The sequence below is a fragment of the Bacillus rossius genome, assembly GCF_032445375.1.
Source record: "Bacillus rossius redtenbacheri isolate Brsri chromosome 9 unlocalized genomic scaffold, Brsri_v3 Brsri_v3_scf9_2, whole genome shotgun sequence".
NCBI classification, from domain to species: domain Eukaryota; kingdom Metazoa; phylum Arthropoda; class Insecta; order Phasmatodea; family Bacillidae; genus Bacillus; species Bacillus rossius.
Genome location: NW_026962013.1, coordinates 18,164,501 through 18,452,858, shown reverse-complemented (window position 1 = coordinate 18,452,858; position 288,358 = coordinate 18,164,501). Strand labels below are relative to the sequence as shown.

The 288,358-nt window shown below is 39.0% G+C and overlaps 5 protein-coding genes across 7 annotated transcripts; 1 reads left to right on the top strand and 4 right to left on the bottom strand.

Moving 5' to 3' along the window:
* Positions 1–54,614: 54,614 nt before the first annotated feature.
* LOC134543193 (heat shock protein 70 B2-like) lies at positions 54,615–94,141 on the bottom strand. Its single transcript, XM_063388088.1, has 7 exons — positions 93,795–94,141; positions 77,291–77,525; positions 70,785–71,155; positions 67,647–67,922; positions 65,776–66,045; positions 64,147–64,394; positions 54,615–57,188 (listed from the first exon to the last, which is right to left on the bottom strand). The coding sequence occupies exons 1-7, from the start codon at positions 93,966–93,968 to the stop codon at positions 56,861–56,863; spliced, it is 1,902 nt and encodes a 633-aa protein (XP_063244158.1). The 5' UTR covers positions 93,969–94,141; the 3' UTR covers positions 54,615–56,860.
* A 13,978-nt stretch (positions 94,142–108,119) lies between these two features.
* LOC134543312 (serine/threonine-protein kinase Warts) lies at positions 108,120–213,467 on the bottom strand. The gene is made up of 7 exons (XM_063388246.1): positions 213,153–213,467; positions 211,906–212,412; positions 135,321–135,432; positions 129,229–131,212; positions 125,953–126,131; positions 124,261–124,541; positions 108,120–122,495 (listed from the first exon to the last, which is right to left on the bottom strand). The coding sequence occupies exons 2-7, from the start codon at positions 212,218–212,220 to the stop codon at positions 122,064–122,066; spliced, it is 3,303 nt and encodes a 1,100-aa protein (XP_063244316.1). The 5' UTR covers positions 212,221–212,412; positions 213,153–213,467; the 3' UTR covers positions 108,120–122,063.
* On the bottom strand, positions 154,138–159,709 carry LOC134542990 (myb/SANT-like DNA-binding domain-containing protein 3). The gene is made up of 3 exons (XM_063387645.1): positions 155,368–159,709; positions 154,867–155,087; positions 154,138–154,720 (listed from the first exon to the last, which is right to left on the bottom strand). The coding sequence occupies exons 1-3, from the start codon at positions 155,666–155,668 to the stop codon at positions 154,277–154,279; spliced, it is 966 nt and encodes a 321-aa protein (XP_063243715.1). The 5' UTR covers positions 155,669–159,709; the 3' UTR covers positions 154,138–154,276.
* A 1,793-nt stretch (positions 213,468–215,260) lies between the features above and the next one.
* Positions 215,261–258,343, top strand: LOC134543130 (sister chromatid cohesion protein PDS5 homolog A-like). 2 transcript variants are annotated; one of them, XM_063387966.1, is made up of 22 exons: positions 215,261–215,591; positions 219,417–219,492; positions 222,748–222,954; positions 225,521–225,714; positions 229,867–230,071; positions 231,900–232,162; positions 232,469–232,712; positions 233,759–233,907; positions 234,101–234,247; positions 236,623–236,869; positions 236,996–237,103; positions 239,288–239,392; positions 241,008–241,158; positions 250,862–251,016; positions 251,107–251,256; positions 252,657–252,746; positions 253,136–253,222; positions 253,313–253,467; positions 253,636–253,759; positions 254,407–254,620; positions 255,643–255,917; positions 257,760–258,343. In XM_063387966.1, exons 1-22 carry the CDS (start codon positions 215,587–215,589, stop codon positions 257,880–257,882), a joined length of 3,474 nt encoding a protein of 1,157 aa, XP_063244036.1. In that variant the 5' UTR covers positions 215,261–215,586; the 3' UTR covers positions 257,883–258,343. The 2 variants fall into 2 exon arrangements, with proteins under 2 accessions (XP_063244036.1, XP_063244037.1); XM_063387967.1 differs by lacking the exons at positions 255,643–255,917; positions 257,760–258,343 and having other exon boundaries at positions 215,305–215,591; positions 254,391–254,476.
* A 3,454-nt stretch (positions 258,344–261,797) lies between these two features.
* Positions 261,798–285,356, bottom strand: LOC134543131 (transmembrane protein 135-like). Of its 2 annotated transcripts, XM_063387968.1 has the most exons (9): positions 284,646–285,356; positions 282,691–282,821; positions 281,176–281,302; positions 280,838–280,992; positions 277,467–277,707; positions 275,363–275,530; positions 270,452–270,592; positions 269,286–269,452; positions 261,798–263,460 (listed from the first exon to the last, which is right to left on the bottom strand). In XM_063387968.1, exons 1-9 carry the CDS (start codon positions 284,790–284,792, stop codon positions 263,343–263,345), a joined length of 1,395 nt encoding a protein of 464 aa, XP_063244038.1. In that variant the 5' UTR covers positions 284,793–285,356; the 3' UTR covers positions 261,798–263,342. The 2 variants fall into 2 exon arrangements, with proteins under 2 accessions (XP_063244038.1, XP_063244039.1); XM_063387969.1 differs by lacking the exon at positions 281,176–281,302 and having other exon boundaries at positions 284,646–285,132.
* Between the last annotated feature and the right edge of the window lie 3,002 nt (positions 285,357–288,358).

Below are 288,358 nucleotides of genomic sequence, written 5' to 3'. Positions count from 1 at the left end.
AGGATATATATATATATATATATATATATATATATATATATATATATGTGTGTGTGTGTGTGTGTGTGTGTGTGTGTATTTGCAATATTTAATGGCAAACTATATATACATAAGGAAGGGATACAATACAAATAATGTTTTTTACTCCACCATGGGCCGATAGACCGTGGAGGTACTCCTATAAGGAAAGGTGGGTCACCAGCTGAAAACGTTTGGGAACCACTGCTCTAAAGTGCTTCCCAAGGTGGAGCGGAGCAAAATTTTTATTGTAAATAGCAGATAATAATTTAAAATTGGACACTGAACGTCTGGGTTATGTTAAATTTATTGAAGTTCTACAACTACCACAAATTTTGTCGCTGTTGCAAAATTATTTCATTGAAATAATTGAGGATTACACATACTTTTTGTGACATGTAGTGTGACGTGTGCCCTACCTGGGCACACATGCGGCGTGCGGAGCTTCAGAAATAACCACGTGATTTGTGGTGTCTGTTTACGAACAATCATTTAAGAATGCCTTGAGGGCGGATGGGTAGTTCTGTATCTCTGTTTTGTTCCTAAACTTTATTTTTGGAAGAGTGAAAAGTGCTAAAAACGCATGTTTGCAGAATAATTTTTAGTCATGAAACGCTAGGTACAGATTCTTGTAAGCACTTTAAGGGACTTGCATTGCACACTTATCTTCATGTTATGTTACCTTTCAAATCTAATATTTTCCCTATGCTCGACGAGGAGACCGCGCGCCAGTTCGCAGCCTTGCGCTTAGAGGCGATACTGCGCTAGAAGCACCAGTGAGTGTCGCACTTATCGTCCCGTCTCACCAACACACATTACGTCCCTGACTTGTGACCCCGTACGGAGCACAATGTATGCAAGGCGTTGCCTCTAGCGGATGGAAGTGTGGACTCGCATTTTTATTAGGCATTGCATTTCCATGCGAAATCAGATCATCACATTACCAAACTTCTAAGTTCTACTAAAATGTGAAACAATTTCGCTTTGAATCTTTGAATCTACGAAGGGTTACAAATTACTCAGCGATCTTCGTAAATTTACGGACATCTTCGTAAACGCGAAAATAATCTTACGGTTTTACCGCAATAAACAATTTACAGGAGGAAAAGAGAAGAAAAAACTCTTATTCGATCCACTTGAGTGTCTACCCTTTATACAACAGGACTCGAAACAAACAAATTCATTTTCGAATTTATTTTTTATTTTATAATTGTAATTAGCTTCAACTTAGCTGCCAACTGTTTCCTTCATTCGCACCAGAATCTCTACTGTTTCTCTTGCATTAGCAATTTACATTAATATTGTTAACTATTACCACTCTCAAAGTACAATAAAATAACTCTGCACAAAAGATAATTCAAAAGTAGTTAAGCCAGTGGTTTACGGTCTACTTGGTCATCACATTAATTACTTTTAGGTATGACTCACGACTGATATGTTTGGGAAACTGCATTTACACCGCAGATTTTAGATACCAGCGAAATGCATCTCCTTAAATTACTATAATTTTTTGGCGGTACATTCAAAACTTAATAATGGTATTATAGAAATAATGCTATTCTTATTAATTTTTATTGTCGCACATTATAATTTGTTTTGCGTGTTTCTAATCTTATTTGAATTTTTTTCCAAAGAAAAAACTGAACTTAATTTAAATCGAGCCAATTAATGTTATTTCTGGATGTAATACACTAATGAACCATATCTGATATCTGTTGATTTCTTAGGACTTTTTGTTGTGTAAACATTTTAGCTCTCGGTATACGGCATTGGGTGGGGGTGATATCGTGAAAATGGAACGGAAGTCGATGAACGTTAATGTGACACAAAGATGGCGGACCCACGTGTAGACTAGGGTGACCAAATCATAAACTTGAAAAAACGGGACACATCCAAGGAGGGTTTGGGGGCGATACCCTCCAGTCCGAGTGGCCTCCATCGAGACGTAATCATTGAAACATGCTCTTTTTTTTGTGTAATTTGAGACCTATAATTATTTTTCAATTTATCTATGAATATGTAATTTAATTTAAATTGTGAGGCGTATAATAAATAAAAACAATAATTTTGCAGTGAATAATTATTATAAGTATGTCTGACATACTTAAAAACATAATTAAACAAGGTAACTAAAATGGGCGAGTTCAACTGTCGAGGAGAGGGGAAGACGGTCCAAGGAGAGGCGCGACAAAAGTGTATCTTCAACCCAACGTAAATACGGGGCATTTAGGCGTCCCGGGAGACTTTATCGGGACCCCGTGTACGATCGTTAAAAAACGGGACAATCCCGTTTTTACGGGACGTTTGGTCACCCTAGTGTAGACACATAAATCCATATTTATAAATTCACTTTCGTAAAAAAATTGGGTACATACCAAGTGTATTTGTCTGGCAAATTAAACGTTATGATAGTGAAACTACCCTGGAATATATGTGGTAAACTCAAATCGTCATAGTACAAAGTAATCCCAAGTTTTAAAATACGTAAGAAAACTGGCATTCCGCTGCGGATAAAACTAGTCTAATTCTCTAGCTCTAATATTCTCGATAGCGCAGTGGTATACCGCGCGGTTGATAAGTTCAAAGGGTAATTTTTAACGTTGTTCAAACCTCGTCACTGGAAAAAAAATTTTAAATAATAGATCACTGGATTATACAAATTGTGCTTTAAGCAAACATATATGATACTATATTTTATTTGTTTATATAATTGCTTTTATATTATTAAATATATAACTCAGGTCATTGAATTGATTATTTCATACTAGGTGGACCTATATCCTTTATTTTAACTAAAATAAAAAATAATTTATTTAGTCTATTAGGAAATTAATGTACATGAATTAGCATATGTATTAAAAAATAAAACCTAATAATGGTATGATAATCCTTTAATATTTTATGTTTTAATTTATAATCATCTAACATATATTATTATCTGTTTAATGAATTTTAACCAGATGGGCATTATTTAACAAAATTCCTTGTTGAAAATCAGGTCCAAATCCGAGGTTTAGTATTTTTTCCAAGTCTTTTTCGCTTTTATCGGAGCCGTTTTTATTATATAGTTTAAACTTTCGCGCTTCAAATCGAATGATTCGATAGTCGAAGTAGCTGCTCCGACAGCGAGTTCTAGCGGCGGTTGCGGAACTACGTAAGATGTGCGTCCAGAAATTTAGTTGATAACACAATTTGCGTATATGTATTTATCACTCTCAGCATTGTTTTTAAATTTTTTAATTTAAATTTCGTTTCCGAGTTTCGTATTTGAATTTGCTCGAGGTTAGATGTTTACACATTACTGGTGAGTACTGAAAGATTTGCTCTTTTTTATTATTGAATTGTCGCGCGTTATTGTATCATTATTGCATTGGTTTTCGGCAGCCTACCTCAACCACGTAGACTGTAGTAGTTAACGAAAGAACTAGGTAGGTGGATAATCTTTGAGAACTACCTGGCTTCCAGCCAACGAATCATGGGTTCCAAGTCACGATGGACTGTTTTTAGCATTAGTTAGTTGGTAAGCCTCTAGCCACAAAGTGGGAAAAATCTACATTATATGACTCTGCTCACCTACCTTATTTCCGCGAGGTTTACCGCAGTAATACGCGGAAATGCGAATTGGCCTTGAAGAGAAGAAGAAACCTTGAATGCAGGCGTATTTTTAATGATGAGAAAATCACACTGGTAAGCACCGCCAGCTCTTTTCCTCAGAAACTGTCGCCCGCTTAGTGAAAATTATGTTAAATACAGAAGGTTATATACTTAAAAATATTATAGGTTCTAAAATTAAAACCAAATTGAATTATGCTGAACACATAATGTGTGGCCATACGGAATTTTTGATTTCAGGGTTTGGGGGAAACTTATAATTGATATACAAAAAAGGTTTTTTCAACAAAGGCTACATACAAACGGTTTATTCATAATATTAATTCTATACCCACGAATAAATAATATCATTAAATGCTGATTATATTACATTTAATGTTCTAAAAAACTATTCAATAAACCATTATTGAATATATCGAACCCTTTATGAACAATCAAAGATACTTAAATTATAAATGTATTCAAAATCATTAGTAAAAACACGAAGTTTTAAAAGTAAAATAATTTAGGAATACACCCTCTCGTGCTCGTGCAACTCACTGAAGTGTTGATATACGCCATTGCTGGTTCACACTGAATGTCATAGAACATCCTCAAGAATGTACAAAGATGAATACATAAAAACACGAAGAACAAGCCAAATTAAAAATTTTTTTTTCAAAGAACAGACATAAATAGTAATGCAAAATAATTATAATTTATATAACTTTTTTGAAACAGTTTTTTTATATGTTACATCATTGAAATCTCATATTTTTTTAAAAAATAAAAAATGAGCTTTTATTTCCTTTTTTTTTTTTTGCAGCCGACTCGCCCTCCCATTTTGTTTATCCCCACGTTGGTACCACAGCTCGAGCCCATACAGTAAATCTTCTCAGATGAGTGAAACATGCAGCCATTATCATTAATTAGTCCAAACCAAACCAAACCAAATAAGAAAAATTCTAAGCTATAAAAACTGTTTAAAAAGAGATTTTAGACGCACAATAAAAAGTTTCAAAACGAAAAAAAAAAATTGAATGACGACCTATGTACCGTGGGCAGGGCAAGACACGCTGTATTTTTTTTCTCCCCTAAATGGAACTGATATTTGTACACTTACGTGAAAACAACTGTATCACTACAAAATAGTGTTCGCAGTAATAGTGGGTTAGGATTCTTACTATGCTTTGTGTTGTCCCAGTACCACAAATAGTTAGTCATTTGTAAACCGTTCCCTGAATATCTTCCTAGTGCGTATTAACTGCGCACATTATAAGTTTGTAACAAGAAAATAAATTGTTGAACATACAATTATTTTTTCCCGTGTTTTTTTTTTTTTTTTAAATACGTTTGAATGAAACATCAATTAAAGTGTAAAAAAATAGGCGCCAATTTTCGTTGGTAACACTCATCATCATCTCGAAAATCGTATTTCATATATGCAAAAAAAAAACCAAAGCTACAATATCTTCCTTGCAGCATTACAAACTATTTCTTGGCCACTGGTTTCCAAAGTACCTAATCTTTAGCGAAAGTAAAGAAAATGTTTTTCTGTGCAGATCCTTGTCCCTCTACCGGTACGTCGTCTCCCGATGTCCGTTAATACTAATACGGCGCTGCGATGTGTATGCTACACCAGAACTGGCGGGAAACGGACAGGGCACCCGCTGGCCAGACGGACGTGAGACTGCAGAAAAGAAAAAAAAAACTGCTTCGTAAGGCACAGCCTGAGTAAACCACGTGGGCGTGAGGACTACCCGTGCACAGGGTGTGCATGAAAGAACGTCCCAGTTTTATAACAGTTTAATTTGGACTATTTACAGCAAATCGTACATCAGATTGAAGGTAAACTAACCTGGTTTTTTTCTTACAAATGTTCAAATCACATCCAACACATCCAAACTGAAGTCCAATTCTTCCCACACTTTGGTTTAACACGTCCGGAGTAATGGAAGCAATATAGCCTCTTCAGTTCCGTGTCTCCACCCTGGCAAATCATTAGGCAGCGGCGGAAAGTATACACGATCTTTTTTAAAGCCCCAAAGGGAAAAAAAATCGCATGGTGTTATGTGAACGTGGGGGCAAGCGAAAAATAGGTCTGTCTTCTCGACTATTACAACCAATCCAACGGTCAGGTACTTTTCGACGTTCAACCCCTCTCGTACAAAGAGATTCCAAATAAAGTTTACATGTTCACTCTATACTAATTGGGGAAATAGCAATTTTTTTTCGCGTTGCAAGCGAGAAAACAACAAAGCAGAATTCGCGTATGCGCTTACCTAAAACTGTTTGAGTTGCTCTTTAATTGTGACCTTGAACAAACACTCTACAACGCTTACAGTTGATACTATTAAATTGTATGAATGGTATATTCTTTTATGGACATACTGTATAAAACTGGAGTTGGGCTCTGTTCTAAAGTTTATGTCACTCTGGTTAGCAGTTGGCTAGTCTTACAAACCGTAGCTGTGTACACGCTAAGGCTAGATATTTGTTTAATAGCTCGAAATAAACTCACTAGGGATGATCGTAAGAATGCCATCATCAGGTGAGTGTTGTTAAACAAAATACGTTACGGAGGATTAGGCCTCGCCATCTTGCAATCTCAAATATTTTGATGCCGCTTGCAGTAAAGCTTCCGTGCTTATTTCAGTTTCATGTGCCATGGCACATGACTCAGACTTGGCTGCTTGAAGCCAGCGCTTGTGAACTGGTGTGGTTATCATGATAGTTGCAGTCGCCCGCGTGAAATAATGAGTTATTTCCTCGCGGCTCTTACAGACTAGAGCCCGTTAATAAAAATGTGGTTGCAACAAGGTATAGAAGGTCTGGATGATATGATTTATGCCTTGACCTGCCAAAAATTTGGCTAAATAATTTTAAAAAAAATAGCAAGAAGATGGGTAAATCCAAGATGGTGGGGCAGAATTCCACTCAACATTACACCAGCAAGAAATTACTGTTAAACTGCATTATAACAAGACAAAATGTTTTACTATTCAGATGGGAAACACCAAGGTTGCACATGCCAACTCTGTAATTTATTATCTCTATGATATAAAGTGAGAGGAACTAGCTGAAGTGCTTCGGCGGTTGTTTATCGAACCATGTTAGGGGTCGTCCATTAATCACGTGATGTTTTTTTAGCAAATTTTTAACCCCCCTTCCCCCCTAGTGATTTGTAGTGAGGTTTTAGACTTAACCCCCCCCCCCCTCCCCCCCCCCCAAATAAATCACGTGTATTTTTTTGGTTAAAAATATTTTTAAACATTTCAGAATATTATCTTAAAATATAGGTATAATCTAATTTAATTCTGGAAAATTAAGCACAGCATGTATTCTGCGCCAAAATCACAGTCTTACTGGCGACTGGCAAGCCGAGCCGGGTGGTTCATGTTGCGGCCGGCGGGGATATTGTTGCCTGGCTACGGCGAGTCAAGGTCACACATCCCTTTTCGGTTTAGTAGAAATCGGGCGAAAAAATAAATACACGTGATATCTGTCTACACACCTCCTCCCCCCTTGTGATATTTCGTGATTTTTCCCGACCCCCCCCCCCCCCTTTTCGAGCCTCACGTGATTAATGGATGATCCCATACGTATCTTACATAACTCCATCCGTAAAGTAATCTATCACGTGTGTTAGCTTTCCTTACAAGCATTACATGATTGAAAAATTTGTAGTAACCGTTCGCGAGAGTGAAAATAAAAATTATGTTCTTAAAAAAATTGGTTGTCTGTAAAGTCGGTTTACGGACGATACTTTAACGTGACGTCATAACAAAACATTGATGAAATGATTGCATACTTTTATGAATAAAATTGAATCATTTTTATTTTAATAATAAAAGAATAAATACTTGAAATTATACTGGTAATCAGATTTTTAAAATGCAAGAATAATTAACCTTTATTGCCAAAATTGTTGTTGTAATAAGCAATGAAAACCACATTAACTTTTCACTTCACTTTATAAACAGTCATGAAACAGTTCACGTGTACAAGACTTGTGATTAATTTTAAAAACTGGCGTTTAGCTATAAAGTTTAAATATAATCATGAACAAGTTTTCATATAAATAAACTAAATCAAATATATATCATCAATTATATGAATCACCATAATTTTTAGTCAATTGTATCATAACCTATTATTACTGCACTCGCCGACAGCGTAACGGAACAATGTGCGTAACGGGACACTTTTTCGTGCGTGCAGCCGGCGTTTATCGATTTATTAGACGTCACGTCAAAAAAAAATCTAACTGAAGTGAGAGTCGCGCTTGTATATCTCTGTCTCCTTGTTCTATGGCCAAGCCTCGTCTGTGTGACCGTGGAGCGCGCCGCCGGGAAAAGCAGGAAGCGGCTGGACGCGTGGACGGGAAGAAGGCCTGCCCGCCTCGGAGGAGCAGTTCCGCCAACTACAACATTCCTCCGGCAAAGCTCAGGCCTCAGGACCTTTGAATATATATACTGTATAGAAGTCGCCAGCCCAGGTTAAAATTTCTAATACGGTTTCGAGGTAGTTGGTTAATTCACCGCTGCAATCGCCACCATCTCTAGGGCATCGACTTGTGGTGGTCCCTAGCGGACAAGTGTCGAACTCTTCAAACACCCCTTCCCCCTCCTGAGGAACGACGTTGAGCTGCAGTGAATGATGGATGAGGGGTGCGGGGAATGACAGCGGGCGACAGCGCTGCGCTCTAACGTGTAAATAACAACTAAGACGATACAGGGCGTTACGGCAGCGCACTGCAGCGGTGAAGTTCCCAAGCTGCTCATCATACGCTTCTGAAAAGCGTAGAGTAAATCCTATCCACTCGCGACTTCTATACAGTATATATATTCAAAGTCAGGACTGACGAGGTGCTGCGCTCGGCGGCTCCAGGGCTTCGTAATGCCAGCTGCTCAGCATTATTCCACTATCCTATTCATTGCACAACGGCAACCTAATTTATTTGAATTTCAATACCAACGTAAAATATTCTGAAGATAAATTTTGCAAAATCACGAAGTAGCTCTGGCTTCTGGTTCGTAGCCGCGTCCAAGTCGAATGTACCACCGACGGCAGGTAACTCTACCCTGATGATGGCGACCGAAACGTCGGGGGACTATTTCGCCTTTGGACGCGGCTACAACCCAGAAGCCAGGCTTACTTCAGACAATGGCCGCGAAAGCCTGCGATCTTTATCAGCAAAATCATCGTTGAAATTTTGAAATTTAAGTTCCAGGTTAGCTTAAAAATTTTTGTCTTGAAAAGTTTATTTTTCAAAGTTTCAAAGGGAGGACGCCCGATTCACTCCCTACTTTTTTTTTTTTTTTTTTTTTTTTTTTTTTTTTTTTTTACCATTCTGAGGCGTTATCCCATAACCCCTCATCCCAGAACTTTCAGTAAGGCTCATCTACAATATATCAGAGGACCCTTACCGAGAGGTCTAGCGGGCATGGAATAGACCCTCCTCCACCCCAACCCCCAGAGTATCTTTAACAAAAATAAACACTTTTAAGGTGGGGTCTCACACGCCATGTTGATTTTTTGTTTTCTCTTTTATTGTCAGGAATATACCTGTATATTTAACACTATTCCTCTCTTGCATCTGTTCTATTTTCAACAGATATTTACTGATTTCTGTTTGAAAAAATTCGCAATTGATAACAATTACAAAAACGTGTGCACCCTTTTTACACCCATTTTGATATTATTATCAAAATTCAAATAAATGACGTTCATATCATATCATGAATATGGGTCTGCAAGTTTATGGCAAATATTTGACGACAGGTGCCACGGTACTTCCTTGTGTGTACGCGCGTGAGATCCTTTGCCCCGTCGTACACTTCCAGGCACAGATACGTCGCCATTTTCGAAAGCGTCTTGTAGACTAAATTTGACTACACGCTTAAGCGATCTTAAGCCTCGTATGAACTTTTTTCCACTTTATATTTTTATTGGAATTAACAAATTGTATAAAAAAAACAAATTTAACACGTTTAAAAAGAAATTTCATCAAATACAGGCACATAGGCACTGATCGTAATTTACGAAACAAAGATAGAATGTTACAGTAAATTGTCATCAATTCGCGTGCCAGTAATGAAGCGTACAAAATTACTAATTTCAGCGATAAAATTTATTTGTCGAAAAAAAAATTAAAATAAAGCCACTATATCGTTTGGCTGACTAATACGGTAAGGTAGCGACCAGAAATGGCACAGTCCAAATCTTCTCAGTATTGTGAGCGAGCTTTGGCTCGTAGCGTGCACACGGCACTAGCTGAGCGAGTAATCGCAAGCTCAGACGCGTGGGGGTTCGTTTCCCGTCACACGAGCGTTCAGCCTACTGCCTAAACGTAAATTCAAGCTTTGGTCTTTGGCCAGTGGCGTAGCCAGGATTTGTGTATGGGAGGAGTTAAGAATCATGCCACCGCCCCTCCCCTGTATTAAAGCGGGGGGTCCGGGGGTCCTCCCCCGGGAAAATTTGGATTTTAAGGTGTAAAATAGTGCTATTTTAGCTGTTTTCGGTACTTAAATTTCAATATAGTAATGGTAAAATTTTTATTGATTTTAATATGTAATTTGTTTGAGTGATGAATAAGAAATTAATTAAATATTTAGTGTTAAGGGGGGGGGTGTTTGAACCCCTAACCCCCCCCCCCCCCACCTCCCACCCCCTGGCTACGCCCCTGGTCTTGGCGTTTCGAAAATGAGTTGTTTCCCCACCAAGCTGTTTGCTTCTCCGTTCGGGATTTTGTACGAGGACTACGAGGACGGGTGGTTTTTTTTCTCCTCCCTCCCCCCCCACTTCAAACATCACGAAACCAGACTCGGACACAGCGCCGCGCGCCTGAAGGTCGTCGGAACAGGTTGGACAAGCGCTCAGCTCGCGCGAGGGTACTTGCGCGCACGGGAGAAGTTGTCGCGTTGCGCCACGGGTATTTACCGTCGGCCTTGCCCGCCTCCGGAGTAAGGGAAGCCTACGATTCACTCGTCCTTCTGGACAAACCCCAATACTCACGTTGGCAAGCCTTCCTTTCACAGACGAGAGAGCCAAGCCCGAAGTTTCCCGAAGTTCATGCTCGCTTTTTTTTTTTCCCGTACCACAACAGGTGTATTTATTTGGGGGAAACCGTTTACAGTATCTTTAATGTAGCTATCCTAACCAAATCAACCGTCCACAATGTTTTAAATTATTTATAATGTAGCTAACCTAACCTAATTGACCATTAGTTATCATGAGTTGTATATTTATTTACAATGAAAAAAAAAAAAAAAAACCGAATATGCACGATCGGGCGTTTGGCTCTCTCGTCTGTTGAAAGAAGGCTTGCCAACGTGAGTATTCGGGTATGTCCAGAAGGACGAGTGAATCGTAGGCTTCCCCCGGAGTAAGGCCCTGCGTTCCTGCCGCTGCGGCGACGCCAAGATCTCCAACCAATCACGTTCGACACACATCTACGACGTCAGCGCGACACAAAATGGCGGATGCGATGGACTTCCCGATTAGAAATGCTTCATATATATCCATCGCGTCGCGGGCGCGCCGTGACTGAAATGCGCGTCGGAATTCTATTTTCGAAATGTTTGTTAAACTGGTGCGTTGGTAATCCTGATACAACTCTCGTGCTTGTAAGGCTTTGTTAAATTTATTTGTGAAATCTGTGAAATACGTTTACCACAGTGATTTTTTTTTACAGTTGAATGTTAAATTTGAATTAAATAATTTAATTACTGTCTCAAATATATCTATAAAAAAATTAATAGCCGTAGTATGTTTGGTGCATGTGTAACACCAAGAAACGCTTTATATACAATAGTTTTGTTTTTGGTTGTCTCGCGGGTGAAAACCGTTATGTCCATAATACCGCGATATTTTGCTGACTCATCGTCTTCTACAAAACCGCGCCGCCACGTTATTGTGATTCCAGCATAAAATTTTTCGCAGCGGTTTTTTTTTTTTTTTGACAAGCGAACAAGCAAGCAACTGATGTATAAGGAATCACCGAGTAGAAACTGGTAATCGCTCCTGTTCAACCACACAGTGTGATAGCGGCCTATGTGTTTAACTGATTTACAAGCAAACACCAAGCAACTGGAGCAGTTTGAGATGCTGGACCACTTGGAGCGATTGGAGAATTTGGAGCATTTGCAGCTGTTGGAGCACACGGGCAGTTGAAGCAATTGGAGCCGTTGAAGAAATTATAGCATTTTTGAACATTTTGAGCTCTTGGGTAGCTGGAGCAGTTCGAGCACTTCAGCAGTTGGAGAACTTGAAGCAATTGGAGCAGTTGGTGCACTTGAACCAGTTGGAACTTTGTAACCATTCAGGCTTTATACCAGTCGCTGCCAGTACGTATGTGATATCCAGACGACACGACGGTGTCCTCAGTCTTCTCTGACTGCGGTGCGGTGCGGATCGACACTCTTCAGTACGTTACCTGAAATTCAGTTGCTATTCCAATGTCGAGCTTCATGGGCAGTTTACCATCTGCAGCGGAGACCTCGATGGCAGCGACGCAGATCCCGATGGCATCTGTGATACCAACTGCAGAGGATAAATCAGCCGAAGTTTCCCCAGCAACCTTGGAGACTTCAAAGAACGATGGTTTTTCATCGCACCAGTGCAAATACTGTGGTACGCCAAACGCTCTGAAAGACGCGTATGTCGGAATAATGCAAAAAGTGTATTCAGTGTATCAAATTACAGTAAACAAATTTCACGACTAGATAGAATCAAACGAAATGTTGTGAGGTGAATCTCACTAGTAATGTGAGCTGAGCTCACTAGTGTTATGTGGTAAGTCCCACATGTTGTGTGGAGATCAGCACTAGTGTTGCGAGGTGAGCCTCACAAGTGAAGTGAGATGAGCTCACAAGTGATGTGAGGTGTGCTCCACATTTTGTAAGAAGATCCACGCTAGTTTTGTTTGTTGAGCCCTACCAGTGTCGCGAGGGAACCTCATACCTCAGACCAGGCAACCTCAGATCGCGGTTGCAAAAAGCTTTCTTAATGCTCGGTCTCACATGCCTAGATTTTTTTTTCCAATTTTTGTCTCCACTTTTTTAAGGATTATTTCTAAATTTTTATTTTTATACCTCCCGGGCATTTTTTGTTCTGAACAAAAATATTTTCAACGATATTCTCCAATTTTAATGTTTGTTGAAAATATTTTTGTAATTTTAGAAATAGCCCTTAAATAAGAGTAATGACGAAAAGAAAAAAAATGGCGTGTGACATCAAACTTAAATACAATATTAAATTTCCAGTAGTAACAGTTAATGAAAGGTGGATGATGTGAGATGTATCGTGGTTGTGCTATCTGACGCGAACTGGAGGAGTGGAGGGTAAGGTAGTGCGTCACGACACCTCGCGGGAAGCAGTGAAGCGAGGTGACGCAACTCGAAGAACGCTGACCCGGATCGAACGAGGCGCCCCTCGGGGCGAGGGGTGTCGCAACACGAGACCTCGCAGCATCCAGGTCGCCCAGAGATGCGGCGCAGTGGTCCAGGGAGGAATCCGCGACCCGTGGAAGGAGATACCCCGATGTCGTTTGTTCGTGGATGATCGGCTGGATGGCTCGGGACCCGCGTGCAGAGAGCTTCAAAGAAAACAACTCGATTTCAAAACTACCCTAGATATCCGAGTGAGGTCTGCTTACGAAAAGCATTTAAGAGTTCGCTGAGAGCCGGAAAGTACTTTCGATTTCGGATTGTTACGGTCACACTCACTGCGATATTCAAGTAAATACTCTGCCAGTTTAGCGGGTATCCCCCCCCCCCCCCCCCCTGAACGGCGAACATTGGATTCGAGGACCGTTGGCGTGCATGTGTTATTATCGAAAGTTTAAAGGTGAAAGTCAAAGGTCAGGATTTCACCTTTTAACCTCACGTGGTTGTGGGCGACATTTCGAATCTTCTCAAGATTTATGAGGGGTGCGAGTTTACGAATCATTTCAAGCTGTTGTCGAAACGTTAGTTTTCCTCTCACATTTCTCCTTATTTTTTTTTTTTTTTTTAGCTAGTAAAAATTAATTAAAGGAATATTTTCATGATCTTTCTTTGATATGGTATTTCGGCTCGTATTTGAAAAGTAGTGGGTGGACATGCATCACACCTTTATTTTTTTTTCAACTAGGGAATAAACTGGCAGTTAGTGTTTAGGCCCGTCTACAAATGCAATGTCCTAAACTGTGTCCGACGGACAATGATCACTGATTGGCCCACGTGACCCTCTGACGTCACGCGTGGTGTGGGCGATGGTTCAAATCTCCCTCGTCTTTTGGGCTATTAGAACATTTTGTCCCAATCTGTGTTCTTTTGTAGCATAGAGCAACAGACCAATTAATATATTTGAATTTCCAGTTCTCGTTTCAAAATGTAAACAAAATAACGGACATTTATTAGCATTTACTTTTTGCCTTACCTAACAAAATAAAGAAATATTAAACTGCCACAAATTTCTCAAGTTATATATATTCATAACTTAGCTGCGTACACATTTATAAAGCATGAAAATAGTAAATAAAAACAATCGAATAACAATTATTTTGGCTCTGTATATTTAACGAGCTCTGGTGACTACCATAGAAATTAGTAGATTTGGACATCGGACATCGCAAATGTAGACTGGGCTGTTTTCCGTGCGACAAAGTGACGTCATTCACATTAGGATAAGGACACGGACGGTCTACAGGTTCATACCAATGTAGACTATTAAGGGACAGGAACTGAATGACGCCATATTTTTTTCAACAGTTTTTACGCCATAATAATTATTTCATCCTGAATTTTTGAAAATGGCTCTTCTTCGGGTCAGAGATTATACATTAGTATTTTTTCTGAGATCATAAAAAAAGTTCCCTAAACAGCTTTATTTTAGGGAAGCCTAAGATTCAGTAACATCCGATTAGTCCCGAACATATCCGAAGTACACCACTGGCTCGTGCATCTTCGTGATCAGAATTAAAAAAAAAAAAAAAAAAAAAAAAATAATCGGCTATAGCGTTCTTACATTTGCACGATTTTAAAGTACTTAAAATGTCACTGACCTGACCCAACAAATAACATTATTCTCTCATTCGCACTGTGCATTAACGCTCGAAAATATGAGTTTAAATTGTTTATTTACTACGTGATTGGCATTTATTAACATTCGAATATTTTCTTAAAGATAAAGTTATGGACGAAAGGTGACTATTTGGTGATAAAATTATTTTTACTATTCTCCCGTTCAAACTTCATTGCCGAGACCCCTCTAGCAAGTATAGAGATGTGTAAATAACTTATAATTTACCTTTTAAAAATCGGAATAAACATAACCAGATATTTTAAATTTAAAACGATGACGTTTGTTTCGTGCGTCTGAAGCGTCTGGCACGTGACGTCAGCTCAGCAGCGCACCAATAGGAATATTCATTTTGAATCCAAGAACTTTCTAGACTCCATTAAAATATGCTTGGGGCAAGCTGTGAAGTTATTTCTAACTAGTGAAACAGGGCAGCACCTTTGATATTGTGCGTAGAAGTGATTTTGAGTATTAAAGTGCCCTACCGCTAATACACGTACACACACGCGCGCGCACACACAAACACAGTATAGGGATGGCACTTAAATGTAAGGGTGAGGTTCAGAAACGCAACGTAATACTGCATTAAACCAAGAGAAACCATACACCAGACATGATTGCCTATTGAAAATAGTAATTTGTTTTATGAGAAAGAAATATTTTATTTCTAAAAAACTAATATTGAGAACAGAGAGGACGCTAGCAACTTAGTGGTCCTGTTGAGTACGATATTATGCTTACCACTGATCTAACTAACTGGAACTAACTGGAACTATTGAATCTTAAGCATCTATCAACATAATCGTGTTAAGAAGTTATATAACTCTGAATTTGACATCGAATCGCGCGATCCAAAATACTGTTATAAAGATTTGTAATTCTTAATGTGACCAATCTCAGTCCTGGCAATTATAAAGCTAACACATCATACAGTTATAATATCTTGTTTTTTGATGAACAGTTTTTTTAATACTATAACAATTTCATTTAATTGTTTGTCAAAGCGACATCCAGACTGCGAGTTTCATGTTTGTGTCTGCATTTACACAAATGGCGTAAATATTTGTATTTACTTATCACAGACAACACATAAAGTCTTTTTTTTTGTTTAATTATTCTAGTGCATTTTTATTATTGTTTTTTCATACCCCGATGTTTAATTCACGACATTCTTAACTCTTGTCATTTTGAACTGAATGACATGCATCCAGTGCTTAATAATTAAACTGCACACACTTAGTAAAATATTTTCACATAAATTTGTGTTTGTGTGTGAGTGAGTGTGCGCGCGCGCACGTGAAATAACAAAGTACTCGAAAATAACATCTTCCTGGTAATAAACGTTTTGCAACATCACAATGATTTTTTTCATAGAATGGTCAAGGAACGAGTGAAAAAATCTACCATTTACAGAATTTAATGACATTTCATATTTTACGTCAGTGTCGTAAAACTTCTTGCAGCAATTTGCAGTGTCGCGCTACCCAAGGCCGTGTTGACTTACCGAGTTGGAGCGCCATTAGCACCAGAGCTGCGTGTCATTCCTACAGACTTCAGTCTCTCGCCGCGAATAGGACGCCGATTGTCATGGTGTCTATCGCGAGACAGGCGGTGCTGAAATGTTCACCCTGCCCAGATTTGTGAACTAAAAGGACGCACATTTATCAGAAAGGGTGCACATTCGTTAAAAAAAAAAAAAAAAAAAAAAAAAAAAAAAAAGACTTAAAGAGGTATATTCAGCGAAAAGAACGCAAATGGGATACACATACATCACGCGACGTTTCCACCTTTTTGGTGTCTTCGATCAATGATTGTTGCCAAGAAACTTTCTGCGTTGTAATTTAGGGTAAACTTATTTTCCGACGCAAAAAAATTAAACACTCGTAGCAGACCAGTTAGAGATTATGACCTTCACGACTACTTGGAATCTTTTACTGATGGTGTTCACAAAGAAAGGAAGCTAGAAGAAAATCAGCTGTTTTTGGAACATCATACTAAATTATTTTTTTTGTTTCAAAATAAAGCTTCTTTAATTCTCTGCGCACGTAAATGCGCGTTATGTTGGTGAGGCACTCACTGACTTTAGAAGCACGCACAACATAATTATACGTGCACAATTTATATTGTCACAGAAGCATATGTGGCAAACCTATTTGACGGTTCATCAAAGACCCGTAGATTAAAAGTTGAAATGTTCATACAGTTTCAGGCAGCATTTATTTGTAAGGTACGGTGGTTTATTAACCAAAAACTATTTTTTTTTTAGTTAATAACACTAAAACAGTTTATAGTTGACCTGTTAGTATTTAATGTGCGATTAACTGCTGTAGTAGTGAACGCAGAATTTAATTTCGTGAAATGGTCGAGAGAAAAAAAAGGGGGGGGGGGGGGGCGGAGAATAGAAATACTTCTCCCGCTGTTTGCTTTCAAATTATATACCTTTGTTGATGGAAATATTCGAGTTTTTTTTTTAGGATTTATGGGGGGACGGGAATATATCTATGCCATCCACCCACCCCCCTCACACTTGCATTCGCCTTTGTTCGTGATTAGATTAAATTTAATTATTTTAGAATAGTGATTAGGTCTGTGAAAGGGGGTAAGCAATTATTTTTATTTTTTTAAAAAAAGGGGTTGTCTGTAAAGTCGGTTTATGGACGATAATTTTACGTGATAACGTCATAAGAAAACATTGATAAAAAATTGCATACTTTCTAATTTACAAATATTATTTACAGTTTTTGCAAATTTAATTTAAATAATTTGTTTAAATATAATCACGAACAATTAGTTATAGAAATAAACTGAAATCAAATCACTGTCAATAAATTGTTAATTTTAAATGACGAAATTGGACAAATAAATCAAAATTTTTTAAATTGTTGCTTTTAAAAAGCCCGCCTTAACCTGTTTGATATTATAGAAGATTTTCTCGCACGGTGGTTGGCCAGTTCTTGCACGCTCGGCTCAGGCGGAACGTGACAATGAGTCATGCTTTTTCGTGCGTGCAGCCGGCGTTCATCGATTTATAAGACGTTATCACGTCAAAAAATAATTCTGTTTTTACTAACACGTTTTGAACATTAGGTATTGTAGTAGTGCTTCCCAACGACCCGTTATGAATAAACATCGGGTACAGCAGCCTACTATAAGGCAGGCCACACACGCTCCGGTTTTCCTCAGAGGTCTGCCTCAAGGTACAGAACCTTAGGTAGACCGGGGTGTGTGCATGTTATTGTACCTTGAGGTTTCCTGGAAAGAGGCGACCGGAGTGAAAATCTAAAATACCTTCGTTTGCCTCAAGGTACGCCCCTTCCTCACACATTTCAGGAGCGTGTGTACCAGGGATCAGGCAGTCCTTGAGGTGACCTGTCAGTGCTTCCCCCTACATCCGCGAGTGAGGTTAGTCTGAATACTTTCTGTGGTAACCATTTCTTCTTGAACACGCCAAGTTTTGGAGGAATTTATTAAACTGTACAAGGATTATCCTTTCTTATGGGAAGCAAAGCGAAAGAATATCATGATCGCGGAAAGAGAGGGTTGCATACGAACGATTAGTGAAAAAAAAAATGAAAGAAATAGAGCCTACTGCCAACAAAGATGTAGTAAATAAAATAAATAATTAATAATTTTAGAAGCAACATCAGCAAAGAAGTGAAAAAAGTGAAGAATTCGAAGAAAAGTGGAAGTGGTGCCGACGAAGTTTATGAGCCGATATTGTGGTATTTCCATCTGTTTGATTTCCTGTTGGATGCATATTTCCCAATTATTGGTGCCGCAAGCGGCAGGAGTTTCAAGTATGTATCTTCGTCCATCCTTAAGTAATCATGCCAATCTTTTGGCGCGAATCTCAGCTCACTCAACAAATGTATGTGTGAATATTTTTGTCTTTTTTTTTTTTTAAACCAGTCTTTGCACCACACTTTTCGTTTCACTTTCTGTATCTTCATTTTCCCCGTTGCTATAAGCAATCCAACGACAGCGAGAGCACTGTATGTTTGCGCCAGGTATACCTACTGACACATACGCCTCAAGGTAACTCTAGTAGACCCTAACGTGGGGCGGCCCCCCCCCCCCCCCCCAATTAAACCTCTGAGGAAAACCGGAGTGTGTGTGGCCGGCCTGAAATGCTGAACGCATTAAAACTCGCGAAAACCAACTGCTGACTCACCTTCCTGCGCGCGACATCATCTAAATTTCTTCTTCTTCCAAGCGCTGTCTGTCAACCTTGACGGGCACAGGACGGCGTTCTGAGTCTACAAAAGACGCCGGCGGACGTGAATTAGCGGCTGTCAATTACTTTCCGACACTTCCGCTGTACTACAGCGCGACCTTCAGTTTCCTCCCTTCTCTCCCACGTGAACTGTTTCATTTTATTTTTCACGAGTCCATTTTGTTTTTCGTCGGGAAACTGATGTTTTATGACACCTTCCACAGCATTTACATTTAACCGAAGGTCTGGCCAGCCTTACTGCAAGCATTGCCATATTACTCAGTCCCGCAAAAGCACATTTTATTAACGACGCAGTACAAACAAGCTGTCGATAAATAGAGATCGAGATCGAAAGAAATCGAGAGAACTCGAGATCATTCGAGCTTTTGCAAAACGTTCTGCGAAGGCCATGTCCGGATTCAAGTACGCAGTGTATATTTGCGACTTTGCGTACTTCACTTGCCCTTGTGGCATACTTGACTAATCAAGACACGAGTTTATGTTTAGCCTCTTAAAACTTTACTAGCCAGCAGAACGTGTTATTTAAATATTTTTCAACAAATGAATATTATTGGAAAAACAATGTTTAACTTAACCCGTAATCGACACATATGGGTCCTGGGGACCCGTGGAAATTTTAATTTCGCTCTACGTCAGTGAGGGTTTGTAGCACTGGCCCAGCCATCCAGGTAGTTTCCTAACCCTCAGTCGGCCTTGGACTAGTGTGGTGTTCATTCCTTTGCAGGTGCTTGTTGATGCTATAGAGGTATGTTTGGGTCCTCAGGACCCATGTGTGTCAGTTAGGTAACTTTTACAACTACGTGTTCTGTACTAAGTTTTGCAATATGGATGGAGGTTCGGATGAAGATCAAGTTTTGGCAGCTTCAGACCGAACATTAAGTGATACTGATTACATTAGTGGTTCAGATAGTGACTATGAAGTAAGTGAACATGAATCTGGAACAGATGAAAGTGGAGATGAAGAGGACACTAATGGTGAGTCTGAAGGCTCAAATTATTTTTATGGGAAAAACAGAATGAAATGGTCAAAACATTCAGTTATACGAGGTAGAACAGCACAACATCATACCAAGATGTCATTTACCAGGTACAAAAGGAGAAGCTATCCAGATAGGAACACCAAACCCAATAGCATTTTGGGAGCTTTTGTTTACAGCTGAAATGCTACAGGAAATTGTTCTTCGGACTAACGAAAGAATAATTTCTGTAACTGAAGGTATCAACAAACTGTCGTATCACCATGAAAATGATGTGACTGAAATAAAGGCCCTATTAGGTTTGTGTTATCTGTGGGGTGCTTTCAAATCGAACAATGAAGATCTGTTGGCTGTATATGCTAAAGATGGGACTGGAAGGCCAATTTTTCGTGCAGTAATGCCATACAACAGAGTATTTTTTCTACTACGCTGCTTGCGTTTTGATGATTCAAAAACATGGGTTGAAAGACAGCAGTCAGATAAGCTTGCTCATATCTCATGGTTATTTGCGAAATTCATAGAGCAGTGTCAGCGCAATTATTCAGTAGGTCAGTACGTAACTATTGATGAGATGCTTGTTGGTTTTCGAGGAAGATGTTCGTTTCGCATGTACATACCCTCGAAACCCAGAAAGTATGGGATAAAAATATTTATATCCTGACAAATGCCAAATTGCACTATTGTTTGAATGCTGAAGTGTACTGCGGCCTAACTGTAGGACAGCAATCTACATCAAAACCTAGCTTGTTAGTTCCATCAATGGTGGTACTGAGATTAGCAAAACCTATTCAAGGAAGCAAAACAAATATTACGGGTGATAATTGGTTCACGTCAATAGAACTTGTCTGAGCTAAACAAAATGAACCTTACATACATAGGGACCATAAAAAAAAAACGTCAACTACCTGCAGCATTTGTCAACTCTAAAGGAAGAGAAGTATCATCTTCTTTACATGGTTTCTCTGGAAGAATCACATTAGTTTCCTTTGTTCCTAAAAAAGGAAAAGTTGTGAATATGATTTCAACAATGCATCATACCAAAGACATTGACGAGTCAACAGGAAAACCAGTTGTTATAATGGACTACAACCAAACTAAGGGTGGAGTGGATGCACTTGATGAGAAATGTCACAATTATTCCACTGGGCGTCGCACTCGTCAATGGCCAATGGCTATTTTCTATGCATTGCTAGATATTGCAGGTGTGAATTCACATGTTTTATTCAGCGGCAACAGCCAGACCCTTGAAGTGGACAAAAGACGTTTCCTTGTTCAGTTGGGAAAAGAGCTTGCCAGTGAACATATGCATCGAAAACCGCAGGCACCAAAGCTGAGGAAGGACATCAAAGAAAGTATATAAACCATTCTAGGAATCAAACAAGAAACAAGTCAACCTTCTACATCAGGAGAAAACGCTTCTGTCACCAAATCTAAGAGGAAAAGATGTACTTCTTGCCCGCCCAAAAGAGACAGGAAGACCTTTCATGAATGTGTCAAATGTCATGTTTCTTTGTGTGTTCAGTGTGGGAAAATAGTTTGCTCTAAGTGCATTTAGCAAAATTTTTATACCTATGTTTTGTGGTGATGTGTTTAGTAATAATTTATGTGATCACAAGGAAAGCAGTATGGACTTCTGAACAGTTATGAAAGAGCCTTCAAAGAGCTGCAATTATTTTTTGTGTATTATCTTTTCGAAAAATTTGTGATACCTGAAGATAAAGACATATATTGACTATAAGACTACAATGTTTTGATACTGTATCTTAATTAAAAAACCAAGATATAGTTCCACTTAAAAATCACAATTCAACAAAAAATTACAAATGCACTGATTTCCAAATTATTTTTTTGTAATATTTGTTAAATGTATTTTAAAACACAGATTTTTGTAATTAAAGGTAATAAATGTTGGAATTCAAACATTTTTTTCAATTTCTTAAACAAGCAACATACTTAACAGAAACCTAGAAGAAGAAAAATTGGGTCCCTGGGACCCATGCGTGTCATTAATGTAATTTTTTTGTGTGTGTTGATTACGGGTTAAAGTAGTATTTTTTAACACTACAGTAGTAGTGCCACACGAATTTACGGTGATTAACTTTGATTCTACTTTTACTATGTAGTTTCTATCGATATGTATGCTTATATAGTTGTTGAAAAGTCCTTGGAAAATGATAGTATGATTATTTAAATTACTCAAATGTTAACAAACATAACCTATCAAACTTTTTCAATATGGTGACGTTTCTTCAACTCGAAGTACAGATATTCGTTTACTTGCATACTTCACTTCCAGTTCTGACAGCCTTTGTGATGTCACTTCCGGGGACAAGTACGTGTAATTCGGACACTGCCTCAGGCCTCCTATTTCCGGCACTTTCGTGTCTGTGCGTTCTCTTTCCTACACAGCGTCAGTGACTAATACAAGTTAAGGCTGCGGAAAATAGGAATGATAAATTAAGGGGAAACTGTACACCGTGCCGAAAAATATCCGCACTACGCATTTGAAGTTTTCTTGGCAATGTGATATGTTCAGTAGTTAATAATTTACTTATTTAGTGGCTTGCCAGTGAAGTGGTGACGTAAAATACAGTCCTTACCCCAGTAAGAATTTTTTTTTTCAATTCGAAAAGTTGCCAGAAGGGGTCGGGAATGGAATCATGGACCTGACGACACATCCTTCAGGCGCATACGTCAGGAGTACCAACAACTGTACCAGAAACAACCAATAAATCAACTTACCTTCATACAAAAATTTATCTCAAAAGTTCTTATAATTTAAACAAGATCCATCTCGATTACGTTACTAATTAAATTTACCTGCAAGTTCATCATTCAGAACGCGTTACGTTTTTCTTATTGAACGCTGAGACCACTAATTATAAATTGTCAGTTATCGTCTTAAATAACGAAAAAGTGTTTATCAGTCGTTTCGGACAGCTTTGCAGTTATTTTCAATAGAATAAAAGAAAATAAAAACCATCAAATTGTGAATTTTATTTTACTGGTTTGAAGTAATAATTTATTTAAAACCCTTAAAAAATGTCAATATGAGTTTTTAATTGTATTTAATATCAAAATTAATATTATGATAAAAAACTTTTGTTGTGAAAGGTTACATTACATCGTGCTAAAATATGGTGTGATATAGATACTATGTAGGTATTTAATGCAATCCTACACTGCCAACCTAAAAAAAAATATGTTTTAGAGATCGCAATAATTGAATGGTGCGCCAAGATCTGTTATCACCGACACTACACAGCTTCCACAGCTCCAGTGAGTTCAGTGTTCTCAGTGTTCCTTCTAGCCTCGCACAGGGTGCTGCCTTTCTAACCTCGCACGCGGAGACGATCGGTAGCTATCAACACACGTCAGCATTATCGGAACAAAAGCTGACGTTACTGAAACCACTGGCTAGTGAAATCTGTGAATATAGAACCCCACTGTATGACTATAGCTATAGTTTGACGAACGTAAGTTCCAAGTAAAACTGATCGAAAACTAATAAAATAACCAATAAAATAAAATATAACTAAAATAAACTCTACCTTGAATCTCTTTTAAAAAAAAATTGTTTAAATAAAGAGGTAGTACATTGAATTCATTATTGTTTCTTCCTTAAAAACTTTTGAATTATATTTTATGAGAAAATACTTTCCAGTTTACACCACTCAAAACTAACTTAAAAAATGACTGGAATAAAAGTTAAGTTGGCAGGAGGCCAAGGCGGAGTGGTGGTCAGATCTCATCTCCCACGTCACAAACTTGACATGGATCTGTCACAAGTTGGGAATGTAGCGGGCGTCGCCTTGATCGCCAAAACACATTCTCTCGCTGGTCTCTACTTATCTGCCCACCTCGTCTCTCGTCATCTGTGTTCCAACCCACGCGGGAGAACGACCCATGGGAAAGTTGGCCAAAGTGGTAGCTATGGAGAGAATAAATTCCCCACCTGAAACCCACCGAGACGAAATACCCGACAATCTGTCCATGAGTATGTTCAAGTCCAGTGATTGTTAGGAAGCTGCTTAGTGAAGCAGTTCCGCCGCAGCTGGGCTATCATCATCGCCAACAGCAGACCCTTGAGAGCCTAATGTCAGACTTAAGGATCGAGCCCCAGAGTCTGCAAATGAGTGCCGCGCGGAGGAATCCCACCCACAACCTCCAGTTCTTAAGTTAAATCTTTTTAGGTTATGAGGTAATTTTCTATTTGAGAACACGAAGGACGGTATTCCAAGACGTTCGGGTAAGGTAGCGAATAAGCATTGCCTAGTTGGGACACAACCGTAACCTAACTCGCGGGCCGTATTCCAAAACGTTTCCAAACCGAAGCACACAAAGGAAAACAAGTCGGAAAACGTTTTAAATAAACGGTGCCCTGCGTGGAGCTAGAAAATGGTTCGAACGCATTTTAGCGGACGTTTCGCAACCATCGATACAATTGTTACGGCAAAAATAATAGAGATAGCAGCACCATCGCACAAAAAATTGTAACCGCCTCTCTAGTTTTCTCAAGTATATTTAAGTTGCGGTTATTTCTTGTTATGGCCATTAAATTGTACAAAATGTATTCCAGAATAAATTCGCTATCATACAGTTTCATTTGACACACTAATGCGCTTGGTACGTCCTCCGATGATCACAAAAATGACTATATACATATGATTTAATGGCGCCAGACGCGGGTCCACCATTTGGAAGAAACTTGGGCAACAGAACGGCAACGGATAGGACACCAAAATCCGTTGCCTAAAAATAAGGGACTGGCCGTGTGCTATCGTGCACCAGGAATATGGTTAGGGTACATGTGTAGCACATTCAACACCTAAAAACTTACTTTTGTGTCTTCGAATACCAGCCTAGGTAGCTTAGAAGCTTCGGTTTAAATGTTAAGTGTGTTTGGCCACAATTAGAGAAGTTACTGTGTATGTATGTAAATGTTTGAAGCCAAAAATTTAATAATTTTAAATTCATTTTGGGAATTAATATAATTATTATCAGTGCAGGTGGCCTGTGCTGCACAATTATTGAATTGATAATTTGGCTTAAACGTAGTAAAACAGAATTTGGTGGATTTTATTAATGTTATGTTGGGTTTTTGGACTGCGAAAGTAATATATAATAGTTCCTCCGAGATCAGGGTCCAGGGGGTGGATTGAAGATTGTCGGTCAGCCATCTTGGATTCTGACGTCACGCCGGCCATCTTGGATGAGCGTAACGGGACACAGTGTAACGGGACACAGCGTAACGGGACACAGCGCAACGGGACATAACGTAACGGGACAAGTAGATCACGGATGCCATCATTTTGGATGACGTCATTGTGTTCTCGAAAATTCAGGTGATGTGTTTTCCGCCATATTGGATGATGACGTCACCGTTGCAATTTTCGTTACGGCCGCCATCTTAAACTTTTTTATTTATTATCCGATTTTAATGACAATTTTTTTTAAATTCATAAAAAACTAATTTAATAAAATTTTAATAAAATATTAAAAAAAAAACATACTTTACGACACGGAGATCGGAGTCCTCGGTTCGAACCCGACGAGTGCAAAAAAATAAAAATGGCGAACGATCCTTCCCCCGCAGTGGCTGCTGGCATACTGACTCCCACCACTTTTTTTCAAAGCATATATATCATCCGGCAGTATGACGTCATGTCCGCCATCTTGTCTTCGTTGCTGGAAGCCATCATCATTGTATCGTCGGCTAGAGTGTGCTGATGCCATGTTAGTTTAATTATTATCCGCTAGAGTGCAGTAATCAATTATTGCTGTGACACCCGCCATCTTGAAATTTGGACGCCATCTTGAAAATCCGTAATTATTTAGCTAGAAATTCGGGAAAAATACCAAAATTCATTAAATAAATCACTCATTAATTTACATATTGATTCGATCCGCTCCTGTCCTCGGTTCGATACCCGATCGATGCAATAATAATTAATTTTACGTAAAAAATAAGAATTTCAATAAACCATGTTCAACATTCTTAAAGAGACTTTAAATCCTCTACTACCATCATCCTATCAGAAATCAAGACCACCATATTGGAAATTCGTAATTTTAATGCTAGAGATGCGGGAAAAAGTTCAAAATTCATTAAATAAATTTGTAATCTATATACTGATTGATTAGATCGAATAAGGTTCATGGTTATATCCCTGGCCGATACAAAACAACTTTAATTTTAAAAAATACCACAAAAGCGACAGGTTTGAGAAAATAAAAACACCGCAAGTTCTTTTAAAAAAATGTATTACATAAATTCAATACACTACTACATGTACAAAAAAAAACTGACAAATTACTAAAGCCTTTTTGGATTCCTCGATTCAAACAGTCTTCTTATTGTACGGACTAAGCCTTTTACATGACTTTAAATGTCTATCCACTCCGTTCATCACCGCAGCCAGAGACGGACTGAAGTTCATAGCACTTATATAGTCTCATTAGCCGGTACAACACATGAGTCAAATCAATAACCATGTTCATTATACGTCTCGGAGCATTTTTTATAATGACGATGTAAGCTATCGAGACGTGAATTAGTTTATTGCACTTATTGCACTGAAATTGTATTCTTTGAACATTATTAGAACAACCGCTTCTTTCATGTCTGCGAGCATTTGAGGTGATAGTAAATGATGCACCACAGTATTTGCACTGATGCGAAGTACGCTCTTCATTAATTGAAGTATTCAATGCTGCTGAAACTTCTGCTGATGGTGGAACAGCACATATCGAAGTCTCCACCACTGTTGTCAGAGGCGTTGCCAACGGGATCTGCTCCAACATCGTTGGCGCTGACGTCATGGTTCCCGTAGTCGATGGTACATCCTCCATCGAGTTCGACGTTAAAGTCGGTAAAGATGCCATCGAAGTCTCAAGAACAGGCAATTACACGACTTATGCACCAGAAGAAACAAACTAGGTGATCCGTACACCGTCGACGGCAGTAACAAACTAAGCGTACTGCTGTCTAGGACTCGTTTATATACATTAAGTGGTCTGAATAATACGCTAGTCAAATCAAGAACAATTTACTAAAATACTAGAGTCAAAACAACATTAAAAAAATAGAAGCACCATCAACAAAAAAGGAAGCACCTTTGGAAGCACCATCAAAAAAGGAAAAAACAATAGGAAGCACCGACAACGAAAAGATAGCACCGCCATCGAAAAGGCAACACATTCGGAAGCACCGACTACGAAAAGGCAGCACATTTGGAAGCACCGTCAACGAAAAGGCAGCACATTCGAAAGCACCGACTACGAAAAGGCAGCACATTTGGAAGCACCGACAACGAAAAGGCAGCACATTTGTAAGCACCGACAACGAAAAGGCAGCACATTTGGAAGCACCGACTACGAAAAGGCAGCACATTTGGAAGCACCGACAACGAAAAGGCAGCACATTTGGCAGCACCGACAACGAAAAGGCAGCATATTTGGAAGCACCGTCAACGAAAAGGCAGCACATTTGGAAGCACCGGCAACGAAAAGGCAGCACATTTGGAAGCACCGACAACGAACAGGCAGCACATTGGAAGCACCGACAACGAAAAGGCAGCACATTTGGAAGCACCGACAACGAAAAGGCAGCACATTTTGGATGCACCATCATAAAGGCAGCACATTTTGGATGCACCATCATAAAGGCAGCACATTTTGGAAGCACCGTCGAATAAGGAAGCACATTTGGAAGCTCCGTCAACAACAAAAAAAAAAAAAAAAAAAGACAATAAGGAAGCACAAGTTACGAGATCTAAGTCTTAGTTAGAAATCAGAATACAAGAAATAAAAACATTAAATTCTTATAATTTTAATTATTTATTTTATTTCTTTACATTATACAAATGCAAGTAAAACAAACCATTGTTGTATGTAGCCAGCTTTCCTCAGTTCCATGAGTATGAAGGATATTTCTTTGATGCACGAATAGTTTCCTGCACAAAGCGAACCATGTAGAAGTCTTAGCCGGTCAACCAATATGTTTGGATCTTTCCATGATGTGTAATCAATCTCTTCTACCACCATCTTACTTGCTTGTTTATTATAAATACTTTTAATATCACAATCGTCCCAGTGATCATAATAAGCATTATCAGATTTATTTAATATATCACGTCGTTTCCATCGTTTCGGTCTCAGGACACCGCCACATTCTTCGATCTTGTCAGCTTTAGGTGCTTCATCATAGTCTATGTCGTTGTCAACAGCCTCAGAGTCACTGTAACAATCACCGTAGAAGGAATCGTCTTCACCCAATTTACCGTAAGAATTCGATGTTGATGATGTTGAAGTGTCTTCATCGTCTTCATGCTTCCTTTTTAGGAGTCCATCATTTTTACAAAGTAGGAAAGATCTACTTGAATTCGGCTGGAATATATTCTCACTTTTCACGTTAAGGATACTTCCATTGTCTTCATTCTTCCGTAAATCATCAACCTCCTTCAATTTAAGTTCTTTGTCGAGATCGGAAGAGCCAAGAAAATTAATTATTGTCGTAATGCAGATCACTCTTCCTTAGTCTAGTAGATTCATCGTTGTCCTCTAGCTTGTACGCAGGCTTGGCGTTACAATGTTCTGCCATGTCTTTTTAGGCTCTCTCTCCGCGTAAACGACTTGCTACATCGAACACAACTTATCATATTGCGCAGTGGATTTTTAACACAGTCATTCTTCTCGTGCTGTCTTTTATTCTTTCTCAAGATAAACTCTTTGCAGCAAAACTTACACCTATGATCTTTCGATACAGCGTCAGATCCCAAATCGGAATTCATATTAGTTACTGAGACTAATGCCAGATACCAATTGAGTGTTTTAAATTAGATCCATTACTTAAATATAATTTTTTTTCATATTTCATCAGCGAGAATTAATATATCTCATGCAAAAGTACTTTATGCATGTAGTTCTGCTTTTCAACAACAGATGTCGCCACATGTTGCTTGCAGGTAAATAATATTTAGTTCTTTTATGCGGGATGCGGGATGCTCACTAACGATCGCAAAAGAAGGATGGCTTCGCTAGACTCCAAGGAGAAGGAAGTCCGTCCTTCCTGTTAGTGCTTCTTAGATTTCTCAGAGATTATTATTATTTGACTGAGAAATTATATATATTTTTTTAAATTTCCACCTGATAAAAATATTACAAGTGTTGATTAAGTAGCAGAAATTCACTAATTAAATATAACCTTAAATAAATTAACATTACTCATTAAACAAAAAAAATCCTTCATGAAGAGATCAATTGCTCATCTATAACCAGAAGCACTTGCAGAAAACCATCAAAATATTGTCAAGTATAATCAGAAGCACACGGAGAAAACCATCAAAATATTGACAAGAATATTCAGGAGCACACGGAGAAAACCATCAAAATATTATAAAGAATATTCTGGAGCACACGGAGAAAACCACCATAATATTGCCAAGAATAATCAGGAGCACACGGAGAAAACCGCTTCAAGTTTTCTTTGTTATCATAAAATTACAGAAAAAAATTAATAAAAAAATTAATAAAAAAAACACAACAAATTCAAAAACTGATTATGCTAGCTTGTGAACTTCTCATTTTTGAGCAAAGATAAAGTTCTAGTCCATGAGATATATTAATTCTCGCTGATGAAATATGAAAAAAATTATATTTAAGTAATGGATCTAATTTAAAACACTCAATTGGTATCTGGCATTAGTCTCAGTAACTAATATGAATTCCGATTTGGGATCTGACGCTGTATCGAAAGATCATAGGTGTAAGTTTTGCTGCAAAGAGTTTATCTTGAGAAAGAATAAAAGACAGCACGAGAAGAATGACTGTGTTAAAAATCCACTGCGCAATATGATAAGTTGTGTTCGATGTAGCAAGTCGTTTACGCGGAGAGAGAGCCTAAAAAGACATGGCAGAACTTGTAACGCCAAGCCTGCGTACAAGCTAGAGGACAACGATGAATCTACTAGACTAAGGAAGAGTGATCTGCATTACGACAATAATTAATTTTCTTGGCTCTTCCGATCTCGACAAAGAACTTAAATTGAAGGAGGTTGATGATTTACGGAAGAATGAAGACAATGGAAGAATCCTTAACGTGAAAAGTGAGAATATATTCCAGCCGAATTCAAGTAGATCTTTCCTACTTTGTAAAAATGATGGACTCCTAAAAAGGAAGCATGAAGACGATGAAGACACTTCAACATCATCAACATTGAATTCTTACGGTAAATTGGGTGAAGACGATTTCTTCTACGGTGATTGTTACAGTGACTCTGAGGCTGTTGACAAGACATAGACTATGATGAAGCACCTAAAGCTGACAAGATCGAAGAATGTGGCGGTGTCCTGAGACCGAAACGATGGAAACGACGTGATATATTAAATAAATCTGATAATGCTTATTATGATCACTGGGACGATTGTGATATTAAAAGTATTTATAATAAACAAGCAAGTAAGATGGTGGTAGAAGAGATTGATTACACATCGTGGAAAGATCCAAACATATTGGTTGACCGGCTAAGACTTCTACATGGTTCCCTTTGTGCAGGAAACTATTCGTGCATCAAAGAAATATCCTTCATACTCATGGAACTGAGGAAAGCTGGCTACATACAATAATGGTTTGTTTTACTTGCATTTGTATAATGTAAAGAAATAAAATAAATAATTAAAATTATAAGAATTTAATGTTTTTATTTCTTGTATTCTGATTTCTAACTAAGACTTAGATCTCGTAACTTGTGCTTCCTTTTTTTTTTTTTTTTTTTGTTGATGGAGCTTGCAAATGTGCTTCCTTATTCGATGGTGCTTCCGAAATGTGCTGCCTTTATGATGGTGCATCCAAAATGTGCTGCCTTTATGATGGTGCATCCAAAATGTGCTGCCTTTTCGATGTCGGTGCTTCCAAATGTGCTGCCTTTTCGTTGTCGGTGCTTCCAAATGTGCTGCCTTTACAGTTTTTCTTATATTTACAGTTTACTAAGGGGTGTTGTACCGACTCAAAACCTTCCTGCTTCAAAGAGCAATACCAACCAGCATAAAAGCCCAAAGAAAAGACAACTGCACAGCTGTCCCACTGTAGATGAGCCATGCGAACTGAAGGACTTGTCTTTGGAATCAGGTGTGTGTCATCATTAATTATGTATTTTTATGTAAAAATATATCAATAGACGTGGTTTTGAGAAATATAGCGTGCAAACTTAGTCTAAAAAGCATTCAAACTGCGTATAAGACACACAGAGAACGAGAATAATTAGCAAACAAATACTGGTATCTCAAAATCATTAGGTACTATCAGACACCGTTTTAATTTTTATGAGCTAAAATATGCCTTCAGTCTCCTTACAAGTAAAACATACAGGACTTACATGGTTGACCTAACGGGGAATATTCTAGAACACCACATCATAAAAATGTACCTGATAATTATTTTCCATTTCATTTATTACTGATATTACATTTCATTTATAAGCATTATTTTTGTGCAGCTGACCTAAACCAACCAACCTTTCACTTCGTTTTCCATACCGTCTACAAAATACTCTCTAATATTAAAATAATGTTGTTTCATGTAGCTATTTTTTTATATTTTTTTTTATGTAGTTGACCTAACCAACCTTTCACTTGGTTGTCAGTACCTTCCAGATATGATACTAAGTATTTTCGGATAATCAAGTAGGAAACTTATTTTTCCCATCGATAATTTTTGATTTAATTTTTTTATGTAGCTAACCTAACCTAACCAAATTTTCACTTTGTTTTCACTATCTTATCAAATCACCTCGGCTCATCTATTTTACAATTAATATTTCCTACACTTACTTACCTCGCATATAAACGCTTTTCTTTAAATCATATACTTCCCCTACTTCCGGAATTGAATATTAGAGTTCACCCAAAATTTCTCCTAGTGTGTATATGTATATGTTTTAATTTCTTTGCATGTTGCATAATTGTTAAATTTAGAGTTGAAATGCAATTTGCAAAAGGAATATACTTACAAAAAAAAAGACATAGCTTGGATGTAAGGTATTTTGTTAGGCCCTAATAACATTTTTATAATTTATGATAGCTTGCTGTTTTTAAAAATCATTTCTCAGAATGAAACTATAAAAGAAATTACCTACATGTGGTTGAAATAGGTAGAAAGCCTCACTTTAGAGACCATTCTTCTGTCCTTGAAATTAAGCTGATAATGTCATGTTTGTACTTGTGACATGTCAACCCTTACAGGCCAATATGTTGTTGAAGACTGATGTTCCACCATGATGACTGGTTACGAAACACAGATAATGTATTTGAAGTTTGACTTGGTAGAAATTTGAGGTTAGCGTGTTAAACGTTTATCCAAACAGTTAAATTAAAGATGAGAAAGTTGAAATGAAGGTTATTATTTCAGTGCTACTCTGAAAGGGAGCTTTGCTGTCTACTTTGTATGTACATGCACTATGGAAGGATTAACATTGACACACATTATCAAGACATCACTCCCAGCCTAGTTTTCCAAAGTGATAATACCTTAGTATGTAGTTGTTATTTGGCTGATTTTGTTTGATTCATGAGACCAAATTTGGGTTTCTATATATGGTTGTGTTTTATTGCACATTCCTGTGTTATTTCATTTGCATCACAGTCACTTTATAATCTTGACAATAGTAGTTTTTGACCACTTTATTTCAAAAAGGCTAAGTTAATTACCCTGCTGTTATTGTAAAGATGTCAGATACTAGTTTTGTGTGTTATCAGTTAGCAATAAAGTTCATTTTGTTTCAGAAATTCTTCCTGATGCCAGAATCCCAAAGCGTAGGAGGACGAATGTTGACCTCAAAATCAAATCTCTGCAGCAGAAATTACGGCGAGCCCAGAAAACGGTTTTGAAGACAGCGGAGACTAATACGGGCAATTAGGGAAGAAAAATCTGCTTTGGAGGAACAAGTGTCTTCATCTAGTGTTGAAAACTTAAAAAGGTGCTTTGGTGAAAATAGTTTTTTATTGTCATTAAGTGTCATTAAGTGTTTGTATTTTACAACGATTTGTTATTTGAAATAAAATAAAAAGATGTTCTTCCTTTTTCATTTGAGAGTTTTATTGTCCGAAAGACGAAACAACCGCATCCAAAACTACATATTTCGTGAGAAGCCGCCGAACGCGCCCTCCTGGTGCAGCGATACACGGACGACTGGTGAGATCTAGAGGTGGGTCGAAAAGTATCAACCTGATACTTTGGAACTGATACGCGCCTGTTTCAGGAACGGCAAACGAGTACACTTGAAAAGTATCAAGTACTTTAGTATCAGTTCAGAATTCGCCTGGAACAACACCACGGCCAATGTGCGCAGAACCCGATCGCAGATGACGGTCACTTGGGCGGAGCTTGTGAAAGGGGAGGGAGCAGGAACGACGAATAAGGGATAAAGAAGGGAAATAATGTAGGGGAGGAAGCGCAGGGGAAGGCGTTGAAGGAGAGGCGCAAAGCGAAATTGTTACGAGTCGTTTGGTTATTGTCCCACATCAAAGTACGCTCAGTGCGCAGTGCGTGCACAGTCTCGTTCAATAATAAAACTAATGAAATTTTAATATTAAAAAGTACATTAATACAAGATATAATATTTATATTTGTGCACCTAACAGCTATGAAAATGCAAATAAATTCTCAGTTGACACTAATAACAGATGTAATCAACATATGGACTTTTTTTTTCGAAAACAGTTAGTAACTAGTGTTTTCATACATTAAAAGATTACGATTTTATAAAAAATTAAAAATTAAAAAAAAAAAAAATACGTACATTAGTGAGCATACTATATCAATGTTTACGTTTCAAATGTTTCTTCAGATTAGTCGATGATGATTTATAACTCAGTTTTTGTTTACACAAATTACAATTAGCAAACTCATTATTTTCCGTAAAAAAATTCCACACAAATGAAGTCTTTTTCCTGCACTTATCCATTCCTTATTTCACTATAAAGATACTAACTACAAAGCATGACAGCCCGCAACAATGTACATGGTGGTAATTAATACACGGCCAGGACGAACTGCAGTGAATGTTGAACTGATTGATACTGGCTGTATCAGGCGGGCATGAGAGTAACAGAGGTAGAGAATTACCGGGCGTGATAAATAATGTATCAGAGACACCGATACCTCTTTACGCTGGTGATGACGGCACGGAGGATGTGTACTCTGTACGAGAATGCTGATACCTTGTCGCTCCCTGGGACCGCTACTGCTCTGATACAAAAGTATCAGATACTTGTAACTAGGTACATTACTGTATCAGTATCAGGTTGGAACAGATACCGAAAATTGCTGTGACAACCCACCTCTAGTGAGATCATGGCACTGTGTCCTTCACACAGGGAGGGCAGTCACATGACCTCACTGACCAATCACACACCCGCTTCATTCACACTACACATCACAAGCCAATAAGAATACACGGCACACCTTGAAAACAGTTTTCTACACACAGAGCCAGGGACTTTACATCCTCGTTCTCTCTCCCACACCGTGAGACAGTAGTGATCACTCAGTTCCCACGACTAGTGGGGAATCCCAGTTTTGTCTCTGTTACCGGGGAATCACTGTTTCGTTCTCACTCGCACTTACAGGCCTCTTATGCCTCTCTCTAATACATGCCACACCATATCCATTGTTCTAGAACCTTATGTAATACAAATTACTGTACAAAATTAAACTTATTTAGAAAAAATTAAACTTATTTAGAAAAACCTGAAAAAGTAGGCCAAAACATGAAAAATCCAGTACAACGGCTTATTTGTGAATAATTACATAAAAATTAATAATGATTTAAAATGTCTGTAAAAATACATCGTAATCCTTAAAACACACAGCACATGCAAATATCAACCCTAAAATACATGAAAATGGTAAAATATTCTTATTGAGACTTTTTAAGAAATGTTTACATTCATGAAAATAGTTTAAAAGAAAAATATTTAGCTAGGAAGGCAGGGGTCTTGCAATGTTACAATTTTGACAGTTTACTTCTGAGAATTGCTTATGTAAACAGCATTGCACACACACTTTTTCCAGGAAGCCAGGTAATACTGAAGGTCAACATCTTTCTCAGAAGAGAACTGTCAAAATTCGGAAAACTTTCTTTTTGATTGTGAGTCGGTCACCTTTACATGTGATCTGGATTGTACTTGCATATGTATTCAGACAAAGGACACACCTAGAAAAAAGTGTTGGAAGGTAGCTGCTGTCTAACACTATGAAAACAGCCATTTTACTAACATTTTAAGCACCTAAGTAATGGACACAAGAAAACTTTGGCAGTCGTATCTCTATGTGCCATAAATCATTCGCCATGAAATATATTTTGGAAGAAAACAACTTTGATAGCTAATTATTATGAATTTTGTCATCTATTTCTTAATTTAGTATTTTAAGTTTAGCATAATTGTTGTTTTTCAGGGGATAAACAACAGTTCTTATTTCGTAACAATATAGTAATCACATGCCCCACAAATGAGTTAAAATATAATTTCTTTTTACACTTTGGTTATGTATTAACTGGAGTTTCCTTGTATTTGACGTGGTTATGTGGCTCCATAATAATGATTAATTGAAGTAATGTACCTGTTTATACAGACAGAAAAAGGAAATAATCATTAACATTTCATGTGGCCTGGATTACAATTGCAAAATTGCCCTTTTGTAATGAACAAGGTCAATTGAAACCGCGGGCTGGTTCGTAACCGACATGCAGTGTTTCAAAAAAAAATGTACATAAGTTATGCGACATGCTAAACCTCCCACTGTCCCAATGCCAGCTGTATTGTAGCAGGACCCTCAATAATTCCAAAACTTTGGAGGATAGTGGAGAGAAAATGGAGCAGTTAGGATGTACCTTATACCACACTTGGAGCATGTGACCCCTACAACACGCACCAACTCCCACCTTTCCACAATACATTGCCTTGGCGTAGGAGCTTTCCGAATATAAATATTTGGAGGGTGGTGGGGGCAAATGGGGGGAGGGGGGTGACAAAACCCCAACCATACTTGGAGCATGTTACCCCCTATGTAATGCACCAACTCCCACCTCTCCACGATTCATTGCCTTCGCGTAGGAGCCTCCTGGAAAAAAAAAAAAAGGGGGGAGGGGGATGCTGCCACCCCCCCCCCCCCCCGCAACCCGAGACGCCACGCGCGGTCCTCCCTACAATATGAGCCATCCCCCACCTTAGTATGTTGAGTGGTTTGGGCCGAGACCTCCGGAAACGGAAAACTTTCGTTTCTGATTTCTTATCTGCATTTAACAGTTTCAAGCAGTAATGTTTGCACCTGACGTAATTAATTAAAACTCTCATAGTAATGTACGTAATTGAGCATTATATTACCATCGATAATACCTCGAGTTTCAAATCTAAAAGACCAAAACCCTACCTAGACAGTGCATGCTGCCTAATGTAAATTTGAATTTCGCGGGCATTTTTCAGTTCAGGCCGCTAGAGGCGCTGCAGTAGCGTGTCTCGCACGTCATCCATTGAAAACGTTCAGACTTTCCCATATTGTCCTATGCCATATTTGGTGCTGTGTTTCGTCAGTCACTGTATGGACGAGGTACCGATAGGTCGCGTGTTGGGCAGTGGCTCGCAGTATAAGATTATGTAAGTTTCGAGAATATTTTGCGGCTGTGATTCGGGCGCTGCCATTTATAATCAACCTGTTTTTCGTGTTTGAAACCAGAATTTCGACAACACGTCGTCGGTAATAGCCAAAAAATACGGTTCGAATGATCGCGGGTTTGTTCCGAGGACGTAGTCCTGCAGCTTCGTACCGTGAGTTCGTGTGTGACCACTGGACATTAGTGCCAACTGTCCTGTAAAGTAATAATTATCTTTCAGTACCTGCGAACAGCCAACGTATGTGCTATTGTAGAAGTCTGGAAAGAGGCATCAATAAAAATAAGATAAAATCAGTTTGGTGTCTGAGAGACTTTATTCCAATACACTAATATAAGATAATAACATTTTTTGAGAACTTATGTAATTTTCGGCGCTCAAATAATTTTTTTTGCAAGTGTTTTATGTATGTCCACTTCAGATCAAATTTTTAGCTAGCCAAGGTGGTCTGGAGTGTGATAACCTATACCTTATATAGGTAGTTTTCAATAGTAGTATAGGAATGACGGTCCGAGATCAGGCTTCAGGCTGTGGTGTCTGTGGTGTTTTCCGCCATCTTGGATTGTGACGTCACGGCGGCCATCTTGGATGTTTGTGACCTTGACCTTTGACCTTGACCTTGAATTTGACCTTCAAAATGTGTCAAAATTCTCCAAAATTGGGCAAAATTTCCCCAAAATTCCTCAAAATTTCCATTTTTGTGGAAAAAAATTCCGCCAAAAAATCTCAAATAATTCCACAATCCAAAAATTAGGATTTCGAAAATCCTCAAAAGTCGTTTTGCCCTAGAAAGAACCCAAATTCCTAAAACAGGCTTAAGCATCCTTGTCTACAGCCTCCGATAAGCCTCTGACGTCATCTAGGATTATGACCGCCATCTTGGATGAGCGTAACGGGACACAGCGTAACGAGACACACCGTAATGGCACATAACGTAACGGGACAAGTAGATCATGGCGGCCATCTTGGATCCGCCATATTGGATGACGTCATTGTGTTCTCGAACATTCCGGCGATGTGTTTTCCGCCATATTGGATGATGACGTCACCGCTGCAATTTTCGTTACGGCCGCCATCTTTAACTTTTTTATTTATTATCCGATTTTAATGAATTTTTTTTTAACAATTATAAAAAAAATTAAAAATAAAATTTTAATAAATTATTAATAAAAAATATACTTTTACGACATGGAGCTCGGAGTCCTCGGTTCGAACCCGACGAGTGCAAAAAAATAAAAATGGCGACCGATCCTTCCCCCGTGGTGGGTGCTAGCAGACTGACTCCCACCACTTTTTTTAAAGCATATATATCGTCACCTAGTATGACGTCATGTTCGCCATCTTGTCTTCGTTGCTGGAGACCACCATCTTGTTTTCGTCGTCGAGAGTGCGCTGACACCATGTTAGTTTAGTTATTATCCGCTAGAGTTCAGTAATCATTTATTACTGTGACACCCGCCATCTTGAAATTTGGCCGCCATCTTGAAAATCCGTAATTATTTATCTAGAAATTCGGGAAAAATTCCAAAATTCATCAAATAAATCACTCATTAATTTACATATTGATTCGATCCGCTCCTGTCCTCGGTTCGATACCCGATCGATGCAATAATGTTTAATTTTATGTAAAAAATAATAATTTCAATATACCATGTTCAACATTCGTAAAGAGTCTCTAAATCCTCTACGACCATCATCCTATCAGACACCAAGACCACCATATTGGTAATTCATAATTGTAATGCTAGAGATGCGGGAAAAAGTTCAAAATTCATTAAATAAATTGACAATAAATATACTGATTGATTAGATCGACTAAGATCCTTGGTTCGATCCCTGGCCAATACAAAACAACTTTAATAATTTAAAAAAGTACCACTAAAGTGTCAGGTTTGAGAAAATAAAAAACACCGCAAGTTATTTTAAAAAAACTTTTATTACATAAATTATACACTACCTCAAGTACAAAAAACACACAGACAAATTACCAAAGTTTCGTGGATCTCTCGATTCAAACAGTCTTCTTACTATACGGACTATGTCCTTTACATGACTTTAAATGTCTATTCAGTTTATTAGCTCGACATATTGGTACACCACAATTTGCACACAAAGTCGAATTATCGGCTTCATTAAAAGGACAGTGATATATTTCGTGTCGTTGTGCACTTTGAATATTTGCCAATGTTTTGCTACAAAATATACAGCTCGATTCCGATGAATGTACAGCCAGGCTATCACAATTCCTAAGGTGCCGTTTTAATCTTCCATATTGTACACACTTGCTTAAACACCTGTTGCACTGATATTTAATGCGTTCATAGTTATTACTACAATTGTGTATTACATAATCCCGTAAATTCAAGTTTTTGATCTTCTCACAGTACGTGCAGTCGGGTGATGGAACACCGCTGGATGCTCCTTCCTTCATCAATGCCACTGGAACTGTTGACAATCATTGTAACACTGCTGACATGTTAACTTCTGAAGCCGTTGAGGTCTGCTCTGCAGAAGATGTTGCACGCGTCGAAATCTCCTGCTGTGCTGAGAGAGCAGGTGTAGCTGTAGACGTCGTTGTCATCGTGCTCTGCACTGATGATGGTAGACCTTCGATCCAGGTTGGTGTAGATAGTGGTAATGATGCCATCGAGTTATCAAGAATAGCTAGATACAGGTCTATTATGTTATACAAGTCTAACTATCCGATCCGTTCATCACCGCAGCCAGAGACGGACTGAAGTCCATATCACCAGGGTCTCACTTATATAGTCTCATCAGCTGGTACAACACATGAGTCAAAACAATAACCAGGTTCATTATACTCGCACTTTACTTTCTCGGAGCATTTTTTATAATGAAGATGTAAGCTATCAAGACGCGAAATTAGTTTTTTGCACTTATTGCACTGAAATTGTATTCTTTTAACATTATTAGAACAACTGCTTCTTTCATGTATGCGAGCATTTGAGGTGATAGTAAATGATGCGTCACAGTATTTGCACTGACGCAAAATACGCTCTTCATTAGTTGAAGAATCCATTGCTGATGATGAAACTTCAGCTGATGGTGGAACAGCACATATCGAAGTCTCCTCCAGTGTTGTCAGAGGCGTTGCCAACGGGATCTGCTCCAACATCGTCGGAGCTGACGTCATGGTTCCCGTAGTCGATGGTACATCCTCCATCGAGTTCGACGTTAAAGTTGGTAAAGATGCCATCGAGGTCTCAAGAACAGCTAATTGACACGACTCATACACCAGAATAAACAAACTAGGCGATCCTTACACCGTCGACGGCAGTAACAAACTGAGCATCCTGCTGTCTAGGACTCGGTTATATACATTAACCGGTTTGAATAATACGCTAGTCAAATCAAGAACCATCTACAATAATACATGAGTCAAAACAACATTACAAATAGAAGGACCATCAACGAAAAGGCAGCACATTTGGAAGCACCGTCATCGAAAAGGCAGCACATTTGGAAACACAGACAACGAAAAGGCAGCACATTTGGAAGCACCAACAACGAAAAGGCAGCACATTCGGAAGCACCGACAACGAAAAGGCAGCACATTTGGAAGCACCGACAACAAAAAGGCAGCACATTTGGAAGCACCGACAACGAAAAGGCAGCACATTTGGAAGCACCGACAACGAAAAGGCAGCACATTTGGAAGCTCCATCAACAACAAAAAAAGGCAAAAAGGAAGCACAAGTTACGAGATCTAAGTCTTAGTTAGAAATCAGAATACAAGAAATAAAAACATTAAATTCTTATAATTTAAATATTTATTTTATTTCTTTACATTATACAAATGCAAGTAAAACAAACCATTATTGTATGTAGCCAGCTTTCCTCAGTTCCATGGAGCTACGAAGCTTCTAGAACATAAGTTTACGAGACTGCGAGATTACAGGACTACAAATCTACACGAGAACTTGACTACTTCTTAGCTCCAACAGCTCCAAATGCTCCAAATGGCTCCAACAGCTCCAAATGGCTCCAACAGCTCCAAATGGCTTCAAATGCTCCAAACGGCCTCCAAATGGCTCCAACAGCTCCAACAGCCTCCGAATGCTTAACACAGCTCCAAATAGCTCCAAATGCTCCAAAAGGCTCCAAATGCTTGGCAGCTCCAAATGTCTCCAGCAGCTCCAAATGCTCCAAATGGCTCCAACAGCTCCAAATGGCTCCAACAGCTCCAAATGGCTCCAAATGCTCCAAACGGCCTCCAAATGGCTCCAACAGCTCCAACAGCCTCCAAATGCTTAACACAGTTCCAAATGGCTCCAAATGCTCCAAACGGCCTCTAAATGCTTGACAGCTCCAAATGCTCCAAATGGCTCCAACAGCTCCAAAAGGCTCCAAATGCTCCAAACGACCTCCAAATGCTTGACAGCTCCAAATGCTCCAAATGGCTCCAATAGCTCCAAAAGGCTCCAAATGCTTCAAAAGGCTCCAATTATCGCATCCGTCTTCGTCGGCATTTTCTCTTTTGCTCCCACTGCTCCAACAGCATTATGTTATATGATTCCGTGGATACTTTGTTACGTAGCTACAGGTCTACGAGGTTCCAATGCATCATGTTTACGAAGCTTCCAGAACACAAGGTTACGAGACTGCGAGGCTACAGGACTACGAAGCTTCCAGGACACGAGGCTACATGGCTACGAGACTACATGACTCTAACTGATTACAATAGCACCACTCAGTGGTGAGAGGTAGGTTATCTAATGCAAAGGTACTTGATGCATGTAGTTCTGCTTTTCAACAACAGATGTCGCCACATGTTGCTTGCAGGTAAATAATATTTAGCTCTTTTATGCGGGATGCGGGATGCTCACTAACGATCGTAAAAGATGGATGGCTTCGCTAGACACCAAGGAGAAGGAATTTCGTCTTGTACGTTAAAGCTTCACAGAAGTCTCATGATATATTATTTGACCGAGCAAAGATTTTTTTTTGTTTCCACCTGATAAAATTATTCATGCGCAGATCAACTTCTCATCTGTAACCAGAAGCACTCGGAGAACACCATCAAATGTCTAGTCAGGAATAATCAGAAGCACTGGGAGAAAACCACCAGATGTCTAGTCAGGAATAATCAGAAGCACTAAGAGAAAACCATAACAAAATAGTGTCAGGAATAATCAGGAGCACATGGAGAAAACCACCATAATATTGACAAGAATAATCAGGAGCACACGGAGAAAACCATCATAATATTGACAAGTATAATCGGGAGCACACGGAGAAAACCACCACAAGTTTTCTTTGATATCATAAAATTACAGAAAAAAAATATTTAATAAAAAATTTAAAATAAATACCAAAAAAATTGAAAATCAAAATCTACTAGCTTGTGAACTTATCATTGACGTGCAAAGTTAGAGTTCTAGTACAAGCCAGAATTTGATTTTGAATTTTTTTGGTATTTATTTTAAATTTTTTATTAAATATTTTTTTCTGTAATTTTATGATATCAAAGAAAACTTGTGGTGGTTTTCTCCGTGTGCTCCCGATTATTCTTGTCAATATTAAAATGGTTTTCTCCGTGTGCTCCTGATTATTCTTGTCAATATTATGGTGGTTTTCTCCATGTGCTCCTGATTATTCCTGACACTATTTTGTTATGGTTTTCTCTTAGTGCTTCTGATTATTCCTGACTAGACATCTGGTGGTTTTCTCCCAGTGCTTCTGATTATTCCTGACTAGACATTTGATGGTGTTCTCCGAGTGCTTCTGGTTACAGATGAGAAGTTGATCTGCGCATGAATAATTTTATCAGGTGGAAACAAAAAAAAAATCTTTGCTCGGTCAAATAATATATCATGAGACTTCTGTGAAGCTTTAACGTACAAGACGAAATTCCTTCTCCTTGGTGTCTAGCGAAGCCATCCATCTTTTACGATCGTTAGTGAGCATCCCGAATCCCGCATAAAAGAGCTAAATATTGTTACGATCGCGCTTGGCTGCAGTGCTGGCGTCGCCGCGCTCGTTCGGCCTGTCTGCGCCCCCTTCCACCTGCATCCTCTCCCTGGTATCTCGTGTCATACTATCTCGCTACATCCTGACCGTCGCAGCGCGCACCTGCCTCAGATCGGGTTACTTAAAAGAGGCCGCACTGCGGAATAAAATGACTCAGACGCCTTTATCGGCGTTCTTAGAGCAGCCACCGCGTCCTTCGAGGACTCACGATGCGTTTCTGGGCATTTCGACGGCGAAGGTCGCGCGATATCTCGGAGATATGCCCGATTGTTCTGGATGGGAACCCAAGGGCTATTTAAGGAGGTTGGGCCGACCTTCGAGTCAGTCAGAGAGAGAGTCTGAGTGGGGAGTTCTCCCGCGGCGGAGTTTCCGGGCGATAGTGCCGCAGGTGCGGCAGAGTGGCGAAGTCCTTGGACGAAGGTTCCAGGGCAGGGAGTGAGTGAGTTCAGTGGAGTCGGGAGTTACCGGGCGATAGAGTCGCGGGCGCGGCGGAGTCCCGAGTGAAGTGGCGAGCGAGTCGTCGAGTGGGATCTCGGCGAAGGGTGTGACGGCAGCGGCGGAGTGCGGCGACGGAGTCCCGCGGCGGAGACCCACGAGGGGTGCTGCGGCGAGAGTTGCGCCGGAAGTGCGGCCCAGCGAGGTGTGTGAAACGAGTGACTGGGGAATTGACATTTCTTTACGTGTAATTAATTATCTGCCAATTTAGAAGATTATTTGTAAGTGGCAAGTAGTAGTAATAAATAAAACTGTGTGTGTAATAAAAATCTTTAATTGGGCTATCCTTTACGAACCCGCAGGTAAATCGTAACAATATTATTTACCTGCAAGCAACATGTGGCGACATCTGTTGTTGAAAAGCAGAACTACATGCATCAAGTACCTTTGCATTAGATAACCTACCTCTCACCACTGAGTGGTGCTATTGTAATCAGTTAGAGTCATGTAGTCTCGTAGCCATGTAGCCTCGTGTCCTGGAAGCTTCGTAGTCCTGTAGCCTCGCAGTCTCGTAACCTTGTGTTCTGGAAGCTTCGTAAACATGATGCATTGGAACCTCGTAGACCTGTAGCTACGTAACAAAGTATCCATGGAATCATAAACCATAATACTGTTGGAGCAGTGGGAGCAAAAGAGAAAATGCCGACGAAGACGGATGCGATAATTGGAGCCTTTTGAAGCATTTGGAGCCTTTTGGAGCTATTGGAGCCATTTGGAGCATTTGGAGCTGTCAAGCATTTGGAGGTCGTTTGGAGCATTTGGAGCCTTTTGGAGCTGTTGGAGCCATTTGGAGCCTTTTGGAGCTGTTGGAGCCATTTGGAGCATTTGGAGCTGTCAAGCATTTAGAGGCCGTTTGGAGCATTTGGAGCCATTTGGAACTGTGTTAAGCTTTTGGAGGCTGTTGGAGCTGTTGGAGCCATTTGGAGGCCGTTTGGAGCATTTGGAGCCATTTGGAGCTGTTGGAGCCATTTGGAGCTGTTGGAGCCATTTGGAGCATTTGTAGCTGCTGGAGACATTTGGAGCTGCCAAGCATTTGGAGCCTTTTGGAGCATTTGGAGCTATTTGGAGCTGTGTTAAGCATTTGGAGGCTGTTGGAGCTGTTGGAGCCATTTGGAGGCCGTTTGGAGCATTTGAAGCCATTTGGAGCTGTTGGAGCCATTTGGAGCTGTTGGAGCCATTTGGAGCATTTGGAGCTGTTGGAGCTAAGAATTAGTCAAGTACTCGTGTAGACTTGTAGTCCTGTAATCTCGCAGTCTCGTAAACTTATGTTCTAGAAGCTTTGTAGCTCCATGGAACTGAGGAAAGCTGGCTACATACAATAATGGTTTGTTTTACTTGCATTTGTATAATGTAAAGAAATAAAATAAATATTTAAATTATAAGAATTTAATGTTTTTATTTCTTGTATTCTGATTTCTAACTAAGACTTAGATCTCGTAACTTGTGCTTCCTTTTTGCCTTTTTTTGTTGTTGATGGAGCTTCCAAATGTGCTGCCTTTTCGTTGTCGGTGCTTCCAAATGTGCTGCCTTTTCGTTGTCGGAACTTACAAATGTGCTGCCTTTTCGTTGTCGGTGCTTCCAAATGTGCTGCCTTTTCGTTGTCGGTGCTTCCAAATGTGCTGCCTTTTCGTTGTCGGTGCTTCCGAATGTGCTGCCTTTTCGTTGTTGGTGCTTCCAAATGTGCTGCCTTTTCGTTGTCTGTGTTTCCAAATGTGCTGCCTTTTCGATGACGGTGCTTCCAAATGTGCTGCCTTTTCGTTGATGGTCCTTCAGTTTGTAATGTTGTTTTGACTCATGTATTATTGTAGATGGTTCTTGATTTGACTAGCGTATTATTCAAACCGGTTAATGTATATAACCGAGTCCTAGACAGCAGGATGCTCAGTTTGTTACTGCCGTCGACGGTGTAAGGATCGCCTAGTTTGTTTCTTCTGGTGTATGAGTCGTGTCAATTAGCTGTTCTTGAGACCTCGATGGCATCTTTACCAACTTTAACGTCGAACTCGATGGAGGATGTACCATCGACTACGGGAACCATGTCGTCAGCGCCGACGATGTTGGAGCAGATCCCGTTGGCAACGCCTCTGACAACAATGGAGGAGACTTCGATATGTGCTGTTCCACCATCAGCTGAATTTTCATCATCAGCAATGGATTCTTCAACTAATGAAGAGCGTATTTTGCGTCAGTGCAAATACTGTGACGCATCATTTACTATCACCTCAAATGCTCGCATACATGAAAGAAGCAGTTGTTCTAATAATGTTAAAAGAATACAATTTCAGTGCAATAAGTGCAAAAAACTAATTTCGCGTCTTGATAGCTTACATCTTCATTATAAAAAATGCTCCGAGAAAGTAAAGTGCGAGTATAATGAACCTGGTTATTGTTTTGACTCATGTGTTGTACCAGCTGATGAGACTATATAAGTGAGACCCTGGTGATATGGACTTCAGTCCGTCTCTGGCTGCGGTGATGAACGGATCGGATAGTTAGACTTGTATAACATAATAGACCTGTATCTAGCTATTCTTGATAACTCGATGGCATCATTACCACTATCTACACCAACCTGGATCGAAGGTCTACCATCATCAGTGCAGAGCACGATGACAACGACGTCTACAGCTACACCTGCTCTCTCAGCACAGCAGGAGATTTCGACGCGTGCAACATCTTCCGCAGAGCAGACCTCAACGGCTTCAGAAGTTAACATGTCAGCAGTGTTACAATGATTGTCAACAGTTCCAGTGGCATTGATGAAGGAAGGAGCATCCAGCGGTGTTCCATCACCCGACTGCACGTACTGTGAGAAGATCAAAAACTTGAATTTACGGGATTATGTAATACACAATTGTAGTAATAACTATGAACGCATTAAATATCAGTGCAACAGGTGTTTAAGCAAGTGTGTACAATATGGAAGATTAAAACGGCACCTTAGGAATTGTGATAGCCTGGCTGTACATTCATCGGAATCGAGCTGTATATTTTGTAGCAAAACATTGGCAAATATTCAAAGTGCACAACGACACGAAATATATCACTGTCCTTTTAATGAAGCCGATAATTCGACTTTGTGTGCAAATTGTGGTGTACCAATATGTCGAGCTAATAAACTGAATAGACATTTAAAGTCATGTAAAGGACATAGTCCGTATAGTAAGAAGACTGTTTGAATCGAGAGATCCACGAAACTTTGGTAATTTGTCTGTGTGTTTTTTGTACTTGAGGTAGTGTATAATTTATGTAATAAAAGTTTTTTTAAAATAACTTGCGGTGTTTTTTATTTTCTCAAACCTGACACTTTAGTGGTACTTTTTTAAATTATTAAAGTTGTTTTGTATTGGCCAGGGATCGAACCAAGGATCTTACTCGATCTAATCAATCAGTATATTTATTGTCAATTTATTTAATGAATTTTGAACTTTTTTTCCGCATCTCTAGCATTACAATTATGAATTACCAATATGGTGGTCTTGATGTCTGATAGGATGATGGTCGTAGAGGATTTAGAGACTCTTTACGAATGTTGAACATGGTATATTGAAATTATTATTTTTTACATAAAATTAAACATTATTGCATCGATCGGGTATCGAACCGAGGACAGGAGTGGATCGAATCAATATGTAAATTAATGAGTGATTTATTTGATGAATTTTGGAATTTTTCCCGAATTTCTAGATAAATAATTACGGATTTTCAAGATGGCGGCCAAATTTCAAGATGGCGGGTGTCACAGTAATAAATGATTACTGAACTCTAGCGGATAAGAACTAAACTAACATGGTGTGAGCGCACTCTCGACGACGAAAACAAGATGGTGGTCTCCAGCAACGAAGACAAGATGGCGAACATGACGTCATACTAGGTGACGATATATATGCTTTAAAAAAAGTGGTGGGAGTCAGTCTGCTAGCACCCACCACGGGGGAAGGATCGGTCGCCATTTTTATTTTTTTGCACTCGTCGGGTTCGAACCGAGGACTCCGAGCTCCATGTCGTAAAAGTATATTTTTTATTAATAATTTATTAAAATTTTATTATTTAATTTTTTTTATAATTTTTAAAAAAAAATTCATTAAAATCGGATAATAAATAAAAAAGTTAAAGATGGCGGCCATAACGAAAATTGCAGCGGTGACGTCATCATCCAATATGGCGGAAAACACATCGCCGGAATGTTCGATAACACAATGACGTCATCCAATATGGCGGATCCAAGATGGCCGCCGTGATCTACTTGTCCCGTTACATTATGTGCCGTTACGATGTGTCTCGTTACGCTGTGTCCCGTTACGCTCATTCAAGATGGCGGTCATAATCCTAGATGACGTCAGAGGCTTATCGGAGGCTGTAGACAAGGATGCTTAAGCCTGTTTTAGGAATTTGGGTTCTTTCTAGGGCAAAACGACTTTTGAGGATTTTCGAAATCCTAATTTTTGGATTGTGGAATTATTTGAGATTTTTTGGCGGAATTTTTTTCCACAAAAATGGAAATTTTGAGGAATTTTGGGTAAATTTTGCCCAAATTTGGAGAATTTTGACACATTTTGAAGGTCAAATTCAAGGTCAAGGTCAAAGGTCAAGGTCACAAACATCCAAGATGGCCGCCGTGACGTCACAATCCAAGATGGCGGAAAACACCACAGACACCACAGCCTGAAGCCTGATCTCGGACCGTCATTCCTATACTACTTTCAATTATTTTTTTTTTCATAATTTTTATCTAATGTACATACTTATTTCTTCGAACAGTTTTGCTATCAGTTTATTTTAGTAAAATGCAACGCAAATTTTTTGACTCTTAAAGATTTCCATCTCTTGGAATCTTATAAGTTTTTGAGTTAACACTGATACAAAAATCAATATTTGGACTAATTTAACAAAACAGTAGGTTACGATACTTTCAGTATTTACTGGTGTTCCGGAATCACTGATAAAAGCAAATAATGTAGTACTTTTTTATTGTTCCGTTGATTCATTCTCAATATCGGAACTAGTTCGCTGTATAATATGATAAGTACCAAGCTGTTAAGATCATAGAGGAGATATAGGGCCTACATCATTAACACTACACAACAATGACGTCCCTCGCTATCTGGTGCGTGGGCCCATCAGTACTAGATTTGGACTTGATTTTCGACAATGAATTTCTATTAAAATACTTTCAGTTCTGTTAAAATTCATTAAACAGTTAATACTATAAAGTTTTGCTTTGGCTTTGTGAACTTTGGTTCGTCTCGTCCACCACAGATGGCAGCACCGTGGTTACACATTTTAGTTCCATGTGGCTATTGTGACATTCACGAAATTATTGCTACCAAGTGCCATATACCAAGAGTAAGATGTTACACATAAAATAAATCAACATTAACGAAGGCCATGGTAATGTAAACAGGAAGTGCTTATAAACAAAAGCACATAGAGTCACTGAGAAGTATCCCAACATTACCTAGTCATAAAATAAAAAAAAGCACGAGAAAACAAGAAGAGAAAAAAAAATCGTAATAATCTTTCTGCAAGGCAAACCACCGAGCTAAGGAGATACTTAATCTCACCTTCACGCGCTGCAAGAAATTACAACTATGTAGTTTGCAAGAAAATGCATTACAATGATCTCGCGTAATCGCATTCTCATATTAACAATCCTGCCACCTCCATTACCATCAATTATTTTTAAATATTTCCCGTTTTTTTTAAATGAAAAATTGCGGATTTTCAAGATGGCGCACGTGACTTCACTATTCAAAATGGTAGAAATTCTAGAATCAAAGATAGCGGGTGTGACGTAGGCAAGATTTTTATTATAATTTATTTAAATTTTAATTTAGTTTTAATTTTTTTGTTAATAAATTGCAAGTTTACTTTCGCCGGGAATCCAACCGAGGACCGGGATGGACTGAGTAACTGAACATTTGAAGTAAACCATTTATTTATATATTTATTTGGGAATTTTTTGTTAAAAATTAAAGAATTTCAAGTTACGGTCAAGGTCATGGCCTCGGCTGCTTAGGTAGGCTTGTTGATGGGCATTTAAGCCGTTTTTAGGAATTTCGAATATTTTATTTTTTGAGTAATAAAACAGGAATTTTCCCCTCAAAATATGGAATTTTTTCAAAAGAATATTGAAGAATTTTGATTCAGTTTTTAAAAATACTTTTGGCAAATTTTGAACGTCTATAGTTAAGGACAAGGTCATCCAATATGGCCACAGTGACGTCACAATCCAAGATGGCGGACAGTTGCTGCACGCACCGGCGCTAGTACCGGCCAAAACATACTACTACTTACTAATAAATGAAATTTATACTACTTACCCAATATTTTTCTTTTCCATCAAGTTTGCACTTCCAAATATCTCAACCACCGCTATTCCCAACACGACTTCTTCAAATTTATATTTCTGTGCTCCGAGCACTCCAAATCCCACATTATGGGTCTCTCTTCAACTTCACCGATGAGTAAATCAACACCAGTATGACCAGCCTCCTCAGTGGTGGCAGGTTCATCCCCCACTAGACACTAGGCACCTCTACACGCGCCGTTAGATGGGAGAATCTTGAACCGGCGTTGAGCGAGAACGCGCGCTTGCACGTGTTCGCTTCCACCTGGGAATCCTTCTTTTCACAGACGAGAGAGCCAAACGGCCGATCGTGCATCTTCGGTTTTTTTTTTTTTTTGTTCATTGTAAATAAATATGGTGGTGTTGATAAAAGGATACTAATGGTCAATTAGGTCAGGTTAGCTATATTATAAATGCTTTAAAACAATGTGGATGGTTGATTTGGTTTGGATAGCTACATAAAAGATACGGAAAAAAAGCGTGAACTTCGGGGAACCTCGGGTTTTGGCTCTCTCGTCTGTGAAAAGAAGGCTTCCCGCTTCCACCTACACCTGTGTATTCCTCTACCGCGCTTTATAAAGGTGGGTCTACACTGTATAACAAAACAAGTTATAAAATGTTATATTACAAAGTTATACAACATGTTACAAAATGAAAAGAATGAAAATTATATTACAAGTTATACAACAAAGTTATATAACTTGTTATGAAAACATGAAGAAAAATATTATAACACCATGTTTTATAACAAAATAAGTGTTATAAAACAAGTTATATATTTCCCATGCAGTGTCGGTAAAGATCAAAGGAAGTTAAATAACTTGTTTTATAACATGTTGGCCGTTTGTCCACACTGGTATGCATGTTTGAAAACATGTAACATGTTATGAAACAAGTTGTATTACTTGTTATATAACTTATTATTTAACTTGTTATGTAACATGTTATGAAACAAGTTGTGTAACTTGTTATATAACATGTTACAAATATAACATGTTTTTGTTATATAGTGTAGACCCACCTTAACGCTCCACATTGACATGGCCTGAGGTTTGCCAGACGTGGACGCGCTCAGAACTGTTCTTTAACGAAGCCACGATGTCCAATATTAAAATGTAAAAATATATGTTTTGATTTAAGAAACTGTTGAAACCAAAATGTTCCTATCTCCCCTTTCTCCTTTTTTTTTGAGGCGCCGGAACCACCAAGGTTATAGCGGGCCCCGAATCACTGGAGGCTCGTGAATATGAGTTGCTCGTGTGTTAGGTCCGAATGTCTTTGTCACGTGTTTGACGTCCAAGCCACGACACCGTGACTAAGGAAGCGTTTGACAGCGTGTATTTGTGGTTCGTGTTGCTTTTCGTGGGCACGCTCAAAAATTATATATATATATATATAAGTTGTCCCTGCATAACTTATATATATATATATATATATAAAGTTGTCCCTGAATAACTATTCGCATAACCAGTTCTCTGAATCCTCAACCAGTCAAATTCTGTTAGTGGATGTAATAATTGCAGACTCAAAATATTCATCCAAGAACAAAAATTTCATTTGGCTCCACAGGTTTGATTAATTAATAAAAGCTTGGATTCACCTACCATATTGGAATATTTTATGTTAGTTCCAACTAGTGATATAAAGTTATGTGCATTATCCAGATGTTAAAAAAAAAAAAAAAAAAGAACTTGTGTAACGAATCATGCCGCTATTAGTCCGGCAAAAAGGGTGGTGGGGCAAAGTGTCTAGAAATCTAAAATGATCTTTTGGAACAATGCGAGCGCTTCTTCGCCACATCCGGCTAATTAACATCAACCTTTTTTTTTTTTTCACACGAGCATTGTGACGCAAGCGATGACATGCCGAGAATTTCCCACGAGAAAAAAAAAAAGACAATGGGTAAGCGATTTAAGCGGACGTGTAAAACTCGCGACCCGTTAGTGCGAGTACTACACACGGTTGGAAATTTCAGTTAAACTATCCCGACTTTCAAACGAAGAACGCACCTTAAGCCGGACCCTCCTACAAAACTTAATAAGCTGAATACGACGCACGCCGTAAAATGTTGTGCATGCGCGCGGATTCTCGTGAATGTGGACGGGACGACGCACGCAGTAATATATTCCACATGCAACGCACACAGTCCTGACTTGAGTCGGTTTGCTGATGAGCTTCGAAACACTTGCGCCGCGTCGAGTTCTTCTTTTAGTTTTTGCCCGCGCGAATGATTTTCTACCCTCAGTCCTTACCAAGTTACCATTAAGTTAACAAAGTTTGGATTAAAGGAAAAGTGTGCAGCCTTGATTGTTTTGTGCGATTTACTAAAACGAAAAACAAAAAAAGGAAAAAGATAACGCTACTGGAGCAAGGAACTGTTCAGAGACAGAAGATTTGAAGGTGGCGCAAGCCTGTTGAATATTTTGGCTGTAGACGAAAGTAATGGCCATAGCAAAAAAAAATTGAGTATACCTGGATAATTTTTTGAATATTTTATGAGCTTGATTAAACCAGCCATTTCAAAACAGAACACTGCATTCAAAGAATCCACATCTGTAAATGAAATATATAATAGTAGTATAACCTCCACATTGGTGGTTATATAACTTGAGAACCAACACAAGCCGCCAGACGTAAAATTTTATTCCGGAAATAATTTTAAATTTGTGGCAAAAATATTTGTGCCGAACCCGATTAGCTAATTGATTCAAATAACCAAATATTAGTGGAAAAAACACTTTATTCTGACTTACGAATTCTTTGTACCGTTGTTGACAGGCTAAACAGGCAAATTAAAGGACGAAGAGTGTTATTGATGTGAACTTACTGAGTAGAAGTGTTTGTTTGCTATTACTCCAAGATGAAGCTTGTGATTTCATGCTGAAAGTAAGTAAGCATAGTATCCGTAAATTCACTAAGAGATACCTAAATTTACGAAGATCTATGGTAAAACTGCAGTTCATGTTATAAGTGTTTCATAAATAATATGTGTTCTCTTAGCATTTATATTAAACTACCGACCCGCCCCGGCTTCGCACGGGTGCAATGATGATACTAAATATACTACAGAATGTCTTTATATACAACGTTCACAGCTCTCTGAACTCTATGTCTATCCCGATCCAGGCTGCGGCGAGCCTCACGCTCTACTGAGGATTCTCTTTATCTCTCAACTCTATTATCTATCCCGAAGCTGGCTGAGGCGAGCCTCACGTTCCGTTGACGATTCTTCATCTCTTGCTGAACGTGCTCTTCTGGCATTCACTGTACTACGACCTATGTTCGAACGACGACGTCTTCCAGACATGACTTTATAATTTCTGTACAAAATGTACTCAGTTCTTGTTTGAACTCACACCTTAAAACTATACGTATGATTATGAACAAATTGCCATATATAATAAGTATGTGCTGCAGTAAAAAATATTTTACTTACTATTCGTTCGACTAAAAACAAAAGATATTCAACAATTATTAACAACATGATCTATCTCGTAGGGTTCAGCCAGCGTTTGCAATGTCAGCGCAAAAAAATGTGTTTATTTACGACATCACATTAGAAATTTCTCTACTATATTATGCATGTATTATACATATAAACCTTCCTCTTGAATCACTCTATCTATTAAAATATTGGTTGTCTGTCTATAAAGTCGGTTTACGGACGATAGTTTAACGTGACAACGTCATAACAAAACATTGATGAAATGATTGCATACTTTTATGAATAAAATTGAATAATTTTTATTGAATTATCACTATTTTGTATGGATACAAAGAAGGAGTGAAATGAAATCTACAATTTAATTGATAAATTTACTTTTATTTGCACTCATTAATTCAAATATGTTTATTACTTTAACGAACAGATTATTTTAACTATAACTTTTATACATGTTTGCTATTTAACTTCTTCCAATCTGTGTTATTCTGTTAAGGATAGGACGATGATAGGAAAAGTAAGAAACGAATGGGAGTGTTTCAAGTTTAATGTGCCTCGAAAAAGTCAAATCGATGGTTGTTCCAATCGAGTGGAAGAGAGATAGATGCGGCGCAAGCATACAATAAGCGTAACGGGACACAGCGTAACGGGACACAGCGTAATGGGACAATGTGCGTAACGGGACACTTATTCGTGCGTGCAGCCGGCGTTCATCGATTTATTAGACGTTTGTCACGTCAAAAATTAATATTTTAATTTGATGTTCGATTTTAATTTTTATCACAAATTTTTCAATAAATTTATTTCTTTATTTTGTAAATATTAAATAACCAATAATAAATATTTAACATTAATAATATTTAGAATTAATTATATTAAATAATAATATTTTAATTTATATCAATCAATAATACATACGGATAGTTAAACTGAATTGTATTGGAGCACTTGAAAAAGTATAAAGGCACTTTTTTTTTACTAATATTTACTAATAGTAAATAATATTAATCAAAATATTCAATTTAAATCACTACTTCGCACTTGTATGAAACTAAAACACGTGTTGTGAATGTATAAACTAGAAACTGTTGATAAATATTATAAATATGAAATCAGTGATCAGAGGCGACGAGCGTGCCAACATGCGCGACTAATAGAGGTTCTATTTCTATTTTGTTGGTAGCTTTTTTTCGAGACTTAATGAGCGATTTAGCGGGCAGCTTCAACCTGTTAATTTTGTGTTACAGTGATGCGCGCGCATCTTAAAATTTCACTCTCATCATTTTTTCATAACGCGTCTAAAGAAGTACAACTTAAAAAACACTTCGAAGTGCCAACTTTCATAACAATCAATCAAACGGTGTCGCAGTTTATCGACTTCATACTAGAAAAAGCCTTTTATAAACCATTAAATCATGTTAGTGACAAAATAATGCAGGATACCACCGCCTTAAGGCCCTCAAGGATGATAGTAGGCTCCAAACCACTTGATAACCGACTCATGTCAGGGCTTATAGATAAGAGCCCTCGCCACATGAGGGGCGACCTTAGCAGTCACAGCCCCTGAGGCCAGTCTGTATTATATACTCTTTGACTCATTCATTTACGCGAGTTCAATCAAAACCCATATACACAAACACACGGGGGTAATTTTTGTGTGTTAATTTTAAATTACTTGGCAACTATTATTTTGTTACAAGGAATCGTGTTTATAAAGAAATTTGCAATTATTAAGAAATTTTTTGCTTGGAATGCAAGTTGTGACAGTAACAATAATTCGATAAATAGAGAGAAAAACACTTTATTCAAAAATATAAACACATATTAATTATTAAAACCGCTTGCGAAATTGTTGTGTTTAAGCAAAAAATACAGCTCAGTCAACTATATTGTTAAGTAATAATCACTAGCACCAGCAATAAATATTCTGAATGTTTTATGGTCTGCAGGATGACCAGCTTTGGGAAGAGAGGAATTAAGTAGCTCTCACAAACAGGGGATGAAATTCTTTTGCAAGCAAGGGAGAGTCACAGCCAAGCGAATGCACGACCTACAGAACAATGCATAATTTTGAAACTGACAGGAGGATCCGACATTGAAGCAAAAGCGCACTAACTCTGAAGAAAATAACTCCACTGCTGTGACGTGTCTAAACCTTGAAAGCCAAGGTAACTTGAAAGAGAAAGCTTTCGAATGTCCCTGCAGTGTATTAGAAAAACCATCTTCTATTTAGTACATGGATTGGCGTAGCCCCCCCCCCCCCCCCAAAAAAAAAATCTTTTTTTTTCCAATGCCAGTGTTACAATATTTTCTTTTTTTAGAAATGTAAATTATATTATCTTTTTTTTGTGGAAACATATTTTTTTACACTTTTTTTACATTTGCTCAAATGTTTGTATCAATATTTATACTGAATACTACTTTATAAAAACGCATCGGTTCACTGATCAAAAATTTAATCCCGCCACACCATGGAGGCATTAAACTATGGCGTGGGTATCTGCATATAATTGAAGTAACTCTGGTAAGCAATTGATTAGCAAAATAAATTACAGCTGTGTAAAGGCCAATACTAGAAGATTGATTAATATCTTAAAAGGATCTCACTGGGAAGAATAGTAATATTCGCATTATGAAGCGAGTATTGTTAAACGAAGATATCAACGACAAATCAGCCAGAAATTAAGCATTAAAATACATTCTCATTTTGACTTCAATTATTAACATGGCAAATATTATACACCCATGGGCTACACTCCTGGAACAAAAGAGGATGCACTCTTAAGATGACGGTGGGAACTGATGGAAGAATAAACGGTAGGGGGAAGAGGCAAAAAGAGTTAAAGAAAGCAGGGTTTTCAATCAAAAGAAAACCGTCCTGTGTAACGTCAAACCTACGTTAGCAGGAGTGTAAACTGGCGAACGCCCTGCGCTTGCCGATAGACTAAGTTCGACTCGGCACAGAAGACGAAAGTGCGTCAACGTCAAATACGAGGAAAGTGCGTCAAAACATATTTTTTCAATCTCCAAACTCTGTCGAGAGTAACGGTGAATCAAACACGAGGAGTAAGCACAAACTTGTGGATGTCCGGCGCTTGAGGCAAATCAGTCCACCTCTCTTCAAGACTACGATGGCAAGGATGAAGGACGCACAGTTGGGGAATTAGAGTGAAAGCAGGACTTCCGATCCGAACACTGTCGAGGATAAAGGCGAACCCAACTTGAAAAGTAAGCACAAACTTGTGGATGTCCGACGCTTCACGTAAATCAGTCCACCTCCCTTCAAGACTACGATGGCAAGGATGAAGGATGTATAGTTGGGGAAGTATAGTGAAAGCAGGACTTCCGATCCGAACACTGTCGAGGGTATCGGTAAACCAACACGAGGAGTAAGTACAAACTTGTGATTGTCCGGCGCTTGACGTAAATCAGTCCACCTTCGTTCAAAGACTACGATGGCAAGGATGAAGGACGCACAGTTGGGGAAGTAGAGTGAAAGCAGGACTTCCGATCCGAACTCTGTAGAGGGTAACGGCGAACCAACTTGAGGAGTAAGCACAAGATTGTGGATGTCCGGCGCTTGACGTAAATCAGTCCACCTCTCTTCAAGACTACGATGGCAAGGATGAAGGACGCACAGTTGGGGAATTAGAGTGAAAGCAGGACTTCCGATCCGAACACTGTCGAGGATAAAGGCGAACCCAACTTGAAAAGTAAGCACAAACTTGTGGATGTCCGACGCTTCACGTAAATCAGTCCACCTCCCTTCAAGACTACGATGGCAAGGATGAAGGATGCATAGTTGGGGAAGTATAGTGAAAGCAGGACTTCCGATCCGAACTCTGTAGAGGGTAACGGCGAACAAACTTGAGGAGTAAGCACAAACTTGTGGATGTCACGGCGCTTGACGTAAATCAGTCCACCTCCCTTCAAGTCTACGATGGCAAGGATGAAGGACGCACAGTTGGGGAAGTAGAGTGAAAGCAGGGCTTCCAATCCGAGCTTTGTGGAAGTGACGGCGAACCGGGAGCCTAGTCCACCTCTTCGACGGTGGGGCCCTTGGCGGCGCCCTGCGCCCCCTGCTGCCCTTGCCCCTGGTGCAGCTTCAGTATGGCGGGGCCCACGTCCTTCTGCAGCTCCTTCAGCTTGTCCTCGAACTCCTCCTTCTCGGCCAGCTGGTTCGCGTCCAGCCACGCCAGCGCCGCCGCGCACCGCTCCTGCACCGTCTTCTTCTCGTCGTCCGTCAGCTTGCCCGCCGCTCCCGGGTCCTCCGTCGCCTGCTTCGCCGAGAAGGCGTACGCCTCGAGCTGGCCGCGCGCCGCCACGCGCTGCCGCTGCTTCTCGTCCTCGTCGCGGTACCTGCGGAAACCCGCCCCCACCACTCGTCAGCCAACACGCCTCCTCGTTCTCGTCGCGGTACCTGTGGACACCCGCCCCCACCACACGTCAGCCAACACGCCTCCTCGTCCTCAACACGGTACCTGCGGACACCCGCCCCGACCACACGTCAGCCAACCCGTCGTCTCCTCCTCGTCGCGGTACCTGCGGACACCCGCCCCGACCACACGTCAGCCAACCCGTCCTCTCCTCCTCGTCGCGGTACCTGCGGACAACCGCCCCGACCACACGTCAGCCAACACTCCCTCTCGTCCTCGTCGCGGTACCTGCGGACACCCGCCCCGACCCCACGTCAGGCAACACGCCCTCTCGTCCTCGTCGCGGTACCTGCGGACACCCGCCCCGACCACACGTCAGCCAACACTCCCTCTCGTCCTCGTCGCGGTACCTGCGGACACCCCGACCACACGTCAGCCAACACGTCCTCTCGTCCTCGTCGCGGTACCTGCGGACACCCGCCCCCACCACACGTCAGCCAACACGCCCTCTCGTCCTCGTCGCGGTACCTGCGGACACCCGCCCCGACCACACGTCAGCCAACACGTCCTCTCGTCCTCGTCGCGGTACCTGCGGACACCCGCCCCCACCACACGTCAGCCAACACGCCCTCTCCTCCTCGTCACGGTACCTGCGGACACCCGCCCCGACCACACGTCAGCCAACACTCCCTCTCGTCCTCGTCGCGGTACCTGCGGACACCCGGCCCGACCATACGTCAGCCAACACGCCCTCTCGTCCTCGTCGCGGTACCTGCGGACACCCGCCCCGACCACACGTCAGCCAACACTCCCTCTCGTCCTCGTCGCGGTACCTGCGGACACCCGCCCCGACCACACGTCAGCCAACCCGTCCTCTCCTCCTCGTCGCGGTACCTGCGGACACCCGCCCCGACCACACGTCAGCCAACACTCCCTCTCGTCCTCGTCGCGGTACCTGCGGTACCTGCGGACACCCGCCCCGACCACACGTCAGCCAACACGCCCTCTCGTCCTCGTCGCGGTACCTGCGGACACCCGCCCCGACCACACGTCAGCCAACACGCCCTCTCGTCCTCGTCGCGGTACCTGCGGACCCACGCCCCGACCACACGTCAGCCAACATGCCCTCTCGTCCTCAACACGGTACCTGCGGACACCCGCCCCCACCACACGTCAGCCAACACGCCTCCTCGTCCTCAACACGGTACCTGCGGACACCCGCCCCCACCACACGTCAGCCAACACGACTCCTCGTCCTCTACGCGGTACCTGTGGACACCCGCCCCCACCACACGTCAGCCAACACGCCTCCTCGTCCTCAACACGGTACCTGTGGACACCCGCCCCCACCACACGTCAGCCAACACGCCTACTCGTCCTCAACACGGTACCTGCGGACACCCGCCCCGACCACACGTCAGCCAACACGTCCTCTCGTCCTCGTCGCGGTACCTATGGACCCCCGCCCCGACCACACGTCAGCCAACACGTCCTCTCGTCCTCGTCGCGGTACCTGCGGACACCCGCCCCCACCACACGTCAGCCAACACGCCCTCTCCTCCTCGTCACGGTACCTGCGGACACCCGCCCCGACCACACGTCAGCCAACCCGTCCTCTCCTCCTCGTCGCGGTACCTGCGGACACCCGCCCCGACCACACGTCAGCCAACACGCCCTCTCCTCCTCGTCGCGGTACCTGCGGACACCCGCCCCCACCACACGTCAGCCAACACGCCCTCTCGTCCTCGTCGCGGTACCTGCGGGCACCCGCCCCGACCACAAGTCAGCCAACCCGTCCTCTCCTCCTCGTCGCGGTACCTGCGGACACCCGCCTCCACCACACGTCAGCCAACACGCCCTCTCCTCCTCGTCGCGGTACCTGCGGACACCCGCCCCGACCACACGTCAGCCAACACGCCCTCTCCTCGTCGCGGTACCTGCGGACACCCGCCCCGACCACACGTCAGCCAACACGCCCTCTTCTCCTCGTCACGGTACCTGCGGACACCCGCCCCGACCACACGTCAGCCAACACTCCCTCTCGTCCTCGTCGCGGTACCTGCGGACACCCGCCCCGACCACACCTCAGCCAACCCGTCGTCTCCTCCTCGTCGCGGTACCTGCGGACACCCGCCCCGACCACACGTCAGCCAACCCGTCCTCTCCTCCTCGTCGCGGTACCTGCGGACACCCGCCCCGACCACACGTCAGCCAACCCGTCCTCTCCTCCTCGTCGCGGTACCTGCGGACACCCGCCTCCACCACACGTCAGCCAACACACCCTCTCCTCCTCGTCGCGGTACCTGCGGACACCCGCCCCGACCACACGTCAGCCAACACGCCCTCTCCTCCTCGTCGCGGTACCTGCGGACACCCGCCCCGACCACACGTCATCCAACACGCCCTCTTCTCCTCGTCACGGTACCTGCGGACACCCGCCCCGACCACACGTCAGCCAACACTCCCTCTCGTCCTCGTCGCGGTACCTGCGGACACCCGCCCCGACCACACGTCAGCCAACCCGTCGTCTCCTCCTCGTCGCGGTACCTGCGGACACCCGCCCCGACCACACGTCAGCCAACCTGTCCTCTCCTCCTCGTCGCGGTACCTGCGGACACCCGCCCCGACCACACGTCAGCCAACCCGTCCTCTCCTCCTCGTCGCGGTACCTGCGGACACCCGCCCCGACCACACGTCAGGCAACCCGTCCTCTCCTCCTCGTCGCGGTACCTGCGGACACCCGCCCCCACCACACGTCAGCCAACACGCCCTCTCGTCCTCGTCGCGGTACCTGCGGGCACCCGCCCCGACCACACGTCAGCCAACCCGTCCTCTCCTCCTCGTCGCGGTACCTGCGGACACCCGCCCCCACCACACGTCAGCCAACCTGCCTTCTCGTCCTCAACATGGTACCTGCGGACACCCGCCCCGACCACACGTCAGCCAACACGCCCTCTCCTCCTCGTCGCGGTACCTGCGGACACCCGCCCCCACCACACGTCAGCCAACACGCCCTCTCGTCCTCGTCGCGGTACCTGCGGGCACCCGCCCCGACCACACGTCAGCCAACCCGTCCTCTCCTCCTCGTCGCGGTACCTGCGGACACCCGCCTCCACCACACGTCAGCCAACACGCCCTCTCCTCCTCGTCGCGGTACCTGCGGACACCCGCCCCGACCACACGTCAGCCAACACGCCCTCTCCTCCTCGTCGCGGTACCTGCGGACACCCGCCCCGACCACACGTCAGCCAACACGCCCTCTTACCTCGTCACGGTACCTGCGGACACCCGCCCCGACCACACGTCAGCCAACACTCCCTCTCGTCCTCGTCGCGGTACCTGCGGACACCCGCCCCGACTACACGTCAGCCAACCCGTCGTCTCCTCCTCGTCGCGGTACCTGCGGACACCCGCCCCGACCACACGTCAGCCAACCCGTCCACTCCTCCTCGTCGCGGTACCTGCGGACACCCGCCCCGACCACACGTCAGCCAACCCGTCCTCTCCTCCTCGTCGCGGTACCTGCGGACACCCGCCTCCACCACACGTCATCCAACACGCCCTCTCCTCCTCGTCGCGGTACCTGCGGACACCCGCTCCGACCACACGTCAGCCAACACGCCCTCTCCTCCTCGTCGCGGTACCTGCGGACACCCGCCCCGACCACACGTCAGCCAACACGCCCTCTTCTCCTCGTCACGGTACCTGCGGACACCCGCCCCGACCACACGTCAGCCAACACTCCCTCTCGTCCTCGTCGCGGTACCTGCGGACACCCGCCCCGACCACACGTCAGCCAACCCGTCGTCTCCTCCTCGTCGCGGTACCTGCGGACACCCGCCCCGACCACACGTCAGCCAACCCGTCCTCTCCTCCTCGTCGCGGTACCTGCGGACACCCGCCCCGACCACACGTCAGCCAACCCGTCCTCTCCTCCTCGTCGCGGTACCTGCGGACACCCGCCCCGACCACACGTCAGCCAACCCGTCCTCTCCTCCTCGTCGCGGTACCTGCGGACACCCGCCCCCACCACACGTCAGCCAACACGCCCTCTCGTCCTCGTCGCGGTACCTGCGGGCACCCGCCCCGACCACACGTCAGCCAACCCGTCCTCTCCTCCTCGTCGCGGTACCTGCGGACACCCGCCCCCACCACACGTCAGCCAACCCGCCTTCTCGTCCTCAACATGGTACCTGCGGACACCCGCCCCGACCACACGTCAGCCAACACGCCCTCTCCTCCTCGTCGCGGTACCTGCGGACACCCGCCCCCACCACACGTCAGCCAACACGCCCTCTCGTCCTCGTCGCGGTACCTGCGGGCACCCGCCCCGACCACACGTCAGCCAACCCGTCCTCTCCTCCTCGTCGCGGTACCTGCGGACACCCGCCTCCACCACACGTCAGCCAACACGCCCTCTCCTCCTCGTCGCGGTACCTGCGGACACCCGCCCCGACCACACGTCAGCCAACACGCCCTCTCCTCCTCGTCGCGGTACCTGCGGACACCCGCCCCGACCACACGTCAGCCAACACGCCCTCTTCTCCTCGTCACGGTACCTGCGGACACCCGCCCCGACCACACGTCAGCCAACACTCCCTCTCGTCCTCGTCGCGGTACCTGCGGACACCCGCCCCGACCACACGTCAGCCAACCCGTCGTCTCCTCCTCGTCGCGGTACCTGCGGACACCCGCCCCGACCACACGTCAGCCAACCCGTCCTCTCCTCCTCGTCGCGGTACCTGCGGACACCCGCCCCGACCACACGTCAGCCAACCCGTCCTCTCCTCCTCGTCGCGGTACCTGCGGACACCCGCCTCCACCACACGTCAGCCAACACGCCCTCTCCTCCTCGTCGCGGTGCCTGCGGACACCCGCTCCGACCACACGTCAGCCAACACGCCCTCTCCTCCTCGTCGCGGTACCTGCGGACACCCGCCCCGACCACACGTCAGCCAACACGCCCGCTTCTCCTCGTCACGGTACCTGCGGACACCCGCCCCGACCACACGTCAGCCAACACTCCCTCTCGTCCTCGTCGCGGTACCTGCGGACACCCGCCCCGACCACACGTCAGCCAACCCGTCGTCTCCTCCTCGTCGCGGTACCTGCGGACACCCGCCCCGACCACACGTCAGCCAACCCGTCCTCTCCTCCTCGTCGCGGTACCTGCGGACACCCGCCCCGACCACACGTCAGCCAACCCGTCCTCTCCTCCTCGTCGCGGTACCTGCGGACACCCGCCCCCACCACACGTCAGCCAACCCGTCCTCTCCTCCTCGTCGCGGTACCTGCGGACACCCGCCCCCACCACACGTCAGCCAACACGCCCTCTCGTCCTCGTCGCGGTACCTGCGGGCACCCGCCCCGACCACACGTCAGCCAACCCGTCCTCTCCTCCTCGTCGCGGTACCTGCGGACACCCGCCCCCACCACACGTCAGCCAACCCGCCTTCTCGTCCTCAACACGGTACCTGCGGACACCCGCCGCGACCACACGTCAGCCAACACGCCCTCTCGTCCTCGCAGCATCGCTGGTTACACTGTCATACGCAGATATGAGGAAATTCCGCACATTCATTTAGTCGGACAGTGTTCATGTTTGGACGTCAGTTGTTTGGCCACGCCCCTCTATGACCGTGAGCCAACGATGTCCAGCTAGGAGAGCGAATCAGGTAGTTACAACTAACAAGGGTAAAAAATGTTCTCGCTAAGAAATATATTAATGGGAAAGCAAAACATGCAAACCTATGACTGACTTCTACCCTTAGGTCAGACGAATCCGCAAAATTTCATTATGGACAGCTAGTGAGTGATCAAGGGAATACGGTATGTTTGTAAAGTGTGGGTATACTACAGAACATGGAGACAAAGAGGGAGATATAAGTACGTCTCTTACAGTGGATACTAAAACCACGTTTTGGGTGACATGTCACGCTATCTGGTGTGTTGACCAGTATGTACTAGCAAAAAAAAAAATTATGTTAGAGGTGTTAGCTTTATAATGTTAATATAACTATGACTAACTGCTTAGTGTAAGAAATTTAAACTGTGCAAAAAACACTTAATACTGTTTTGTAATTTAAAAAAATATATATAACTGAGTACGAGATGCAGTATTTCTGGTATGTCACATCACGAAATATGTAGCTACCAAAATAAAGTGAAATAATTTTTACTGGCTTGTTGGCCTGATAATAGCTGATGGATTACCTCACAATCAATGTAGGTATGTTACTATATAGCCGGTTGGCTACTTTAAGAACTAGGTCTCAAGGCGGTATTCCAAGACTTCGGGTAAGGTAGCGAATAAGCACTTCCTTGTTGGGATAAAACCGTAACCTAACTCGCGGCCAGTATTCCAGAACGTGTCCAAACCGAATCAGCAACCGTTTTAATAAACGGTGCCCTGCGCAAAGCTAGAAACTGGTTTCAATACTTCTAGCGGACGTTTCACAACCATCGATACAATAGTTACGGGGGAAAAAAATTACTAGACATAGCATCACCAAAGCACAAAGATGCAACCGCCTTTCTAATTTTCTCAAGTACTATTGAAGTTGCGATTATTTCACGTTATGACCATTAAAGTGTACGAAATGTGTGTTCCAGGATAGTTTCGCTATCATAAAGTTTAATTTTGTATACCAACACACTTGGTACGTCCCCCGATGTACAGAAAAATGACTATATACGAGTTAACGGTGCCAGATGCGATTCAGCCTATTCAGCGTAATTTTGGCAACAGAACGGCAACGGCCAAGACACCAAAATCGGTTGCCTAAAAACAGGCGACTGGCCGCGTCCTATCGTGCAATTGAATATGGTTAGGGTACGTACATGTGTAGCATATTCAAAACCTAAACCCTTATTTCTGTGTCTTGGAATACCGGTCTCAAGTCTCGGCTTATTCGGAGTCCTTCCTCCACTGGAACACTGACTTCTCTGCCTCGGCGAGCATGCGCTCGATCTCCTCCTTGGACAGCCGGCCCTTGTCGTTCTGGATCGTGATGCGCTCCGACTTGCCCGTGCTGGAGTCCTTGGCCGACACGTTGAGGATGCCGTTGGCGTCCAGGTCGAAGGTCACCTCGATCTTGGGTACGCCGCGCGGCGCCGGGGGGATGCCGCTCAGGTTGAAGGTGCCCAGCAGGTGGTTGTCCTTGGTCATGGAGCGCTCCCCTTCGAACACCTGCGCAAGCCCAATGGCGTGGCCGTCAGACGGCCTTGGGGACCCCTTTACCCTTTTACGAACTTTAAAGAATCCTATATATTTATATAGGCTAGCTTTTCTATGTGTATTTATTGTTAGATAATATTTTATTTTTGCATTTCAATGTTAGCTTTTGGTAATTGGTTATTTAGCAAGAATGAGCCATGATCCGTATTATAATTATTTTTGCTCAATAAACAAGACACTATGTTTCCATTTCTACTCTATTATTTTTGCTCTGCTGATTTTTCTTTTGCCTTCAGCACGCACCGCTGGTAAAAGAAGGGGGTTGGTTTACTGATAGTACAGGTTTTGATGTTTTTGATGTGAAATTATATTTGGGCCTCTCTGGCGAGCGTGCGAGCCCTGGTCTTGAACGTAGAGGCCAGCCGGTGACAGGAGCTTCGGGTGTCAACGGGCCATTTACAAACCGCTCGAACGAGTGGTTTTTAAGACCCTTTGCACTCGTCTACACTGCTTGCATTTTGCGTTTTGAACAGCGAGAAAGGTTAAACGTGTTTCTTCACGTACGCTTATAGGTAAGAAAAATTCTTAAGGTGGCTAGACCGTCAAAACAGCATGCAGAGTTCCGGGCGTTAACGGGCCAACTGCACTGTTAGAGAAATTACAATAAATTTATGGACTTTTCCACGAAGTATTTAACAAGAGTTCTGCGTAATTTAAAAAAAAAACGATTCTTCGTGGGGACTACCCCGACTGATGCAGAGTTGTGTGTTGCATCCTAAACAAAGTTGAACAAAATACGATATAGATGCTGATAGAGTCTGGAAATTCTGAACTTCCAAAATACGAGTTTTTTTGAAAGTTTTGTTAGTGTACCATGAATATTCTTTTGGATTCACGTTGAAAGTAAGTGAACTCGGTGTCCCTGGATATGTTAAACCGGTGCTCTTCATGAACCAAAGGTGGAAATGACCGTCGCAGACATGGGCGTCGCAAGGATATATTTTTTTTTTTTTGGGGGGGGGGGGGGACTTCAATCGATTTAGTTGTTTGAGGAATATCCATCCCCTGAAAAAAAAAAAAAAAAAAAAACGGGGGGTCCGGGGGTCCCCCCCCCGGGAAAATCTGGGATTTGAAGGTTCAAAAAGGTGGTTCTTAGGCATTTTTCTTTCCTAAATATTCTAATTATAGTTGGTTGCAATATATAATTTATTTTTTATAAAAAAAATATTTTCAGAGAACAAATTTGTAAAAACACAGTAAACATATCTGCTGGTGCTATATCCACACAACAACAGGAGAAACTGCGAAACTACGAAACTAAATATATGATTGGAGGGGACGTGTCCCCCCAGGTTGCGACGCCCACGGTCGCAGAGGGAGGGAGTAGGCCTGCCTGGATGGTGACGGCGGGCTGGTTGTCCGAGTAGGTGGTGAAGGTCTGCTGCTGCTTGCACGGGATGCGCGAGTTGCGCTCCACGATCTTGGTCATGACCCCGCCGGCAGTCTCGATGCCCAGCGACAAGGGCGCCACGTCCACCAGCAGCACGTCCTGGATCTGCGAGCTGGTGTCGCCGCTGAGGATGGCCGCCTGCACCGCCGCGCCGTACGCCACCGCCTCGTCCGGGTTGATGGACAGGTTCAGCGGCTTGCCGCAGAAGAACTCCTGCGCGGGGGGGGGGGGGGGGGCATCCCTACCTTCCAGCTTCCACACCACAGTACACTCAGGGGACGCACCACTACGCCGTGCGAAATTGACCACAACGCCGACAGCTAGAAAACTGCTGTGTACCACAACGCCGAATTTACACTAACGCCGAAAAATTTCATTGCAGGACTGCCACAAAGGTTAGGTTAGGTTAGGTTAGGTTAGATTAGGTTAGGTTAGACTAGGTTAGGTTAGAGTAGGTTAGGTTAGGTTTGATTGTGGTATTTCGGCGTTAAGGTACATTTAAGAAAACACGCACAATTTCATTCAGTTGTTATTTCATCGTTGTGGTACACAGCAGTTTTCTAAATTTTGACATTCGGCGTTATGGTATTTCGGCATTTTGTGGTTACGACCCGTACACTCACTGTACTTATACTTCAACAGAGACAATATGGGGAATATGGGCAAGAAATACGAGAGACAAGTGAAGTCAGCGAACCTGGCGGCATGGAGTTTACATACCTACGTTTCTTGTAACAATATTGTGCGTGAGACTAGTTACAGTAGTGGCATCTAGCGGCGAGGAGTGTAAAACAGCTAGAACACAATGCAGTAAAGTGTCTCGCGCTTCGTCAACAATGCTAATTGGCCATAGTTTCCCCATACTGCACTATTACGATATTTGCTACTACCGGATAGCTCTATGGCAACAGAGCAAGGGTCAGAGTGAAAAATAACCTAGCGGCAAGATGTGAGACTAAATTGTTAAATTACATATTATTTTATCTCGTGTCAAACATGTTTAACTTCTTTTTTTAGAAATTGTATACACTAGACAGCACAGGCGAACACAGTAGGATACACACACGAAAAAAACCGACATGAACGACTCGGGAGCTGAGATTATGTTCTCATCCATCTGTGCTGTAATTTTTTTCCTGTCTAATTCCTTTACTTCGAAGTCTAGATCCCCACGAATTTGCAATGAAGCTTCTCACCTCTTGGTCTCCCTTTAGTAAACACACCTTCAAAAAAAAAAAATAGAGGCGGAAAAAGGGAGGTTGTGGGTGGCCGGTTCTCCTGAAATCGTCACACGTTGGTACCGTGTGTATTAAACAGATGCATTGTTAGTACTGCCTTTGAATATATATATACTGTATAGAAGTCGCGAGTGGATATGATTTACTCTACGTTTTTCAGGAGCGTATGATAAGCAGCTTGGGAACTTCACCGCTGCAGGGCGCTGCCGTAACGCCCTGTATCGTCTTAGGTTGTTATTTACACGTTAGAGCGCAGCACTGTCGCCCGCTGTCATTCCCCGCACCCCCCACATACATCATTCACTGCAGCTCAAGGTCGTTCAACGGGATTGGGAAGGGGTGTTTGAAGAGTTCGACACTTGTCCGCTAGGGACCACCACAAGTCGATGCCCTAGAGATGGCGGCGATTGCGGCGGTGAATTAACCAACTACCTCAAAACCCGTATTAGAAATTTTAACCTGGGCTGGCGACTTCTATACAGTATATATATATATATATATATATATATTCAAAGGTACTGCGCATGCCGTCTGCCATCTATCGGAATGACGTGAGAACTGTGGGTAGGGGCGCACCTGCAGCATCTTCTGTATCTTGGGGATGCGGATGGAGCCGCCGACCAGCACCACGTCGTGGATGGCCGCCTTGTCCAGCTTGGCGTCGGCGAGCGCGCGCTCCACCGGCTGCAGCGTGGAGCGGAACAGGTCCATGCACAGCTCCTCGAAGCGCGCGCGCGAGATCTTGGCGTAGAAGTCGACCCCCTCGTGCAGCGCGTCGATCTCCAGGCTGGCCTCAGTGCTGGACGACAGGGTGCGCTTGGCGCGCTCGCAGGCCGTGCGCAGGCGCCGCACCTGCAACCCCCCAACACACCCTCCCCGTCAGAACGATCGCAGCTTTACAAACAAAACCACGTAGCTTAAGCTGGGTTTACGATTGATTTCCTTAAGAATTATAACTTAACATCGAGCACACGATTAAGTCAAAAACTACATTTTCCAAGTTTATGATTGACATGGAAGTCGTTAATTCCAACCAATCACAGCACAAAAACACATGGTCGGCCACTGTTCGAAATTGAGAAGCAGGTTGGAAATATGTTATTGAAAAATGGGATATAAAATTTTTTCGAAATGGATAATGATTACAAATTACAAATATACGAATTCTAACCAAAAATACTGCCTCGCTCGGTACAATACCAAGACATAAACTTCCGGCTGAAAGGTTCCGGTTTGTTGTGATTGGTCGCTTCCATTAAGTCTTAACGAAAAAATATAAAATATAACCATTTCTGTTAAGTCTTAAGTCATCATATGGTTCGCACACGACCCGTAAAAATTCACACACGACAATCATAAACCATTCCACTAGTTTACATAGAGTCATATGGTAAGTACACGACTAAGTCTTAATTCTTAATTCTAAATTTTTAATCGTAAACCCACCTTTAGAAGCACACAACGCCGAACCACACAACTTACAAATGTCGAGGCTTAGAAAATCATTATTTTTAATCATCACAACGCTGATACTAAACCACATAACGTAGAATCACCATAACTTCGAACAGGCATAAATTAGAAAATTCTGTGTGTTTTTATAAGTAATGGCAGTTTTTTTTTCTTTTTTTTTTTTTCAGTAATGGACAAGCGTCTTTAGTTCCACTCCGCAGCTCGGGCAAACAAATTTGGATGCCTGCAGTGGGCCAATACACGTTACCAACCTAAATACGCCATATTTGGTTTCAACATTTTTCACGTCGTAAAAACTTTTTTTTTATTTTTACTATTGACTACGGGATTTTATTGTAAATTTATTTATTCCGGTAGCTCGCTTGTATTTGTTGATGCTTCGCAACTTTCCTCGCCAGATAGTTACGAATCTTTTTTTTTTTTTTTTTTTTTTTAGTTGTGAGAGGACACGTAAGTGATCACAATGTTGAACGTTTGCGTGACTTCGTACCGTTACTAGATTATACTCAGTAAATTTATGTTAAGGTATTTAAAAAAACATAAAATGAGTAGTTCCATAAGTGTAAGAAGTGTAACTAAAGAATTTAGTAGATTTGTACATACCAAGTAATATTTAGAATGTTACAGAGATGACACTTATTGCTAACTAAAGCTGCAAAATGTTTGACTCAAATTTTGTGTTGGCTCCAAAAAGTATAAAATAAAAGGAGAATAAAAAATAATTATAAAATATTCCCTTATATTATGATTTGACTCATTATAAATAGCAATTTTTCAACGGAGATCTTTATTACTAAGTTTGAACACTATATAATTACTATAAATACAGTATGTAAAATAATATGTGGGTCCAACACGTCATGTTGACATTTTAGTTTTTTTCACCATTAATTGTATTTAAGGGCTATTAATAAAATATCAACTCAATCCATCCCTTGCATCTGTTTTTATGCCACAAATATTTTCAACAGATATTTACTTAGTGTAATATAATGTGTAAAAAAGGCGCGCTATCTTTGTAATGAACTTCACTTGCACGACTTTTTACAATCATGATATTACACCAAGTAAATATAGTTTTGAAAATATTTGTGGCTAAACGACACATGCAAAGAAGGTTTAAGTTAAAATTTTAGAAATAGCCCTTAAAATAAAGAAATAATGAAAAAAAGTCAAAATGGCGTGAGATAACGAGCATACATGTGATGTGATAAACATGAACTTTAAATTTTACATATAATGTACACGTATACAAAACATATTAAGTCTGAGTTTATGAGCCGTGTAAGAACCGTGAAGGGGGGGGGGGGTTGATAATCACAAATTCTACACCGGGCCTGCTCAAATGATAGTATAGTAAGGTTCGGTATCACACGCAATGTTATTTTAAATGCTATTTATAAAATTCCTACATTATACCTCCCTTGCATTTGTTGTTCTGCCACAATTATTTCCAAGATATATCCTCTAACTGTAATGCAATGGAAGTAAAAGATCGCGCAAATGTTCGTAATTATCACCACTTGTGCGGCTTTTTACATCCATGATATGTGCGCACCAAGCAACGAAATTTCCACATGATGAAAAAAAAAGCTACATACAAATACAAATTATATATGTGTTTTTAATTCTTATAATTTAGTGATTGATATTGAGTACTGGTCCATATTGTTAAAAAAAATTATTTATTGGGAATATTATCAATAGATATTGTGTTTATAAATTTTTCAAGTATATTTTTTATAAGTGAGGTTATGTTTAGTATTTTTAATTTAATTTCATAATAAATTATTACATTATTATTTAATAAAAATGTAAAATTAATATATTAGAATTAACATTAAGATTATTTATTTTCATTATTTATCTTGATTATTTTACTAAATTAAGTAATTTTATAAACGTGAGAACTGACTATTTACTTCAGATTTTTAATTTGATTCAATTTATACTCTAGCAACCGTAGGTATTCATAATATCACTACAGTCCTTTTATTATTTTATATCTATTAATTATTTGCATGCAAAAAATTAAAGTTATTATTTTTTTATTACGCCAAGTAAGAATAGCCTCTAATGCCCATTGTTTTAAAAATTAAATTAGTACTTCGTAGGGTTGAAACGTGACCTAGGTGGTTGCCACTTGTTGTGGTTGTGGCGCTGGGAGGAGGGGAGGGGAGAGGAGAGGAGAGGAGTGGAGGGGAGTGGAGGGATGGGGAGGGGAGGACAAGGGGGGCTCACCGCCCGGGTGTTGCCGCGCAGGTCCTTCTTGAACTTGCGCTGGAACTCGTCGCAGAAGTGCGACACCAGGCGGTTGTCGAAGTCCTCGCCGCCGAGGTGCGTGTCGCCCGCCGTCGACTTCACCTCGAACAGCGAGCCCTCGTCGATGGTGAGCACGGACACGTCGAAGGTGCCGCCGCCCAGGTCGAAGATGAGCACGTTGCGCTCGCCCTTGAGGTTCTTGTCGAGGCCGTAGGCGAGCGCGGCGGCCGTCGGCTCGTTGATGATGCGCAGCACGTTCAGGCCGGCGATGGCTCCCGCGTCTTTGGTGGCCTGCCGCTGCGAGTCGTTGAAGTAGGCCGGCACGGTGATGACGGCGTCCGACACCTTGCCTGCGAGGAGGTGTGTCCGCCATGTCTCGCTACCTGTCGGCTCGGCTCATCACTACTAGCTTTGAATATATATACTGTATAGAAGTCGCCAGACCAGGTTAAAATTTCTAATACGGTTTGAGGTAGTTGGTTAATTCACCGCCGCAATCGCCACCATCTCTAGGGCATCGACTTGTGGTGGTCCCTAGCGGACAAGAGTGGAACTCTTAAAACGCCCCTTCCCCCTCCTGTTGAACGACCTTGAGCTGCAGTGAATGATTAGTGGGGGGTGCGGGGAATGACAGCGGACTACAGTGCTGCGCTCTAACGTGTAAATAACAACTAAGACGATACAGGGCGTTACGGCAGCGCACTGCAGCGGTGAAGTTCCCAAGCTGCTCATCATACGCTCCTGAAAAACGTAGAGTAAATCCTATCCACTCGCGACTTATATACAGTATATATATTCAAAGCTACATCGGGGTGGATGGTTCATTAGTAGGTACCTGAAAAAATTCGCTGTTTCGATGACATTCAGGATAGTGTACACAGTCCTCTGTACACTCGGGCAAATAACGCCAGTTCGTTGGCTGCTGACTTGTGAGTCGTCTCTCAACTGGTGTTTGCCCGAGATTCGTCACTTCTTTGGTCGAGGGTTTCTCATTGGCCTAGAGTCGCCCAGACGAACAGTGACCCAATAGCGAGAGAAGCTTAAAAGGTATACGTATATGAATTTCAGACTACCGCTAAATGAATCTGCGAATTTTTCCGGTCTCTATTCATTAGGGACAATATGGGCGCCCGACACCTTGCCTGCGTGGGGGCGCGGAAGACAACCATAATGTCAGTATTCCGCCTGGCCTCTTAGAAAAAGGCGAAAAAGTACCATAACGGAAATCTGCCATACGTTCAAAGGACGAGACGGAATTCTGCCATATTTTCGTATGCACTCTATGGAAAGAGTACAGCGGAATTGTCCTCGAAGTAGTGTATAGAATACTCGTTAAGGAAGCGCTGTCAACCCTCTAGCTGTTTCTCAGGTTAACTTTAAAGATTACAGATGACGCTTTCTGACTGTGATAGTTGCAATAATAAATCATTTCCAGATCGAGGACGAGAAGAAAGAAATGTTTCCAAAAATGTAGGTACACACACAGATCCGATTACAAATGGAATATCATTTATTAAATATTAAAGAGTAGTTGAGATACTTAACGGAACACCTAATAGGTATCACATGAAATTGAAATTGCATATATATATATATATATATATATATATATATATAGGTATATATACACACACACACATAATACGGTGTGTGTTAAAGACGATCTTCCTGATTGAAAACTACGTGGTTTTTCAGAAGTAATATTTTTAAGAATAAATTTCATGTGCCTATAAATATTTTTTTCGTCAAAATTCAATAGTTTGTGACTAAAATTTAACTGTCAATAATACTTCAAGAAAATATATACCGGTAAATGGTTTAACATCGGTATTCACACTAATTCAAATATTTTATGTACAAAAGCAAAAAAAATTATTTATAATATATTGGAATGATAATGCTACAGTTACTAAAAACTAAAACGTTACAAAGCTAAAAAATATATATTTTTTGCAAAACTCCGTTCCTCCGGAGAAACCCCCTGAATGGCCACCGCATGGGGAGACCAAGAAAAGAAACGGGCTCCCCATTTGGAAGCCACCTGGAAAGTTTTCTTCTGTTCCACCCACCGTTTCTTTGGTAGCCTGACTTGTTACAAGGGATTGTATTCCTACCAGAGAAAATGTCACCATTTTGTCTGGGCAATCCGCCTTGGAGGAGCCGGGGCGCGAACCCGGGTCCTACAAGTCACAAGGCAGGCGCTCTACCCCAGAACCAGAGTGGTAGAGCGGATACTTAAAGTCTTCTTAATACTGACATTATGTTATTCCACGATTTTACCATTTTTTAGTTGATTTTCTGGAAACAAACTTACAGTCCCGCTGTACAATAATTATATAGAACTATAGACAAGTAAAAAAATGTGAAAAGAACTTGCACTGTCGATGGTAAAGTTATTTTCTAAATAAATGTTAGATATTAAAAGAGTGCGTTTAATTAAAATACGCGTGTGCTTACAAGCATGAAGTTATTGTATAACATTTTATTTATTTGGTTTTAAAGCCACAGAAACGTTTACCTTGTTATTTCACTTTTGTCTTTTTGTTTTGTTTTGTTTTATCGTGTTTAATATGCGCAGTTAATACTGGAAAGCTATTCAAACAACTTTTAAATATTGGAGGAACTGGCGCAACACAAAACATAAATGATAACACTATTTTGTAGTGATACCGTTATTTTCCTGTAAATGTACAAATTATCCAATATCTAAGTTTATGTAAATATTTCTGTTCCATTTACAACGAAAATTTACAGTGCACAACCAAACAGAATAATCCAACGATGAAACTTAACATATAAAAATTGAAAAAAAAAAAACGCATATACAGAGACGACAGAGGAGACTAACGCCGTAAGTTACAGTTGAGCGACAAAACAGATATTTTGAAAACCACAAAGATGGTAGCACAGAATAACACAGTATTTTTTCCCAAGACAACAGTTGTGAGGTTTCTCATGACATATAGTTTAATGACATACAGTGTATGTCCTAAACTATTCCTGAATTAATTTACCTATTTATAAAATGTTGTTTGTTAGTTGAAATTTTATTCAATGTTATTTTATACACTGTTTTTGAAATTCACTTAGATACTGACTTTCTTTAAACAGATTTGTATTTTGATTTCTTTTATGTATATATTTGTAGGGTATCCAGATTTGTTTAGACAAAAATGGCAGGAGTTTCAAAAGCACTTCAGGGATCGTCAAATAGCCTAAAAATGTATTTTCAAGCATTATTTTTGTAAAAGAGTTTCCGGAGGAGTGACTGGCGTCTGTCCTCCCATTCCACAAATACTGTTGACATCCATGGTGAATGTGTAAACTAAATCACATGTAGTTACACGCACTACTACACGATATATTCAAAAGACGTGAATTAAAATTTTCGTGACTGTAATTTTTCAAGACATGTGATGAAAGCCTACATAGAGTACTATAGTCTGAAACTATGTGTTTGTAATGTTATGCAATGATCGTACACTCGCGCCTTTAGCATGAGACATCACTAAAAGGCAATCTGAAGATGAGAAAAGATACATTATCGAAGTTTATAGACCGAGTCGATAGACACTAGATTAGTATCCCAGTGTACACTGGTTCAAATACCGGCTGGCCATTGTCATATCGTTTTGACGTTTAGTGTCTTAAAAATCACAGCGAAACATATGGGTAACAGAACAGGAAAACGTCTGCATCATATTTCTTTAACATTTTCCTAACTATATAGACTTCAGCCTGAGACGCATTTAAGACCTCCCAAATAGATACACTTAGTTTTAATTTAGGTTAGGAAAAAAATTCTGTTCAGTGTAGCTCACGACTCAGACGTGATAGCGCGGTAATTCGTGTGTTTGTGTATAGAGAACCGACGACACTGGGCAATAGATTGTACGTTCACTAAAAAACATTAATTTTGATATTATGCCTTTGAAATCTCATTTATCATATCACAGGCCAATGTTAAACATTTTCGTCGAAAATTAATTTAAATGAACAGAAAGCTACCATTTTGTGTCTGTTTTTAATTAAAATATTTAGTACATAGACAATGTCTCGTTTTTATTATTTTAATTTTAAACCATTGCACTAAAAGCGACTCGTTGACACAGAAGTTTCACGTGAAACCAACGGCCGTGAGTCTCGATACAGCCCCACCGATTTTTTTTTCTAGAAAATTGGTAGGATGGTTCCTTTCTGTAGGTCATAGCTAATTCCTTTCATATTGTCGCTCTACTGTGGCGTAGTGTTTTGTCGTCTGCATTTAACTCGCTATTAATATGTTTACGGACAAGCAAGCATTTCAGAATAAGAAGAAAAATAATATCGGAAACAGGCTATTCTCCTGGTAAACAAATATAAAATTGATTTCAAGGCTTTCATAAATTAATATTCTGAAATGATTTCGTTGTCATTGACGCAGTTAAAATATATGCCTAATGTCACAACTACTTAGTCAATAAAACTTAAACAGCAAACATGAATGTTTTTCTGTACATCTATATGTTAAAATACTTTTCTAATGGTTTTCACATCACATGCTAAAAACATAATGCTGGAATCACAATACCCTGTAACAGCCCCGAGATGACAAAAACATCACAGCCATTAAGAAGTAAGGTCGTATTGAAGTCAGCCCACGAAAAGTGAACCTCAACAGCCCATCAGAAACATAATGTGGGTATTATTAAATATGTAGTAACGTAAACATTTTTTTTTGTGAAATAATTTATGCTTAAGTTTAGTTTATCGTTCTTTTGATAGACATGACATACAATAAACTCAATTGAATTGCCACCTCATTACTACAGATGACTATACATCTGATGATAATCTGTCGTGGCATTTCAAACATATGATATAAATCATGCAATATTTTACTTACTTAACCGTCGGTTGTCAGGTAATTGTGATTTCCGGTCACTAGATTGCATTTCATTTCAACTAGTGAACTGAAGTTAAAACATTAATTAGAATCACAAGACTTTGTATACTACTTATTTATGTAAATTATTTCTAAGATAATAGACATAATTTTAATCATGTCGTTCAAGTATTAGGACTGTATGGTCGCGTTTTAACTAATGATTGTTTTACACTATGGCACTTTTCCGTCGCCCCCAGCGAAATTGTTCGATTATGGTAGTCTTGCAGTATGGCAGTCTTCCAGTGTGGTAGTCTTCCGTCGACCACCGTCAAAACAGGAGGAAATGTGCCATAATGGAAAACTACCATATTTTTATTTTTACAGATCGTGGTTATAAGTATACAGTGCTGCTTCCTGTAACCCATTTTTTGAAATATTTGTTTCTAATAGTGCGCGATCTGTTGAGTTAATTTATGACTGGAACTACAGAAAGTCACCGTCAGAAGCGCTATCTGTAACATTTTAAGTTATCCTAAGAAACAACTAGGGGGTAACAGTACTACCTAGCGATGTATTCTTCACACTACTTCGAGAGAAAAGCAGCTGTACTCATTCCATGGAGTGTATAAGAAAATATGGCAGAATTCCGCCTCGTCCTTTAAAATTATGGCAGTTTTCAGTCATGGTACCTACTTTTCCGCCTTTTTGGGAAGAGGCCAGGTGGAATACTGTCATTATGGTAGTTTTCCAGTATGGTAGTCTTCCGTCGCCCCCATTCTATTACGGGCCCTGGACCCAGGATCAGACTCGGGCCCCCTATTTTACAGTCGCGTGCTACATTATAATTGCGTGGTTATTTATTATCCATACTTTTTTTTAGAATGTAATTTAACCTGAAAATACAATTATTATGGTAACTATTTTGTAAGTTTAAAGTAAACTTTATTTATAACATTTTTTTTTTTCATAACAATGACCACAGGGAGCATGCGTTGGAGTTGCGTCAACTCTCCTCCTCTACCGGTTACCTCCACCACGTTCCTAACTATTCCTCTCATTGTATCAGAATTATCTTAACGCTCAAAAAACGTAGCCCCCTCAGCAAAGAATTGCGTAGTGCTGGGCCCAGGCCCTGAACCCATGGGTCCACCCAGGGCCGGTGCAAGGTAAATTGGCGCCTTAGGCGAAAAACCTTAATGCCCCCGCCCCCCCCCCCACCTCCAAAATACATTACGTAAGCCTAAGATTTTGTCAACAATCAAATGTAAGCAGGCTTGTGTTTTTTTTTACTTTCTTACTTATTACTATTACAAATCATAAACAGGTCACCGTGGACTTTAAATAATTACTTATACCAATATAAACATTCCAAACGGTTACAAAAATCCATTTTCATCTAGTTTCAGTAATCGTTAAACATATTATATGAGCTGTTATGCGTCGTGCTGCGCCGCCCCCAGCTACTTGGCGCCCTGGGCGGTTGCCTAGTTCGCCTGTGTGGACGCGCCGGCCCTGGGTCCACCCAGCCCCACCCTTGTGGGGGGGGGGGGGGGCATGCCGTCCCACTCGCGGAAGCACTCCCATCAACGAGAGCTGAGACGAGCGTGGACGGGCTCACCTCCGAGGTAGGTCTCGGCGATCTCGCGCATCTTGGCGAGCACCATGGAGCTGACCTCCTCGGGCGCGAACTCCTTCGCCTCGCCCTTGTACTCGACGCGGATCTTGGGCTTGCCGCCGTCGTCCACCACGGCGAAGGGCCAGTGCTTCATGTCCGCCTGGATCTTGGGGTCGTCGAACCGGCGGCCGATCAGGCGCTTCGCGTCGAACACCGTGTTCTTGGGGTTCATCGCCACCTGCGGGGGAGCACACATAACTTAGAAAGTCACAAATTAGACCTGTCATAACTTAGAAAACTTGGAAATATTCACGTAACTTAGAAACACACAACTTAGAACGATCATAACTTAGAACGATCATAACTTAGAAACACACAACACAGAACCACACAACTTAGAAACGTCATAACGTAGAAAGTCATAACTTAGAACTACCACAACTTAGAAACACACAACTTAGAACTGCCATAACTTAGAAACACGCAACGCAGAACCACACAACTTAGAAACGTTATAACGTAGAAAGTCACAACTTAGAACTGCCATACCTTAGAAAATTCTAAGATATGTGTTTCTAAGTTGTGTGTTTCTAAGTTATGACAGCATCCCGCCACCTGCGAGGAGCAGAAGGTCGCGCTCTCTTACCCGGGCCGACAGGCTACCCACAGAACCAATCACAGTCGTCACCAACCCTGCAACCAGGCCCCGACTTACAAACAGGCCGATCGGGCATTTGAAGTGCGAAAAGAATAGGACAAAAGAATTGAGGGACGGAATTCTTTTTTTTTTTTTTTTTTTAACTTACAGTAATTATTTGATTTTCAAAAATACGTGTAATATAAGGGTGTGCGTCCCATTTCAGGTCAATATTTTATATTTACAGTAATTACAGATAAACTTGTAGACTTTTTCAATTGTTTAAGTTTCACGAAATGAAAAATATATACAGCGCATACTTTTTGCATAATTAGCTGCCAAAGTTACATTTTTAATGTTTTTGGGTTGTACAAATAAGGAGAATTTAATTTATTGCAGAACTGAAACTTTTTAGGTTTAACTGCAATGCCACTGGCTACTTCAAGAAATGGTTTGAAATTATTTCAGACAACATTAATTAATTTTACCTGGCATTACAAAATTCTCAAATTTGGTACGATTTTGACAGCCAAGAAACATGAAATGAGTTTTTGTGATAGAAATGTTAACCATATCACGAAGTAGCCAGTGACATTGCAATTAAACATAAAAAGTTTCAGTTCTGCAATAAATTAAATTCTCCCTATTTGTACAACCCAAAAACGTTAAAAATGTAACATGCGCAGCTAATAATGCAAAAAGTATGTGCTGTATATATTTTTCATTTCGTGAAAGTTAAACAATTGAAATAGTCTAAAAGTTTATCAGTGATTAATATAAATATAAAATCATGACCTGAAATGGGACGCACACCCATAAGGTGAAACTACTGCAATGCGCTTAAAAATATTAGGCCTTAAACCAATATATTTGGAAACAGATCTAAAACTCGTTTAACAATATGCAGTCAACTATATCTCGTTTTTTATTACGTTAGTTATAAGCAGCGCATAAAACTGCCGCAACTATTCATTGAATCTAAGGGGGGGAAAAAAAGACATTTCCCCGGGAAAAGAAACCCCTCGTCCACCAAGTGGCGTGTCGCGACGTCACGTGGGCCAGTGGTATTTCGCTGTACGAAGAACGTGTAGGGGGGGGGGGGGGTGGTCCCACTTCCGTGATCCAGCGAGGAACACGAAAAAAACCTGAGGCCGCAAATACATAAAACTGTAATTATTTCTAAGCAAATGGAACAGAAATATTCGGATGAAATTACAGATATTTTTTTTCTTTTTAATGTGCGCATTAACATGGAATCAACAGTATCGTAGTGACACTGGGTTCGAGCACTTACACGGTAATTCATGCCGCGTGTTGTCCCAGTGCCTCCAATAGTTAAAAGTTATTTCTAAACCGTTCCCTGGATAGCTTTCCAGTACCAATTGCGCACATTTATAAGCATTATAAATCAAAATAAAGTCCCATTATTCAATTATTTTCCAATGGTTATAAAAATTAATGCTTGAATTAAACATCAATTAAAATATAAAATTATGATCCAATTTCCGTAAGAAATGCTCAGTATTATCTCGAAAAACGTATTTCATATATGTATACAAAAAAAAACATAGCCACGTATTGTACAAAATTACAATATATTTATTGTTTTGTAAAAATTCAAATTTTTTTTTTTTGCTTGTTTCCGGAAGTGGCATCACAAAGGCTGTCCGAACTGGAAGAGAAGTATGCAAGTAAACTAATCTCTGTACTTCTCGTGTGCTTCTAGTTGAAGAAACGTCGTCATTTTGAAAACATTTTGTGGGTTATATTTGATATTACATTTAAGTAATTTAAAGAATCTTAAAATCACATTCAGTTTATAATTTACCGGTATTAAAAATCGAATAAAAATAAATATTTCAACATATTAATAAGGAATTGTCAACAAATACATACATACCGATCGTAACTTCAAAAAAAAAAGATAGAATCATTAAATAAATTGCCGTAAGTTAGTGTGACACTAATGAAGTTTTAAAAATTATTAAATTCGGTAATTTTTTTATATAACTACCATTTTGGTTGGCTAATACTGCTTGAAGAGGGCAACATTGAACCCGTCCAGATTCGCCAAGAATGCCACAAGGATACGAGAAGTATACAGGATCACAAGTAGCCTACACAACTGCCGACTTTAATTCACAGTCGGCCTATGCCATAAAGCATCAGCATTGCAAGAGAAGCAATTACCTTATTCAGGGCGTGTTTGCTTCTGCACAGAATGGCTGTGATTCGCGTCCCCGAAAGAAACCTAACCAATCACGAATCACAGACAAATGCTAGAGTGTTTTAACTTTCATCTAGTCTCGAAATATTTTCGCAAAAAAAATGCATGTTCCTATGCATGAATTATGGCAGGTTTTTTTTTTTTTAAATTTTTAAATTCAGACCGCGGAGTTGCAAGAAAGAGTAGCGAACTTCGGGTATGTTCGGGAATGGTCGAAGGCCAATGGATATTTAGGCTTCCCGTTTAACATGGGTCCGGTCGCCAGGCACGTAACTCGCCAGAAGTGCTCAGATAAATTGCTTAATGAAGCGACCCCTAGCAGCCATTGTTGACTAACTAACAGGGATATCAACATCGCCAGTAGCGGACCCAGGGGCCGAGCGCCCGAACTTGGCATCGAACCCCGAGGCCCCGGAGGATTCCCAGGCCGCTGAATGCGGACCCTAACCTCCTGTTTTGTGCCTGTATAATAATAAGTTTTGACGGGGATTGCGAAATAACCGACTTCGAAAATTCGCTGCGAAGCTTGGTGACTACAAATGTCCTGAGTTAAAGTGCTACCAGCGATGATGTCACTGCCTTTCAACATCCTCGCAGCACACAAGTTAAGCATGTAGCCCCATGTATGGTTAATAACCTGAAGCGCTGTACAATAATTTAACGCCGTACTTCTGTCTCACGGCTCCGGTTGGAGCTACTCAGGACTTCATTTCGTGGGCAGGAAGGGGACAGAACCTCTTTGCCCGCTGTTTTATTTTCAAATTTCCCCACCACCCCCCCCCCCCCTCCGTCGTACGCCCGGTTGAAGCTGTCAGCCTGCACAGAAATGAAAAAAATTCTGTATTTTTACAAGATTCCTGCGGAAACCAGTTTCCAAAATAAAAAATTAGCTTGTAATATTACACTAATACTGTAACTTTGTCCAACACGTGCATGTACGAAATAACGTTTTTCGAGTTATTTACTGAGTACTTCTTACGTATTCTTATTGATGTTTCATGAAAGCTAATTTTTTTTTTTAAATCATGGAAAAGATTATCGAATATTCAACAATTTAACTTTATTTTTTCTGTAGCAAGATTTTTATGTGCGTAGTTAGTACTGGAAAGCTATCCAGGGAACGGTTTACAAGTATGTAACTTCAACTTTTAGAGTAGAGAACCCAGTATTACTGCGCACACTGTTTTGTAGTGATACAGGTTGTTTTCATGTAAATGTACAAATTTAAAAAAGGTGTGTAAATTTACGTGAATATTTCTGATCCATTTGCCAAAAAAAAAAAAAAAAATCAGTGTTTGTTTCGGGAGACCTCGCGCAGACACGCGACGCAGGGCGGGTCACGACCTCTCGGACAGAAGACCGCTCCAGAGTGGTTGTAACCGGGCGACGACGCCGCGGGAGCGGAGTGGTCAGAGGCGCGGGCGCGGCGTGTATAATTAACGACGGTCCTCTGAAAGTGTGCCAGGGAGCCGGCCGACGCGAAGCAGCGCTGCGTGGAGAGGTCTTCGACACCGCCATTCCCCTGCCGTGGCACTTTTCGACCTTACGTTGCAGTGCGCATCTAGGCCAGGGGCGCAACAACAAGGGGGGGGGGGGGAAAGGGTATTTTGCCCCCCTTCCTTCTGAAAGCTTGAAGTGGGGGAAAACGGGGGCAAAGAAAGTGCTGTGTAATCAATTTTTAGTCAATAAAACTGCTTAAATAGCACCATTTTCCACCATGAAATACAAATTATCCCGGGGGAGGACCCACGGACCCCCCGCTTCAATATGGGGGATCGATGATCCTTTATAAAAAGGTATACTGACCCCCCCTCCCCCTCTTTGGAAATTTAGTTGTTGAGCCCCTGATCTAGGCCGGTGTTCCAAGACGTTCGGGCAATGTAGGGATACGACCGTGAAGAAGACCGTATGAAAATACATAAAAAAATCACACAAAATTTCCAGTTCTAACCTGGTGAGGATAAAATAAAAATGGCGACAGATCCTTCCTCCACGGAATGGCCGACGGAAGACTACCATTCTGGAAAACTACCACAATGACAGTATTCCGCCTGGCCTCTTCGAAAAAGGCGGAAAAGTACCATAACGGAAAACTGCCATATTTTAAAGGACGAGGTGTAATTCTGCCATATTGTCTTATACACTCTATCGAAAGAGTACAGCGGCATTTTCCTCGAAGTAGTGTATAGAATACTCGTTAGGTAGCGCTGTCTACCCTCTAGCTGTTTGTTATGGTAACTTTAAAGCTTACAGATAGCCATTTTGACGGTGATAGTTGCAATAACAAATTATTTCCAGATCGCGGACGAGAAGAAAGAAATGTTTGCAAAAGTGTTTTATAGGGAGCAGCAATATAATCTTATTACGACGATTAAAAAAAAAAAGATACGGTAGTTTTCCATGCACGAAGGAGAATTCTGCCAAAATGAATTAGGAATGAAGGAAACGGCCTTACTCGTAAAATCGTAATGTAACCAGCTTCATAGAATTTACGTTTTTGCACACTGGAATAATTGAAGTAATTGTAGAACATTATCTAACGAGTGCAAATCAAACGCAATTATTCAAGGGTTTTCTTATGTACTGTTTTCATTTTTAGGTTTATAGAACACAAAAAACTTAGATATTAATTTTTTTAATGTCCATATTAAATTATTTAAAGTCTACAAAATGTGTTTTTAAGATGCTGAAATGCGAGGGAAATATTTTTGTGGCATTTTCTCTGGTAGGAATACAATCCCTTGTAAGAAGTCTGGTTACCAAAGAAACGGTGGGTGGAACAGAAAAAAACCTTCCAGGTGGCTTCCAAATGGGGAGCCCGTATCTTTTCTTGGGCTCCCCATGCGGTGGCCATTCCGGGGGTTTCTCCGGGGGAACGGAGTTTTGCAAAAATATTTTTTTTTTTTTTTTTTCGGTTTTTTAGTTTTGTAGCGTTTAAGTTTTTAGTAACTGTAGCATTATCATTCCAACATGTTATAAATAATGTTCACATAAATATTTTAAAAAAAAATTTGCTTTTGTACATAAAATATTTGAATTAAGTGTGTATCAGTCAGTGAGTTGTTGTATACAGATGTTGCTTGTTAAACAATTTATCGGTATATATTTTCTTGAATATTATTGACAGTTAAATTTTAGTCACAAACTATTGACCCATTCCTTTGTTATGTAGTTTTATTTCTGAAAAACCACGTAGTTTTCAATCAGGAAGATCGTCTTTAACACACGCAGTAATATGTTTATGTGTGTGTGTGCGCTCGTATGCGCCAGTATAACATCCAATTATAAATAAAATATTCTATATATTTCAACATGAGCACTTTCCAACATAATGTTATTATAAAAAAATATTATTTTTGGTTACATTATGCAATGCGTTTGAATTATCTTACAAATAGACGCTATGCTGTCAAATTTGCAAATGCAATTTCAGTGTATTAGGTGTTCCGCAAAGTAGTTTATCTCGATTACTCTTTAATATTTAATAAATGATATTCCAACTGTAATTGGAATTGATCAAGAAAGGATGCTGAAGGAAAAAAAAAGTCTATTTTTGTGAAAGTATCCAGCAAGATATTTCAGCTGTCCAGATCTGGTTTTTAAGTTAACAAACGTATCTGAATTACGATAGCATTTATTGTATAACAAATTAAACGTAGTGTCCACTTTTAATACATTCGAGTTATAGTGGATGCCAAGTTTGATATTTTTTACCAACATGTAGATAATGCCTACTATTAGTTGCACTTGAAAATCTTAGGTCTTATTCAATTCATAACTTTCTGTGCATCAATACCTGATTGTATACGTTGTTCTTCAAATTGATTAGCTATGAAGTAGAATATTGTGTTGTAATTTGTAATTAAATAATTAATTTTGATTGTAATATATCTGAAAGTATGCAGAAAAAATTCTTTTAATAATATTTTAAAATTCAGTACTTTAAATATGCTACATTCCTATATCATTTTAATTTGCATGTTCTATTTACTAGACGTTCAAACATTGATACACATTTTATTGTATAGCCTACGTTTTATTGCCATTTATTATGCTTCAGGCATGATATCTCGGTTTGGATTAATAATTTAAACTTGCAATTATAGAATTAGTGACACTTAAAACCATTAGTAATCTAGAAACATTCATTGGTAAAAAAACGTAAGCAAAAATGTATTTAAAACTTTTATAATCTACTTTTTTATTTTGTAAATACCATTTTAGTTTCTATTTAAGATGTTTGTGAAAACCAAAGTAACCAATTAGTTAATATGAACTTCATCTATATTTATCTGTGTGGTGTGTTGTGTCGCGTTTTGTCGTTAATATTGATATGTATCATTGTATGTCTTGTTTGAATGTGTATTGGTTGTTATTCTATGTTCTTATATGATACCTATTTTTTAATGTATGTATGCGTCATAAGAAAAAAAAAATTTCAATTTTTCTGACAGCTTTAAAGGAACAGAATAATATTATATTTAAAAAAAAAACTTCTTTTTGAAAGACTGCAAACCTGTGTAAAGCCCACCAACATCGGATTTACTGGCCTATGTCTCTCCTATAGCGCATGTTCTGCTTGACCTGTGCCAACAAACTACACCACACAAAAATATTTCCCTTTAATTTCAGCATCATAAATATACATTTTGTAGACTTAAATTTAATATGTTCATTAAAAACGTTAATAGGCTATCTGAGATTTTTGTGTTATATCACCCTAATAATGATAACATTACATAAGAAAACCCTAGAATATTTGTTTGGATTTGAAGTCATTAAATAATGAGCTATAATTACTTCAATTATTCCAGTGTGCAAAAATGTCAATTATATGGATCTAGTTACATTACGATTTTATGAGTAAGGGTGTTTTCCTCATTCCGTGTTGGCAGAATTCCCCTTCGTCCATTTTTGTCATGGTACTTTTCCGTCGCCTTCGTCCAAACAGAAGGAAAAGTACCATAATAGAAAACTACCATATGTATTTTTTTTTAAATCGTAATAAGAATACAGTGCTGCTCCCTATAATACATTTTTGGAAACATTTCTTTATTCTCGTCCGCGATCTGGAGATGATTTGTTATTGCAACTATCACCGTCAGAAGCGCTATCTGTAAGCTTTAAAGTTAACTTGAGAAAAAGATAGATGGTTGACAGTGCTATCTACCAAGTATTCTATACAATACTTCGAGAGCAATGCCGCTGTACTTTTTCCATGGAGTGTATAAGAAAGTATGGCAGTATTCCGTCTCGTCCTTTGAAATTATGGCAGTATTCCGTTATGGTACTTTTCCTCCTTTTTCGAAGAGGCCAGGCGGAATACTGACATTATGGTAGTCTTCCAGTATGGTAGTCTTTTGCGCCCCCTCCACGGAAGCCACCGACAGACTGACTTCCCACCACTAATGCCAAAGTGTGTGTGTGTGAATATATATATATATATATGGGGCTGGTATGACTTCATGTCCACCATCTTGTTCGCGTCTGTTGGAGGCTGCCATCTTGTTTTCGTCATCTGGAGGCCGCCATCGTGTTTTGATCTGCTAGAGAGCGCTACCACAATGTTAGTTTAATTTTCACCCGCTAGAGTGCAGAATTAGGTTTTTTTTTAATTAATTAAGTCGATTATTTACTCTCCCTACTGGAGCTCGACTCGACAGTTGCTCTCACGACAGCTCGTCTGTTACCGCGTACCTCTGTCCCAACAAACTGCCTCACACTGCTCACTCGACCGCCGCTCACACAGCACTGTTCCGGATGCTTCGTTTCTCGATGCATCAATCTTCGCACAGGAAGCCCGTTGCTCATCGTCCATTTTCGCTCACCAAGGGGTCACACGCCCTCTTCACTTCACTACAGGCCAGACTATCCGTTTATATACCTGTCAAGTCCTGTTCTGGAATGGTCTTGCAACCCTCCGACGTGTCGCGTCATCAGAATCCCCGACTTGACACCGAAGCTCCGAGAACAATGGCGTTCTAGTTACGCCACTTAATGCTGACGAGGCTCTGGGGACGTGCCGAACCCACGAGATATGTACAGAATTCTGCTGGGTTCAATTTCAAAGCGCTGGGGAAGGGTAAAGGGGTAGCGAGGAGCCGTTGCTAATCGGATTAGGCGTGTAGCGGTAATGGAAAGATGGGCGCTATTTGTATCGCGCCCCACCCACATTTTCTCGAATCCTTCCCGCCTTTTTATTTTGTTCTTCTCACGCCGGGTAAGAGTCCATCATACATTTTACCTTCTTTCATTCGTCAGCACGCATTTTCTCCCTCCAGGAATTTAATTTTAAACAATTCTAATTTTTAGGATCTCAGTGTGGAGATTTTTTTATAAATATTAATCAGATTAATTAAATAGATTACGATTAAATAAAACCAATGGTCGTATAAGAGAATAGACGATGGAGGCAGGAGGTTAGCGAGCAGAAAGAAAAAAAAAACGAACTACACACGACGCCGTCCTAATGTGAACTGAGAACACATTAGTGTTCGCCAGGAAAACCGACAGGAGGCGGCTCGACAGGGCGCAGCTTTAGACAGCGCGAACCCGCCATTACGCAGAGCAACCTGCGAACCACGTCACCCTGTTCCCACGCCGCGCCGCAGCGCCTAGATACACGCGAAATATTTAATTTTATTGCTGCTGTTGACGCCGATCACTTTACAGGGCTGGGTCTCCGAACATTTCTCACCAAGCAAAAAAAAAAAAAAAAAAAACTTTTTGACATTCTTCGTCACCCATTGGATTTATGCCTAGCAATTTCCGAAAACTCTATACTTACGTAGTTCGAAAATGTGTCATAAATTTCATTGCGTACATGGCTTGGGTGGTTTTACAAACAGTTCTAAGGTTTAAGATAGAGCAGTGTGAAAATGTCCATATTAGTCATGCTTACTAAAAGCCTAATTTCTTGAAAATAGGCAAATCGTGTTGTCTGAAGATTGATTTTTTTTCACGTGAAAACGGATTGTAAATACGTTATATAGTTTTTTTGCAAATAAGTTTTTTTTAAAACTCTACAGATAAAATTATGGACTTCTGAACTACACTTCTTACAACACAAAAACAAAGCGTTATGACAGTCAGATTTATAAGGAGAAATATCCTCATCATACAAACATCACATGATTATATTTTCAGATCTGTATGACTTACATAGCACGTAAAAGATAAAAACTCAGACGAACTCTACTTGCTGGGAACTGCAAAGTACCATATTGCGTGGCCTGGTTTACATGGGATAGGCAGGAAGAAGGGTAACTACAAGAATAAAAAAAAACGCATCAGGAAGTACAGACAAGAGAGCCAAAAATCTGCCATAGCTTAACATCCAGCCATTTCCAAAGTGAGGAGTTCGACAAATTTGAGACCACAGCCAACATATAGAGATAGAAAAGCCTGTAGAAATATTTCAACAACCATACAACATTAATAAAAAAAGATTGCTATAAACTGAATAAACATGGGCACCACTTATGAAAAACAAAGGAAAAAACCAACAAAACCAGCCAAAATAAAAGACAAAAAAGAAGCTACCATGGTCTTACTCCGAATCATAGAAAAGAGAGGGAGGGAGCTCCGAATGGCCAACAAAAGTCAATGAGAAAACAATGATTGGCATACAACTCATTGTGTTGTATGCCAGTCTTTAATTATCACGGAGATGGTAAATTTCAGGAGAGGCATGTTTTGACGAATTTGAAGTAACGTTTTCACCTCGCCGTCGCCATATTGTAACGCCCAAAACATTGCAGAAACTGTGTTTGACCACGTCTGATGATGTTTACTAAGTATGAACTAGTATATTTGGCGTTAAACACAGTGACTTTCATAAAATACAGCCACTTGTTAAAAAGGATTCTGCGATACAAACACTACCCTTGGGGCGTTTCGGGTGTCTAACCAAAATGGCGCAGCCCACGAGATGAAAAAAAAGGCTTAATCCGGTTACCATGTAATCATGCAGACGTTGCCACCCTCCGCTAATGACCTCCTTATCGAAAACCAGAAAAAAAAAGAAAAGAAAAATACATCAACTGATACTGACAGTTATAATAGTAAATCATGATCAAGGAAGTGACTAGGGGGTGGTCACGTCTACATTATTGCACGGTAACTGGGAGAAACAGGTTTTTTTTCCTTCGGCTTATTATTGCGCTATATTGGCCAGACGCCCAAAAAATTGGCTGAAGTGCAGTGTTTGTAAAAATCGTTTTAAATTACTATTCATGTTGTGAAAGTGTATGTGTTTAACGACGGAGGCTTTAATTCATACTTACGTCATCAAGCACCATGTTTGGGGCGGGACAATTTGTCGATGGCGAGGTAAAAAAAAAAAAAAAAAAAAAAAAAGAAGTGACTGACTACGACACAGCATGCCGTCTCGTGACAGTCCAATAACTCCGTGGAAGTGCCCTGCTCCAGAGAAAACAAAGATCCGTCTACGTGGTCACTAGTCTATGGCGCGCTCCAGCGAGGAAGCAGCGCGACGCCCACGAGGCTGGGCCGACTGCCAGGCGGGCAGCTATTCCTGGTCGCCGCGGACTCCCACGCTGCTGTGCGGCCGTGCGGAGGCGCCCGCCCCGTTCCTCAACACTCACACAATCTAAAACTAGCCTCTAAAAAAAATAACACATTCGTTGCCTTTGAATCCAGAGTTATTGTACGTGTTCATTTTCCAGGCAATTGTACGGGAGAGGGACCGATCACCACCCTTCCGCATAGAACTGTGTAACCGTGGTGGACTGACAATGATCCGCCCGTCTGTCAAATGCTTCCATTTTGAACTGCCAACTTGAATAGTAGTGAACATTTATCTTTTATAGGTTGACGATCAAAGGTAAACACTAATAAATCATTAATCTCATTATTTGTTACGCTCTGATATTTAATAATATATTTTCAGTTTTATATACGTAATTTCTTAATCGTCTTCGCTTCGGGCAATTTATTTTTATTTAACATCAAACTTAAAAATTTGTTGACACGTAAGTTAATAATAACATTTAATGGAAGCAGCAAAACAAATAAAAAACTTTACATGTTTTTTTTTTTTTGAGATAGTAAAGGTTGCCGGCAATTAGCATGTTGCTAACATTTTAGAGGTTATTTCATCCGTCTGTCCGTTGGGAGTTAAAGCTTGGCAAGGTTTAGGCGGAACTGTCCATCTGATTGGCAGTGGATTATGTGATTGACGTACGGACGGGTGGCGGACGGATGAGACAGATCATCGTGAGTCCAGCTTTAATTTAAAAAAAAAAGTCTGGAAAAAATCTTAAACCTACATTTAGAGTGTCGGGTTCTATTTCCGTTTCATCGCACAGCTTTTTGACGCTCGCAGCAACGTATTTATTTATATCGCTATTAAAATGTCGTGGTTCAGGTTGTTAGACAAAATTCACCCTGACGTGAGCTGACGATCTAGTTCAGTCGACCTGCGAGTAGCGCAGTCGATTTCGACATCGACAAGTTAGGACGTTGATGGGTCGATATTGTTTTGAAATTTGGATCAACAAACATTTCAAGGGCGAAATGTAAAAGCGGACATGGTGTTAAAAATAAATATTTACAAGTTCTTTGAATTTATTTTAAACATGCGATGACTTAGAATAAATAAATAATATCCTTGGCATACATTCCAAGACAAAATATAAGTTTAACGCATGCCATATGCTACACCTGCCACAAAAACGTTGAATCGGGGCCTGCCTATTTGTATTTACATTTGAATTCTTACATGACAAAGACCATTTTGAAGTTTCATGTGATGGCGCGGGTTGCATGAACACTGTAAGTCTGAATATTCATCAGAAATTAGAAGATTTCGTCATCAGCGACCCCGTTGCGGATTGCAAGATGTGAAAAACGCCTTGTAATTGTATGATGGCGTGTAATTAAAAAAAAAAATGTTTTTCCTTTGTCCCCGAGACAATGCTGCCGTACTCTTTTGTACGTAACTGCAACTCACGGTATTTTTTCTGGATGTTAGAAAAAGCGTCGGTTTTTTTCTTTACGATTACATTTTTTTTTTGTGTCGGTGAACCATTCGAAAAAAAAAAAAACTTTTATCAGATATCAACCAGACACGCTACTTTATGTCGTATTTAATTATTCTGACGTAAACGTAAACAAACAAATGTGCAAAGGGAGGCCTTTTATCCACCGACAATGGCGCGCAAGGTAGAATGCTCGTTCCACGATATTCAGCTGTTCCTAGCCTCGGACAAGTCAACGTGTATTAAAACGGCTGCCAATCTGGGATTCGGTTTGGAGACGTTATGGACTACGAACCGCGAGCTAGGTGCTGAATCGCTGCTTTATACCCGAACGTCTCCGAATACCAACCTTATTGAATTGGAATTTTGCACTGTGGTTTCGAGGAAAACACACCAGGTCTGACACGTCGGTTATAGACGCATTGACGGCAAAATCTCAAGGCCGACATGTCGAGACACACATGTCGAAGCAGAGACGTGCCAACTAATCTTTGAGAGAGGGTTGTGAAGGTGGGTAGAGGGGGGAATAATTTTTTTTATATATCTAGCGGGGACATATTGCAATTATGTAAAAAAATATTATTATTTGATAATCATGATCAAAAACAGGATCTGTTAACGAAAAAAAAAAACAATTTAGTGCAATGCTTATCTTTTAGAAAAGTTTTCATTTAATATAAATGTGGGGAACGAACGATGATAGGACGGATGGTTGGCTTGGGGGGGGCGGGGGGGGCGGAAGTAGACACACTTTTCTCCCTCATGTTTACCTACTACCCCGCTCAGATAAGCGCAGCCCTGAATGACGAGCGGAAACACCATCTAGTTCCGGGAGTCACACGGTCCTGCGTGCTACGTGTGGCAGGTCGTGGCGACCGTAAAAGGTAAACAGGAGTGTGCTGGGTGCAATGCGGGCGGTCGTACGGGGGAGGGGGGGAACACGCGGGTCTGGAGGCTGCTCGGAGCGGAGTCGAACCTTTGAAGGAGGCAGGCGTGCCGGGCCGATGACTCACTCCCGACACACCGCCAGTAGAGCTGGACGGAGTTCATTGACGTACAGTAACTCCGGACCGGGGACGCACCACAACGCCGAAATACCACAACGCCGAACGTACAAAAAACGCCGAAAACCATAACGCCGAATGCCAAATTGACTACAACGCCGACAGCTAGAAAACTGCTGTGTACCACAACGTCGAATTACCACAACGCCGAAATACATTAACGCCGAAAAATGTCATTGCAGCACTGCCACAAAGGTTAGGTTAGGTAACGTTAGCACACAAATTCATCCAGTTGTTTTTCATTTTGCTCCTGTGGTCCCCCCCCCCCTTTTCCCCCAGCAACATTTTTCGGCGTTACTGTATTTCGGCGTTGTGGTACACAGCAGTTTTCTAGCTGTCGGCGTTGCGGTAAATTTGGCATTCGGCGTTATTATACGTTCGGCGTTATTGTACGTTCGGCGTTGTGGCATTTCGGCGTTGTGGTAACGACCCCTCCGGACCCACCATGAAGCTACGAAATTTATATTTATTAATTATCGTTTTACGTCCCGTCGACAACGAGGCCACTAAGAGACAGACTTAATACAATGCAGTTCAGGGAAATAATTGCGAAAGGAAATCAGCCATCGCCTGTTCGTAGATATGCAGTAAGGAACTATCCCGGCATTTGCTGGGAGTTACTTCGGGAACCCGTGGGAAACTTCAATCAATATCGGTGGAACGCGATTCGAACGCAGGTCCTCTGGACTGAGAGTCCAGTATCTCGCCACTGCGACACTCGCTGTCTGATGAACCGTTGTCTCGATTTCTTACAAAATAAATGTGAGTTTCAGTACTCGCCATATATGTGTAACATCAAACCTCGGTAACGAGCAAATTCGCGTGTTCTCGTGTAGCAAAATACACTTATAATACGAAACTCGAACATGAAATTTAACTTAGAATTATTAAAAATAATGCCGAGCATGATAAATATATGCACATTTGGTTTCCAACTACACTTCTGGACGCGAATCACACATAGTTTCTGCACCCGTCGCTAGAATTCGCTGCCAGAGCGCCTACTTCCACTATCGAATCGCTCGATTTCCGTACAGAAATTTTAATCTTTATAATGAAACGGCTCAGATAAAAGCGAAAAAGACTTGGAAAAAAAATAAACCCTGGCTTTGTACCTGATTTTTTACAACGAATTTAATGAAAATACTGCTCATCTTGTTAAAATCCATTAAACAGTTAATACTGTTGTGAATATAATGTGGGAAGAACTACTGGGTTTGTAAGGGATAGCCCAATTAATTAGTACAGTTTCATTTATTACTGTCTAACACTATAAATTTAATTACTGCACTCAAGATTTCTGTCCACAACAATTAGTCTTACACTGATCATTGAAACATTAAAACTTTCCACTGTAGCTTGGCTCGACAGTGGCTCGCTCTTCTGTCCGCATCTGACCGCTTCCTTCGCACACTCCACGCCGCGCCGCAGCACAGTCCTCGACTATCGCTCGTCGCACCCGATTGGCTCGCTCAGCCTTCTCACAGGTATAGCCTCCCGATAGGTCCGGTTAGCTCAGCAAGGGCCACTTGCCCTCTTTACCCCTCGCTGATCGCACTGGTATCGCCAGTATGACTCCTCTCAGAACTCTCCGAACCCTCGGAACTCCCGCGGAGGCCGGCGTCGTCGCTTATATACCCGCGGCGTCCTTCTCGAAGGGACGAGAGCGGCTGTGACGTGTCGCGTCATCCCGAGCCGACCCGAAGCCCGAAACACCCAGAACAGCGACGCTTATTCACGCCACTTCACGCGAAGGCCTCTGTAAGCCCGGAATTCCCAGGCCGCTAAAGGTGATAATAGCCCGGAGCGGGACGGTTCGCTGGGAGCCTTACGTGGCATGCCTTACGTCAATGGACGGCGCATGACGTCAGTGGCCGTGCGTGGCCGCCAGTCCGCTCCGAACCTGGCGTGCATAGTGGTCTTGTCTCTCCCGTTAATACTATAATGTTTCCCTTTGTTCTACATGAACTTTGTTTCGCGCCATTCGCCACAGATGGCAGCACCATGGTTGTTACACATTTCCGTTCCTTGACTTCCGTCGTATGCCGTGTACCGAGAGCTAAGATATTACACATCAAAAAGCCAAAAAATATAGGTTTTACGATACAGTTTTACGCACACACGATTAATGCTGGGGCCCAAACCACATGGTTAACCGTCTCTGTTCTAATAAATCGAGTCATACCGTAGGACGGTGAAGAAGTGGGGGGGGGGGGGGGGGGGGGCGAGCCCATGACCCTCGCTGATGAGGATAATATAAGTGAATGTAGGATATAACAGTACCGGCATTCGTCTGGAAAGTTAAAAGATGATTCAGGTGTGATCAGTGATGCTGCAGCTTGAGGAAGTAACGGAAATGGGGTGATTTGGGGAATGGTGGTGAGGGGTGGGGGTATGGGGCAGCTACTTTAATGTCGAACGAAACGTCGGTGAAATCTTCCCATTCGACGCGGCTATAGCCCACAAGCCAAGCAACTGTTACTTGTGGGGTAAAAAAAGAAGTCGTGACCGTATCCGACAGTAGTAGAATGCGGAGCGCACAGTGCGCGGGGGTCGAACCCAGGGGCCGCGCGCTCACCTGGCTCTTGGCCGCGTCGCCGATGAGGCGCTCCGTGTCCGTGAAGGCCACGTAGCTGGGCGTGGTGCGGTTGCCCTGGTCGTTGGCGATGATCTCCACCTTGCCGTGCTGCCAGACGCCCACGCACGAGTACGTGGTGCCCAGGTCGATCCCAACCGCCGGCACTTTGCCCATGGTTCGCTGCCTTCTTTTGCCTCGTCTGCGCCGCGACACGGACTGACTGCCGCCGCCCGGCCCGCCGGAGACCGCCTTATATCGCCGCAGCTTCCAAAATTGTCCAGCAGGCGGCGGCGGCGACGGCGGCGCTGCGTCCCGCGCCGTGGTATTTCTGTATGTCACGGGCGTCGGGAGAACTATCCCTTCCCCAGCCACTATCCCTCCCTCTCTCCCGCCCCGTCTCCAGGCCTGTCTCACGCTTAGATTACGGTACAGAGCTGATTGCGCACACTGTTGCCAGATTGATACTGAACCATAGATAATTATAATTAGTTTCAGTATATACTTTTTGTTCTAATTTTACAATTGTTTTTCCAGGGCCATGCAAGTGTATATTGCCACTATTCGTACAGTTTTACACACTCTGAAAGAAAAGAAAAAAATGTTCTAAACACCAATTATTATTTCACAGAAGAAACTATTTATAACAATCGGTCACTATTAAAAACAATACCTTTCATTAAATATGTAGCATACTATGTTCGAATAGAGACAAAATTTTAAGGCAGATTTCTAAGAAATTAATCCCACCAAATGCCGTATACCGTGAGCTAAGATGTTGCACATAAAAAATAAATAAATAAATAAACGTCTCCACAGTTTTACACTACATTTCAGTGTCCGTACAATCCGTGTCATTGGAGAGCCTGCTGAATGTTCGTAAATGTTAGTCATGCCACGATGTTGGAGCTTTGAGTGATTCTTGCAGCGAGGAGGGTAAGTCTGCCTGTGCTTGATGACGGGTGCTGCTGATGACAGTTCCTGAAACGTTACAACTGTCTTGCCTTAAAAAAAAAAAAAAACCTACGGTGTTCAACCGTGCTGTCATGGTGTTTTCAAGATTATTATCAGTGAAGTTTCATAGCTGGTTAAGTCCAAGGTTGTATTCCCTCTCCCGATCCCACACAACTGTATTTACTTTCTTGTTACAACTGTCTCGTCTTTGTCAACTTTGAGTTCGTTTGTGCTATAATTTTTTTCTTCTAACTTTCAAAGAATTACCTGTGTTGTCCAAGCATGTAGCATTTTACATCAGCTGACACTGACTTGTTCTCCGTGTGTTTATGTATTCATCTTTGTTGCCTCTCCTTGAACATTTTCTATGCCAACCATTGTATACAGCCAATGACATATATCCATAACATTATTTTAAATCTGGATGTTGGGACGCGTTAGCGAACACGGCCACCCAAGGACACAGATCTGCATTAGTAATTTCCACCCATATATTTTACAATTTAGCTGAAAGAAGCGAGTGAGAAATTTCGGAGGTGAGTAGAAGGGAGAGGGTGTCAGGGCCCGTCCCGAAACAACATTTTATTTTTTCCTAATATTACGTTGGGTTACTGGTTAAAAAAAAAGCTGGTAGGTACAAGTATCTTGCTGTTCTTAAATGAGCCAAAAATTTATTTGCCAAATTAGTTCACTTGCCAATCATGTTTACAAGATATTTTAATTATTATTTTGAAATGATGTATATTTAAAGTTTAAATCATGAAAATTTTAAACTTATGATTTAAGATTCGTACAATTGCATAGTGAGCAACCCAATACCTAGCCATGTCATTTCATTTAGATAATTCACTTTGATGTTATTTATTTTGGTTTTCAAGCATATTTGGATGATATAGTATTCCTTTTTAAGCTATGCTGCATCAAAACATAATTCTTCTTTCAGATACACCTTTTCAAAGCCGGCCAGGTAGTAATTGTGTCATCGATTCTTTCTTATAGCACTGTTACTCCTTGATATGCCAGCTATATTTAAATATAATTTTTCTTTTTCTCAATAATGAGAAAGAGGTGAGTCCAGAGCTTGTATCGGGCAAGACGTCTCCCGTGCGTGGGGCGGTCCCGATTCCTACGGGACCACGCGCTGGATACAAGAAGACTCGCGTCAACCGCAAGGGTAGCTAAATCTTCTACCAAGTTTCATAACCAGGATGTCTGATTTAGCTTACGTCAGACGAAGGATGCCGAAGCGATTTCGTATTCCTTCTGCGGTCAAAGCCCATATATATAGTGCAAGAAGAAACCGGTCCTGCGCATACATATTTGGTGCGCTCTTTCCATGTAGAGGAGTTTGCAGCCGCTGATAGCCAACTTCAATTCCTGAACTTTAATCGTAGTATTAGAATTTTCATCCAGCTATATAGCCCTGCTATCCTGATCGCCGTAAGATTCGTTCAGAGGTCCAGAAGACGAAGACATTCATTACTGCCCATTTATAGATTTACGCAAATTCCGTTCGAAGTGTGCGTAAATTGTGAGGTTATGACACCACCATCGTCACAACCAAAGCCAAGTTATAGTTGCTATTTTGAATACACATGAGTTTTGCTCATTATAGTCATAACTTTAAAGTTATTGTACATTACACCTTTAAAAGTAAGTATTATTTGAACATTGATCTAGGTAATTTACCAGTATATGCAAAAGTCATATTAATGCATTACTTGTCAGCAATTAAGTACAGATATTAAAATATCGTTAACATATTGAATATCAATATTTTTATTATTGTATTGTTTTATTGTTATTTTGTTTAAAATACCCAGCTTATGTAAACGATTGATGGAGTGATTTTGATGCGTTCATTATTGTATTGCAATCGTACTCTCATACTAGCCTGCCATAACACACAATTAAAGATTATCTCATTTTCGTACATACTATCTGCTAACACTAAATATCTTTTGAAGTTCTTACAGAGTATAATATTTTATTACTGTGGCCATCATATTGCCGGGTAAAGCAATAATAATTACGTATCGTATGATTCACCTCAGTAAATGTGTTTTAAACACCCAAATTGAATATTATCTGCTCTTCCTGTTTTCTTCCAGGCTCAGAAACAGTCTTATTTAACTTACATTTATTACAAACATTAGTGTTCAATTTCAAGTGAACTCGACATAACTAACTTATTCTCCTTCAAATACTTGAGCTCTGAGCTAGATACGAGCAGTGTGATTGTGAGAGAGGGAGAGAGGGAGAGAGAGAGAGAGAGAGAGAGAGAGAGAGAGAGAGAGAGAGAGAAACTCGAGAGTAGAATAAGGCGAGGAGACAATTTACTAGCATGAAACAACTCTAAATAAAATAAAATCTTCGTCTGCAACTTAGAATGTTAATTATTCTTTGCTATGTGTTCTCCATTTTTTTTTTCCTCCGCAGATGAAAATGCTGGACCTATGACCAAAATACAGAGAAAATAGTCGATACTTCTGAAATGTATCTATATCGCCGTCTCTTACGGATATTCTGGGTGCCGAAAATTTCAAACGACCGAGTCCTTCATGTAGGAGTAAAAAGAACTGCTGTTCACCATAAAGAAAAGGAAAACTCAGTATCTAGGGCACATTATGAGAGGCTAAAGGTACGAGCTATATTGCAACTGATCATTGAAGGGGACGATACAATGGAAGAGTTCTGTTTGGAGGAGGAGGAGGTATTTGTAACTGAAGGACTTTCGGAGATGGTACAAGTGCACGTCAGAAGAAGATTTCCATGCTACAGCATCACGTCCACAGCTGGCTCTGGGGACCGCCTACCTCCGTTACGAGAAGGCGCTTTTAGAAGAAGAACCAACTTCTCCCAGCAATAACTCCACCATTTATCTTTACTTCAGTTTATTTTTACCTTGCAAAATGCTTTGTTGTAGGACCTACCCCTTGTCTGTTAACCTTTTTTTTATAGCCTACATTTTTATAGGATCCATCTATACACATTTGGGTCTGCGAAATCTTGGGCCCAGCCCCAGCTAAGCTACACATTGAAAGATTTTTTTTTCCCCGGGCCGTCTGCGTGTTTTAAAATACAGAGGTGTATTTTCACGTATACTTTAGTGTGTTCCTTTGACGCCACGAGCGATATTTTATGGGTGCAGGAAACTTCCAGCGAGATGATTATTTATCCTATGCAGTCGTAAATGATGCGGCACGATTAGTACCCGCACCATTTTTAACTCTCAACATCAGACACCTCCCCTTCCTCCACCGCTTCCGGGTCCAAAAAAAAAATTCTCCCCCCCCCCCCCCCCCCGTGGCGGAGAGGCTGTCCAGAAAGGTCCACGGACAGCCTCCGTAACCTCTCGTGATTCATGAGCGCATAGTGGTTTTAAGTCCGCTACAATAATGAAGATCCCATTTCATACGCATTCATATACATTATCACTAGAGACCTGTAAATTTCGTGGATTCATTTCGCGATAGGATAGAGTCCAAATACTTTTGACATTATTTTGCTTCAGTGATTGGGCCACTGTTTATCTGAAGGACTCTGGGCCAATGAAAAGTCTTTAACAGAAGAATTAGCGAATCACGATCATTCCAGTCAACAAGGTGTTACGAGTCGGTAACCAATCAGCAGATGTAATTTGCACGAGTGCATAGAGGATCATGGAATCTATCCTTTAGGGATTTGAAATCGCGAATTTTACATGTCTCTTATTATCACTTAAGCTCTCACCTTTTTTGGCGTTATTTTTCTTAGTTTACTTGTATTTTCTGCGAAAGCCAGCCCCACAAAATAACCATTTCCTTGGCAGTTTTTTTTTAAAGGCGCCTTCTCTCGTGTAGGTAGCATTTCAGCACCCTTCCAAAGGATATGGCACTGGGTACAAAATTTTCATGCTCGAAGTCTTAGCTAAAACCGTACTAGAACGTGTTTATTCTTCTGTTATACTCCCGAGCCGAAGTCGTGAAGATGGCGGACCCACGTGTAGCAACATAAACCCGTATAAAGTCAATTTCGTAAACATTGGGGGATATACCAAACGTATTGGTGTGCCAAATTAAACTTTATGATAGTGAAACTACCCTGGAATATATTTGGTAAACTTAAATAGCAATAGAAAGAAGTAATCACCAGTTTTTAAAATGCATCAGATAACTGGCACAACACTGTTTATAATTCACAGTCTACAAATATTTTATTTGTCTTGGTAGAGCAGTGGCAAAATGGGCATCGTATGGCGTGGTCTTAAGGGCGACACTGGCTCGCGCATCATAAGCCTCTTCGTCTCTATGCGCCAGGCACCGAAATGGCGTGCAGTCATCACGTCGGTAATACTCCTCTATGGGGCTTTAAGCGGCGACTTCGAAACTTCGTGTTGGAATATTAAGGATAAAGGCTCCCTGCACGCCCCTATACCTCTTACAATACTGTGTGCAACATACCTAAAAACACGCCCGAGAAAACACCTTTTCTTCCCCCTGTCCGAAAAATACACTTAAAACTAAACCAGCCAGGCGGATACACAAATGATAATAATTTTGTACAATACCACGACAGTTTTTGGAAACTCAAACAAATCATTCATAGATCAACTGGTGATTAGTGAAGTAAGGATAATATTCTGCAAGTGCGAAAATCTGTAGTAATCCCGGGGTGGGATAGGGGGAGGGGAATTACGCTTATCATTCCCATTTCACTGTAACGATTTTGCAAGGCCAAGTAGACCCCTTCAGAGACGGGTTTTTAGATTAGCCCCTTCCCCCGGATCCACGACCATGACAAACAGTACTGTACATTCCTAATATTCAGAGCCTTTATTTTTTTTTAATACACACACATGAAAATACGATAATTATAAAATCATTACTTGATTCTAAAATGCTGCTAGACAAAGTCTGTAGCTTTTTTGCAATCGACAGTGTCTTTAAACTGTTTGCTTTTCGGCATCGAAGGTGTTAGATTACACAGTTAAAAATTTTCAACTCAAATTTTAGGAAGAAAGATGGTTACAAATTATCATGGAATATTCGTAAATTTACGGCTATCTCATAAATTTACGGACACTGATTTAACTTACTTTGAACGTGAATCCAATGGAATATTCTTGGTATATTAGCCAAACATTCAAAAACTGGTTAAGAACACTTATTTTGTCCACACGTGCGTTTACCCTTTGTTTAGAACGAAACATACAGCTCGAGAGTTTAAATACAGCGAATTTTTTTTTACGAACATTCAGTTATTAAAGTGATACTTCTCTGGAAGCGATGGGAGTAAAATTTCAAGACCGAATTTTAGTGCAACTTTTTTGTGAAACATTGTTGTGAAAAGTTTCTGACGCGAAAAGGACGGAGAGGTTGCGGACGGTGCAGATAACTTGAGAGGCGTCGTTCCCTTGAGCGGGCTCCACGAGGCGGCGTGCGGCTCAGGTTGAACCCCGCCATGCTGCAGGGATAGGCGGGTCGCGGCGGTAGGGACCCGCCTGCGCCTGACGCCATCCGACTTGCTGGAGTAAGGGAGTATTTGGGCAGATGGAAACACAACGGGGGTTTGAGCTTATTGTTGTGCACCGTGCCACGGGCCACATTCGCAAGCAAATTGTGTTATTTCAAGTAAGTATTATTGAAGTGAAACTTGTTTGAACGCGATGAGAGTAAAATTTTAATTACATTTTCAAGGTCAAATTTCAATGCAAAGTTTACGTGAAAACATTGTTTTGAAACGTTTCTGATGCCAAAGAGATAATATAAAGGGGAGCACTTACGATTCGAAGTTTTAATAGCCAAATAAGTTTCGCTTCTATCATTTGTACTGGGTTACAAGAGCTCTTTTTTTTTTTTTTTTAATTACGAAGAAGTCTTCGTTTATTTGAGTTATAAATTCTTCGTTGAAAAGTCCGTAAATTAACTGTAACTCCTAACTGTGTAGAAACTCTTTTTTAATCTGGTTTTTGACGTGACAACTTCTAATAAATCGATGAACGCCGGCTGCACGCACGAAAAAGTGTCCCGTTACGCTCATTGTACGCTTGCACAGCATCTATCTCTCTTCCACTCGATTGGAACAACCATCGATTTGACTTTTTCGAGGCACATTAAACTTGAAACACTCCCATTCGTTTTCTACTTTTCCTATCATCGTCCTATCCTTAACAGAATAACACAGATTGGAAGAAGTTAAATAGCAAACATGTATATAAGTTATAGTTAAAATAATCTCTTCGTTAAAGTAATATACATATTTGAATTAATGAGTGCAAATAAAAGTAAATTTATCAATTAAATTGTAGATTTCATTTCACTCCTTCCTTGTATCCATACAAAATAGTGATATTTTAATAAAAATGATTCAATTTTATCCATAAAAGTATGCAATCATTTCATCAATGTTTTATTATGACGTTGTGACGTTAAACTATCGTCCGTAAACCGACTTTACAGACAACCAATTTTTTTTTTCCTCTTGACTGCCACAGCTCGCGAGGTGCAGAACGAGAATCACAGTCGAAGAAACCCCGACGGTGATAACCGAACACTTCTGCCGCCCGTCTGGCGACTCCGCGGAGCAGTGGGTCACGGCTAGGGACGCCGTACAAGGAGCTGCGGAGTCCTGCCGACACGAGACCCGGCTGCCATGTTTGGGCCGCGCGCCGGGAGAAGGGTTCGCTCCTCAGCCGTGGCACACATGTCGTGGAGGACCGGCGAAGCTGCGTCCTTTATATCTGTAACTACACTTTAATGCCAGTGGGCTGTATGTAATCAAAGACACACAACTCACACACAACAACAACAACACACCTATACACACATCAACACACACACACACATATAGGCTATATGCCACAGAGTAGATAAACTTCCAGAGACAAAATTAAACTTTAGTACCTACGCGAATTCTGTTGCTGTTTGATTCAAGAATCACAACAGAGGTCAGCAAAATAAAGTGTTATTGCTAACAGGCAATTTTTACCCAGTGTTTACTGCACGTTGATTGAAAATATGGCTTGATAAAGCAAATAACTTGCTAAGTTAGCAAAGTAATTAATTTACTGTACGAGTAGTCTAAGTTACCCGATTAAAAATTGGCGCCGCATAAGTTTTACAAAGTTTTTTTTCCCCCCAAAAGTAAAGTATGGTTGATTTTATTTCGAATCGCTGATATATTTATGATAGTATAACAAAGACGTTTAGTCACAATATCTAATAATTAGGTGCAGGGTGGGTATTTAAAAACTTTCGACAAAATGCCAACACGAAAAACTACACTTTTTGAATTTTTTTTTTTAAATTCAGAACTGTAGTTTAATGAACTATGAACTGTAGAGAGGAGTGGGAATATATATTTATTTTGAAATCTCATTTTAAAAGATGATCTTATTTAGATAGCAAATAATTTAACAAACATCCTATTTTATATCTGTGAACACTTTATTGCAAAGCTTGAAAGTACACAATATTCTTTTGTTCGTCCATTCGAAGCGTAAAAAAAACAAACTATCGGGCGTACCGACTTTTGAGCCAGTCAATTATAGTTATCCCACATGAAAAACACGTTACTTGCTGCCACACAAAGATATTGTCCCTATGCCTTGTTGATACAGCGAATGCAAGTCGTATGGCAAAAGGCACTCGCTTGATATAGAAGGGCGGCAATGCAGTAGCTGTTGCCAGGAGACAAAGAAAGCATCGACAATACTATATGTTACTAGGAGACGAAGAAAGCATCAACAATGCAATGTCTTTTGTTAGAAGACGCAGACGGCATCAATAAAGCAATTTCCATTGTTAGGAGATACAGAAGGCATCAACAATGCAATATCTGTTGCCAGGAAATGAAGAAAGAATCGAAAATGCAATGTCGGTTTTTTGAGACACAGAAGGTTTCAACAAAACAATATCTGTACACTGAAAATACTCATTTTACATCGCAGCGCAATACAACGTAGTTTGTAAACGCGTGGCTTGCTACTGCGGTACGCATCACGAACATGGCGGCGGATATTACGTTTACGACTGTCAACTGTCGAGTATGTCTAGATCAAAATATGGTTAATTATACTATCTGATTAACCTTAATAAAATATACCTCCCCAGCATTTTGTCTCTATAGTAAGCCTACCTTACTTAGTCTGTGTCCATCCATTACTTATGCGGTATTGAACCTATACACTGCACACCATACAACAGAAGTGGATATGGCAGCATCTAACCATATCAAAGTTTTTGCATGTGTCAATAGCCGGTCAAAAGCCGATCGCCGATGCAGTTAGCACATTGAAAATCTCTTAGCACTTTGTTACGCTAGAGTTTCGTTGCAGTACCTAATTATTATGGCTTATATTTCATGGCATTAAATTATGCGCTGCTTCAAATTACAACTATATTTAATTTTGACAAAAACGTGTGATAATCGAGTAATGTTTTAAAATAACTCATACCTACATCATTTTCACATTATATGATTTTAAACTTCTAACTGAAGATGAAGTAGTAAAACGTAAAATATAACATTTGGTTTAAAAGTGTATCACATAATATACTGATAATAAGATGTAGTCCATACCGATTCTTGTCTTCTACGAAGATTGGCTTACGGCTTTGCCCACACAACAGTCAAATTCAGCTCACATAAACAAAGCAACGTGGGTTTGTTTACTAATGGTACGCACGATTCTGTTAAAAACTTTAAATACAAAGCAGTAATTTAACACAACATATTAAAATGCATTAGTTATGAAATACCAAACACTTCATGAACTAAATAAAATTCGGACATAACAAAGTATTAATGAGATTTTATAACCTCAAAAAACAATGCGCTGACGACTGTGTCCATGAGACACTGGCAGGCATGCTGAGTCGTGACTTGAGGCAAAGGAAAGTATTCCTCCATTTGATTAGACTGCAGAGATTTGCTTTGACCTTTACTTCCACTACTGTGCAAACGGGCCACTTTTTAAAACATTTTTATTGGAAAAAAATATCCGTTTAATGTCAGAATCAAAACTTTTCTACTGTCCGCGCTGTCTATGTCCATATTTTATCTATGTGACAATTGTTACGTCACCAACAAAGCGACATTATTATTGCTACAATTTTAATAGCAACGATCAGTTGTTATGTCACCAACGACGACGCGGTGGTTGCTACGGTAACAGTTTTCAAACATGGCCGGAAAAGGAAAACGTCGATCGTCAAGGAAATTGAGTGATACAGACAAACTAACAGTCAAATTAACTAAGAAGTCTGAAGGGAAATCAAAATCACGCTGCCACATCGATATTTTCAATGAATTTGCAATGGAAAATGCTTATTATACTTGCCATAATATCCAGGATGTGTTACTGAATCGAGGGTTTCCGTGGCCTGAAGCACAAAAAAAGAAGAAGAAAGGGAAAAAGCGTTAAGCGACGTCAAGTAAGTTCAGCGATTATAATAAAACAGTCGCAAATAACACTCATAAGTAAGGCTTACATCCATATTCATACCAAGCACAGAATTTTTTTTATTTACGGTGGTGCAATTTTTTTAAATTTTATTACTATTATCTTTTTTCATTTCTGAGAACTGTAGGCGTCGTGGCTAGAACAATCACCAAAGTCAATATTAGAAACTGAAAATGTTATTTCTTCGAGATGCGAAAGTGTTTGGTTGCAGATTTTTAATGGTAATAAAAAACATTATAATAACCTATGTGCATATTGAGTTGATTTTCTGTGTAACAAAATCTCTCACCGATCTTCAATGAAGACCTATTTTAAAGGTCATAAGGCCCGTTACACAATGACACGTGAACGAAAAACGGAAACAGATCACGGACTCGCGAGATATGTGTTTCAACAAATATTGGTTTCACTATCCGTCTGCCGCTTCAACAATGCACGGCGATGCAACAAATGGCAATCAATGAAAATGAATTTCACGGTTATGAAAAATTATATATTTATTTGGAAAAAAAATGATATACGAGAACATTACATGGTCAGGATTCACATAGCGTATATAATAAAAATAAACATGAACGTAATGATAGAACACTATATATTCTTGATTTTGAAATCATTTTTTCCCGTATATAAAACGTAAACAAACATGGTTACCACCGCGGCTAAATAGCTTTCTCGGCTTCTATTGGTAGCACGGAGTAACATAAACAGAAGAGCTGGGAATTGCCGAGCTAATCCGAACGTGTCCGCATCCGCATGCTGCGAGATCCGTCTTCCGTGTCAAGGTATAACGAGTCTCACAATACCTCGTATCTCTGTATCATAACTTAGCCAATGCAAAAAAAAAAAAAACCTACTCATTCACAAAAATATTGGTAGAGTCCATCCACAATCCACATAGAGCACGTGCTAGAGAAAATAAAGTAAAACAAGCCTAACAACCACCGGACATATTCTCTTACCAATACTACGGTCATAAAGCTGGGTTCACAATTATGAAACATTAATGAGTGCATGGCAGGCCATGCTCACGACTGTGCACATCTTATGTGGTTTTGCTGAGATTGATTTACAACTGAATTCTTATGCATTATTTTTAGATGAATTTTGTGCATGAATCTAAAAAGTTTTAGCAGTGTTATTAAATGAGCATTTTAAACCATTTAACTCATTATTGTAGGTATAAAGTTAAAATAGTTTATGAAATTTATGTGTATTTATACAATGTCAACAATGCCTTCTGTCGTACAACAGACTACAAATGTTGCTCTGATAAGTTGTGTTTGAAAGCCTTTCTTGCCAAAGCATTTTGAAAAAATTTAAAATGTGTGCGCACCATGCAACAACATTTTTACAGGATGAGGAAATGGCCACATACAAAAAAAAGTTACATACAAATAAAAATTAAATATGCGCTTTTAAATCTTACATTTTAGTAATTAATATTGAATACTGGTCAACATCATTAAAAACATTTATTTATTGAGAATATTAGTGATAGAAATCGTGTTAATAAACTTTTTAAGTGTATTTTTATAAGTGAGGTTAAGTTATGCTGCATTAGGTGCATTATGAAAAAAAATGATGAATGAATTTTTATGATGCATGTGCATTAAGTATGCAACAAAAATTGACAGAATTAAAAAAAGGCTACATACAAATAAAAATTATATATGTGCATTTAACTAATATACTTTAGTGATTTATATTGAATACTGGTCCTTATAATTGAAAACATTTATTTATTGTGAATATTACTGATAAAAATTGTATTTATTATGCTAAGTAGTATAACTTCTAATGTACATACATAAGTACATGCATCCATTTATTATATATATTTTTATCATCAAAATAATTACCTCTATGCATACACTTTGATAGTGTGAGAGATTTCTTCAAAGAGACAGTTCAACTACTACAAATAGTCTTGTATCGTACCAACTTAAGTGAACATACCTAGATTGAATCAAACTGCAAGTTAACTAAATTATTTGAAAGACAATGTAATAGTAATTTAGTAACACTTCTGAAAATTTAAGTTATGTGTATTTATACACTGTCAACAATGCCTTGTCGTATAACAGACCAAAAATGTTGCTCTGATGAATTGTTTGAAAGTCTTTCTTGCCAAATTATTTTGTAAAAATTCCCTGTAAAAAGCTAAATAATTCACAATCAATTTGAATACCATTGTAATGCAAAACCAATTACCAATTGAAAGTGATGCAGAACATTAAGTGATCCACCTGCATAACACACATAGTTGGTTGAAAAAAACAACCTTCTGTGCAAGGATTCTGGGTTCGAATAACAGGTTAAGTCATTGATTTTGTGGTATTTTTAATTGTAACATTAAGTTTAATTATTTTTATTCACATCTTGATTAACATTATAATAGAGGTATGAATGAGTTATTAAAATAAAAAAAGAACATTCACATCTATTTTGTCACATTTTAAATGCTTAAATCACTGCATGGCAGGCTAAGAGACCAACATACCATCATCAAAACAAAGTTTTAAACAAAATGCAAAAAACCACAAAAACAAAGATGTGCAATGAAACCCAAATTGAGTTATTTAAGCTGCAATTTAGAGTTGACAAGTTCTGCAGTTCGATACCGTACTGCACAATTTTAGAGGGAACATTTAATCATGGTAACTTTTAACTAGCAGCTTGTACAAAATAATCAGAATTTGGAAAAATGATTTACCACGAAAAGGATAGTCATCAACTGCATTAGAGATTCAAATACATGGTAACTAAAAAAAAAAAATAATAATTATTTAAAATTGACATTTCCTAGAATCAATGCAAGTAATACCGGTAAATAATAATGAATAAATCTGTTTTTTTTTAAGAATTACATATTAAATATCTTTGTTAGCAAATTATATAACTAAACAATTACTAATGTTTTTTTTTCTGTCTGAACAATATGATTAAACTAAATAACTGCTGATGGTAATGACTTTAAAAACAAGTGTGTCCATAAAAGAATGTTCCAGTTTCAATTGTATATTATAGCAGTTTAGTTTAGACTATATACAACAAATCATACATCCAATTGAAGGTAAACTAACTTCAACTAGTTTTTCTAATGAATTTTCAATATGTGCACCTTGAGTTACGGCACACATCCGACCTAAAGTCCTATTCTTCCCACGCTTTGGTTAACAAGTCCGGAGTAATGGAAACAATAGCCTCTTCATTCCTGTGTCTCAACTTTGGACAATCATTAGGTAGCAGCGGAACACAGACAGAATCTTTTATAAAGCCCTAAAGAAAAAAATGCATGGCATTATGTCAGATGAACGTGGAGGCCAGCGAAAAATAGCTTTGTCTCAACCATTACAACCAATCCTACAAAGAGATTCCAATGGGGAGGGGCTCCATACTGTTGCCAAATAAAGTTTACAGGTTCACCCTCTACTAATTGGGGAAAGAGCCATTTTTTCAACATAGGTGGCACTGCAAGCGAGAAAACAACTAAGTAGTACTTGCGCATGAGCTTTTATCTAAAACTGTTAAATTTTAACTGGGTCATTATTTTATGGACATACTGTACTAAAAACATTTTCGATAGTAACCCCAGGATTAATTTAGTCTTTATTTTATTGTGACACATCAAAAAGTTTCAAAGGTATTGTGGTAATTATACACCAAATTATAATTGTAAAAGTGTCATTACATTTTAATTGTGATGTTAAAAAACAATTATATTTGTAAAATTAGATTTAAGTAGTTTTTAAAATTTTTTGTGCTTGCTCCTGATTGTAAAACCAAAAATGAAGTTTATAGGGAAGTTTTAATGTAACTTTAACTTTGGTGTACATATAACAACTTTTCTATCCAAATAACCTGTGTGCGTTATTACGTTCACACGAACAAAGGACAGGAACAGCTAGTTAAAAATAAAACAATGCTTCACTTGTATTAATTTTATTGCCATGATCAACAGGGTATTTTTCATAAGGCAAGTTCTTGGTTCAGTCAAGAATTATCAAAGTACAGAGAAAGGAGAGAAAACAAATATACAACACAAGACAGAAGCATAGAAACAAGGCACTGTAAAATCGCAACAAAACAAAATAATCCACAAACATTCACATTTCTATTGGAACACACCAAAATATATACATAGATCATCGAACAGCAGCTACGCACATCATATTAAACCTAAAACTACTGTGAATGTTAGCAATTATTTTTATTTTTTCCTTTAGTATATTAATCACAAAGCTCTGGAAAATTACAATATTTACATAGAGTTCTACTTATATATATATATACCTATATACAGTAGGCTATACATTATATCACTTTGGCCGACAGAGTTTTAAGCATATTATCCATCAAAACTGTTAAAACAAACTATATGAAAGTCAATACACAGCTCTAGGTGAATCACCATTTCTATAAAAAATAAACAAAAATGAAGAAATATTTTACTCTGCAAACTGCCTAGCAGCATTCACAAATTCTGTGATGTAAGAGCATTATTTTAACTATAACATAATATATACTAACATCAGCTCAAAAATTAACAGTATATATGATGATACTGATACATTTATCTTTCAAGTACGTAAGTCTTTCATACACTGAGAACAAGACATCGACTTCCAATTTAAACAAAAAAAAAACACAACTAAATACCATGTCTCTTTGGTTTAGTGAAAAAATTTGTTAACGCCAAGTTTTAACTAACTTTCAGCCAATACATTATGAAGGCAGTGTAAAACAACATAATTAAATTCACCAGCACAAACAACATGTCACATAACTTCAACTTGTATGAGATAATCACACAAAAGTAGCAGTCCTATTACATTTAGTTTGAATTGGTGAAAACAAATTTTTGCTACTATATTTGCATAGCAGCTTCAGGCATTAATATAGGCCTGCAAGTCAAAATAACAAGGCAGTCAAGTCATGTGGACAATCACGTTTGACTGTGGCAGTGAAGCTTAGGAAATACACAATCTCTGCTCCGCAGTTACAAATCATTACTTCCAAAAAAATTATCTCCACATTTAAACATTGAAATCTTAACAGCTTAGTTCACATAAAAGAAAAAAGCCAATCTTATAATATGCATGTCAGCCTCTGTTACTTTAAAGTTATTACATATCTAACCAGAAATCACACTAGACTCAGAACCATTTTAAAACTGCCTCAATCTCTCAAAAAAATCCTCCAACACAAAGCTTACCTTAAAATTTCTAAAAGTAAAAACCCAAAATTGTAACTATTTCTCAGTGATATCAGCAGAATAGTCTTGATAACTTAGGAATGACATGGCATAAAGGAACCAAAATTCCTAAAAAAAAAAAAATTTCCCATATATTCAGACAAAATTAGATACAGACAAACAATTAACAAACACAAAAATAAAACAACTTGCTTTATATTTGAGACTTAAACACAAAGAAATTAATGTGACCAGTATTGACAACAAAATGGTGATATATGCACACTCAACCAGCAATAAAACATGAGACGGGTCACATTGCTATTGGTTGCGCCTGTTATCATGAACAAAGTTTTAGCACTGCAGTATGTAAATTGTTAAAAGTTTATAGGCAAATATTTTACAACATAAACTAGAAAAAGTACTTAAGTATAGTAATTTAAACCTACAGAATGGTTTAAAAAGTGGATTAAATCATGTGAATTTGTCTGTTCTGGTTTGACAACATATTTTTATCAGAGAAATCAATAAAAGGTAGAAAAAAAAACTGCTAACTTTAAATTTACCATCTTTCTGCTGTAGTTTTAGTTATTGTGATGCCAAAACAATACTAATATGCATTAGTTAAGCTTAAGAGTAAGCCTAACTGATGTTTCATCTTTGAACTACAGTTCTTATGAAACAAGGACTTGCCGTCCTGATTTTAGTTTTCCATGGTTACTCAAAATCACTTCAGGCAAATTCCAGACAGATCTTTGCTATAGAACATGGCCAATTCCATTTTCAACAACCTCAATTGGTGCTGTGTGTCAGACACTATAAATTTTAGATTAAAATAGTGGAACTTTATGTAATTACAGAAGACTTAATTTTTAAAGTCTAGTTTCCACAAGTCTTGCCTAAACTATTAAGTCTAAATATTGGTCAGAGTATTTTGGTATAACAGAAAATTATGCTTACTCAAAAGCTTGACAGAACAAAATCACCCGATGTTATAGAAAATAAAATAGAAAATAAGAGAAAAAGACATTCAGAATTTTTTTTTAATGGGGCCAATTCAGCATTTAAAAGGAATAACTTTATGTTTACGATTCAAAACAAAACGAGATTTTAGCAGAGGAAATTTGCAATACAAGGGAACTATGAGATTATACAAAGTGTCTACACAAATCTGTAAAAAAATTTCCCTCATTTCCCCCTGATTTTCCATGACCAAAATTACAAATTTCCCCAAATAGTTTTTCTTAAAAGCTTACTTATCTTGCAACTTATTGAAAGAAATAAAGAAAATCCAGTTCCCACCAACCCTATAGCCGGCCAAGATCAAACAGAACCTTTACTACGCCAGTGCACTAAATTACCATCCACAAAAATTCTTTCAAAGTCTAGTGATGGCATTATCCCCTAAAATTACTATCACTGGGGAATTTCCATTACTTTTTCAGAATTTACAAAGAATTCACTGACTTTGCCTGACCCATTCCTACTTCCTTGATTTCCCCTGACTTTTAAGAACATGGACATCTTGTTATATTATGCTCAGTGTAACATCTTAGGTACCTTGGCACTCATAATTTGAGCAGTACGAGAGGCTGGAATAAATTATTAGGGATTTATGCAGGCTACTCACTGGCTAGGTACTTTTAGAAACACACACACATTCTCAGTGATGCCAACCTTCACGCACATCCTTCAGTAATCATATTTATGCATGTAATAAAACAAACGTAAAAAAAACCCTAATCAAGTTTACGTCAAATACTGTACTGTATGAAATAACTAAAACATTTATTGTAATGTGTCAATTTACCTGTTAAAATTTAAAAAGTACACAACAAAAAAAAAGTAAAATTTAAAAATATATATATTTAGGATTTAAATTTATGTTAGGTTATTTTCAAAAGGTCTTGCTGGCTAATTTAAATTTGATAACCCACACATCATTGGATTTTAAAATATTTTTGAGGGTAAATACTATTCATAGCACACACCAGTAAGCTGAACTGGGTGTTGCCAAATTGGATTTGACTAAAATTATTGTCTCATACATGCAGCCAACATACATCCAGCTAAGTGCACGAGATTTTTCGTACAAAACGCTGACAGACACACAATATTTCTGATGTTCATCAAGATTCTCTGTTTCTGTAATAAAAAAATACCACTTCGTGAACCCACTATTGGAGATGTAAATCAGTAACAAATACGGAAAATCCACGACTAGAGCCACGGAAATTTCGCGGATTCATTTAGTCGCAAGCTAGAATGCAAACCTCCACACTGTCGCACTGTGTTCATGATTGGACCGCAGTTATCTGGACAAGCCTCTCTGAGACCGTGAGCCAACGATGCCCAGCTAGGAGAGAAGTAAGTGAATCAGGTAGTGCCAAATAACAAGGATAAAAATGTTCTCGCTAAGAAATCAACCTATGGGAAAGTAAACATGGGTCGAGCACACCTATAACTTTGAATTCTATCCTGAGGCCAGAGGAATCCACAAAATTTCCAGGACTCTATCCATGACACTTGGCAGCACTGCATTCTCGTGCAGAGGTGCAGTCACAATGTTTTGTTGGTTCAAACAATTTCCTAGAGCAGCTAGCGACCATGGGTGGCTGTAACCAACAACACAGTAGAGAAGTGGAGTGGTGAAGAGGGGGAGATAGACAAAGAGGAAGCAGAGATTGATACAAAAGCAAGTATAACTTGTGTGTGTGTGTGTGTGTGCATGTGTGCATTGTTGCACGCGCATGCAACAGTGAAAGAGATTGATTTCATGCCTGTTTTGATTTAATGTTGGATGAATGGACTGATTCCCTGACATTCTTGATTCTGAGAAATAGTTAGTAGAGCCTTTGAATATATATACTGTATAGAAGTCGCGAGTGGATAGGATTTACTCTACGTTTTTCAGAAGCTTATGATGAGCAGCTTGGGAACTTCACCGCTGCAGTGCGCTGCCGTAACGCCCTGTATCGTCTTAGTTGTTATTTACACGTTAGAGCGCAGTGCTGTCGCCCGCTGTCATTCCCCGCTCCCCTCATCCATCATTCACTGCAGCTCAACGTCGTTCAACGGGAGGGGGAAGGGGTGTTTGAAGAGTTCGAGACTTGTCCGCTAGGGACCACCACAAGTCGATGCCCTAGAGATGGTGGCGATTGCGGCGGTGAATTAACCAACTACCTCAAAACCGTATTAGAAATTTTAACCTGGGCTGGCGACTTCTATACAGTATATATATTCAAAGGTAGAGCCAATCGCAATTCAAAATGAAGTTAAAGTGTCAAAATCTTTCACGTGGAATGCTCCATATGCTGGCTGATTTTGGCACTAGCTATTACATGTTTGGTGTCTGCTCTTTGATCATTCATTGCCTGAGAGAGTTGATGGTAAGGCTAATGTAATGCGCACTGCAAATTTTGCACTTTAACTGGTAAGGTTAGGTCCGCCTATAATACCAGTTTATGTTCCCATAACTCACAACTTATCAGAAAAAACTCTACGTAAATCTCATTCTTCAAAAAGAAATAAGTAAATTCAAGAGGGCTTGTCATAGCGACAAGATTTTATGGTTTTTTTTTTTTTTTAATTTTTAGGAATTCTGCATATTACTGAACACACACGACATACAAATGTTTCACGATACTTATTTCACCAAAACAGAGTTATTTTGACTGATAAATAATGCACTAGGGACAATAAAAAATAAATCGGAAAGTACTTGTTTAAAACAGGTACCAATTTTGTAACGTAAAAATGGATTACTATAGTAACAGTTGTAAGGCCAAAAAAGATTAAAATAATTGTTTTCCAATTTACTTAGTACATACATTTTTGTAAAAACTTTATGTTAAATACATTACATTCATTAAATTTAATACATTAAATATTTGTGTTTTGAGTTAAGTTTTGATTAAAAATGTGGATTAATTTTATGATAGTAGTTGCATGCATTTTGGTGTTTTATGGTGTTTAACTTACATTTCGTGTGTTATTTTGATTTTATCACAATTCACCATAAAATCTTGTCCCAAGTCATAGTGCATCCAAAAACAACAGAAAATTGTCATTGTGCATTATACTAACAATTTGGGAGCATTAAGTTGTTTCAAATACATAATGATATCAACAAGGAAATCATTCATACTTTAGTTGCTATAGTTTTTAGTTTTTATTTAAAAAACTTGAATGGATTTTTTTTACGAGTTAAATTGCATTCATTTGCTCAGAAACGAACACACGACACAAATTAATATAATAGGTTGCATAGTAAAGACATAAGTACATTATATAAATACTAATTAGTAGATGCACACCTAAGAAAGATTAGGAGATTGAAGTAAACAGTGTTTTTCCCTGAAGCAAAGTCAGCTAATAAAATTTGCAAATGAACTAAGTTTGCATTAATAACAATGAAAACTACAGCATGAAATATACAACATTGCTTATCATGAAACATGGTTGCGTTGAGAACACAAGTTATATCCTGAGATTAATATTTACTTCAAATAAAAACATGTGTCTTGTTAGAAATTTGACTAACTTCTACAACACAATGCTGTCCTGGAAATTTGTTAACTTCTCACACTTCAGTCTTTCAAATCTAAGATCTAGTAGAAAAAACAACACTGCAGCAGGACTTACTGAACATGGATGCAGCTATTTAGTCAGGAATCAACCATTTTAAGATAATAAAAATAAAACTTTTATTTTTTGTTCAACAGCCATTTTTAAAAAGCCTTTCAATTACAACTTCACACTTACATCAAGCTGAATGATTTGACATAATTATTTTCAGTATTTACTCCTATCCAAAAATATTAAGATCTGCATTTGTGTTGGTGAGGCGGGATGATAAATGTGATGCTTGCCGGTGCAAGACTGTGAAATAACGTGCAGTCTTCTCGTCCTGCATAGGACAACTATAATATTTGACAGTAACCATAACATTATATGGCAGAGAAATGAAGATAGGTGAAATGCAAGTCTCTTGAATGCTTTCAAGAATCTGTACCGAATGTTTCACGACTAAAAATAATTCTGAAAACACTTGTTTTAGCAATTTTCATTCTAAAAATATAGTCTGAAACTATGGATCTGCCCTTAGCGTATTATTAAATATGTTTTTAAATTGCGTGGTTTCTTCTGAAGCTCTGCACACTGTATGTGTGCCTGGGTAGGCAGGGGCCTTAAAGAGCTTGGTTCCTCACTGCATAACTTACATCCAATTATGATGAGAATCCACTCATTTATTTTGTAGGTTCGTTTACAAATTTAGATTAGGTTCTGTGTTAGAAGCAAGGCTGCAAGGACCTCTATTAAGGGTTGAGAATCATTTGGAGCTAGTAAGAGACCTTCATGGCATGGAACAAAATTGCGCCTACATAATTAATAAACACTATTTTCAAACAGATTGTTGCCTCTTTCCCGCTGCAAAATTCTGAATGTACCACTAGCAAGTTTGTTGCTTTTTTTTAAGTTGCAAACATTATTTAGAAGTAAAAGGTGATTTTATTTGCATGTTACATAAAAGCCAGAAAAAGCATCTATGTTTGTATATCATTTCAAGAACTCTGGATCAACAATGATTAAAGTACTACTTAACTAAACTTCAATGCCTACTACTTCTTAAAAAAAATTTTTAAAAATATATTTTTAAGTAAAAGTGTATTTTTATATGTTGTATGTGTTGTATTTAATATGATTAAAACTAAGTATATGGTAATTTTTAAAATATAGTTTAGAATTTTGTGATGTATTATGATAGATTATGTTAAAAATTAAAATGTATACCATATTAATTACATTTTAATAAAAAACACATATTCTTTGTAAAAAAATTTTTTTTTTAAAAATATTTTGTAAGCAATCATAATGTGCTTAGTTTCTAAAATGCTTGTTAAACCTGTAAACATGGTACATAAATTTCTGCGATTATGATACACTATTTTACAGAAACCTGCTGTGATATATCAAAAGCAAGATATTTTATTAGTGTAATGTTGCCAAACCCTAGGACAATCATGACTGTTTGGCTGAAATATAAAAAATAACAATAGATACAAAGAAGATTTTTTTTTAAACAGACAAATGATATGGTACAAATTAACATCTTTTACCTAGGATATAGCAATAGTAAAAACTGACGATTACCCAAAAATGTATTTGCTAATTGTTTTATGGCATAGCTAAGCTAAACAAAAAAAAATGGACTCTTAATAAACCGGGACATATAAAAAGATGGCTGTGAAGACTTTTAACAAGCGCACCTAACATCAAGTCAGCAGTAGTTCATTCACTTAAGTTTTATGGTCGACCCCACTAACGTTGAGGGATTTGTAATAAAAAAGTTTCCCTGATACACCTAAAGTATGTCCAAAATTTAAAAAAAGAAACTTTTATCACCCCAATCTTAAGGCCAATAGCATCACACATATTAGTGTCTGGAATAAATAAATAAATTTGTGTTACAACAGGAATAAATAAAATTTTCACTCACTTTAACAAGATGACAGTAAGTATGCATAAAATCACATTTCCTAATATTTTATTTCCTTTGAAAACCAAACTGCTACCAACTCTATGAATTAATATTCTGATAAATGTTTTGACATTTAAATCACATATAGAATTTCATTACAAGTGTTACATCCTCTTCTAGTAAATTTGTTTTTATAAATTTCTCTATTAAAATCAATTCAATTTTTATTCGGCCAAGTAAATTTTTAACTAACAAAATTATGAATTAATTTGATAATATATTTCTAACATTATAAATTTACTACAGTAGTATTAAACTACCCTGAGAAATAGGGAAGAAATATTGATGGAACAATCAAAACGATACTTTATGTTGCCATTAAAACATAATCTTAGTAAATTAATTTAAATTTAAATTACCATTGTTAAGTTACCATTGTTGCGATGCTACCATACAACTCTAAAGGTAAAGAAACAGAGAAAATATGCAAACAATTAGCAAGCAACAGTTTGTACCATTTACTAACACAATTTCCATTAAAAAAAATTTTTTTAAATTTATTTTGGAAATGAAGAGGATAATGGTAGAAGGATGGAATAACTGAGAGCGAGAGGCAGGGAGGGGGTAGGCAAAGTGTGGAACTAACTATGAATGTAATATATTCATTGAAAAATACAATGTTTGCAATTTACGAGAGGCAAAAATTTACTAATTCAAAATAAATTTTAAGCTTACAAAAAAATTTGCTTTCACAAAGAAGGACCCATACTATCAGATTATAAATGTGGCGCATGTAGCATTGGATCAAGTTGTTCAACATCGCGAAATACAGAATAGCTATAATCTTAGGTATTTTATTTTATGGTTGTCTTGTGCCCCCCATCCCCCTGCAATAAAACTTAAATATGCCATTGGTTCCAAGAATTAATGGTTGATTATCAGAACGACAGCCATGGTCCAACTGTCCATAAAACTGATAGATAGCCACCAGCCGAGACACTTTTGCTGTGGAGCATGTGTAAAAAGGAAAGGGCATTGGAAGAGAGTGGTGTGACAGAGAGTGAAAATGACCTAGTGGATGGTAGGTGGTTACAGAAACCAAAGTTGGTGAAGGATGACTATCATAGAGTTGTTTTTTTTTATATCTGAGCTTTTGTCTGTTCACTGACACTTCATCTTGAATAAAGGCAAACCAAAATAATATTTAAGATTGTGATGACTTTACAAAACTGCTGTACATAAGCACTGAGTTCATAAAAACAGCCGGCACAACACCATACATTTATGAATACAAAAAAACAAATGAATCAAAGAATTTAATTTATTTTTTAACATTATATTTAAAAATGTAATTTTTTTCCAGGATATCCTACAACACAAGCTTTATGCCACATCGAAACAGAAATTATCTACCTCTCACTACTCCAACATCCCTGATACAGGAATGTATTAGGGCAGCTATTTTTACATTACAGAACAGCTTCGCTCATCAACATTTTTCCCATTTCCAGAAAATAATTTACTATTTACGTCAATTTACCTACTTTCATTTACACGATACATTCACATTCCAGTCACGGTAGTTATCCAAGAATAGAAATAAATATATTTTTTTAATAATTTTTTTCATATGTACATAAGTGAATCTTTATACAAATTTTACTTATACATCAGATTAAGGCACAATTTAGTTTACATTCATTTTACAATAAATTAAGTAAATGTCTTCACAGGCACGAGTGGATTAACCAATTCAGACATGCAAAGCTTTTCACGTACGTAAAATTGAAGGCAGCACCAAACATTTTAAAAATCTATGTAAGAACTGCTATTACTGATCATAAACAATGTAACAACACAGCACTATGTACACAAAACAACAGCAATGTACATCGAGTAACTACAAGTCTGCTTTGATCTGCCAATGCAAACCACAATACGAAAAAATATGTTTTAAACATGTACTGAATAAAAAACTAGAGCTTAATTTTTTCGAATTATTTTCTATATACTGTACATATTTAACTCTACATAAATCTCAGAAGTAATGCAACATGCAATATATTATATATAATTTTTTATTAGAATTTATATTTATCACACAAAGTAAAAACAACTCTTTACGTGAGAAGTCTCAATATATTATATACGCATGTACGACCCAAAATAGCATCACAAGCACATGTCTAAGGTCACTCTGCTGCAATTTTTAAATTTTCATTCTTAATAACGGACAGCTACGTTTGAATCAATCTGACAAGCCTGCTACACTAACCCTTTTAAAAATGCACCATTGAAACAAAGCCATAAATGCAATATCAGACAAGAATGCAATGGACAAATGAATGAAAGGTTAAATTTGTATTTTGATGATCGTGAAGTAATAAACAATACATAAATACCATAGAGTTATCAAAACAGACTCTAGTAATTTTATAATGACTCTACAGTGTAATGTCCATTTCAACATTTTATATATATTTTATGACAATTAATACTTCAATGATCATTGATTTATACTAAATAACAGTTGCTAAGCATTAATTAAATGTACAAAATCTGATGGCTGGCATGCATTTTGGTAGTATGCTTAAGTTTCTTTCTTAAAATTAAACTAACTGCTCATTGTATTTATTATATACAACAACTGTATTATTTGAAAAGTTTATGGTACTTTTTTTTTTATGTTAGTATTTCTACATACGCAATGTACTTGAATTACAATAAAGATCAAGAAATGTAGTTTTAATTCAAGTTGCACATTTTGTCACAAGTTATCCAAGGGATGAGAGGGGGACGGAAGGCATAATACACTTGTATGTCATACAAGCTAGTGGCACTGAATCAAAACACAGCTAGTGTTTTGACTCTTTAGAAAGTTCCAAATTCTTAGCATAGTGTGTGGAAGAAAAATAGAGGGAAACCTAATGGGCATAATTAAATTGTAATCAGGGATGCAGAGAAAGTAGGAAGAGATGAAATATTTAAATATTAATATTACCAAACATTTTGTTTCCTATAAGCACGGTGAGAACCCATACTAGTGTTTTTAAACATCATAGCATGTATTTTTCTAAAACCTAAAATCACTACATGTGTGTACGCAACTGAGCTGTTGTATAGGCAAGGGAAAAGTGTATTACAAGAAAATCCACACAACCATTCACGAAAGAGAATTATTGCTTGACAGCCTGCTTCTTGACTCAAAAGAAAAAAGTGAGCTATGTGGAATGAGGAATAATTAATTATACTCACGTTACCACACATTATCACCAAAGGCAACAAAATATTTGTATTTTTTCTCCTAAAAAAAAAAGTTATTTAAACAATCAAATATTATTAAGTCTTAAAACAAACACCACAAACAGACAAGAATCTCATCCTTATTTTGTATTGAGGTACCTTCATTACTGATGTTTGGACTTTGGAGATTAAGAACAGTAGTTTATTTTACATGCATTTCATGGTATTTTAAAGGTTTTTGTAAAAATTGTTTGAGTACCAGCCAAGTAAACAATTTTACTTTCAGTACACAGAAAGGAAGAAAATCAAATAATCCTGTGTGACTACTGACTAATGCTTAGTAATTACCTGTGAAGGGTTAACTAAGAAAGCATCGGGGCAAAGTCTGTCAAACAGGAGGGGACAGCATGTCAGCTCACCGGTTATACCGTGTTTTATCGCACAATCGTCACACATTTTATACTAAAATCAAGATTGAAAAGTAAGGGTTCAATTTTTATGCAAAACATTTTTTTTTGTTAGGTAAAGTTATTCATAAAAACAAAACCCATTCATGGAAAGTAGGTTTATTTAAAATGTAGAGTATACAAAAGCACACCAAACAATTTAAAACAATAAGTCATGCAACATAAACCTTTCTTCAACTTTAAATAGAAAAACTAAATCTGTTACCGGAATGCGAGCCTAAACCAACACATAACTATCGTCGTAGTACACACCACGAAAGAGTGCGGGCCATCAATTGTAGTTAACTCGGCACTCGACAGAGGAGCAAGTGTTGCATGCAATCGGCGAGATATCAATATCGATATTCAACTACGTGTGAGCGCTCTATACGGGAAGCAACATAACCAAACACGAATGATGCCAACTTGCACTGGCTACATTTTTTATAAGCGGTACACCGCGGTGACGCAGATGAACAGATGAAGGTTATAACTTTTAAAAAAGTTTTTAAAAGAACATTTACACATCAGACAACTTTGTATTTCGGTTAATTAAATAAGTAAGTAGTAATGTCCGAATAAATATTAGAAATCTACTTTAAAATACATTGTTTTATACAGAAAAAATACCTACACAAAGCGCTTGGAATCTAATAGCGAGACCAAAAACATCATGCAACGTTTATGCGAGAGGTTTTTTTATCCTAATTTTGATGCCCTAAAATATCAGTGCGACGATTATGCGATAAAATAGGGTATGTTGTTTTCCTCCACCTATGCTTTCTGTTCCTTTCATTCCTTGGACTGACAAGATGTCAAGTGGGACAGTTGGCTTTCATCTACACCAGCCTTGTCTTTTTTCTTATTATTAAACATGCTTCAGATCAGTAATGTAATTTTTTTATAGTTTTTGTTGTATTTAGTGTCCCAATTTTGGGTCAAAGTTAATATTTTGACCTACCGAGCATTCAAAGCTATGTGCTATGCCAAATTTATACATACAATGTAACACGGAACTTGTATTGTAAGCCGCATAACTAATAAATAACCCTTAAATGCTGGCCCTTCGATACCATAGGTATCAGATTAAAAAGAACTTCATATGTATGTAACTTTTAAAGGCACTAATAAAAAGAGCAAGCAAAAATTCTAGAAATTGACAAACTGATCTTGCAATGTGTGGGTTCGTAGTCACTACACAGGAGTCACTACAAAGCAAAGGGGCTATTATTGTATTGACAGAAAGGCTAAAGGCAAGGAAACTTTCAAAACCACAGTGAGCAGTTGGGTACCAAATTGGTGCTCTACAAGCAATATAAGGGATTGGTACTGAACGATCGATCCTTAGATGCCATTGCATGTCAGGCTACCAAAAACTCATTCATGTGGAAAGATAATTTTATAAATAAAACGTAGCTTAAAATGTCCCCTGATGGGTCAGACTTACTTCAAATTGCAGCCAATATTAACTAAATTTTATAACTGCATCATATTTTAAAATTATACTCAAAAGTAAAACTGTATTCAACTGTATTAGTTTTTTAAAATTATGAAATCTTTGCTATAACTGTTCTTGACATGATCACAACAGAGTTTTAGATAATCATGTGCTATGATATGTGTTCTTCACTGAAATTGAATAAATATTCAGCAGAATATTGCAAAAACTTCTAGTAGAATATTTATAGCAGAATTAAAAATTAATTTTTCTCTTTATTTATACCAAAAAATATACATTAATTGTGCCTCGTAACCCTTTGATTTCAAACCAAACGCGAGTGAGTATGTGCACCACAAACTTCTAGACTATAAAATAAAAAACCTTCATGGCAAGTAAAAAATGATAAAAGCAATGATTCAAATGATATGAAAATAGCAAAGAGTAATTATTTTTCAGCAAAATCCACTGTTTATTAATTGGAAGCAGTAAAATATTAATTTATGTTGCATTAATATTGCACTCAAAAACATATAAACTGTCTACTTAGTAGACTTCAATGCTCAGCAGTGTCATACTGTAATTCACTACCTGAATGCCTCCACAACCAATCCTTTTATTTCAAAACCAAAATGCTCGAACTTCAGAAGTTAATTTCTTCTAACAAAGTATTTAAAGCTTCATACTTTCTTTTGCTCCATAATATCAATATGACATACCTATTAATTTATATTCTTCATAACTTCCTTCTGAAGTTGCAATACAGCACTAAGGCAAATGTTACAGGTTGTAGCCGGGAGGCAATCACGACAATTTCCCATATCACAAGGTGATCAGCACAGGGCTCATTGCTAAAGTGTGGAAGCCATCACTGAACACAAATTCATGAAATGCATCCCACGAAAATAGCTAAAAAAAAATGGTGTATCATTTTTTTTTAAACAGTGGAAAGCAATACAGCCATATTAGTTAAAACAGAAACCAGCAAGGTGCTTTCCAAATCACTGTCTTGATGCTGGTGGTGTACAAAACCTATTTTGATCCACGGAGATCTAACTTGGCCTTGTGTCATACATAGACAGGTCCCTGACTATCATTGTCCTCCAGACTGATCCGGTTGGGGTACGCCGGATCGCCGCCATCGTCAAAAAATCTGCGGAAGGTGAACTCGAAGAAGCCGTGGAACGGCCGGCCATTGTCCACCAGCTCGTCGGAGTGGCCGGAGCCCAAGGAGCCGGAGTTGTGCAGGCGCTCGGGGTCGACGGGGTCGAAGTTGGAAGTGTCCGTGGAGAACTGTATCTGAGGGACGTAGGGCGCGACCACCTGACGCATCTTCTTGTCCACCTCCATGCCTGCAAAGAACGGGTGCGCCTTCACGTCCGCGGCGTTCTTACCCAGTCGGCGGTCCGCGCCGGTGCACAGCTGGAGGATGAGGTCCGTGCTCTCGGGGGAGAGGTTGGCAGCATTGGGGATGTGCAGCGTCGTCTCCCAGTTGATCACCTGCAGCAACAACAAAAATCTCTCTTACCGTATCGCCCAGACACACACTTTTACCAGCTTCTTCAAGCTAACGCCTTAAACATTAATTCTACATGTACAAGTAAGTTTTAGTTTGAGTAAAACTTACTTGGTCTCAACCATTTACTGCAATACAAAAAAATATACTATGAATTTTAAATGAAATATTTTTATCTGTTTTTTGAGGCTCTAGAATAAGGAGAAATAAGAAGATGGAACTCTACATCATCTCTTTTTACTCTCATCCACAGCTTTACATTTTAGTGAGCCCTCACAAACATGTTGAATTTTCTGTTTGATCTGTTATGAAGAAAGTATTTTGAAATAGTTGATTTTCAAGCACTACCCAGCTGCAGATATACAGAAAATAAACATCTTGTAGGTTTTCATGATATAATCTGCAAAAAGAAGTTTTGGCAATGAAAACCTGCCCAAAATATTTGAAAACAGCATGTGGTGTAAAACATACATCTAGTGACTAAATTAAAAAATAATAATAAAAGGGCTATTTTAATGTGAAGTGTAAATTACTAGAAATATCAGAGAATGAAAATAATTTATTGAAAATTGATAAATTGATGCGAGAGGTGAAACAGAGCACTGTCAATAGCATACACACACTAACATGGATTTAAATTCAATTTTGTCTCTTATACATGGCTGGAACATTAGCTTGCGATTAGCCATTGGAAACGCTGATATAAGCAGATATAGAAGATAACACTTGAGTTGTTCGTTGAGCTCTAGGATTTCTGTGACAAAAAAAGCAATGTATGTCCTCAGTAGAACATTCCTCTAGGAGCCCCACACAACATGTGCGTTAGTTTTCACGGTACCCCAAAAAGTCATGCTTTTGTTAATGTTATTAAATGCACATTTAATTTCTGACATAGGACTTATTTTAGAGAAAAGTCATGAAATACCAAAAACTTACTGCAACAAAAACCTGAGATATACAATGCAATACAGCATACTAGCATACTAGGGTACCAATCAAGCAGCTTGGGTTAAATATTTTTTGGGTGGATTCTGGTTGTTGACATTGGTTGTCATCTCGCATTAACTGCCCTGCCGGCATTTTTAGTAAGCTCACAATTTACAGTTACTGTTGGTTTTCATTTCAGTACAGTGTATGCTATTTTCTAGAAGGTCACATTCCACATTTTCGCATTTGGTATTTCCGTTAAAACTAAACTGATGTTCGGTCATCCAGCAAAATCGTTAAAAATGACCTGACTATGGTGCTGAACATGCCAGATTAGACCTTTCACTGAACAAGGTTGTGACCTCATCGTTCCAAGTGATCCACCACGACGCCTTTGAATATATACTGTATAGAAGTCGCCAACCCAGGTTAAAATTTCTAATACGGTTTTGAGGTAGTTGGTTAATTCACCGCCGCAATCGCCACCATCTCTAGGGCATCGACTTGTGGTGGTCCCTAGCGGACAAGTGTCGAACTCTTCAAACAACCCTTCCCCCTCCCGTTGAACGACCTTGAGCTGCAGTGAATGATAGGTGGGGGGTGCGGGGAATGACAGCGGGCGACAGTGCTGCGCTCTAACGTGTAAATAACAACCAAGACGATACAGGGCATTACGGCAGCGCACTGCAGCGGTGAAGTTCCCAAGCTGCTTGCTCATCATACGCTTCTGAAAAACGTAGAGTACATCCTATCCACTCGAGACTTCTATACAGTATATGTATTCAAAGACGACGCTGTGCAGCTCACGCCACTCGGACGCACCTTGAGCTGGGTCTCGGCGGGCGTGTTGGCGAGGAAGGGCGGGGACCCGACCAGCATCTCGTACAGGATGACGCCCACGCTCCACCAGTCGCACAGCTGGGTGTAGCCCGTGCGCAGCAGCACCTCCGGCGCGATGTAGTTGGGCGTGCCGACCAGAGAGTGCGCCAGGCAGCGCTGGTGCTCCCGTCGCCGCCGCCGCTCCAAGGGCTTCAGCTTGTGGCAGCTGCACTCGCTGTTCCACTCGTCCGTGGGGTCCATCGAGTCCTGCCGCCCGTGCTCTCCTGCAAGCAGCAAGCATCGGTGAGTCAACCGGGCTAAACATCATTGAGATGAGGAAACAAATGGAATGGGGAAATAAGAGCTCAAAGCACGTCCACCACATTCCAAAAAATCCAGGTTTTAGCAACGCCAGAAATCAAACCCTACAGCCTTGATGGGAAAAAGACTGATTCTGACCACCCAACTACTGATGACCCCAGTGAAACAAAACTGTCTGTAGGACAAAGAGCACACAATTGTCACTCGCACAGAAATTTCTTACCCCTGCATGGTAAACTAAAAGAGCAGTCGATAACATCATACACAAGTTAAGACTATAATTCTGGTTATGAAATGTTCGATCACTTCAACTGACCGCATTTCTACACAAGTGTTTCACGATTCCTGAAAAACACACTGAAAAACACCAATGTCAAGCCAAGAACAGTTGATAGGCCAGAAAATTATGGTTCTGAATCACAAAAATTAATTCAAAAAGTGTCTTAGCTGTTGACTCAAGGCATTTTTTCAAACATACCTGTATTTAAATTCACACCATGCACTAAATTATGAGATACTGTGACTAAATTTTTTTCTACCCAATCATAAATAACCCTAATATTGAAAACAAATCAAAATTAAATCAAACATGCTATACTTTTAGGGGGAAAAAAAATATTTGGAAGACTTATGTGGCAAAAATTTTTATTGAAGTAATTCTGACTAGTCAAACTGTAAAAAAAATTACTAACTTACACGTTATTTGAAAAGAAAGCTAATTAAAGAAAATAACTTGCCAAGTTAGCAAAGTAATTTTTGTTACGGTGTGAATAGTCTATGGTACCCGATTAAAATTGTTGCCGCATAAGTACAAAGATTTTTTTCATTCCAAAAATATAGCATGATTGATTTTATTTTAAATTGGTATCTAAAGAAGGGTATGATTGATTTCAAAGCAAAAAGTTTTAGTCACATTATCTAATAATTTGGTGCAGAGTGGGGATTTAAAAATTTTTGAAAAAATGTATACAACTCAAAAACTAAGAAACTTATTTAATTTTTAATAGGTTATTAATAACAATTTATTATCATCATTATTACACTTGTATCAGCTAGTGATGCTGGCAAAAGATGAAGGTGAAGAAGTAAATCATTGACACCAGCAAACAATAGTTTCCTTTTCTCCCCTCATACAGTTGACCTGTTGGACAGTTTCAAATCCATGTAACTTATAAATTGGTATATTTCAAACCCATTATATACCTGCTTTCTACATTTTTTTTTTTACTTGTATAGCCATTAATATGCACAGAGATATGCAAACATTTCCCTTCAAGTACCTAATTAAAATTATTTTACAAATCAATATAGGGCCCATCTAAATTGTGCACAAAACATTAAAAGATTAAAAAAAAATTAAATCTAGGTAATTACCATTATTCTGATAATATTTTGAATTATGGGTCCACCTGAACCCTGTACATAAACCAAAATCTGTCAGCTTGATATGGCCATCTCTATCGATAAGTATGTTGTCCGGCTTGATGTCTCGATGGATAAACCCCATCTTGTGAACACTTTCAACTGCACACGTCAGCTCGGCGATGTAAAACCTGGGAATGAAAGTGACATTGATGATTCCAGATCCTATTACACAGAAAACTTGCAATCAATTAAATATGAACAGATATCCACATGAGTTTGCCAAAACTTGAGAATGTATTGTTATTTTATTATGACTAAGGTAAAAATAATCAAACAGGAAAATAATTACTTCTGCAAAAAAATTTCAAAATCTTCTGAATAGGCTAGAGCAAACAGAAGATTTTGGAGAATTTAGGCTCTGTAGACAAACTTAAGGCACCTCTATATTTATGTCAAAATAAGTATATTTTTCATCTAAATATAAAAGAAACATTGAGCAAGTCATCCTACAATATTAACTACCCACAACATTTTATCAAGTTTTTCAGGGAAATTATCTGTGATGAAATGTAACGAATTACAAGAAAGCACTTAAGTAATTCATTCTTGTAAACTACTTGTAGCAAAAGAGAGGTAGAGTTGATCATTTAACATTACTAGTAACTGGTACTAATTTCCAATTCAGATGTTGTTTCTTCTATTTTAATTTCCCCGCAACTTAAGCTCTAAATATATTCTTAATTATAAATTGTAATGACAAAATGATAATAATCAAAATTATTAAGTATAGACCTGAAAAATTCACATTCTTCTTTCATACCAGACCACTTAACCCATATTAGTCAATTTAATTTTTGCATTGGCTGCTGACTCATTTTTTTTCTGTTCAGATTATATATAGTTGGATAAACTAAATTGAGTTATTTTCGGAGATTAAAAACTACCCATGAACCAATGAAAATGCCAGTCAAGAGTATACCAATCCCTCACTTGCACGACTAATGGGTTCCTAAAAATTGTGTTATTTGAAATTGCATATTATAGTCTTCATATATAGCAAGGCTAATTTACTTAATATGTTCCAAAATGTGTAAAGAAATACATATTCTTTGCATAATATAAATCCGTAGAGTAACACTCAACAAAAAATATGTCACACCATTTATCTTTAACTTTTCACGAACTTTCCAAACTATCCTTTGCTGGCAGTGAAACCGATATTACTGTAGAATATTTACAATATAATTTTTCAAATATTAAAGTGCTTTTTCGTGTATTATCACTTGATTCACACCAATCCTGCCAGACCTGTGATTTTTTTTTTTCATTGCACCATTCAGTTAACAACCTTTTCCATGTGAATCATCTGTTCATTTCTGTTTCAGTAACTAATGTCAAAAATGTTCTCACTAGTACAATCAACAGCATCAGACATAAACTTGTGATGGAGTCCTTATTTAGTACGATAGTGCGCACAGTTGACTTGCTTAAAGCTAAAAGTGCAACCAACATAAATGTGGCCATCTAGACATTCTGCACATCGTAATAATTCTAGTTTTGTTTCAAATACTTGAACATGATGCATTACGCTCCAATATGATTCCAAATACAGGTGCTTGTGCACGTACAGTTATGGGCAGATGTTGCTTTGTGTTTGTGCGTGCGAGTTCCCTGCCACTGGCTAGACTGAAGTTCATCACGGCCCGGTCTGTGGCCGGGTGACAATGGTACGGCCTAGCGGCATAAAGCGCGGACGTAAAAAAATATGGTCATTTACACTCCATAGCCGCTACTTAACTTGCCATAGCTGATGTTTGTGCAACAGCCAATAGCATATTCCGACCTGCACATGCATCTCTTCCCCCCCTCACATATACTTCCCCCCCTCATATAGTTAACTGTATGCCACGGCACATCTGTTGTTTACTGAATTGAAGCAGACTTTGTGGCATCCTGCCCAACTTTTCTTTTGCCTGTGGTGACGTGCTAACTGAAATTTACAAACGTTCTCGTCAAGCCTGGGGCAGTAAAATTAACATTGTGTTAAATGAAACTGCGCAATCTGATGACATGCTAAGTGAGGAATTGGTGTATAATGATCTACATTCTAGTATGTCTTCAAAACATGCAAATTTTGCAGGGATGTATTCATAAGTGATTTGATAGCTGTCGCAGGACTCAAGGAATATAAACATTTAGCATCATTAACTGTGGTGTGTCTAGCTGTCATAAAATAAATAATGTTGATGTGATTAAAAGTGTATATTGTTGATGGAAATGTTGTATTTACTAATAATTTCCAAAATTTTAAAATTAAATTACATTGGGTACATGGACAAAAATAAATATCACAGAGTCCTATTTCAACAAGATGTGATGTATTGCACCTAAGTATTCAGTTCTTTCAATGCAGAGTAGCTATACATTCATTTTGCAAAAGAGCAATTTAATTTTGTCCTTGTGAGATGATTAAGGATAAATCTCAGCATTTCAACATCTGCTACTTAGTATATGATTGAAAGGAACTAACTTGTTAACTAACTCCTAGTTATGAACAACCTCATTACATGTCTAATAATACTTGAATGTGTATAGGGCATTAAAAATTGATCATTACATCAAGCAGCATACTAAATGAATTAATAAAAAAGCCTTTCATAAAGTGTATTTGTAAAACAATCTTAAACTTTAAGGCAAGTAGTCTAAAAACAATAAAACTGTCTTAAACATTATGATTTTTAAATAAATGCAAATGAATTAAAATTGAGCCCCATTACATTATCCCTGTAGATTTACCAACACTGGTAATTACATATAATAATATAATATGCAAGCATGTCAGTATTGAAATCTGTTTTATGTATTCGTACAAAAATGTCTTAGCTATAAAGAAAAATTATCTCTATTACAAAGAACAAAAAAAAATATTCAGACACAAAAATACGAATAAATATTGTATATACTATATTATATATATAAAAATTGATGTGTGTATATTTGTTCCATATGGACTCCAAAATGGCTGGACCAATTTTGATGAAATTTCTAGGAAATCTTCAGATTAGCCCAGCGGGTTATCCTGTGAAGTTTGGTAGCAATAGGATCAACAGATTTTTTTTGTGGCAATTATGTGTCATTTTAAATACAAATTAATATAAAATTAGATTTTTTCCTAACTTTTTTAGATTTTTAAACATTCACAATTAAAAGGACATTAGGGTCGCTAGTAATATATATTATTATATATTATAAACACACATTGTTACAAAATGTAAAATGTCCTACCTGGCAAGAGGCTCTTCGAATATCCCCTTCTTAATTAGTAGTGACATTAGGTCTCCACCAGGTATGTAGTCCATCACAAAATATAAATAGTCTTTATCTTGAAATGAATAGTAAAGTTTCACGACCCACTCATTGTCTGCTTCTGCAAGAATGTCCCGTTCAGCTTTCACATGAGCCACCTGGTTCCTCTTCAGAACATCTGCTTTTCTCAATGTCTTCATGGCATAGAGGTGGTGGGTGTCGATTTTACGCACCAGGGCTACCTCTCCAAACGCTCCGACACCGATCGGCTTTATTTTGGTGAACATCGACTTGTCCATCTTGGCGCGCTTCAGCCTGATGTAGTTCGACTCCTTCTGGGAGAGCATTTTACGCATCTGACACTGCGCTTCCGGACTGAGGCCGATCTTCTCCATCTCCGACTCGAGCTGCATGCGGCGGAAAACCCGCTGCTTGTACGACTTGAGCACGTTCTCGATGTGCTGCTCCATGAAGAACTTGAAGGCCTGCGGCGAGTAGTTGCGCACTTTGCTGTCCCGTCGCTCCTCCTCCTTCTCCTTGCTCATGCGCTTCCTCTCCGGTATGGGGGACTGGTGGTTCACCTTGTACTGCGAGCCGTGGCCCGGGACGCTCGACCGCCTCTCGCCGCCGTTCTGGACGGGCACGTTCTTGCACCTGCTCGCCACGGACGACGACGCCGTGGGCGGGAGTGGCGGCGTGTGCTGGGGGGCGTCGACCCTGCTCTCGGGGCTCTCGGCCCGGGAGGCGGAGGGGTCCACCGGCACCACCGGCGAGTACTTCCTCTGCAGAGGGGGATGCACGGCCGGGGAGAGCCGGGGTAGCATGGCGCTCTCCACCGTGGCCACCTGAGCGCTGACCGCCAGCTCCGAGGCGGCGGGGCCGTACGGCGGGGGAGGCTGCGGCGCGTGGTGCAGGTGGCCCCTCTGCGCCGCCAGGGCCTGCATGGTGCTGGCGTAGCTCGGCGGGTCCGTGGTGGGGACCGTCACGGGACTGGTCGTGGTCACCGGGGAGGCGGGCACGGCCACGGGAGGAGACGGGACTTGCTTCTGGGAGTACGGCGGGGCAGGCGTCTGCTGCTTCTGTTGTATGGAGGATGCGTAGGAAGGGGGTGGCGCCTGGGTCGAGGCAGAGACGGGTGGCGGCGGAGCAGTTGGAGCTATCGCGGTCTGCAGCACTGGCTTCTGTACTTGGGTGCTCTTCACCGACTGCATTATGATGGGAGGTTGCGTCTTGGCCTGGCGAGCACCCCACGCTTGGAGGGGGGTCGGCCTCGTGACCGACGAAGGCGTGGGACTGGACACGGAGACCGTGATCGGGCTGGGGGTGCCTGCTGACGTGGGCCCGGAGTATATCCCGGAGGACGGACTCTTGCGGTAGTCCTGGGTGGGGCTCTGCCTGCTCTGTATGGATGCCGTGTACGAAGGAGGCGGGGGAGGGTTGGTGGGCGACGGCGAAGCAAGCGGGTAAGGGGGCGGAGGCTCAGAAGTGGCCGGGTTCGTGTTGGGGTACAGGTTCAGGGCTTGCATCTGCTGCGAGAGTTGCTGCTGGACTTGAGGGCCGTTCTGCACGATCATGGGCTGCTGGCGAGAAGAGGTGGTGCCGACGGGGCTGGTTCCTCGCTGGGAGGGCGGCTGCGGGGACCCGGGGGGCACGGCGGGGGGTCGGGACGGCACCACGGGGGCAGGCGACATGCGCTTCAGGAGCTGCTGCACGGAGTTGTAGGAAGAGGAATGGGGAGGCGGCGGGGGCGGAGGGGTGGAACTGCAGCGAGGCGGTGGCGGCGGAGGTGGTTCGGAGAAGGCGCTGGGCGAGTACTGGCGGCTGAGCTGGGGATGCGTGACCAGGTCGGTCATGCGGGGGCTATCCGAGCGCGTGCTGCCTGCGCCGCTGTCGAGCGCAGGGCTGCCCCGCATGTTGAGCTCCCTCTCTAGGCTTGGCTTGCGCATCAACTTGCTGCTCATTCCTGTACACACATTACATTTCAAATCACTACATTGTTCTTTTTTTTTTGCTAAGGGTAAATATGTATAAAATACTACATACCTAACAAATAAAATCAGTTTAGTAATAAAGAATTCCCCCCCCCCCTCCATTTTTCTTTGTGACACTGTCATATCACAAGCGTATTTTTTCCTTCGTTGTTTATTGCTTACCTATGTATTAATTTTAACGTATTTAATTTCCCTTATTTTTATTTTAAAAAATCTTTAGCTAGCTATTTTAAATTAATTTATTTTACCTTTCGAATTTTATTTTACAATTTTCCTTGCGCTTTTGTTTACCTAAAGTTGGCTATAGAGCCGGTAGGCGCTAAAAGATTTATATTTTGTAAATTTAATTAGTGTGTAAGTTCGTAACTTTTTATATCACCCTTTTGTAATATTTTTATTATTTTTTAATATTATCTGCGTGGAGCGCAAATCACTTGTTTGATTATTTAGTCTACGTGTGAGAACTTTGAAACGAGTCTTCGTCGTGTGACGTGCGACACTAGCGCTCAGCACAGCGGTGGCAGAAGAGAGAGACTGGAATTGGGAGTCGAGTCGCGCCGGCCGGACTGTACACACAGCACACAGGTCTCCGCGCTGAACTTCGCGCGGCGCGAGTAGAAACGGTTTAAGTGGGCGTGCCTCTTGTTTCGTCCACGTGAAGTGAAAAAAAACTGTTTTGGAGCTGTACGGTGGTTTAGAACTTTACGAGTGCACGAGAGTTGATGGTGCCAGCGCATCGGCTACTGGTGATGCCCACGTTGACTTCACCATGGCTCTAATCGCAGGCATGTTAATCAAGGATCGTGAAGTGTGAGGGCGTAAGAAGAAGACGGACCATGTTATTGTTCGTCAATACACTCTAGACCACGCTGACAAACCTGGACTAAGTGGATCACAGTTTAAAAACCTTGCTCCACCCTTTGCGCTGCAGTTTACCCATGAGTTTGCCCTTTCGACTTTTTGAATGCTCCGTCAGTGACGTCATCTGTGGCTGAACGTCCTCAACGTGAATCGTAGAACTGTCAGCATAGTGCAGGACTGTGTAAGAATTTTTTTTGTTTGCGACAAACTGTTTTAAATTTTCTTGTGCTGGCCAGCTGAGCGTCGTGTTTTAACTTTGTAGGATTTAAACTGCATTTTTGTTTGCGTGTCTGCGCCTCAGGACTTTTATTACCTATTTAAAAGACATTTAATTCAATGTAAAATTATATTTTTTAAATTTTTTCATGTTTTAGCTGCCATTTCTATTGATTATTCATGCGCCATGTACACTGCCTGTTCGTGAATTGTTTGCGTGTTAGAGCCCGGAAAAATAAATTTCAAGAATTTAAATAATTTGTTGGCTTAGAATTACTTTCATATCTGACAGCTAATCGCGCAGCCTTAAATTTTTATTACTCTATTTACTTTTGCCCACTCTCGGCATTTAATTGGAGACGATTTTTTTTTTATGGAGAAACGGCCGAGTCGGGGATCGGGGATGGTAGCTAACTGTGTGGAACAGTAGCGAGATTTTATTACCCTCAACCTCTTCTGAATAAGGAGCCAAATCTCTACATCCAACATCATACAAATACTCGTACCCAAGATATTCCTTCAAGGGGGAAGGAATTATTTCTGGTCACCTAGTCAGAGTTAAACTTCAAGGTTGTTTACCTTTCGTGATGTTTGTAGTTAGCAACATATGCAGACATACTACTGACTCCCAAGACCACTTTCATGAAAACACTTGTCGAGTTGAGGCTGTGTTCCAAATAATTCGCACTCGCACTTGCACTCGCACTTGCACTCGCACTTGCTCTCGTGCTCATACTCACACCCACAATTCCTTGCGTGCAAAATGCATGCTCCATGCATACTCGCCATTTGGAACACAACCATACTCCAAAGTAAACACACCCATGTAGTAGGTTAAGGTATTATTTGCGTATGAGGTTTCCTACAACAATGTACAATGCAAACTGCTTCATTAAGACATGTAAGTTGGTTAATCCATCACCTAAATTCATGTATGTATATGTTTATGTTTATGTTTCATCATGTTAAAATTAACTAACCTAACCTGTACCTCCGGGTCAATTTCCGTGCTATTACCGGTATCATACTTGTTAATCTTTGTTGCATATTTGTTCCACGTCTTACAGATAACATGACATCGCGTGTTGTTTAATTACGAACAGCTACTTAAATGAAACGTGCATTGTTCATTTACCATTGTTTAGATCAATAGTCCAGACGTAAACGTAAACAAACAATGGTTACGAGAGTACGCAACGAGCATGCATTCAAACGCACTCGATATGCGCACTCGTTCTCGTGCTCGCACTCGACTATATGGAACAACTCTCTCGTGACGTCACTTCCGAGAGCGAGTACGTGAGCACGCATTTTTACCTATTTGGAACACAGCCTTAGTAGGGGTGGTGAAATCCCCGGGTCCTGGTTGAGTTCCGAAATATTTTTTAATGCTTGTGCTTTCCCTGATAACAGGTCAAATTAAAATTCCATTACTAATAAAATTAATTTGAGACACTAGGTCATGCGAAAGTTTATTCCAGATCTATGGTCACGGAAACTAATTATGTAGAGTTGTGGGGTTTCAAAACAATCTTACAGTAAATAATGGCGAGGAGCCCTCAGTTCTTCTCGATGGCCCTGCCGTACACCATTGTCAGGCAAACAAAATTGACGTTAAGATTATTTTCTCATTTTCCTCGTTTGTGCATTTGTAAGATGAGGTGTTACCGTTTCCTGACGCACACGCTGATTTATTTATTTATTTAATTATTCAAATGTTGTTCTGTAGATCCCATATGGAGATAAACTCCGGGAAATAGCAGGGGCGCAACAACTAAATTTCCAAAAGGGGGGGGGGGGGGAATATACCTGTTTATAAAGAATCATCGATCCCCCCTATTGAAGCGGGGGTCGGGGGGCCCTCCCCCGGGAAAATTTGTATTTCAAGGTGGAAAATGGTGCTATTTAAGCAGTTTTATTATCTAAAAATTGATTACACAACACTTTCTTTGTCCCCGTTTGCCCCCACTTCAAGGTTTCAGAAGGGGGGGGGGGGCAAAATACCCTTGCCCCCCCCCCCTGTTGTTGCGCCCCTGGGATAAAGAACAAGTCAAAAATTACAAATATATACATACATATATTCCACATACCTCCTTAAAAAGCACCTTTTAGCCCAAAGGATCGTTGATAAATGGGTCTTAAAGGATGCCGGCCAATTTTTTTTTGTCCCACAGAATAATTGCAAATATTCCTTACATATTCGCTCGTGTCCTCACGTGCATCCTTGTGGCCTTAGAGGGGTTCGTGAGGCCAAATTTGAAAGAAAATGTAACTATAGTGCGGTGCTTAGCCAGCTAACTGCTGTCGACTCCCTTATACGTTCATCTACTAAAGTCCAATGATTAACTTTAACTTGTAAAAATTGAATATAGACTAGAAAAAAAAAAGGGGCGTGTATGAAGTTTTGGCAAAGGCAAACAAATGACTGTCAAAAAAAATTACTTTGGCGATACCCTGGCTGTTAACGTCGAAAGAATTCATATATTCTTTCACTGTGACCGCTAATTACTCACTGAATACAGCCTTTAAATTAAAAGATCCTTCTAAGGTTTCCATACTATTAATCTAGACAACTTCCCTGGCTCATCGATAAATTTTGCAATTTATTTTACAAAATACTAATCGAAACACATTTCAACCATACATAAAATCTTTTTCCCAGAACGATATACATTTGCAAGATTACCATTTCCGTCAAAGCTACGCAACTAACGTTATAAATCAGTAATTACAAACTATAAACTAACGTGAAACCAGTATAATTTTTTTTTTTTAAAAACTTCGAAACACTACTACTACATTATTGACTGTGACAATGTGAACGACTGCAAAACACTGAACAGTTTCAAATAATAAAATCAATACACAGTTGATTTATTCACCGATTGTTCCTCTTCCGTTTATTTAATAAGGGGGGGGGGGGGGGGAACAGATGGGTTTTTTCTAATTCACGCGAATTTGTGATTGAGATACTTGTTCCGTTTGCTAACTAACTGCCCTCACCTGGTGGCTTCGTCATGCCGTTGACCGGCTCGCCCTGCTGCTGCTTCACCAGCATGTCCAAGGCGGCGTCGAACCGGCCGCCGGAGACCTTCAGCGCCCGCAGTGAAGCGTCCTGCAAGCACACACACCGCCAGCCGTCAACGTGGATGCCGCCCGCAACGGTAGCATCCTCAGTTACACATGTTGCTTATCATATGTCGTGTTTTACACATCATCCAGGGGCGTAGCCAGGGGGGGGGGGGGTTAGGGGTTCAAACACACCCCCCCCCCCCTTAGCACCAAATCTTAAATTAATTCCTTATTCATCACTCAAGCAAATTTCATATAAAAATTAATAAAAAAAAATTACCATTACAATATTTAAATTTAAGTACCGAAAACTGCTAAAATAGCACTATTTTACACCTTAAAATCCAATTTTTCCCGGGGGAGGACCCCCGGACCCCCCCCCCCCCCGCTTTAATAAGGGGGGGGGAGGGCCATGCTTCTTAACACCCCCCATACACAAATCCTGGCTACGCCACGAATGTAATGTTCATTCGTTCAAAATCTTAAATCTCGGAGAAAGTTTTCCACCAATCGCTTTGAAATTTTGACACAACGTTGCATTCGAGAACGTGCGTTTTTTGTACATACATATGTCAAACCTATGACAGGTAAAAAAGATGGATAGAAATATACAGGTATATAGGGTTAGAGAGGTAGATATAGTATGTAGATATTGAGATAAAGAGATGCTTTTTGTGTGTGTACCTACTTAAAAATATATATTACAAAAATATTGATTAAGGCATTGCAATGCATTCCGGGCATTAGCTAGTCTACTTAATAAAACTCTATCAGTGACAGACAACGCACAGCCTAAACCGGTGGACCTACAGATTCGAAATTTGGAGAAAATATTCCTTGAGTACCCTAGGGGTGCTGCTTTATGGAGGGATTTTTTTTTCATTCTCTCTAAAGGGGTCAAAGGAGGTGATAAAGTTTGCATTAAGAAATGAGATATTCTCAGTAACTGCAAGACCTTCAGTCCTGAAATTGGGCAAGTGTGTATCCCTTTTGCTAAGTAGACATCCGTTAAGAAAAGATTTTACGACAGTAGACTCCCAAGAGGGGTTGCGCGGGCGTTAAAGATCAAAATTTTCCGTTTTTATAGTATATTTCCTACAGACTTGAAACTGTATACAGGTAGTGATATTCCTTATATTACATAGCCATCAACTGAGAGAGAGAAATCAGCTTACAGAAAATCAGCTCCCAAGGGTGATGATTCAGCCCGGGCAACACCGGGTTATTTATCTATTTTTAAATAAATTCATAACAACCATATTTTTTTTAATAAAAAGGCAATTTATACCGAACAAGTTATATTTTATGGTTCTTATGAACTTAAAGGCAATTTTAATGTCACTCATAGCATGTACTGAAAGCATGGAATCGTGTGGTATACAGTTTTGAATTAACCGTTCGTGTGTAGCCATCGTCTTTCAACACTTAATTGATTTATGAATGATATACTAAAAATATATTTCCTAAAAACCCTGAAAAACTAAGGTTGGGGATTCAGTTCTCGAAAACTTCTGATAGAATTTACCTCAACTTGGAAGAAGCAGGTAATGCAAATGAAAAAATTGCTTACGATGCTTAAAAATTATCTCTCCCAGTATTAAAAACCTTCCTTTTCCAGCCCTTAATTATGCCTCAATATGAATACTGCAATGTTTTGTTCCCTGATACGACAAATAATATGGCAAAGCGGCTTCAGAAGCTCCAAAACTGCTGAGTCAGATTTATTTTTAACCTCAATTCACGAGACCATCTAATCCATTACTATCAGCAGTTGAAAGGGTTCAAAGTTCAAGCTCACACGAATACATAATGTGCACACACTTCTTACTTATCGGGTCTGGTTTATAAACTATGGCAAGAATGTAAGGACAACCCCCCCCCCCCCCCCGGATCAACGCCCGTGATTATAGCCACGAAACACGATCCAAAGGCAACTCTACGCTGGCGATCCCCGTAAATCCATTCAAATGTTTATCAGGGTCTTTAGTAGCCACGAGCAGCAGGCTCTGGAACGAACTGGTTAAGGCAAAAAGGTAATAACCTAGCTACCTGTAAGCACAGGCTGAAGAAGCATTTTGGACCACCGCCTTACAATGATCATTTCGTGGCTTATATGCTTAATGAATGAGTGAATGTAGTAATAAATCGTATTCATAAGCAACGAAAGACTTCTAACCTTTAATTACATCCCATAAGTTGTATGCATCTGCTTAATTTAGAGTTACATATGAATTAGTTTTGTTTAAATTTTAATTTTTGAACATCTACTTAACATTCAAGTTTGTTTTCTATCACAGGTAATACTTAATCAAGTATATTTCTATTATTCTTTATTAATTTCAATTTTAATATGCAATGTAAACGTGGAAAATATCTTAATGTGTTAAGTGCAAGAAAGACGTAGCGCCTTAACTTCGCCACCAATAAACACGATAAATATAAATAAATGAAGCATGCTACGAAATCACGATGTTAGCTTTTCAAGTTTTACGTTGGCGTTTAAAAGAATAAACTAGAACTAAGTTTCAGAATGACGCACAAGGTATACGGGTGGTAATAATTTTTCGCAGAATTCCACGGCCATTGTCTGAAGTAGCTTGGCTTCTAGGTTGTAGCCGTGTCCTTGGCTATAAATTCACCGACGTTTCGGTCGACATTGCAGACGGTGAATATTTATCGCAAAGGACACGGCTACAACCCAGAAGTCAAGCTACTGTATACGGTGCTAAATTTTTCGTTATGTTATTAAGCATAATCGACTCTAACACTGTAAAAAAAATTCAAGTTTTTGACAAACTTCTCGCAGGTTTGTGCTTCTGGAGGTGGGTGTTTAGTTTCGGGCCGTTACCACAACGCCGAAATACCATAACGCCGAATGTCAAAATTGACCACAACGCCGACAGCTATAAAACTGCTGTGTACCACAACGCCGAAATAACAACTGAATGAAATTGTGTGTTTCTTAAATGTACCTTAACGCCGAAATACCACAACCTAACCTTTGTGGCAGTCCTGCAATGACATTTTTCGGCGTTAGTGTATTTCGGCGTTGTGGTAATTCGGCGTTGTGGTACACAGCAGTTTTCTAGCTGTCGGCGTTGTGGTCAATTTGGCATTTCGGCGTTGTGGTGCGTCCCCTTTAGTTTCCTGGACTGACGCCGCTCCTTGCCAGGAAGGACAACCCTGCCGATGAGGAATGCGGGGTTTCGGCGGGCCTGAGGGATGGCGAGGGCACGCGACGTCGGTTGGTAATGGTGGAATGATGAGGGAGGGGGGAGTTCCGGAGGTAGGGACCACGGCAGGGACTACCCATCCCTCCGAACGGCGACAGCGCAGCACAACGAACACTGCCGGCAGCTGGGACGAGACGGATCGGGCAGCGGCGTTGCCAAGCGTACGTTAAAAAAAAAAAAATGTGAGCGGGGGTCCTTTAGTACTCACCAGCGACGTGTGACATCTAACCTCGGTGACGGAACAGATTCACGTGAATTTAACGTATTACTCTTTAATATATTGCCGAGCGTGATAATTATTTACGCAAATAGTGTTTTCAACTACATTTCTGGACGCGAATCGCACGTAGTTTCCGCGCCCGTCGCTAGAATTCGCTGTAGGAGCAGCTACGCAGACTATAGAATCATTGAGTTTGCAGAGCGAAATTCTAAACCATATAATGAAACGGCTCAGTAGTATATAATAGGGGCGCCGGGCGCACGGCTTCTGGCTGTGGAGCCGAGAGCCGGTCCGCCATCTTGGATTGTGACGTCACGGCGGCCATCTTGGATGAGTATAACGGGACATAGCGTAACGGGACAAGTTTGACCTTGACCTTTGACCCTCAAAAATTTTCAAAATTGGGCAAAAATTGCCCAAAATTCCTCAAAATTCACCAAAATTTTCATTTCTGTGAAAAAAATTTCCGCCAAAAAATCTCAAATAATTCCACAATTCAAAAATTCGGATTTCGAAAATCCTCAAAAGTCGTTTTGCCCTAGAAAGAACCCAAATTCCTAAAAGAGGCTTAAGCATCCTTGTCTACAGCCTCCGATAAGCCTCTGACGTCATCTAGGATTATGACCGCCATCTTGGATGGTTGTGACCTTGACCTTTGACCTTGACCCCGGCGACCATTTTGGATCAGCCATCTTGGATCCGCCATCTTGGATGACGTCATTGTGTTCTCGAAAATTCCGACATTGTGTTTTCCGCCATATTGGACGATGACGTCACCGTTGCAATTTACGTTACGGCCGCCATCTTTAACTTTTTTATTTATTATCCGAATTTAATGTAATTTTTTTTTTAAATTATAAAAAAATTTAAATAATAAAATTTTAATAAAAAAATTAAAAAATCATACATTAACGACACGGAGCTCGGAGTCCTCGGTTCGAACCCGTCGAGTACAAAAAAAATTAAAAATGGCGACCGATCCTTCCCCCTAGGTGGGTGCTAGCAGACTGACTCCCACCACTTTTCTTAAAGCATATATATCGTCACCTAGTATGTCGTCATGTCCGCCATCTTGTCTTCGTTGCTGGAGACCACCATCTTGTTTTCGTCGGCGAGAGTGCGCTGACGCCATGTTAGTTTAGTTCTTATCCGCTAGAGTGCAGTAATCATTTAGTACTGTGACACCCACCATCTTGAAATTTGGCCGCCATCTTGAAAATCCGTAATTATTTAGCTAGAAATTCGGGAAAAGTTCCAAAATTCATTAAATAAATCACTCATTAACTTACATATTGATTCGATCGATTCCTGTCCTCGGTACGATACCCGATCGATGCAATAATGTTTAATTTTATGTAAAAAATAATAATTTCAATAAACCATGTTCAACATTCGTAAAGAGACTTTAAATCATCTACTACCATCATCCTATCAGACAACAAGACCACCATATTGGAAATTCGTAATTGTAATGCTAGAGATTCGGGAAAAAGTTCAAAATTCATTAAATAAATTTGTAATCCATATAATGATTGATTGGATCGACTTAGGTCCTTGGTTCAATCCCTGGCCGATACAAAACAACTTTAATTTAAAAAAATACTAAAAAAGTGTTAGGTTTGAGAAAATAAAAACACCACAAGTTCTTTTAAAAAAAATTTATTACATAAATTCAATACACTACTACAAGTACAAAAAAAAAACACTGACAAATTACTAAAGCCTTTTGGATTCCTCGATTCAAACAGTCTTCTTATTGTACGGACTAAGCCTTTTACATGACTTTAAATGTCTATCCGATCCGGTCATCACCGCAGCCAGAGACGGACTGAAGTTCATATCACTTATATAGTCTCATTAGCCGGTACAACACATGAGTCAAATCAATAACCATGTTCATTATACGTCTCGGAGCATTTTTTATAATGATGATGTAAGCTATCGAGACGTGAGATTAGTTTATTGCACTTATTGCACTGAAATTGTATTCTTGGAACATTATTCTGACAGCTGCTTCTTTCATGTCTGCGCGCATTTGAAGTGAAAGTAAATGATGCGTCACAATATTTGCATTGATGCGATGTATGCTCTTCATGAATTGAAGTCTGGAATGCAGATGGTAAAACTTCAGTTAATGGTGGAACAGCACATATCGAAGTCTCCTCCAGTGTTGTCAGAGGCGTTGCCAACGGGATCTGCTCCAACATCGTCGGCGCCGACGTCATGGTTCCCGTAGTCGATGGTACATCCTCCATCGAGTACGACGTTAAAGTCGGCAAAGATGCCATCGAAGTCTCAAGAACAAGCAATTACACGTCTTATGCACCAGAAGAAACAAACTAGGTGATCCGTACACCGTCGACGTCAGTAACAAAACTGAGCGTCCTGCTGTCTAGGACTCGCTTATATACATGCACCGTATGGAATAATACGCTAGTCAAACCAAGAACATTTTACTAAAATACTAGAGTCAAAACAACATTAAAAAAATAGAAGCACCATCAAAAAAAAAGGATGCACACTTGGAAGCACCTTCAAAAAAGGAAAAAAAAATTGGAAGCACCGACTACGAAAAGGCAGCACATTTGGAAGCACCGACTACTTAAAGGCAGCACATTTGGCAGCACCTACAACGAAAAGGCAGCACATTTGGCAGCACCGACAACGAAAAGGCAGCACATTTGGAAGCACCGACAACGAAAAGGCAGCACATTTGGAAGCACCTACTACGAAAAGGCAGCACATTTGGAAGCACCGACAACGAAAAGGCAGCACATTTGGCAGCACCGACAACGAAAAGGCAGCACATTTGGCAGCACCGACAACGAAAAGGCAGCACATTTGGAAGCACCGACAACGCAAAGGCAGCACATTTGGAAGCACCGACTACGAAAAGGCAGCACATTTGGCAGCACCGCCTACGAAAAGGCAGCACATTTGGAAGCACCGACAACGCAAAGGCAGCACATTTGGAAGCACCGACTACGAAAAGGCAGCACATTTGGAAGCACCGCCTACGAAAAGGCAGCACATTTGGAAGCACCGACAACGAAAAGGCAGCACATTTGGAAGCACCGACAACAAAAAGGCAGCACATTTGGAAGCACCGACTACGAAAAGGCAGCACATTTGGAAGCACCGACAACGAAAAGGCAGCACATTTGGCAGCACCGACAACGAAAAGGCAGCACATTTGGCAGCACCGACAACGAAAAGGCAGCACATTTGGAAGCACTGACAACGCAAAGGCAGCACATTTGGAAGCACCGACTACGAAAAGGCAGCACATTTGGAAGCACCATCATCGAAAAGGCAGCACATTTGGAAGCACCGACTACGAAAAGGCAGCACATTTGGAAGCACCGACTACGAAAAGACAGCACATTTGGAAGCACCGCCTACGAAAAGGCAGCACATTTGGAAGCACCGACAACGAAAAGGCAGCACATTTGGAAGCACCATCATCGAAAAGGCAGCACATTTGGAAGCTCCATCATCAAAAAAAAAAGGCAACAAGGAAGCACAAGTTACGAGATCTAAGTCTTAGAAATCAGAATACAAGAAATAAAAACATTAAATTCTTATAATTTAAATTGTTTATTTTATTGCTTTACATTATACAAATGCAAGTAAAACAAGCCATTATTGTATGTAGCCAGCATTCCTCAGTTCCTTGAGTATGAAGGATATTTCTTTGATGCACGAATAGTTTCCTGCACAAAGCGAACCATGTAGAAGTCTTAACCGGTCAACCAATATGTTTGGATCTTTCCATGATGTGTAATCAATCTCTTCTACCACCATCTTCCTTGCACCTTTATAAATATTATGATCTCTGGTGTCTTCCGTTTTACCACCAACCTCAGGGTAACTTCCATGTTTGAGACGGTGATCATCACAAGCTTGATCAGATTTATTTAATATATCACGTCGTTTCCACCGTTTCGGTCTCAGGACACCGCCACATTCTTCGATCTTGGCAGCTTTAGGTGCTTCATCATAGTCTATGTCTTTGTCAACAGTCTCAGAGTCACTGTAACAATCACCGTAGAAGGAATCGTCTTCACCCAATTTTCCGTAATATTTCGATGTTGATGATGTTGAAGCGTCTTCATCGTCTTCATGCTTCCTTTTTAGGAGTCCATCATTTTTACAAAGTAGGAAAGATCTACTTGAATTCGGCTGGAATATATTCTCACTTTTCACGTTAAGGATTCTTCCATTGTCTTCATTCTTCCGTAAATCATCAACCTCCTTCAATTTAAGTTCTTTGTCGAGATCGGAAGAGCCAAGAAAATTATTGTGGTAATGCAGATCACTCTTCCTTAGGATGGTAGATTCATCGTTGTCCTCTAGCTTGTACGCAGGCTTGGCGCTACAAGTTCTTCCATGTCTTTTTAGGCTCTCTCTCCGCGTAAACGACTTGCTACATCGAACACAACTTATCATATTGCGCAGTGGATTTAACACAGTCATTCTTCTCGTGTTGTCTTTTATTCTTTCTCAAGATAAAATCTTTACTGCAAAACTTACACCTATGTTCTTTCGATACAGCGTCAGATCCCAAATCAGAATTCATATTAGTTACTGAGACTAATACCAGATACCAATTGAGTGTTTTAAATTAGATTCAATACTTAAATAGAAATTTTTTCATATTTCATCAGCGAGAATTAATATATCTCCTGCAAAAGTACTTTATGCATGTAGTTCTGCTTTTCAACAACAGATGTCGCCACATGTTGCTTGCAGGTAAATAATATTTAGTTATTTTATGCGGGATGCGGGATGCTCACTAACGATCGCAAAAGAAGGATGGCTTCGCTAGACTCCAAGGAAAAGGAAGTTCGTCTTGCATGTTGGTGCTCCACAGATGTCTCATGGCATAATATTAATTTGACTGAGTAATGATATGTGTTAATTCCACCTTATAAAAATATTGCAAGTTTTGATTTAGTAGCAGAAATTATCGAATTAAATGTAACTCCAAATAAAATGACATGTCTCATTAGACAAAAAAAAATCCATGCAGAGAGCGGTTTCTCAGAATAGTCAGAAACACTTGAAGAAACCACAGGAATGATTGCAAGAACACGAGAAAACCATCAAAATATTGACAAGAATATTCAGGAGCACACGGAGAAAACCACCATAATATTGACAAGAATAATCGGAAGCACACGGAGAAAACCGCCACAAGTTTTCTTTGTTATCATAAAATTACAGAAAAAAATCAAAAATAAAAAAACACAACAAATTCAAAAACTGATTCTGGCTTGGACTAGAACTCTATCTTTGCTCAACGATGAGAAGTTCACAAGCTAGCATAATCAGTTTTTGAATTTGTTGTGTTTTTTTATTTTTGATTTTTTTCTGTAATTTTATGATAACAAAGAAAACTTGTGGCGGTTTTCTCCGTGTGCTTCCGATTATTCTTGTCAATATTATGGTGGTTTTCTCCGTGTGCTCCTGAATATTCTTGTCAATATTTTGATGGTTTTCTCGTGTTCTTGCAATCATTCCTGTGGTTTCTTCAAGTGTTTCTGACTATTCTGAGAAACCGCTCTCTGCATGGATTTTTTTTTGTCTAATGAGACATGTCATTTTATTTGGAGTTACATTTAATTCGATAATTTCTGCTACTAAATCAAAACTTGCAATATTTTTATAAGGTGGAATTAACACATATCATTACTCAGTCAAATTAATATTATGCCATGAGACATCTGTGGAGCACCAACATGCAAGACGAACTTCCTTTTCCTTGGAGTCTAGCGAAGCCATCCTTCTTTTGCGATCGTTAGTGAGCATCCCGCATCCCGCATAAAATAACTAAATATTATTTACCTGCAAGCAACATGTGGCGACATCTGTTGTTGAAAAGCAGAACTACATGCATAAAGTACTTTTGCAGGAGATATATTAATTCTCGCTGATGAAATATGAAAAAATTTCTATTTAAGTATTGAATCTAATTTAAAACACTCAATTGGTATCTGGTATTAGTCTCAGTAACTAATATGAATTCTGATTTGGGATCTGACGCTGTATCGAAAGAACATAGGTGTAAGTTTTGCAGTAAAGATTTTATCTTGAGAAAGAATAAAAGACAACACGAGAAGAATGACTGTGTTAAAAATCCACTGCGCAATATGATAAGTTGTGTTCGATGTAGCAAGTCGTTTACGCGGAGAGAGAGCCTAAAAAGACATGGAAGAACTTGTAGCGCCAAGCCTGCGTACAAGCTAGAGGACAACGATGAATCTACCATCCTAAGGAAGAGTGATCTGCATTACCACAATAATTTTCTTGGCTCTTCCGATCTCGACAAAGAACTTAAATTGAAGGAGGTTGATGATTTACGGAAGAATGAAGACAATGGAAGAATCCTTAACGTGAAAAGTGAGAATATATTCCAGCCGAATTCAAGTAGATCTTTCCTACTTTGTAAAAATGATGGACTCCTAAAAAGGAAGCATGAAGACGATGAAGACGCTTCAACATCATCAACATCGAAATATTACGGAAAATTGGGTGAAGACGATTCCTTCTACGGTGATTGTTACAGTGACTCTGAGACTGTTGACAAAGACATAGACTATGATGAAGCACCTAAAGCTGCCAAGATCGAAGAATGTGGCGGTGTCCTGAGACCGAAACGGTGGAAACGACGTGATATATTAAATAAATCTGATCAAGCTTGTGATGATCACCGTCTCAAACATGGAAGTTACCCTGAGGTTGGTGGTAAAACGGAAGACACCAGAGATCATAATATTTATAAAGGTGCAAGGAAGATGGTGGTAGAAGAGATTGATTACACATCATGGAAAGATCCAAACATATTGGTTGACCGGTTAAGACTTCTACATGGTTCGCTTTGTGCAGGAAACTATTCGTGCATCAAAGAAATATCCTTCATACTCAAGGAACTGAGGAATGCTGGCTACATACAATAATGGCTTGTTTTACTTGCATTTGTATAATGTAAAGCAATAAAATAAACAATTTAAATTATAAGAATTTAATGTTTTTATTTCTTGTATTCTGATTTCTAAGACTTAGATCTCGTAACTTGTGCTTCCTTGTTGCCTTTTTTTTTGATGATGGAGCTTCCAAATGTGCTGCCTTTTCGATGATGGTGCTTCCAAATGTGCTGCCTTTTCGTTGTCGGTGCTTCCAAATGTGCTGCCTTTTCGTAGGCGGTACTTCCAAATGTGCTGTCTTTTCGTAGTCGGTGCTTCCAAATGTGCTGCCTTTTCGTAGTCGGTGCTTCCAAATGTGCTGCCTTTTCGATGATGGTGCTTCCAAATGTGCTGCCTTTTCGTTGTCGGTGCTTCCAAATGTGCTGCCTTTTCGTTGTCGGTGCTTCCAAATGTGCTGCCTTTTCGTAGTCGGTGCTTCCAAATGTGCTGCCTTTTCGTTGTCGGTGCTTCCAAATGTGCTGCCTTTTCGTTGTCGGTGCTTTTAAATGTGCTGCCTTTTCGTAGGCGGTGCTTCCAAATGTGCTGTCTTTTCGTAGTCGGTGCTTCCAAATGTGCTGCCTTTGCGTTGTCGGTGCTTCCAAATGTGCTGCCTTTTCGTTGTCGGTGCTGCCAAATGTGCTGCCTTTTCGTTGTCGGTGCTGCCAAATGTGCTGCCTTTTCGTTGTCGGTGCTGCCAAATGTGCTGCCTTTTCGTTGTCGGTGCTTCCAAATGTGCTGCCTTTTCGTAGTCGGTGCTTCCAAATGTGCTGCCTTTTCGTTGTCGGTGCTTCCAAATGTGCTGCCTTTTCGTTGTCGGTGCTTCCAAATGTGCTGCCTTTTCGTAGGCGGTGCTTCCAAATGTGCTGCCTTTTCGTAGTCGGTGCTTCCAAATGTGCTGCCTTTGCGTTGTCGGTGCTTCCAAATGTGCTGCCTTTTCGTAGGCGGTGCTGCCAAATGTGCTGCCTTTTCGTAGTCGGTGCTTCCAAATGTGCTGCCTTTTCGTTGTCGGTGCTGCCAAATGTGCTGCCTTTTCGTTGTAGGTGCTGCCAAATGTGCTGCCTTTAAGTAGTCGGTGCTTCCAAATGTGCTGCCTTTTCGTAGTCGGTGCTTCCAATTTTTTTTCCTTTTTTGAAGGTGCTTCCAAGTGTGCTTCCTTTTTTTTTTGATGGTGCTTCTATTTTTTTAATGTTGTTTTGACTCTAGTATTTTAGTAAAATGTTCTTGGTTTGACTAGCGTATTATTCCATACGGTGCATGTATATAAGCGAGTCCTAGACAGCAGGACGCTCAGTTTTGTTACTGACGTCGACGGTGTACGGATCACCTAGTTTGTTTCTTCTGGTGCATAAGACGTGTAATTGCTTGTTCTTGAGACTTCGATGGCATCTTTGCCGACTTTAACGTCGTACTCGATGGAGGATGTACCATCGACTACGGGAACCATGACGTCGGCGCCGACGATGTTGGAGCAGATCCCGTTGGCAACGCCTCTGACAATACTGGAGGAGACTTCGATATGTGCTGTTCCACCATTAACTGAAGTTTTACCATCTGCATTCCAGACTTCAATTCATGAAGAGCATACATCGCATCAATGCAAATATTGTGACGCATCATTTACTTTCACTTCAAATGCGCGCAGACATGAAAGAAGCAGCTGTCAGAATAATGTTCCAAGAATACAATTTCAGTGCAATAAGTGCAATAAACTAATCTCACGTCTCGATAGCTTACATCGTCATTATAAAAAATGCTCCGAGACGTATAATGAACATGGTTATTGATTTGACTCATGTGTTGTACCGGCTAATGAGACTATATAAGTGATATGAACTTCAGTCCGTCTCTGGCTGCGGTGATGACCGGATCGGATAGACATTTAAAGTCAAGTAAAAGGCTTAGTCCGTACAATAAGAAGACTGTTTGAATCGAGGAATCCAAAAGGCTTTAGTAATTTGTCAGTGTTTTTTTTTGTACTTGTAGTAGTGTATTGAATTTATGTAATAAATTTTTTTTAAAAGAACTTGTGGTGTTTTTATTTTCTCAAACCTAACACTTTTTTAGTATTTTTTTAAATTAAAGTTGTTTTGTATCGGCCAGGGATTGAACCAAGGACCTAAGTCGATCCAATCAATCATTATATGGATTACAAATTTATTTAATGAATTTTGAATTTTTTCCCGAATCTCTAGCATTACAATTACGAATTTCCAATATGGTGGTCTTGTTGTCTGATAGGATGATGGTAGTAGATGATTTAAAGTCTCTTTACGAATGTTGAACATGGTTTATTGAAATTATTATTTTTTACATAAAATTAAACATTATTGCATCGATCGGGTATCGTACCGAGGACAGGAATCGATCGAATCAATATGTAAGTTAATGAGTGATTTATTTAATGAATTTTGGAACTTTTCCCGAATTTCTAGCTAAATAATTACGGATTTTCAAGATGGCGGCCAAATTTCAAGATGGTGGGTGTCACAGTACTAAATGATTACTGCACTCTAGCGGATAAGAACTAAACTAACATGGCGTCAGCGCACTCTCGCCGACGAAAACAAGATGGTGGTCTCCAGCAACGAAGACAAGATGGCGGACATGACGACATACTAGGTGACGATATATATGCTTTAAGAAAAGTGGTGGGAGTCAGTCTGCTAGCACCCACCTAGGGGGAAGGATCGGTCGCCATTTTTAATTTTTTTTGTACTCGACGGGTTCGAACCGAGGACTCCGAGCTCCGTGTCGTTAATGTATGATTTTTTAATTTTTTTATTAAAATTTTATTATTTAAATTTTTTTATAATTTAAAAAAAAATTACATTAAATTCGGATAATAAATAAAAAAGTTAAAGATGGCGGCCGTAACGTAAATTGCAACGGTGACGTCATCGTCCAATATGGCGGAAAACACAATGTCGGAATTTTCGAGAACACAATGACGTCATCCAAGATGGCGGATCCAAGATGGCTGATCCAAAATGGTCGCCGGGGTCAAGGTCAAGGTCAAAGGTCAAGGTCACAACCATCCAAGATGGCGGTCATAATCCTAGATGACGTCAGAGGCTTATCGGAGGCTGTAGACAAGGATGCTTAAGCCTCTTTTAGGAATTTGGGTTCTTTCTAGGGCAAAACGACTTTTGAGGATTTTCGAAATCCGAATTTTTGAATTGTGGAATTATTTGAGATTTTTTGGCGGAAAATTTTTTCACAGAAATGAAAATTTTGGTGAATTTTGAGGAATTTTGGGCAATTTTTGCCCAATTTTGGAAATTTTTGAGGGTCAAAGGTCAAGGTCAAACTTGTCCCGTTACGCTATGTCCCGTTACACTCATCCAATATGGCCGCCGTGACGTCACAATCCAAGATGGCGGACCGGCTCTCGGCTCCACAGCCAGAAGCCGTGCGCCCGGCGCCCCTATTATATACTACTCGGCTCCGATAAAAGCAAATAAAGACTTGAGAAAAAAAAATACTAAACCTGGCTTCGGACCTGATGTTCGAGAAGGAATTTTTATTAAAATACTGTCCATCTTGTTGAAATTCACCAAACAGTTAATACAACAAAGTTTCCTTTCGTCTTTGTGACCTTTAGCACGCACCATCCGCCACAGTTGACAGCAACGTGGTTGTCACACATTTCCGTTCCTTGACTTCCGTCGCATTCACAAAATTACTCCCATCAAATGCTTTTTTCCAAGAGCTAATGCGTTACACAATAAAAATTATACACGTGAAGTTACAACAGGGCTGGGCCAACCAGGAAAAGGGGGGGGGGGATCCCTCAAACTGTAAGTAAACTTAACCCCATTCAAACATTATTCAAAGACATTACAATTTGTTCTCTTCCACCTTCCAGTAATCAGAATATTACATTATTAAATGTTACACATCCAAAAATTTTGTACAATACTAATTTTAATATAAAAATTGAAAGTGTATGTTATAATTGAACTATTTCGTATGCAAAATAAAGTAGTGTGTACTTAGGTACACACGTTACAAGTTATACTCCTATGGCATTACTAAAATATTAACCGGAAATATTTTAAAACATACATTATAACACTACGTGTGTGTGTGTATGTATTATATGTGTGTATGTATATATATATATTGTTACGATTTACTGCGGGTTCGTAAAGGATAGCCCAATTAAAGATTTTATTTCACACACAGCTTTATTGATGGCCACTACTTATGTCACAAAAATCTTCTAAAATGGCAAATAATCAATTACACTTAAAGAAAGGTCTCTTCCCCAGTCACTCGTTCCACACACCTCGCTGGGCCGCAACTCTGGCGCAACTCTCGCCGCAGCACCCCTCGTGGATCTCCGCCACGGGACTCCGCCGCCGCCGACGCACCTCCCCTTCGCCGAGGATCCGCTCGACTCCTCGCTCGCAACTTCGCTCGGGACTCCGCCGCGCCCGCGACTCTATCGCCCGGAAACTCCGCCGCGGGAAAACTCCCGACTCCAATGAACTCACTCACTCCCTGCCCTGGAACCTTCGTCCAAGGACTTCGCCACTCTGCCGCACCCGCGGCACTATCGCCCGGAAACTCCGCCGCGGGAGAACTCCCGACTGAACACTCCGAACTGACCGACTCCCTCTACTGGCGTCCTCGGGCATATATATAGGCCCCAGCGAAATTCCAGAACTCACGAGAGCGGCCGGGGCCTGTCGCGTCATCGCGAGCCGTCCCGACGGCAGAAATCTCTGGAAAACACGTGTCGGCGGCTCGCGCAACTCTCAGCTGTCCGGTGTCAGTTACGCGTCAAAGGCATGGCGCCGCGCGGGGAGTGCGGAGGGAGATAAAGCGGCGACCCAGGTGCGCACGGCACATCTCATGTTACGGCGTGCACCTGCGCGTGACGTGGCCTTGCTAACGTTCGTAACAAAAAAAAATTATATATATATATATATATATATGTGTGTGTGTGGTTTTTTTTTTGCTTTAACAACTTAAGTCAGTCAGTAAATACTTCCTACAAACAAACCTTAACTTTATCGACGCGAATCAAAATTTAAGATCCAACCGTAAAAATTTAATCAGTCAATTATTGTATTTTCATGGCGTCCAATATATGCAGTGTACGCATAGCGCTTACAGAGCTTTCCTCAACTATTTTAGGTTAATGTAATAAATTATAAATGCTGTTGCGCGCATTGAGGATTGCCTAGCTGCCAGGCGAGCGCGCCGCTCAGTCTCAGGTAAGAAGAGTAGTAGTGGCCAGTGGGTCAGTGCGATGTTTGCCATGTTAACGATTGAAGTCAAAACGAGGACGAGCCCCTTCACCCAGATTTCCGATATGAATAGCAAAACATACTTTTTTGACGTGATAACGTCTTATAAATCGATTAACGCCGGCTGCACGCGCGAAAAACTTTCACGTTCCGCCTGAGCCGAGCGTGCAAGAACCAGCCAACCACCGTGCCAGAAAATCTTCTATAATATCAAACAGGTTTAGGCGAGCTTTTTAACTAATAGTTCGTGATTATATTTAAACAAATTATTTAAATTAAATTTGCAAAAAACTGTAGTAAATAATATTTGAAAATTAAAAAGTATGCAATTTTTCATCAATGTGTTCTTATGACGTTATCACGTAAAATTATCGTCCGTAAAACGACTTTACAGACAACCCCCCTTTTTTTTGTTACAATTCCTTGTTGACGTTTTGTTAACAATACTCACTTCCTGTGGTATTTTTATGGATCTTCCTTTCAAAAAACCAACCTCCATCATTAGTCTTTACAAAGAAAGGTGTTTTTTTTTTTTTTTTTTGCTAATCAACTGATAACCAGGGTGACTTAACTTCATAACAGACACGTATTCCTTAATTTTCTAAACAAATCATGTCGAAACTGGTATGGTCACAGCGTTTAATTTTTGTTCAGCCAAATAGCAAACTAATGACAAGTTTCGCTCTTCTGACACATTATTTTCAACGTTCGCGCTCAAACGACTTTGGCCTTGTCTACTATAAACTATTCACGATGTGAGTGTATTGACGGTCATCACCGAGGCTCCAATGCAGAGTCGTGACTTGAGGCAAGGAGAAGTATTGCTCCAATTCATTAATCTGCAAGTTTTAACTCACATTTTTCTTACCTGGCCGTGCAAAGCCATTCTTAAAACCTTGTGGCTAAGAAAGACGGAGGCAGTCCAAACAAAAGTGGGCACCAATGGACAGCTGGACTATCCCTATAGTATGAATACGACTGTGGGGTTATGCTTGGTGGTCAAAGGTACTGCAGTTATATGGTATATAAGCATAAACTCAGGCTGAATGCAAATAAAACCCAAGCAATATTAATTGGTTCTCCTCATAAGCTCACTGAATTAATTCCTAACAAATGCTGTAACTTAACGCTCCAAGGAGTTGATATTCAGTTCTCTAACGTCGTAAGAAATCTGGGAGTCCTGATGAACAAAACCTTAACCTGGAGGGAGCAGATAATGCAAGTATGTAAGAAGGTACATTTTTCCCTTCGCTGCTTACAACGGTTAAAAAATTTGCTTCCACTTAGGGCCGGTTTCACCAAGCGAAATTATCTCGATAAAGTAATGAATTATCCAGATTAACTGAATATCCCGTTTCACCACACCGAATATCTCGATCTTTTAGTGTTATCGAGATAAAATATTTTAACCACCGATTTTCGTGGTTAAAGTCTTATTATCGAGATAATATTGTAAAACGAAGTGACGAGAGGAGATTTTAAAAATTGTAATGGCTCGAGGCATGTACAATTTGATTTTTGAAGATGAAAGTGATGAAGAAGATGCCATTGTTCGTCGGCCACGATGGATGCGAGATAGAAGCGATTATTTTGAAATGTATGATGAAGAAGACTTTAAAATACATTTTCGCCTTTCAAAACAGTCGACTATGTTTGTTTTGGAACTTATAGAATATCAACTACAGTTTCCCGAAAAGTAAGTTTATATTAATATTATTTCCTAATGTTAATTGTTTCTGTAGAATAATAAATATGTATATGAAATCATAGACAAGTAAAATAAAACTCATTTATACGAACATTACATTACAACCTTCAACATACTTTTTTCGTCTTTCACAGGAATATGTCAGTGTCGCCAATGAACCAACTGCTGGCTACACTTCGATTTTATGCTACAGGCTGTAACCAGCTAACCATTGGGGATTATGCTGGCTTTAGTAAACCCACAGCTCACCGAATAATACATAGGGTTAGCTCCGCAATTGCATCTCTTCGACCGCAGTTCATTAAATTCCCAGAGACGATGGAAGAACTGAATTTAGCACAAAGGGATTTCTATGCAATTGCTAAATTTCCCAGGGCTATTGGTGCTATGGATTGCACTCATGTAAAAATCCAGTCACCAGGTTGGTTTAAACACTGATTTTATGCTACCTTTTTATTAAACATTGCAATCCACATACAAGCTTGTTTTATGTTTGTTGCAGGTGGAAACAATGCAGAATTCTACCGTAACAGAAAAGGTTACTTCTCTGTGAATGTGCAAGTAATTTGTAATACAAAATTGGAAATTACAGATATTGTTGCACGATGGCCTGGTTCCTCACATGATAGTACCATATTCAACAATAGCAACAGAAGGGCATGTTTTGAGAGAGGGGAGTATGGTGATTCTGTACTACTTGTTGATGCGGGCTATGCTTGTAGGTCATATCTAATGCCTCCATTAGATAATCCCAGAAGTCCACAGGAACACCTATTTAATGAGTCGCAAATTAGGTCAAGAAATCCTGTAGAGCGAACATTCGGTTGCTGGAAGCGACGTTTCCCAGTCTTATCTTTAGGATTGAGAGTGTCATTAGAACATTCGTTTGCCATCATTGTAGCGACTGGGGTGCTGCATAATATCCTGCGACAAACTGGGGAAGAACTCCCTCCAGACGACCCTAACCTCAATCTCCACCTCCCTTGGCAACAGTTGCTTGAGGAAGGAAATGTACAGCAGAACAACGAAAATGCAAACAGAAGGCCCAGATATGACAGTGTCAGGCATTTACTGATTGAAAACTATTTCAGGAGGTAAATGAAATTTACATATACCTATAATTAAATACCTATATATGTGTGTGTGTTGTAATACTTATTTAAGATACGATTATTTATCACTCTGTGTATTTTCAGTTTGTTGTAGGTCATACTGATCTATATGTCACACAGAGATGCCATCAACTTGAAGATTTGCTGGTGAAAATAACTACATATAGCAAGATGTATGGAATATTTTAATACATTTGCATTGTACAACTGCTTAGATCATACAAAATAATGTGACATAAGCGAACATGTATTATCTTTTATATAATTCTTAACATTTGTACTTGAAACTGTTTGTTAATAGGCACAATGAATATCACTTTGTAAATATACATGTAATATATAACAATTATGTCATGATAGTTGAGCAAATGTTTAATACATAAGAACAATTAAATTACTGCAAATGTTCTAGTTCTTTCTTTATTTTCAAGATTTGTAAAGATAAAAGTTCAGTTTGCAGCTTTTCCTGCTTTACTTTTTCTCGTTCTTGTTGTAACCGCAGTTCCCAGATTTCTTTCATAACTTCTTTTTCCTCGATTGCATGTTTTTTTGCAAGTTCAATTAGTTCGATTTTTGCTGCATTGACAGCACTTACTTCTTTCACTTTGGTGGCCGGGGTTGGTCGCCGCTTGCTAGTAAAGGGAGATTGCACTGAAGCATTTCCCCTACTGCTAGGAGGCATTGCCTTCCCACTACTTGCACTGCATGAATCAGTAGTATTGGTCTGCACTGTGTTTGTGATAGCCGAGTTGTTATTGGAGTGTCGAAGGGCAGAACACACAGGACTGCTGAGCATGGCTGGAGTATAATGCGTCCAGTCGCCATTTGGAAGAGTTACCTGTGGAAAAATTAAATTTGAACATTATGTGAGAGAAATAAAGTTAACACAGTGCATAGGCTATAGCTATACATGATTAATAAGCATAACTATGCACAGTGACACATCCATTAGGTTTTCTCAAAATAAAGTGTAGGCCTACTAACTGTCTCTGCCGTCTCCACGAAAGAAACATCCACTTCTGCTCCGACATCCAGTTGAATGCTGTCATCCTCATCAGTAGGCCTATTTGATGCATCAAATGGTAATATTATTGCATCTGAATCTGAATCGAAGGGATTCTTGGCACCATCGATAGTCGGTTTGATTAGGCTCTGCACTCTCTCACAAATGGGATCCTTACTAACTGTTTTTGAAGGACCTCCACCTGAAAAAATACAGAATTAATTTAGTTATGTGGTGTATATTTCATATCCACTGGTGGTATAGTGCAAAGTGTCTTCTTGACAGTGCAAAGGTTATAGTTCTGATTCCAACTCCACCCAAGATACCTCTTTAATATATTACAATTAATTCAAGTAACTAAAAAAATTGTTATTGCACATGTTTACAATTCGTAAAATTGCATTATGGATAAAAATGCATACAATATTTATTGCTGTACCTAAATATAATGTACCAGGATATACAGACAAAAAATATATTACCTGTTCCAGTTAATACTTGAACTCGTTGATCAGCAGAAGTCTTTCGCGTGTGCTTTTTGAGATTCTCCCACACCGCTTTTAAATTTTCTGCAGTCCTGTGATGTTCTCCAGACATACAATTGAAAGTATCTGCAAGTATTTGCCACTGCTTCATTTTTTGTTGCTGTGAAACACCATCTGTTTTTTTATTTTCAATGATATTGAAATGTTCAGTTACTAAATCTAAAAGAATGTATTTCTCCTGCTGCGATGTATTTTTATTTCTCTGCTTCTTTGACAAATTACAGCCTTGGCTCGCCATAGTAGCCTACGAAATTTCTAGCCAAACTTTGATAACGAAAGGTGTTTACAAACAGAAAATCGCGATAATTTCAGAAGATCGAGTTAAACTTATCTCGATTTTCTCAGAGAAAGATAATATGTGGTGAAACACATATAACTTTATCGAGATAGAAATGGAAGATTAACTTTTTATCTCGATAACATCATCGGGATTTTCAACTCGACTGGTGAAACCGGCCCTTAGTATTAAAACCATGCTTGTTCAAACATTAATTATGCCCCACTTTGATTACTGCGATGTCCTCTTTCCTGATCTAACTGATAAACTAGCTAAGCGACTACAGAAGCTCCAAAACTGTTGCCTAAGATACATTTTTAACCTTAAATTACGTGATCATCTAACCCAATACTACCAGCAGTTAAAATGGCTCACTCTCGCACAAAGACGCAAAATGCACATACTTATCCTTGCTTATAAAGTGCTGCAGCAGGTATCACCTCATTATATGTCAGCCAGTATTAATTACCTACATAGTTACCATAGCCATGACACGCGATCCACACGCAACCCAATGCTATCTACCCAGTGCACTCATCCAAATGTCTGTCGGGATCTTTTGCAACCGTGAGTAGCAGGCTCTGGAATAAACTAGACCAAGCGACAAGGCAAACAAAAAATCTAGCATCCTTTAAGTACAGGCTGAAAAAATATCTTTGTAACAACTGCTTACCATGACCACTTCGCTGCTACCCTACTGCTTGATTCTGTGTGTGAATGTGCGAGTGACTGGTTTTAATGTAGTAGCTCCTATTTTTTTTAAATACTATTTGCTGTATGTTTAATTACTTTCCTTTGTTTGTTTGTATGTATGGCTATGCTTAGTTTTTAATTAATTTAAATTAGTTATGGTATAATCTTTTGCAATAGTTAATATTTAAAAATTAAGTTAAAATTTTAATTTGTTCGCTTAATATTTAGTCTATATCATGCTTAGTTTTTAATATTAAACTCTTTGATGTAATTGCAGAAAAGTGGTTAAGTGCAAGAGAAGGCCTTAACTTCTCCACCAACAAAGACGATAAATAAATAAATAAATAAATAAATAAATAAATAAACTCTTGTGTGTTAGTCTTGAGAATTTAAACGAAAACGCAATCTTATTGCTATAGAACACAACAGAAAAATTTACAAGGTAGAGAAGAATTAAATTGAAAAATTAAGGAAACTTCTCAAGTTAAAAGTGCCAGTCTGCTACAAATCCCCTGTATAGCCACTGGCAAGGACTAAAATTGCAATAAAACTGTCAACAGAATCTAAGGAAAATGAAACTGAATGTAAAACGGAAACTTTTTTTTTTAGGTTTAAATTAAGTTTACTTGATACTGTGCGATATGGTTTAGTTTCAATCAGAAAAAAGATTTATTTTTACATAGCCTTTTTGAATCCTTTAAATTTTATGATTTTAAAGGTTAAATAGATTTTTCTTAAAGAATTTTAAAAAATACAACGCAGTATACACCAGCATTGCCTTTAAACCCAACAATTTCAATTATTTATTCAATTTTGTTCTCCTTATCCATACTGCAAAAATATATTAAAAATTAAACTATGCCAGCTAATTATGCAGAGCTTATGCGATATATATTGTTTTTGAAGTTCGGCCACAAAGAAAAAACTAAATGTTTCAACCGTGTTAAACGTAAATGGACGGTGTTATGTAAAAATGTTTCAACCCACAAACATTTTCAACGGAGTAAATTGAGCTCAAAGTTGAACACACAATCTGGCAGTGCGTTGAATGTTTGGTCGCAAGATGGCATAGTAGCAAGGAATGTCGGTTAAAAAAATTTAGCTCAATTAAAAGTGTCATTTTACCTACACAGTTATTTCAATAACTTTTTTTGTTCCTTTTGTTGGTTAACTCATTTGTGCATAACACCATCCAAATATGAACTCATGACCTGGAGCGTAATGAACCCCCCTTAAAACTGTACCGCGAACACACAAAGCCGGCCGGGACTCGTGGGTCGGGGGGTGAACGAGACTGTCTAATGGGGCCGGTGGCGTCACAGGCAGGGACGCCTCGGGCCTTGGCTGGCAGCGAGTGTGTTGCGACATCCGAGCGAAAAGGCACATGGAGTGGGGGAGTGGGGAAACGAAGCTATGCGCGGAATTCCTGGCGCGTCTGGTTTACCCCCCCCCCTTTCCCGTGTCAAGGGGTGGGAGGAAGCTTCACCCCCCGCGGGGCGGAAGTTTGCCAGAGCCACACACGCTCGCTCGGGAAGCCTACAACTCACGGAGTTTCGGTTCCCTACCACGTTCGTGCAACTTCGGATTTCTCTCAAAAATTGAAATTAAAAAAATCTCAGGGTTAGGTTAGGTCAGTCACAACATGCTTGTTTTCATTGGAAACTTCTGATTTAGCGGCTGAAGTGGCGTTAGTACCAAAACGCAAAACTTCGGAAATCTTCGGAAATTCTTGCAGGGAACCGAAACTACGTGAGTTGTAGGCTTCCCCGCTCCTCGCACACGCACGTGTTCGCCCGCACCAGAACCGAATTCCTCGCGGGAGCAGTGTTGCCAACCAGTCGCTGCGAAGGCGGCACGAGGGAAACACAGTTCACAAATACTATCGTACACGCCCGGATACTTGTCTTCGTGTACCTTCGGGATTTTTTTGAATTTGCAAATCCATATATTTCTAGTGTTTTTTTTTACGGCTTAAGTATCTTTGTTACGTCACTTGATACCTTTATGTCGCGCTTTTATATATTTGGGGATGTATGAAATGATTTCTGAACAGAAATGCCAATGTGTAACTTCTACAAAGTTGGTCTATCATCACTAGAGAACGGAAAAATTCGCAGGTTTAATGACCTTCAGGATAGACTCCAATATCCTCTACACACTCGGGCAAATGCCACCTGTACATTGGCTGCTGACTTGTGAGTCGTCTCGACTGGGTGGACTGTGATTCAACACTTGTATGAGTGAGGGTCTCTAATTGGCCCTTAGTCCTCCAGATTAACAGTGAACCAATGGCAGAAGCATTACTGAGGTATAATTATTGGAATTTTAGCATAACACTAAATGAATCCGCGAATTTTTCAGGTCTCTAATCATCACGGAAAAGCACGCTGCAATAAGTAGTACAATTCCCACCAACTCGGATTTCTGATTTAAATATCCAGCCAAAGCTTGCTGTAAATATTTTGTAGTGCATTTAAGGCTCGGTATCATACGTCAAATCTGTTATTTAATTTCCTTGTAAACACTATTATTTAAGGATTATTCCTGTAAATTTATCAAGACAGCGCGTTGATGTTCGGCAGCAAATTATGTCACCAAATAGTTACTAAACGTTATTTGCGAGCTGTGAAATGTCAGTCGAGCGACCAGTATCAACACATGCGTGACATTTTATCGAAATAAATTAAGTAGAACGCTTAGCCAGTGATGTTTATGTGATAAAACGGGGGGGAGGGGGGGGGGGGAGAGGGGCGAGTTGGTAGAAGCGACGCTCGCTAGTGCTTCTAGCGCGGTACAGCCTCTGAGCGCAACGCTCTGAACTGGCACCCAGTCTTCTCGTCGTGCAAAGGACAACGACGATATTTGAGCGAGCGAAAAACGGTGAAAAAATGCAATGGCGAATGTCCAAGAAATCATATCAAGGATTCCCGGAATAGTCAGTTCTAAACAACTATTCTTTATCCTCTTGATATATAAACCCCGAGGCGTATGCAAGAAGGAATTTTCTTTTCAAAGTTCTTCGTTGTGTATGATATTATTAACCACTACCTTCTTTTAAATTTGTTTTAAATTTGGTTTAAGAGCGTAATTCAATTTTGTATTATATGTTCATCTAAACAGTTCTACCATAAAAGTACATGGAGGCTGTATACAGCGCCTTCGGAAAACACCCGCCCGTGTGTGACCTCCGCCGCAGCCGACCGCGCAGACGCGACACGCTGTCCGCGCCGCCACGGCCGAGGAGGTGCGGCGTACCTCGATGTCCCGACAATCGGGAAGGTCGACCTTTTAAACGACACACCTCACGTCATTATCAAAGCTACGGAGTGGATTATTTTGGACGTGACGTCTAATAAATCGATGAACGCCGGCTGCACGCACGAAAAAGTGTCCCGTAACGCACATTGTCCCGTAACGCTGTGTCCCGTTAAGCTCATTGTACGCTTGCGCCGCATCTATCTCTCTTCCACTCGATTGGAACCACCATCGATTTGAGGCACATTAAACTTGAAACACTCCCATTCATTTCCTACTTTTCGTCGGCTTATTTCTAAAACCTCGTAACTCCATTTCAGAAGAACTTATGAGCTTTTGGAGCTCGGTTTCGACTGACAAAGATACGAGGTTTTATAATTTGTGAATAGAAAAGAGACTAAGTAGAGTTGACTAACGAGGTTTTATCAGCATATGCACTATGAAAAAATGAAAAAAAATACACCTAACACATCCAGAATATAAAACTGGGAAAATCTGGACTTACGAGGTTTCAGAAGTAAGCCGACGTTTTCCAATCATCGTCCTATCCTTAACAGAATAACACAGATTGGAAGAAGTTAAACAGCAAACATGTATAACAGTTATAGTTAAAATTATCTCTTCGTTAAAGTAATAAACATATTTGAATTAATGAGTGCAAATAAAAGTAAATTTATCAATAAAATTGTAGATTTCATTTCACTCCATCTTTGTATCCATACAAAATAGTGATAATTCAATAAAAATGATTCAATTTTATTCATAAAAGTATGCAATCATTTCATCAATGTTTTGTTATGACGTCACGTTAAACTATCGTCCGTAAACCGACTTAAAGACAACCAATTTTTTTTGAAGTTATACTTCTTTGGGCGCGTTACTGAAAAAAAAATTGCACTTTTTTACGATGCGCGCGCGCACCAATTTCACAGGATAAAAAAAAGGTTACTTACAAATTAAAAATTATACATGTGCTTTAAAAATCTTATACTTTAGTGAGTGATATTGACTACTGGTTTACATCATTGAAAACATTTATTACACAGTGAATATTGGTGACGGAAATTGTGTTCATAAACTTTTTCAAGTGTATTTATATAGGTACGTGAGGGTATGTTCCCGTATGTATAATTTATTTGCATTAAAAATTATTACATTATTATTTAATAAGTAATTATAACTAATAAAGTAGCATAAACATTTTGTATATTTTTAACATTTCATTAATTAAAGTTTATATAAATTATACTAAATTAAATAATTAATTTTATATAGATGTTTATACTAATATTAAACATTTATTTAAGTTTTTTATTTGAACTGAATTTATACATTACCAATGTATTTAAATCACTCCATTTCTTTTAATTATTTTATTTACATTATTTCCATGCAAAATTAAAGTTAGTTTTTTATAATGCCAATTAAGTATAAGTTCCAACACACGTACGTAAGTAAACGTACACATTTTTTTTGTTACCTTTACAGTTTTTAGTTCTAGGATATTAATAGGAAAATGAAAGGGAAAAAAGGAGTGTGGGGGGTCGCTAGCTGCGGCGAATAATAAAGGACAAAGTGGTATGGAATACCTCCCAGTTAAATTGGGAGTCTAAATTTTTTGAAAATAGGCTGGCCCCGTTAAAAAGCTGCGTATTTTAGTGCAAATATGAAGTCTTGTAATTTCAATATCAAGCTATGAAGTAGATTTGTTATCTCACCAATACACACTAGGATTTTATTCGAGGGGGGGGGGGGGTGTTTATGTGATGGCCCGCATTTCCCATAGAAACGCCACAGCACAGGACACAGAGTTAATGAACTATTATTGACCACGTGGCATGAGTCTGGAGATTTGCTTTTATCAGAACACATCCAATACACCTAAATGCTTTAAAATTCCAACTTCATAATTTTTTTTTGTGCGCTATGTGTCTCCGCCACCTTTGCTCGTGAGGCAAGTGCGTTTATATACCTGAATAAATTACAAGGTACTTGTTTTTATCATTAGTTCTAATGGTTTTTTTTTTTACCTGGTATCAAACATAAGCGATTATTTGTCGGCTACAGCCACCAGTTTTCTTTACATGGATTGGGGGGGGGGGGGGGGGGAGAGGGCAAGAGTACCAATTTCAAGATATTAATTTTATCAGATACCTTTAGCAAATACATATACAAAGATTTAATGCACTACTACGTCACATATTTTTAAATAATCCCCAAGTGGCTTATCAAGTTCTTGTTAAGGTGAGGAAAAATTGTTCTGTTAGTACAAGTTTTAATTAAACACGATTTATCTATCAGGCGGGTGGATGTACAATTTGTAGTTAAATCTGACAGTTAAGGTGAACTCGAAGTAAATTGCCAGTAATATGTCAATACAAGTTATTTTTTCCGCTGAACGTTTTTTTTAAAATAAGAAACTTTAGTTTTTAGTAATTTCGTAACCTAATTTCACATATAAACATCCCACTCAAAAACCTATGTCAAATTTGATTTTTTTCTCGACGTGAATGAACGCTCTTAGTTTTTCATCTCATAAGCGAAACAAAATTGCCAAGCAATAGCTAAATTTACCGACTTTTTTTTCCCTCCCCCTTCTGGGAAGTTCCTTTAAATCATAAGATCAACAGAATAGTTCGCAATGTTGAACTTGGTTTCAGTGCTTTGCGTAGCACTCACTGTAAATCACGTTAACTGGGGGAGTTCGCCGAAGCTCGGCTCGGCTCGAAAATAGCAGCGCCGTCGCTTCCTGCTCTCCGCACCGAGCTGCCGTCTGCACTCGGCGCACGGGGGAGAAACTCCAACTGCCGAGACCGAGTTATTCGAAAAAGTTCCGAGCCCACCCGCTAGATTGCAGCTTTCATAATATATCTATACTAATATTATAAAGCTGAAGAGTTTGTTTGTTTGTTTGCTTGAACGCACTAATCTCAGGAACCACTGGTCCGATTTGAAAAATTCTTTCAGTGTTGGATAGTACATTTATCGAGGAAGGCTATAGGCTATATTATAGTATCAATAACATTAGGGATCCTTACTAAAAGTACAATTTAGAATCAAATGCGTTGGAGGGGGTTAGATACAACATGCAGTACACGTACGAAGTGTGTGTTGACAATGCCGCAGGCGCTAGAAGTTTATTTCTTATTGCCTATTAACACTGTTGCCACGCACTAGATGCCTTATCATTCTTAATTTTCCCATACAAGTAAAAAACACCCGTGTGATATTAACAACGAAGCTATCAGTACCCTCATAAAGAGTTCAATTAGTATTTAAATACTTTTTATCACTTTAAATCGCAAACCTAAACTATTGTTTTTTTCCCCTCTCTGTGTTTAATATGTTTTTTATTTCCCTTTTTTTCAAGTATATATAAATATTTTACAGACTTGAAACTTCACAGTAATGTTCCGTATGTTACGCAGGATGACATTTTCCGAAAATTAGATCACATGGGTGGTTAAAACCAGGCAACAGTGGGTACTTTGTCGGCATGAGAACAGGATTTTGCATTGTTCATGCCTTCTGCGTCTCCATGGCAACGGGCATCGCGCGGCAGTGGCGTACCCACAAGGAGGGGCATGTATAATGAGCGGCGCAAGAGTGATCTGCCTGTAGACTGCCGTAGCGAAGTACGGGTACATCAGTTGTACGTTGCATGCACGAGTCGGGAAACCATCGGTGCTATTCATTTTCTCTCCGGTGCATTATACAGCATTATAATAATTTTTCACTGAATTTTTTTTATTTACCATTACTGTAAATGGGAGATGTGGCTTAATTTTTTTTTCCATTAGTATAGCCGTGCGAAGCCGGGTCAGGCAGCTAGTTAGTAATATTGCTTCACTGTTTGTGAGAAGTAGCCCTACTGCATGAGGTATTTAGCAGGCAAACAAACCAATGAAACTTAATTCACTATGTTTTGTTAACCACATATTTTGCAGTGTAGAAAATTTTAATCTTCTACTAATTTAGATAGAAAATGTGTTATTTCATCACAAAACAGGATGAAGTATTTCTCGCATAGTTTAAATTCTCTGTTATCAAGTATTAGTCGTGAAGTAGTTAAATTAATGTTGTAAACCTAACACGTTGGCTTTAACACGTCCATACTGTTTTTTTGACGTGACGTCTAATAAATCGATGAACGCCGGCTGCACGCACGAAAAAGTGTCCCGTAACGCACATTGTCCCGTTACGCTCATTGTACGCTTGCGCCGCATCTATCTCTCTTTCACTCGATTGGAACAACCATCGATTTGACTTTTTCGAGGCACATTAAACTTGAAACACTCCCATTCGTTTCCTACTTTTCCTATCATCGTCCTATCCTTAACAGAATAACACAGATTGGAAGAAGTTAAATAACATGTAAAAAATTTATATTTAAAATAATCTCTTCGTTAAAGTAATAAACATACTAGAATTAATAAGTGCAAATAAAAGTAAATTTATCAATTAAATTGTAGATTTCATTTCACTCCTTCTTTGTATCCATACAAAATAGTGATAATTCAATAAAAATGATTCAATTTTATTCATAAAGTATGCAATCATTTCATCAATGTTTTGTTATGACGTTGTCACGTTAAACTATCGTCCTTAAACCGACTTTACAGACAACCAATTTTTTTTTTTTTTGCTGGTAGTTATGGGGCCACCCAACAGATGTCGCGCAACACATGGTTTCAGTTTCCACTGTAGGAGTCACACTTCTACATCTCCCTCCTTGTTCTATGACTCGGCGCCAACCTCTCGTGCGTGGAACAGGGCACCCCCACCGCTCACCTCGCGCGAACAACGCGCGTCTATCTAGAATAATCTGTAGTTCGCGCAGCGCGGAGCGGAGTCAGCGAGGCCTGTCAGCTTCGTACACTGATGAGAGTAACCCGACAAGTCTTCTTCGTTTTCGTTTTAAAAAAATTCGTTTATTAATGAAACAGACTACATATGGCGGCGAAGACAAGAAATACAACAATACATAAATACCAAAAAACCATTTACACACACCTGCTGCAATTCCAGACGGACATCGTCTCTTCCTGCAGTCCGTGGACACGAATAAAAAAACTAAGGGATAAAATAGCATGCATGACAAACAATACACGACAAAAATATACAGAGTAGTCACTCATCGTCTTCTTCGCGGTGTTGTGGCCTGCCTCTAAGACTAACTAGCCTCACGGAAGATGCACACCATCGGTAGGACAGAAGAGCAACCACCGGAGTGAAGCCCCTTAGTACACGGATTCTCCACGGATGGTCCGTTTGCGATTCAGTTAGATTTTTTTAAATTAGTTTATTTTATTTACTTTAAAATTTTCATCGATTATCTCAATAGCAACGGTTTTGCACTGATGATATTTTATTCACTCTTCCAATGTTTAACAATCCAGTGTTTCTGTTATTACCTTAGTCATCATATTGAGGCGGCTAATTAAAGGTCCTTAAAGAAAATGTTCTAGACGTGGCAGTGGCGTACCCACGAGGAGGGACATGTTCTGTAATAAAGCTGAGTGGTCGGCCAGTCGGGATAACCCAGCAACTCTCCGGCGCGGAAGGATGCAATCCACGACGTATCCCGGAGCCCCGTCAAGGCGCCCTCGTGTTCCCACAGCAAGCTGCGATCAGGAGGTGACTTCCCCACCCCCCGGATCCGCCTCCGGATGCAAGAAGCCTACTAGCGACGGCGGCGGGTGCCAAATGACCAGCGTCGCGACGCCTGGCGCTTCGTCAAGCACCCCACCCCCCTTCCACCACGGACCAGGAGAGGCGTCGTCACATAACGCCCCATTGTCCGGCGACAGCGATGGAGAATGAGAAGAAGAGAGAAGGGGGGGGGGGGAGGTTTGGCCAAACCCACGTTCGCCGGTCTGGTCGGAAAGTAGTCGAGGCGCGAAGGGGAAGAAACCGCCAGTCCACCATTTAATTGGCTTGAAATGATAATTTAAAAAAAAACTCAAAAGCGCATTAGCTACTGGTCTTCTCGACTTGGAAATCCCCACCTCCCCGCGCTCGCGAATTCGGGGGGGGGGGGGGGGGAGGGGAAGGGGTGTTCGGAGGCCGAAGGGAAGAGGAGTTTGGCAGCCGTCTGCCGTTGAGCCCCAAGGAACTAACGACCCTCCAGGCCCAGCCGTTGCTTCGGAATATCCGCGCTGATAGCTTTCATCCAGCAGATAAATCTCCGGCAACTGTGAACGGGTTCCCTATGGTGTGGCTTCCCCGCCGAGAATAGCCGCACCAGGAGGAGGGGGGGAAGAGGGGAGGGGGGGGTCCGGGGTGCACGTGCGGCGCGCGCTCTCCCCAGGTCGACATCCGCCCGGGCATTCGGCGGGAGGTCACGGGCGAGAGTCTTCCCCTCCCCTCCAGCCCTGCTTCATGACCTGTCAAGTCTCACGGCTCGGGCCGCGTTCCCAACGTGCCTACAAGTAATACCTGCGCAATCACCACATTTCAATACAACTTTATTTATACCACAGGGTCACACCCAGCATTATATGAAACAGATGCACAATTCGCAGGCCCTGGTTCCAGAGATGATGTGTAACGGCCCTCTTTATTTTCCAGCTACCCCCAATAATCATGAAATATTAGAAATTCGAGCTTATTTATAATCAGTTTTAAAACATCACATTATGCAACTAAATACTAACGTTTCTTTCGAAGACATAGGTTGTTTCTCATTTTTCTTATCTAAATTTAATAAATGGTTGTTGCAGTTTTATACGAATGTTATAAATATCGCAATACTGTATATTGTTAAACGAGTTTTAAATATTTCTACAGTATTTGATTTTTAAGGCCTAATATTTTTAAGAGCACTGCACCAGTTAGTACAACCTTTGAATATATATACTGTATAGAAGTCGCCAGCTCAGGTTAAAATTTCTAATGCGGTTTTGTGGTAGTTGGTTAATTCACCGCCGCAATCGCCACCATCTCTAGGGCATCGACTTGTGGTGGTCCCTAACGGACAAGTGTCGAACTCTTCAAACACCCCTTCCCCCTCCCGTTGAACGAACTTGAGCTGCAGTGAATGATAGGCGGGTGGTGCGGGGAATGACAGCGGGCGACAGTGCTGCGCTCTAACGTGTAAATAACAACTAAGACGATACAGGGCGTTACGGCAGCGCACTGCAGCGGTGAAGTTCCCAAGCTGCTCATCATACGCTTCTGAAAAACGTAGAGTAAATCCTATCCACTCGCGACTTCTATACAGTATATATATATATTCAAAGGTACAACTAACATTTCCCTTGACTCTGTACGTAGCAGTAATCTAAGGCAATTTTTTTATACAAAAAATAGAAACATGTATTATTGAGAATCAAATCATCACTGTGCGTTAAAAAAAAACTTATCTTTCCCGTCCCTAATTTTTTTTGTCCTATTTTTGTCGCACCTCAAATTCTCTCGCCCTTCAACAAATGGCCTGTATGTAAATCGGGGCCGGACTATTATTAAGAACGTGCCAATTTGTAAGTTAGAAAGTTAAAAAGTTTACTACATAATTTCCGCGTGATATAAACGGACAGTCGCCACCTATTATTTAAGTTTTATGTGCGACTATAACTTGAAGTGAGGCGTCAAAAACAAAATGTAAGTTAGCAAAAGACTGCTATTACAGGTTTCGTGATTTCCCGCACCATTGCTGTTCGTTTCTGGACTTTTCCGTGACTTTTGTGACTTTCGTGACCTGTAGACACCCTGGTTCCTGATTTAATGGACAGTAAAAAAACCCACTGGGGACGCCTTTTGATGTGTAACACCTTAGCTCTCGGAACACGGCATTTGCTACGAGTAATTTCGTGAATGGAACGGAAGTCGCACGGGACGGAAATGTGTAACCAAGGTGCTGCCATCTGTGGCGGATAGCGTGAACCAAAGTTCACAAAGACAAACTTTATAGTATTTGTCGGTTTTAAATTCAGTACTGAGTGTCTGTTTTTCAGTGGGTTACATTTCAGATCTAAGGGGTACATTTCCGTAATAATTTTTTGAAGAAGACCAAAGCTCATCTGTGTTTTTCTTTCCATAGGGCAGCTTATAAAAAGGGCAGCTTATAAAAACTTGTATCAGTAACCACTGTACTATATATTAATTATTTGGTATTCCCGCTGAATACTATAAACCACTAAAGTTTGATAACCCGGTACGGCCGTGGATCCAAACCAGCCAGACCAAAGTATATATATAATAATATGCTGTTATTTGTTGCTCGGGTAAAAGTAAACTGTTCGTATTTAATGTGACTATCCCAAACATTTTGCTTCTATTATTTAGTGTTTTTTTTCACATGATTATAATAAATTAACAATATAACCACAAGTAATTGTTTATAAAACGCCTTTGCTACTAAGTAAGACCTTCTTTAAGGTTTTTATGAATTTAAAGGCAAATATTTTTATCACTCATATCATGCATTGAAAGCACGAAATCATGTGGTATAGAGTTTCAGATTAACGGTTTGATTATAGCCTTCGACTTGAATCTATTTTTAATATACCATACAAATAAATAAAATTTAGGTTTTTCGAAGTGTTTTTCATGGTTTTGAGAAAGCCTTATTTTTTTTTTGATCTATAAATTATATACTAAAAGTAAAGAGTTTTAAGACGAAAGCTACACACGAAACGGTCAATACCAAACTTCATACCACATGATTTCATGCTTTTAGTGCATGCTAAGAGTGACATGAATATTTGTCTTTAAGTTTATAAAAAAAATATAGGTATATGGAAATTTTTGGAAGAAAAAACTTCCAAAAAAAATTAGATATGGTTATATTATGAAAACACGGGGGGGGGGGGGGGGGGGGGGAAGAGAGAGAGGGAAAATACGGTGTGCAAATCTTCAGAAGAACCCACAAGGTTTAAAAACTGCTCAAGATATCCGAGTGGTGTTTGTTTGCGTAAATCATTTAAGAATACGCTAAGGGCGGATGAATAGTTCTGTTTCCTTCTTCAGTTTGTGAACTTTTTTTTTGAAGAGTGAAAACGGCTAAAACGCGTGTTTTTAGAATAATTTATTATCAGGCATGAAAAAAACCGCAAGAAATTCTTGAAAGCACTCGAGGGACTTGCATGACGTCTTCATCTTCACTTCCCCGCCACATGATGCAAGACCTCGACCCCAGAGTCGCGGGGGTCGCGACCACTAACGACGCCGGCGACGCAGGGACGACGACGACGATGGGGCGGCCCACTTCCGAGCGCGGATAAGATCGCGGCGCAAGAGTTTTTTTGGCAGAAGCTCGCGCGCCCGGCGAGCCAACGACGCCTGGAAGCGAGCCAGTGCTCCCGAGCCGTATCTGCTTTCCTGGGAGCTCATTTTCATTTGCGTCGGTCGACAAGGCCACGTCAGTAAACAAGCCGCTCGTTTTCCTCGACTCACAACCGCCCGTGAGATTTACACACAATGCCCCGGCACTCCGCCGTGAGTGCGAAGCCCACGACATAATGTCGAATGCATTAACGCCCCCCCCCTCCCCCTCTTTTCACCACTCCAACCCAATTCCCCATAACGTGGTCGCGATAATTTCCTGATGCATGAATCTATATCTACATTGCCCGCTGTTTCCAGCTCGAAGCTACATTTTATTCTTTCCATACCTGGAAAAAAAAAAAAACAACAGTATTTCTGTGTTTCAGTTCCTAAATTCCCAAAAGTCTGCCATTAACCTAAAACTAGACCAACTAAAAACACTTTAATTTTCACTCAAAATTTTTCAAAACATTTCAAACTGTGCGTCAAATTTTACACGGTGTACAAGATTTCAATGAAGCTGTGATATTCGTGGATTGTAATTTTGTTACGCAAATATTCGGCTAGTATCAACACAATACTGCATTAGATAATCAAGCATTTGTATTTACATCGTTATTTTGGATTTTAATTGGTTGTTTCAGTCACGTGAACCGAAATTCCTACCACCAACCTGGAATGTATTTTACTCTTCAATGTTAGTTAGTTAGTGGTCTCTAAAGAAACTGATTTAAAGTTGGAACACCAACACATTTCATAATTTATGAAGACTTAAACTTAAGCTTTGTGTGATAAAAAAGAGGGAGGATGTTGTGGCAAGGGTCAGTTAACGCAGTGTTATGGAAACTGGCAATTAAAACAGTTTTAATGTACAGTCTAAGTTGCGTGACTACGGTTGAACTGCGGGAAATGTTCGGTGACATTCCTAAACATGTAATGGAAGTTATTAAACTATCAGCGTGTTAAGCTAACCCCACGAACCAAATTCCCTAAAATATTTTCCATTAAGTCCTAACACTGCCATAGTCACTATGTACTTACGAATTCTTCAATAAAAATAAGTATAGAAATTATTCACAAAGTGATGTTTTTTTTTACATCTGAGGCACCTTAACAGAAAGAAATGCAGCCTTTACGTTCTATAAAACACGACTCTGCTCAAAAACACTTGGCACAAAAGCTTGAACATAACAAAAATTGAACTCAAATATACATAGCATAGATAATGGGTTAACGATACATGATAAGCCTTTATCTAACCCTTTCATTTATATTCCTCGATCTAAATACATTTCCCTCACTACTACCACATTTTTTTTCAGAAATGCAAAATATTCCAGGTTTTCCATTTTTCCTGATGGTGGAGACACTGCATGAACAATACACCCTTGCTATACAATTGTATGGTAGATTTACCATACAAACACACGCTTAGGAACGTTACGGAAACAGTTTTTTAAACGAAATTTTAGTTTCCCGAAATTTTAACTTTTATGGTACTCATCTTTGATGATGGCGATCGGTGAATCTAACTATCACCGTGTTTACAGACACGGTATACATGTTGGCCACAGAAACTAGCAAACTCCGCATCCCTCAATCGTACACGCCACATTAGTTATCCCATATTCTTGTCATTACTATGATATAGTTAGGAACGCGAGAGACCAGACCGCGAACTGGCTGGCGGCTCTGCACGGTCACGTGCGGTCCACTGACGTAAGGCATGCCACGTGCGCCTGGCCGGATTACAAGGGTCGTCGCTACCCCCCCTACCCTTCCGCTACCACAGCATCGTCCTTCCTCGGCGCGTTATCTATCGCTGAACGGCCTAGAGAATTCCGCGGGCCACCGCGCGGAGTGGCGCGAACTAACGCTGCTTTTCTGGACTGTTCGGGCGTCGGGTCGGCCCGGAATGGCGCTACTCGTCACAGCGGCTCTAGTCGGTTCTGGAAAGACGACCCACGACCACTTAAGCAGCGACGCCGGCCTCTGGGGGGAGTTCCGAGCGAGTTCCGAGAGTTCCGCGACTGAAGGGAGGTGTGACATCGGCGAAGAGGGTGAGAGACACCCCCCCCCTCCCCTGAGAGGGAACGACGCGGAGTTCAACTGGATCGTGGGAGTGACGAGACTGTATGAGCGACAGGCGCTAGGTATGGTGCGAACCGTGGAACTTGAAAGACATTGAGTGACTTGCGAATAAACATTTTTAAGTGCCAGTGATGTGATCGAACATTTTTTAAGTACAATTATTTATTATTAATGTAAATTTTAGTTATTAATGAAACGGTAATAAAACTCAATTGAGATATCCCTTACAAACCCAGTTAGTTCTCCCCACATAGGTCGTAACAATATGAAGGATATTGGTGCAAATTTATCACCACAGTTACTTTGTATTTCATGTTTCACCTCAAGGTTTATCAGCAGAAATTTACTAAAAATGAAATATTTAACAACGCGTCGCTTAAGAAACAGCACCGGCTATGTGACAAAAAGCAAATTTTTCTCAGGAGAGATTAGTAACTTGGAACTGAATGGTAGTCGCTGTTACAAAAAAAATATCATAGAAGCGCATTCTGTTGGATTTTCGGCAAATTCACTTCATGAGAAGACGCTAAATACTTGCGTTTCCACGGAGAAACAACAAAAAAAAAACTAAAAAAAATTGTTATTTAGACGATGTTGTTTCTTAAGCGACGAACTGCAAAAAAAAAAAAAAAAGTCACTTGCACGATGTTCACACAGCTGAGAAACTACGAGAGCTATCGGAATAAACGAACACAGCGATGACACCGCGACAGGAATAACCGACTCCGGCGTGGTGCGAGCCCGGGGCCTTAATGATTCGCGGGTTGGCGCCCCTGCGCGCCGGGCCGATGCGCGCGGCGCGCCCAGATAAATAAGCCGCGACGATGCCCCGGCGCACTGCCAGGATAACCCCCCTCCCCACACCCACCACTCAGCGAGGGACTTTTCACGGCCGCTGAATCCAATTACCTGCGGGCGACCGCGGGAGCCAATTCGCCTCCGCACTATTCCTGCGTCCGTCGGCCGCGGCGCACGGCAGCTAACCCGAGCACTCGCACAAAATTCAGAAGAACCGTAAGCTACAATGTCCTCACGAATCTGTAATATTATATCCCTCCTGGCCAAAATCTCCAAATTCTCTAATTTTAATATATATATATATATATATATATATATATATATATAACTCGTTTTCCCCCTCCCACCCCTCAATTTTTGGAAAGAAATTAAGAAAAACCACATCCCCCATAGCCGGCCTAGTTCTCAGTCCATTTTCTTTACTTATTTTTATATATTTTACATAACCTAGCATACGCTTTCAAAGTCTGAACTGAATGTCATCCGAATTCGTGCTTCCAATTCCATGACGCGAATGAAATAACAAATTGGCATTTAAGGTTCTCAAAACCCTCAAATAAACACTTAAATGATTTGATACAAAACCTATTGTACAGAATTAACGATGGTTATATTAAGAATTAATTTAAATCACGAGGAAAAAAAACTAAAAAAAAAAAAGTCACCTCGCTTCGTACATGACTGATATCGCGTGGTCCCCCCTGGTACTCAAAGCACCGCCATCATGATTTTTTCCCGCTTATATAATTCTCATTATGAACTATTTATTTCCATTTTTAGCATGTCGAAGAACATTTCATATCTTCTAGACCTTCTATACGTTGTTGCAACACAAATATTTACTGTAAACGCCGCGAGGAAATAACTGATAGTTTCACGCGGGCGACTACAGCTATCATGATAATCACACCAATTTACAGGTCTTGACTTCAACAAGCAGCCAAAGCTAAGTCATATGGGTATGTAATTATAGTATGTTCTAAGGCAGGGGGGAGGGGTCATGATCCGGGGGATCCGCGGCGGCCATCTTGGAATACGTCACTTCCGGTGGCAATCTTGGATTACGTCACTTCCGGCAGACAGCTTGGATTCTGCCAATTTTTTTTCTAGAACATTCCACCGAATTATGACGTCACCTCCACCATCTTGAAAATTCTCAAATATTAACTTAGAAAATCGGGAAAAAATTTATAAACAAATATTAATAAAATTTTAATTTAAAAACTTGACTTGGTCTAGCTCCTCACTTCTGTGCGTTGCACTTTTCGTTACGATGCCATCATCATCAAGCTCCCCACTCCTACCCATTGCAATTTTCGTTACTTCGTCATCTTAAAAATAAATTTATTATCAAAATAAAAAATTATACCATTATAGTCTGCAAGATGGTGAGGTCTAATCCCCCTTTAAGGGCCCCGCCAACCTGTGCACACATTTGGTGTGCAGAGCTCCAGGAAAAACCTCGCGCAGGGTGGCCACTCTTCTGGGATAATAAAATTCCTGGTTTTTTCCAGGTTCTTTCAAGGGTGGTTTTTATCAATATTTGCATACAATTTGCATTTTTGTTACACAAAGCACACACAATATGATGTTTTATTGCCGTTAAACAATATACAACTTAACTATAGGCTTAAAAATTAAATCAATGAACTTGCTTAAAACAAAACCTACCACCAACAAAAATTTATAATCTCACGTCACAAAAATTACTTGACACCAAACGCACGTGTTTTGCCCCTCTTGCGTGGCTGGCTAATGCTTTTCTTCCCATCCATGCTACCGATATAGATTTTATCATTACAGAAATTGCAAATAGCGTTCGTCCCGCACTTTGGATCTTTCTCCACCCATTCAAACTCTTCCGTACATTTGTCATTGTATGTGGTGACCGAACTCGTTGACATTTTGATAGTCTGCGCCAATTACATGTTAGATTAAAAGATTCAAAACAACGTCCCGCACAACTAAACTTTTAAAAAAAACTCGAGAAAAGTATCCGTGATACCGTGACGCAACAACATGAGTGCAAAGTAAAAACAAATATACATACAAAACTAGTGCTACCAACATGCCGTGCGAGAAATTACTACCATCCTACAACAACATTTTCAGCCAAAATGCTGTTGCTTTTGAATACAGAAACATAATAAGTATGGAAGTCTGAATTGTTAACGGTTTCTTACGTACTACAAAAGTTTTTAAATGCAATATGAACAAATTAACTTTCACAAAATATAGCACACGAGCACACTGTCATGCTTCGACGGGTGGTGAACGTGCTCATTTAACAGCCGTATGTTATTGTGATCGTTACTTCATAAAAAAAATTCCCGGTTCTAATAAAAATTCCTGGTTGATTCCAGGTATTCCTGGTTTTTTTTTAAGAAATCCTGGCTATTTCCCGTATTTCCCGATTTCCCGGTTGGCTGGCCACCCTGTCGCGATATGAAAATTTCTTAACATATCCGAGTGGTGCCTGTTTACGAAAAGCACTAAGGAATGTGCTGAGGGCGGATGGGTACTTCTGTTTCCGTATTCCGTTCTTTAAACTGTATTTTTAAAAGAGTAAAAACGGCTAAAACGCGTGTTTTCAGAATGGTTCTTGGAGATGAAAATCTCGGTAAGAGATTCTTGAAAGCACTCAAAGAACTTGCACTTCACATTTATTTTATTTTATCCACCATATATTTTTTTGGTAACTGCTCCAGCATAGTTGTCCTGTGCGCGCCAATTCAGAGGCTATAATCGCCCTAGAAGCACCAGCGAGCGTGGCAATTCCATCCCGCCTCGAAAAAAAAAAATTCTAGGCCGTAGAAAAATCAATATCTTCTCTTCCGGATATCTCAGGCAACGCAGCAAACAAACATCCCCCCCCCCCCCCAATTTTTTTCCAACCAAAAAAAATCATAAAAAGGGCGGTCACTCAGACCACGTGCGCGCTCAACCAACTATAATTCCGCGTCGGAATGCCGCATTACACACTCCGGTGTTGGACCAAAAAAAAAAAAGGAAGAAGTGGGGGGAAGGGGGGTAGGCGACGGCCTTGCCCGACCGGATATCAAGACGAGGAAGAAAGAAGGTGGGATGGAGAGACCATTCCAGACTGGATACAAGGCCATTAGCCCATCTTGCCGCATTCCTCCCATTCCGGACCCCCCTCCCCCTCCCCAATTTTTTTTAGGGTTCATCGCTACCCACCCGCGGAGATGTGCCCCACGACAACATGTGTCCGTCAGCGCATTCCACCGAGAGCTACACAGAAGATTCTATAACCTCGACAAGGCCCCGGCTGTGCCCACCGCGACACGTGACTTCGACAATAAAGCTGGAATCTCGATAGCCCGACGCCTCCGTCCCTCGACCACGTGACCTGCAGCCAATCAAGAGGGCCCCGTAAAATTTCATCCGTCCGTCCGTCGAAGGTTTGGCAAGCTCATACTTTTGATGGAATTAAGACCAATCCAATCATGACTCTTGATTTTAACGAGCATTTGCGAACACAACACGCACAAGAACACTACTTAAATGGTAAACAATATCGAGATATATCGCCAATAGAGAGAACATGAATAATTGTTGGCAGCACTGATTTGGGTAAAAATTTTGGACGGACGGATGAAGTTTATGTATTATGTAGCACATCGCTTGGCTTGCTGCGTAGCGTTGAAGGACGGGCTATTTGTAATTCCGGCCTACACCGTTCGATGAGGTACTCGAATATTTCCTGCTGCGTAGCTTGGGCGAGCGGTCAATGTACGTGTTCAGTCGATGCGCGGCGCGGGGCGGCCACGCCGACATACATGCGTGTAAGTCGGCTTGTGGAATTCCAAAGAAAGAACCAAGACAAAGGGGGAGGGGAGAAAGAAAAAGAAAAAGAAAGAGAGAGTTAGGAACAGAAAGACGCCAACTTTGTTTCAAAATTAAGTATTGCATATAATTTAGTGGGACACCTGAAGTTAAACGTTACGGCTGCTACAAACAGTACTTAATTTTTAGAAATGACAACAACTGTTATAATTCTGTCAATATACACTATGGTATTGTTTGTTTTAATTTCTTAATGCGCGGTCTCTGCTTTAAAAAGATAAAATTTCAAAAATAAACGACAAAAATTGTTTTGGCACAAAACAGCTGAAACCAATATGACTTCTTTCGGTTCCGATCTATCCTCCTTAAGCCTGTCAAACCAATAAAAACTATATGGAAAACAATTGAAAGAGCTATAGAATTGATGAACATTGAGAGATTACTACCAACAGGAAAACAGCTCTGACGACATAAGGCCACAGTCGCGAACACAGAAGCGAAATTCACACAAATGAGGTCACAGGAGACTTTCTGCGACTAATCACTCACCGAGATTCCAGTGGGTAGAGCATGGACTTGTATTGCGTTTCCACATTGCGAGATTGGGTTTAGTGTGTGATGAGTCCAATAAAGTTAATTAAAGCTCATCGAGAAGCATTATGCAAATTTCTTGTACGTACAATAATTATTTCAGCCTGGAGTTCGCAAACTCGAACATGACGTTTTCCCTTTAAATTACTTACACAGGGAAATTTCCAAACTTTTTTTTTTTTAGGATTTAAAGTATTGTACAACTTCAAACTTTCTTGCATTATTTACGCTTTAGACAGCTAAATTGGAAGTTAAGTGTACCGAAAACTTTTAAAGACGCAGGCATGGCGAGCAAGATGTTTTTATTATAAAAATGACTTTTTCATTTGTTAAACTCTCGTACAGTGTAAGAAAATGACACTTAAAAATAATAGCATTGTACATTTCATGTTTTCAAAATAAACATGATTGAACAAAAAAAAACGGGGAAACATTTAGTTTTCAACCGTTTTACAATGTCAAGTTGTCGGGTTGGTGACGTCTTGCGACTTGAGTGCTTAAAAACCGACCGCACGATTTTCTCGCATTGCTTGCGTGTTGCGTTAATACGTGCGTGGTTTATAATCCCGGCCCAACGCAGGTGGTCTTTACGAGAACGGGGACAGATACGTCCCTGCTGCATGCCACCGACACGTGAATAACATACGGAGGAAGATCCCGGGGAAGTCATATTATGTACCTAAAGGATATGTCACAACATTTTGTTTTGTGATTCCAACGTGCAAGCACAGGAAGAAAAAGGAACGCGCCTCGTGCACACGTGCGCCGCGATAGTCATCCAGGGTTGCCTTTTGTCTCGCGACACTGTCGGTCCAGAGTGCAAGGATAGAAGGGGGGGAGGGGAGGTGCTATGCGGACACGTGTGCTTTTTGGCCGGAGATCCCCGCTCGCCTGGTTATCGATAGATTCCAGGAAACAAAAGACTTAAAAATGCACAAACCTGTAACGAAATATGTCCAAAACTGAATTTTTGCACAGTGCTGGAATTGACTAAGCTTAACAACATATCAAAAGCTTGCCGCTGTAGACCTTGTGCGTACCACCGAAAACGTGCAGTTAAATCCTAGATGGACGCGACTTGCAGCAGTCTGTTGAAATGCTTCCCATTTTATGCAGTTTCTAAAAGTATACTCTCAATAAACATACCTAAATAATCTAGAAACTTTATTGCACACATTACTGTAGAAAAAGATTCCGAGTGTTAATATTTAAGATATAAGTATATTAAGTAATGAAATGAGTTTTTTTTCCCCTTCTGAAATACATATAAAAATACGATTTACACTAAACTGAAGCGCCCAATGCATTATTTCAGCTTTAACAATATGCATATATGAAGAGTCTAGCGGCCCGAGCGTCGCACTGCGGCGGTTACAAGCTCTCGCGGCCAGCTCGACATTGCCACACATTACACTCGTCTTATTTAGGGATTGCTAGAAATATATCATATGGTAGGGTATATATAAGTGACATCGAGACATGTTTTTTATTGATTTTTTTATATAAGCCATTTTTTATACATGACAATTTATCACTAAAAACTATTTATTTTGGGAATATGTAAATCGAAAACTATAAGAGACCTTTAAGTTTCTATCTAAATGTATATATATACATATTTATATACATATATATATATATATTACCAAATTTTTATTATTTAATTTAAAAGTTATTTAAATTACAAATATTATTTTTTTATATTTCTTATGCATCATTTTAATTTCGATCAGACAGTGTACAATTTTAACTAACCCTATATTCTAAAATATTTTAAGAAATTTTATTCTTCAAAATCAGTTTACGAATACATCGTTAGTGTTAAGTCAGAGCTTTTTTTCACTTTCATAAATTATCACTATAATTTTTTCTTCAAAATATAAATAAAACAATAGTTCTACTGTAAAATAGTTCATATAAAAGATTTAGCTTTTTTTTTTAAGTTGATGAAAAACTTTTCGGTGATTTCAGTCATTTCTTGGTTAGCTCTGGTTTCACCATAGAAACCCCAACCAAATTTCGTCAGTAGCGATTTCATGTTCGTATTACCGTAGCAGTATTGCGTTTGAAATAAAAATTAAACTAAGTTTGCTGTATATTACGCGAATAAAAGTGCACACGTTTCGAGTGAAATCGTGAGTTCTTAACACTGTCCGACAGAATGTTGTCGAAAGGCTTGTGAAATTGGTATAAATGTTGTCTCTAGAAATAACACTATTGGTCCCAGTGGTAAGATACACTACTGACGAGGCGGGACACACGTACATATATGATCTGTACGCTGTTCGGATTGAAGAGGCCCAGTGGACTGTAAATAGCTGGCGCTGCAGGGTTTAGTTAATTACATTATACACAGTACGAGCCAGGCCAACAACCTCAACCCATCTCTATCCCGTTCCTTTCCAGACTCTCTCGTCGCCAGCGGGGTCATCAGACACAACACACAAAACACACATCTTGGATGCTGGGAAAACAACTGGGCACGATGGCCTAATGTAAGGAACCATCCCAGCAGTGTCGGACCTATACTTTGCGGGACCCTGGGCCATTTACTTCAAGCGGGGCCCTAATACTTTGGAGATGGGCCTGGAAGGTATGCAATGCCCCCAAAGAACAAGGAATGTTCGGGGACCCTCCCACGGAATATATGCATAAAACTTTTAAACAACGTTTTCAACCCAACCTGGTATGTACTTAAATGTCGATGACGGCCTTACATGTCATGATGATTTTCTTATTTTTTTCGACATTATTTTCTTAAGGGCTAATTCTAGAATTTCAAATCGATATCTCCCTCGCATTCGTTGTTCTGCCACTGATATTCACATAGTGTAAAAGCATCGGTGAAAAAAATTATGATGATTACGAGGACTTGCACTTTGGTTTTACAACCACGACATTACACTACGTGAACATCTGTTGAAAATATTTGTGGCAGAACAACAAATCCAAGGGAGGTGTCGAGAAACGATTTTTAAAATATCACCTTAAAGGAAATAGACGAGAATAAAACATTGCGTGTGAAACAAGGCCTTAAGAAATGTTATCTAAGTCTTATCAAAATGTGGATAAATTGCATTAACATGGCATAATGAGCGGGACTCTATACAATTAAATAACAAACACATGACGTAACACGACGGGCCCTGTCCGGGAACCACCCTGCATCAAATTAAGTGGTTTCAAGGATGAGCTAATCTGGAAGGAGAGTGCAGTGTATCCACACTGAGCCATCTCGCTACACCGTTGGTTGTCTGTGTCTCTGTCTCTCTCTCCCCCCCCCCTTCCCCCCGACAAGAGTTATCTGACTGACCACTCGACCGCGCTCTCCTCCCACCGGACATACGTCAAGGCGATACCGCCGCTGTCTGAAGTGTTGGCTGCCGTCGTCTTATCATATCCACAGGGCGGCACGGGGCCCGAACGTACGTAAAAATACGTGAAACAAACCACCCCATCGACCGGTGCGAGGAAGACGCAGATCTGCGTAAACATAGTCGCACTTTGCTGAAACTGTTGCTGCAAGGTAGGCTACGCTATTCGAATGCCACTTCGCGGATATTTACTCCCTCTGCTATCGAGTTACGTATATCAGCATAGTTTTGATACCAATACAAACTAATCGAGCCAAACCTTATCGATTTATTTCGATACAGACAACTTTAAAATCCGCCTTCTCTTACATTTTAGTTAAAAATTTAACACAACAGTTGACGATAAAATATGTAATATGCAAAAAAATAAACCTAAGTGATTGTTACATGTTCGAAAACAAAAGTGGTGAAACATTACAAAAACCAACCAAAAAACAAATTTATATATAACTTAATATTTAGTGTGTATACATATATTTAGAATATGCATACACCGCTGTGATTTAATGAAGGGTAAAACATGAATAATTTAAATTAGGAAAAAAAAACCGGCATTACAGTATTATCAGACTCACACATACAATAGCAATACATTAATACAATATGCACAGATTCATGCAGTACGTAAGCCGCGAAGTAATCATTCTTAGTAGCTCCTGTTGTGAACTAAACGGGCGCTAGAACTTATTGTGAATGTGCCATATCAGACTACAGCTTCCCGCGGCGCGAGACACGAAACGTTCGTGTTGCATGTTCAGCGTCAACGAGAGTACAGAGAGATGAAGACCAGGAATGACGCAAGAAAAGTAGAAATGGAGGGCGTGATTCGACACTCGCCAGACACTAATGCAGCAGCAGCTGTTGCTGTTTCTGTTGCTGCGACATCGCCCGCTGTTCTTTTAGGACGACGAAACTCTTAACACCCGGCTGGAATGTAAACATTTGCCATCTGTACGGCACACGCCAAAAACGCCAACCTTATACCACTGCAGAGAGCTGTGTGAAAACTTTGCATAGTGTTTTATGCCTTGACGAAAAATAAATTAGACACACAACACATATCAGGGGAGTTAGGTAAATAAATTGGTGTGGGCTAATAGTTAAGTACTTCTATAAAATAATTATTTTATGAGAATATAATTTTATTAATATAATTAAAATAGGGTTGTGAAATAGTCAATAATAAAAATTTCTTGCCCGTGTAATAACTATCTCATTTAACTAGGGTTGTAAAATAGTCACCAACTTAACCTGGATTTGTAGCAACTGCCTCTTATTCGTTTCCAAAATTCCACTCCGGTATGGCACGGGAACTCATTATTATTTCTTTTCCCGAGGCTGTTGGCGAAAGGATGTTGGTAATACTGTTCGGTGCACGGCAAGTAGGTTCCCGTCAAAGTTGAATCCAGATCGGAATCGTGGACTTTGGAGCTCCACATAAGCACAGTCAAGTTTATTTAGAGAGTACGTCTCCCCCCCCCCCCCAATAACCTTACCGGTATATCTCTTGCTCATGTTCATGTGAATATAAACAATTACCCGCGGAAGGCAATGGCAAACCACCGCTGAATCATCCTGCCTCGGGAAGCATAGTGACGTCACTGCTGTCATCACGACACCCAGTAATGGACAAAACGACTCATCAACATCATAAATAAATACAAAATAGTACGTATTATGAATGTATATAAAACAAGTCAGACACTATGGTGCACAATATGGTCACATGGCAGATGCAGAAATGTCAATGAACATAGGTCCTGAAATTTTTCTGTCAAAATTCTGCTACACTGTTAAAGATTCGGCTACAACGACCGAGAAAACATTTTTCTCTCAATCAAAATCTTGTAATCAGATAAATTAGAAAATTAAAACTCAAATACGCTTGAAAATCTTTCGCGCTGGCAACCGTATTATTTGATGGTGATAATTCAAGTTATTTTAAAGCTGAAAACGTTATTTTAGATTATTATAGCAATGCACAGCACCTAAGGTAAAAAGTTTTTTTGAAAACTATCAATATTTTTTTAAAAAATATCTATTATGCAATCATGCTATTCAATAAGATAATCTGATCCCGTCAGCATCTTTCGTATATTCTTTGAATTTTTCGTGCACTAGGTAACACTGAATTATAATTTTTTTTTGAGATACGCCATTGCTGCCCATTGCATGCCAAAAAATTTTTTTAATCAATCTCCCCCAATGCTAGATTCATTCAAAGAACGCATCAATGTCCAGTCGATTCGGAAACTGGAGAAGAACGTGATCCAAACCATCAATGGGGTACGGCCGTTTTATTTTATCTTCCGTCCCTACGTCGCCTGTCTAAGGCATGACGCCACGTGTGTCTCCCGGCGGTTCTCTGCACGTGGCACCCACCGCCGTCCTCTACAATCCTCCAACCCCCTCCTGCAGGGGAAGCCTAAGATGCACCATAAAGTTCTGCCATTCCCGATTACACCCGAACAAAATTCACCTTCGGCCAACCTCGGCTTTATTTATATATATTTACATTTCTCTGTTTATTTTAATGTAGCTATATACCAACCTAACCAACCGTCCATAGTGTTTTAAAGTGTTTTAACGTAGCTAACCTAACCGACCACTTTTAATATTTGAATTCATTTTTTCCTGCGCAAAAATAAAAAAAATCCCGAAGTTGGCCGAAGGTGAATTGTTCGGATGTGATCGGGAATGGATAGAACTTTATGTGCATCTTAGGTCTCCCCTCCTGCAGCGTGTGCCGTCGTGGCTGCTAGTGTCCGCTGCCCTTTCACCCCGGGGTGCCAGGAAGTCGCAGCTGAGGACGACCGTTTCCAGGCGTCGGACCAGGGCCCTTGCTTAATAACTACACCATCGTAGGGCCGCGAGAATCCCCAACTGCAACGGGCGTACCTAACCGGGCACACATGCGGTGTGCAAGAGCTTCAGGAAATACCAAACGATCTGAAAATTTCTCAAAACATCAGAGTGGCAACTGTTCACGGAAAGCATTTGGGAATACGCCGAGGGCGGATAAGTTTTTAAACTGGATTGTGTAAACGTGAAAATGGTTAAAACGCGCGTTTTCATTCAATATTTTAGGCATGAAACACCCGCAAGGGACTACCTTATTTTATAATGTTATGATACCATCCAAATCTCATGCACGACAAGAAGACCGCGCTAGTTCCGAGCTTTGCGCTTAGAGGCGATACCGGGCTAGAAGCACCAGCGAGCGTCGCATTTGTCATCCCACCTCACACAAACACCCCCTTTACAAGGCGGGCCCCTTAAGATTCGACTTCACCCTCCATATTAAATTTTTGGTCATTGCACGTTTTCATAAAGCAATTAAATCGAAGATTGGATTACAGAAGCAATTACATATGCATGTGTTAACCAGCTAAGTAAAATCATAAAAGGAACTTCTAGTAAGTGACTGCAACGTAATTAGTTAAACAAAAATTACAATTATAAATGTTTGTTTGACTATTTAAAATTGGCAGGTAACAAGTAGCATAAATCTGGCGATAACATTCGACACAGAACACAAAATGCTAAGTTTGTGTGACGGAACTTCTGAATAAATTGTTCCAAATGATAAAAAAAAATGATGTCATGAAAATGGGCTGACATACTGTGGGGGATGAAACACGGCACAGTGGCGGCAGGTCTGTTGGTCGGAGGTGCTAAAGAGTGAGTTGGAGCGACGGCTCGGCGACTACTACGGGAGGCCTCGTGGTCCGTCGAAGAGGAATACCCGAGGCTACGTCTGTGCGGAGGACAAAATGTGGGGCGTGGACAGGGACAAAAAACAGGCACGGGTTATAAGCATATTATTTTTTAGGTTCTAATTAATTTTGTGGACTGCCATTCCACTGTTTTTTTAATTATAAAGTTAATTTGTAAATATTCGGGGATAAATAGAATTAACTAATCTATTCTTTCGAACCTTAGTATCTCCTCACTCGTTTACAAAATTTCAAATTCATTACCATCGTAATGGTGTAAAACGAAGCGCTATTAGCGTCTGTCTTTTCGCTTGCTTCTTCTAAACCACGCAATGTATTTTGATGCGGTTTTCACCGTCATTTAGAGAACTTCTTTTCCGGAAGGTTTATGTGTATATTTAGGAGCAGGAAAAATTATCATCTTGTTATAGACGATTTTTTTTGCTAATTTACACTTTAGAAGCTTCTTTTTTTTGTTGCTAATTTCCAACATTAATGCTATTTTAGCTTATTTTCTAAATAAATGTCTGGACGTACAGAGAAATGTGCTTGGTGAGGCGACAACTTTTTGAGTGGTTATCTTATATTATCTTTGAAAGATTTGTGCAATGGGAGTGCATGACTTGATGTAGGCTTTTGGACATACGCCATTGCTAAGCACATGTATGTCTGTAGAAGAAAACTACAAAAAAAAACACAAATGACAAAAACACAAATTAAGCAAAAAAATTGCTGTTGTCAGGATATAAACACCACACAATACTGCACAACAGGAATATGGTCAACATTTGTGGGGGTTTTTTCGTTCCGTTAGTCCATTTTTCTTTGTTTTGTTTGTTGACCATATTCCTGTTGTGGAGTATTGTGTGGTGTTTATATCCTGACAACAGCAATTTTTTGCTTAATTTGTGTTTTGTCATTTGTGTTTTTTGTAGTTTTCTTCTACAGACATACATGTGCTTAGCAATGGCGTATGTCCAAAAGCCTACATCAAGTTATCTTATGATGTGGCCGACATTGTAAGCGGCACATTTTTGTGGTACTTCAAATTTATAGGATATTAATTTTGTTACTACAGATGGTCGGCAATTGGTTTACAGTATGTAAATTTGTGACACTTCAGCACTTCATTCCATCAACCAATCAGCTTTTCGTTTCTCAATCTACTGTGCAACAAAGACAAAAATGGAAAGTCAGCGGTTTTGGTGGAATATTAATGAGTGTCGTTGTATGTATTAAAATCTACTCAAGCGGTTGCATTTTAACAACGCAGTGATGGATTTCATTGTTTCTTAACATACGACGCGAGGCTCATCAAGCAAGCAGATCACGAAACCTCACAAAAAAATTTTGCTCGAGATGTCATCATCACGTCAACCCTCGCCACCGCAACGGGATATAACTCGTAACTGGCGTACATACATACATATTTTATTGTTGTGATGATTAGCAGCACAGCTGTAGCGATAATCTATAAAGGGCGCGTCAACTGAAGCAGAGTTGGGAAATATGGTCAGGAAACGGCACGATGTGACCTGGTTGAAGTCACTAGAAGTTGCTAGATCATGCAGTCCTCACGATGCAAACGCGGATCAGTGGCTGGACAGTGGTCAGCTCTCGGAAGAAAAACAGCACGACATCCAGGTGGCGGACGTGGTGGCGTGTCCGGCACCAGCGCCCCGCGGGGTAATGGCGACCGACGGAAGAGTGGGGGGGAGGACACTCGGGCCGCAATTTAGCCGCGCCGTCACGCAACGGGGCGGCGCCGGCCGGCAACCCGGCGAGACGAGCGAGCGTCCCGCGGAGCCAGACTGGACCGCGTCGTCCTGCCCCGGGGAGACTCCACCTGGGCAGGGACGAGAGGGGGCCCGCGGGGCACAGGGGGGGAGAAGGAGGAGGTGGAATCTACTACAGGAACCCTCGGCCATAATTCAACTGCCTCGGCTACTGTGCGGCGGGGGAAGGTCTCGCTCGAGCTTCTTTTAAGGCTCGGCCCCACGCACCCTCGTGGCGTCGGCAACTACTGTCAGCGGTGGCGAGCGGAGATGGGAGTTCAAGTCACTTTCTGCCGAGACCGTCGTCGGATCGAGAATCGTCAATTAAAGTCACTTCCATAAAAACTGCAAAACACTTCGCTTTTACTCCATGTTAAGGGTATCTCGCAAACACCTGCACAGACCATCAGCTTGACAAGTGACTTAACACAATACCCACGTGGAAATGCATACGTGGCCGCCTGGGTTTTCTATTAATTAATTAATTAATCAATCTTTCTCTCTCTCTGTCTCATCTGCCAAGTTGGAAATAAAACATATTCTTTCAACTGTGCTTGATCCAGGCAATGGGGATCAATTCTGTATCGTAGCAATTCATATTTTATTCAGTGAAGGTATCTTCAGTATTTGTATGTATTTATGGCTTAAATAGAGTGCGAGATGGCTCGGATGACGACCTTGTATGCAGCAGAGGAGGGACTAAAGCTATATCCACACTCGTGGGCTTTTTATGTTCAACGAGGGCATGCTTCGTGGCGCAAGGAGTAGCGCACATGGGGCATGCATGACGCATGCCTCTTATATTAGGAGTTGAACGGGTTCAGTTATCACGACGCGCGTCATAGTGTAAGCTCTCCCGGCCTGTTCGGATAAGAGTTCAACAACGCTTTCAATTCGGCAAGAAAGTATGTCTTCTGAAGAAGTTACTAGATATAATATCAACATGTATATTGTTTGCTTCCCGTGTTATGTAATAAGTGAAAATACTTAACCAAGAAAAAAAAACTGATTGAAAGCAAATTTAACATGGACATTGCGCAGTGAAATTAAAAATCAAAATTTTGAGATCGTGTTTTTCTAATGAATGGCAGAAAATGTTGAAGGTAAGGCTGAAGAAAGCTAAATCTCTACAAGGTGCAAAGTGTAAGGAATGCCACCACCATTACATTCTATTATTGGACGATGTTATAAATTACCAGGAGCAATGCTTCTCACACGATAGATGACAAAGTTAATACTTAAGTTTCTTTTTCCCTCTTTCCATTTCAAAGGAAAGTAACATCAAATGTGAATCAAGTTGGATTAGTGCACTTGTTGATTTTTACAGTCCTCTTATTCAAGATGGTGTTCAAGATCGAAGTTACTGTTTTGAATGGTGAAATGTGCATTTGGGGCGAGAGTCAACAAGGTAACTAATAACTAGAAAATGTGCTTATGTGATAAACTCTTGCAATGTTGACTTATTTCCAACAATTCTGTGCCTTTTTGATAAACTTACACTTTGCCTGTCAGTGTAGCGAATGCACAGAGATCTTTCAGCAGCATTCAACTTAAATCATGGCAAAGAACATGAATGGAAGATGAAAAGTTAAGTGGTCTGTGTCGGTCATTTGTCCGCCGTAATATAAATGCCGACACTGAAAACGTTATAGAGCGTCTTGCTTAAGGTATGTAGTAAACATACGATTACCTTGGAGTTTATTGTGCAGGTAGGATAATTGTATTTACATGGAATATTTTCTGAACATAGCCTTTATCATTCAAGTTATTTTCATGCATACAAAATTTTATTATTTCTGTGACATCTCTATAGGTAATTTATAACATTAAGAACTTTTTTTAGAGCCGCTTGGGTTAGTAAAATTAAAAACCCATTTTCAGTTCAACATTGAAAAAACGCATTGGTAAAATAAAAACTGTTTAGTTCAACGGACACTTTCAACAAACGCACGCCTTAGTTGGATTTCAATTTTTCACGTCGTTGAATTGAATGTTGCAAAAGAAAACGCACGCGTGTGGACGATATTGCCGTGATGGACACTGGATACATTATAAACAAATTATGTACAATATCAGCAGTCCCATTTATAAGTTTTTAGAAGTACTAGTCGACCCGTGCGGAATTCCGCAGTGCGCACCAAATCGTTGTGTGTGGCATTCTATTATTTAAAAATTTGGAAGAAATGACATTTTGAAGAAGAATAGAAAAAATTAAACGGGTGTTGGTACAAAAGAAGACATGTAATTGAACACATTAGTACAAATAGCTGTTACACTTTTTTTTGCAGAAGTATTATATTCAAACATACCAATAATATACGCGTTTACAAAACCTCTTTAAATACATTAAATGGAAGTTGAAAGTTCCTCAATGTTAATGAACCTGCAATGTGAACAAATAATTTATTCAAGTATTGTGACTAACTGATGATTTGCTATGAGAAGTAAATGTAAGATCTTATGTTTGTAGGTTATGTTTGTGATACAAAATATCAACAGTAATTTCAAAAGTACTTCCTTATAAGAAAAGTCTGACGTGCCAGAAGTTTTGGTTAAGTTGAAGGATCCTCTTAAGATTTCTTTACCGTAAGTTCTGTTTATTATGACGGAAGCGCAATTTAAAAAAAGAAATATGTAAACTCTGATGTTTCAGGTGGATATTCGAATCCGGTTCGATATCTATAGAAAAATGACGCCTCCATTAAAGGACTTGTTATTAGATGACTTTAAATATCAAATTTAAGAGAAGCGGTAGATTTTTAGATCGTGGGTCAATTTATCGTCATTAGCCGGCACGATAAGCTTTAAAATGAGTGGTAAATCATGGAATTTGATAAAGAAATAAGGAAGATCTCGCGGAGCGACAGAAAAACAGGCTACAGAAATAATTAAAGATTAAAACTTAGCTCAAATCTTAAATCAAGGTTTACGGTGCTCACATACTATCCCTTGAATAATAATCTATTTAGGTTTGTTGGTTTCATGAATAATCAACCACAATGTACGTTTGCACATGCCTTCAATTAGTCCTATTCTAAGTGAATATATCGACACCTTTTCAATTTTAGCTACAAGCATTATCACATGCGGTCCTTTTTTTTTTTTTTTTTTCACTCAATGGATTTTGCTATCTTTAGCGTGACCCTAATTTCTAACCTTCTTCGACTACGGAGAAATCTGTTCCGAACACGAAAGATATTCGTCCCCATGTCTTGACATTCTTTTATAGTAAAAATGCGAACTCATGACACCTAAGTCTTTATCGCTTGAGACAGAAATAGCAGCTACCTAAAGCAAAGGAAAAGGCAGATTTCAACCCATTACAGCGCAGTTATCTAGAAACTACAAACCCAAAATTGCTAACACCATTTTACACGAAAACACTTTTATGTCCCAGATACAAAAAAATTTTTCAAAAAGCAGTCCTAAGATTTTAGTCCAGCTTGCACCGGTCATTAACCACGACTAAAATGTCACATTAATAACTGATGCTAAGATGCAAATAAGCCTACATTAATGTGCATGTATTTAAATCACAAGCCATGCAAATCGGTTTATATGGAGCACTTAACGTATAACATTTGCATAATACAGCAATATGCACCCAAAAATCAAACTTGTTCCCTCCCGTAAAAAAAAATGACACCGGCATAAAATATCGCGTATTTATGTACGTTTTAGGGGCAAGTGGTTTCGACTCGCGATTTCAGGATGTTCACAACAAACATCAAAAACACCGAAGTCTCCAAAATAACAATAAAATCACTATTTAAAGGAAAATAGCGGTAAAGTTTTCCTTTTAAAACAAGAATTTTTGGATTTTCTATAAAATTTAAAACACTGGCACACTTAATGCTTGATTTCACCCTCAAATTTGGGTTATTGCATTTCTCAGTCGTCGTTTTCGTTTTATTGCAATTCCCACGAATGCTCCACTAATACGCACTGCATACTACTTATTGTTTATTTAAGAGCTAGATATATTCTACTCTCTATATGCTATTAGTAATAAAAAATCCATGTAAATGTTCATAATGACTAATTTCGTTGTGGCCATTCAATAGGTTTTCGAAATTGGTTGCCATAAACAAAAAAGCTTCTATAATCTCATTTCTTATAATACTTATTAAAATATGCAAATAGCGAAAGAAAAAACTTAACATTGTAAGTAAATTATCTCGCATTTCCATTAACAATGAGTACCAAAAAAAAAAAAAAAAAAAAGCTCGTTTCATAGATAAAGCTTTTTCGTACTCAAATATTTGAAAAATAAAAAAAAAATAATAGTCTTCGAATAATCTTCCCTGTAACGTGAACATTTCTGAGCTCCACAAGACTTCTAGTAAATTATAAATATACTGAACTACTTTTCAAAATGAGTTACTGCAACTGTTATTAAAAATTATTTTTTTATTTCGCTATTTTACAGATTTTCATAAGAAATACTTTTTGTTGCACTTAAATTTGTCCCATTTTTTTGTATAAATCTTACATAGACCACAACGAACGTCATCGAATCTAAACCATTAGTAGAAAACCTGTTAAATTATGTAATTTCATTGTGAGAATGGATTTGTATTATTTTAGCTGTAAAGTTTTTTTAATTAAAACACACACATATATCACAGATGGAAGAGGTCGAATTAATTCGGCTCCACCCGCCATCTTAAGTTGTTTTCCAAATTCAATATACAGAATAAATAAATATATGAAACAAAATTACACTACAGGAAATATTTGATAGGTGTTACTTCGCTATGGAAAACCCATAAAATGAACTTCTACACAGTAACCACATTGCAATCAGACAAATATTCGCTATAATTATGGCGAATAATGTATAGCACACATATGGCGAAAACACTTGCTACATACAGAACACAAATCGCAACGCTTATGTTGTACAAAAAAAAAAGTACATATTGTTTTTGATAAAAATACATAGGCATAACAATTAAAAATTTAAAAAAACAAACACGAAGGTGAAGCCGAGCCATGGGTAGAGCAACCCCTGAACAGGATTGGTGGAAGCTGACTGGAAGGAGAGAGAGGGGGGGGGGGGGGGGGGGGGGCATCATCCAGGTACGGCCAGATGTGCTGGCTGCCCCCTCCTGCTTCCAAAAACTCTGGGACCCCGTCAAACAGCCACATCCAATTATCCGTGGCCGAACTACCGGTCCGCGGGCGGGGTGAAGAGAAGGACACACAGGGAAGGCGAAGAAGAGGAGGGGCGGCTGGTGGTGGCTCAGTACAATTACTACGCCGGCCAGTTGTTTAATAGCAGCTGCGGCAGGAGAGGGGTGTATTGTGTCCCCGGGGGGGGGGGGGTAGGGGGAAGCAAAAGGTGCTGGCTCCTGTGTTACGCAGCGACGTTGCCACGTCTCGTCCCGGTTAAACAGGGGTGGCCAGAGTGGGACCTCAACCAACCAGCCCGCCTGCCTGCCTACGTAATGGCCAGATGCACCATTCTGATCTTCGATCCGCGATCCAAGGATCATTTCCTCTAAACGTTGCGCCAGCACATCCCGGAACCCACACGATCTTCGTTCGCGTGAACTACACAGTTCACGCACTTCCAATCTGCGACAACAGGCGACAGCAGGCGACAGCAGCAGTGTCGAAGAAATGTTAGGTGCATTATTCTGTTGGCGGGGCTGGAACGATATGAAGTCGCTACAATCGGTTGTGACACGGCGAGAAAATGCTTGATAGCAGCACATATAGTCGATGTATCATCTTTTAAATTTAATAACGACTGAAAACACATACTGGTATTTAAAATTAGTACAAAACGAAGCAGTCGAAAATAAGGTTTTAACTAAAAAAAAGCTTATATTTAATATGGAAAGAAATAATGGCGAAATATTATATTAAAACAAACTAAGATAAAAAGCATTTCAAAATTTAAAATAAGTGTATTTCGCGTGAGAAGAGGTTGTAAAAACTAATAAGTAAAAGTTTTGATACAAATATTACATACGATATGAAATTTTGTAAATACTATTCTTAACATTTACGTCTGCTTAAATCAACCTGCATAAAATCAATGAAAATTCCGTCATGATAACAGGCGCGCTCACATTAAAAAAAAACTGCTAAGGAAATGGGTATCGTGTGGAGCCAGCTTTATCGATCGCTACAGCTCGCCATGGGGTTACCCATCCTCTTCATTCACTGCCTTCGCATGTTATCCTCCTCGTTTATATGCTTCTGGAAAGTCTCGTAGCCCTTTGAAGTGTCGCGTCATCAGAATCCCCGAATTAAGATTCGAAGCTTCGAGGACAATAGCGTCCCGGTTACGCCACTCCGCGCATACGGGGTTCTGGGAAGGTGCCGAACACATGAGGGAGACAGAGACGCACAGTTGCTAATAGGATTAGGCGTGTAGCTGTAATAGAAGGACGGGGGATATAATAGACTTCGCGCCCCTCCCGCAGGTTGGCGCGTGCTCCGGCTGGCCAGTCTCGTCACTAGCGCCCTCGTAACACTATGGAAAGTAATTTTGACGACACATAAATAGGACTATTAAAACATTAAACTAAACTGATTAGCATTCCAAACACTTCAAATACAAACATTTCATGTGGGACATGATTCAATGGTAGAAAATCAGCAATATCATACGTGTATTACATATAATCTGAAATTTTATGAACCATTATTTTATATTCAAGTCTGATTACAACAATCATCTGTCCCTCCTTTGAATGATTATTGCAATGGTGAAGAGAGATTTAAATAATTATTTCAGACCAAAATAATAATCTGTGCATATTTCGGTAGTGTCTGCAAAGGGTAAGTCGATCCTAAATAATCCTCATGAACCACCAAGTCGTTTGGTTCATCCCGAAGTTCCCAAAGATCTTCGTTCGGTAAAAGAAAATGTGGTCGAAACAGCGATCAAACCACTTCGTGAAACCGGGGGTTCACTTTTGAACTGGCCGCAAAAAGACTCCTAGTCACTAAACAAAAAAAAAAAAAAAAAAAAAAGAGGCTGTGTTATTTTGTGAGCTAAATCACTGACAGGGACAACAGTAAAAAAAAAAAAAAAAAAAGTTGGGACTTGATAAATGACTGAGAACGCACGTCTAATTGTGAAGGAAGCTGTCATTCAAGATATGGCCGCGACCTCTGCGATAAGTCCGCCAACAGCAGCGCCCATCTCCCGGTGACGTGGTGAAGGTCGCGGTGGTCCCGTGCTAAGGCAACTCGCCTCGCACCAGAGATCCAGCTGCATTCCAGGCGGGGGTGGAACCACCCAGTTCTTCGTTGACGGGAAAAAGTGACGCACGTCGCCGCAAGTCGGCAGAGTTTTCCTACGAGTGCTCCCCCCCCCCCCCACCCTAAAAAAATAATAATAATTCACTACCAATGCTCCACTTCACATCACTCCTCATCGTCTATAGCTCCAGGAAAACTACTCAAGATATTCGAGTAGATTCTGTTTACAAAAAGCATTTAATAATTTGCTGAAGGCAGACAAGTATTTAAACTGTATTTTTAAATTAGTTAAAATGCCTAAAAATGCGTGTTTCCAGAGAAATTGAAAGCCCTTAAGGGACTTGCATTAAACATTCATCTTCATTTTTTTTCCGTCATGTAATATTATTATTACCTGCTACTCAAACCCTACAGTTGTCCTACGCATGACGAGAAGACCGCGCGCTAGTTCAGAAGCTAAACCGCGCTAGAAGCACCAGCGAGCGTCGAACGAATAGACCTCTGACAAGGCGAACCTCCTTAAGCCCTGATTCGTTTATTAATTCTGTTCGAGTGGGAAGAATGGCTTTGGGAAAAGTTTCTTTTTTTTTTTTCCCCTTCCCCCATACAACAGTTTCTAAGCACGAACTAAATCCCCGCTTGCCTCCTGACGCTTGCAGAAATAGCACTCCGCCCGACTCGCCGGCCTTTCCTTTCCCTCCTCACCCTACTGCCAAGAGCCGGGCCATCGCTGAAGAGGGGAATTTTCGCGCGCAAAGCACGGAATTCCTGGCGGCAGGGCCGTTGGGCGAAGATGGGGCCGGGGGATAACCAACATCACCACTCCCCTAACCCCCCTCCCCCCCCCAAACACACATTTTTTAACTCCGGTAAAAATAGTCTCCGCTGCAGGCAAGCAGCTGCTGCGCCGCTTGGGGAAGGGATTCTTGCAAGGGGGGTTTAGGGAGGCGGGGAGTTTAGCTTCAGTTCAGACACACCTCAGGGGCTATCTTCCTTCCCCCCCCCCCCTCCCCCAATGGCAAAAACACACACGGAGATAAAACCTCGTAGCGACCCAGGTTTGCTGGCTTCATTACACACCGAGTTTCTTTGATACCGTTTTCGTTGGAAACGAAGAAGATAGCGGAGAGGACGTCCGGACGATCCCGTGAACATACGAAAGTGTTGGTTCTAGCGAAAATAAATAAAATTATGCAAATCGATACTTACGAAGAGAAAATGTTCTGCGGAAAAAATAAGTTAAGCCAAGCCAAGCCTTGAAAAATGGTGCGATGTGTCTGCCTAATTCAACTGGACATGCACACACAGGCTAGCTACCATTGAAAGCATCTGACCGGCTCACACACTTGAATCACAGCACACTTACAAGCCTGCACGCCAGTCGTTGGCCCATTTAACTGGTGGGAAATTTTCTCCCCCGCCGTACAATAATACGTGAGTAATGTAGCATTACACAACAAAATACGCCATAAGGCACACTTCAGGCCCGTGTGCCAACCTATCCCAAATGTTTGGGGTGCATTTTGAAATAAAGTGCACAAAGCGAGTTCGCTTTCTTATCTCGCACACACTGGCAATATTATGGATCGGCGGACACATACACTGTGTGCAGAACTTCAGTAAAAGCCTCCAGATTTGAAAACAAGATATCCGAGTGGTGGTGGTGGTTTACGAAAAGCATTTAATTATGCCCTATGGGGAGATAGGTAGTCCTGTTTTAGGATTTAGTTTTTAAACTGTATTTTTAGAAGAGTGACAATGGTTAAAACGCGTGTTTTCATAATAATTTTTAGGCATGGAAAACCCGGTACTGCAATAACATAACTCTATTTGCCTACACGTTCGTTGAATGTATCTTATTAACTAGGATGTTTGATTTGTGAATTTAAAATATAATGTACCGAACTAAAGTGTGTGTTCCTAAGAAAATAATAAAATCAATTTCCACAATTAGCTATGAGGACTATTCACACTAAGTTTCAATTTACTCGGAATGGGGGCTTGATTTTAAAGGAACATTAAAAATTATCTCAAATAATTCTGATGCGACATAAATAATTACGTGTTTTTAGATTATTCTTCATTCAATGATTCAAAAAGGGATTTCCAACAGAAAATACAATGTATTGAGTTGTAAACAGAAACAGCTTATGTCAAGAATACTAATGATTCCAAGCGTTAAACTATTCTGTCACAGTCAGTACCAAAAACACAAGTAGATATTCATTTGTTAATCTCAAAATATATTTACTTATTCTAAAACTTGTATTCTAAAATAAATATAATTGCATGCTTTGGCTTAGACCAATGCTTCTGCTTCTGATTCTATTTTTTTTCACTTAAATTCATATGTACAATTAAATTAAACAGTGTGTGATTCAACATGCAAGGAAATAATAATCTCGTCAAGTTCCATAGTTGTTTGAATAAGTTGGCAACAATTAGTATCAAAATTATTTGATTCAACCAAGAAGTTAACAAATCACAAATTCATTAGAATTAAGAGATATGAAATTAATTTAGCTTGGACATCAGGACAGCGATGCAATATTATCGTTAAGAAACGGACAGTACCTTTAGCCGTTGTTGTATCGTACAGCTTCCAGCGGCAACTAGCACTCGTCACGAACCACGATCCTACTCCGGTTCCTGGAGTTTCGACTGGTGGCTGGACGAACGGAGTCCGAGGTTGTATCCTGCTGTGGATGGCTCTCGGTGATGGTCACACAATGGCACTTCCTTCCTACCTTCCTCCGGTCGACGTAGTTATTAATTAATGTGATGAAAGACTTGATGTTGTAGATATTCTTCTAAAAGCACCACTAATGTTATTAGTTAATTTTCTAGTTGTATTGCATTTAGTTCACTTGTAGGATAGCAGTTATATCATCTCTTGCTGATTTTACAAATTCATGTGATGATTCAAATGTTTTACTATCTTATTACATTTCATTAAACGTAGTATTAAAATTCTTCACGAATTATTAAATTCTTCAGTATTCTTGTAGAACATGTATTTAAATATTCCACTCATCCTTTATAAATTTTATCACAATTAATTACAATCGTCGAAAAATACTTAACTACAGGATGGTTTCTTATAAACTGATTTTGTTGTGGTACCTTTTTGCTGATTTCACATCAAACATAAGCTATCAAAAAAATTGTACAAACTGTTTTCTTTACAATAAAAGATATCATATAAATTTTGCACCACTTCCTCTCCAATCGTATCTAAATATTGATTTATAAAATCATATTTAACTATCCAAATACGAAAACTAAACACATGAAAGTAAACAAACATTAAACACAAATTTTCATATCTTGTAGAAAACACATGGATATATAGGAATTATTAAATGCATAACTGTTTTGGGAATTAAGCTGTTAAAATATTTAACAGTAGAGATTTTTGAAAGCACTCAAGGGATTTGAATCAGAACTGCATCTTCCTTTCTCCGTCGTATGTTCAGGTTGCCGCTCAACTGCCATAGTTGCCCTTTGCACGACGGGAAGACTGCTTACCAGTTCACAGCCTTGCGCTTAGAGACGACACCGCGCTAGAAGCACCAGCGAGCATCACACCTATCATCCTGCCTCACTAAAACCAATACAGCCCTGACGAGACGACCCTCGCCCTGAGAAAACCCACCGACTCACGAAAACGTCCTTAACATCCCACGTTTTACCTCTAATAATATTAATGTTTTCCATGAGCCGTAACTGTGTAACAAGTTATCCCACGCGGGCTGAGAAGTGATAAAAAAAAAAGAGGTGGAGACAAAGAACTATTTAAAGGAGACAGTTCTGTCAAAGAATATTTTCTACACTTTTTTGACTTTTGGGCTGTGATCGGAAGTATTTGGAGATAAATATATTATACGTCCTGGGAGCATAATCCAGCGCCAGCAAAATGAGTTAATTATTTTTTGCTATCAGTTTTCTAGCTGTAAGATTTTGAAAGGCACTATTTTTCCAAAAGTAGTTGTCACACCACATTTTTGGGCATTTAATATCTTGTGGCTTCTACACCCTTATATTTAAAGCATTAGGGCTCAGAAACAAAGCGTTTAAGGATAAAATTATCTTCAAATGATGTCTAAAAAATAAAATGTGTGATTTTATATTATTTTATTTATTTTAATCCGGATTTTTAAAAATTTCGAAAATGTAGGTATAATTTTGACGTATTGGACAGATCTTAGTTCATCATACAAAATTTTTAAGATATTTTTACACTCTACAACTTCATTTCTTGTCAGTTATGCTCTACGGTTAACGGTGTAAAAGATGCAATACATTACTTATCAAAAACTTGGTGTGGAAATTACGTCAAGGAAAAATGTATTAATGGCTTATAACTTAAAAAAATTTTAAAAAAACCTAGCTACAGAAAAACGAGAAAAAAAAATATTTTATGCCAAAATTTTCTCTGTAATTTTGTTCATCCAGACCATTTCGTTAGGACAACAATGATCGTTGTACAAGAAAACAAATTGTAATGGTTTGCTTTGTTTGGGATTATGCCTCCCTCGTAGACACCAGGACTTTCGGTATATTATTCTCCAAACATCTCCGATCACAGCCAGATGAAAAAAAAATAGTTCGCACAAGAATCTGTCGAGGCCTACGAGCATTCGTCGAACTGGAATAATCCTTGGGTTCGACCATCCTGACAGCTACGACACGGCTTCCGGGTGGTCCTGCGCCACGGGACGATAGAATTGTATCACTTCGGAATGGGTACCTTTAATACTTTTGGTGGCGATAGTATCGCTGGGTAGAAATTGGAAAGGTACCCTTTCCGATTTCTTAAAATGTTTCGGTTTTAATGCAAATATGCACTGGAAAGGTATCACATGATTTCATAGTATTTTTAATGTAGCTATACTAACCCAACCAACCGTCCACACTATTTTAAAGTACTTTTTTTTATATATTGCTTATGATCTTTAACCTATGAATCGTTACTTACGACACGATTCAAAACTACTTCAAATGAAATGTAAAAAAAAAAACTATCTTAATTCTTAAGTTATGACATTGATTGGTCTATGAAAGAGCAAAATTTTGAAAGGGTACCTTTCCGGTTTATTTTCTGCTGTGTCATTGTACAGAAAATCCTGAAAGATACCCTTTCCGAGGGGATACCTTTCCAGTGCATATTTGCATTAAAACCGAAAACATTTTAAGAAATCGGAAAGGGTACCTTTCCAGTTTCTACCCAGTTACTCTACCGCCACTAAAAGTAGTATGAAAGGTACCCTTAAACAGGAGGATACAATTCAGCCCCTGCACCACGAGCAGACACCCTCCCATCGGGTCTACTACGACGCCCTCGTGGGCTGAAGCGCAGCGAAGGTGATTGGCGGGGAAATGGTGTGGTCAGGTAGGTCTACCAAGGTGAAAGTGGTCAGATGGAGCAGTAGTAGGGGGGGTTGGGGGGAGGGCGGGTTGGGAGAGTAGCGCTCAAGGCGTTGCGTAACGCCGCCCGAGGACCGTGAAGCCATTGGTATGCTTTTGAGGTGAGGTCGTCGAGCCATTTGTATCCCACCGCCGCATTCCTGGCCGCCTCCGCGCGCGCCCCGTGGCCGTTTCACAACGGCGATCCTTCGGGCGGCGCGCTCCCTGCAGGGACGCCGTCGTCTGTCCCACATCCCGTGCGTTCTTCGGGTTGCGTCTCTCACGCACTGCGTCGTCACAACCACCATTACTGCGCTAAAACTTCCATTTACACCAATACCTTCCTCAGATATTTTCAACAGAGATTCTACAACAATGTGATACGACGGGGATTTATAACTTGTCCGATTTTTCATACACATGATATTAAACTAAGTAAATTTATATTGGAAATATTTGTTACAGAACACCAACGGAGGTATTATGTCGAGAAAAAAAAAACGGAAAAAATCAACATGGCGTGTGTGCGACCGAGCCTAGTGACATCACGAAGGCTCTCCGAACTGGAAGTGAATAAATATTCGGGTGTACAAGTGGGAAAATAAAGGTGAACTTCCCATGTATGTACTTTCAGGAAAAGAAACTTCGCCTTTTTTGAAAAGCGCTTTGTATTTTACACTAGTACATATTCAAAATGTCTAGTAAAATAATTTTCACTATATACTATACCAGGATACTCCTATGTAATAAAAACTAAATATTTTAACAAAAAAATACACGCACATATACCGATCGTTACTTATGAAACAAAGGCAGAAACTTTAAATGAATGGTCATAAATGCATGTGTTGTAATCATAAGAAAATATTACTATTTTAGGCTAAAATTTTTGGCTGGCATTTGATATATACAAAGGCAAAGAATGATATCCGTCCTAACTGCTCCAGTACACCACAAGGAAAGTATGCGTGATCACAGTATACAGATACACTGCTGTGTATTTGAATTCCGACACGGCGTTTGGCCTAAAACTTCACCCTACACACCCATTTGTCCTAAATATTATCATATTTTGTGGACGGACTAAAAGACTTTAGATCAACTTATTCTAAAGCAAAACATGCGGGAGATTCTACTCTACGGTCCAGGGTCCATGTCCGTTGGCGTGGAAACATTCTACGGACGTTCCAAGAACACTGCTCCAAAAAAACATCCCCGTAGAAGTACAGGCTTGCTCCGTAAAATAACGCCCGCTTTGACGTACTCTTCCTTTATAACATTGTCAATAGTTTCTATCGGTTATATTTTCATACAATTGTTTTTCTTGATATGAAGTTGTAATACAAAACAAGATTAGCAGTAGGTTATATGACTAGTTAGGAAAACCGTATTTACATTATCGTAAATAACTAATATTGGCACTTTTGTGTTATCCTGAGGGTTTTGAAGGGTATCACAATCACGGGTTGTGCCACGTGTTTATGTATAATTGGCATGATTGTATAAACTGTAAATTGAAGAAGCATGTTTCGTGTAGCTTTGGTTAAGTGTTGTCTCACTCTTAGTTTGCAGTACAGAGTACATTTCGCCCAATGATGTGAGACTGATACGACTTGGCTTAAAACAGTAAGAATATTAGTTTGTATACCATCGTTAGTTATAACTTTTAATACCTTTTAAATTTAACTATTAGTTATATTTCTAACACCCTAAGATAGTGTATATTGACGGTATTATTGCAGTTTTGTCGTTCCGGAAAAAAAATTCATAACACCCATTATTATTTCACAGGAGAAACTGTGTATTTGTAGCAGTAGTCACAATTAATAAATATTAAGTTATTCCATTAAATTATGTTCAATGCTCAAACAGCGCCAACAAATTTGTAATATTAAACGATTTAACTTGGAAAAATTTAACAAAAATTTTTGCAACCAAGATGGCGTCTTTCAGTTACAGCTCCATAGAGGTAAAAAGGTGAATACATGCAGATTATGCTCTTGATGAAATAAAATAAGAGAATGTATTTCCAAAATTCTTATCACAAGTTTTCAATTATAAAATACAATGTTTCAGATACATTAAAAAAATTGTCATTTCATTACAAAGTTGGGTCAAAAATATTTGCGCTCTAGGGCGTATATCTGGCACAAGAGCACACCGATACAAGGACAACGCTAATGGCAGGAATAGTGCAATGGAAAGAGAGAGTTAATGTCCATTAAGATGCACACTGAAAAATAAGGCTGAGACACGTAAAATTGTTCGTCCATCTCTATCTAAGCAAGCTAAAAGAAATAATGAGGTGTACCGTTCTTAAAATAAGGGGGGGGGGGGGGCAATCTTTTTTCGAGCTTACATTTCAGCACACTTACGATACTGTTCCGCGAACTTAACGATAAAAAAATTAGGTAAAATCAGGGAAATTTGAACACAGTGTAGCCCACTGGTTATTTTCATTTCAGTTTTGGGTTTTTGGTCGTATGCCAGCAGTGGCGGATCTAGGATTTTGGTTTGGGAGGGGCTTGACCCAGCTGAGGCTAGGCTAGGCTTTATCAAGGCAAACACTAAAACAATAGTGGACCCAGATGCTTTTGGAGGGGGCTTGAGCCCCTTAGCCCCCCCCCCCCCCCCGGATCCGCTACTGGTTGCCAAGTTTTCATGGAAGGCTTCCTAATAGGTAGTATATCAGACGGTCGTTGGGTGAATTGCCTCTCGTAATAATTTAAAAAAATGGGTGCGTGTAGGTACTTACTTGGCGTAATAAAAAAAATAACTTTTTAATTTTGCATACAAATAATTAATATAAATAAAAAGACGTACGACACACTGGCATCTTTCATGGCCGGGGAAGTGACGAAGGGCCAGAAGGGAAACTTCCACCCCGCGGGACGATCAACGGGGCCCGTTCTTGCGGCGCGACGCACAAGAGGTTCGGTTCTCCGGCGCGCGAAGGCCGGCGTCGACCGGCCGCGATTCCCACGGGTCGGGACCAATCACGGCTCAGGGAGGGGGGGGATGCGAGTTAGCGTTTGGTGAATGAGCGGCAGCTGCATCGCCTTCTCCCGAGGTGCGTGCGTCGGACAACCAGCCCCCCCCCCTCGCCCCCCCTTTTTTTACCCTCCACGTAAAAAATCCAACTTCCGCCCAGACCTGTTCCCTTCCCCCCCCCCCTGGGGGCCAACGAAGCTGTTCTATAAAGAGAACTGCGATTACCATCTCGATTCTCCTCCCCCGTGGCTATTTTCGAACTGCCCTTTAAGTGCGGCGATTTTCCGTAACGGGTTGGCCAGGCGAGGCCCGGCGGCCCCTCCCCCCTGACCCCCCTTCCCAGGGGCCACTTCGGCGGGGCAGCCGCGGCGCCACGACCGGCCCACTTCTCGGCGTCACGTCAACGGTCTGTGTTCCCACGCCCGGGGCCGAGGGGGGGATCCGGATATTTCGCCCGACCTTTGAATACATATACTGTATAGAAGTCGCCAGTCCAGGTTAAAATTTCTAATACGGTTTTGAGGTAGTTGGTTAATTCACCGCCGCAATCGCCACCATCTCTAGGGCATCGACTTGTGGTGGTCCCTAGCGGACAAGTGTCGAACTCTTTAGACACCCCTTCCCCCTCCTGTTGAACGACGTTGAGCTGCAGTGAATGATGGATGAGGGGTGCGGGGAATGACAGCGGGCGACAGTGCTGCGCTCTAACGTGTAAATAACAACTAAGACGATACAGGGCGTTACGGCAGCGCACTGCAGCGGTGAAGTTCCCAAGCTGCTCATTATACGCTTCTGAAAAACGTAGAGTAAATCCTATCCACTCGCGACTTCTATACAGTATATATATTCAAAGGCCCGACTCATCGCAACAATATCATTCTGTTTGCGCGACGGCGGGGTGGATCGGCCCGGAGGCTGGATTCGATCCCCCCCACCACCAACCGGAAGCTCTGACCACTGGGCCACCCCGTCCGAGCCTTTCGCAAAATTAACCTGTAAGTTGGGAGTGACGGTGGGAGTAACATCGCAAAAATCTAGCTCAACCAACGTTTATTATTTTCGTGCGAAAAATGACTGATATACGCTAGGCGCAGGGACGCAACAACTAAATTTCCAAAGGGGGGGCAATATACCTTTTTATAAAGAATCATCGATCCCCCCTATTGAAGCGGGGGGTGGGGGTCCTCCCCCGGGAAAATTTGTATTTCAAGGTGGAAAATGGTGCTATTTAAGCAGTTTTATTATCTAAAAATCGATTACACAGCACTTTATTTGCCCCGTTTTCCCCCATTTCAAAGTTTCAGAAGGGGGGGGGGGGCAAAATACCCTTGCCCCCCCCCCTGTTGTTACGCCCCTGGCTAGGCGAGTTCGTGACATGGTTGAGGAACAACCTGACTCATTGGCTCTCGCGACGCCAAGCCAGAACTGCAAAAAAAATATATTCCGACGGAGAAGGCCCACCTAACGGGCACGCTACGCACACACGAACACACAGAGTGCACAGAACTTCAGGGGGGGAAAAAACACGCAATTTGAAAACTGCTCAATATTTAGAGTGGTGTCTGTTTACGAAAAACATGTAAGAAGTTCCGTTTCCGTAATTCGATTTTAAACTGTATTTTTTATACCTGTATTTACCCGCCACATAATGTTACGGTTACCGCTCGGATTGCATAGTTGCGAGATGACTGCGCGCCAGTTCAGAGCCCTGCGTTCGAACGCTATAACCACGCTGGAAACACCAGCGAGCGTAGCACTCATCATCCCTGTCCCTGGTCGGGACAAGTAGAAGAAGCAGACAAAAACATCAGATACAAGGTACGAAAACTCCGGATAGGACTGACTGTCCCTTTTCTTCAAGACGATACTACATATTTATAAATGACATGCATCTTTCATAAAATAATTGGTCTCCTAAGACGACAAATGTGTCTGTTCTTACCTGCCATATTTAAAGTTTAAAAAAAAGTAATAGTAAAATTGCCACCACGGTAATATTGCAAGCTTTCTTACGAAAATAAGAAATCCCTAAACGTGTCCCGACGCGCCTGTTAGAAGAACCAGGCGCCGCGCGATGCGCGGGCTCTACCCCTCCTCGCGTTCTCCGCGAATCCGGACCGGGGCGAAGTGGAGGGGGGCCTTTTTGGCAGGCGGGCCCGCATTCCGGCACGGAGCACGCGGCACTGCGGCCGTGTGGGCAACCGCAGGGACATGCCCGCAGACCGTCGGCCGAGAGACCGCTCTTCCCTTCTTACGAGGTGGACTCAACTCCAGTGATAACCAGGGCGAACTCTCGAAACCACCAGTAAGATTCCTCCGACTTTCCTCGACCAGAATTTCAAGTTCATCCGACCAATTTCTCCAAAAATCATCACAACGTGGTTTGCAATTTTACTAAAGACTAGCCCGCACTGCTTGCTCATTGTGCATGCCCCTCCTCGTGGGTGCGCCACTGTCGTTGCGAAAGCCGTTGCCATGGATACGCAGAAGACATCTACAATTATTCAAAAGCCCGTGGCCATGGAAAAAGAAGAAAGCATCGTCAATTTACGCTCAATTCCTACAGCTACATCAAAAATAAATGGCTGCGTAGCAAACTTTACACCAATTATTGCTATAGATTCACCTAAAACTATCCAATGTAGGCTATCGAAACTTGTGTGTGAACATGCAGAAACAATTTCACCCCTACCTTCTCGTATTTATAGTAAAAATACAGTAATTTGACTAAAAGGAAAATCCTCATAATTTCGATGACATTAAAAGTTTTAGAATTTTTTGAGGTGACTAAACGTCGGCATTTTCAGTTTAATTTTGCAAGTCACAATAAAAATTTCAGAAATATTTGGCGATCACCCGTGACATTTCCAAGTATTCCCTGACCATTTTAATTTCCCCGACTTTTCCCTGTTTTCTATACCTGTAGCAAGTCTGTGACATTGGGGTCTCAGGACGCAGGGTAACAAATTTGAAATGCATATGGCAAAGATTTATAAATTTATTTTACTTATATCCCAAAACTTAATGTACATTTTTGTTTGGTAAATATCTGTCAGGGACATTTTTCTATATCAATCCTTGCTAAGTTCTAGTAGAGCTATATTATTAATATTACGTACGTACTACTCAAAACTAATGAAAACCAGAAACATAACATTTTTCAATGTGCGATATATTTATTCTCTTTGATTTGTTTCTTGTTAAGCACGACTGTCAATCTGTATCCTTGAAAATGTAGCCCCCCTCCCCCCTTATATTCACGAAAAAGAAAGTGACGTCAATAAACCATTTCTACCGAGTACTTCAGTCACCTACATCCCCCACGTAATCGTAAAAAAATAAACGGCGTTAAACAAGTTAAATGTAGCAAAGATCTAAGGTAATGTTATATTGGCAGTTGTGGAATACGATCATAATGTACATATCTTTTTTTAGTCTTACGTTCTTTGAATGCTTCTTGAAATGGAGAAGACTGATTCAAGATGTTATTTTGGAAGCAAGCTGGTTACACTGTATGTCATTGTAGAAATATGAACATACAGACACACAGAAAACAAGCTAAAATGAGCCGATCTAAAAAAAAAAAATATTAAAAACATAACCAGCACAGGGAATTGTACGAAATGAATTAGTGAAAACATTATTACAGCACAGACGGACACAGAGGGCTAACAACGACGAGACAGTGGCATGAAGGACAATGAATAAAGACACCACCTCGACAAACGATGATACTTAACAGATAATATGGACCACACAACGACAACAAGGAGACGCACAGGTGAACCCAGCGATGTGAGAAAATAACATCTTGAATCTTCAAATTTTGTTCTAATGCAGGTGAATAAAAGGAGTAAACGCCAGAAAGAAAAAAAAACACGGTTTTCTTTTTTTAAATATGCTTACAATCAAGTAGACAAACGCTTAATTTTTTTTTTTCACAGGAAAATAAGTTAATGGCTTGGCGACCCCCGACCGTGGCCCTGGCGGCGGCCAAAACTGGAAAGCGCCCGGTTCAGCGACGACACACGACTCACGGGAGGGCCATAAAAACGAAATTAATGGACACAGCCCCTGTCCTTTTTATCGCGCCCTGCCTACGTGGGTTTGGCTTTCCTTGCCCGTCAAGATGCAGAAAGAACAAGAGAGGGGGAGTGAAGGAGAAGGGGGTGAAAAAAAAAATAGACTGATGGGAGACGCCGTCTAACGACCTGCGAATGGCCGCGATCCAAAATAAAAATAAAGTTGAAAAGAAAAAGAAAAAAAGAGCGGGGATGTGGTACGGTTGTAGTACCTTCCGAGCCGGCATCTCGCCAGATCGCAATTAACCTGCCTTTTAACCGCTGCTAATGGAGTTTAAATGCTGCTGCTGCTGCTGCTGCCTGCTTTGTTCCGGCGCGCGGCGAGCGACACCTCGTACGGTCCAGCGCAGATCTCCCCTCTCGCACTACAACCAGTACTTGTTCACAGAGTCTGGATTTCTTAGTATGTGCATTTACCCACGCGTCTAGTACCTTTCTTTCAGTTCAAACTGCTGCAGGAGAGCAAAATATTTCCTCTTTTAACAACCATACCAGAGCAACTGAAAGAATCTCTCAGCAGTGACATTAAACAAAAGTAAATAAACAAACAAATTACAAATTCCTTCGGTTAAAATTGACTGATTTCAATAATCTGTACCGGATTTTCCATGCCTAAACATTGTTTTATAAAAATACGCGTTTTAACAACTTAACTAATGTAAAAACACAGTTAAAAAACGAAATTCGGAAACAGAACTGCCCATCCGCCCTCAGCGCATTCTTCAATGCTTTACGTAAACAACCACCACTCTGATATCTTGAGCAGTTTTCAAATCGCGTGGTTTCAGCTGAAGCTCTGCACACCGTATGTAGCCCAGGCAGACGGGGGCCTTAACGTGACACGTCTACGACAGAGTCGCTTTTGGCGTATTGGATTGAAATAAGAGCGAGACTTTACTGCGTGCCTGATTTTTTTTAAACACAAGACAGACATTGAAAGGTACAATTTTTATTATCTACATATAAAATGTAAAAAAAAAAAAAAAAAAAATCTTCCCGCGTCACTGCGGTGATTCCGAAACTGTCTCGCTCGCTCGGGCCCCTCTACAAAAATTAGCGTGAAATGTATTTTCGACGGACTCTTGCGCAGGGTGACGCCAAATTACATTTCTTTGAGAACGTTACGTTTTTACAAATAAATACTGTTCACAGAAAACTTACTTAAGTCGAACGATCTTGTCGAACATTGCGCGAATTATCGCGCTAACACGTCACGGTCATGAGTTACACCGAACGGCAAAGACCGAGAGGGCTAGTTTTTATAGACACCGCATTTGCGTCTCCGAATAGATATATGAAGTCATTTACACGAGAACGATTAAGAAGTTTTCGTTTTCATTTCTATCCTGATACCTGCATGTTTTAGTATAAGATGTTTCATGTCAGTAAGCAATGAAAATAAATTATAAACACACACATCGTAGCATTTTCAACTCGTGGGACACCTCACAAGGGTCCAGATTGTATGAAGATTTTTTTTTTGGGGGGGGGGGGGTTAATCCCGTGGAAACATACCGGCTCACATTAGTCTATCAAGTTTCCCACTTATGGAAACTTCAGGTTCGACCCCGGCGGGAACCTGACCTCTCAAGGAGACTTTGACGGTGTGCTGAAAAGGTAAATGGGGAGCACATTTCTACCTGTTGCAATGACAGTGTAATCAGAGATGTAAAAGGCCGGTATTCCAAGACACAAATGTAAAGGTTTAGGTGTTGAATATGCTACACATGTACCCTAACCATATTCCTAGTGCATGATAGGACACAGCCAGTCCCTTAAATTAAGGCAACGGATGTTGGTGTCCTATCCGTTGCCGTTCTGTTGCCTAAATTCCGCGCATGCACAGAGCTCACTTTTCCTTCATTTCGTACAGATAGCTGAACCTCATCTGCGCCATTAACTCGTATGTAGTCATTTTTGAGATGATCGGGGGACGTACCAAGCGTGTTGGTGTGCCAAATGAAACCTTTTTGAGAGGGAAACTATCCTGGAATACATTTTGTACACTTTAATGGTCATAATAACAAATAATCGCGGTAACATGAAAAGTATTTGAGATAATTAAATTTACACTATTTAATTCGCGCTTTAGTGTTGCTCTCTGTAGGATAGTTGGCAAAGAAAACTATCGATGATTGCCAAACGTCCTCTAGAATGCACTGAAATCAATTTCTAGCCTCGTGCAGGGCATAGTTCATTAAACTGTTGCTTTATCGTTACCTAACAGGGATTGTGTTTGGGCACGTTCTGGAAGTAAGTCTGCGAGTTGGGTCACGGTTGCAACCCAACAAGGTAGTGCTTATTCGCTACCTTACCCGAACGTCTTGGAATACCGCCTTAAATGCGGTAAAGATAATCGTAGCTAAGCTTGTTGGAGTCACACAAGCAAGGGCGTATGCACAAATCCTAAACAATTGATAATCTAACATTCCCACCAGCAAATTGAAGAAATTTGAAAGCAAAATGCTAGCAAAGTGGTTCTATTCTCCTCCCCCACCACGCTTGGACATAAATTGTGTGTACGTTTCTTCACATATAGGCCCTACATTAAATTCCCCAATTATCGTTATCGGCCACCTCAATGGCAAGAATAACACTTGTTGCTTTTATTGGAGTTAGTGAGTCAAACCTTACCTTAGGAAATTGCACCTAACTAGTGTGCAATGTTTGAAATACATGTTTCAGCAAGAAATGATATAAAAAAAAGTTATTTTTCTACATTGGATGCCAACTTTCAAGAATTGACGCCCTTCAACTTTACAAAGAAATTGTCAGTTTCGCATTGCTGAATGTTAATTGACTGGATGTCCACGAAACTAGCAACGGTGTCTGCCATGGCCTTTGTCACACTCTTGGCAGCTGTACTGGTGCAAGGCCTACAGGCAACTGAACTGCGCACTCAACATGCATGCTGGTGTCACCCTTAGTGCTGTCTTGCTTCTGTCCAAAGAAACCAACGATAATGCTTGACAGGGGGACCTTCAAGGTAAATAACAACATGTTTTAATATTGCGGGCGTCATTCGGGAAGAACATTTCTGTACTGGCTGCACGCAGGAGACAGTTGTGAACTATACGGCTACAAAGAGTGTGGCCCTGCTATGTAGTAGTAACCTTCTCCTCCTGTACTGCCACCCACCCCGACTCCTTTATCATCTCAGATGGACTATGCATTTCTCCCTCTTGCCCTCCCTTCTCCAACACATACCCATCACCCATGTCGTCGCTGCTCTACGCTACACCTTCTCCAACTCCCTTACCTCAGTCACTAGGTAGGGGTCCCAGATCACAGACCTATGCTCCATCACTGGCCTGACCAACATGGCGTATGCCATTTCCCTCACCCTTCTCCCTGCCCCCTGCAGGGTCCTGCCAAGCAGCCCCAGTGCCCTCCAACCCTTACTCACCAAAAATCAGCCAAAAATATTTGTGAAACAACAACAAATGCAAGAATTCTTCAGTGTTAAAATTATAGACACATCCATTTACAGTAATTAAAAGAAATTTAAAAAAAATGTGTATGAAGCTGATCTTCAACAGCCAATGGTTTTTCTTTTAAAAAATTGAATTCAAAAGTGTTGTTATAAAGAATACTAAATGTATTGTGCTTGATGTTAAAGATGTAATTCATCAACCTGGCGGTCACTGTAAATTATTTACTTGAAAATAAGTAAGAATAAGAATAGTAGTGACAGTTGGACAAAAATGTTTCTAAAAATCTCAAACAGTACATGTTTAAGGCTCAGAGGCTCAGTCTCACACACCCTGGGATTACTTATTACTTTGCTTTAAGTTAAGGCTATTTCTATATATTTAAACAGGATACCTCTCTATCAATTTAATGTTCTGTCATAAATATTTACAACAGATATTCACTAGTGCAGGGTTTCCCAATCGTTTTCAGTCCGCGGCGCACATACATGTTTACTATTTTGTCTCGGCGCCCTAACCTATTTGGCTCGTCGAAATAGATAGGTACAATGATACTAGTTAGGTAGATAAGCGCAAAAATTAAAATATCCACGATCTGAATATTAACTGTACATTTATATTTATAAGAATATAAAATTAACACAAAAACATTCAAGAGAGACTTAAAGAACAACAAAAATAAAATACAATAGCTACCTAGCTAGTCAATGTAATGGGCGAGATTGGTGATCTTCACACATTTTTTCAAAACATGAAATAAGGTTTCACACTGCTACTCGCATTTCTTGCCCCACATTGATCTTTGAGCGATATTTTCTTTTGAGTACAGCTACAGCTGAAAATCCAGCTTCGCGCAAATAAGATGTTGCAAAAGGAATGAAAATTCTTATAGCTTTTGAAGCAAAATTGGGATAACCCCTGCACTAGTGTAATATAATGAATGTAAAAAAACATGCAATAGTGCATAATTATTATCACTTTTACATTCATTTTAGAACAATTAAAAAATATGACAGAACACAAATTCCTGAGAGGTATTATGCCATCTTTATAAAAATAGCCCTTAACTAATTGTGAAAGTGAGACAATACCACCCTAGGAGCACCAGCGAGCATTACACTTATCATCTTGCCTCACTAACACAAATACACCCCTAACTACGCGAGAACCTTAAGGCAAGGATACACATCACTAGACCCACACCTATGTTCATTTGAATTTACGATGAAATAATGAACAAATTAGTTGAAAAACATGTAAATTTCTTAGAAACTGGCGTAATTTCAAAATGTGTCCCAAGCAAACAAGAAAAAAAATATGTGTGTATACTATAAACAGTTTGATATAAGTTTGGGCAAAAATATATATTAATATTATTTTTCATGGCTTAAATATTTTTTACATTGGTCATTTTTCTGAGACCCTCGTTAAATTGTACAAATTTCTTTGAAAAATAAAATATTGAAATTCCCACTTTGAAAAAAAAATTAAGGTCATGAATGAATCATAGGGTAGCAGAGCAAATTTTTTACAGAAACGACAAGTTGAATGGAGACAGGTCTATGTCCCGCTTCACATCAGACATTAACTCTTTTTGGCTGTAAAGTTATAATTTTCAGTCTGTCATGCAATAGGTAGGTACAATTTGAGTGTAGCCAACACATTTATTTTGTGCCAGAGGATTTACGTCATTATCTTTTTCAAGCAGTTAAAAATATGCTTTTCTCCTACAAGTCGAGACAAGAAAGTTCCATCTCAATTAAACTTCCTTTAATCTCCTTCTAACTTCCACACAACTTTTAGCCTCTACCAACTTCCCTAAAAGCTCGTTCCACTCTTTCACAGCTTAAACCAAGCCATGATAGGCCATATAGGTTCCTATCAAACCCAGACCTTCCCAAAAATCACTAACCTTAATTTTAAAGTTTTTCACTTCATGCATTAGTTGATTTGGGTTGTCGAAACTGATACATTTAAAATTAAACAGTTGGTGCTAGAATCATTGGAGCAAATATGCCAAATTGATACTATCAGAGAAAACTGAAAAATCATGTAGAGTTTAGATGCATGAAAGTGTGGTCATGGTAGGTGATGTGTTTTTAATGATTTTACAAAGGAGTTTCCGTGTGAATTTGTGTGATACTTAATATTTAATATAATATATTTTATCAAAGTCATAGTGGATCACATATTTGCATCAATAAATGTTAATGTCTATGCTACCCATGATAAGTAACTCTTAAGAGACAGACTTTTGTGTGTGGTGTATTTTCATGTTATTTTACCCAACCATTGTGTGAATTTGTTTTTGATATGTTTTTGTAGTGTAGTTTTTTCGAAGCAGCTAGGTGGTAAACTGGTTATCATAAATAAATGAAGGGTTGGTTAGGTGAGCAACATTTAAAATACTATAAAACAGTAAAAATTTAATTACTTGTTGCAAAATTTAATTTATTCAGACTGGATTATAGAAAATTTAGTAGATGTAAAGGGTTTTTAAGTCCAGGAATATTGTGTGCTTTACTGAATTAAAAACAAGGAACTGACAATGGAAATTTATTAAAATCAAAGTATGTAATAATTTTCTATTGCAATTTTAATAATGTTTGCATTTATATATTTTATCATCATCCCACCATTTTTCCAAACTTCATCAACCTTCCTTTATAGAGTTTTACAAAACCTTAGTTAGAATTTGTAAATAACCTTTTGAAAATTAAAAAAAAATAAAAAAATTAGCATTATTAGTACTTCAAAATACCATTTTTTAGTTTTGGTAATACCTCAGAGCAAAGGCTTCTGGGAAATAATGTGAATAGTAACAAAGATGAAAGGTTGGGTAGGTTAGATCAGCTATACCAATAAAATGTAAAATCTTGGTATTTAAAATATTTTTTTAAATTTTTTGACATATTATCACGGCAAAAATATTTAATTGATAATATTTTATATATTATTAATGTAACTGCTCTACCATAAATTTATGTTAGCACATTATTATTGCTGTGAATGGTAAAAAAAAAAAAAAACTGTGGCAAGCATTAATCCCAAAGTACCTACTTGGAATTATTACTGTCAAAATCAAATTTGCAATGTGACTGAGCAAAATAACTACAGAATATTTGGATATTAATTGAAACTTTGGTAAAAGTTCCATACCACATATCCAAGTTAATCCTTTGATCCTGATGGCATGATCCTGTATAAATTGATCCTGTGGTACATGATGCATGTTGTTTTAATTTAGTACATTGGCAGAACCTTGACTTATGAAAAACTTGCGATATAAAAATGAATTATGATCGCAAGTCGAATAAAAAAATTAAATTTCATAAGACCTGACATAATTTGTTTGTATTGTGATATTTTAAATATGTTCAGGATCTATCATCGTAGGGCTAGTTGTTAAATTAGACAGTTATCAAGCCTTTTACTACTTATATAATTGTGATACTGATATAAGTTTTTGGTCATGGTAAAATGCAATGGTCACTGCTTTCCCGTAAGAAAAATTATACTATTCCAAATGTAGTTTGGAATACTACAATTGTGTATCTTACCTGAAAACAGCGTTTCAAAATTCCTACTGGTTTCAGAGAAATTACAGTTTATAGGTTACATTAGGTAGCCTGTGCAGTGATGCAGCCATCACCATTTTGTATGTACATAGATTCCTGGAGAAAATGCAAACAGTACTAACCTCAGTGTATCCCATGTTTGTCAACTGCGCAAGAGCCTGGCGAAGAAGATTTAGTTCTTTGTCAACCCCGTTACCACCGGATGTCGTGCTCTGACCACTTAATCCTGATGCCGAACTGACACCACTAGTTGTTGACAAGGTTGATATAGTACTGGCTGCACTTGAACCAACAGTTTCACCACCACCACCAATGTTTGCAAATGGCAACAAGGAGTTTCGTATTTCTTCCAAAGCCTTCTGATGGTAGCCCGATGACCGGGTAGAAGACTTAGCCGACGCGGCAGGGTTCATAGTGATGAAAGACTGTTGGCCCATAATAGGCCCATCGGGCGGGCAACCGTCACGTGCCCGCGGGCCACCGTTGCACTACCCACATCCACAATGGCACTGACCACTTCACAAGGCACAGAAAACTATCATATTACACGAAATGCACTCACGAAAAATATCACTTCTTTAATGGCACAAGTTTCACAATGAAAAATTTCTTCATGCTGCTTTCAGCCCCTGGAACAAAAAGTATGTTAAATTAACATTTAAAAATCACAGAAATACTATAACATAATTTTCACATACTAATTCACAAGAATGTCACAATGAAGTTAAAACTACTAGTATTAAAGAATTGAACAAACCACAATTAAAAAAGTACTTGCACATTTTTAAAAGAAATTTTTAAAATTCACTCAAAATACTACTCCTACTATATCTAAAATCCTGTTGGGTACCTACTTTTTAGTAATAATAAAATACTTATATTACTTGTCATTTAATGCATGCACATGCGGTACCTGTCAATAAATGTGTTCGAGCTCATTAAAAAAATATACTGTCCACCTAAATTATACCAAGTAAAACGATACAAACAAGTAGAATCGGTTCATCACAATAAGCAGTACCTATCAGAAACAATAAATAATTTGAAAATACTACAAATACAAGCAAGCCATAACAGACAATAACAAATTTCGACTCATAACTGGACGTACTGTAACTACAGGTTAGACAAGATACATGGTAAGCGATTGTCAAAATTTGTGCAAGAACGAAAATTAAAACTTGTCCCACTAAAAATATAACGTCAACCCATTAAGAAACACTGAAATACAATAAACTTTAACTCTAAAGTCACATAAAGGTGTTTTAAATGACCTTACGTCCTAAAACCTTATGGTAAATATTACCTGACATGCAACCCCTATTGATATTTGAAAAAAAATATCTGTATTTACAATACAAAAACTTACTTCAAATTCCTGTCAGCAGCACATGCAATATTTCGAATTGAAGAAATGTTGATTAAACGACATAACAAACTATTATTCAGCAAATTAATTCACAAGAAAACAAAGAAAGCTGTGGTACAAAGTTTTTATGTTACTGGCCGCCATTTTGAAGTGCCACATTCCGAAATAACAAGCTGACGAGAATATAGTTAAATACCCTAGGTTGTTTTAGATAAACATCAATAAAACATTTAAAGAGGTTATAAAAATTTCAAAAAAATAATGAATAGTAAAAATGTAACATAATTATTTTCTAGGCAAAATTCACATAAACATTGAAACATATGATCCCAAAAATCTTACTAAGGAGAATCTAAAACAAATAGCGTTAAGGAATGTAAGCCATAGATAAAATCCTATCGTATAATTGTTAATAAAACTAAATTACGTAGTGTTCGTTTCGCTTGTAAAACCAGCAAAATGTTCTGGCAAATTGAACGTACAAAAAATTATAAGAGTGTAAACAAAACTACATTTGTTTTCAATCGTTTGTAATTTTAATATTAATTATGTAAATCTGATTAGCCAAATATAAATAACGACTAGCCAATGGAATCCCATATGGAAAAGAAAATGCCAAAAACGAACTGTTACAACCATTGCAGCCAACACAGATAATAACACATCCAACCATCACGGAATACAACACAATAGCCAATGTAAACCTGGTTGCATGTCCAAAAATAGGACACGTCACACTCAGGGCCAAGTACGAGTGCATGAACTCGCATCACTAGCTGACCCAAACACATGGGTAGCTCCACAAACAGTGTCGAACATGCAACGATTAAAGCTGCTGGAGTTTGGGCAGAGCTCGTAAGCGAACAGCTGAGAGGCACAGCCCATCACTGGTGGGGTGTTTGCGGCAATTTTTGCATGCTGTGGCCAAAATTAACGAACACATTTGTATACTGCTTTGAGACTGGCCAATCAGTAGCACAGTACATGTCACAATTTAAGGAGACCAATAACGAGATGGCGAACCAGTGGAACAATTTATCGTACACAACCTACAGTTGCTTAGGCATGATTCAATCAGCTCGTAGCAGATAGCAATGCTCCCAAACGTCACATTGTTACTGCGAGATGAAATACAGCTTTTTCTCAGGTTCTACCAACATGTTTCCATATAATATTAATTTAAAAGGCTGTGGCTACTGAGAGAAACCTTCAAAAGGTATGGCATCTTAACCAATATACCTCAGACAAAACCAACAACAACCCTCCCTTGAGTCGGAATGCTCCGGCCTCGACACAACAAGGCATACCAAAATATTTTGTCTTAATTTTTGATTGAAATGTCATATGTTGTACCTGTTGTTATTACTCCCAATGGCCACACTGCTGTCCTGCTATTTCTGTGCACGTTTCGGGCTTCCTTCCTACTGGCTACTCACTAGTGTGATTCCAGCAGTTGATCCTCTTCAGCCGCCGCGGCCAGACACCTTTATGGTAATCGTCTGGACTTTAACTATTTTACTCACAATTAGCTCACTACAATAGATTAATCATTACTTTTTAAACTGTTACTTTGATTTCTGTGACTGGCCGTACGGCCGTTCTGCAGAGCTAACCGATTGTGCAGTTCTAAATTAATTAATTAATTTTTTCTCGAAACTAGTGTTTTGTGTACTGATTTAGATGGTGTCCCAGCTGGCCAACAGCCTGGGATTTCCGAGTTTGAGCGCTGTTACTGTCCTGCCATACCTCATGGATGTAGCCTGATCCGAACCCCTCTCTTACACCTCCCGCTCGTTGCTTTACCGGCTGGTGTTTGGGCCGACCCATTGACATTACATTGATTGGTGCGCTCAATCTTCCATCAATTATTTCCACACTCCCCAACACATTTCATACATCTGCAGAACCTCACGCATTAATATGATGATGAAGTGTTATCGTTAATTGCGGGGGGGGGGGGGGGGACGGCGGACGCTCAATGTAGTACACCGTCCTCCTACTGAAATTAGTCATTCCTTTAGCCCTTCTAAAAACATCACAAAGCATAGAGTTTAGAGTAACTTTATGATTGTTTAATTAACTAATAGAACATTGTCAATAAATCGTAATTTTGTTTGGTTGGTGGTACTTTAGCTAGTATTCATTGCTATTATATTATTATTGGCGGGCAGAGATTTTTCTCTAATCTCTGTTGGCGGGTTATTTGTTTAGTTTTTATGGCCTCACTTTGCAAAACAAATGTTTATTTACGTCAATGTTATGTTGGTTCAATATGTCACATGTTGACTGTGAAATACTGAAACATTTGATTTTGTTGAAAGAATTAGAATATATAGTGAAAGTGGAACAATTATTGCCGTGTTTTGTTTGTATTTTAACTGGGACGCATTCGTTAACATAAAAAAACGTACGCAGGTTATAGTTTTTCTTCAGTATGAGGTATTTGTTTTGTTTGTTTATCTGTTTATATGTCTTCCTTATTTGTCTAAATTAATTTTTTAATAGCAGGGTCATTAGCATGAGGTGTGATGAGCTGATAATGGAGAATTGACAATAAATGTGCAGGGAGGCGGGACTATTCAGAGAATAAACGCCTGCTTACGTCGTCTGCCACATTTGACCTTGTCGAGAGTTGAACTGGGATCACATTGGTTGTATCTGATAACTCTTATCTCTGTAGCCCCATGTGTTGGTGTAGGGGGAAGGCGGGAGAAATGCATTGTTTGAATACATCAGTCTATGGAATAACCCCAGAAATTCCACCTGCTCTCTGCAATATCTGTAAATATTCATGGTGTGATCCCTACTGAGAATCAAACTCAGATCATATTGTCATTGTCAATCAGTACTTATAATATATTATATTTTTTTCACATTTTTCAATTTTTTTACATCGCAGGACCAAAGATGGTTTTATGTAATGGAAGATTAGAAGAAATGTTTTATGCAAGTACTATACAGTATTTAGTTTATTATTGTATTTGTGTATTTTTGTATAAAATTACTTGTTCAGAATTTTTGTGCAAATCTGTATATACAGAAAGGATCTAATGGCTGTAAATTCTAGGGAAAAAATAAAAGCTTGATTTTCGTAATCCCAGGAAAATCATTGTTTGATTTAAATTACACATTCTAAAACTTTAGTATGTATAAATCCCAAATAGCTGTGTCTTGCATAGACACCAAAATGCTTTGTTGAGGAGAAAAAGGGTCTAAATAATTTTTCAAGCCATCCTAAATAACAATTTTAAATAACAATAGGTAAAACCTGAATAACAGTTTATCCACAGTTTTTATTACTTAGGATGATTTTAATTTTGCCAAAATTGTCCTTAAATACATACAGCAGTGATAAAAAAAAACATTTCTTTCCAAATATCTGTACAACTCACAAAAACTATTTGTATTAAATTTTTTTATGTTTATGAATGTGTGTGTGTGTGTATATATATATATATATATATATATTTTTTTTTTGTGAAAAAATTTTATTCCGGTGAAAAGGGTGTTTTATATAAAGTGCTTGAGCATCAATTTACCCTCCCTTATTTTTTCAAACATGAATTAAAATAGTTTTTGGTGGCATACCTCCAAATTATCCCACTTGGACTAAATGGGAGGAAATTTTTTTTTTTTGTGGTTAACTTTTTTTAAAAATCCAAAATACCTAATGTTTGTCTGAAAAATTAGTGGTCTCTTCTCTAAAAAAAATTTTTATAGTTAGCCTAGGTATAAAAATTTCAATAGTGTGATTTAAAAAAATTTCTATAACTCTCCCTAGTTTACCCTAGTTATTTATTCTTATCTTACCTTCAAATTCGTTTCTAAATCTGAATTGGCCTTTCCAGTATCAGAACTTCCATTTGACAACATCTGATGGGGAAGATCATCTTTCAAAGTCATCCTTAATATTTGAGGAGAGAGAAAATTAACATCCTTCAAATGATGTATGGGATGTTGATAAAATAAATATCCTCTAAATAGATTAGAAACTTACAATTATGATCTTGAGCAGTTTTCAGTATGGTATTTTTGTTAAGAATATGTGCAGGCCATAGTGTCTGCAAATTTCATGCAGCCCGTAGTGGCTTATATTTTGTTCCCATTTCTCTTCTGGCTTGGTAGTGTGCACGCTATACTAGTCATTGACTTTATAAAAAGGACATGGAATGACTTTTTACAATCATTAGTCCCTTCATAAGCAAGCTTCGTTTTTTTGGTAATTACTATACTGGGACACTTAGAAAATATGGTGATAGGTAATGACCATTACATAAAGGATACTTCCTTGTGGAGTTTACCTGCACATTGTTTCAGTCATTTTTGTGTACACCTATCCCTCACTTAGCACGACCAATTCGTTCCTAAAAATGCTCGTGTTATTCAAAATCACATATTCTGAAGCATTAGTTTCCATAAATAGTAAGGCTAATTTATTTAATGTGTTCCAAAATTGTGCAGGAATATACTTTACATAGTATAAATGCATTGAATAACACTCAACTATGTCACACCATTTATCTTTATATGCCTCCCATCGTACTTTGAATGACAAATACGACACCGCGTAACGGGAGATACGTGGTTATGTACTTTATTGTCAGTCGGCTGGCTGACTTGCCCGCCCGCACGTGATCTTCAACTCGCGTCGCGTTCCTTTCCAAACCATCCTTTACTGACAGTGAAACCGATACTACTGTCCGGATAATTACATTTTAATTTTTCACAAATTTAAGTGCTAATTCGTGTAACACCACCTGGTTCACACCAATCCTGTCAGGCCAATGATTATGTTTTTCATTGTAACATTCATTTAACAACCTTTTCCACGTGAATCATCTGTTCATTTCTGTTCTGGTATCTAATGTAAAATATATTCCCACTAGTACAACCAACAGCATCAGACTTATATGAACTTTTGGTAAGAGTCCTTATTTCTTATGATTGTGCGCACAGTTGACTTGCTTAAAACTAAAGTGCGATCAACATAAGCGTGGCCTTCATAACAATCTGGGCGCAGTAATACTTCTAGTTTTGTCTAAAATACTTGAACACGATGCATTATGAGTGATCAAGCACGTGCAGTTTCCGGCAGCTGAATGGGCAGACGTTGCTTTTGTTTGAGTGAATTCCCTGCCACTGGCTAGACTGAGTTCACGGCCCGGTCTGTGGCCAGGCGACAACGGTACGGCACGGCGGCATACGCGCGGACGTAAGAAACATTTGGTCCTTTACACTCCATAGCCGCAATTTAACTTGCCACAGCTGATATTGTACAACAGGCGATAGCTTAGACACACCTGCGCGCGATTCTCTTCCCCCCCTTGTTTGGCTAAATGTTTCCCACAGCACATGTTCACAGAAGTTGAAACAGACTTCGCGGCGTCACATTCAACTTTTTTTTTTTACCTGCCGAGATTTCGTGCTAACTGAAGTTTACAGACGTGCTATTTGAGACTGGGGCAGTAAAATTTAAATCGTGCTAAATGAATTTGCACAATCTGAAGCCTTGCTGAGGGATAGGTGTACTGTAATATAATGTGAACCTTCTTTTCATTCTCTTAATATTGTTAACAAATGTATTCACTCTTAAGATTTTTTTCCATACTCATTTCCACAATTTTTATAATAATAATAAACTAAAAATAAATGTAATGTTTCCATTTTTATCAAACATAGCTCAAAAATGTAACTAGGTTTTTTAAATTTAGTTTTATATATAGTCACAATATATATTTTGTTGTTATGCTGTGCACAGTGGTGCCCTAATATTTTTAATTGCAACCCTTAATAAATTCTTTTATCATTTCAGTGACCTCATTGTATCGTAATATCCAATGGTTACGCCAGTGGGTGGACATATTGCATTACTTTGTACATTGATACTGCATGAAGCTGGTTTTTGTCCAACCAATGGGTCTGAGCCATGTTTGTGGGACACCCAAACCACTGGCCTAAGTAGTGGGTGGAAACAGTTTTTAAAGGACTTTGTTTAGTGATATAAATTCTAATTTTTATACATTAACTATCATCAGACGTGATCAAGCACCATTTCCGCAATGTTCTGGTGTTACGACATGGTGATTGTGAGTTTAGGAACTGACTGCAAAAACTAGGTTGCAACATGCCATCTCCCGATGATTCGTGTCTCCCAAGGATCCCAAGGTTTCGGTTTTATTGCCACTCACCATATGCATATTCGTAGATGCATAGGCTAAGAAAGAATTTTTATTGTCGTTCTACCTTTTGGTTGATTCTTTTCAGCTCCATGGAAATGCAGCAGTTGTTGGACATTCCCACCGGCAATGAACCTGCAGCGGAACTTTGTCGCAAACTTGAGGTGTGTGCCTGTTAAGTGTGATGTGCTGGATTTTCACACACCCATTGTAGTTATAGTTGGGTCATAATGCCAAATCACCTGGTTTCGAAATATAATATATTGTGCTTTGTCTCAGATTTAATTCAAAAAAATATTTGTGCACACTTACTAATAAAATAACAACATAATATTTTTACAAGTTTTTGTACTAAAAACTTCTTAAATAATTTTTTTAAAATATAATTTTTCAGTTCTGAAGTTACAAAATTTGTAATTGCCCATGAGTTACAAATATCACATCCTTGATTTTTTTTTTCCATATGAATTATCTTAACATAATATACTAACTCTAGTTCAAAAATAGAAAGGTGGATTAATCAATTATTCATTTAAATAAAAAATAAAAAAAAAAACAAATTTAAAATGTACTGAACTTAACACATTAAACTTGAACAGTGGGGTCCACTGTCAAAAAACAAAGACTGCATTTGAAACAACAATTCATGAAGAGAATAATATAGGGCTGATTGTAAATGTTCATGTTTTGACATTGTACCTCCTGACAAGGCTGGAAGCCCTGTCTAGACTCTAGCAGTAACTGTCCTCAACAGCAGAATGCACCCGTTGCCCGCTTACAGTCATCAAAACAGCACAACCCACTCAACCTTTAGAACAGCCGCTGGTCTGACTCAACTTTGCATTTATTATTATTTAAAGCATTTGCAAACCAGCAAAATTTTAAATATTTTTGATACCATGTTTGTTCCAATACAATTTTCCTTGCTTATAAATTATAGGAATTTTTAAAGTTGTGATTATATCTTGTTTAAACTATTCAGGTTTACAAAATGTATTCCAGGATAGTTTCATCATCATAGAGTTTCCTTTGGCACACCAATATGTATGGTACATCCCCCGATGTTCACGAAAAATAATCCTTACAGGTGCATGTTGCCATACATGGGTCTGTTGTCTTGACAATTTTTGCTTGTGGCTATAGCAGTTTCTGAATATGTGCTGAAGACCTAGCTGCTTACCCGAGTCAGTCTTTAGTGGGCGCCACCACGTGAGTGGGCAAGTGGATCCGGCTGAGACTCCCGGTCAGGGCGTTACGTGGCACGTGTGAGGCAAGATACTAGTCCTCTAATTACTCGCGCTAGTTTATTAAGCTCTGGCCCACTCTAGGCGTCGGGCACGCCACACCACTTAACATATGGGATATCACGGGGTAGGCGACACGTGGCCACACGTCTCTGATCACTCCGCACACGTCTGGTCTCGGCTGGTGATGAAGAAGAACTGCTGCAAGCAGTGCTCTGCGCGCGGGCATCAGGCACCTTCCCGCCGGAACAAAAACCGTCATTCTCCTCTGTGACCCCGCATCAAGGGTTAGTTTTAAAGAAGATAATTTATACACACTCAGAATATGAAACACCCGCTACTTTATAAATTAATACTTAAATAATTGTTGTTATTGGTTTCGGGTGACATCGCACTGCCGCTAAGCGCCCTCTTGCGGTGGTCCGTGGCGCACAGTTTGAACACACGCACGTACGTCGGCAGTACAAATGCCGGGAAGGAGGGGAGCTGGACAGTGGAGTCGGACCAGGCTTGCGAGGCGAAGCCCCGGCTGACGTCAGTGCTTATTTCATTAATTTCGGGTGCATAGTAAAATTTATCGTATTTCATCATGCTCTGCATTATTTTAAATAATTCTGCATGAATGGCGAGTACTGAAAGACCCAAACATATTTATATATTATTTTTAATTGTAGAGGTTTGAAAAATTGTACATTAAGTAATAGGGAGGGGGACCATCAAAATCTATGTGCTCCCAGGCCCGTAGTTTTGCTCGACGGCCCTGATCATGTGTTGCTGTTATTTGTTAAACATCAGAAAAACAGAGTTTTGTTACAATCACTTAGCATAAACTCATTTCAGAGATTTAACTAATAAATTTAGTGAAATTTACCTTAAAAATTAAAAAAAAAATTATTAATAGATTGATGTACCAGTTTTATCATCTTTAAAAAAACAGAATTCTGACATGCATTTCAGTAATGATGTGCCTGTAATGCAATGCGAATAAAAAAATATATCTTATCGGGAAGTTCTTTGCATCCTCCATGTTTGTCATGATGATATTATAAATGTGTAGAACATGATTGCTTAGAAATATTCGTATCGCCGTCGTTGCAGTATTGTGATTCCAGAATTAAATTCTGATCAGTAATTCCTTTACCCTGCCTGACTTAATGATGCCGTTAACTTTTTATTTTTATAATTTTTTGATTGTGTGGTGGTACATGATGGCACTGCACACATTTGCTACTATTTTTATTATTATTTTTGCTTTGCCTAAATACTTACTGCTTTCAAATTATAGTTCAAAATTCTATGTTGAGATACCTACTGTAGCTGGTTGGTATTTCATTATATTTCTTACACATTCCCCATTCCTTTTCTTTTTTTTTTAAATTAATGGTTGAGCACCTTGCAATGTTATATTTTCATTTCATGTACAAAAGAAGAAAAAAATCATCAAGAAGTATAAAAATTATAATTTTATTTTTTGACAGTGATTCTGGAAAACAATTTTGAGTGGCAAGATATTTGTAACGTATTTAAAAAAAAATATTTTTTTACTATATGCTAAGTAGTTTGCACACAATTAAATGTTTTGCTATTTTGTTGGTATCTTGAAATGACACCTATGTATCTTTATAGCTTTAAAATTGAGGTAAATTTTAGCCAATTTGGTTAGCTGATTCAAGTTATCAGTAAACAGAATTCAAACAACAATAATTTTAAAGGGTGAAAAATTTCTTCTTATATTATTTTTAATCACAAAAATTTTTTTTTTTAAAGGTGGGAGGGGGGTAGCTAGCACATGGTTCCAGGTGATTTGGTGTGAAATTTGCAGTTTTTATTAATGTTCAGAAGATTAGTATGTTTAAATAAAACAAATTGATATTAGATATAGGGAGACCTTTATTTGTCCTAAACTATTGTGTGCCTTACCCAACTCGAAAGAGTTTTTTGTGGATGTGCTGACATTTACACGTATAGCATGTTCCAACAGATCTAATAATTTTGGATTTGACTTCTGGCAGTGGTTCCTTTCTATAACTGCACAAGATTATACTACCAAGATTGGGCAAGTATTTTCTTACCAAACACCTTGGAGACTTAAACACTTAGCAAGTATTCAAAAGCATTCAGATTTGGTGGAATGTATTTTATACAAAAATCTGTCACTGTTTATGAAATTTGTAGGCTGTGGAAATGATGCTGAAAGGTTTTCACGGTGAGATCTCAGAGGTGACTGAGGTGCTTGACGTGTTGGTCACCCTGCATCATTTTCTGTCGGATTCATTCATCCGGAGCAAGGATCCCTTTGTGCGACTCAGTACTGGCAATTGCCTGATACAGCTCTGGACGTTGCCTGGTTCCGGACAGCGCATAGCAAATTCTGATCTACAGGTATGTACAGTTACAGACTTGTTGATGTGGATCTCTTAGCTCTTTCAGCATACTGCATTTGGTGGGAGTAATTTCATGAACGTGACAGAAGTCAAGGAACGGAAATGCATAACAGGAAGTAGGGAGAAGCCCGCGTCATTCAATTTTATATTGAGAAATCAATAGTACCAATTTGTTAAACAGAATTACGTAACCATAGTGTCATCCTGGTAAGCAGAAATATAGTTAGATTATAAAAAGGAGAAAAAAAAAATTCTCAGTTTTTCTCTAAAACGAATACTTTAGAAGATAGAAGCACTTAAAGGTTTTGGTGGTACATATATGGAATATGTTCGTGTTATGTATATGTGCAGTAATAGGGTAATATAAATATTGATGGTTTTATATAGAAAAACTGTGTGTGATAGTATATAAGTATACTTATAAACTTAAAACCCCATAATAAAGACTATTTATAGCCTGTGCCCCAGTAAGGAGCTCGTCTTTGCAAGTTTAGAGTGTTAAAGCACTTTTGGTGTTTTAAAGAAATGGTAGTGTTTTTTTTTATACGTAGCATCTTAGTTCTCATTGTACAGTATTTGGTGGGAGTAATTTTGTGAATTCGACAGAAATGTGTAACAGGATGTAGGGAGAAGCGCGTGCCATTCAATTTTTCTGTGGGGCTACAGTTGGCTGTTGTGCTACAGCGTGTCAGCGAGCGCAAACATATCCATGGCGTTTGAAAAGAGATAGAAGGGGGGAAAGGGAAAGAAGACAGGCTGTTTGTTTACTGTTCGTTCTGCTAACAGTAGTCTTGACATTAAGTGGTTTTTCTAATACATTATAAATACGTTTTTGAATGTTAATGTATAATATAAATTCAATAATTTTATAAGTGTGTTAAAATAAGTGCTGTGTTAATACATAGTTTGTGATACAATAGTTTAGATGTTACACATCATGGGCGAGTACCAAAAGAGACTCGCTTTTTTTTGTAGCTTTTGATTGTGGTATTATCACAGGAATGTTACCCGCCACACCAAATAGGCAATTAAGTATCACCCCAATGCAGATCAAACAAAAGTGAAGGGTTTAGAATAACACAAATGCAATGGCCAGTTATACTATTGGAGTTATACTCTCCATCAGATATAGATTTTGTTTATGAGCTAGGATCTACACACAAAAATATTTCACCATTCAATATCACCACACTTCAATTACAGTATGTTTTGTGTGGCCCTTTTTCATGGTTAGAATTAAACAGAAATCCAAAGATTATTAAAATGTGTTTTCATCAATATATGTGCATCACTAATTTTGAAGATAGCATGGTATTAGAAAAAAAAATTTTAACTATAAAAGTCGTGTACATCATTTTTCAAAATGCTAGTCTTTTAGGTACAAATTTGTTTTGATTTGTGAAAAGAAAATTTTTTTTTTTGTTGAACCAAATGTAATTCTTAAGCAATTAGAATATATAAACGTAAAATAAATAACATCAAAAAAGAATTAGATGATAAAAACCTTTATTTTTGTTTATGTTTTTGTCTCACAAAACACAGTTCTTATTAAGCATCAGTAAATTAACCAACAATATTTTTTTTTGTGATAGCATTTTACTTTTAACATTTTTCTTTATTAATGCTTATTAATACGTGTTGAAATCAAAGCAAAAAATACACAAGGAAAGACAATATCTCACAAAATGACACTGTTTTGGTTTTTAGTAGGCTATCTATGTTCAGAAATGAGGTTGCACAATAATTCTATATGACATAAATTATGAGCAATGTCAATGAATGGCTCACATTTAATTATTTTGAACCATTATCGAAGGATGTGATGCTAAGAATTCAGAAGTTTCCATTCATAGAAAAATTAACAATAATTGTCCTGTGAAGCCTCGATACAACTCAGAATTAACTTGGAACTAGGGTTGCGTGATTTTCCATCAAGCGAGATGTTCATGCAACAGACCATCAGAATCATATTGTAATTTCAATGTTTGAATAGATACCGCAGATAATTAAATCTATGGCTCTTTATTCCTGATTATTTTCACATTAAATATTGAATCGAGTAATAATCTACTGTACGTCTGAAAAAATAATTAATGCCTAATTAATCTATTATTCACTCAAATCTGTCTTGTGTCCGCGCAACATTGACCCGGAACACTTGTCTGCACTACTCGCGCTGTGTCGCTGACTCAAGCTCGCCGGCATCATTTGTGGAGCCTCCCTTGGTTGCTGAACTGTCACTCGTTGAGATCGAAGGCCACTGGTCAGCTGGCCTTTTGGTACTCTTTAAAATATCTCAAAGCTCTCCAATCTTGTTGTACAACAAGGTCCCTGATATGATGCCCGGTAAACCTGCGCACGTTTCACCTGGCAGTGACCCGACATACCAAGGGTTCAGTAGATGATGGATGTTGAGTGAGGGGGTTCCAAGGGGTGTTACGCGTAGTGTATGAAAGTAAATGTTCGTACTGCGTTCCAATTATATGATTCGAGTACGCTTATCAGACTGCTTTCCTAAGCCCGAAGAAATCCTGTTGGTCCTGAAGAGCATGTTTTGAACTCAGGTGCTACAGAGCTTCTTAATGAGCAGCGTCAGTCTCCTCAAGGATCCAGAGGCAGATTGGTATGCCATGAGTTTGGAGCACGTGCGCAGTCTACAGAGAAGCAAGGCACTCTGCTTTGTTCGCTTCATCGATGACTTGGAATTTGTTGTCGACTGGTCCAGTAACCTCTTCAGTAGAGTTTTCACCGTGGTCAAGTGAGTGTCATAAGTTGCTGGCACGATGTAGAAGTCGCATAAATATGTACATTGAAAGGTCTTATCCGCCACATTTGGAATCATCACCATGTCAGATTAACGATTTTGCCAGAATGCCGAACGTCAATATAGTCTGGAATTCTGATGAAAAAATATTATTCAGTTCAATAGTATTTAAAACAAGTTTTAATAATCTGCAAGGAATAAACTTGGATACGGGATATGAAACAATTACCGACTGACTTAAACCCAATAGGGTCGCACACGCCATGTTGAATTTTTCATTTTTTCATCATTACTACTAGTTAAGGGATATTTTTGTAAAATTAAACTATATCTATTTTGTATTTATTGTTACATCACAAACATTTTTTACAGATGTTTCTTAAGTTGTTATATAAGGGGTGAAAAAAGGCATGCAAGTGATAGCAAGTACAAACACTGGGTCTCTTTACAACCATTATAGATCACTTAGATAATATCTCTGGAAAAAATTTGTAACAGAGCAACAAATGCAAACTAGCTAGGATTAAATTTACAGAAATAGCTCTTAACTAGTAGTAATGACAAGGAAAAAAAATCAATGTGGCATATGACCCCACCTTTTCACTGTATTGAAGTGAAAACCAACAGTAACGATAAGCTCTGGGCAAACTGAAAATGCAGGCAGCACAGTGACGCTACCTGGTGGCCAAGGTCAAGTACCAGATACAGCTGAAAACAGCTGAACGCGAGTGACTCGATTGGTGCCGGAGTACAGAATGTGCTGAACCATAGACTGCTGGATTAAAGACCTTTCACTGTAACTTCTAATGTTTTTATGAGTTTAAAAAATATATCTTTGTAGTAAGTTTAAAGGAATTAAATATGTTTATCGCAATCTGTTTAAGTGTTCTGTCTGATTGGTATGGGACGGTGTGCAACAAATCAGTTAGTGATGTGATCTTGGAGAGATGTCTTTTGTTTTTGACAGCAATGGGTACGGTATTTTTTTTTTGTTTGCTTAGTAGTTAGTGGTCAGAGATTAGAGAAGGATTCATGTGGAGCATTAGCCGTAAACCGTGAAGCCGTTTTTTCCCCCATTTCTTTTCTGATTTTCACATACCAATATGGTGGATGTTTGTTTCTATTTATATCAGCTGTTCTAGTCTATTTTTATTAACGACTGTAGTTAAGCTGTTTGGAAGAAAATTAGATCAAAATATTACTGGTTAATATGTTTATGTATATTAAAAGTCCAGAACAAATCATTATACAAATCTAATGATATGAGTTGTCATTTTTCTCCAATTTAACCTCCAATACAGGTACAGCTGTGCATTTGTTAACAAATGGCCGCCATATTGGTATGTGCAGTACACTGAAATCCCCTTCCCCTTTTGGCTTCACCCCCCTCATTAGAAAGGGACCTTATACTCCATCTGTATATTTCCATAATCTCTGATCATGATTATTTTTGTTTTGACTAGTATTGTTCACTAGGCATGGTAACCAATTATAGACAGTGGGATTGAATACATATATTGACGTCAGCCGGGGCTTCGCCCCACGAGCCTGATCATCCTCCGTTCCCTTTCCCACCACCTTTCCTACCCGGCATTTGTGTCGTGACGTACGTAGCCGTGTGCGATTCAAACTGCGCGCCACGAACTACAGCAAGAGGGCGCTTAGCTGCAGTGCGTCGCACCCCTAAAGATGTTAATTAATATTGTAATCCTTTTTCTTTCCGCCCCAAAACAGTGTAACGATGGCTATGCATGTGAGTGTCTTTTAATTAATAACTTCATGATCTTTTGTTATTTTTATAAGTCCAAGCACGAACAAGGACGCTCCCTAGCGGGCGACGGAGGAACTAGCATGAAACTCATTTGAACCCTGTTTTATGTTTATAAGTAATTATTACAGACGGCCTGGACATGGAAGTAATCTAATAAGTATTGTTAAAGAATTTATGTATTTTATAATAGTAACCTGGGGCACGCTACAGCAAAGTTGTAACGGTAGTTGTGTTCAGCGCGAAGGACGCCATGTTGCCACCCGCAAGCCATGAGCTCATCCCAGTCTCCTTCTACAGCCGGCCGAGAGCGGACGTCTCTGCAGACACCCCGAGGACATCACCGTTGGTTCACCGAGTAGTAATTCTGTAACTTAATTTATTCAAATCGCTTTCTTTTCATCCTCGGGGCCTCTCTCGGTCGGAGAGACTGCTTAAGTAATAATTATTCACTCTTCGGAGTTTTTATCTCATCGGCGTATTAAGTAACGGCCTGAGGCGGCCACGTGTGTGGTCCGCCTCCTCACCTAATCTGATTCGTGCCTCGGGAGTTTATAGCTGTATCAACGGAGGATCGTGTAAGGACGTGTACCGTGAGTAGAATAAAAACCAATTAACTGAGTTACGTGTTTTGTGTTCGGGGGGCCACGTGGGTCCTTAACCTGGTCAGCGGCATGTGGGACGCCCTAAGAGCCCACTGCGATAATTAGGAGCGTGTCCGACGCTGAGAGTGGGCTTAGTTAGGGACAGGAGCTGCGTATAACATCTGGAGGGCTAATATATCGCCGCACACGGGCCACGTAACGCCCTGAGTTAGTCTTTCAGCCGGGTTCACGTGCCCACTCACGTGGTGGCGCCCATTAATTTCCACCAATATTCTCACCTCAACACCGGTACGCCCTCAAAATGTTTGTGTAAGGTAGTCACTAGCCTGTGACAAATTTTTACCCTTTTTCTATTTGTCAAGAGTTGAAAGTACTAAGGTGTTAAAAATTTTTCCATGGCTTCGCAATTTTTAATTTATTTATTTTTAATTTTTATTGCTGACTAACTAATGAAATTGTTAATGCCTTATCTTGAAAGGTTTAATATATAAAGATCATCTTTCATTAAAAAGTTGGCTTTTATTCAAAGGTTTCCATATATTAAACAGGTATAAAAAAGGGTAGAAAACCCATTTACATTTATAACGTGAACACAGAGGAAAAAGTTAGTGTTTATAGTGCAATGTTGGTGTTAAAATAGATCCTGAAACTGTTTGGAATTTATGGTAGATGATGAAATGCATCAAATAATTTTGAAATGTACAAACATCAAACTTTGTGATTGAAGAGCCACAAAAGCCATTGTAAATGTGACAGACATATGTGATTTTAATATGCCAAATTGGAAGACAATAATTAGTTTGATGATTAATTCAGCAGTTTTTAAACCAAACCAAATTCACCAAAGATCTTTTTGGACAGATATTAGTAGGAGTGGTATTTTTAGGTGTGTTATGAGCAGAAAAATACAAAAAGAAAAATAGTTTTTGTAAAAAAAAATAATATTTAAAAAATATAAATGAGACACTTTGTAATGTTTAACATTTTTTTTAAATTTTTGCTGATAGTATTATTATTTTTTGTAGTTTGTAATATGTTTTTTAGAATTAAATTTTTTTTAATGGGGTATGTTAAGTTAATTTATAATTGAAAATATTGTATCTCTTTTTTTTATATCCAGTTTTTTTGTTTGATGTTACTTTTGTGTAATATAGTTTATGAAAAATGCAATGTTTAATTTATTTCATATCTGTTTGATTCAGTTTTCATATAATATAATTATTGTAGCAAATCTGAAGGAATAAGGTAAAAATATTCAGCATTCGTGATCAGGCATTTAAAAATGACAGCGAGTATGCTTTATGGAACGAAAATACATCGTTGATCTCACAGACCTCACCTCGGGAACTGTGCACTAAATGTCACCTCAAGTATTAAGGATTAATATATACTAACTTTCTAAATAAAGTATCTTTGAAAAGGATTTTTTTTTTAAAATATTAGTGGACATGAAATTTGTTACTTGTTTACATTTAACATTAATATTAAACAATTTGCAAGGTAATTCCAGTAATAGGCATAAGTTTCCAAGCATCTAATTAAATCAGTTCAGTTGTTTCATAAAAAAATATGCATTGCTAAAATTAAGTTTATTTTGCTTGAAAAAGACTTCAAAATGAATAAAATTGATGAGGTTATTGAGTCAGAAAACTCTTCATTCATTGCATAGTTAGATTTAACTGTTATCATGGTTGTAAAATAATGTAGTGGGATAACTTTTTATTTATGGGTAAGTTGTAAAATATTGTTTTCAAATGATTCCTTTTCAAACAGAAAAACCACCGCGGTTGCGATAAATCAGTTGCAACTTCTCCTGCAGACGGTCGTCAGTGATCTGGTGCAAGTGAATGAGGTGGAGCCTGTTTTAGATGTCATCTACGCACAGATATTGGATCATGCAGAAAACCCAACAGCCTTTGAGTTCAGCGTGAAGTTGCTGCGAGCTTGCCGCAGGGACTTGGAGCTGCCAACTCAACAGGTTAGGCCACAGTTTATGTACAAATAAAGTGAAGTAATTAATAGTGGACTGTATGTCTGTAGGTACTGTTCGTTTCACGACACAGAACCCAGCTGGTGGTAATACTAAAAACCTTTTCAAGAAAAGCAAAACTAACTTGGAAATTCTTTCTTAACGAATTACCGAGACTGGGTGTGAAGCAAGCGTTAAAACAAAGCAGAGTTAACTTCCAAAGCTTGTGTCGGATCGGCTGCGAAATAAATTAAATATTAAAATATCAAATAGAAATTAAAATTTTATTAACTTCAACACAATTGCAGAAGCTCTACAAAACACAATAAATGGCAGTGAGCTGCAATATTGATAGAAATGATTATGAAATAAAAATAGTTTTAGAATATGCTACATAAAATACATATTAAAAAAATATGGCATAGATTGGTATTACAAAATATACCTAACTTTTACATAAAAATTAAATTTATTTATCAAATAAATAATACTGGCACCTTCTTTTAAGTACCGTAATAGTTAAATATAAATTAGAATCTTGAATCAAAATAACCAAATTACTTGAATTTCCTGTAAGAAACTAATCATCTTTACTTTTACTCTGGAATTTCTTTCTTAACATTAACTAATGTCTTAATATATCTGGGAGTTGCATATGTTTCAAAAGGCCTAATTTTACTCACAGTTTCTTTTTTTGTGCACAAAAGGCACTTTACTAGCTGCTCGCTGAAACCAAATCCATTTTAAACTGCTCAAAACCATACTCTTTCTGAAGCATGCACCAAAGGAAATGTCCATCATATCGAAGTTCCACATCTGTGGAGCATAGCCGGGCATTATATTATAGAAAAATTGTACTTGCAGGTAAACTGCCTCACTCCCAATTGAAATGGCCTTTTGAAGTCCGTCGTAAACTTGCCATGGTTGCAGTTTCTTCATTAACACCATTTTAACTGAAACCAAGCAGTCGCCAATCAACGGTGCACAAGGATTAACAAGTGCGCGGAACACACACAGGAGTGTGCCAGCTTACATTGCGTCATGCCCGCTGTGGAAGAAAAGTGTGGCCGCTCAACAGTCCACCCATGCGCATGCGTGCTGCTGTTATTTTTTTTTCCTTCCCCGAATCACCAAGTGTCGTTCTTACACTGACTCATATATTCGCAAAAACTTTAGTAATTCCAGGTAATTGATTTAAGTTCTTTAAAAGTCTTTTTTCCAAACTGATATTATTAACGAAAAAAATTTAAAAGGTATTTAAAATAGTTCAAAATATTTCTGGTAATTTACAATAAAAGTGCAATAATGCTAAAGGTAATTTCAGCTTAAAATTAACCAAAACAAATATTTAAATTATTACAAGCTAAACAAAATTGAATCACCAAAATCAAAATTTGAAGTAAATTAAATTATATCTATATACTTGACAGCCAGTGCACTGGCTACATGTCAAAGATGAATATATGCATGTCATGAGGGAAAATGTCACTAAAGTATATTTTAAATATGAGGCTATGCAAAAGTAAAAAATTACAGTTTTAAAATGCTAATTTTTTTTGACAGCTACTGTTTTGGTAAAAAATATTAATGGTATTTAAACATTTTTTGATTACGTGTATGGATAGGCCTTATTTATTAAAAAAACACATATTTTTAAGTAAAATCATTAAAAAAGAAATGAAAATATGAACCCAATAGATGATGTGCATGTGGTGGGTTTAGAATATCCAGGGTATATGTTGTTTGCTGATATAATTGCATGTTTCATTCTTCAATATTTGTTCATGATTTCACTAACAATATGTTTTTAATGATAATTATTCTTTGTATATTCCAGTTCTTCGTAAACCATTTACAAAGCAAGCCAAGTTCAGCCGATCTGGGCATAGTGTTCCGGAAGTTTGAGTTGATGAAAACTTTATATTGCGCGTGTCCGCAGTTGGTAGCCACAGCTGTTGGTGGTTTGCAAAACTGCTTGGAAGCCACCACACTTGATGAGAGCTCAGTGGACTTGGTATTGATGCTGAGCAAAATGTTTGCAGTGACAGGCTCTAACCTTGCACGGGATTGCAGACATCTGTGGTTTAGTTTTTTACGCAGGTACGTATAGAGGTGTTGCTTCTCATGTGGCTGTTCACTTTCTGTTCTTAGCTCATCTTCTTGCAAGCTGTAGATTATACTGAGTGGCTGCAAACAAAAAAAATTTCTTATCTGCCGAGCGCAACGCAAGGGTAAAATGCTGGACTTGGGTTCAAATCCCGGTACGACCATTCTGATTTTGGTTTTCTGTAGTTTTCTTAAATAACTACTGGTTGCAGCTCACCTGTTGCAGACTTGATTTATAGTGTTGGTATACGTTAATGATACAGTGACCAAACTGTTGTTAACTCAATTCATTTGTTACAGCCTTCGGCATGGTGACAGGCAAGTGCAACTTCTGGGACTCGGAGAAATGACTAACATAATTTGCAACCACCCAGAATTATTACCAATCTGTTGGAAGTATTTCATGGCCCACTGTGTTAGAGAAGGAAGTCCTGATGTCGTTCAGAATGTTTTTGATTGTTTGGAGACAGCCAGCTGTAGTTTTAACATAAGCCTTATTGACTGCATCGTGCAAGTGATGAAGGAAATGGTTTCTGATTCTTCTGTGAGTGTCTTCTGTCAAGTTAACTGTTGGGGTTTATTTTAAAACTTTGCTTCGTATAAATTGTTTCTAGAATACTTGTAGTATTGGTTACTATTATCCTTTTTTTGTTTCTAGATTTCTAAGGTACTCATACATTTCTATGAATTCAGTGAATTTTTATTTTTGTAACTTTTCCTGCTTAGAGAAAGAGGTTGGCAAATAGATTGTGATTGGCTGTTTGAATTATGTACCCCAGAGGAGATACTATGCCTTAACTTAGTTATGTATATTCCTTATTCATCCCACAAAAATTAAATGTAAAAATGTGATTAAAAATTACAACAAGCATTTACTGTCAGTTTGATTACTGTATGGTTGCTACTGTGGATTGGAGTACCATTTGTAACTTTCTTAACAGAATTTTTGGATCCATCCTCTTTTGTAATGGTTACACGGACAGAGCTATGACATATTTCTGGGTCAGCATATTCACCCCTGTTCAACCGTGGTTTAGTGTGCTATACGTGTGTTTTTGAACGTATCAGGTACTGCCAGATCTGCACAGCTGTATTGGCAGTCTTGCTGCAGGGTGCGAACACCCTGCAAACAAGGCCAAACTGTTCCAGATGCACTACGATTACCAGCAAGCTGTAGAGGTGTCAGATTCACTGTAGATGTTCTTGGGTGTTTCACAAAATTGCACGGCATTAATTCAGGCTTAGGGAAGCAGTTTGATAAGCGTACTTGAATCCATTATTGGAAGGCAGTATAAACATTTAAAGTCATAAACTTTTCTTTTAAAAATCTTAGTAAACTTATTGAAAATTCCAAAAAAAGAAATATATATATATAGTGGTACCTTCTATGTTTGTGGCACATTTGACACCTCATTGCTCACACTTTATTCTCTTCTTGTTTCCATATTTCTAGCTTCTCTTATTATATTTGATTGTGCTGCTTGCTGATTCATAATATTTATAGTTGCTGAAATTTATTTGCGTAAATTGTTTCGTTGCATTGCATTTAAATTTGGTGGTTTGGTTTTTTTTTTTTTTGTTTGTTTTTAGGTTGGTTTGACAGAACGAGCTCTAAAAGTTTTAGCAGTTATTTTAGAAAAACTGCTCTTCAGTCCAATGAATACCAATCTAACACAAAAATGCATTGAAATTATGTCTATCTTCAGTAATTATTACCAATTTGGAGATAACAGAGCAAAGTATGTAAATGGTTATAGTGAGTATGCTCTTAGATCTAATTAATTACACAAACAGTATACTTAATTTATAATATGACAGAAAATAAGTAATTTCATTTTGTATTATCATTTTTCACTTCTACCAAATACATATTTGAATTATTTTAAGTTATCATATTTTTTTAATGTAGTTTATATGTTTTTTTTTTTACAGATCGTTTACACAGAAATTGTTCCTGGGATACCTGATCCCATTTGCATTACCAGCTGAAGAAAGAGTGCTGCGATTACTGAACTTCTGGCTTTTTATGCCGCAGGACATGCGAGCTTTGTTCCATGATATTCAGCGGAATTCTTTCTTGTAAGTAGCTCACAGAAATCATGCAAACTTTAATAGTACAAATTACGAAAATACCTTTGAAAGCTTTTTTTGCAATCAATTGCACTGTGGATGTAAAGAAAACAAAAGAATATGATACTGCTTATTTTTGTTTGTTAGTGCATTCCAACAACAGTAAGATGAAATAATTTACACTTTCTTATCTCATCCTGTAATAAGATCCATGTGTCTTACTGTTAATTCTTGCATTTTGCTATGGGATATTTTTATGTAGTTACAAACTTTTAAAAATAGTTAATTGGTTTTTGTAATCTAAATCTTTATGTGTGTACACAAGGTCTTCATGTAATTGATTAAGAATTTAAGTTTTTGTTTTTATTTTCAAAATCCTGTTGTGCAGCCTTAGATTTTAACTGTCTTTTAGTTTATCTCTGACAATTTTTTGAATTTAATTTTCCAACTTTTTTTTTTTTTCCCCACCAAAACAGTGTGCAGAGTCTTAGAAGACCCATAAATTTTTTAAAATTTTAGATATTTCCAAGTGGTCTCTGTTTTGAGCTCCAAATGGTAGTTGCTTTTATACATTTTCTCTTTTAAATATATTTTTTTGGAGAGTGAAATGGCTAAAATGGGTGCTTTCAAAAAATAATAATTAATAAATAAAAAATAAATACATTAATAATTCAAAATATTTTTTTTAGCATGAAAATTGTGGTACAAAATCTTGAAAAAACCATTACTTCCTTTTTCCAATTTTATGGCATGAAATGTTGTCTCATAGTTGCTCACTGAACTATGCAAAAACTGCACATAAGTTCAGAGTCTTGTGCTTAGTGATTCTGCATTACATGCACCAGAGCAAACACACCACCAACTATTTATTCTCTTTTTCATCAGCTATACTCTATATAATATTTGCAGTTTTTATTTTGATTGTGGGATAGCTTGGATTTAAATGACTTCATTTATCATGTTTCCTTGTGTTTTACTTGTTTCAACCAGCGTTGTATCTGGTTTAAATTTTGTATAAATTAATTATATGCATTATTTGTTAAATGTCTGAGGTAGTTTTTGTCTAGTTAGTCTGATAAGATTTGTAGCCTGCTACCCCGTGCCGGGGCGAGCAGCCCACATCCATCCCTACCAGGACAGCCAGTTACAATCATTCTGTTTGAACCCCGCTGACTTTGACTTTACCATGGCTAGTCGCGTAGACACGGTAGGGATGCAAAACTAAAATAAAATGCTTGATTTTGTGTTGAGTAGATTATTGCAGCATTTGTAAATTTATTCTGACACATAAAAAAAAGATAAATTATAATACACCGACTACTTACAAGTGGCATAAAATACATTAAAAAAAAGACATAAAAAATTACAATCCTGACGTGATGCCCGGCCGTAGCGATCACGTTACCTACAATACCAAGGCCTTGCCTTCGTATAAGTCTAAGTCCGTACTTGAAAGACGCGGGGGAGAGGGCGAGTCCACACCAAAGCTTGCCTACCGTCCCAAACCAACTTCTTCTTCCACCAATAACAAATTAAAGTTTTACTTACAGTAATTCTCGCAGTGTAGTAGAAATTTACCAAAACTGTAGCGCCTCCATATACCCGGGGTGTACACTCGGCGTAAGTGACACATGAAGCACAGTGAAACGGCAGCGGGCTTCACACTTCGGGACGAGGTGCATTAACACTCGCATCTCACGAAAAGTTTAAAATCGCTTACGGTAAATATGTTGCCGTTCCTTCCAAATTATAGATAAAAATCAGCTGATGCAGGCCACGGCCACGATAGTTCCGCGTAGCAGTCTCCAGGGTTAACAGTTCACAACGACCGTGTGGGTCACGTCCCTACTCCAGTGCACAGAGCTACACCGACACCCCATATTCACAGCTGTTCCGTCGTCGGTCAACGCCCGCAAGCCTCTGTCGTCGCTAGAGTCCAAAACATCTCTCCCCTGCATACGTGTCACACTCCCGTGACGTCATCCACCTCCCTCCGCTAATTCCCCCTCTTTCATACGTGGACAAGTCCATTCAACAGAGGTAAATGGCCGCACGGAAAACCAAAGTCTTTGATTAATTTTAACTGAGACTTTTGAAGACGTAAATAAAAATAAATATGAAAGCATTAACTAAAAAATTACGTTAACATTAAAATTAAGCATAATTAAACATTAAACATAATAACATGAGACACCAGAAGTGTCTCAGATTTAGGACGTGTTAGTAAAGAAATTTATAGTTTTAAGTAAACTTGAAATTGAAATAGTTTATCAAGATTTTTTCATAATTCTTTTGTTAAGTTCACATTTTTTTTTGTGTATCTTTTGCTATACTGAACTGTTTGGAATAAACCCGGTCATACTTTGAAAATTTGCGTGTTGCAGTTTTCGTAAGCGAGTGCACGAGGCGTTGAAACTTTGCGAGGAGCGCGATGATGACAGCACCACGTCCTTGTTGCTCGCTCACGTGGTGTGGGTGTCGGAGAGGCTCGACCGGCCAGACTCCCGCCAGGACTACCTGGCACTGGAAGAGTTGTTCCTGCGCCTCGGTCGCAACCGTAGCTACCTGGGGAAGTTGAAAATCATCGCGGATCAAGCCAGTTGTTCGATCGATCACAGGGTTTCAGCAATGGTGAGCAAATTATGGAACCGTAAATCAAACATGTCTGGTGTGGAACCTTTACAAAAATTTCAAAGAATTTCTCTTGGAGACACTGTATCTTAAGTTTTACTGCCTTAACATTTTAAATGTTTTCAGAATGAGCTACTGGACACTCTCAAAACTAGGAAGAAAGATATGGTTCCAGTGGTTGATCAGCTTTGCACTAAGCTCATGGTGAATTACTTTGACAAGAACAGTTTCAACGTAAGTACAATAGGTAATTTGATTTTTAAAAAAAAAGTTATCAAGTAGTAAAAATTTTACAGTTAATGATTAACTGTAATTGATTTTGGAATTACTCTGGAATTTGAGCGTATCAACTCTCAAAAATCAATTTGTATTTGAAGAAATATATTCACAGGTTGAAAATACATTAAGTGAAAATTTCCAGATCATACACAGGAAAAAAAAGTTATAGGGAAAACACAACGTTACACAAATAACAGAGTGTACGATCAAAATGATCCAGGTAAGTTACATGCCCTGTACAAAGGGGAAAATTGTCAGAATTTTGGCAAGATAATTAGGAGTGCAAATACCCTACTCTATGATCCTACAAAACATTGTTACATTCCAAGTTGGCCCGGCAATGCAACCCAGAAAAATAACAAAGACATTTTTATCACTTGAAAGTAAATGTTTATATACAATGATTTTGAAGTTTGTTTTTTTTAAGTTTGTATGGTTACCAACATCAGAGATAAATTATTCCCTTAGGATTAGTTGCTTTAAAAATGAAAGAGTTCCTACTAGTCTTTTATTATAATTCCACAAAAACAAAAATAGATCATAACTTACATAACATTTCCGTGTATCACCTATTCACTGTAGCATGTCGTTCGATTAACTAAAAACAAAAGAATTCAAGTCCATTTGTTTTAATTTTAAGTTAAGCCTGGCCCCGACGATCAGGCATGAAGTTGGCTATTCGTAACTTCATTGTTTCCGGTTGAGCTGCAGACACTGCGGCCGCACGTAGTGATGATCAAGCGACAACTAACTTGCACCACGCAGTTACCTTCCTTTACAAAGCTAGAAACAAAGGGAGTCAACTCGGTGGGCCAACTGACCAATCACAACACAGTAATCAGTACCTGACCATGTACGGAAAAAAAATACTGAAAAATTGTTTTTCTCAAAAGTCTGGAAGACACATCATACCACCTCAAGGCTCGCTCTGATTGGCTGGCGAGGCAGCGCCCAGTGAAAGTTCCAGTCTATTGCTGTGCATTCATGCACCTACGTGCTGGGTTTTCCCATATAATTTGAGGCGTGAAAAATAACTTGCTGGTGACAATGTCATACCCATGCCTTCCTTTCTTTTGAAACCTTCTTGAATGTTCGAAAATGTTACAGTCTTACTACCCAGAACATGCTTTAAAATTTAACAAAACTTAATTAATTCACATGTTAATTTTAAATGATTAAATAAATTATAATGAAACAATAAAAAACACTTCATTCTGCTTTATATAGAACCTAATCCATATCAATAATATTCCTTATCAAAGCACAAACAAAATGACTTAAATTACTCTACATTATAGAAGAAACATGAGTGCAATATAATTATGAAACATTCTCAGTCAAAGTGTTATTGATAGTAGGGGGTAGGAATTCTGCGATGTTACAACGTGCAGATTTCCGTACATCCCCCAGATGGGAAATCAACTGCCCTAAGAAGCAAAAACAAGGAAATTTGATAGATGCAAAGCAAGGGTACTGATCATGGGTGCACACAATACATGGCTTACACACAAGTTAAGAAAGTAAAAACCACCAAACGAGATGTTGCAACCAAACGGAATATTAGATGGTGGCGGCCAGAACAGAATTTGACAAACACATGAACGTTACTAAACTGAGAGGAAGTGAATCTGTATCGCCTCGCTTTACTGTATGCAGCACTAGTGTTGCGACAACTTACTTGCACCCGTGAAGAGTCCCAGCGTCACTGTCCTCAGTTAACTAGTGTACTTGTTCGAAAAGTAAATTATAATGAGCCAGAGTAAAACCATGCATGAGCTTAAATAGTTACCCCGATAAATTACTCAGCATGTGCACTCGGCCATTCCCGGCACAGGGGAGTGGGAGGTGGGGGGGACATGGAGAAAGGAACACGACGCACCACCGAAGCTACGAGGGCAGCACTCACGCTCTAGCGCTGGTGGAACAACTTGTGTGAACAGTCGATTCAATTGTAAAATAAAAAAAAAAATTTGTGTACGACATCTTATTGGTGAGATAGATAAGTAAAACAGTAGCTGTAAAATAATATTGAAGTTTATTTCAGCTGTCATTGGTTCAGTACAGTCGCCTAAATGCTGTTGCTGTTGTTTGTCATGGTGACATTGTGGGCAGTTGTTCTAAGTTTGATTGTTTCTGCAGATTCTGTTACAGTGGGTTCATCATTGCATCATAAATAAGCAAACTCCCATCAGAATTTCCTATACGCCACATGAAATGGCAATGGAGGGTTTGAAACTTATTTTCGTAAGTACATCACGTTGTAATACTCATTTAAAAATTACTTTTACAGATCTACATATTTAGTGTGTGGTGTTGTAGTTAATTCAGTATCATATCCATAAATTAGTGTATAGTACAAGGAAATATTGTAAATTAGAAATTTTTTTATCGGGCTTGGTACTGATTTATTTTTACTGTAGGTTATGTTATATTTTTGTCAATACCACTAGGTTATCTGTTTTCATTCAAAATAAATTGGGTTTCATTTTAGTATCCTTTAATAATTATATGAGCAGGGTGTTTTTAGACAAAACAGGTGTTTCCTTAGGAGAAAGATGGAAACATAAGACACATTTTTTTATTGAATATCAAAAATCATGTGTAAATAAGTGACAAAACTGCAAATGATGTTCTAACAGAGATCTTACACCTGTGAAAACATGGTCGACAATAAAATTTCCATCATTAATAATTTTATAGCACTATATAACCCCCATTTTATTACAGATTGGTAATGATATTTGCAGATTTGTTACTTACATGCAAGTAGTTCAAAATTTTACTAATAAACAAAAGTGTTAGAGTTTGACTTTTAATGAGGCATTGATAATCATCTTAGGGAAAGAGTAGTAAATATGTTTCTGTCTTATTTATTGTAAGGAGGCTTATCTCAGTAGGAAGAAAATTTTGTCTTCTTTCTAATGATAGAGGAAGAAAAATAATGTTAATTTTTTTCAAACAAAAAAGAAGTACAGCATAATGCAAAATGTTGGAAGGAAATGATCAAAATAAAGAATTGCTGAAAATCCGATTAAAACAAAAAAAAATCCAATTAAAGCTCTGAGATGGTTTGGTTTTTAAAGCATAGTGCCTAGTGATGGGCCAAATCCTAATTTTCTCGAATCATAATCTTGAATTTGAATCCCAAAGAGTAGGTACCTCAAATTTACCCTTCAAATCCAAATCTAGTTCTCAAGGGTCAAAAATAAAATTATTTACAAGAATTAAAATTTTTAACTATAGTTGAAACATTCAATCTTTTAAATGTTTTGTGTCAAAACATATTGTAATTTAATTTATATAATTACATGTTAAATTACAATATCTTGGAAAATGATAACAGGATGGGTATGGAAAAAAAATTGAACTTGTAATCTTCAGAGGTTATCAGTGTTGAATTTTTTTATTTAATTTATTTCCTCTAATATTTTTCTTCAATTTTATTCCTTGAATATTACATAATCAAAATTAAAAGTTACACCTTTCTCATTATTGTGACATTTATTATTAATATGTTTAATTTTAGAGCAAATCAAATGATCCCTCACTGCTATTGCTACATCTTCCAACATAAACACTACAAAAAAAAAAAGAATGGGTTGTATATTTGGTAATTTTTACCCCCATTTGCTCTTTATAAAGGTATGTTGGGAGATATAATTCATTCTTGCTTGTCAATGTTTGCAAAGCTATAGTTATTAATGCTATAGAAAAGTTATAAATATTGAAATATGTAAAAAGATATGTGCTTTTGTAGCCATGTTCGTAACGAAAGAATTTATAAAAAGTCTCTCTGCTCTTCATCCCACATTATCAGGAGGAACATAAATTCTGTAATTGATTTTTTTTGTTACCACAGGAACTGTTGTTCAGTAGCCCTCATCTTGCTTTCGACTCATCATCAGTAACCAAGCTGATGGAGATGCTTGAAGCAACGTCATCGCCAGGTGTTTCGTACACAGCAATGGTTTTGAAGGTTTTGGCAGTCACGTCGATGCATAAATCTTTCAGTAAGTTTTTTGAAGCGTTTTGAAACAGAGAAATTATTTGATTATGAAAATTCTTATCGTGGTATGTTGACTTGTAATGTAGTAGTGAGTGACAAGGTAGAGAAGGAGTGCCTGGTGTCCAGCTTAGTGGCAGGCACTGTATGTATCCTTGAGACAAGGTTTTGTTTAACATTTTTGAAGCTATCCTTTTTTTAGGCACATTATGAAAAAAATTGATGGGTGTGAATTTTTATGATGCGGCGTGCACGATGCAACAAAATTTTCGCAGGATGTAAAAAAAGGCTTGATGTGGCGGGGAGATTCATTAGCACAAGTCTTGGTGAAATTACTGGGCGCTAACGTGTCTAGGAGGCACAGACCCGACAGAGACACTACTCCCTAGGCGTGATGTCGCTCGTGTGTGGACGTGACTCGTTTTCCCCGTGCACCTTTACAAGACAACCGGAACCTGGCCCGCTCTCAGCATCGGGCACGCTATGATAAATGCTCACTTGGGCTCTCACGGCACCCTACGAATCCTGAAAGAACATGGACAATCATAACGTAAAAGAAAAGGTTTACAATACTTATTTATTATTCCAGATAATACCCTCTTGCGGTAGTTGGTGGCCCACCACCATACGCACACACAATTCACCGGCGGGAAGTTCAAATGCCATGAGGATAGGGGTTAGGAGGGGTGGTGATATATTAGGCTCTGCGGGGTGAAGCCCCGGACGTCAGACTACATATAAAAAAAGGCTACATACAAATAACAATTATGTATATACTAAGTGCTTTTAAATTTTATACTTTAGTGTGAGGGCCTGCTCGGCGGATGGTTTTTTTCGTAATGAAAGTTAATAATGGACGCCTATCGTATGTAATAGGCACACGGAACCTGCTGAGACCTCCCTCAGGATGTGATGTAGCCCACCATGTGGGAGCAAGATTCGTACCCTCATAGTTTTCAGCTGAAGGGTGTCCCACCAAACCAGGGTACCGTTATGTTACTGCAATTACTTGCCAAGGGTTAACGAAGAAAAGACACACAAAACACTGTTACAATTATTGCACGCCTTCTCGCTGCTTGGTTACTTAATAACATATAATAATTAATATTTTAGTATTCAAATAGTCTGACTTTGGCTGGGCTCTGTCCATCTTGGGAGTGCTCAGTGCTGTCTTGGTTTTGGGAGTATAATTGTATAAAAATTACTAAATAAAACCTCGTCTGATCCACAGTAACATAAAACCAACCCATTGGGACAAATTTAATAAAGGTTTACAATATTATTTAAAAATGATTAAGGGAGCCAAGCACTGATGCTAGGGCGCTTGAGGTAGTTAGTGGCGCGCTGTTTGCACTCACATGACTACGTACATTGGCGGTACTAATGCCAGGGAGTGGTTAGGTGCGAGACGGGAAGAAAAAGGGACCAGAGTCTGACCAGGCTTAACGGGCCTCCCTAGTAAACATTTTTAGCGCGTTGAGCCACTGGCCACGTGCTACGGCCAGTGGTTGGGCGGGGCGATATACCTGAGCCTGTCGCCTGCGCCGCGTTGGAGGGGGGAGAGGGTGTTTCAACGAGGGGGGCGGAATAATGGGAGGGTTGGAGGGGAAGGCTCTTTTGTCATTGTGTGGAGTCCATTTGCTGCTCATACCTTTGTCCTTCGTTATCTGCAAACAAGATAGTGGCAAGAAAGGTGACTGTTTTTCCCTTTCGCTACATTCAACCAAAACGATAATGTTCTCGCATTGCCTTGCTTGCTTCCTGACAGTGTTTATTAACTTGAAACATCAAATTAGTGTTACGATCCAGTCCATATCCATGAAATGCAAACAATCGTCAATTCTAATTAAAACATATATTTTTATTTTTTAATTAATGTTCTACATAATTAAGAGATTTACATACATTTAAAAAAATGCTGTCACCAAAATTTGATTCCTTTGCTTGTGCTTTCAGAAAAAAATTATATAATTAAAAAAATTTCCAACATTATACTTTCGAACTGACATTTGTGTGATGAATGGTTTTGCACGAACAGTTACGCTTTCATTCATAAAAGTCTTTCGCACCGCGACGAGAAATCACGTCCTACTAATAGATTGAGTAATAAAACTGGGAATAAACTTATGAAAATAATATTAAATATTTTTACTCTTAGACACAAATCAACTTTTGAAATCGCAATAAAGACAAACAAATTTATATCTTACTTCTTGAAGAAAAAGTGCATGTCAAACTCACTTTAAAATTGTGTAGAGAAAAAAAAGTCAGGAACAAACAAGTGTTCCCACCAACGACACATCGTCAACTTTGTATTTTAGGGTTCACGTCGTATTTAGTTACACTAAATATTACTAATATTATTATTTTCTGGCACTTATTACATGTTCAGCATTTTATTTTTTTTTTTGCATATTTTTTTTAATGACTTTAACGTAGCACAATATGATGAATAAATAAATATACACAAATGAACTGGAATACCGTTCCGAGTTACATACAGACTGTTTACGAGCAGTGTAAATTTCTTAGCTGTTGCAACAGCGGCCTACAGGTGGATTCAGACTGCAGGCTTAGTCAGTCACGCTGAATCCACCTGAGTTCAGATTTTATAGTTTTTATTGATTTTATGGAAGAACTCAGTGTGCACTGACTGTTGTGCTCAAGGTGTCAGTGAAGTGTGTAGCTGGAATCACGGGCGAAAATCTGTAGAATAAATCGAAAAGTGCTATACCGAAAGTATAAAGTTGAAGTTCAATATTGCTTGTCAAGTAAGTTCAAGAACAAAATAAAAAAGAAGAAATTTTGTTTTCTTGAATCTACTTTTTTCAGAAAAGTATACATACAATATTATTTAAAATAAAAATAAAAATTTTTAGTCCTTGAGTATTAATTTACTGAAATATTTTTTTTTAGTTAATTAATTTTTTCATGCGAAGAAATATTTAATTGTTAAAATCACGAGAACACAATTTATTACATTTAAGTATTCCAAAAGCTTATGTTAAAGATCGACTAATTCAATTTGCCCAAGAATTTTACTGCAATAGGAGAGCATTACAAAAACACAATTCAACTAATGTAGCTGTATTATCAGTGGCGGTTATTGCATTAGAGCACACTCGCACGTGAACCCCCTCGCCTCATTTAAATAGGCGCCTGCTGTAATACTTAAATATCATACTCATCGAATAATAAATAAATGCAACCCATTTGGTGTTATAACCATTAGCAATATTTTCCAAACCAGCTGCTATAGAGTAAGCGCAGCTTGCCGCTGCTTTGCTTGCTGGGATCGCACGTGCGATGGAGGCTAGGCGGACGACGGCTCGGAGCGGCGTGGTGGGGGTAGCTCCCCATAAGCCAGCCTCGGAGCACAGTCCTGGCGTGCGCAACACTATCCTGTGCGTGGTGCGACATTTCTTGTCCGGTTTCTCCCATTTTTGCTCGCTCTTCGAGAATGATGACGGCGCTGTTTGTCACGTGTTATTGTTCTACTTTAGTGCGTTTAGTGTGACGTTTAAAAAGTTTGTTTTAACTACTAAGTTAAGTTACTTGTTATGGCCTTGAGTAAGTTAACAGTCTCGGACATAAAAACACTGGTGTTTCTAATTTTTCATTGGAAAGGAAAATACATCAAAAAATAAATTTCATGTGCAAGTTTTGTTACAGTGATTGCAGACGAAACGACAGACATATCATCTTTATTTCAATTGGTTATAGTTATTCGCTATGTGTTACCTAACGGGCAAGCAGTAGAACGATTCTGGCAGTTTGTAAATCCTCCAGGACATGATACTGCATCAATCGCAGAATGTATTCGCATTGTTTTGGAAAGTATTGTTGACAAACCCGAGAAACTGATAACTCAGAGTTATGATGGGGCTAGTGTAATGAAGTAGGCATTACATTGGTGTTCAGGCCATTATTCAACAAAATGATATATATGCACATTACGTGCATTGTTATGGGCATCAGTTGAATTTAATCGTGGCACAATCTACAAGCCAAAACCAACAAGTCCGTGTATTCTTTTCCAATTTGAGTGATATAACTAACTTCTTTAGCCACTCACCACAGAGAATTGCTGTTCTTGATGGCGTTGTTGGCAGGAGAATTCCTCATGCTTCTTCTACAAGATGGAATTTTAAGAGTCGTACTGTTAACACGGTGTACGAGTACAGAAAACAACTGATTGAATGCATGAACGAAATTGAGTCGTCATGCAGGCAGGCAAACAACAATCAACCAGTCGGGAGCTATTCGGCGCATGTTGAATGATCCAGTGTTTGTATTTTGGCTGACAGTTTTTCACAATATAATGCCGCACGTAGACATTTTGTTTAATCAGCTACAAAAAAGGAGCATCGATGCCGATAAAGTCAGGAAAAATGTTGACAGTTTTAGACTTTCATTTGAGAAACAAAGAGAGAATATGGATAAAGTGAGAATGCGAACTGAAATGTCGGTGCCAGAGCAGCATTCTAAAAACAGGAAAGTGGAAGATGTTCATGTAAATAGAACTGTTGCAGCCAAGGAAGTATGTGATGTGATTACCAATCAAGTAAAGGAGAGGTTTTCTTTCACAACATATTATTCTGCGGTTTGCCTTTTTGATTCCGAAAATTTCCAGGAATATAAGCAATTTCCTGTTCATCTTCTTGAACAAACAACCAGAACGTATCCTTTCTTTGAGGCTCGTTTAAAAACTGAGCTAGCAGTAATTTACAAGCGACACGACTTCCGAGATATGGATGGATCAGCTAGTCTTCTGCAGTTTGTCCTTGAAAACAATTTACAGACCACGTTTACGGAAACACACAAATTGTTACTTATTATTTCAACTGTTCCGATGACTACAGCTGAAGCTGAACGATGTTTCTCAACCCTGAAGAGGATAAAAAAAATTTTAAGAAGTACAATGTGTGAAGACAGACTCAGTGCGTTAGCCATGCTTTCAATAGAAAAAGACATGATAAACAAAATACCAAATTTTATTGTCATGGTCATTGAATTATTTTCTTCTAAAAAACATAGAAGGATGGATTTAGTTTATAATAACTGCACTTAAGCATTTCAATTTCAATAATATTCTAAATAATATCCTCACATAATGTTTTCCTATGTTGTTAAAACCAGAGTTCGTCAATTGTTAAACATCATTTTTAGGCGAAATGAATTGTTCAGCTCATTTTACAGTGAATTGTTCAGATTCGTTTCAAGTTAAGATGTATATAGTGATGCTCAAAGAATGTTCTCTCAAAGGAAAAGATTAAAAACTAAATTAAATTTGTGAATACCATATGTTTATATTACTATTGTACTACTGTAATTATATTTAGTGCTTAAGGAAAGTAAGTTCAAAGGAAAAGTATAAACTACCGGTAATTCAAATTTTGTAAGTCAATGCTGTATTTAAATATTATAAATGCAATGCTGTTGTAAATGCAATATATCTATTTATATATAATTACCAACAAAACAATGGATAAAATGATAGACCTTATTTAAAACTGGTCACATCAATAACACTCTTGCTAGCAAACTGTATCAGAATTTTGTGTAGTTTACATTTTATGGTAATCATTTGTATTTATTTTAAAAAGACTTCACACTGCATAATTTAAAATTTGCTATATTATCAGTGTGAGCGGCATATCCGGTGGCTATTTTGGAGGTAAAAACTTCACTTTCGCCCCACAATAACTTGGAAAAAATTGTTGGTATTTGTGTGATTTAAAATGCCCAAAAAAGCACCATTTTACACCTTAAAATCCAATTTCTTCCAGGGGGAGGCCCCCGGACCCGCCGCTTCAAAAGGGAGGGGGGGTCGGTGATCCTTTATATAAAGAGCCCAATGCTGTGAACCCCCATTTTCAAAAGGCACCAGCCGCCACTGTGTATTATCACAATAAGTTATGTTCATAAACTATATTAATGGGAATGATATGCAACTTTTTCCTTTGAGGTAAAAATTGAGGTATATTTAACGTAATAAGTAAATCCTCTCATAAAATTTACTGGAACTAATATTCTTCATTGTCCGTCATATTATGATTCCAAACAGTTTAAACCAACTGAAACATGAAATAAAATAGTAAGGTTAACCCTGAGGTGTGGAAGAAATTAGAGATTGCTTTGTAAAATGTGTTAAAAATTTCTCATGAAATATTGTGATTATTATGTTCGTACATAATGTAAAAAAATTCAATACTTACATGAAATTCAACACACTTTGTATTGCAAATTATTAAACATATATTTTAAAAACACATGTGCGTATGTAAGTCGAATTGTTATGTAATACATGATGAACAATAACATAACCGATACAACTTCCCTTCCAAATAACTTTCACCCAAAGATAAGGCCGCGGGCAAATTATACACACTGGTCGCACGAGGAGCTGAAATAAGTCTTATAAGAAAGCCGGCCGGAGTAATTATTTTCAAGCCAAAGCTAAAAGTAATGGATGTTGTTTTTGTAAAGCAGGCAGTGAAATGACATACAAGTATACAGAATAGCCATATAAGATCTTTGACGCTTCTTATCCCGTCAGTGGACTGTACGCGAAGAACCAACTGCATCATGGCCCGCCGCCAGTTTTATACTTATGTATGAATACACTTGTAAACGATGGTTTGTATACTTATGTATGTTGCCGACATCGATTGGTATTCTTTGGCAGCTCGATGTGGATTCATTCGAACACGTTTGCGCTAAACACGACATATTTTTACATAAGAGTGACATCGCGCACTGAAAAAAGTTGCAGGTCTGTAACGCAACAGTGATACAAATATTACATAGTTCGAACATTTTCTGGAGCACGACATTCACTTTGGGTAATGCTAAGCTACTTGATAGGTACACTTTACCCGCTTTAAAAGTGATAACTTAAAAAAAAGTGTACATGGAAGCAGACTCAGCCATATGTTTATTGCTGTTGTATTTGTCATAAACCTACTACGTTCAATACGGCCTGTAAGTATAACCCATGTTTTTTTACGACTTGTGTACAAGCTGTGGTTGTAAAGCGAATTTATATTCTTAGTTAACTAACGTCTATCATAATATATTTGGAATAAAGCTACCTTAATTTTTTTTTCTAGATTGCTATATTGTTATATATATAAGAATTACTACAACGGAAATATCTGGAAATAAAAATCAAGGAAAAAAGCATGAAAGATTAAGGATTTTTTTTTTCAACAACAAATAATTTATGGTTTAACTGCTTTGTTTACTATATAAAAACAGAACAAGCTTTTAAAATTTTACAATTTTTTTGATTATCCGTTATAGTTATGTTTTGTTTTAACTCATAAATATTTAAGTTGATTGCCAACGTCACGAGTGTACAATAATATATTTCACACCGCTCCGGGTTGCAGGTAAAGTAACAGGCGTGAAATTTGATCAGAAACGCGTTCTAATTATTCAGGCCCTTTAATTGGGCGTGGCGGACCATGTGCCAAATATGTAATAATTATAAGTAGGTGAAGTATTAAAAAATAAAGAACTTGAAAGCAAAATAATGCATCTAACAAAAATAATTTGCAAGGTTCTTTCGTGGATTTTGTAATGTATGGGCAATATTTACTTAATTTTTGTTTTTGGATAAATTAATTGTGGTTAGTAAAATTTTAATAATTTTGTATAATTTGCTGTAAAAAATTTATTTCCTGCCCTTATTAATTAATTGAGTTGTAGAAATAAGTTTATCTGAAAATTTACGTTACCTTTAGTAAACATTGCCACTATTTATACTTTTTAACTTCAAAATGGTTTTTTAATTTTGTAATTAATAACGTACCATCCATAACTACATATGTGAACGATCAGTCACTGACCCCATCTTCAATCCTCCTCGTGACTCCTGCGCCAGGAGGAACACTTTTATACTTTTGACTAGCTTATTTAATATATAACTTCCCTATTTTTTATTTTTTATTTATCATTCCATGAACATTTTTAAAACAGTGCAGACCATCAGATATCTATTTAACCAAAAAGCATAGCAAAATGACATTTTGTTTTAAAAATACAATTTTTCTTTTAATTTAACATACATTTTATATAAACCTACATTTTTAAGTATCAAAACTTTTGTAAATAGTTAACCATTTGGTTAATACCAGTATAAAATTTTTCCCCGGCATTGTAAGATGTGTAAAATAATTTTGGAAAACTAAAATAATTTAAAAAAAATATTGGGTGGTATAATAATTGTTTTTGAATTTTTATTAAAAATAGAAGGAAAAACAATGAAGTGTATTTTAATTTTAAAAGTTAAACATAAATGTTGTCGAATTAGCTAGCGAGACTGTAAAGCCACCAATAAATAGTTTGTACGACAACTTTCAATGTTTTGTTTGATCAGTTTCAATACTTTATTTCATAATACATGATCTTTTATTGTAAGCTTTAGAATATTTGTAGTTTAAACAAAAGCAATGTTTTAGAGATACACGAATATAGTCACAGAGTAAGTCGAGCACATGGTACTGTGGCGAGGCACACTCAAAGCAATTCTGAGAATTTCTTTCGGTCACGGGATTATCTTTTGTTGCCGGTTTTGGGTTGTCTCTCTCTCACGCACGCACGCACGCTCACACAGGTAGCCTGCCTCCCCTCCGGGCACGGGTTCCCCCACCATGCTACCTGAGCTGTGGGCTGCGAGCTGGCTTCGCCGAGCGGCAGCACGAGACGGTGGAAAACTTTCAGGATTTGCAGAAATTGCGTAAAAGAAATCTCGGAATTTAAAGCGATGACTATATGTTTTAAATACATGAATTTCTTCAGAAAAAAATTATCTTTTTGTCTAGACTTGTACTTTTTTTCTGTCATTCTCCTAAGCAGTATAAAATTGCCCCAAAGTTGGACAAGTTGGTGATTTTTTATTTCATATTTTGATAGAAAAAAACAAAAATGTAAACGTCTATGCACAATTTGTGTAGTATCTTCTCGTGGGTGAAAAATTTTCAGATTCGTAGTGTCGATTAATAAAGTCCCATCATTATTTAAAAAACATAGTGTTCCGCTAACTTCTGATGCTACTAGGGAGGCCCCTTAAGGGGGCAAAGCCCCGGTCGATGTCAAGTGATTGTTATGGAATACTGGTCCATATTTATTTATTGTGAATATTAGTGATAGAAATTGTTTGTAAACTTCTTTAAGTGTATTTACATAAGTGAGGTTATGTTCCCGTATGTATAAATGCCAGGTTGCTTGTAAGCTTCCATTGTCACTGGCAGGGAGTGTCTGTGGAAGGTTTCGTAGTCTCCTGGCAGTTTTCATGGGAGTGTTTATGTGGCTATGTTCCCATATGTATAATATATTTGCATGCTAAATTATTACATTATAATTTAATAAGTAATTATAATTAATAAATTTAAATAAACATTTAGTATATTTATTTAATTTAATTATTAATGACAATTAATCTTGATTATTTTACTTAATAATTAATTTTATATGCATGTTTATATTAATATTGAATACTTGAGTATTTATTTAAATTTTTTAATTATTTGAATTTATACTTTAGCAATCGTATTTATAATATGTATCCAGTCCATTTATTATTTTATTTATATAAATTATTTGCATGCAAAATTAAAGTTAGTGTTTTACTACGCCAAGTAAGTATAACTTCTAACGTGCATTAGTAAGTACACTCACCCTTGATTCTTCTTTGTATGACTCAGAAACAGAGTACCCGGAATTATTTGATGAACATTTACTCCCTTTGCTGAAGATGTATGTGGTCAGTGGAACGCCTGAAGAATCAAAATATGCTGTTCAGACTATCGCCTACCACCTTGGATCAGAGCGCTTGGGAACTTTGCAGAAGTTGTTGATGGTATGCTTTAAAAAACCTGATTTTCAATTTGTTTTATGTGCAAATTTAAAAATTAAAAAAAAAAAATTGACACCTTTTTATGTTGTACAGGAGGTTTTCGAGAAGGCAAAGCTTCAAGATGACCACTACTTAACATTAATAAGTACTGCTGCTTACCTAAATGCTTTCATGCCGTGGGATGCAGCAGTCTCGTTTCGCAAGATTTTGCCACAGTTCTATAAAATAGTTTTCAGTCCTCAGGTAAGATTTCCGGCACTTGTGATTTTGTTAATATTTCTTTGGATCTATAACTACATGTTCTCAGATTATATGTCATTTGGCCACAATTATTTATTTATTTTTTTTAAATATTTTATTTGTTTTTATATTGTTTACATTCTTAGTGCAATTATAATGGCATATTTTCATGTAATCCACTGTATAGTGCTGGTTGAAATCCTTACGAGCTGGACTCCATAGTTGGGTGGAAACGCGTTGTTCGGAATGGAGCTGCAGACCCAAGAGTAGGCAGAGACCTACTAAACTAAATAGGGCCGACTCGGCACAGCCCGGTTACATGTTACTGTTCTGAAAACATATGCCTATAATAATTGTAATGATTCTGGTGCATGTAATTATGTATCACTAAGCACTACATGGTCAACATATTTTGAAGGGGCGTAGTACTCAAAAGAAAAATGCTGCACGGTGAATTTTTTAGCCTCCTTGGCCGCACCCTACTTCCTGTTCTGTGCCTCTTATCTCTCACACTCCTCACCCCTGCGCTGACAGCTTCCAAGACATTCTGTGCTGCTTACCTCTCGTTTTCCTCACCCCCGTGCTGACAGCTTCCAACACGTTAAGCCCGCACTATGTCTTGTCTGTTTGAAACCACGCTAATTGGTTTTCACAAGAGGGATTTGTCTTTGTGAAACTTGCACACATACAAGTTGGTCATTTTTATTCTGCCACCTGTTATAAAAAAGACTTATATTCATTCATCAGCATTGTTCTGTAACACTTATTTCTTATTTCAGTATATTATTCTCAACATAGTTCCTTTTAATTTAGCTTTTTTATTGAAAAATAAATTTTCCTGATGCTATTTCCATTCATGAAATGTACAATGCAAGCCATGAGGTCTGTAGATGTAGGAAAGCTTAACAGCACTGTTGGAAGGTCTAAGACTTGGACATCGCTAATACTTGTCACTCACAGTTCTATATGCTGAATCAGTTATCATTAATTGGGTTTTGTTTTTGATTGTTAGTTGATAGGGTGCAAATATTTGCAGTGGTATCAAAATTGAAAAAAAAAAGTGTAACATTTATTTTTATTTCAGAATGAAATTCTTAAAATGAAGTAAAATAAAAAGAACTTTACATGTTTTATGTTAAATGTATGTTTGAGTGTTCACAAAACCCTATTAGTTATTGTAATTAATTTTTAATGTTTATTATTTTCTTAATACAGTACAGTATCAACCATACACATTACAACAATGCCATTTTTTTTAAATTGTAATTTTGAGGCATTAAAGAAGGCAAAGTAAACTTTGAAGTTATTGACTGTCATTCACATAGTATGAGGTCACTTCGAGAGGAGATAATATTTTCTCTTTTATTTTCATGTTTTCTATTGAAAATATTGTGTGCTTCCAGTTGCTAATCAATCTGTTATTCACCAAAGAAGCTATTGCTCGTCATAAAGAAGCATTTGTTAATGGCCACTCTCCACTGACAAAACAGGTGGTAAGTACTCTAGTTCACTTCTTCATAAAAAAAATTTATTGAGACAAAAAAAAATCATTTTGTCTCCAAATACTTTACAGTTATTCTTAAACAGTTGAAAGTTTATGTGAAATTAAATTAGTAACATGAAACACATATGGGCATTGTTTTGGGTATTTTGGAGCTTGTAAGCTTGTATCCTTTTTTTTTTTATGGTTGCTTGATGTAGTACTGTGATGAATTTTCACATTTAAGTGATAGGAAATACCTACTCCTTTCTTAGATTAAAATTTAAAAAATTAGTTTGTGAATTGTTTGTTTGATGACAGTGATGTACCTACAAGTAGGAAATATGTCATGTGTACAATTAATCTCACAGTTTAAGATCCTAAATTGTCTGCTTATTCCAGTGCGTGAACAGGATTTTACAATGCTCTAGACTTCCAAATGGAGATTTTTATGAAAAAGATGAAGTCCCAAGCTGCACAAAGTGCCTGGTAAGTAGCAAGTGCATGAAAAATTGAAATTATTTGCCAGCAATTTATTGCCTCACTAGCACCATACTGTTTGTTGTTCCTGCTGCATAGAAGGCGGCAGTGAAGACAGCTTCAGGGCTGATTACGACGATGGCCCACCTCGCAGAGGATCCGCATAAATCGCTGAATATGAAGCAGAGACATTGTGAGCTCCTGACTTTGATGTGCTTAAACGAGATGCACAGTTCGCTGCAAGCACCTCTCAGGTTGGGCTTATGCATAGTATGTACAACTCTGGGCCATTGCTAGGAAGCTTTAATGGTTTAGTGTACTTTTGTGTTCTTTGTTCTGTAGTTTTTTTTTCCCCCATTTAAATTTTCACAGTTTACGTCTCAATGCATTTTGCAGGTGTAAATGTATTATTATTATTTCAGGGATGAAGACAAGGCTTGTCTTCGACTTACTGCAGGGACAGCATTGCTGAAGTTATGTCAGTGGCCTTCATTCTGGGATGCCATGCCTGTGGAGAGTTTTGTAGCGTTGTCACACCTTATGATGGTATGGTCAGTCTTGAAAATTATTATTATTATAATAATTTTTTTTTTTTGTATTATGTGATGACTAGAGACAAGATTATGTGATAAATTGCAATCAAACCAAAATAACACTGAAAAGCATGTCTAAACTGTGCACCAAAATGCAAGTTAATGCACAAAGTTGTATTATAGAATTAATTAGCATTTAACCAAAATTTAATTAATAAAAAAATCTTGTAATGTAATTTTTATTGTTCTGAATGTATCTTTTTTAGACCACTTTACTAAAAATTATTTTACTGTAAAATTGCAGCATACAAATTTTATTCCTATTTTGGTGAAGCATGTATTAGAAAAAAGCTTTATATATATATATATATATATATATATATATATATATATATATATATATATATATATATATATATATATATATATATATATATATATATATAAACACTAAAATCCTGTTTTAAAAATGAAATTTGACTAAAAATAAAACAATAAAATCTTGTCTCTAGTGATGGCTGAAGATACATGAATCAGGTACATTATAAACCTACGAAAACAAATCAAATATCCACTCACATTACAATAGTTTTTGAATAATGTATAGGTGATTGCATTAATGTTGCAAGTTTTCATTTTTACAGACAACTTGATTTTCAGGATGGTGTAAAAGATGTGAGGCTAAAACTCTGCAGGAAACTGACAAAGGTATTAACTGCCGAGTCCTCGGGCCTGCCTGTGGATTTTCTGGCTTTCTATGCCGTAGCCTTGCTCGAGGAGGACAAAGGCCTGCGTGAAGAAATTAAAGGCATGCTGAAAGTTGCGATGACGGCAAAGAGGAATGTCTACAGGCATTGTATCTACATCACAAATGGTGAGTTTTTTTTTACCTTGCTGAATAGAAGGTGTGTACATCAGTGCCTGTGCTATTAGAATCTGGGTGTCAGCACAAGGTAGGCTTGTATTCAGAGGACCTGGGTTTCAATCCCAATTCATCCTTCCCAGTTTTGGCTTTCCGCTGTTTTCTGAAATTACTCCAGGCAAATGCTGGGATTGTTTCTTAAAGTGGATGATGGTCTATTCTTTCCACAGTTTTCCAGATGTGAAATGTACGTATCTCTAGTTATCTTATGTGATTTCATTTTTGAGATTTACTTCACTGGCAGCGCATCTCATGCCTAGGTCAACCCTTACGAACGGGCTGTGTGTAGTATCATGTAGCGTAACCAGTAACACACAAAGAACGAGAGGAAGGCAAAGCAGTACAACAATGAGGGGATGCAAATTGCTCTATTCTTTTGTGTGCTTGCCTTTGATTGGCTGACCGCAAGAGGTTTCATATCCATGATTGGTGTGCTTAAAGTAGAGTTTATTAACCATGCAAAAATGCAAAAGTTAAATAAATACCAGGTTATGAATTTTTGGTACGCAAAAATGCAATGCTTTAACATCTTGTTTTTTCCTTCTTTTTTTTTTATTTGAAGTGAAGTGTTCCAAAAAACTGTTAAAGAACCAGACGTGTATAGAAGGCTACGGTTTTCTTTTTATCACACACATCACAGTTTCATGTATTAAACAATCATACATTGAAAGCAATGATGCTTTAAATCAAATTAATAAGGATTCCACACATTTTAAAGGAATACGTTATTTATAAAAAGAAGCTTAATGGAGCATTTTTTTTATACTGTTTCAAGTACATAGTTGGTTTGGTGATGTTTAATTTTCAGTTTTTTTAATTTGATGTGTAAATAGCAATAGTATAAGTATGGTTTCCACACTGGTTGTACATGAAGTTGTGAAACTAGTTCTTCCTTAAAAACAATGATTTTCAAATATTTTATTTTTTAATGTGTACAAAATTGTTTGATAAACTGAGGTCCTCAATTGTTTCAGAGTGTAACACTTTCGATGAACTGGTCAAGAAAAAGCCTGAGTTGCTGGTTGAAAACAGCCTTGTTGTGGCCATATTCTTGCTTGCTCACAACCCACTGTTCTACTCGGTCAGAGAAGCACCAGTGTTGCACGATGTCGAAGAAGCCCTGGCGACTCTGTTGGCCGAGCTGCAGGAAGGGAAGTTCAAGTTGACTTTTGAGGCTTACGCGGACATTCTGGCGAGACTGCAACATCTCCGCAGTAGTTTGGTACCAGAAAGTGATGAAGTGCATAACGTAAGTACAAAATTCATTGGTTTTTGAGGACCAGTACTTGATCTTCTTCAAGTGTATTTGCTATAAGTTACAATTTGAAGAATTTTAATATAATTTGTTACATAATACAGTTTGCTTCTTTGAACCAGCACACTCAGTAATTGGACACCAATCGAGCACGCATTCAGAATTTTCTGGTGAATTCTGGTATTTGTTGAACTTAACATGTGATATCGGAGACTTTTTTTTTAGCAGTTACGCTCATGTGTATTATTTTTTTGTGCTATAGAGCAGCTTATTGACAACTTGTTTTAAATATCATTGTATTGTATATAAATTTTTGTATGGTGTTGCAGTTAAAAAAACTATATTCATAGCTGCCAACCATTACGGATTTTCCGTAATTATTACGGATTTAACACCGAATTACGGAATTACGGAACATCGCTGGTGTATTACGGAAACGAGGCGTTGTGCTGCACGGAGACGGAAAAAATTCAGTTTCTGCTGTGCGGTTTCGTGAACGCAGTTCGAATACATCGCGTGGTTGCGCAAATAACGGAACTAGTATGTGTGCACATGTACTATTGAAATTAGTAGATTAATTCTCGTGTTTTCAAATAGTAATGGGATGGTATTACGTCCGTTGTACGACAAAACTAGTACATATTCTCGGACTTTTCGTTTTTCGGCTACTTACATCACGATAATTTTTGCACGGTACTTTGGCTAACCTGTGTTTTAATTTTTTTTGAAAGCCATTTTTTTCATCATAGTGTTTTTGTCTTTCTACAGACGTGAAATTTTTTTTAATGTTTTTCGATAGTGTTTTGTTCTTCAGTGCCGGTTGTAGAAATGAAGCGTGTGACAGAACAAGTGTTTCTGGGGGGAAAAAAAGAACGCAATTCTTCAGAACTTTCGACTTAAACTATTCAAAAGAATGGCCATGCTTGTCGTCTTCAAATGTTTTGGAACACCACGCGTTTTGTAATGTATGCACGTGTGACTTTTCGATTGCACATGGTGGAAGGGATGACTGTAAACGGCATATTGAATCAAAGAAACATGCGGAACATTTTATAGCCATGACGATTAATATATCTATATCGTCGTTTTTTTCGCTACATCTGAAGAAACGAAAGTAACGAACGCAGAGTTATTGTTTACAAGTTCTTTTGTTTGTCTTCTGTTGTTTGTTTACAAGGAAGTTCTAATCCAACCAGGATAAAAGAAGCAAATAAAAAGACAGTTGTTCACAAGTTTAACTTTGAATACTTTGAATTGAAGGTTCAAACTTTCCAGTAAAATTATTGACATTTCTTACATATTCAGATGAATGTATTGTTCAAATAGTTTTTTTTATTCATTAATTTGCATTGTATTCATATATACCTATAGGCCTATATTTTTCATTTTTTTTTTTGCATTTTATTTTCCTTGTTTTATCTTGTATGTGTCATAATTCCCCAGGAAACATTTATCGTGCATTATTTACGCGTACTTTTTTTTCTTCATATAATTGTCATTACTGATGGGTGTGATTTGAGGTTGGCAGCTATGTATATTGACCAATAAACAGGCAAAATCTCTGTGCTGTATAGAGAATGTTTATTTTCCACATAGAACTACAAAAAAAATTATAGAAACAATATCTTATATCAGTTTACTATAATGCTTGCCCTACCATGTAAATGTAAGGAAAATTATCAAAATGCATGTTCACAGTATCTGATGCAATTAATTGCAAGTTATCGCAGAATGTTCACTATCCAACCCTTGTGTTTATATGTACTGCATATCATGTCATTTAGGGTATGTGTGGTAGCAATCGCTAAGTACCTAATCATGTATTTTCTTTTATAGAAAATTTTGGCGGCCAGCAATGTGGTGCTACATTGTTTGGAAGATTTCCGAAAGCAGAGTAGAAAGAACTTATGTGAAATACCAATATCACTCAAGTACTTCCAAGCTCTTGAAGACTCCTAGGTAGAGTTTGTATTATTTGAAATGTATGTAATTTTTTCTCTGTAACAAAAATTTTCTGATTTGTATGTCAATGCTCTTTAGCTCTTAAATCACAGGGACTACATTTGAAAACAAGAGTTTATAATTGGTTTTTTTTTGTTTATTAAATAAGATTATATATCAAGTTTTATGAAGCAGTGAAGCTCATAAAACTGGGTATGGATTGAGTTGATATAATTTTAATAAAGTTTACATATTTTGATATGTTATTTGTTCTAATTACGAAACACTTACCAGAAGTGATATTCATATTGAGCTGTTACTACAATAATTATTAATTAATTTGCAGCCAACTGAATTTCTTATCAATCAGTTTAGTGTTGAATGTATAGTAGGGGTGTGAAAAGCTTCGGAAAGTCAAATCGAAGATTAATTTTCTTTGTGTTCATCTTTGGCAAAATTTAAAAAAAAAAAAAAAAAAACTTAGAAAATTCCAAAGATTTTTCTTAGAGCAGAATATCTTAAAAGAGGGACTTAAAGTAGTTGTTTGGGACCACAAATAACGCCCATCTGGCTAGTTTGCTGTATTTTCACCAGGATCAGAACCTGTCATATCATTGTTATAAATGGATTAAAACTTTCAGCACATTTTTTTTTTTGGTGACCAGATGCTCAGCACCCCCCCCCCCCTCCCCCCCTTTACCGTTGTAAATGCCACTGGCATTGTTTATGTGAGCTCCAAATGTTGCTACAAAGTTAATTTTGCTATTATAAAAGTTTTTTTTGTTATTTTTGCTTTTTATTTACGAACTAAATGTTTCCTACATTGTTCTTATTTATGCAGGATGTACTCACAAAACTTCTACGCAAGCACTTAAAAATTTTTCTTAATGTGTCTTCGGCGAAGAATTAGATCTTTGTCTCTTTGTCTTTGATTTGAATTGGGAAAGAAAAAAAAGTCTTTGCACACTTCTAATATATTTGGCGTGATGTTCATTCAAAATAGTTTACCAGACAAGAAAATATCTTCAACATTGTGCAGTGCTCCTGGTAAGTGTTTTATTGTGAAATGTGTTTTGTATGATTATCTTAAACTGGAGTTATATTTGTTTTCTAAGTTTTGTTTGTAAAAATCAATGTACACTAGCTGTATAAAATTGTATGTAAATATTATTGCTAGCTACTACTGTAATATCACAGATTTTATATAAATATACAGTTAATTTGGCAGGCTCTGTGTATATTTTTGTACGAGGGTTATTTTTTTCAACCTCCGATCGGCTGTAATAAAAAAACGGGAATGAATTGGGAAATTATTTTAATGTCAAAAGAAACGTATGTACATCTTTACTCTATTTTTCCACATAATCACTGTGCAGATTGAGGCATTTGTCGTACTGATGCACCAGCTTTCCAATACCCTCTGCATAAAATGATGCCTCCTGCCTATTCAGCCACGTTTTAACAGTGCCCTGCAGTGTGATTACAATTTCATTTCTCCATGGCATGCCCGCCCATTAATCGATACCCTAATCGCTTGTACACGAATCGACACGTCTCGTAGTGTTTACCCCCTTCCACCAACCATGTGGAGCGGCCACCTCACACCTCAGTTGAAGCTTGGTTATGGGAATGTCAACATGGCTGCAACGATAAACTGTACGGCGAAATGCGAGCTGCGTGGAGTCATCCGTTTATTACAGGCAGAAGGGCACAATGCAGCAGAAATCCATCGCCGAATGAGTGTTGTGTACGGTGAAAACTTTATGAGCGATGGCGTTGTGCGAGAGTGGTGTCTGAAATTCCGCGAAGGCCGTATTGATGTTCATGATGAAGGTGGCCAAGGAAGGAAGTCAGTAGCAACAGATGAAACAGTTCAGAGAGTTGATGCAGTTGTTCGTGAGAGACGTCGATTCACGATTTCAGAACTGTCTGAACAATTTCCGCTCATTTCAAGGTCAGCCCTATACACCGTTGTTACAGACAATCTCGCATACAGGAAAATCTGTGCCCGATGGGTACCCAAGATGTTGACTGACATCAACAAGGAGCGGCGAATGGCATCAGCCTTGTCGTTTTTGCTGCGTTACGCAGACGATGGTGAACACTTTTTGACTCAAATTGTGACAGGTGATGAAACATGGATTCATTTCGATAATGAAGAAACAAAACTTCAATCACAACAGTGGATGCACACCTATTCTCCAAACAAGCCGAAAAAGTTCAAACGGACATTCAGCACCAATAAACAGATGGCTACAGTGTTCTGGGATCACCAAGGTGTGCTACTGGTTGATTTCATGGAGCCAGGGACAACAATCAATGCTGCTGCATACTGCGCAACACTACGACGGCTAAGACAATCGATACGCAACACGCGGAGAGGAATGCTGACATCTGGTGTTGTCTTGCTTCATGACAACGCCCGACCGCATAGTGCCACCGTAACACAACAACTCCTTGCAAGATTTCGATGGGAAGTGTTTGATCACCCTCCTTACAGTCCGGATTTGGCACCGAGTAACTATCACCTTTTCCCCGCGTTGAAAAAGTGGCTTGGAGGACGATGCTTCAACACCAATGATGAACTGCAGAGCACTGTTAAAACGTGGCTGAATAGGCAGGAGGCATCATTTTATGCAGAGGGTATTGGAAAGCTGGTGCATCGGTACGACAAATGCCTCAATCTGCACGGTGATTATGTGGAAAAATAGAGTAAAGACGTACGTTTCTTTTGACATTAAAATAATTTCCCAATTCATTCCCGTTTTTTTACTACAGCCGATTGGAGGTTGAAAAAAAAAAAAAAACCTCGTAGTTACGTGTTCATGTATTTTAATACCTAGTTAACTGCAGCAGACACCAGTATTAGGAAAGTTATTGTACATGGTGTGCCAGTGATAATTGTTGCAAGAAATAGATATTCTTTGAACTGCTTGCATACCCAACATGACTGACAAGTGACAAATTCAAACTGTTTACAAAAAAAAACACTGGAAATGGATCTGCCCAAGAATTGCTGTTTTATTTCAAATATGTACTTGTCAGAGGCTGGAAAAATTAGTATCTTGCTGTGTTTTTTTTTTTTTACTTATTTTCGACATAAATTCTATTTTAACTAATTTTCTAATTGAATTATTTCAGCTAAATTAGTTTAAAATTTGTAATAATATATTTCATAAAATGACATTTGATAAAATCACAGTCTAAATGCTATTTATTTTCTGTCTCCACAATTATCATACAAAATGCATCTTCTCACACTTCGAAAGAATCAACCCAGTCTTTTAAACTTTCAGGTACGCGACTCAACTCATATTCGTACTTTGCTGTTTGCCTAGGACACACGTCCATGCGCAATAAAATTTAAATTTGTGTTTGTCACTTAAGACTCATCAGCACCTCAGTTAATACACAACACGTCCACCACATTGACGAAAGGTGTGCGAACGGCTAATAAGATGAAAATAATACCGCTGCACACGCTTACATTTTGCTTTAGGGGGAGTGTGAAGTGAACCACAGCAGTACTGCAAATGTTACACTTGATCTGTGTGGGTTCTGGTTACCAATCTCCACACGTTATGACTAACATTATTAGTGACATTGCTATGACTTGTGTCTGGAATGACTTCAAAATATAAGACCCACACTATACAGTTATTTTTGTAGGTAAACTATTGCCATTCAGTATTATTGTACTACAAAATTTCAACCTATTAAATAAATATTTTAATCACAGCGATTTAATGTTAATGTATAAAACTAGTAAATATGACTTTCATAAGATTTTTTCATTATATTCGTATTTAATATTTACAATTTTTTCTTACAGAAAATAAAATTATTTATGAAACACACTCAAAAACTAAACCTTTTGGTAAGGCTAAGGCTTACTTATTTAGAGTTTTAGGGAGACAAAAAATTTCACAAAACTTCAACCATAATACACTTTACTAAAATATAGTAATATGTTTATGCAATCTGGAACACATTCATAATGAATTATGATAAAAGTTCACAACCCTTCTGATAACAATAAAATCACAAGTATTACTTTGTTCTTTTTACATTACACAAAAGTATATATATAAAAAAACAATCAACAAACGAAGGTAGCAACATACAGGAACATTAACATGATTTAATTAAAATTCTGCACTTTCAAAATTAAATTAAATCAAAATAAAGGAAATTTTTTATCATGCATGTTGATTTACCACAACAATAAAAATGTCTTTGTCAAACTTTCACAACAAAAGTGGATCAGTAGAGAGTTTACAATAATATAAGGTAAAATGTAGTTTAAAGCTAAGCAAACCAGTACAAGTAAGTCAATGGACTTGGATAAAATTATACAAAATGTGTAAAATGATAGAAATTCATAAAGGATGAGAATTTTGTGGGAACTCTAAGAAAACTGTCTAGATGACATTTGCAAAGTAATACACACACTAATACAGAGTTTGTCAATATACAAATACACAAACAGGATTGTTTCGTCCAATAATCTTTTCGAATCTATTTTATTCTAAATAGAATCAAATTTGGTGTTCCTTTGATATGACAAATTATTTGCACTTTTTCCTTAAAAACAAAATGACGTAAAGACAATATTTAAACTTGGAATCCATTTCAAAAGTTACCAAATATCAACTTTTGGCAATAATGTTACACCCAAAGACATGCTTAAAGCATTTCTCGTTGCTTGGTAATACATAAGTCAAATAATTTATGTGCTGCCTTAGGACCGGCTGGCTTCCAACTAATTACATATTCACAAAAAGTAATTTTTACAATGATGGTTTTACAAAAATATCCTTAAGTGTCTGACAGGAATATTTGATCCTGCAAAAATGAGAAGTTGAAATAAATTTTCTCATAACTTTTACAGTATTTAGGTAACATAAGATCTCTTATAGAGTTTTATGGTTAATAAAGCAAGTATAGGGTATCAATTTATATCTATAAACATAATATGTTGCCAACCGAACTGCTATCACAAGATATTTGCCACCAATAAAACTATAAAGGTTTTAAATCCAAACTACCAAATTTATGTCAATCTAAAGAAAGCACTGCACAAAGCTGCTTTCACTGAATACTATATAAGAAAATTCCTACAAAAAAAATAAGCAAAGCTTTATAAAATAAGATGGAGTAAGTATTCATAATTAACAACATAACAGTGAAATTTCATTACATTGTACATGAAAAAATCCCACATTTTTGGTACTTAATAATTAATGACAGGACTTCATAGTGAAATGTTAATAAATGTAAAACAACTTGTAGGGATCAGGAGATAAATCCTTTTAAGTGAGGTACTTTATAATGAAGTTCCACCGTATATTACTTCAGTTATTCTGCATACCTAGAATACATTCACTCATTCTGTTTTGATCACTGCACAATTTACTGATGCAAAATTGTCCCCACTTGAGCATCATTGATTCTCTTGCAGCAACAATAACTCGTAGATCACTCAAAATATGATATCGGTAGTAATGGGGTTTTTGTCTTGTGGGCCATTTCGAGCAAACCTCGGCTTGACTCCAATCCAAATGCATCCAAAGACTTTCTGTCCATTGTTGAAATACTGGAAACCAGAACCATGACATAACTGTTATTCTTAAATGCTAATGAAACACGTTTATTTTTTTTAAAATCTCATTTAAACAAAATTTTAAATTAAATGCTGAAGGTAACAAACCTAATGTAGGTGGTGGCCTCTATCTCTCACCACCTCCCCTACCCCCTCAACAATGTAGTAGTTACGACCTCTCAAATTCCCCACACTACCTAACAAAAAAATTGGACCCTTGTTTTCCTTTCCTATACTGTATTTTTTTTTCTTATCCATCCTTTTGCGGCAGGGAGAGAAGAGGCAGTGAGCTATACTGACAGTTCCTTCTATAAAAACTATCACTCAAATTACCGACAAACTTGTGCGGGGCTAGAGGAAAATAAAGGTGCACTTATAAAAAAAATGACGGCTGCAGTTTTGTCATGGATTTGTCATGGAATGTTCAGTTGAAAGCGAGAGAAATCACATGCAAAAACAGTGAAGTTTGAGCACAGTTGTGTCATAAACACCTGTCAAGACAGACACGTTAATTGTTTAGGGCAGGGTTGCCGTTTTTACGGATTTTATCCGTTTTCACGGATATTTTGGAGTTACACCGGATTAACGGATAAGCACTTCGAATCACGGATATTTTAATTGACGCACGCACAAACATAAATATTTACTTACTGCTCCCACTCCACTTCATAGATAACATGTTATCAAGAGACACTTCACTTTGCTACGTCGTTTCAGTTTTTCTAAGATGATAATTCATTCTCTACCTTTTATGTCTGGAAGCATTTTTTTATTTCACGGATGAAAGTATACCGTGCATCATAATATCTATGACAGTTGTTTTAGACACCGTGTTCTGTTTCTCTTTTCTGTACAATGGTGCGTTCGTGCGTGTAACGGAACACGCCCAGTAATATTTGTGCGAAGTGATATCTGTGACGGTGGTTTTACAGTCTGTGTTATACCATGCAATCATGATTCCTATGATGGATTGACGGAGTGTTTACAGTTTGTTGTTATTTTTAAAGTAAATGTTACATACAAAAAATTCGGCTTGCATCTTTGTGGAGATTGTAATTGAAAGAAATGGAAAGAAAATGCAAGGCATCTCCAGATCGAACGCTGTATAAAAAAACTATATAAACGTGAGTGGGAAATAGAATTAAAGTGGCTGAAACCCGGTAAAACGGACTTTACTGCAGTGTGTTCATTGTGTCGGTCAAACTTTAACATTCAAAAGGGTGGTCTGAAAGATCTTAGGCATCACGAAAGCACACAGATACACCAGAGAAATCAGAGGGCTGCTGAACAAAGTACCGTATTTACCCATGTACCACCCGCACATTTTTTCCGAAAAACAACATTCAAAAATCGGGGTGCGGGTCATACACGGAATTTGAGGTTTTGGACAAAAATTAAGACTGAAAAAAATGGATTTATCGTACATTACAGAATGCTGGAAGCATTTATTACAATGAAAATATAAGTATCCAACCCGTTACTATCATATTGTAGCGCGGGTGAATAGCAAACAAGCAATATTGTTAACTACGTCGTGCGCCGCGTGTACAGCTTGCGTCACCCGCTGGGATGTGCCAAGGCGGCACCGAACCGTGCCGTGCAGCGCCGGACCGTGCCGTGCCGCGCCGTGCCGCACCAGACCGTGCCGACCTAGCATTCCAGGCAGCGCCGGACCGTGCCGAGCAGCATCAAGCCAGTACCACCTACACCTCCACCCGCCGTTATTGTTCTGTTAACGGTGAGGTGAATAAGTAGTGAAAATGAATGCTAAGCGATTGCGATCATTCACTGTAAGTGAAAAACTGAAAGTGGTAAAAGAAGCATAAGAAATTGGAAATCGTGCTGCGGGTAGGAAATACAACATTGATGAAAGCTGTATACGAGATTGGAGAAAAAAGGACATATTTTCTAACAGTGCGGGCAGTCGGAGAGCATTCCGTGGAAAAAAACCATTTTATCCGGAAATAGAAGAAAAACTGAATATGTAGTTGAAAAACGGCAATTTGGATACGCAGTCTCAACAGAAATGTGCACATTGAAGGCCACACAAATTGCAAGAGAGTGTGGGGTGGATAATTTTAAGGCCAGTCGTTCGTGGCTAAACAAGTTTTTTATTCGGTTTGATTTGTGTTTGCGCCGTCGTACCAACAACGCACAAAGACTTCCAGATGCATATGAAACAAAACTGACGAACTTTCAGCGCTTTGTGATTCGGCAGAGAACGGAACATTCGTACCTTCTCTCTCAAATTGGGAATGCGGATCAAACGCCTGTTTATTTTGAAATGCCATTGGATACCACTATTAACAAGAAGGGGGGAAAAAGTGTCTCCATAAACACCGGTGGTAACGAGAAGCAACGCTGCTCGGTAATGCTATGCATTACGGCCGACGGTCGCAAGCTCCCACCCTACCTCGTGGTGAAACGTAAAACGGTGTCTAAAATAAATGTTAAAGGTGTTATCGTGAGAGCGCAAGAACGTGGGTGGATGGACATTACGCTCGTTGAAGAATGGGTAAAGTTAGTGTGGTGCAGACGTCCTGGGGCACTTCTGAACGTTCCCAGCATGCTCGTGCTAGACAGTTTTCGCGCGCACACGTCGGAAAGTGTGAAATCTGCCTTAAAAAGGCAGAAAACGGATCTTGCAATCATTCCCGGTGGATTGACGTCCCTTCTGCAACCCCTCGATGTCTGTGTAAACAGGCCTTTCAAGGCAACTTTGAAACGCCTGTACACAGAGTGGATGGCAAGTGCGGAGCATCAGTTGACACCAATGGGCCGCATTAAGCGACCTGACGTAGATGTTATCAGCAAGTGGGTAAAAACAGCGTGGGACAACATACCCGCAGAGCTTGTTGTCAAAAGATTTAAGAAGTGTGGGATTTCCAACTCACTTGATGGGAAAGAAGACGACGCAGTCTGGAACGACAATGACTCTTCAGATGACAGCATGATAGATGATCTTAGTGACGGCAGTGTAAGTAGGCCCTATTTTTACTTGCAGTTGTTTTCTTTTGTGGCAGGTTTTATGAATGAGTTTGTTAACACTATGATCTTTATTTTTCTTTGCAGGATGTTGAAACGGACTGAACAGTTGACGATCGTTTTTATTGCATACCAACATTTTAAAATTTATTTCACCAAATTGATGTCTGTTGTTTTAGCAATTGAATATTACTGGTTTTTTCTTAATATTCCATGCATTTATGTTAATAAAATTTATGTTAATAAAATTCTGTGTTTACTTTGTTGTTACAATGACAGACTCTTTTTCCCTATTTATGCTGGCACATGTAAATGACATTATAGTGAAAAAAAAATTTTTTCCTGGAGAGTGTGTTGAAAATTAGGGGTGCAGGTCATACATGGGGGCGGGTGGTACATGGGTAAATACGGTACTTCTCTCACATCTTTCATCAGCAAACCAGACAACAAAATTGTAGATGCAGAGCTCATGTTGGCGAATTTTATTTGTGTCTGTGTGTATATTTTTTCGTGATGGGTCGAGACTCGAAAACCGAGTTGATTAAGATCGTGTCCTCGAGTCTCGTCAAAGTTTAGTTTTTGGCTCGACCATAATGTTGCACAATATCCAGTCATGAAGGTACTTATCCGAAATCATGCACTTTAAAATAAAATAAAATATAACGTGTTATTTAGGCCTACCTAGTGGAAAACCTCTGATACAACACTGAAAACCTTGAAAACGAAGTCGGAAGATTATTTATTTTCGATTGTGTATAACCGCAAACAGTGCATCCCATCCTTCAATATGCACTTAATATTTCTAATTGCAACAAAATACCTTTATTTAACTATAACGGAATTAAAAAATGTTCTCTAGATTCAGTCATGAATAAGACCACAAACATCGTCAATATTTGGGCAGCTTTGGAAGTAAATAATATTTACTACTAAACACTAGATAGCCGCCATTTTAACTCCGGGCCAATGGCCTATGTAAGTCATCATACAGCCAGGGAATGTTGCCACTTTGACAAATCGATATCAACAATAATTGAAATCTCCAATCAGTTTTCCATGGCCGAACGGAAAATTGAGGCTGTTGAAGTTTATGTTTACACTTGAAAGTAATGTTTGCGTCGCTGGCGTCGTATTAATCATAAACGGTTTAGTATTAGTGGAATGGATGTGTTTGTACGGCCTGGGACGTCACAAAGTGACGAACAGAAATCAAGAGCAGAGATTTGGGAATTTTTTGAAAAAATTGAATGCAAATGCTGCAAAAAATTTACAAGACTCCGTCATCATCAACTTCAAGTCTGATTCGTCACTTGGATGTGCATTTTCACTTAGTGTCAGTATGAAGATAAAAAAAAGACAAAAAATAAAAATGTGTAGGGCAACCTTCAATAATTATATTATATTGAGAAATATTTAACTTATATTTATTTCGCTCATCATTCTGCAACTTGTACCTCGCTAAGTTTGACTCATCTCGACAAATTTCCATGAGTTCGGCTCGAATTCGACTCGAAGACAAATTTCTATGAGTTCGACTCGAGCTCTACTCAAAGATAAATTCCTTTGTTTAACTCGAACTCGACTCGATGCTGAAATAGGGTGACTCGACCCATCACTAATATTTTTAAAGTGATTTTTGTGAGAACCTCATACTGGTACTTAACTCTTTGCATGTAAACTTATGAGTTTTTTTAATCTACATTCATTATTATTATTTTAATGTAGGTTTATGCAACTGGAATGAAGGAAAGGCTGATTTTTGAAGAAATATGCTTATAATAATACTTTGTTTTCTCCTATGTCTTAGCTGCAAAAAAAATTTGGCACGAATGAAAAACCTGTTTACAAAAATTTTCTTCTTACAGGATTTTACAGGATTTTTTATATTCTAATACAGGATTTTATAATCATTCTTGGTGGCATCCCTGGTTTAGGGTGCTAGTTCACGGGACATTTACAACGATGAGACGGAGGGAGTACCATCAACACTGCTACATGGCATCACGCACACACACACATCTATCTCTCTCTCTCTCTAGATGAGGCTGGTTTATTTTTGGATATTCTCTCTCTCCCCCCCCCCCCCCCCCCCCCACACCCAGCCAGCGCAGCAGACGTCACTTGCCGATGTCGACTGGGCAGGCGGCATGCTGCACTGTTCACGGAGCTTCACACTACTGCTGAGATATTTTGATTTTACAAATTACACTTACACGTGGAGTAATATTTATTACAAACCAACAAAGGATAGTTATTTGCGCAGCACATATTCAACTACACAGTGCAATACACATATTTTTTTTTAACCCAATGAGAGAAACTTGCCTATGGTGCACACTACATTTTTTAAAACTAAATATCATCATTAAATTTTGACCCATTCGCGGGAGAATATGGTTACTAAAAAAGGCAGTGGCGTAGCCAGGATTTGTGTATGGGGGGTGTTAAGAAGCATGCAGCCCCCCCCCCCCCCCCGTATTAAAGCGGGGGGTCCTGGGGTCCTCCCCCGGGAAAATTTGGATTTTAAGGTATAAAATAGTGCTATTTAAATAGTTTAATAAATAAATAAAATAGTTTTCGGTACTTAAATTTAAATATTGTAATGGTAAAAATTTTATTAATTGTAATTTGAAATTTGTTTGAGTGATGAATAAGAAAATAATTAAAGATTTGGTGCTAGAGGGGGGGGGGGGGGGGGTTGAACCCCTAACCCCCCCTCCCCCCCTTGCTACACCCCTGAAAAAAGGACACACACTTTGGTTTCAAACATGAAAAACCAAAACATCAAGAATTTCGAAAGTTGCGAACTGAACTCGGCATGCACGGACGCTCACCGGCCTCCGGAGATGCTGAACAGGAACTTCCAGTACGACGGCCGCAGGTTGTGGGGCTCGAGGATGGCCGCGTGGAACAAGATGGCCGTCGACACGGTGTACAGGAGGATGGTGAAGCCGGACACCTCCGGCAGGTAGCCCCGCTCCACGCCCGTGTTGTATATTATCTGGAGCACAGTTCACACAGTGTAGGTTTGTGCTCCAAAAAAATTTAAAATTTCACAAATATACATGTCATTGAAACATAACATTGAAATATAAAAGTAGCATTGACATTTTTGGGTTTCCATTTCTTCGATGGGATACAGTATTTTTTAAATATGAAAATGCATGATTTTTGTAAGCAATTTTTATATTACGGGTTACGCCAAATAGTCAAGAATGGATGCAAAATTTCAAGTAGAGCCAAATTTTTAATACAATGTCTGGGATGGTTTTGTGAGTGATTTCTGAAATTTTGCATACAATTTTTTTATTCCGTCAAAGCCACAAGGAAAAACACAAATTTTATGAGGTATTTTCAAGATGGCGGCTCTGGAGGAAAATATTTTGTTGGCAAAATGTTATAAATCACTCACAAAACTATCCCAAACATCAAATTTAAAAACTTAGCTCTACTGGGAATTATGCATCCATGTGGTCTTTTTTTTTGTGACAATTTGATTGGAGTAAAAGTTTTGATATCAGCAATCACGTGTTTCAATATTTTGAGCTAGCTTTCAGGTTCTATCAGTAGCTGAGCCAACATATATTTAAATATCAAGTGATTATGATAAGTGCCTGTCCACAGAAGTGAAATTGTAAAAAAAATGAGAGCAGAGGATCAGCAAAACAAATCTTCATGTGAGCTACATGCCAAAAGGAAACTTCTACTTGCTATTTTTCAAGTGACTGGATTTGTTTTAGTTGACTGATGCCAAGCCAGACTGATAGTAATTTTATATCCACATATTTTGTAATGGGTAAGTAAAAATTAAGTCAAAGTAAGTACTCCTTGGTCCAAGAGGTTATAAGAAATGGCAATGAGCAATGCTATTTTAGGCATGTTTACATTAAAATTGTTGAACCCTTGAACGTAACTATCCCACAACAACATAAAATTATGAACCAATGATTTTTTTTTTAAGCCGTAAATCCTTTCTAGTTGATGACGTAGAAAGACTCACCTGCAAGCTTTTCCACATGACGTAGAGAGCGATGGTGTTGTCAGGGAAGAACGCGAATGACAGGCCAGCCAGGAGCCCTGCAGGTATCGCGTGGAACTTGGAGTCCTTGTTGCGAGTCCAGCGCAGCAGACACGAAACTAGCTGGAGAGAGGCACTGGACATGTCACTAGCACAGTTTCACAGGTACATATGAACCTCAGATCAGACTCACCAACTGAAATTAAACTCAAGAGTGGAATGGGGCAGCAGTAACAGAAAGATATCCCTGGCAAGTCATTAGCAGCAGCTAAATGATGTAATATTTACTAATTTAAATAAATATTAACCTAAACATATCAATACACCTGCTACTTACGTCAATCTATTTTACTGTTTTCAGCACAGATCAACCAACACAAAAAAAAAAAACAGCATCTGGCAAGTATTTTTTAAGGATTGACAAAGTTTATGTACTCAAATAATTTAAATATACATTTCACAAAAACCATTTCACAGCATTTATGTACCAAAAGAAATCAAAAATATGCAAATCATTATGTACTCTAAAGTAAGATAGTGAACATAAGCAGTTATGGCACAGCTCTACAATTTTTTTTTAAATCAACTGTTACATCACATTTTTATCTGTAATAGCTCTTACCGTAATCTTGTTGTTATTGATTTTGAGCTTTAGTGTTTCACGTTGCCTATTCCATTGCCGACTTGCAAAATCATGACATGTATTGCGACACAGGGCCCCAGCCCCATTACTTAATGAATTATTTTTCCAAACCTCAAATTTAAAAAAAAAATCTAAATACTAAACATTACCATGGCCACAACTGTAAAAGTGATTTGCGAGCATGCATAACTTGTAAGGATTCCAATGGTTTTTATTAGCAAGACTTGTAAAATTTGACCTATTATCATCAGTAGGGGCAGTGAAAATGGTGAATGCGAAATCGCGAAATTTTTGTAGAACCCCTTTCAATTATCTGTACTGTATAAACAAGTGAACTTAACCTATCCACAGCACACCTATACACATTTCGTTTTCGCGAAATCTTATTACCAGCGCGAAATATACAGTCAAGGCGCGAAATTGGCTACTTGGTAACGAAATTGCGAAATGCCTATCTAATTTAATTCGAAAATACATTAAAATTATTAGCAATGCACGAAATAACTTCTGTACATCGATACGATACCCGACGTAGCGGACTGTACACCAATGGGAACAGCTTTCCAGACAAAAGAATAACAAAAATCACGGAGGAATGGTATTGGTTGGAACAGAACTTTTTACGGGCGTGTATACCAAACAGAACAGCCCGCGAGTTGTTACCTTTGTGCTTTGTTGTCCCTGTTCACGGGATGTAAAAAATTAAACTTGTTTGCCAACTGGTTGTTGTGCTACCGCAGAAAAATAAAAAAATATTAATGCATCGTAACATAACCTAAACGTAAACTATCTTGACTAACTCACAAACGTTTCGTTGTCAGTAAAAATTGTGCATAAACATGCCAAAGGTTTTAAGTGTATTTGAAAGGGCACGGGAGTATGAAAGTGAAGGGTTTTATGTGTTCGACAAACATAAAAAAGTTATGATGTGCAAGTACTGCAATGTAACAGTTGACTGGAAAAGGAAGGATAGCTGCGAAAAACATTGTAAATAAAGGTCTTCGCACAAAGTCAACAAGGATAATGGTGGCAACGGAGTGAAAAGACAGATAACAATTGTTGAAAATGTGTCTATGAACAAAAAACTCAAGGCCGAAAAAACTAAATTGGCGAAAGACACTGTGCGGGCTTTTGTGCAAGCAAACATCCCGCTTGAAAAACTGGACCATCCAGGACTGCGATCTTGGATGAATGAATACATTCCAGGTAAGTTAAGTAGAAGTGCCGCGTTACCACAATAAAACACTTTTCATGTATTTTGCTTTTTTAGTCTTTTTGAATTTGCTAACAGCCCATTTGTAGGTAATTTAAACTTTACTGCTACTTGTTATCATTCTGTCACATGCAAAATATGTATTCTCAAATCACTTAAGTCTTTAAAATAACACCAACTGGTCATTATTTCACACTTGCTAATAATAAAAACTACTTATCTTTTTTCTATATTTCATCTCTGGTATTTCCATAATTTATTAATGTGCAAGGTAAATAAGGGGCCTTTAAATTTCACAAGAGAAGTATGTAGTGCTAGTATCGAAACACATGGAAACAGGATTATTTTTCAAAAGTTTAGTTCAGTATGTGCGAAATCAATACAAATTGAAAAAATAAAAATTCTTTATTTTTAGGGTCCGGTGACCTTCCACATTCATCTACCTTACAAAGCACTTACCTTGAAAGTTTGAAAGTTGAAGAGGAGGAGAAAATAAAAGAACTGGTGAAAGGGCAAGACATTGTTTTATTGTGTGACGAAACAACCAACAAGAAAGGACAGTGTGTGTTCGTCGTACTATTTAAGATTCTGTCTGCAAGCAGTGAACAAAAATTGCTTGTAGCTGGGACAAAAGTTTTGATGAATGCAAATTCGACAGAATGCTCACGAGCAATTGTTGATATATTGGTGAAATTTGATGTGAAATATGATAACGTAATTTCTTTCACTTGCGACTCGGCGAAGTACATGACAAAATGTGCTGACCTTTTGCGTGTTTTGGTAAGTGACAAACTGCTACATATCCAGTGCTGGGCACACAAGCTCTGCCTGGTTGGCAATATTTGGGTGGCACAGCTTTCCGAACTGAATGAGTGTGTAATGAAAACCAAAATGTTTTTCTTGAATTCAAGGAAAAGGAAACACCACTATTTGCAGTTTCTGACGGTGTCGTCCATTCACCCCAAATTGTTCCCATCTCCTGTTTTAACACGCTGGAATTCGTGGTTCCTTGCTGTGGAGTACATTGACACATACTTACCCCATCTTTTAGAATACTTCAAGACAGAAGATGCAGAAACTAGTGGAAGTTCAACAGAATATTACATGCAGATGTCTATGGACAAAGTTGCTGTTTTGCAATGTGAAGCAAGATTTGTAGTTGAGCACTGTAAATCAACTGTAGAATTGCTTGAGACTTTAGAGGGTTCGTCATATCCTTTTGCTCACAGGTTGCTAGGAAAACTTTATGATTTGAAAACCAGTTTCAAATTGGCCAGTGATAATACTTTTCATCCTGAAACAACACAGATGCTGAACTCACAACTTTGCTTGAAATCTGCTGTTAGGGCTACTCTTGTTTCAACAGGACAAAAGTCTCTATTGAAGCTATCATCGTTGATTGCCAGTGATTCTGCCAAGGATTTTGTAGAGTGTATGGGTGCTTTGTTTGATCCCAGAGAAATTGCTTGTAAGGGGATAGAGGTTGACGCTGTTGAGTTGCAGAACAAGATTGAAAAACTTCCTTTCCTATCCCAGGTGCCTTTTCGACTTGTTCTAGAAGGCTACACTCAGACTAAACAGGCAGTCTTAAAATCAATTTCTAACAACGTCGATAATCTTACCATCCTGCTGTCTTTAAAATCAGATTTCCCAGAGTATGCAACCAATGCTGTGAAGTGCCTGTGGATCCCTGTTTACAATGTTGACAGTGAGAGGGCTTTTTCCATGTACAGCAACATCATGTCCGACAAGCGAACATCTTTGCGGGCTGATAACATTGAAGTTATGTTGGGAATGTGTTTTGGAGCTAGCCATTGAAGTCAAGGATTTTAAGTTTTAGTGTGCTTGTGTTACTACCACAATTCAGTATTTTCACATGTTCTCTATTTCATTCTTGTCAGAAACAATGTAAACAGATTAAGAAGTTCATGTTAAGTTACCTACTTAGTTTACTCTAAAAGTACTTTTGCAAATTATTCAAAAACATTGTAGCAGATTGCTTCGAAAAAAATCAAGAGGATCCACAGTCACACTATGCACGCCACAAACCTGTGTTACAAGTTTTGCAAATTATATAACACAATTTTTTAGATTGACTTTGGCATATTTTATACTGAAAATTGTATTACATTTGGTCAAAAATATTAAGAAATTGTTTGAAATGATATGAAACAATTTTTTGGTAGGTGTTCAGACACATCTTTGTTTAAACTGTGTTTCAATTTTTCCATACAAATGGAATTATTATAATTTTTCAAAAGTAGTTGAAAAACACTGCAACATGGGCAACATGGCCTTAAAACTGTATACAAATTTTGTGGAAACAGTATGTGGGAAACCACAAAGCAGAGATATGACTAGAAGACTATGTATATTCATTATATTCTTTATAAATTGTATTATAAATCTTAAATGTGTATTATTATGAATGTCTTGTGTAAAAAATTGTTATAAATGAATCTCATCGCTTATGAAATGAATAAAAATGACTCTAAATACATTGTTTTTATTCAACGTAATTATCTTATAATACCGAATTTTTATAACGAAATCCTCTGGTTTATTCACCGAAATTGAAACATTTTATTTACCATTTTTCATTGCCCCTAATCATCAGGGTAAACACGTGTGTTATATTTTGAAACTTAACCCCCCCCCCCCCCCCCTGGTGGCCAGGTCCCAGGGATTTTTCCCCCCCTGCCACTCCTTCTTTACACCCAGTTGGGACACGATGATGAACATCGGCTAAATATGATAAGGATGGAGAGTCCACATCTTAACAACATGAATATTATAGCGCAAGAACAAATCTCAGCATTCATTTTGACATCACTACTTATTTCTTGGAAACTTTAAACAGATTATCTCCACAGTCGACACAATATTTTATGTAAGATATAATTTTATGTTTTGCTACATCTCAAGTGCACATAAGCTTGGTAATTGACATCCTGAACGAGCACCTACTCCAGATAGCTGTTGTGACTAGCTAAAGAAAACCGAGGTGATGATCCCAGCCTTGGGGGAGTGAGCTCACCCTGAAAGTGCCGGACAGCCCCCCGAGGAACGCGCCGAGCTTGAGGGCGTTCTTGTGGAACAGCAGCCTCGGCAGGATGCTAGGCCGCCGTACTACCCGCCTCATCTGCAGCAGCAGCCGCAGGCAGGCCTGCAGGCCGTAGCCCAGGGAGAACAGCTTCACCGTCCCCTGCCGAGCACACAACTGCACTGCACCAACACACACATCTCTCACGCATCACGAATATTTTTAACCCGGCCCTCAGAGCAGGGGCGCAACAACTAAATTTCCAAAGGGAAGGGGGGGGGGGGGGAGCAATATTCCTTTTTATAAAGAATCATCGATCCCCCCTATTGAAGCGGAGGGTCCGGGGGTCCTCCCCGGGGAAAATTTGTATTTCAAGGTGGAAAATGGTGCTATTTAAGCAGTTTTATTATCTAAAAATTGATTACACAGCACTTTCTTTGCCCCCGTTTGCCCCCACTTCAAGGTTTCAGAGGGGGGAGGGGGGGCAAAATACCCTTCCCCCCCCCCCCCCCCTTGTTGTTGCGCCCCTGCCTCAGAGTGCATAGTGTCCTGATTCGTTTCAGGAAATTCTCTCTCCCATTAAGTGTGAATGTTAAACAAAACAATTCATTTACCAATCATGAAAGTGTGATTATTAACTACCATTTCATTCAAGACACTGCTCTTGTTAAAATCAATTCCCGGTATTAACTAATTTTCTCATTTGATTTACATTTTGAATTAAATAACTGTGTAAAAAAAAAAAACTCAAAGACTGCGCTGTTTACGTAACAGGCCTTGGGAATGACGTTTCTTTACTCAGTAGGCGCAACACATATTTCTAAGTTACAAAATAAAAAATATTGTTAATAAAGAAGATGTTTCCACTTTGTATGATTAAAGATATATAGAAATAAATAATTTTAATGATAAAAAGATTATTTAACCTTTCGACGTATTTCCCAACTCTGTTGTTTACTAAATCCCATCTGACATGAATCTCCAAATGCCGCATCTTGGTATGTGTGAGGTAAATTAGCCCTGAAAGCTTCTGGCACTTCTCACCAGAGCTGCTGCTGACTTGCAGGATGGCATAATATAAACATTGGCTGAACACTCTGGCAGTGGATATACTTCTGCATAATATAAACCATTGTACTATGTTAACTGAGTTAATGTAACAAAGGGTTAACTATCCTTTGTTGACTGTTCATATTAACTTGTTGCAATGTATTTAATGATGCACAAGCAAAGTTTCCATTGAGTCCCACCTTGATCTAAAACCGCGCAAATCAAACAAGAGTTTCTTCAAGGGGCAGGTGTACAGTTCTATTGGACATATTCTACTGCAGACTGCTAAATCATATTTCTTTCAACATGGAGTGAAGTGGTACAGTGGTGAGTGACTGTACTTGCATTCCGGTCCAAACACCCTGATTTCGGTTCACCATGGTTTCCTGAAATACCTCTCGGCAAATGCTGGGATGATCCGTACGACAGGCCAGGGCGGATTCATTTCCTGGGATTCCTTGTCTGTGTCACGTGTTTATCGTTTCTCATGACGTAACAGTCCACATAATGTTATGAAGAAGAAGAAAAGACAATTTGTTGTACACACTCCTAAAAGTAATTTTTCCTATGTAAAATAGGTAGTCCAAAAGAGAAAAAAAAAAGGGTTAAGTTGCGAAAAAGTCATAAGACTAGTTGCACAATTAAATTAAATTAAGTTTTACTTAAAAACTCAACTGGTACGTTCAATTTTAATTATACAGCTCAATATAAAAGAATTTACCTATGATACAGACATCTAAAATATATATGAAATAACAATGAAAGTGGTTCTGATTTCTTTGAGAGCATATCAGCTGTTTGAGAACGTTAAGGTAGTCAAAATCCAAACATTTGAACACTTACATTAATAACATAACACATTAAAATAAATCTATTTAAAAACTCTAATTTTTTTCTAAGTAAAGGTGCTTTCTCTTTTGATTTCGATACAAAACTAATTTCTCCCCAATGTTATTCATTTCATACTGATTAGGCACAGTTAGTTTAAGAAAAAAAAACAGTAAAACTTTTCTAGGCTAATACACAAATGTCTATAAAAGTTATTCACCTGTAGAACGTAGGAAGTACAGCTAAATGGATGTGGACAAGCCGCATGCCTTCCGTAACTCTTGATGTGTTGTATCAGGTTCTTGTATGCGTTCAGCGCGAGCGAGAAGGCTCCGACCGAGGGCCGCGCCGGTCCCCCAGCTCTACTTTCCGCTGGCGAGACGACGTGCATTCTGTGCTGGGACGGCAAATCTTCACGGTTTTCTCCGTAGCCGTGCTCTTCAAATGGCCCGACGATAAACCTAGGGAGGGTTGCCACTTTCAGAATTATCTGGAGTCTATTGTAACCTCCGTGTATGGGCAAAGAGGAGGAGTGCAAAGACCAACACGCACACACTTTAAGGAAATGCACGTTTGTCTTTGTGACAGGCCAGCGCAGACCTTTTGGTCATTAGCAATAAACACACCCAGTGAAAGCAATGCAGGAAACTTGCTTAATTTTTGGTTAAAGACTAAGCTATCAGCTGTTCTATAAATATCAGCTATGACGAATTCAGTTGCATGGAAGACTACGGAGAGTAAAGAACGGGAAAGTTACCCACAGCAGTACATACGTATATTAAATGTAAATATTTTTTTGTTTGTTAAATACTGACAGACTATTTGGAATTATAAACATATTTCAGATTTCAGTCAGTTAAGTATTTGTTCTAGATTTGAAATAGCTACGTTGTTGTACTCTATTAAACTCATTTAAATGTATTTAAACATTGGAAATTTTGTGGTTGCTTGAATTTAAAACTATTCATACAAGCTGTATTATTTATTGGTGCGAATGAGTGGTTATACATGTTAATCTGTGGCCCTTGACTATACATTTTTAGTATGTTCAGAGAAAATTGTATGCATGTTTTATTGTTTAAAATCATAACTCTTAATTTTAACTTGATTATATCTGGACACTGCACAAACTTTCCCATAAATGCGGTAGTTTTTTTTTTTTACGATATTGTAAAGTGAAGCTTGCTGCTATAATATTTGTGTGCATACACTTAACAAAATTTATGTAACTGACTTGACACAAACAAGAAAACTGTCACATGCTGTAGCTAACAAATGCCTCCGTGTCCTGTATTGTTCTCTCAATGTTTGCTGTTGCTACCCAAAAACAAAAAGCAAATATGTTTATGTTCGCGCTTATACCGCTGGGCCGTACCGTTGTTGCACGGTCACAAACTGGACCGTGATGAACTTCAGTCAAGCAGGTACGAGGAACCTCGCATGCACAGACATATGCCGGCAACAATATGTTAGTTTTATGGGAGATTTCGCTAACGGCTCAGCACAGAAACTTCTTACCATGCTGCCAGGCCAATTTCAAGCTCAAGGCCATGTCATTCTTATCGAGTATATCCTAGAAATTCTACGAAAATGTTGGATGCATTGAATAGAAAACTTTTCAAATGTTTTGGCTGCATGAAACATATGAAAAATTGTTGATAAATACTTTTGGATTGTGTGTGCTATGTTTCAAGTTTTCTAAATGTTCCTGAAGTTACAAGAATTTTCCAGAATTTTGAAGAATATACAAATATAAATAGGAACTTGGAAAATTTACCTTTGCCTCTACACTGTGCTGAAAAGGATTTTTTTTGTAACATAAAACTAACAGGTTTATCTTATTTCGGACTCAAGCCAAACCATCTACGCTAAAGTAACAATGTTATCTTCACCACAGTGACCAACCAGAACACATACCGTATTTACTCGCATATAGGTCGCCATCACATATGGGTAGCACCCATAATTTGAGGTCTTGAAATTGGTATTTAAGATTCCCCCCATATAGGTCGCACCGGTAATTTAATGACATGAACGGCCGGCACGCCGTGCACGAAAGAGTTAACGGGTACTGTAAAACTCCGCTACTACAAGAGCTGATAATGGCGTGATAAATTGTTGTAACAACAAGTACTCGTAATAACCGAATATAGAAAATTGAAGTCAAGTTAGATTCCTGACTTCTTAAAATGTCTTAATTGTAGACTATAACTCGAAAACAGTGCTTTGTATTGAAAAAATGTACAGAATAAAATAAGTGAATTCACATCACGCAAGTTTGGTTATGCTAGCCGGCTGGTTGTTATTTTCGTTCAAAACGTGACGCGGGGAACTGTGTGGATCAGGTAGAAAACATTCGGCTATAAACAAAAGATATAAGAACAACGCTATCCTGAAATGCTGTGACATGTTTTTGGTGTAGATAATCACAGCGATAAACCGACAGGATGCGCTCCCGCCCTTGCCATCAGCTATGTTTATTTTGACAGCTCAAGCAATTATCTTTTCCAAGACCCTTCACAGTGTAAAAAAAAAAAATAAGAAAAAAAAACATGTTCGAATGCAGATGGAAAAGTAACTATGCAGTAAAATAAATATATTTACGGCCCTGCTAATTTTTTCTATTCAATAAAATTTGAGGTATTAGTGATTTTTCAGCAGAAACTGCTGTGTGACTAATAAACAAATTGTATCATAATAACTTATAAAGTATTTATTAACGGCGAAGGATAGTCGTATAAGCCCATAAAAATATTTATTTTACCAAGAATGGACTATACTGGCTTTTGCCGCACGCGGTGTGGGAGGGGAGGAGGATGCTGACAGTTTCTCACGCAGAAGGTTGAATAAGGGAGGGAATGTGTTGAAATGTTAGTTGGAAAAGGGGGGGAAAGGTGTTTTTACATGGTTTGTGGCTCTGGGAGGGATGAGCCTTGAAGAATTAGTAGGGGATGGGAGAGGTAAGCGTCACGTCACGTATGACGTCAAGCCGCTGCTACCGCCAGCCTGGACGGACGAGTTTCTTATGCTCTCCCAGAAACTACCACAGTGGATTTTCATGCGATAGTGGACGCACCGAGCTCGGCTAGACACTGCCACGTGGACAGTCTAGAGGGGTGGTATCTATTTTTAGCTGTCTTTTGTATGCCTGCCTGCTTACAGTACAGCTCTCGCCAAGATAAACGTGAACACATAGCGCCCAACAAAGTGTAACAGACTTGTTTTTCAGCCGATTTTACTCAAATTTTCGACTTTCTCTGCTCAAATGTTTCACGGTTTCTCAAAAAAACGGTCGTATAAACGGAATGGACGCATCAGAGGGGGGTCGCATCGGCGGTATTCTAATGTATTACAAAAAAAAAATCCTCAAAAATTTAAAAAAAAATTTTCTTCACATATAGGTCGCACTTCATTTTTCCCCCCTCAAATCTGGTAAAATTGCCGCGACCTATATGCGAGTAAAAACGGTAATTCAAATAAATACAACGTAATATTAAAAAAAAGTCCTCTTTTTAAACTATTACATACTTCACTCGTGCAGAAAGACAAATTGTGAAAGTTACAAATCGATGTGTCGGAGAAGACACCGACCTGAACAGGCTGTAGATGGAGTCTCGGGGGGCGTGCCTGCTCCTGTAGCAATACAGCAGCGTCGCCACGGAGACTGCAAATATTGCCACCTCGCCGTGGGGCACCGGGCGAACAAGGCCTCTCCACGTAGCCATGCGGAAAAGTGTTTCTGAAGCCTGCAGGAGGAAATACAATGTTTTGAGTTTTCACTTAAAAAAAAAAAAAAAAAAAAACTCATTTAAGGAGTGCATTTAACCTCAGTTGAAGCTGGATCCAAGACAAATAAATCATTGTATCTGAACACTTACTAAGAATTAACCACTAAAGAAATATAATCAGTAATTTTGATTAAAGCATACCACATTTGTGACATAGAGAGACAGCAGACCCCTTCTCGAAGGCCGCTCCAGCAAAATGGCCATATAGCTTGCGAGAGCAGCTGGGATGAACGACACTGTCAAAACATTGAAATTGCCTAAAATATTCCTGCAATGGCAACACATGGCATGTGAGATCCAACACGCACACGCACAAACACAGCATCATGCTAAAAGGTAACAGGACCTGCCACTTATACAACTTAAGCAAACATACAGGACTAGCCTAAATGATTAATCAGGTTTCAAAGCACCTTTTATCGACAAGTATACAACGTACAAACATGGGTGATACATGAAAAGATACATACACTCACCCTTAGGGGTTGAAATTCATAAAATATAAAAACTATTGTAGGTAGTTTTTGAATTTTAATTATGGTACTCATCATCTTTTCTTAAGCTTGATTAGTTTCAGATATATAATTATCATAAAACCGTATTTACACCTTTTTCACCCCCTTAGGATTGGAATTCTGTATTTAGACATAGCCCAGTTTCTAAGTTAGCCAAAGAGCTTTACATTTAAAAAAAAAAAAAACTTCATCAAAATCCATACAGTAGTATTCTATTGATGCTTCGAACAACAAACAACAATTTTAAAAACTATATTTTAGAGTTCTGAATAATGTAAATAGCAGTTTGAAATAATTTTTTCATCATTTCAGCCAATGTGCAGACTTTTTGCCTCTCAAACAGTTTTATTATTAGTATTGATTTACTAGACCCTTTCTTGTGCACCTTTCACATGTAAAAGTGATTTACATTGTATCTTTTGAAAAATTAAGCTTCAGTTAGAAAAATAAAGGTGTTTTATGAATGTAGTCATAAAGAACGTGGTGATGATATATATATAGTCACCTACGAGAGTGGAAGAGGAGAGGGGATGAGTGAATGGAGGCGAACGGAAAGGGGTAGGAACGCTTTCCTTCGGAGAACAGGAAGGGAGTGGAATGGGCTGGATGAAGAGATGCTAAGGGTGAAAGTGGCAAGAGATCTGAGGTGAAAACTGAGAGGGGGAAAGTGAGTGAAAGGGGAGGACTCCTTGTCACCGGGTGAAAGCGTAACAATCTATTCAATTCAATTCCCTGCAGCCACGGTGAAGAAAGGCAGAATAAACACTGTGACAAACTCCATTTTCATCCTCTCCTTCATCCGGCATCACTCATCTGTCACACCTGTGCAGAGGTTCATGAGGCACCAGACTAAAGTGGTGTAAGCGACACAGTTTACAGGCAGAGTGTGTAGTTTTTCAACTAAGTTGAGGTTCAGGAGATGGTAATTAACCGAGGTCTAAAGTGGCATAAGTGGCACATTTAAGACGCAGACACTGTACTTCTTCAATTAAGCTGTTCCCAATGACAATATACAAGTTTGCAATTATAATGCGACCCCCACTTTTAGTTTCCACAGTTTTGGTAAAAATCATAGCATTATATTCAGGTAAATATGGCATATTATAGTATAAAAATATAAAATTAATTTTTAAAAACTCACCTCAGAAGGCACGTAAACAATGGAAATGCTGTGCCATTGCATGTTAAGAATAGCGAAGACTGCAAAATTGCAAGAAGTGTTTTTTTCACATCTTGCCTGCTGGGCACTTTCCCTCGCATTATTAATGCCAACTGAAATCAAGTGAGCACAAAAAAAAATACAGTAAGTAAATCCAAATTAATTTTATTTCTAATGGCTACTCACTTATTAATATTGCAAAGCTACTAAAAGGATAGCATATGTACTTCACTACCTATAAACAATAAGTATGTAGCCTACACTGACTATGCTAACTCAACCATCACTGGAACATAGGTTGAAAAAAGACTGAGAAATCCAAAAAGTTTTCCAATTTTTACAAGTCTACACTCAGAGTTTTAAGACCTCTTACTAGTAAGTAAGGTTTAGTTATGGTGAAAATTTTGCTACATGCAGAATGTAGAGGCTTCTTGGAAAAAAGTGGAACAAATTAACAAAATTAATTTTATCCACATCTAGAATTAACACTACAGTATTTGCCAAAGGGGTTCGTAAACATTACCAGCTTTATAACTGTATATAATTATTTATTTTAAGAAACAGGTTTGTTGAATTTAACATAACACTTGCGCTATAAATGACTTAACCATGATTCTCTCTTGTCTAAATTACCTAATGATAAAACAAAAATTACTAGAAAAAAATTATACCAAATAATTCATATATTGGTATACATAAAATATTTGTTTGCACTGATTTACACTTGCCTAAATAATTATTTTTTGGTGCAAGATACAAACAGTATTTAAATCTATTAACATTATTTGAAAGTTACGATTCAACCCATTATCAAAATCATGAGTATTTTTTTATGTTGTAGAAATTTTCATTTCTGGTTTTGCAGTAAAAGGTCACTGTAAAGCTGTCCACAGTGGAGACAGTGAGTAAATTGTACGGGTCACTGCTTTCTCAAAAAAAAATTTTTAAAAAAAAACAGATGTTCCTCTATTTACCTTGAAAACAATGTATCAAAAACTTATTTCTTAGAAATCACCAATTACAGGTTACATTAGGTAGCCTGTACTGTGATCAGGCCGTCAACATATTGTGCTTTAAATAGGGTAGCCAGGGCTAAGACTGTTTTCCACAAGAGATGGGCCTGATTTTTGTTGCTGCCCTACTGATTATTTGATACTAGCTGCAAAATAATCCTGTGGTTCTTCTGAGATCCTTGGGAATATAGCATATCCAAGGCTGTTTTCTAAATTATTGGGATGTTTAGTAGTAGACTGTTTTCCACCTTAAGGCCTAATTTACAAACTACGCAAGAGTGCAAGAACGCAAGGCGGAAAAAGTTCAGCAACCAAATTTTATAGATCCGGTTTATAAACTATGCCAAATAATGCAATGCAAGTACTGTTAAACTTCCAACTTTATTGCATTTTGGCTTACGTTTCCGAAGGTCATATTTAAAGAGAAAAGTTCTCAAAACCATTAAAGACTCAGGATGTTTTATGCATATAAACCCACAATGTTCTATTTCTTATAAACACGTTTTCACTTATTCAAATGATAAATTTGAATCATCATAAGAAGTCAGGGGTAGAAATTATTTAATAATGTTTTACAATTTTAAGTTAAGGGTTGGTAAAGTCTTGTAACTTGCATGCTTTATAAATAAGTGATTTTATTTCCCATCAGTTGTATGTTGCATTATTGTGACATTGCATTCCATACATAGTTTATAAATACGGCCTACTTGTGCCTAATTATACTTTATAAATTTAATATTGAAATTTTTTTTTTCACTTGCAAATAGAGTATTTTTGACTATATTGTTTCAAAATAATACTACATAATCCTACCATCCTGAAATAATTTATTCCTAATGTCCTTATAAAGTTTCCCCAAGTGTTTTACTGAAGCATAGTCTAGAAACATAACTTAGAAATGTGAAGATACATTTTATTACTTACAATGTATACAGTAACATAAATTCTGAGACTTTCTTGAATGCAGGCCGCACTCAAACATGTTGTTGCATTTGTACATGACTGCGTCCAAGGATGTACATATTCCACACAACTAGTTGGTACAGTTTTAAACTTACTTAATAGAACCATTTCCTCTCAATGACAGTAAAAACTTTGTGTCAGAGCATAACGATTACCAATTCCCCAGTTAAAAAAACAATAGCAAAATGGGACATGCGTGAACACCAAGTCATTTCACAATGCAATAATGACACGACAGTTCTTTACATGTTAGATAAGACCCAGCCCTCTTCATAGCAACAACTATTCTTGACAAGCTACTCATACTCAATTCCTGTGAAATATATTTTTTTTAATTTGATAATTAGCGTATTCAATGTTATCAAAAGAAAAATAAGCGTTTTTTTTTTACAATAAAACATAATAAGCTAAGTTCCGAAGTACAGTTCACACCAAAGAACCAATATAACTAAACTTTTTTTCTGTAATCACGACAAAATTACTCAATATAAACAATATTTAAAAGAATTGCGTAAACATATAGTTGATATATATATAACAGCCACATATTCAAATTTAAAAATTTTACACATTTTTCGATGGAATCAACTAAATAGCAAAAAATTGTGAAAGTCGTAACGAGAAACAAGGCAAATGACTTAAAATAGACTCATACACATAGTAATAAAATAGGTAAGTAGTCAAAAGTGTAATAATTTTTTATCTCCTAAACAATTTTTTAAACACTAGTCCGTTTTAAAATAAAAACAATACATATAATATTAGTGGTCGTAGTCTTGTTATCGAATAATGGTAGTAAAGACATATATGTGAAGCCAGGCATAAACTAGTTTGGAAAATGAATGTGTGCTAGTACACAATTGCTGAAACACTGAGACCTCGGTGAATTTCGTGAAGCAGTAGTAATTTACCATACAAGCATACCCCAGGGTGCCAGCCCGCGGGATGCTACTAACTGTGGAATGAAGAATTTCCGCCTAGCCACCTTGCCGAGGTATGGTGAGGTGGTAGGTTGGGCCCTGGCTAGCAAGTCGCAAGGAGACCCTATGTCAATGGTGACCTCGCCACATGGCTGCAAGGTGGTAGCGGAGACACAGACAAAAATACCCCAGGTTGTAAGCCCCAAGAATGCTATGCAAATGAAGGTACAATTAAAGAGGAGACCGGGTGAAATGTATATAAATGTATACCGAGTATATTCAATTAGGGATTGTCCACAGTGGCGTAGCGTGCCATCTCGGCGCCTGGGGCGGGAGACCCATTTTGCCGCCCCCATTCCATAGGTGCATAATTAAAATTAAATTTCACATGCAATGAGGTACCTTTTATTGAAGTTAAAATAGGATGAGCGGTTTTACAAGCGGATTCTACGGGCCTTATGAGCAGCGAAGTCAGAAATAACTTTGTCAAAATCAATATTAGCAGCCAATTCTTGTTCAATCGACAATATAGCCAAGTTTGATAGTCTAGCGGAGCTCATAGTAGATCTGATGTAATTTTTTATTATCTTCAACTTCGAAAAACTTCTCTCACAACTTGCAATACTAATCGCCAAAGTCAAATATATACGAATCAAGATGACTATATTTGGAACAGAAATTCCGAGATTCAGTTTTTGAATGAACTGGAGGAGCTCCAGTGGTCCAAACCACTTATATCTTCCTCTGATTCAGAACAGGCAACAACAACAAACTGCTGAAGACGCTTCCGCTCCATCTGAAACTCGTCCTTGTCGATGTCTTCTAATACATGGGAAAGATCACACTCGAACTTGCTGTCCAAAAGTTTCGCTGGCATCAAAAATCCGAACTTGTCCGATATTTCTTGAATTTGCTGGAATCGAGTCGTCATTTCTTGAATGATCTTGTCGAATGATGAGATAATCTCTCGACGGATTTCCTGTTCGTGAGACAAAGCTGCATCTTCAGAAGATTCATCGCCATGCATGCGTTTTTTCCTGCGAATTCTTCTCGTTTTGAGTTCGATTCCGAGTTTATCGCAGAGAGTCTTAGCAAAGTCAATTGCTTCTTGCACGAAACGGTCTCTACTTTCCACTAAGAGGGTTTTCAAAGCACAGAGTTTCTGAGCACACTTATCCACACTTGGTCCTCGTTGCTGCAGGTAAATCTGTGCGTCATCTACTTCAGGTAGCACTGCAGCCCAAAAGCCAAGAAAAGTTAGGAAGTTAAATGACTGCATGACTGTCAGGAGAAGACTGGCTCCCGATCTTGTTTCGGAAGTTTGAGATGAATCTGTTAATTGTTCCAGTACCTCAAGAACTGCATCAAACTTATTTTTAAGCATCTTGACAGCTACATGTCTAGCGCTCCAGCGCGTTTCAGTGTCTCGTTTTACTGCTTGACCTATGACGGCAACCAAAGCGTTCCATCGAACAGTTGATGCGGAAAAGAAGGCAAACAGCTTCTCCAGAGTTCCAAAAAACGTCACGGAATCCACTGATTCAGAACAGCGTGTACCCCAGCCAAGTTTAGTGAGTGGTTTGTGCATGCAACGAATATAGCTTTCGGATTCAGTGCTTTAATCCGGGCTTGAACTCCATTGTGTATCTCTGACATTGTGGCAGCATTGTCATAAGCCTGTCCTCTCAGATTCTGTATGTCCAGTCCGTCTGATGTTATCTTCGCGATTATATCGTTGCTGAGATCTTCTGCATTTTTTCCTTTTGGTTCGAAGAAGTCAATGAAAGATTCTACCACGGCGACTTTTTCTCCTTCGATATGTACGTATCGCAGAACTTGGCTCATTTGGTCATTGTGGGAGATGTCTGGTGTACTGTCGAAGATTACGCAATAATATTTAGCTTATTGAATACGACGGATGATGGTGGATCGAACTTGCTGTCCCAGTAAGTTTATAAATTCATTCTGGGTTTCTGGAGATAGATACGAAACTGAGACTCTTGCTCCCAGCTTTATCTTTGTCAGGTGTTCCATTAGAAGAGGGTCGTATTTAGCTAGGAGGTGCACTAACTCCAGAATGTTCCCGCGATTGCCACTATCATCTCCTCGAATGTCTTCTCGATGTCCTCTGAAGGCCAGATTCTGTTTGGCTAAGAACTGGATAATATTCAGCAACCTGTACAGTACATCCCTCCACTTCTTCTCCTCACTTTCGAAAACTTCTTGTTGTTTCTGATCGATGGTTGCTTTACAGTTCAGGCAAACTTCCAACTCCTTCCATTTCAAGAAGCTCTGTTCATGGCCCAGGCTATTTTCATGGTCTCCTATTCTTGGATTTAGCTTCCACCATTTGTTGAATCCTTCTTCAGATGCGAAGTTAGAGCCGGAATCGCCAAACAGCTTGCAAGAAAAACAATACAAGGATTGCTTCAAAGGCGAGTACACCATCCATGTTCGGAGAACCTTTTCGCCGTTAGATAATGGTTTGTAGAACCACTCTTTGGTTAGTTTTCGGGTACCGCCTTTCGTTGAAGTCCCTGAGCGAACAACATCGGCAAATTTGGAATCGATGTGCTGTACTGAGTCAGATCCGCGACGTACTAGAAGCGTTCTTACTTCGTCGGTCATAGGAGAAGGCCAGCAACCTACATCGTCGAGATTCACATCTTTGATTTTGGCAGGAGCAGAAGGCACGATTTCAATTATGTCTTCAATGGCAACATTCACTTTTTCTGCAGGCTTATGACTAGATGC

Bases quoted from the DNA above. Each gene is read 5' to 3' on its own strand.
- LOC134543193 (XM_063388088.1), bottom strand. From the start codon at position 93,968: ATGGGCAAAGTGCCGGCGGTTGGGATCGACCTGGGCACCACGTACTCG. The intron at 77,526-93,794 runs GTGAGCGCGCGG...GCTCCCCCGCAG, and splicing joins GCGACGCGGCCAAGAGCCAG to GTGGCGATGAACCCCAAGAA. The intron at 57,189-64,146 runs GTCAGTGTTCCA...GGGTTTCCGCAG, and splicing joins ATGCTCGCCGAGGCAGAGAA to GTACCGCGACGAGGACGAGA.
- LOC134542990 (XM_063387645.1), bottom strand. From the start codon at position 155,668: ATGGCGAGCCAAGGCTGTAATTTGTCAAAGAAGCAGAGAAATAAAAAT. The intron at 155,088-155,367 runs GTAATATATTTT...GTATTTTTTCAG, and splicing joins TCAAGTATTAACTGGAACAG to GTGGAGGTCCTTCAAAAACA. The intron at 154,721-154,866 runs GTTAGTAGGCCT...ATTTTTCCACAG, and splicing joins TCGTGGAGACGGCAGAGACA to GTAACTCTTCCAAATGGCGA.
- LOC134543312 (XM_063388246.1), bottom strand. From the start codon at position 212,220: ATGGGCCAACAGTCTTTCATCACTATGAACCCTGCCGCGTCGGCTAAG. The intron at 124,542-125,952 runs GTAATTACCTAG...TGCTGCTTGCAG, and splicing joins AAAATATTATCAGAATAATG to GAGAGCACGGGCGGCAGGAC. The intron at 122,496-124,260 runs GTGCGTCCGAGT...TTGTTGCTGCAG, and splicing joins CCGCCGAGACCCAGCTCAAG to GTGATCAACTGGGAGACGAC.
- LOC134543130 (XM_063387966.1), top strand. The intron at 225,715-229,866 runs GTGAGTGTCATA...CTTTTCAAACAG, and splicing joins AGAGTTTTCACCGTGGTCAA to AAAAACCACCGCGGTTGCGA. The intron at 253,760-254,406 runs GTATGGTCAGTC...CTTGATTTTCAG, and splicing joins CGTTGTCACACCTTATGATG to GATGGTGTAAAAGATGTGAG.
- LOC134543131 (XM_063387968.1), bottom strand. From the start codon at position 284,792: ATGGTTCTATTAAGTAAGTTTAAAACTGTACCAACTAGTTGTGTGGAA. The intron at 280,993-281,175 runs GTATGCTTTAAT...TTCCTCCTGCAG, and splicing joins CTCTCTATGTCACAAATGTG to GCTTCAGAAACACTTTTCCG. The intron at 263,461-269,285 runs GTGAGCGTCCGT...TCTGGTTTCCAG, and splicing joins TTCAGCATCTCCGGAGGCCG to TATTTCAACAATGGACAGAA.